The sequence below is a fragment of the Lagopus leucura genome, unplaced genomic scaffold, assembly GCF_019238085.1.
Source record: "Lagopus leucura isolate 7727_CA_CO unplaced genomic scaffold, USGS_WTPT01 Super-Scaffold_100008, whole genome shotgun sequence".
Classification (NCBI taxonomy): Eukaryota; Metazoa; Chordata; class Aves; order Galliformes; family Phasianidae; genus Lagopus; species Lagopus leucura.
Window position 1 is genome coordinate 32,244,011 of NW_024962265.1, and position 210,119 is coordinate 32,454,129.

At 42.2% G+C, this 210,119-nt stretch overlaps 4 protein-coding genes across 8 annotated transcripts in view; 2 read left to right on the plus strand and 2 right to left on the minus strand.

The window, feature by feature from the left end:
• The first annotated feature begins 26,830 nt into the window (after window positions 1-26,830).
• RASSF3 (Ras association domain family member 3) lies at window positions 26,831-77,585 on the plus strand. The gene is made up of 5 exons (XM_042872446.1): window positions 26,831-27,055; window positions 72,028-72,135; window positions 73,225-73,492; window positions 74,429-74,544; window positions 74,867-77,585. Exons 1-5 carry the CDS (start codon window positions 26,927-26,929, stop codon window positions 75,014-75,016), a joined length of 771 nt encoding a protein of 256 aa, XP_042728380.1. The 5' UTR covers window positions 26,831-26,926; the 3' UTR covers window positions 75,017-77,585.
• A 5,559-nt stretch (window positions 77,586-83,144) lies between these two features.
• On the minus strand, window positions 83,145-103,461 carry GNS (glucosamine (N-acetyl)-6-sulfatase). The gene is made up of 14 exons (XM_042872831.1): window positions 103,318-103,461; window positions 102,953-103,012; window positions 102,105-102,311; window positions 100,476-100,541; window positions 99,682-99,780; window positions 97,122-97,289; window positions 93,951-94,033; window positions 92,526-92,644; window positions 91,928-92,031; window positions 91,473-91,574; window positions 90,192-90,299; window positions 89,440-89,550; window positions 87,563-87,723; window positions 83,145-86,741 (listed from the first exon to the last, which is right to left on the minus strand). Exons 1-14 carry the CDS (start codon window positions 103,459-103,461, stop codon window positions 86,657-86,659), a joined length of 1,617 nt encoding a protein of 538 aa, XP_042728765.1. The 3' UTR covers window positions 83,145-86,656.
• A 975-nt stretch (window positions 103,462-104,436) lies between these two features.
• Window positions 104,437-153,993, plus strand: TBC1D30 (TBC1 domain family member 30). 5 transcript variants are annotated; one of them, XM_042872780.1, is made up of 14 exons: window positions 104,437-104,680; window positions 106,535-106,699; window positions 130,810-130,871; window positions 131,308-131,373; window positions 133,732-133,857; window positions 135,392-135,577; window positions 137,440-137,608; window positions 138,937-139,105; window positions 143,131-143,236; window positions 147,737-147,849; window positions 148,001-148,140; window positions 149,892-150,098; window positions 150,297-150,353; window positions 151,575-153,993. In XM_042872780.1, exons 1-14 carry the CDS (start codon window positions 104,440-104,442, stop codon window positions 152,348-152,350), a joined length of 2,583 nt encoding a protein of 860 aa, XP_042728714.1. In that variant the 5' UTR covers window positions 104,437-104,439; the 3' UTR covers window positions 152,351-153,993. The 5 variants fall into 5 exon arrangements, with proteins under 5 accessions (XP_042728714.1, XP_042728719.1, XP_042728715.1 ...); XM_042872785.1 differs by lacking the exon at window positions 150,297-150,353 and having other exon boundaries at window positions 104,608-104,680; XM_042872781.1 differs by lacking the exons at window positions 104,437-104,680; window positions 106,535-106,699 and adding an exon at window positions 125,536-125,695.
• A 38,231-nt stretch (window positions 153,994-192,224) lies between these two features.
• WIF1 (WNT inhibitory factor 1) overlaps window positions 192,225-210,119 on the minus strand; it is a 41,750-nt gene continuing 23,855 nt past the window's right edge. The window contains exons 4-10 of the mRNA XM_042872956.1: window positions 206,503-206,643; window positions 202,400-202,495; window positions 200,771-200,866; window positions 199,712-199,807; window positions 196,028-196,123; window positions 195,633-195,728; window positions 192,225-193,053 (exon numbers count right to left, since the gene is read on the minus strand). Coding sequence (XP_042728890.1) covers window positions 192,932-193,053; window positions 195,633-195,728; window positions 196,028-196,123; window positions 199,712-199,807; window positions 200,771-200,866; window positions 202,400-202,495; window positions 206,503-206,643 — 743 coding nt within the window. The 3' untranslated portion in view covers window positions 192,225-192,931. The remainder of the gene's footprint in view (window positions 193,054-195,632; window positions 195,729-196,027; window positions 196,124-199,711; window positions 199,808-200,770; window positions 200,867-202,399; window positions 202,496-206,502; window positions 206,644-210,119) is intronic.

A 210,119-nucleotide genomic window follows, 5' to 3' on the forward strand; every position in this document is an offset into this window, starting at 1 on the left:
TAGGACTGTGGGGCTTTTCTGTACTGCAGTGCGATCTGAGCCTTGCCTAGCTCCACAACTGGGAACATGCACAGAGATCGCTTGGGAAAAAGCATGGCTGTAAGCAGGTCAGAAATTCCATGACTCATCGGTAATGATTGTGATGCCTTAAAAATCACCCATGCATCATTTATTGGGAAAATGGTAAAAATGAACTTCATTCTAATCTCAGACTGATGGTGAGTGGCAATAATAAATAAAGAAATAATGAGGAATAAAGAGAATAGCAGATGTATGAACAGAGTTAAAACAGATCTGTGCCCCCAGAGAGCTAAGGGGCACTCAACACTTTCAAAGGGCATTTGTTTCTCATTGCACCGCAGGATCTAGAGAAACTTATATGGTGGCAACTTTGGCATCTAATTAGAATGTAGACTTCTGAGCATCAGCGAAAAGAACACAACGTATATTAAGTCCAAACCAAAGCGTGAGATGTGGATGTCAAAGTATCATAGAAATATAATGAATTCTATCTTGCAGAAGAAACACTGATCTTTCTTCTCCTTCCTTATGTGACCTGCTGGCTGCACACAGATTAAGAAGTAAAGCTGTAAGCATCTTGTGTAGTTTGAATATTTTTCCAAGAAGCTTTACAAGCATAATTTCTGTAGGGCAATCACAGTAGTAATCTCTCCTCTGATAGCTGGGAAGAAAGCCACAGGCTATCAATTAAAGATAATTTTACTGTCTAATTTCCCATCTCATGCAGTAGCAGAACCAAGCTGTACACCCTTCTCAAGCTTTCTAGTAAAGACTTCTTCAATTTATTGTAGCTGATAAGTAATACAAACCTAAACATGAATTCAGCTTTGAACTTTTGATGTGTCACTCTGGCATGGCATGCATTTGCATATCCATTTGCAAGTTAAATTTGTCTGAGCCCCTGTCACAGAACTTGTGTGCACATGCACAGTTCCTGGGCAAGGAAGAAGACCATAGCAGGAAGGAGAGGGTTTGTTGCTGAGCCTCTGCTTGACCCAGTGACACTCAGTTACTTGGGCTCATGCTGGAGCAGCCATTGAGCTGCCTGCCTGCCCCACTGCTTGCTTCCTGCTGTGCAGCCTGGCACAGCCACTCATGCAAACAGCTATTTACAAGTTATCAGGCAAAATCAAGTGTCAGATGAAGAGAACCCAAACATCAGCTAGGGACCAATCACATAAAATGGATGCATTCAAGTCTTGCAGTTCACCTTCATGAAGGCAGGATATAAGCAGTCTTCATTTCGTGTAATTTTAAAATTTGCTAAGTTATTTTTTTCTATGACTCCAGTAGCAATGCAGTAATAAATAATGTGTTCCCTTATGACTCAGTAGTTGCCAATGCAATTTTAAAAATATTTGTATGTTTAATAAATACACGGTTTGCATTTATAAAGGATGCAGGATAATTACACATGTTCAATATGCAACGATACGTCACTTTAATAAATAACTTAAGCATACAGGACAGCCTGAGCATTAGTAAAATAAACCTGCTAGCTTTTCTACATGTCTGTGGGTGCTTTCATCAGCTGTACATAGTTAAAACCCCTGTACACTTCATTTCAAAGGACTGCATTTGTTTCAGGCTGTGTCAGAAAGCAACACCTGGTTCCAATTGCTTTCTGAACAGAAATAGTATGGCAGCCCAAAATCTGGTGATCAAAACAGTGTTTTCGGAATAGTAGCTGATGTTTGAACTCATGGTGATTTTGAGAATACTCCAATGAAGGATTACCAAAAAAGGAGGATATTATTCTTAACTTGATGCTACCTGGACCTTTGTGAAATGTTGTATGCCATGAATGCAGTAAAATAATGTGTTTAAAGCTAAGATAAATAGTAAAAAAAAAGGCTGTAAATATTACTGTGCTAAGAAAAAAAATGTATTTTTTCTTGTCTTGCTCATTGAACTTACAGTCAATATATTAAAATCTAGTTTATGATCAAGAGTTTCAGAGAAGAAGCTTTCACATTTTTTGCAATTATGCCTATAAGAGCCAGCAGGAAATTATGGGCTTGTCTTACAAATGACATTACAGACTCACAAATTAAAATGAATATAAATGACAAACAAAATAGCATTGAGAGATAATGTTTCTTAACTTAATTAGTAATCCTGCTTTTGAACACTGTTTAGCTAGGAGATTTTTTCCTAATATTATTTGTGAAAATGAGCCTTCAGAATAGGTGCATGCTCAGTATATTTGTTTGCATGACCACAGAAAGCTGTTGGATTAACAAAGCCTGGTTTCGTACAGATTTGTGCCCTGTTCCTTGTAGCCTCCTCCCTGGCCAAGAAGAGGCACCTAGGAGCTGGTTGTCCAGTGTCTGACACATGCATGATGGCTGAGCTTTGCCTGCCTTGCCCCAAGCTTGGATAGTAGTTTGATCTCTCTTCTTTAACCTGGTGATGATTTTCAAGAAATTTGTATAACCATAATGGTCTTTTAGACCATATGTGGTTGAAATTGGTCAACTTCAGGGTAGAGCCTTTTCTCAGTGTTTTGAGTATTGCTCCAACAGGATCCTTCTTGCCCTGTAATTAGCTATAAGCCATTTGCTGATGCCCTAAGAGCGTGACTCTTATGTTAAAGATCCACTCCATAGCCAAGAAGAGCAGCATTGCAGGAAACTCTGCTGAGTTGCCCTGTAACACTGCTGCTGAGTATTGATTGTAACTGGGAACCTAGAATGATTTGTCCTTCAAGAGGTGTGATGGGAATCTATTAAAAAAAATGTGGGAAACAGATTTTTGAAAGGTTGACAAGGGAAACAAACAAACAAAAAAGAATCCCACCCAGAATTCATATTTTTCTATAAACAAGAATGGTATAAAGCTTTGTAAAAAAAAAAAAAAAAAAAGTATTTGCATGAGCAGTTTATTTTGGGAAAATCAAAGCATTTCCTTCAACAGTCATTCTTGGAAATGGCTGAATTGTTTTAACCAAAATGTCCTAAACCAAACAGCATGATATTCCCCAGCATGGAAACTTTAAGGACAAGTGGTTCCTCTTTGGCAAAATTATAAACAATTTAAGACAGAGTCTAAAAATAGAGAGTGACATTCAGTGCGAGACAAAGGTGGTATAACAAGCTCTGCCCAACTTATAATAACAGTAGATGCAGCAAGGCTTCAGAACCAAATTCCAGTAAAGTGATTCATCTCTTTGTGATGCTGAAGCAGTATGAATCGAGTGCTTTCTTGGTAGAGATGGGGCCAGTTGCCTCTGTTAGGAATTTACATTTCTAGTGTCCATCCCGGTTGATTTTGGTAGCTTGCAAGTGACATTTTTGAATTGTTCCTGAAGGCAGCTTTCTGATTTAGCAGGTTAACTGTGGCTTCAGATAAACTCCTCATTGGTTTTCAGTATTCCTGTGTGCATTTTCAAGAGCACCTCATTTAAAATCCATAAAGCTATGTAACAGTGGTTGTATAGTGGTTGTGCTTATGTAGAAACTTGTATCTGAAAATCAGAAATGTGTCTTTTCTGAGAGCAGACCTTCATGCGCTTGCATTACGATAGCTAATAAATAGTGCATGCCACAGATTTCTTGCAATAATGCATGAGAGCAGCCCTGTTCCACATAGAGACATGCATTGCTGGGACCATGTTGGGGCTGTCTTCTTTGCTCCAGTGATTTTCCATCTTCATGATACGTTCCTGTTTTTACGGGGAGGTTCAGACGAGGCAGTGCGCCATTTCCTGGAGGCCACACAGCAAATCAGGATGTGCCTCGCTCTGGGCTTCAGCCTGCAGCAACTTCATTTCTAAACACTTCTGTTTTTCTTCTTTTTGTCTGCGTGCGTGTTGCAGATTGCAAATACACATGCCACGCTCACTGCCGAGATCTGGTGCACCTGGGCTGCCGGCGGAATGGGAAATTAATGGACTGCCTCACTGCACATGGCACCTTGCATGGATCTGACAGCGATGGTCAGGTAATAGGTCTCGTGTTCGTGTAATTACTGCTGTCTCTTGTCAGCTCTGTAATGAAACATGGTCTGCCTGCTTCACCTGGCTGCTTGGAAATGATGTCACACTTTAGCATGGCCAGCAGCACTATGGTTTTGCAGTGTGACTGCTGCCAGCTGGGTCACCACTCCTCCAATCAGTTTTCAGCTAAGCTTGCTGAGAATCATCTCACAAAATGGTATTTCTCCTGTAGGTTTGGCTGCCCCAGGAGGGTGGTTGGAGCGGAGCAGGTGTGTGTGTGCTGGGGGGAGAACCTGCAGCCTGGGCTGCCGTTAGGCCGTCAGCTGTGCCGTGGAGCACCTGGCAGTGAGATGGGCAACCCAGGTGCTGTGTGCTGCTGAATGGAGTGCTGTGGGACTGCGAATGGAGCTAAGGGCTTGGCCGTTTGTGACCACTAAATGATGCTTGTGGTTTTGACTGGTGTAGTTTTATTGTGCCTCTCTGGCAGTAATTTCACATTTCCTGAAATTCCCCAGCAGCTTCAGTTTGTTGCGATGTACTCCCCTCATTTAGAGCACCACATTGCTTCTCACCTTGTATTTCACCCTCAATGTCAGCGCCTTCTCCCTGCCCCTCCTTCCTCAGTAGATGCATCAAAGCAGCACATGACTGTAGGGAGGTAGGGATTCTCCATGAAGGAGGTTCACACAGTGATAAAGAACCATACAGATCTTTAGTGCTCTGGTAGAAGTTGCATTGTGCTAATTAGCTCTTGCCTTTATCCATTTCCAGATAATTTACCTCTTGTTACCCATAAAAGTCTACCCACACTTAATGAGGTGTTAAGCCATTGGACTTTCACGTGAACTAGTTGAAACTTCTGAGTGCATCAAAATGTCTCCATGCCCTTGCTAAGCTTGCCAAGCGTGCAGCAGACCAGCACAGAACTTTATCTGGGAAAAAGGCTAAATCTGTTTTCTTTGCAAAATTATTCTGGCATTCTGTGGATGGAGTGTAATCTGTAGGGTTTTAATTAGACTTGGAGTATGCTTTGGAAGCAAGTCTTCCAGTTGTCCTCACTTTTTTGTTTTGGTTTGTATCAGCAGGCGGTCTCAGAGTACACAAACTCAGTTCATTGTCAGGTTGAAGTTAAACTGCTGAAGTCTCTGCGAAGGGGCACTCTGATGTGCTCCAGCCAATGATGGCCATTCAGCCCACAGGAACAAGACTGAGATTTGTCCTAAATAAAACCACCAAAGTCTTCATACTGATGACTCTAGGTTCACAGCACTGCACCAAATTGCTTTGCTTTGCAGAGTTGCTCCTATTGCACCACAGGATTGTTAGCGTAGGTGTAAGATGTTTGTCACAACAGTCCTCAGTAAGAAGCAAACTGATAAGTGCTCCAGTCTGCTTTTGCTTTATCTGCATTATGACTTTGAAAATCACGTGGTATGCAAAACTAGTTGATTTTGCATCACACTATGTTAGCAAAATGCTTATCTGCAAAGAGCATGCATGTATTTGGGGATATCTCAGCCATACAGTGAGTGTCCACTGAAAACATGATGGGATTACAAAGAACTGCTGGAACTCTGTGGTATTTATGGAGAGGAATGCCTTACTAACAACCTGTGTAATCTTGCCAGGGACTGGTCAGATAGGTTCATGCTCTGGAATATGGACAAACTGCTTGACGTTGCTAATAAGCCCTTGGAGATCAAAAACCTGAAATTTGCTGTCATACAGCACATGTGTAATCCACATTTCTGTATGTGGATATATGTATACACACATATATTTCATGATAAAAAGGTCTAGGAAATGTAATTACATATCTGTTTGGAGATATCAGTAAAGCTGTGTGGTTAAATATTCGTAAATGAAGCTCACAACTTCACAGATACTGCAATTACCCGATGACAGAAATACACGGCTCAGGTGAAAAGGGGGTGGTGTCTAGCTAATTGTCTGGCCTTAAATGGTTCCCTCTCAAAGACATTCCCTATAGAGATTAAAGCAGAAAAGATGGATTAATACCCTCCGCTGTCTCACAACAGCACCCTTGGGAAAAGCAGTGAGAGAGCTGCCCGTGTCCTCCAGGAGCAAGCAGAGGGGCTGGTCGTGAGTGAGGAGAAAAGAGAGAGTGTGAGAATGGAAAACTCTGTGGGCACCAAGGCTGCCACTAAATGTAACTGGGGCTGAAAGTAGTTTCAGTTCTCTCTACTCAGAGAGGTGAGACTCTTTGACATCTCTTTTATTAAAAAAAAAAAATGCCCTTTGGGAAGAAAAGAGACAGTACAAAGCAAAACATCACTGTGCAGATGTGTTCAGCTCTTGATGAATAACGAAAGCTACCATTGAGTTACTGATTGCTCTCCCATACTCACTGTTGGTAGTGGTTTGTTTGCTGTACAGCGTGCATGTTTTTTATGGCTTGTATATTTAAGATCTCCATTAAACCTGATTATGCTTGGTAATAGTTGAAAGGAAAAGAGGAAGACTAAATGTTTTGGCAGGCAGAGCATAGTTTCATTTTTGCCAGTGACTGGGATTGATTTCAAACCTGGAGCTGATTTCAATTCCAGTTGTGTGCATTGCTCAGGCTGCTTTTATAGAAATCCATTTCACATAAATAAAAGCCATGATATAGTATATAAGCTAGGAATTGGTCCCAAACTTTCAAAGCAAAAAACTTTAAGAGATATCCACAGCAGTTCTCTGCAGTCTTCCTTCACAGTGTGAATATTGCAAGTATGACTTTGTGCAGTGCTGACTTAAATGATAATGTGTATGTGTATATAAAACATAAATGGCAACATTTTAAGAAGTCTAATTTAGTATATCAGATATTTGGACTTCTTTAATAGTCTCTAGAGTAGGTATCATGAGAATGCAGCAGTTATCCTCTGGAGCATTTATCCACCAGGTGTTCCTGAGCAGGCTGCATAAACTCTTGGGTCAAGGATAACTAAGACAGTTGTTAAGTACTTCAATTAGGACAAAGGCAACAGATGCATTTAAGCAGAGAGAATTTTTTTTTAAATTGAAAGAGGGTCTTGGAGCTTCAGGTTGTGGTTTTTGTTTTTGTTTTGTTTGTTTAAGTATCTATTCCCGCAGGAAATGCCCCATTTTTGCAGACTTTATTGGCTTTATATCTTTTGATGACAATTTTAATACTGCACACAGAAGGCATTAAAACCCAGTGATTTTTCTTTCTCCATCAGTGATCTCCAGCAGAGGGCAGGGAGCAGAGTACAGCACAGCCCCGCTGCCCACAGCTGCTCCCAGCCCCGGCCTCTGCCGGCAGCTCTATGCTCCTTCTGCTGCCAGAACAGCTCTTACTACCTGCAGCTGCTTCCCTACCCATCTCCTGAAGAACTTATGTGAAAAAAAAAAAGCAAAAAAAAAAAAAAAAAAAGCAGCAGAAAGCATGTTAATGTGTATAGGCAAGAAATTCTGACCATCTCTTTCCAGCCTGTGGGTTGAAGGTTTTCCATCCCTTGCCAGAAAGAGATGTCTTGCTGGAATTACCATGACTTCAGGTTTCTTGGAGATAACTTCCTCTCCCATGTGGTGTTTTTATTTTGGCAGAATTTGAGACTTTTTTGGTGTAGTTGCCTGGGATTCCAGATGTCTGACAGCTCAGGCAGCTATGCTTTACCTAGCTCTCAGGCATTCAGAAAGCTTGGATGTCTATGCACAATGTCAACCCCACTTGGATTTGCGTGAAGCCCAACAGTAAAGGTTGGATGGGGCACACAGTGAGTGGACAGTGAGTGGACAGAGAAATGTGTCATCATAGCACCAAATGACATATTATGGGAATTTAGATGTCTAACAGGGCAGGATTCAGCCTGATGGTACTTTATGGGAATTTACAGCCCACAGAAGAAGCATTTTTTTTCCCCTCAAATTGCATTTGAAGTCCTTGAATAATAATACACAGGTCTGACCTTTCAGACAGAGAGGTAGCAAGTTCTCTGATCAGTGGAAACACAGCTGAAATCCAGAGATCAATTCTTGGTTGTTTATTAATCAACTCCATTCAAACCACTGACTTTCTGGCTGCTTAAAAAGAAGCAGACAAGGTTTCAAGTTACAGGCAAAAACTGCTCTTAGACCAGAGGAATATTACAAGCGAACATCTGATTTTTGCAGTTTTGTGTTATATTCAAGACATTTGTATGAGCTCCTCAGGAAAGGACACACAGTGCTTCCCCAGTAATGCCACCTTCAGCTTGAAATATTGCCAGCTATTGTTGTAAGATCAGTGTTAGAAGATCCTTCAGCTTGTATTTTAAATACACATCGTCCTTACCACAAACATCTTCCACAACCATTTCCAGTTTGTGCTGTCAGTGTTGTGCCGCATATGTGATGTAAAATACTGACTGCATGTCTTTATTGCAGCAGTCTTCTTCCTTGTCCAAAGCTATTAATATCTTCACAGGACCTGTGCAGGCTCTGCAGAGCACAGATGATCACGTTACAAATTTAATAGAAGCAATATAGGCTTGCACGTCCCATGTGTTCGAGTGGTTTGCTGATATTCAATTCAAACGCCTAATCTTGCTGGAGAAAAAGCTGCAGGAGAACCAGTCTTGTGAGACATTGTTTTATGTGTTATGTAGACAATATAAAGTGACATAGACACACACCAGCACCAGGGGTGGCCAGGTTCTGCCTGAGCAAGCAGGGGGAGCTGATAGCGGGTGAGGGTGCTGTGAGTTGTGCCAATGATGGCTTGCAGCAAGGAAATCTGAGAACATTCTCTTTGTTATCTTTTGGGTAGTTATTCAACATGCAGATCGGGCCAGTGATCACCAAGAGGACTGTTTTTTATGGGGCATGTGTAGGCAACTGGGTTTTGGCTGCTTGCACTGAAGAGATGCATTTTACTGTTGTCACAGAATCACAAAATGACTGAGGCAGGGAGGAACCTCTAAAGGGTCTTTGCTCCAACCGCTGCCCAGCAGAGCCACGAGAGCAGGGTGCCCGGGCCCACATCCAGGCAGCTTCTAAAGATCTCTGAGGAGGAGACCCCACAGCCTCTGGGCAGCCTGTGCCAGTGCTCTGTCACCAGCACAGTAAAGAAATGTTTTCTGAGGTTCAGAGGGAACCTCCTGTGCTTCAAGTTGTGCCCATTGCCCTTTGTCCTGGTATTGTGCACCACTAACAAAAGCCTGGCTCCATCTTCTTTGCATGGAGACAGAGGCCAACAAGAATCTCATGGAGTGCAACATGGAGAATAGCTAAGTTCTACACCTGGAGAGGAACAACCCAAGGCACCAGTGTATGCTGAGGACGCCCAAATGGAAAACAGCTCTGCAGGAAAGGACTTCATAGTCCTGGTGAATACCAAGTTGGACTTAAGCCAGCAACATGCCCTTGCCTTTAAGAAGGTTAATGGCGTTCTGGGCTGCATTAGGCAAGGTGTAGCTAGCAGGTCAGGAGAGGTGATCTTTCATCTCTATTCAGCAGTAATGAGGCTGTACTTGGAGTGCTGCATCTAGTTTGGGGCTCCCAGCATAAGAGAGACATGGATGTATTAGAGAGAGTCTGACAAAGGGCCACCACAATGATCCTCCTATGAGGAGAGGCTGAGAAAGCCTGGATTGTTCAGCCTGGAGAAGAGCTGGCTCAAGTAGGGGTCTCATCAGTGAGTGTGATGGTATGTGTGAGATGCCCATTTGCTTGGTGATAAAGCACTGTCCATGATAGCGCCTTGTTCAACCGTCAAAACTTGAGGAATGAGAGAAAATGAATGCTGGATGGGGAAGTTGTGAATTTGGGACATGATGGCAGCTCCCGTGAGTCTCTGCCCCTCTGCAGAGGCCTACACTGATTTTTTCTTGAACATCCTTGTGAAATAGATGACAGACAGACAGCTAACATTCTCCTGGAAGTCAACTGGTAGATAGGATGGCAGTCACTTTCACCCCTCCCTTCACAAGCTGCCTGATTATTTACTTCACATCCACAAAAATACATGGCTATATATTCATATACCTCAACCAAAATAAAGTTATCAGTAGCACAGCAGCCATGTCAGAGCTGTCTTAATCTACTAATCCACAGGGGTGATAGTTTTCCAAACAGGGTTCCAAGAAATATTTGATATCACATGCATTTTATTGTGCTTATTCACCAGGCTCATTTTATTTCACAGTTGAGAGTTCAGGAAGGAAGCTGGGCTGGAATAATGATTGCAGACTGCTTAATTCACCCCATGTGGATCTGCCCTAAGCAAACAACAAGATGGCAGCAAGGCTGATTAAAAGAAAAAGTCAAAACTGTTTGGATCTTGGCGTAAATTGGTGTAAATATTTTTGAAGCTTCATTCTCTTTCTTTCTTTCTTTCTTTTTTTAACAGTATCAGGCTTCTTTTGTTGACTCATGGTGTTAGTTGCTGTTGGAAATTTACAGAGATTACTGCTGCCTTTTGACTCAGTGCAGGAAAGGCATGATGCAAAACCTTCCCTGATGGGGAAGGAAGGTGGGGAGCGGTTTTTGATTATTTTCAGTGATAACATTGCTGGATAAAGGTATGAAAATATTTGTTCCCAGTCTTTGATCCAAGTGGTTTGCCAACCAGCAGCCCCACAGATAGCTGTCAGAAAAACAGGTAGAGAATAGAGCATATGTTGTTCTGATGCAGTCCCGTTTATCTTAGAAGAATGTAAAGCTTTGCTTCCCCAAGAGCAGGGAATCAAACAAAATAAGGTAGTGTTGTTCTGCACTGACCGTGGCTTCCTCTTTGTGAGGACACTGCCTAAGAGCTGCCCTTGGGGCTCTTCTTTGGTGACTGACTCTCAGCCTTTGGTCTGTCCAGAGTGCTTCTCCTCTTGTGTCCTTCTCACCAAACTGTGAGCAGGGGAGCCCACCTTTGTAAGCGCAGTTTCTCTCCAACTTGGCATATGCTATCAGTGGTGGTTTCTGTCCTTCCAAGAATCGTGTTGTACAATGAAGCTCCATTCTCATCTGTGCTGTCTCACAGGAAATGTGGATAAGAACTTACATATTCCCTGTTAACTCTGCAAATAATGCGTATGAATGCATGAAAATTCAGTAATGTAGTAATGTTAGTGCTTCAGTGTATTTATTGGGAAGGGGGAAACTGTGACCAGTTACTATGTCATTTAAAGGCAATGACAATGAAGTCATCATACTAAACTAGTGGGGAACAGTCCTTTTGTTCCTACCCAAACCATAAAGGAGTGGCTGGCTTTCCTGGAGTCAAAACATACTGGGTTCTTGACATAACTCTGGGGGACATCAAGCAGTAATCAATTTGTCATGTCTCCTTCTCTGTTTTTATTAAACCTGCTCAACCTATTTAACCTAAGCCTCCAATCCTTCAGTATAGCTTTCAGTCTTGTACCTCTGGTTCCTGTGACCAGATTGTCTACTGCAATGCAAAAGAAGCTGCCCAGATGTGAAAGACTGTTGTGTTTCTTCTAAACACAGAGCAAGAGCTACAAAATGCAGATTCCTCCTAGCTTTTTAGATCTGATGTGTTCTAAAAAGAATACGCTGGTGATCAGTTACTTGGTTTTTTATTTCCTCAAATATTTATTTCACAAAAAACAACACTTTTGAAAATGAGGTAAAGTCTTTATCGTCACTTCATTCAAGATAAACATTTTATATTATGGCTGGGATATTCTGGATAAGATTTTGGTTCCAAGGGTCGCTTTGCATTGATTGCCTTTTGGCTATGACCTTCAGATATCTTCAGATTTATGCTTCTTTTGTCTCTACTCTTGTTTTGGCTTGCCGAGAAAAGAAATCCACATACTACTTGGAAGAAAAAAGGAAGAAAATGAGAGCTTTGACATTCTAGGTGAATAAAGTGTATTGTCTCAGCAAACAGTTTGCAGGCAGTCTTCAGCTGGTCTGACACAGCGGAGCCTACAAGACTGTTCCATCTGTGCATGTCCAGGGGGTTGCAGCTGCTTCCATTTCCCTACCCATCTTGATTCAGATTTGGATCACCTTCACAGTCAGGAGTCAGTGGGGAGGTCAGCAACCCAAAGTCATGGGGTGAGGAAGCTGCAAGGTGGAGCAGTGTTGTTTTTCCTTGAAAAGGTACACAGCATCCTGAATCTTCCAGTCACTCCCTTTCTCCATGACCCAGTTCTTAATCAGAAGGCCTCTGGGTGGGTTTTGGATCAGCACCTGGCCCAGGTGATGCTGCAGCCATACTACTTGCAAGGCAAAGATGCCCTGAGAATATAAGCCCAATGGGTTGCCTGCCCTGTGTGGATATTTAAGCAACAAAAAAGGATAAAATTGTATCTGCCCTTTACTTTTGTGATGAAAACTTTTATGGTTGGACCCCAAGAGGTCTTGAAGTGTATACACTACAACCAGTGCCATCAGCCAACGGAGAGCAGCAAATCCCTATTTAAAACATTCTGCCTGCTATGTGCTGCAGTCAGCTGGATAGCTGGATAAAATTATTTGCTTTGCCTAAGTCGTGTCCTGTGCTTCTCCACCTCATTCTCTGCCACTGCTTACAAGTGTGTGTGTAACCATGGCCAGTCCCTTTTCAGGTTTTGTCTTCTTTGACTGTGTTTGTTTACAGCAAGATAAGTACAGTCATTGATTATTTTGCTTTACAATCCTGAATGAGAACAAAGCAGTGGTGACAGTTACCATGGGGCAGCAGGATGAGATCAGCATCCTGTCTAAGGCTGATCTCACCTAACTGACTTCAGGATAAAATTACACTGTCTTGATTTCCCTAAACTTTTGTATCACTGCAGCCTTATCAGACAATTTTACAGCATTTTTCTTCAGGGAGGGCTGGCCTGTAGTAAAGCTGACCACTGCTGTTACATCTCCCATCGCTCCTGAATTTGTGTTTAGAGGAATGTTGCTCTGATACACACTCTGCATTTTCCATTCGCACAGTTCTCTCCCTGCAACCTTCCTCTTGCTATCATAACAAGTATTTTCCTTCAAATAACCTTGGAGAGATTTCTTTATCTGCATATATGACTAATCAGCAAGGTCTTATGATTATTATAAAGCAATTTGTTGGAGGTAGGAATTAGAGCATGAAACTGGGACTGAGGAAACCAGATTTGCAGTCCTTGCTCTACTAATGACTGATTAGATATGGCCTTCAGCAAGTCAATTTGGTCTCAATTTTCAGATGTACTGATTTAATTTTTAGTCTCTCGCCTCCAGCTTTCTTTTCTTCCTTATTCCAAGAGGAGGGAGGTGCTCATGGTATGCAAACCTGGTATTTTGCTCTATCTCAAAAATATCTCAGTCTGAGGAGTCAGAAATAGAAAATGTTTTTGGAAACGGTGATGTTGTGATTAATGTTCCTTGCCTATCTGTTGCTCCTAATCACACAGAGAACTACTCTTTGTTGCGAAATACTGTGGGCAAATAAATGCGGTGTGTGGCACGCCTGTGTGTCAGCAGCAAGCTGAGTTCGATTCCGAGAGCTTGATTGTTTCTGAATTTGTTTCTGCTTTGCCCATACCTCTGAAGTCAAGTACTGCTGAGCGATTCATCACGGCATGTTCCTGAGTTTGTCCAAGGATCTGTAATCTGGAGAAAGAATGAAAGGATGAAGATGTGATGAGCTGGAAGGTAACTCTGTACAAGAAAGGGAAAGGAGTATGATTTCTAGCAGCTGCATCTGTGAAATGTGATCTTACTGATTTCTTTATATTTTCTCCTACAGTTAGCAGATAAACCTAGGGAGTGGAACAATTTCTTGGGCTGAACAAATATGAGAAATAAATTTTGGAAATACCTAGAACCCCTATTTCCAGCTGTAACCAGATGTCTACTCTCTGTCCAAGAAGTGTCCCTAGCATTATTTATTAGGTAGATCTTAACTTTGTGGCAGTAGGTGTGCACTTCTCTTTCCTTCTTTTCCTCTTCCTCCTGCTCTGCATCGCAGCCTGCTCCAACCCCTGCACTCCAGCCTTCTCTAATTCTGGTGGAAAGAGCTGCCCTGGGTGCTGGGACAAGAGAGCAGAGAGATCTTTGCCTGAGAAGAAAGTAAGAGAGAAACAGAAAAGCAAAAGAGATGCAGACAAAAGCAGCCTGGACTTTTCCCTCTTCTGCTCATCTCCTATGACACAGACTGGATCTCCCAGGGCAACTCTGCTCCTGGGGGTAAGAATCATTGCATTGTAGGAGACAGTGAAAAATGAGATGTGGGGTCCAACAGAGTTGACGAGAGCAGAGTTTAGCTATATCAGATTGAGTTTCAAAAACTGTTTGTAAATATTTATGAACTGTCCTTTTTCTTCTTTTTTTTTTCATCAGCTCACACTTTTAAGGCTTCTGTAGACTGCGGTTGCCTGCTGGAGACTCAGCACCACGTGCCCCGGAGCACTCCTGGCACTGGGAACAGGAGCTGCCCTGCATCCTGAGCCAGACAGAGAGCTCAGCAGAGATGGGGCCTCTGAGGCAAGGGGAATGTGCCTGCCTCGATTCCACCCATCCCCAGGCCACCCTAACTAACATTAGTTGGCAATTGTCCCTAATACCAAGGGCTGAAGCAGCATTTCATAGATGAGTCCTTTAGATTGTGCTAAAGCAAAATGCTTATGCACTTGGAGCAGTATTTCCTGGTCATTCCACACTCTTCCTCACACTTTTCATTTCTTTTAAGTCACCTGTGGGTTTTGGCTGCAATTAAGAAGGAAAAATGTTCTGGCAGTTCTGCAGCAGTCAGATTTGGCAGTTTCGCCCGTTACTTCCAGTAATTATCTTCATGTCACAGCTACGCCCTCAGTGCCAGCTTTAGGGAAACCTTCCACCTTTCTGGTGTTCTAATGAGGAAATGGATTCTTTAGGAAGTTGCTTGTCTCCAAGAACAACCCTTTCTTTGTGAGCACTCTTGCTGCGGTCTTTTGAAAAATATGCTGATGTGAAAGTCCTGTCTGTGGCCGACCTGCTGGCAGGATGCTGGGGGCAGTGGGCCCTGCGTTCCCTGCAGTGTCTGCAGGGCAGCTGCGGAAGCTGTCAGCTGGCTGAGCCACAGCAGGCAAACCTCTGCCAGCAGCAACGTGTGGAGAGACAGGGCCTCCCAAAAAAGCAGATGCTGATGCAGATGTTAGGGCTGCAATGACAAGGACTGCTGCCCTGTGAGCAGTGTGGGGTCTGTGGCAGGAGACTGCTTCCAGGATGTGCACTTGAAATTCCACAAAGGGGAAGGCTCTCGGTGCTGGGGTGCCTCTGCATTTCAAACCCTCACTGCCATAAGACTATTATAAAAGGTTTTGCAGAGTTTTCCTGAGTTCATTTACAAGCAGGTCTTTGAAACAGATAGTTTTCAAGAAAACTCACTCCAAACAAGAAGGTGGATGCAGCATGCATGCAGCAAAGAGTGTGTGCTCTCTAGTGTTATTCTGTCAGGGTGTTACATATAAGGGATGTTTCTGATTTCTTTTGAAGTTTGTGAACTGACTGCTTGCTCACTGATTGCTTTCTGTCCTTGTGGTACAACCCATTCTTCAATTATCCTGTGACTTGCTAACTTGGCCACATCAAGCGAGGAGAGGAGCACCCTCAGCATTAAGTTCCCTGAGCACATGGGCTGTAGATCAGTCCGCAGCCCTGAGCTGCACAGGCACAGCCTCTGTGGCCATGTGTGGCTGGCTTCTCTCTGGACCGGGCACTGCAGGCACCGAGTGCAGGTGGAGGACATGGAGGTTTTAACAGTTGGTGTTGGTGGGATTGCCTTTACTGCCCAAGCAGATCTGCAGTCCAGGTGGCACATGGCAGCAGGCAGTGATCCAGGCTCCCTTGGGCAGTGCTTTGTGCTGCAAAGCACTTTGTGCTTCTCTCCTGCAGTGTGGTTTCCAGTTCCTGACTGGAACCTCCCTGCACTGGTGTCACTGAGCAGTGTCAGTACCCCACAGTTTGCTATCCTCTTGAGGAGCTCCATTTCATCCCATGGGATGGCTCAGTGAGTGAAGCAGCTGCTCTGCTGGGGCAGAGTTCAGACTGGTGCTATGAAAAAAAACCAACAAAAAACATAGCAAAATTGGTTCCAGTTTATCCTAGCAATCTATGCCCTAAATTGAGGCTGTTCAGCAGCTGCTTCATCAACAGCTGAGCTGTCTTTGCAGGGACTAGGACACCCTGGAAGGGGCCGAATGGATGGACAGACAAGGGCAGGAATAGCTGCTGGTGCCCAACCCTCATCTCTCCCTGGGGTGACTGTGGGGCAGCTCTCGGCATGGCGAAGAAAACCAGAGTTGTGGGTGAAGTCTCCAGGAGCCTGTACAGAGCATTTCTATGTCAGTAGCAGAAAAGAAAACATGTAGAAACAAAGTGTTCAAATGTTGGTGGAAACCAGCTATATTTAGCTGCTCTAAAAATTGCCTGGTATAAGGCATAGAGGAAATGTCTGTGGCAATATACACCCCTATGGTTTCACCTGTTGCAGTGCTTCTTAAGCCCAGAAATGTCAGTAAAATAAGTAGCAAAGCAGCTAAAGCTTCCCCAGAAGTGCCAGCAAACTAAGCTCACTTGTTGAAGCAGCCGTTGCTGAACTATGAATTGACCTTGAGCTGTGTTGATTTACTGTAATTCAAACCATCTGCACTCTGAAACAATTAAAGCCTTCAGATCTCCGAGGAGTTTCCTTCCTCTGATTATAACTTATGTGCTGTGGTAGGACACTAGGGTAAACAGCCAGTCAGCATGGAGCTCCATGCCTGCCTCTTTATGGCACCGCGCACAGTGCCGCTCCGTTCCAAGCTGGCTTTCAAGTGGAGAGTGCAGCATATGCTCTGCGCCGAGTGCTGGAGTCAGAGGCCGCAAACAGCACGGGATGGACACATCTGCTGCACCTCCGCTGCCTCCTCCCCCAGCTCTGCATGAAGATAAGGCAGGGGGTTGGACTTGATCCCCAGAGATCCCTTCCAACTGCTGTGATTCTGGGATTCGGTAAGGGTTTCTGTAAAATATGGGTCACTGTGCATAGGCGGTGCTGAGCTGTGACCTGCTCCCCAGCAAAGCCCTGGTTCATGTGTCTCACCTGCAGCCTCCTCACTCCTGACAGTGGTGTGTCCGTAATGCTTGTGTCTCAAACCTCTGACCATGCTTGAAGAAAAAGGATGGGATAACGGTTACAAGTTTGCTTCTGAGTTCACCTCCTTTACCACTGACATTTTATATCGCTTTCCAGGAGCTCATTACAGCTCTCTACATCCTTAAAAAATCAATCTGTGTCCATGACCTCCATGTTTGGACATCGCTGCGGTGGGAAAATACCAGCCACTGATTCTGTAGGATCGCTCTAGAATTTGTCACAGCCCGCAGCTGGCAACATTTCACATTGAAAGCACTGCACCGTAAATCCTGTTTTTACACGTTCATCCTCCATTCCTCTCCATCCAAATGATAATAGCATTGAAATTTGGAAGCCTCCCTTTTCAAATCACAGTGAGGAACAGTCATCTGCAATTCATGAATGAGAAATTTATTTTGTAAGAACTATGTGGTTCTTTTCTGATTTTGGAAAACAAGTTTAACAATATAAATGTTCACAATGACCGTAACATTTAATTAATTAGTTTGCTTTTAAAGCTAGGTAACCAGTAGCTGTAGCATAGTCTCAGAACCAAGCACAGCCTCTGTGCCTGCCATGTCTATGCTAGAGACAGGCAGTGACCTCCAGCCAGGAGGGGCACAGCAGCTCTGCTACCCATTTCTCAGCACTGTCCCCACCCTGAAGGCAGGCACTGTCCCCACACACATGTCCCTCCAGACACCAGATGTGATGGCTGCAGGCAGTACTCCTGGGAGAGGTGTCCCACTGCCACCTCAGGGTGGTTTCTGGATCTAATGACCCCCGAGCACATCTGGTTTGTTTTGAAGAGAATGCATGGATTCACTGTAAAAGAGGGAGTCTAGCAATGAACTGAGGCATAAAACAGACTGTCAAAGCACCTGACCCTGGGACAGGATGGGGAAGCTGAATTATTTGATAGTGTAGGTACAGCTTCTATAAATTCTATGTCATCTTATGAATGCTGTATATAAAAGGCTATCTATCAACAACTAGACAGAAGTGTATCATATGCCAGATTTATGGCTTCCTTTGTGACCTTGGTACTGACCCATATCCAGCCAGTGCTGGAGACCAGAGAAGCAATGAGGGGCTGGGCCAGGTCCTGCACACGGGGCTGCAGGGCCACGGGCAGTCATGGAGGAGGCATTGCCTAGCTGAGGAGTGCTTGTCTTTGAGGCCAAAATATGTCCCCGAAGTGTTTTTTTTTTACAGCACCACTGTTTTCTGTTAATGGAAAAGATAACAGCAAGCCACCCCACATATCCCACATCAGCACAGGGCTCAGGCCCTGACCTCTTCACCTACAGCCCAACCAGACGCAGCAGCAGGCACGTGCATAAAGAGCTTCTTTCCCTTGGGCTGGGAAGCTGCTCCTGCAAATGCAGTTTCTTTCTTCTGGTCATATATACATAGATATACTTTTCTCCCTGCATGTGCTGCTGCTCCATGTTACGACGTGGGGAGAGGAGCGCAGGAGCTGCACAAAGCCTCTCCCAGCGCACGAGCTGGGCTTCTCAGGCTGTAGGGACACCCACTTCCCCCATCCCCTTCCTTCCCACTGTGTATGGAGACAGGAGACTGACTTTACATCAGGTGAATTATGGATTCAAGATGCGTACATCATTCCACAGTTCTGAAAGAAAAAATGAAGCATATTTTCCTTTTTTCTCAGCCTTGATGCATATGCTTTCTTTAGCTGCCCTTTCATCTACTGTACTTTTCCCTCAAGTTTCCTTCAAACATTTTTCGTATATCTATCTTTTTTTTCCCTAAACCTTCCTTCAAAATTAGAAACATACATCCCATCTTTCCTAGGCATGTGCTCTTTTTGCACCCAGAAATTAATCTGACCCTCTGTTCTGAAAATTTCAGAAACTCTGGATAGGAAAACATGATTCTTAGTTCAGAGTGCTACCTTTGTTTGTTTGTCTCTTTTCTACTTTGGCCAATTTGCGTCTTTGTCCAATCTGTTTTCTTTGGGCCCCTGCCCTCCTGTCTCCTGCACTGGTGGAGGAGTAGAATGACAGCAGTGGTGAGAACTGGGAAGCTCGTAGGCTGGTAAATCACAGAATGTGATTGGATTGGAAGGGACCTCAAGGATTATGAATTTCCAACCCCTCTGCCACATGCGGGGCCACCTCCACATTTAATACCAGACCAGGCTGCCAGGGCCCCATCCAACCTGGCCTTGAACACCTCCAGGGACAGGGCATCAGTGAGACATGGACCAAAAGTGAAAGGCAAGATTTAGCTAAACTTTTCAGAGGCAGTCACACTGGAAATGTGAAAAATGTTAATCACGTGCATCATCGCAGAAGGGGGAAAAAACATTAATTACTTTGCATTAGCAGCTTTTCCTCTAGGAAGTCCTCAGCTTAGAGGGGCAGTTTCTAGAGGGTTTTTACTACCTGTTGCAGTCAAGCTTGCTACTAAAAGAGCAAACTGAGATCTCTTAGAGGATGACAGGAGAACTTCTTTGTCTAGGAAATGAGAATGTGGACTTTATTCCCTGATCAGAAGGCCCCTTCCCCCACGGATTTACCCATTAGAGGACAGATGCTTGGAATCAGATTGCAGCTACAGTGCATTAGGGCTCACATTTTCGTGGTATTCACAAGCATGCTGAGCTTCCACAGTTGTGGTTTCTATACTTAAAACAGAAGTTCCTACTTAATTTTACTGCCCCAAGTACTTTTACGTACTGTTAGCAATTAGGATGAAAATAAAAATGGGGGAATGTCTGTACACTTTATTACAGAATGTTTCCTCAGGATTGTATTTTCTCATACAGCAGCTCTGCTGCTTACCCTGGCAGGGCAGGGGTGCTTACAGGGAATTAGATGACAGCGCTCCCAGGCCTCCAACCTTCTTTTATGTCAACTTTTACTTATATTTGCACGTGACTCCTCACACCAGTGGGACTCTGCCAGTGGGGCTGAATTCTTCACCTCTTTATTGAGCTGGAGCTATTGGACTACATCTAATGCTGCCAGACTTTTGACGCTGTTGGGGTTGGCTATGGCGTGAGCTAGAAAAGCCATTGCCACAGGGAACAGATTGCCAGATGCAGTAACATGGCTGTCAGCTTTGAGCTCACACTGGTACTGGCACACCTCCTGGTCTGTCTATGCCACAGAAATATGGCCTTGAAAAGGAAGGGAAGGGATAAGGGAAGGGAAGACAAAGGAAGCAGTACAGAGAGTCACTCCCTTATATTTGCACAGCTCTTTGAAACCCTCTGAGTAAACACGTGACAGACATATGACATACATTTTCATCATCTGTGGTGTAAAATCTACCTTTTTACATCTGTGACAAGAAAGTGCCTGTATAAGCATGCATTTTGTAGTCAACAAAGAAAAAGAAAGGAAAATTGCTAGCAAATGTGTGTGTTCCAGAAAGCATTTCTGCCTAATAGGAATATGAGTATCCTGGAAGAAAGGTTCACGCAGGCATGGCCAAGAGTTACATTATGAGCACTGTGAGCCTTTCCATTGGTGCTGGTGGGTTTGGGACAAATGTGAGCTGTGTGAAGCTCGGTGCTCCTGGCATGTGGTGAGGTCAAACCCCATGGCAGTGTCCTCAAACAGCAGAAAAGCCCCTTGGCGAGGGCTGTACTCATAGTATTGTATCATGCAAATCCATGCCATCCCACTCAGCTGTGTCAATGACATTTAGTCTCTTTGAGATAAGAGTTTCCCAGAATATTCAAGGAACGTTCAAGAAACTCTAACCAGGACTGGGATCTAGTGTGTGAACTCACGAGCACGGAAGAGATTCCACAAGCTACCTTCAGTTTCCAGATGTCCAGATGTCTTCATTTTGAGGACTCTGGATGAAATAGTTGCACTAAGGGGACTTATGAGTCAGGTGGAATTATGAATTTGAGGAGCTGGGAAAGGACTCCAGGTAACACTGCCTCAAGTTGTATCTGTCACAGCAAGTACATGGCCCCATCCCATTTCTTCACGAAGCAGGGTGGGGAGGCTGCAGAACTGGCTCCTGCTTGTTTTCAGCCTGTACTCATGCGCCTGTGTGGCTGGAGTGCCCTTGTTTGAATTAGCAAGTCACCAAGTATGAATCAAAGCGTAATTGTCAGTGCTGCCAGTGGCACTAAGCAGAGCTGAGCTATTAATTCGAGACAAATGGGAGAAATGAGTAAACAGAAAGTTTACTGGTCTATGGCAACTACGGGCCTGAGTGGATGTTCTGTGTCAGTTTTATTTCAACTTTATTGCTTTGCTTTGATCATTTGAAATTACCACTGTTCTCAGCTGGAATTTAGAAAAACTAAAAACACATGATTTCTGAACTAATTATTTTGATTTTAAAGCTATATTCTGTTACAGACTATTTTTCTTCCTCTGCAACTTGTCTTTGTATCATTTTTTGCTACACAAATCGTGATTTGCAGAATGAACATCATGGAATAATTATATTTTGCTGTAAAAATGTTACAAATAAGCCAAATCCAAAGTGTTGGTAAGTAGGAACTCTTTTTGATTTCAGTCTTATGCATATTCGAAGCTTTAGTATGTCCCTCAGGGACTAATCATGGGTAGAGCTGTGTGTATGGTTGAGGCTGTACAGGATCAGAGCCAGCACTTGCCAAGATGTGTGAAAGCAGAAAATGAGGGGGAGAGAGAACCTCAGGGCTTCATAGCAACCAAAAGGGTTCCTGCTGCAACTGGAGGCAAGGGGCATCTTGCAAATTCATAGTGGTTGTCATTATGAATGCCACTAGGGTCGTTACTGGAATTCTTCTTGCAAAATACTGGTGAAAGCAGGAGGCAATCTGCAGACTCCTGCCTTAGCACCGTGGCTGCACCCAGCCTGGCTGCAAGACCTGCCAAGCCATCAGCATTCTGGCTGACACTGAGGTCACACATTAGTACTTTACAGGCTAATAGGTTCTGAAAATATTTGAAATTGTGGCATATTCTTAATTCCCCATTATCCTTCTGGCCAAGGAAAACCATGTAAGTTGCTCCTGAGGTCTCCACACTACTGTTTGTATTTTAATAGAAAAGCAGTCGAAAATGTTACAGGACTCCCCACGCCCAATCCGCATCTTGCTTTTAGCTTTCCTCATTCTTTGACACAGTGCTTTTTGAAACAGTCTGGTCAAAATCTGGAGAAAGGTCCAAGGCCTGTGTACAGAACAGTGTGTCTTGGGCAATGGCAGCCAAGCAGCCATAGTGGTGGAGTGAATGCTCGCTGAGTTTCCCATTTTGTTGAGCTCTCCAAGTTTATATGTCAGAGGGCTGAGGGGATGTTTTAGAAACATGTAAACACCATGCAATCACTGATGGAGTTAATGTAAACGCTGTAGCATGTTTTATCTGTTGTCGTGTTGTTTAGTCTGGGGAAGAGGAGAATAGGGGAATGATGAGAGACCTTGACTATCCAAAAGGTTGATATAAAAACCGCAATGGACTGCGCGCTCCCTCCCTCCCTCCTTCCATCTCCCCCTTCCTCTCTCCCTCTCTCCAATTTTGTTAAGGTTTTAGGTGAGATGGCAGGAGAATCTTTCTAACTCCAGTAGGTAGCTAAAAAGCTCTGCAACAGATGACCTGCAAGGGAGCGTTCATACTACCACACCTTGCTCTAAGAATAGGTTGGCTGAAGGTCTGTGGGGATGCTACACAGACCTTGGTTCTTCTTCAGAGCAGTGGATGCATTTACTGAACTGCCCTCGAAAGTGCCCTTCAAACAGATTTTCATCTGGAATTGTGATCTCTCCAATAAGGAGACTTGTTAATGCAAATTGACAAATGAAACTGCAAGGCCTTCAGATGAAGTCTGCCTTTATGAAATTGAGTATCTAGTACTACTTCAGCTGTGGTGGCTGAGAGTCCAATCCTTACCAAATTAATAAAATTATCCACACCTGTTTTGCCATTCAGGAATCTTAGCTTTCATTTTCACTTTCCTGGAAAGCTATACCTGATGTTTTATTTCTTTAAATTGACTCTCCAAAACCACAAAGTAATTTAAAGCTGAATTTTATCTTTGAATCTAATAGTGATTTTAAATATTGTTTCTCCCCTTAAGCAACAAATATCTACATATCACACAAGTTAACCTTCCCTGTGATTGCTCTGTGCTAATATTCATTAAACTTGTTCTGTAACCTAGAGTGCCCATTACTATTTTTGCTTGATGTACTTGAGCCACCACATTCTAGTGGCTTGAATGGGCTGTGATTTAAAAACACTGTGACATTCTATGTGTGTCATCAAACTTCATTAAATAAATTTTAAAAATGTTATTCATGTTTTCTTCATAGGTGCATCTGTGGCACTGCTTGCTACTTCATTGTTCATTAAAATAAATAAAAAAGCATCTTCATTTTCTTGCCAGTTGCCTGTGTGATCACATGGTAGCTACTTCCAGTTTCATTTCTCATAGAACTAATTCTTGGAATGAGTGATTGAAAGCCTCATAGTGCTTCTCTGTGTTTTAAATCTTTCTCCCGTGCCATATTTCCTAGCTTTTAACTTCATTGTTTTTACCTAATGCTTCACTAATGCTCCTTAAAAGCACATATGCTTTCAGAAACTTTATTACTAAATTTATCTTCAGATATTGCCCTGTTTACATCATGCAGTGTTATTTTGCTCATTGACTACTACTTAAGAGGACTGTCAGAGGAGACTGAAAATAATCCAAGGCTGGTGGTAGTCTGGAGGTTTCAGTGCAGCACCTAATGAACAAAGGCTGTTGGATGAATCATACCTGAGTAAGATGAATAAATTCATTTCGGAAGGGAGAAAAGTACTTGTCTAGGGAGAAACCCTAAAAATTTGGGCAGAGTTTGCCTGGGAATGGTAAAATGCATGTGGGAAGTGTAATCCATGCATCAGTGTGTTACATTGCCCTTTGGTGTCCCATCAGTGGAACGTGGAGCCCCTTCCAATTCCCAGCTAGAAAGCCTTGATGCTTAGCACCCACCTGGTCCATGTTGCAGTACAGGACAGTAGTCATGGAGAGGACATGTCTGAAGACGACTTACTTCTCCTTTTAAAGGTTCTGGAAGTCTTAGTGGGTACATGACACTGATTACCATGTAGGTGGTGTTTGACCAGACAGCGGTATCTCAAGTGACAACACATTGATTGCTGTGCTTCAGAAGGAAAATCTGTGCTTGTTGGTGCTGTTGTAAATAAAACATAGGCCTGAAAAATTAGCAGATTTTATCTTACATTCATAAAGCACAGTTAGTGTCATGCAATCTGTAAGGTTACATATGTTGAGTCTTTTAGTTCTGACTAGAATGTACTATACTGAAATGACTGATCTACAAGCTGAGATCACCTGGACTACTTTAAAATTCATTTTAAAAAATATACCTGTATATTAAGATAGGGAAACCAATTAATTTTTAAATATCAGTCTTGGAAAACACATAATAGGATTTGCATCTATTATTGCAAGCACCATGTAAATCAAAATTAAAAGGTATCTCATCTGCTTGTATTTTCATGTGAATTCTTTGACTCAGTGCCACATCTGAAAAAAAACCAAAACAGGAAACACTGTCAAAATTAGTAGGCTCAAAAACTGAATTCTGCTTGAAGAATGAGTTCTTACTGGAATATATGTTACAAAGAACTTAGATGTACTTTCTCCATCAGTTTTTGTTGCAGCAGGAGAAAACTACATTCAGAAATCTTTCATTGTCATCAATAGGAATGATGCTTCATGGACAGGTGAACATCATGCCTTGTTGTCATAAATTGGAGCCAGGACTTGCAACAGATCTGGCACAGACAGAAGGTCCCTTGTGGCAGCTTATTGCCTTCTTGGTCCTGTTTGTGAGCTTGATGGTCCACCCACACATGATCAGTTTTCTGAGGCTGTGACTAAGCAAACAGGCTGTGTACATAATGCCTTTTGTTGCTGAGAGTCGGTCAAGTGTGCCAACGGGTAACATTTAGAACACCTTTGTAGCTGGAAAACAAAAATCCCATGTAGTGGTGCACTCAGGTCTCTAAAAACCTTTACTATGATCATGGTCATAGCTAGGAGCATTACACCCCAAAGCTCTGGAAGCTGGGTTTGGACAATCCAGCACATCTCTAGTGGGACTTCTTTTCAGCAAGGCTCTGGTCTTAGCAAGCCACATAAAACAAAGATCATTTGTCTAAAGCAACAGTTTTAAAAACTTTTAGTTGCATTCATGTAACTTGGCATTACGCTTAAAACTATCTTGAATATTGGGGAGCTTTCCAGTTCCAACAAGTGGGCTAAAGAACTGACACATTCACATCTACTCTGTTAAACTCTATCAGTTGTTTTCAAAAGCTAAGCTGCCTTCCAGTATGGCAGATGCCAGATTTTTACGAAGACCTGGGAGAAGCCAAGCTGGCAGGAAAGTGAGGAGATAGCACCTCCGGACTGACCGACTGCTATCAGTGCTCAACCTGAGTGTTTTGGCTGATAAGGGGGTGACTTCATTGATATGCAGGGTGATGCAGAAAGAGCACAAAGCTGACTCCATCCCCATTGGAGTGTGGGCACAGGATGAGCTGCATGCACACAGCTGGTGAGAAATCATAGAATCATTAAGCTGGAAAAGACCACAAGACATCCAGTCCCACCACCAACCCATCCCCTCCATGCCACTGACCACATCCCTCAGTGCCACATCTCCACGTTTCCTGAAGACCTCCAGGAACTGTGACTCAACCACCTCCCTGGGCAGCCTGTGCCAGTGCCTCACCACTCCTAAGAAGTTTCTGAATAGATCATGAAGGGACAGAGAAGAGAGAAAGGAGACATCAGCAATGGGAACCCAGGCACATACATGGCTGAGCACGAAGACTACAATGCACTGCATTAGAACACAGCTTGGTAGACACACAGCTTTACTTAAACTAATTCAAGTCCATGCTGCTGCCAGAGATGCCTCCTACCCTCACTCCCACTCCCTGCCCTGGCTGCAGGCCCTGCTCCGGGCTCATTTTCCCCTTGAGATCAGTGGCATAAGATCAGCATCGCGGGGCCTAGGCCCTGCAGGAAAGGCAGGTCTACTTTTTGGGCAGCTGCGCGGGCCGAGGAAGCCGTGCCTTAAAGCCAATATCCTGTCGCTGACAGCGACCAGCTCTAGATAAATTAATGGAAGAGATGAGAAAACCCGAAGCAGGTAATTACGGAGCGAGCCGGCCTTCAGGCATTGTCCGCCACTTCCCCCGCCGATGGCCGAGCGCGGTTTATGCCCCGCATCATCCCAGAACTGCTGGTTCTGAGCACGTTTTCCAGCCGCGGTCGCTGCGGTCGCTGCGGTCCCTGCCCTCCCCGCGGTCCCATCCCCGCGCCCTTGCGGCGCCGCTCGCACGGCAGCCCGGGGCGATGGATTCCTCGCGCTTATCTCTGCTGGCCCACGGCGGGGCGAGGCAGCGCCGCAGTAGCGGCCAGCTGCGAAGTTTAAATTCAAGTTCTCCTAGAACAAACCGAGAAAGACTCGCAGCCGTTCCGCCCGAGGTTACTTTTTAACGCGTTATTAGGGCAAAGTCCCCCGGCGAGTTGCCCCCTCGGCCACCACCTCGCTGAAAGGCCCAGGGGCGGGCAGCGCCCAGCCGGAGCTCCGGCGACCTGCGGCCCACGCCCGGCCTTTCATCTCCGGCCGCGCGCTTCCAGCCCGCCCCGGCGGCCGTCAGCGGAGCTCCTCGGGGCCGGGCGGGGAAGCGAGAGGTGTCGGCGGGGCCCAGCGCGCCGCTGCCCCGCGGAAACTAGTGCGGCAGGAAGGGAGGGCGGGAGCCGGGGAGCGGCTCCTCCTCATTCTCCTCCTTCTCCTCCTCCTCCCGCGCCCCGGGCCCGGCGGCGCTGGGAGAGGAGCGGCCGCGGCGGGGCCCCATGCGGCGGCCGGGACGGAGCTCTCCGCCGCCGGGCCCCTCCCGTAGCGACAGCAGCACTAGGAGTCGCCGATGACCTGGACCAGCAGCATGAGCAGCGGCTACAGCAGCCTGGAGGAGGAGGACTCCGAGGAGTACTTCTTCACCGCCCGCACCTCCTTCTTCAGGAGGCCGCCGGGCAAGACCCGCGCCGCCCCGCAAGTAAGTGCCGAGCGCCGGCTCCGGGCCCGGCCCGCGCTTCACGTGTCCGCCGCTCTCCGAAGGGGCGCCGCGCCTCGGCGCTCCCCCGCCTGCTCTGGGGTCCCGCGGGCGGCGGGCTGCAGCCTCTGAAATCGCTCCTGAAGGGCTGAACGGGCGGGCTGGGGATGGGGTTAAACGGTGGCGAGTAACCGGCGGGGCCGTGCGCGTCGTGTCGGCGCTGAGTGCGGTGCGTGGCAGCCTGGCTGCCGTCCGGGCGGCGGGGAAGGGCCCTCGGCCGCGGTGGAGTGGTTGAAGTGCTCGGCGGAGATCGGCTGTAAGAGGACTTTGAAGTGAAGAGCTGATTAAGAACAACAGAAAACCCGAGCCCTTCGTAGTCAGCGCTAAAATGCCCACCTCTAAGAAGGCTTTAGGCAGCGCAGGGCAAGAAGTGCTGGGGAACTCGGGCAGCCAAGCAAAACTCCTTTCTGGAGAGCAGAACCTCCGGTTCTTGTCAGCACAGCGAGGCAAAAGCTCTGCTCCTTTAGCTGAAGCAGCCCAGTCCCTTTCGTTTGTCTTTTCTGAAGCGCAACGTTTCTTTCTAAGCATGGCTTTATCCTTGGAAGCTGATGAGTCAGTTTTCCATATGCTGGCTCCCCTTGCTTTGCTCCTGCTGCTTGCTCAGACCTCTGGTCAGTGTTTGTACAACTCCTGCTGTGTTTTCCCTGCTGCATGGCCACTCAGCTAGGGAGTTGGCTGAGCCTGGTGCCCTCTGATCAATCTGTGGGGCTTATCAAGAGTCGTGGTTGCCCACAGCCCTTCCCCTAGGTTATGTGCTGCGGAAGCCAAACTTGGTTTCTGTTTCTCCAAGGTTCCACAACTTATTCCTCATTTGTGACTGACTTAAAATTTGAGCCCTGTAACCACCCCTCAGGAAACTCCTGCTCCCGTTTGAGGAAGTGCACGGAGTTTTCTTGAGCTTTGGTTTCCTTCACAGAGTTTGGCAGGGTGCCTGGGCACACCCTCTGCCTACACCTGAGCCTGGGTGCTCCATATCTGCTCCTTGTGCAGATATCCTGGGACCAGGATTTGACCATGTCATTACTGCCTCCCCAGGGTGCTCCTTGTGGTTTCCTTCCTGAGAGGTCATCTCTTTCTCATCCACGTTGAGTTTCAGCTTCCTGTGAATTCCCGTGACTCTGAAAGCTGGCAGGTCCTGCTGAGTGTCCTTGAACTTTATCTGACCTGCTTGGCTGGAGTTGGCTGCCACCTGGCCCATATGAAGCAGAGAATGACGTGGGTTGGAAGGGACCTTGAAGCCCACCCTGTTCCAATCCCCTGCCATGGGCAGGGACATCTCCCATTTTACCAGGTTGCCCAAAGCTCCACCCAGCCTGCTCTTGAACACCTCTACGGTTGGGGCATTCACATCTCTGGGCAGCCTGTGCCAGAGCCTCATTGCTCTCTGAGTAAAGAATTTTTTCATCATATCTAGACCAACTCTTTCAGTTTAAAGCTATTACCCGTTGTCCTATTGCTCCATGCCCTTGTAAGAAGTTTCTTTCTTGTAACCCCACTGTAAGTAGTGAAAGGCTGCGTTAAGGTGTCCCTTGCAGAAGAAGATTGCAGTGTCGCAGTGCTGTGTGAACACATACCTCAGTGCTGCCAGACTGTGGGTGGTTGCTGTATAATGGGATGTGAGAGGCCCCAGGTCTTGATTCAGGTCCTAAAAACATGCTTGTTCCTTTGCTTTGTAATGCTGCTGCATGAGTTGTCTTAGCAAGTACTTGTTAAGTAAGTGGTGGATTGTGCAAACATGTAAATCGCTGTGTGTGATGTTAATGTTCTCAATCAAGGGGTGAAGGAAAAACAAAAATTTGATATTCTGGTCTGGTAGTGTTTCCCCAAAGAGTGTTGTGGTGAGATGCTGCAGGGTGTGTGTTTAAGTATGCATTGGGTAGCATGGAACAAATTCATCTGTATTGCTGACTCTGCAGCATCAGAAACACTCAGCTAAATGTTTCTAGTTATAAAGTTATTGCCAGCTGCACTGTGTCTAATGAGTTGGAGAAGAAAGAAAAAAAAAATCCCCAAACAATGCTGAATGTAGATTTCAACAGTCATGTGGCCAGTAAGAGTGAGTTTCCCCTTCCAGCAATAACAATCATAATAAGACTCTTTGTATGTATGAGGATGTTACTTTTGGTTTGTATTTGAGGTTTAGTCAAAAAATGCATACAATGTCCCCTTGAGCAAAGGGGAAAGAGTGGAGCTATTAGTTATTGTTTCTGTGTCTTTCTCAACTATACAGATACTAAGTTTTGCAGGGTATTTTTTGTACTCTTGCTTAAGACAAAGTGGTGGCAATTACTTTTATTCTTGTCTTAACTCCTCCTTTCTCCTGTTCTCACAGTGACTGGTTACAACTTGGAGCTCACCTGCAGGACTTACCCAGTGGTAGCTCTTGAACTTGTTTTGTATGTATGTCCAAAGAAAAGAAGGAAAAATGGAAATAAAGTAGCTTTGTGAATTTTTGTCTTCCATTTAATGGAGAGGAATGGACTTACGTATCTCAGTTTCTATGGCTGAGACAGGGTAAATGGTTTGATACCAATTCTGATATAAGAGTTCAGTAATAGTGTCGTTGGGCTTTGCCAAATCTGCTGCACGATGTGGAAAGATTTGTCTCTTCCTTTCTACTGCTTTTAAAAACCTGAAGCATTAAAATCATTACAGAATGTTGGCAGGCAGTGGGGTGTTTTGGGGCTGAGGTGTTCAGCTCATTTTTTCAGTCTTATTGAATTTAGTATAGGCAGTGCAGTGGGCTACCAACCCTCTTTTTTTGCAGGAGAAATGAAGGTTGGCAATCCAGCATTTGTAGCTTCGTTCAATTAGAGATGCAGACTTGAAGCTGAAAGATCTCAAACCTGGATCTGTGTCACCCAAATACGAGCAACTTTTTTCAACTGGATTAAACTGAACGTGGCCCTTTTTTGTGCTCACAGTGACTCATTTACTAAATGAAAAAGGAGGAACTGTAAATATTTTTGTCGTGCCAGTGTGACTGCTCATGTGAGGTGAAATTACCCATGCGCAAAAGCTGTAGCAAGATCAGACCCGTGCTTCTGTATGATCAAGCCTTTGGAAATCGTCCACTCCCTCCAGAGAAAATACCAAAAGAAGATGTTTTGCAAACTTTTGAAAGCTGACCCCTTTCTCTCCTTATTTCATCCCTCCCACCCCCATCTTTTCAGGAAAAGTGAAAACAGTCCTGCCTGCTCCTGCACGCCTGGCCATATGTCCAGGGAAGTGCATCTTCCTGCCTGCGTTCCTGCACTTCCACAGGCCACTTCCACATGCTCTCCCACTCCTAGCAGTGTTGATGTAAATCCTTGCCAATCCCCTCCTCCTTTCTCACACAGCTTGGGGGCTGGTGGTTTTTGAGTGCTGCTGTGGATTAGTTCCCAGCCATCCTCCCACTGGGAGGCTGCAGGTACCCAGGGAATCCCCTGATGAGATATGTCTTACACAGGAGGCTGCTTCTGGTGAAGTTCTGCTCCAGGAACAGGCAATGCTGTGCAGGTCATGGGCTCCTGGTTGTTAGGAAAGAGCAAATCTTGCATTCGGCATCTGAGTGCGAGTGGTGTGTGCACAGAATGGCTGAATTCTGGAAGTGCTGTGTAAAATATCATGTAGGTACAAAGTTTGACTTTTGAATGCTGCTGTTCTCTCTAAGAAGAAAAGAAGAACTTTTATTGTTTATGCTGTTTTTTTACTATTTCACCCAGTGCTCTCTAGAGATGTTAGCAAGAAAAATGCAGTTGCATGCACCTTCCTGCTGCTCCTCAATCTGTGCTGACTGCCTTGTGCTCAGTGCTGTCCTTCCCCATTTGAGGTCCAATTTCTGCCTCTCTTCCCATTACTGCTCTTGGTCTTCACAGCTTCTGCACCTCCTGGGCATCCTGACCCTGCACTGTGTCAGGAGCCCAACTTCTTGGGGCTCAGCCTTTTGGGGTGCTACCCTGCCACACCGTTGTTGTTTTCTCCCACCCCTCTGTGTTTCACTGGGATTTGCAGGTGTGGCAATGAGGGTGGGAGAGGAAGTTAGTATAAAGAAAGCTGGAAATGGAAGCCGGATGTGAGAGAGCAGAGGAGCCATGCAGGGGAGAGGCAAAAGGCAGTGGCTGAAAGGCTCATCCCAGTGAGGTGACCGTCTTGCTCTGCTACCAGTGCAGAAGATTTGTCTCTTTGTTTTCAGTGGATGAGCTGGCATCCATGTGAAAAACATACTTCTGGGTGCAGAAACCCTTTTATATCTATTCCACATGAGCTTGCACAGTGGCTTCTAGCATTTCAGTAAGAAGAGAGACAAAAGCGCTTTATTTTGGAAGAAAGCAGTTTCTTGGGGTACAGTGCTGTTTGTAACTACTCAAGTGTAGTTGGCATGGTTCTGTGCTAGCAGTGTCCGTTATTAAGAAGTTCCATGTTGTTTGGTTCTTACAGCCCTTCCCGGGTTTCCTTTCCACAACATTCCCCAGAGAAAACAGCTCTCCTGGCGACCAGAACAAATGAGGTTTCTAATTATAGGCTCTGTTTGAAGCCAAAGAGGTTAGATTTGTGTTTGACGTGTAGTCATGAAGCTTATTTAAAAAATAAAACTAAAAATATCCAGTCTCATTCTTTTTTCTTTTTTTTTTTTTTAAATCCATTTGACAGTCGGTGAATATTATGGGATAAATGTTGTCACAGCTAGAACACTTGAAAGTTAAGGCTTGAAGGAACCAGCAGCATGGAGACTGTGCTTGTTTTAAGGCTTGGTCAGTGTCAGGATAAACCAGCAGTCCTCGTTTCACTCTCTTGTGCTTTGTCCCACTCTGTGAGTGGCTGGCACCGTGTCTGTGCCTTAAGGAGCTCAGCAGAGCAGGGCTGTTCCCAGCGGAGCCCCAAGCCACTTACAACGTCTGACAGCCTCTGGAGGTGAGAGGGGATTTATGTGCTTTGCGCCGAGGAACACTGATCGCTGTGCATTGGTTTATCAGCACAGTTGGCTTGTATAGTCATTAATTTATGTTTTGAAGACTTACCTACAACATATACTGTTTTTAGGTATGAAGGGAGGAACTACTAATGCACAAAAATTAAGAAGCAAGGTTTGTGTTCTGTCCCAGGAGGAGTTAAAGTCACTGAAACATCTCTTGAGTTCAGCCATCTCAGTGTCCTCAGTACAGCAGCACTGCAGGTACTGTTCAGCCTGGGTGTCTACTCTTTCTTTTTTTCCTTTAGTCTATTATATTCACACAGTACGAGATATATCTTGGGCAGTATTTCTGCGTTAACATACGATTTTGGTTCACCAGCAGTGGGCTGCTGGCTCAGTTGTTGATGTTCATTGGAATATCACCAGATAAACACTAGATTTTTTTTTTTTTTTTTTTGGTCATTTTTTTGTCAAGATTAGCCTTTGTTCACCTGCTTGAGCTCTGGGGCACAGTAGCTCTGTATAGGTGTTTTGAGATTGGAGTTCTGGTAACGTAACTGAGTTTGGGATAAAAATGAGACTTTGAGTGCAGAAGGGCAGAACTGCTGCAGTTTAAAGCTGCCAGATGTCAGAAAGCATCAGGACCTGTATACCTTATGGATTGGAATGTTTAAATTGAGACTTGTTTAGATGTATGAGCAGATGTGCAAGATGCAAGGAGTTCTGTTTAAGTTGAGGAGTCTGGTGAATACAGGAAAATGTGCTGCAGAGCAACTGAGCTCAGCATCATCTGCATACAGTAAGTAGATTTATAAAGCAACCAACCAACAATGATTTGAAAGGAAGGAGAGGATCTGGTAACCTGTTTTCATCATTTCTTATGTCAGCTACATACCTGTGACAAGGATATAAGAAGATATCAGAATACCATTTTGGAAGAGATTCTTGCTGACTAATATTTAGCCATGGCCAAGAGCAAAAATATGAAGATAAATGAAGTAAAAATCAATACTGCATTTTGTCCCTTGTGTGAAATGCCAGCGGCAGCAGCGTTGGATTAACAGTTCTTAGTAAACCGATTAACAGAGGATTTTAAATGAAGCAACAGATCTGTAATGCAGCGTTTGCCAGTGACAATAACCTTGTAAACGAGGCCAAGCAATGTAAGTGTCAGGAATAAATCAGAGTGATGGATCTCTGTAGTTAAGCTCTCCTCTTACAGACAGGCAGCTGTCTCTGCTGACTTCAGCAGCATGTACCCATCAGGCCAGAGCTGTGCACTGCGTGCTCTTCCTCCCAGATAGATACTGTGGTGGTTTGTGTGCATGGATGCATTTATCTGTACATGCAGTATTTATTATTCGGTGTATTTGTTGCAGCTTGTCACAGTTAGATGTATACTTCAGATCAAAAGCAGCCTTCCAGTCAGCCACTGTGGATCTCCCAGTTTCTACTAGGGAAACTGGAAAAAAAGAAAAGATGGATCAGGATGGTTTTTAAATACATGGTTTTAAAATAGGGCTACTAAGATGGAGAAGGGTCTGGAAAGCAAGGTATATGAGGAGCAGCTGAGGTTCCTTGGTGTGCTCAGCGCTGAGCGGAGGAGCTGAGGGGAGGCCTGATGGCGGCTGCAGCTCCTCACAGGGAGCGGAGGGCAGCGCTGAGCTCTGCTCTGTGTGACAGCGACAGGGCCTGAGGGAACGGCATGGAGCTGTGTGAGGGGAGGGCAGCTGGGTTGGGGACAGGGTCTGCATCCGAGGGTGGTGGGCATGGAACGGGCTGCACAGGGCAGTGGGCATGGCGCCGAGCTGGAGCTCAAGGAGCGTTCGGACCATGTTCTCAGACATGGGGTTTAGTTTTGAATGATGCTGCATGGAGCTGGAGTTGGACTCAGTGATCCACGTGGGTTCCTTCCAGCTGAGGTTATTCTACGACTGTATATTATTTAATGTTATAGATTTATAGAATACACACACAATATATATATATTTTATATTTCTGCTCTCAGAAAGTGAGATCATTCTATACATTTTGAGAACAGCATTCAGGAAAGTCCTAAAACCAGTGCATCCCACAGACTTGAAGGGAACACTCTGGTGTGACTGAAGCTGGTTCAGCATGCTTTTATCCATGCAGTTTGAGCCCTGCTGTGTACTGTCATGGGTTTGCATTTGTGTAGGTGCCTATAACGAAGCACACAGTCCTGTAGGCAGGTACAAATTGACTTGGGATGAGTAATTGTCCCTTTTGGTTTTTTGGTGGTTTTTGTTTTTTGCTGCTCTTTTGCAAGGCTGATGAAATACTGCAGTCAGTTTTGAGGAGAGTACTTCCTTTGTGGACATATGATTTGGCTGTGTGAAGTAGCCACGTGTGATTTATGTAGCAATTAAGATCATTTTCGAGTTATTAATCTGTGTGTGTGTTGGAGTGGAATTTGTGCTCCCTTACACGGAGGCGTGTTTGCTGTGCTGCATAGGGCAGCAGTTGAGGAAGCCTCAGGTGGCAGTGCTGCTCACATGGGATCACTTACCGTGTGCTGCTGATGGCTTCTCAGTCTCACTCTTCATCTAGGAAATTCTGACGATTCCATGTGAAGTAATTGTGGAAAATGGTGTCTGTGTTTCTTTTAGAAATTATACACAATAGCAGAGTAGAAAATTATTGGCTGTACGTGCAGGAACAAATTACAAAGTAAGTTTATGGTCTGTAATCTTTTATAGTCATCCCTGTTGTCCCTAATTAGGATTGCATTTATTGTTTTCTGTCTTGTACTTCATCCCCAGGTGTGTGCAGGTACAGTCTAGCCATGCTGTACATTTCTGCACAGTACAGTCACTGTACTTTGTATTTGTGGCATCCGATCCATGTGATCTTTTTAAAGCCAGATTAGTAATAACAAAAACTGAAGATCAAATTCTGCTCTGGCTGAAGGTAGTATTTGTTTAATAGCTAAGTAAATGTTTAATCTTATTTCCAAAGAAGCAGATGTGGTCATGATTTGGCTTGTCCCTTTGGGGACAGGTTGTATTGGTTAATAGTGCAGAAGTATCTTAACACTTCTATTGATGGATTGTAACCTTTTTTGTAGAGAGCTTCCTCTCAGCCACTTCCTGTGCATAGTTGTGCCTCGGATCATGATAGCCTGCCAACATGGGAGAGTTTAGTTCAGAAGTTTTATTTAGATCATGGTTTTTCTTCCTTGCTCTCTGCTGAAGATTTCTGCTCACCAGGATCAAAAATGAAGATCTTGCTGTTTGGTCCACAGGTGACTTGATTTAGTATGTTCACTTACAGATATATCAGCTAAGATTATGAGGGTTGTTTTGTTGTTGTTGCTCTGAGTTAATAATTTAATTGCAAAGCATCTTCATGGTTCATTTGAGAAGCATCTGGGAAAGCTGTGTAAACAACTGCACCAGGTATTTCAGTGTAACTCTCAGAGCTGATGTCTGCAGGAACTGGCATATTCTTCGGCACTGCGTAAAAGATTAAAAATATGGTGATGGCATGTTGTATATTGGGAGAATTGACCTGTGTTGTTTGTCCTGGTGTCTGAAATGAGGAACTTCAGTGTTCAGTGCCACTGAGATCAGCGTTAAGTCAGTGCAGCTTTTTTGCGTGTGTGTGACAGATGCAGTTTGCATTCAGTATTACGATTTTTAATAAGTTATTGTGTGCAAAGATTCTGTAGCGTAGGCATAGACAGGCATCTTATGTTACCCTGTATGAAATTTATTTTCATGTGTGCCTCTGGTTAGCTTGCTGATAGTAGCAAGAAGTACATGTGGTGGGTAACCTGGGCTGTGCCTGGAGAACTCAGCAGTCTGTGCCATGGCCAGCTTCAGGAACCGGTCCTCTGGCAGCACAGGCATAGTCAGTCCCTTGTTCTGTCACTCTGCATGCGTTCTTGCCTTAGAAATGCTCTCCCCACTGCTTTCCAACAGAAGCATAAAAAAAAGTCTGTTCACTCTGTTTACATTTGTGCACGTGGGAGTGATGTCTTGTGTCCTGGACAGAAATGGGCTGTTCAATCCAAAGTTGACACTTAGAGCAGTTGCTGCCTCATGTGCCATTCACAAAGGCTGGCATCAGAAGAATCCCAAACACACATGGGAGAATCACCTGTGCAGACGACCTGGTATGAGCAGTAGTCAGACTGCCATGTAATCTGCAGAAAAGTACTCTGCCTTATGAAGGAGGACTTAATATTTCATTGTGTCATGATATTCCCAGCTTGCACAGAGCCTGATTTAGCAGAGCATCACTTGACAGTGTCTACATAAAATGTAGCCTTGTAACTGTAAAATACTTAAAAATGTAAGGCTTTGTGAGCTGATTTTGGTGTGAAATCTAAAGGAAGTTTCTAGTTTTTGCATCGGTTATCAGGCTGGGTTAAAATAATCAAAATGCCTAATGTGATATTCAGTGGGCCCTCAAATTCTTGAATTAAGAATACACCTTTTTTCCTTTCAAAGAATATGCAGTATAGGATGATGACTAATGGCAGGAGTCCTAATCAACTCTTTCTGTAATGAAAACCATTTAACTGCTGCTAGAGAGCTGTTAAGTGGATCTCAGCACCGGAGGGGATGGGTTCACAGTAGCTGGAAAAGACATTTTCATGTAGTTGCACCACTGTGGAGTTCAGTCTGGAATTTCTTTTTGTATTTGTCAACATGATTTAATTATTTCCATGAGAAAGTGACTCTTATGATACCACTGAATTGCTTTAGCTATTTTTTGGTTCACCAAAGTGGTAGGACACTAATGTATGTACCTGTGGTGGTCTGAGCTTCTGGATGTCGTCCGATACACCTCTGAAGTAGGCCATCACATTATTTTCAGCTGCATTTTTCTATTCTCCTTGAATTAAGTGCATAAAGAGTTGCCTTCCCTAAGTTTATTTCTAAGGGCTCCATGACTGACAGTATAAAAAAAATATTCTTCTACATAATGCAGTGGTATTTTCTTTTGTTCTTTGGGGTCCTGGCCATGTGGGAAACTGTTTTATTCTCTGGGATACACATTACTTTCTCTTCTTTTAGTATAAGACTTGCTTGCACTGCTGTGGTTTGTACCAGAATTGCTGACAAATGTAAATACCTTCTCTCAACGTACCCATCTAAGCTGCAAAATATTGCTTTGGGGGTTGACTTGGCCTTCATGGGAACAAGTTTGTTTTCACAGAATTTGAAAAAAGGTATTAGTGTTCAGCTGACCATATTATCCACTCTGCTGAACTTCTGTCAGGCCCTGATGTGTGTAGAAGGTATTTTACAGTGTCTTAAAATGAATAAAATATAAAACACAGCTGATAAAGGACCACCATCTTTTAATCAAAGTGGACTGAAGAATGTTTTCTGCAAGATTTTAAATTCTCTACCACAGTTGCATTTTTTTTTTTTTCATGAAAAGTCTACCTAGACTGTGTAAGCAATTAAAAAAAGAAAGAAAAACCAGGGTGTGCCCTTACCACTACCTTAAGCCTGTGTGCAGAGGGACTTCTCAAGATGGATTTGGCTGTGAGATCTGAAGTTTTTAGTCACCCTGGCTCCAAATCCTTGATCTTCTGTAAAATGAAGCAGACAGCTGATGTACTTAGCTCGGTGAGAGTTTAAATTGTGCATTAGGCTGAGTGCTAATTAGCCAGCACACAGAATGGGCAGTTCTTCTGCCTTAAGCCCTTGTCACAGCATGCACAACATTGTCCTTGCTAAACGTCAGATATTCAGGTGAAAAGAAAACCCAGTAACATTTCATAGGTCAATGGATGTCAAATATGAAGTGGCTTGGATGCTGGGAGCGCATTGCATCAGGATTTCCTCTTTTGTCTATTAAATCATAGGGTGATGGTCAGTGCCTTGACATTATGACAGCCCATTTGTTATAGCATATAGGGAAAGTGATGCCTGGTTTACACATTTCTCAAGTTGTGAATGAGAATGAAGGTGTCTGTTAAACAATAACAGTACAGAAATGTCCAGCTGTCAGAAAATCAAGCAAGGTTCTTGCGAAACATAGCAGGTGGTGCAAATGCAAATCAGTTTAACTTCTCTTTGATCATGGAATCACAAGGAGGTTCCTTGGGAGGCTAATCCTGTGCTTTGTCACCAGATGCTTTGCGCTCACCTGTGCTCCTGAGCTGGGTTTTCAGTGACTGAAGCTCTTGGCAGCACACTGCTGTTTTGGCTTGCTCCCATCGCTTGGTTTGTTCTTCAGCTGCCAGTGCTGAGTGTACTAATGGCAGCAGTGGCAGCATGAAAGCCTCTTTGGAGCAGTGTTGGATCTGCTGAGTTGAGTTCTAAGGTAAACTTCATTTTTCTTCTCATAATGGGCACTCTGGAAAGAATCATTCCCCTTCAGCAGCTTCAGGGACTGTCCTGGCAAAGACCCTTAGCGTGGTGATCATAGCAAGAGTTTGAGTGTTTCAGATACCCGAGTGTTTCAGATACCCGTGTGTTCCATTGCTTCTCCAAAACAGAGGTGTTAAGATGCCTTAGCAGGACTAGCAAGGGGTTTAAGTAAGTCACAAACATTTCCAATGGATCAGAAATTGCAAAATGCCTTTAATATATTTCTGTCTTCTACTTACAGCATGCATCTGCCTGGTCATGGAAATATATTTATTAGAGCATAGAGGTACGATTAATAATATCACAAGTTATTTTGTTTTATGGATAGAATTGATGGGTTTGTCTAAGTTGGCAGCTGCTGTCGATTCAGTTGCATGTTCACATGACAGGAGGCTTATCTCAAGATGTGGGAACATGATTGTTTATACTGCACTACAAGGTTGGTATTATGTGAAGTGGAACATCAAAGCAGTTTCTGATTCTCTGAACTTTAAAACTCACAGCTGATTTAATTAAAAAAAAAAAATTAAAAGCAACATTTTTCTCCACCCACTAAAACAGACCCCAAGTGTTCTTCAAAGCATATTTAGTTTTAATAGCTTGCTGATTTCTTCCCTGAGGCGTTTTTGAAGTTCCAGTTACCACCGGAATATGAAGATGTAGCTTTGAATTGTGAAGATAATAGACCATTAAGAGGTGTTTGCCTCTTAAGATGACAAAATGGCATGCTCTGTAGAAACAGAAATAGTCAATAAACCTGGTGATATTTCCTGTAACACTCAAAAGTTCATGGCAAACTTCTTTGTGATTCATAACGTGAAACTGCTCTTGAAGCAGCTTGGTGAAACGCATCTTTAAGCGTGTTGGTATGCCACTCTTGCTTTCCCCCTTGCCTCAAAATTGAATCAGGGTTGTGTATTAAAATGAGCTTGCTTAAAAGCCTTTGTGGCGTATGTCAGAAAAATCTCATGATGTGTAACACAGCTTTTGCAGCGCTATATGTATAGTTATGAGCACATTTTATGGAGAATTTTGGGTAGGTGCTCTGTGATACGTGCCTGGATTTAACACCTTACTTAAGTAATAATCCGTATGTTTTCATCTTGAGAGATAGATGTAGAAAATGGAGGAGGAAAAAAAACCCAAAAAAAACAACAAACAACTTTCTCCAAGTGTTTCACATTTGGTAGTTACTGAGACAAGAGTACAAGAGACAGCAGAGCAGCGTTAATTATTTGAAGAATTATAACAGTACTGTTGTTGGTAGTAGCACTGGCATTTCGTTACTGTGCGGGCATGAAGCGTTACAGTGTAGTGAGTGCAGTCATAGAAGTACAGTGCTGTTCCCTGAGTTTGGAAAGGAACTGGTTTTTTAGGTATTTCCAGATAATCTTTCTCTCTCTTCCCCTATCATCTCAGTGCTGCTTTCCCAGAGGGATGCAGCACTTTGACCTGATTTTTCCCAATGCTTAAAAGGTAAGCAAAAACATTTGAAATATTGTGGTGATGCCCTGCTGAAACTTTGAACTGGAATTAGCTTCTATTTTCTTTCAAACATGTGTGAAGATGTACTTCCCTGAGTAGCACTTGCTCTGTTCCCTCTTTGTTCTTCACACCGTGGGGTTTTATGACTTATAATGTATTCTTACAAAGTCTTCTAACTCTTATGCTGGTCAGCATGGGTTATGTGTAGTTCAGTATATAGCTTTTTCTTTCAAATTCTTATCTTCACCATCATCTCCACTTTTGAAGTGTATGTATGCAAAACGTTTTGGTAAAAACTTGGCAAATTAGAGGTAAGCTGGTTATCAAGACGCACCCAAGGTCAGAGCACAAGCCTGATGTGCAGCTCTTGGGATACTCTTCTTGTTTGGACATTTTGTAGAGTGGGCTGAGCACTGCCAGTTATCTGTTCCCCAAGACCCGTCCCATGAACTGAGAACAAATGATATCTGACAGGATGGAAGTGTTATTAGGGAGCAATTCATAGAATCATAGAATGGCCTGGGTTGAAAAGGACCACAATGATCATTGAGTTTCAACCTCCCTGCTATGTCCAAGGTCACCAACCACCAGACCAGGCTGCCCAGAGCCACATCCAGCCTGGCCTTGAATGCCTCCAGGGATGGGGCATCCACAACCTCCTTGGGCAACCTGTTCCAGTGCATCACCACCTTCTGAGTGAAAAATTTCCTCCTAATATCTAACCTAAACCTGCCGTGTCTCAGTTTAAAACCATTCCCCCTTGTCCTATCACTATCAGTGCATGTAAACAGCTGCGCTTCCTCCTGTTTATATGCTGCCTTCAAGTACTGGAAGGAATTTCATCCTACTGGAAAGAAATTCATCCTACTTCTGTTGATTGTGTCCTGTAACATCTTGGCAATGCATCTAAAATGCAAATGTGACAGGTCTAGGGTTATTTTAGAGCACGGTTGCCATCACTTGAGCAGAGGGTGTGGTTTCACTGCAGCGTTAGTTTAATTAAGTTAGTTTTAAGGCAGACCCATTCCTTGAACCTGCTTGCTGTGTGGCTGCACGAGGAGCTGTGCTGGTGCAAGTGGCTGAAGGAATGCACAGGTGGGGAGGGTGGGACCTCAGGAAGCCCCATCTGGGCTTGTCTTACCTGGCAGAGCTGTGCTTTGGGATTGCTCCGAGGAAGAGCCTCAGCAGAAATTGCAGGGAGGATGTGCCTTGGAGTGCTGGGATGGATTTCTTAACTGCGTGCTCAGTAGAAATGCTTTGGGTAAGCAGAAGATGGAAAAGTTTGTTCTAAATGTATAGGAGATAATGAAAAGAGATAAGCAAGGAGAAAGTAGTACAATTTACTCAGTGGGAAAAATTGCTTATGCTTTAGGCTGTGACAAAGTAGGAAATGGAAAAGGACTGCAATGTAAACTTGGATTTACTTCCAGATTTCTGATGCTAAAAATGAATGTATTTGTGTATTTTTAGCTTTTCATATTTTCAGTGGCTCTGGATTCCTCTCTTAATTGTTCCCTAAAGCAGACTTTATAGACCAGTTCATCCATTTAGAGGATAAGGTTGAGGGCACTGTTTTAAATGTGTCAAAATACACTTCAAATATCATGCCAGCCCAGAATTGCGTAGCACTATTTCCTGTGTTTTAAAAACTGTGGGGAGGTTCCTTTGCTTCACGGTTCTGGAGTGGGAGAAGGTTGGCATGGCTTTATTAATCTACTTGATGAGTGTATCATCAGTATCATTTTCATGCTAGTTTTTAACAAGTCTTAGTGCTGAAACTGTCTGCTTCTTTTTTTTTTTTTTTTTTTTTGATAATTACTATTATCACAGAAATCAACTTTGTGCCATGACTTAACTGTTGTATATTGGACTTTATTGGTTATAGCATGTCTCCCCTGAGATGGGGCAGGTTTAGGTTAGATATTAGGAGGAAGTTTTTCACTCAGAGGGTGGTGATGCACTGGAACAGGTTGCCCAAGGAGGCTGTGGATGCCCCATCCCTGGAGGCATTCAAGGCCAGGCTGGATGTGGCTCTGGGCAGCCTGGTCTTATGGTTGGTGACCCTGCATATAGCAGGGGGTTGAAACTCGATGATCATTGTGGTCCTTTTCAACGCAGGCCATTCTATGACTCTATTAATTAGGAATGTTTTCCCAAGTATAGGCAGCTTTTTGGATGCTACTACTGCTCTAGGAAAACGTATCTTCACCTGAGTAAAAGACATGAGAGAAATGCAGGTGAAAAAGGAGCTGCTGCTGTGGAAGTGGAAGCTCCACAGGACAGTAGGGTGTTAGACCAAGGAAAGGGGAGAAGGCTGGCTGTGTAAGCCTTCTATCTTTCATTAACCACAAACATTTGAGCCTAATGGCTCCTGACTGTTTAATCATTTATTATGCTCATTTCAAAGAGGGAGAGCATCACTCGGTAAGCTTCTGATCAGACTGTAAGGCAACTGTACCAGTCTTCTTTTCCTTTTTTTTTTTTTTTTTTTTGTCTGGCAAGACTGGAGTTGAAAAATAGAACTAGTATAGTCAGGGTCATGGGAAATACTGTAGCTGTACATGCTATCGGTGTAAGAAAATACCAAGTTTAAAAATATACACAAAGTGATACCTCATTATTTGACAGCTTGGATCTAGTCTCTTTGGTTGTTTTAGACAGGAGATGTCTTCTCTATTCCTTGCTCTCTTAAGTGTTCTTTCAACAAATACATGAATCTGCTCCAGGTGCTTTGTTTAAAACAAGTAGGCAGTGAGTGGACTGGGTGCCACCACCAGGAACAGGAGAACCAAGCACTGTCTGACACTGCTGAGTCCTGAGAGCATTTGGAGGGCTGTCTCTTTTCTAACAGTCTCAGAACTCAGCCTGTAGATAAACATAATGCAGAGGGTCACAGAGGAAGGGTATAGAAACTTAGACGTAAATACAATGAATTTTAGTCCTGACAATTAGTAATATCCCCTAGGAGTTAGTTATGAAGGCCCTTGTGTTTTATTGAGAGCTGAGAAATGGAGCACTGACCATTAGCAGCCTCTGAATTGGAGTGTGTGTGTGTGTGTGTGTGTGTGAAGCCTTCTTGGGACTCAGTGTGTCCTGGTCAGGGTGAGGAGACCTGGAGAAATCACCTGGCCCTGGCTTCTTCCTTCTTTCCTGTCCCAGCTCTGAGCTTCACTCCTTGCAGTAGCTGTGTGAAGAGTTAAACATCCTCTCTGGACAAAGGGGACAACACCACTGGAGTAGATGCAGCCTGGAGCCCACTTGTGTGGTTTTGGCTGCCTGGTGTGACCTCTGCTCCCATCGCTGTGCATCGTGCCAACACCAGCAAGGGGGGAGGCTGGCAAGGGATTTGCTGCCACAGCTGTGCAGCACTGCAGAGGGCTCTGGCAGGTTGGTTAGGAAAACAAGGAATCTGTGAGAGCCTGGGCAGGTGGAGGATGTTGTCAGTACTGTAAGCCAAGTGTTGGCTGTGCTCTGGTTTGTGATGTGGAGGGCTGAGATGGTATGGGAAGGTATGGCTGAGAAGGTATGGGACTCTGCCTCCCTGATGAAGGGAGGCCAGACAGCTGGAGAGCAAGGAAGAAAGATGGCTCGGGGAGCTCCTGTTTGGAACTGAAGCAGAGGCTTTTTATGGAAACGAGGCTCTGGACAGCTGACCTCAGCAAAGTTGGTGTCTGAAGGAGGTGGTGTAGGGCAGCGTTGCAGGTGATAGGTTGGTGGGAGCTCTGAAGCAGTGCAGGAAAGCTGGGTGGTGGGTAGGAGCCATGAATCTCTGCTATACAAACAGCAGCACTTAAATGAGAGCAGCTTACATATAAGTAAAGGTGTTTGTTATTTTTGTTATTGTTGTTGCTTGTATTTATTTTATGGTCATTTCTCCTCTACTGCCTGTTTTGTTTTCATTCATGTCAGGACTGACTGAGTTGGCTTTGAGCTCAAATCAATCAATCTTTATTATTTTGTGTTCCTTTACATCTCTTTCTTTATGGCTCCAATGGCTGAAGAGATCACAAAAAAAACAAACTTGGTTGCACATCATTTTTCAGATGATGCTTACTAATACCACTTAGCAGACATCTGTTAAGCAAGCCTATTCATAAACACTGTGGGTAATTATTAACTGTAAATCCCTGGGTTTTGACTGCTCTTCTGTGGGGTTTGAAGACAGTTGCTGATAATAGATAGGTTGTTAAAATATTTTTCCATGCTCAAGTGTGGCAACCCCACTCTAATACTCATCCCTTGACTTCTCTGCAGGTTGCAGGCAATACTCAGAGTTCAGGTGTCATTTCAGGCTGACCTTGGAGCTCCTTTTATCAGACTACAGCCAGGCTGGATCCCAGCTGCTTATCTCCAGAAGGCTTCAGGGTGCTTTGGCTGTCCTTCATAGAGCTTGTATGAAATTAAAAACAAAACAAAACAAAAAAAACCCAACAGCATTTCTTTCTACATTTAAAGGTAACACACCAGAGTACGTTAAGTACAGTGGTATTTAAAGCTTGAATGTTGGCATATAGCAATATGCTATGGAAGTGAGTAAAAGATGGAAAATGTAAGGCTGCTTACCACTAACTGAACTTTTTGTATTGCTTGATTGCCAGTACAAAGGAAAAAAAAAACACCCATCATTTGATTTTTTGCTAGACAGACAAATGCAGGCCAGTTGCATGAAAGTGTTTGCTCTGGCACCATTCATTGCTTATGAGAGTCTTTGCTTATGACCTGAATTCTGGGCCAGTGTCCAAGCCTTATGCAGTCTGGAGTGCTTATCTCTTGCATTCTTTTTTATTATTCTGCACAGCAGAATACACAGACTATTTAGCAAATGCCCATGCAATGGCAGCTCTGTGTCCCGTTTCAAATTTTCTCTCCTCTGCTACAAAGGATATGCAATTAAATCTCCCCTTTCAAGGAGGTTCTGCTCTTCAGTTCCTGTTTGTTCTTATGCCTTGAGCATTGATGGTGTCTTTTTTTCTTCTGATTTGAAAGTCTGCTACGTTGATGATACAACATGCTCATTTTAAGGTGACTTATCTTGCATTTGTCTCTGGGAGGAAGATTAATTCACTGAGCAAAATAAATCATTCTCTGGTTTTATTTGAATACTTGCGAAGTTTGCAGAGGTGCATGTGAAACTACTTTTGTGCTTTTGTGTCCAATTCTGGATATAACAATAGCTTTTTACAATAAACTGTTACATCAGTGGTGTTTCTTACCCTCTGAAGCTAACTTCTTATGGTGACAAGAAACTCTTTTGATATATCTGTGGTGCTTGTGCAGGGTTCTTGGTTTATGCCAGCCAAAAGCTGTTTGTGCATGGAACAAGTTGAGTGTAAGCACAGATGGCAGAAATACACTTGATTTTACACTGTCTTTAACTGTGACAGGCAGAGCTTTGGCTGTGGTGTGCAGCTGCTTCAAAATCAATCGTTGCTTGGATAGAAGGATAACTGAGGATCACACAAGCTGTCCTCATTTGCTGTTGACAGTAGGATCTTCAGATTCTCCTGGCTGCCTGTTTTTAGCTCTGTTTTCTAGAACAGCAAGACCTCTGCAGCCCATCCCTGTCTTAAACATGGGACATCTTTGCTCGTTCTCACAAAGGGGTGGGGACGCACAAAGTTCCTGCAGTTTTTCCATAAAGCCATGAGCAGGCTTTGCAGAGACCATGACAGTGCTCCAACCAGAAGCATTGCAGCAGTGGCAGCAGGTGTAATGCCAGGCATAAAGGCATCCACCTGAGAGAAGCTCTGCAGCTTCATACAGAGGAAAAATACTTCAGTCCCAGCTTGCCCCTTTGTAGCCATCCATGTGAAAGTGTTTCAGCACTTAGAGACCATAGTAAACTAGGCTTTGTTAGTTCATTTGTACACAGACTTCTTGCTTTTTTTGCTGCCCTTGAGCAGCTACGGGAGGAGTTTCCATTACTAAATGGAGCTGATGCTGTCCCTGACCTTGGATTGTTTGAGTCAGAAAATGTTTTTAGAACAGCCTTGCTCTTTTAGAACAAAGCAGGACCTGAGAGTTTTTCAGGGTTCAGTAAATAACCCTGTGTTCCTGTGGCCAGCAGCGGCTTGGGCTGTTCACGCAGGGACTATGGCAGGAGCACTATCTGCCATTTGTATTCCTGCTTGCATTCTAGGCCTCGTCCTTCTGCTCCCCTCTGGTGCAGGTGACGGAAGGGGGTGAATCCCTCAGCAGTGCTGTGGTGCTGCCAGCTGAGGGAGGAATGAGCATCCTGTGCACGGTGAGGTGCTCCCCTGTGGCGTTTGGTAGACTTCTAGCTCTTGCCCCAGACACTCCAGCTCCTGCCCAGCAAGGGAGCGCAGCCTGCCTTTGAATTCAGTCCTGGAGAGCTGGGAACGCTCCTGGTGAATGGCACTTGACAGTAATGTTTTACCAAACATATTTGTATTTCGTGAAGTACAGAGGTTACCCCTTTCCTCTCCTTTCCCATTAGTCCTCAATGTCCTTCCTGGCCCAGTTCTGCCCCACAGTACTTCTCTGGGCTGGAGTGCTACTGGGCCCCATGTAGGGCTGCGGGGCGGCTTCAGCTGGGAGCCCATGGGGTGGCTGCGTTGGCACTGGGCTGAATCTGGCAGGATTACAAATGCCTGCTTTCCACTAACCATTCCAATCACAAGGCAAAGATAAAAATGGACCGATACATCTTTCGTGAATTTATAAACGTCAAAGGATTTGGCTTTCTTTTCAAGCAGGCAGCTGGCTTTTGATTCCATGATTTTACTTTCCTTCCCTGAGTGCTCTTCCCTGACTCTCATAGCACTTTAGAGGTTTCATGTATTATTGGAGATGATTTCCAATAAGGAGTGGGATTTAGGGATGGTTTTTGGAAGTGAGGTGCCTTGTTTCCAGAGGACTGAATCTCTGGAGCAGCTCAGACTGTTCTCAGTCCTCAGTGTTAGGAACAACCCATGATTACCTTGTGGGAATGATCTGTGTGCAGATCCTTTCCTCCATGAATGGCGGAGCCCAAAGGACTTCAACAGAGCAGTTACCTCCAGGTGAAGCAAATCTTGAAAAATCCTGTGTGGAGAAGCTCGAATCCATCTTCACCCTAATCACAGCAATCTTTTAAAGCAAAGGGAGTGAGTTGTCTCTCTTTCCAAATATCTGACCTCAGTAATACTTCATCATTCTTTTCTTTTCAGCAATTGATGTAGGAGAGACAGGATTGAAAATGTTGTTTACAAGCAAATATTTAAGGGGTCCTTCTCTTTAATGCAATCTTCTATATTTTAAAAGGACAAAAAAAACCACCAAAGCCTTCATTTTGCAGTTGATGTACAATGTAGGGTTTCGCTGTAAGCCGTAGTCTCTGTGTCAGAGCAAAGGATGCTGGTTTTTTTTTCTCCTCTTCGCTGCTTTTGCCACTTCCATCTTTGGAAAACAGGATTCCTTTTGAGTTCTTTGTTATTATAAGAGGGTGGTTACTTGTCTTAGCTGGATCATGCGAATGACAAGTGTTTGTTCTTAGCAGCAAGATGATAGGAAGCAAGTTAAATTCCTAGTTTACTTTTAGTTGTTCTGTAGGGTAGCAATAAACTGGGAGCCTGCTGAGGAAAGTGGCTGGATTTGTAGTACTGGTAGAAATACCATAAAACATGAAAGCAATTTGGAATACAGTAATAGAATATTCATGCTTGTCATTCAGCTGAAAATTTCAATATCTTCTGCATGCCTTCTTTTTGTAGCAGTGCTGCCTTTCACAATGAGGATTTGTTGCTGTATTGCCACGTCCAATCAGTTGCATAAGATGACTGATTCTTTATGGCAATACATTTTTTTCTGCAGTGGCTTATAAACAAATGATTGTAGGCAAATGCATGAAGCGCAGCAGGAAATTTTAAACAGTGGGTCTGGTGAGAAAGATTAGTAAAGGAAGTACTTCTGAATGCAGGAGCACAGCATGACACTTGTAGTTCTGCAGTTTTAAAATACTTTCTGGATTAAGCATATCCCTTGTTTCCAGCAGCGGTTGTTTTTAATGTTACTAGTCAAAGACTGGGATGTGAGAATCCATTTAAGTTCATTAAGTATATGCCTCTCTAGGTAAGCATATGAAAGTTTTGCAATGTATGGAACTGAGTGATTTTTGTAACATTGTAAAGGCATGTAGTCATTCGTATCACCTCGAGTAGATTATTTTTTTTCATACTACTTCACTGTAGGCTCCAAGTCCAAATTTGAATGCTGCTAATCTAATAGAACCATAGGTGTTGCTTGTAGGAGAGCTGGCATGTGTTACGCTCGCTGCCTCTGGTTGCAAAGATGTGTCTTCATACTGCAGAAGTGTTACAGGTGAGAGAGAGTTGTCAAAACCACAGGAGTTTGGCTGTGCACAGGTGCAGAGGTCACCTGTGAGACTGTCAGCTCTGGATTGGAAGAAAATGGAGATTGTCCAAGTTTGAAGGTGTGTGTTGTTGGGTTTGTCACACCTGGGAAAACGTAATGCTCTGGGTGATAAGACTTTAGTGGTTACTCCATAAAACAAACAACCATGAAGAGCATGGCATGATGTGACTCAATGGCCACACTGTCCAAAGTAACGCTGGTTCTTTCAGCCCCTCTCTTGTGTTTTGGTTGAGGTTGAAATATATAAGATGAAGGAACCAGTAAGATGGTTCCTTTAGGAGAAATAAGGGAGCAGAGCCACTTCTGCCAGCAGAGAGATGTATGTCCATTTGAAACCTCTGGGTTGCCAGTGACAGTGCGTTATGTTGGAGTGAGATGTGCTTTGGGTGCAGTTTGGCAAAGGTGTGGGCCAGTTCCTGCACCATGGCTCTTTGCAGAGGCAGCATCACAGGGTGCTTTGGTGTCTGTGGAGGAGCTGGGCTTGCTGGCAGCAGCTTGGTACCAGCCGTCTCAGAACATGGAGCCACTTTGTGTGGTTTGTCTGCAGCAGATTGTCCACTGCCTGTGCTTCTGCTCTCTTTTGCAAACAGCCCTACTCTCCCCTCCCAGCTCCCCATAGGAGAGGGTTGACCATACAATAGTAAAAGAAAAAACAAACCCACAGAAACAGATTTATCTTGTAATGCTAGTTTAAAGTGATGCGCTACACTGCACAGTGGTACAGTGTGGCTCTTAAGTCTTGAGCAACAAAAAAATTCAATGATGCATTCAATTTTGAATGATATGCTATTGAGAAGTTTCAAATTAGATGCACAGCTTCATGTCTGAAGGTGTTATCATTCTTCTGGAAAAATCTAATGGAGAGTGTTTCCTTTCCAGAAGGGACTTCCATTGCAAGTCTGAATTGATATTCTAACACCTAACTGATCTGTCAAAGCATTCGTGATCTTACAGACAGCTCTTGTAAGTGCTGTCCATCCTCTCTGTTGGCTAGTCGAAGTGTCAGACTGAAGGAGAATCTTCTTTTAGCAAAATCAAACTGACAGTTGGTAACATGCTGAAAATAGCAGGAAATGTCTCTTATTTTTAAAACGCAAGCAAGCACAAATCAAAGCATAGGCATCGTGCAGTGTTTTCCATGTATTCATATTCACTTTTGCCACTGCAAGTGCCAGCTAATCAGGCAGAAACAGTACTTAATTGTTGAAATCTAAGCATTCATTGCTCAGTAGTCAGGAAATGAGAATTGACAGGTAATCTGCGCTATGCAGAAGTGTATTGTAGTCATACTGGATTTGTCTGCCAAAGCTAGTTTAAATATTTTCTAAAATGCATGAAATATACACTAGCATTAAACTTGCAGCAATTAATGAAGGTTTGATTTCCAGCATTGTTTTGTGCGCAGCATGTTATTCAATGTAACAGCCAGATTTTAGGAATTAAGTTTTACATTCATAGTCCTTTTAGACTTTACTGTGCAAATACATTTTGTTGTTACAGGTTTGTCCTCTATGGAAGGGATTAAAGGGTTTTTCTTTTCTCCAGTGTAACTGACGGCCCTCTGTTGTCCTACTCCTTCAGAAGAGGTTGATGACAACTGCAAACACTTGACACCTATGAAAATCAGCCTTCATGTTTTTTAAGTTCAGAAAAGCCTTTTTATATTCTGCCCTGCTGAATGTGGTATTGGAACAAAAGGTAATTTGGAAAAAGCATTTAAGGGTCTGTAAGCCTCAAGTTCAGCACTGTTTACCTTACTCTTTTTTTTAAGCACTTCCTAAAATGGCTAAACTGTGGTGGCAAGTACTTCTAAACAAAATGGACTTGACTGCTGTGCTTTCTTCAAAGCTTCTTTTATGCATAGCAGTAGAAACAGCCAGGCTTTTGACTTGTCCTCTTTTAATTTGAAGTTCATCAGTGACACCTGACAGCTTTCTCTGAGACGCACATGGGCACGGTATGTGCCGTGTAGAAGTGCCTCCAGATATTTGAGGATATTGGACGAGTTCAAGTGCATCTTTGATTCCCTTCTTATCATGCAGTTTAAATCACTTTAACTACAGAAAGGTGCTTCATTTTTTTCTTTGGCTTTCACCAGTGAGGAGAGACAGACCCACTCTGTCTTTATTAGCTAGCAATAACCAACTTCAGTGTTCTTGCTGGTACCCCAAGGTCACCAAGCTTCGCTGGTTTCTGGTTTTCTTTTTATTTAGACTATTGAGTGAAGGAGAAGGAGCTGCTTGACCTGCTGGTCTGCCAGCTCGTTACAATCAGCTCTCCTTTATTTCCATTTCCTCTTTTGCTTGTTATGCAGTGCGAGTTTATCTTGAAAGAAAGGAGGACTGAAGTGCTGTTTTTATGGGCTGCTGTAGCTTACATCTGAGCTCTGGGTGTCCCAGGAAGGGGCAGGCAGACAGCAGCTGCTGGAGGGAGATCAAAGGATGCTGTGCTAAACCAGGCAGCAGGGTAAGCTGCAGGCACAGGCAGAGGTTTGCTGGGATTGCGTTGAATGTTGGAGGGCTGCAAGTCAGAGGTGTCTGTTTCTTTGCCTTCATTCTACAGCAACTACTTAACCAGAGCTGAGAAGAAGTATGTGTATTTCTCAGACTACTGAGCATTTGCAGTGGGACATAACAGAAGTAGCTGTGGCATCTCTGAGGTGTTCCCCTGCCTGGGCGCAGGGGCTGTCCTGGGTGACAGATCTGTTTGGCACAGCAAGTCATTGGGGTTTCACAAGAGCACTGCAGCACTGGAAACTCCTGCAGCATTGGGGTACCCGTGCTGTAGAAATAGTGGCTGTGTTCATTTTCCTCTCACAGCAGTAGCACATACCTTCTCCTCATGCTTCTTTCCCATTCCCACTTGACTGTTTTTTTTTTTTTGCTTCCTGGGATGATTTCTACTCACACTTGTCTCAGGTGCAGCAGCTATTAGCTGCAGGATTCCTTTTTGCACCCAGGCTCGCCAGTTCTGCAGCAGTGACTCAGCCTGGGCTGGGTGCCTGTCTGCCCCTCAGCCCTTTTCATCTCTTCCCTGCTCTACTTTCCTAATATCTGTGATCTCCGAACCTCCCACAGCCACTCCTTCCCCTTGTCAGGTAACAGCTACTCGGTGCTGTTGTGCCACTCCTGCCTCCTGGGCAGGTGCTAGCTGCCCTGGGTGCTCCCTGTAGCTGCTGCCTTCCTCTAAATGCCGTTGTTTTTCTCTCAGTCCCTGTTGAGGTGGGTCAGGCAATCATCTGCACTTTGGTTCTAACACTTTGGTATTCTGGGACAACCAGCCAATTTGCGTGCATGGAGTCTGTCTTTCAGAAGTTCTACATTAATAGGCTACTGTTTTCTGCAACCAGATGAACTTGCAGGAGCCTCCACTCCTGTACCATATTGGTGCAACTACATCATAAGTTGAGCCACCTGCATTTGTACTTCCCTAGTTCTGCTCCAAGGTGGTAGCTGGTAAGCTCCATGGGTGGCCATAAAGCATCTTCACAGCTCTACTGGTAAAGCAAAATGTGGCAGAAGCCTCCTACCTAGAAGCCTTCAGGAGGAGGAAAGGTGTGGAAATTCCCTGTTAGTCTCTTTAGCTGCCATCATCTGGGTGGTGTTTGGGTTTATGCTTAGTGCAGGTGGGACGCATTGCCTTTCTGACCTTCTGGCAGCTCCTTGGGGCAGCACTGTACAGATACTAATGGCGTTTGAGAAAAGTTAATGTTCTATCATCTCCCCATGCATACCTCAGCCCAGGGACTGTAGGAAAGTAACAAAATCAGGGCAGTAGCAGAACTTGCAAAATGCTGAGAAATTGTCACTGATTCCAGAAGATACAGGAAGATGTTTTTTCCACTTATCTAATTCCCTGGGATGTGGTTCTATATTCGTGCTACTCAAGGCAGAATTCTCTGAATCATACAAGAGGGGTCAGTAGGAACATGTCTCGGGGGATTGCATGGTTTAAAATATATCTTTGCTATAAATTGCAACAGATGGTGGTGAGATTCTTTTAGGTGCATTTTTTTTTCTGACAGTACTTTCAAAAAAACCCAAACATTTCCTTTCTCCATCCATCCAGCTTTCTCATCAATGCAAGTTTCTGGAAAAAATATAAAAATGAACTAAGGGAGGTTGACTTTGTGTTGTTGTTCTGCAGCTTTGAGTTTCACTTTTCTTTTTCAGGGGTGCCAGATGGAGCTCTTGCCTCTACCAGTACTACTCTGCTTTATTACCCAGAAGTTCTTTACTAGGAGAGTGGTTAGGCCCTGGAACGGGCTGCCCAGGGAGGTTGTGGATGCCCCGTCCTTGGACGTGTTTAAGGCCAGGTTGGACGGGGTCCTGGGCAACCTGATCTGAATGTGTATGTTTGGTGGCCCTGCTAGGCAGGGGGGTTGGAACTACATGATCCTTGGGGTCCCTTCCAACCCGGGTGATTCTGTGATTCTGTGATTCTAGGGAACATGTGGTAAATGGCAAGTGTGCGTGTGGGCTTTTGCAGAGTCTGTATGTATTTTTAACGTGTGCAATGTATACTGTAGGATCTCCGTTCTCTTCTCTCATCAGCATTTACTTCTGTTACGAGAAGATCCATCTTGCAAGAAGGGGATTAGCTGTGCAGATTAGCTGCAGGCTATATATTTGAAGAATTGACTGAGGATTACCTCTCAAGCCAGGGTTTGGTCCTCCCAGTACCCAGGAACACAGAAGCTGCCCTGTTAGTTTCCAGCTGATCATTTTTCATTTGCTCAGGAAGGGTATCCTGTGCTGTTGGGTTCCACACAGTATCTGATTACCCCATGAAACTTGAATGTAGTCTTGAACTTTTGACCAGATACCTTATCTTCTCATACTTTTATCATACTTTTAAGTGGTGGGTTTTAGGTTTTTTGTTGTTGTTTTAATCTCTTGCAGCAGTTGGCTGCAAGATGGCTGGCAGTTCAACCCATTTTCTTTTAGGTTGCTCTTTACATGGTATCTTTACTTAGATAAGGTCACGTATGATGTAGGCTTAACTTCCTACATTTCTCCTTGTTCCGCTCTGTGTTTCAGTTTCAGTTGAGTTGAAGGTCAGATCTTAGGAAGTACAGATTTCTTCTCCTTGAAGGTTGTGAACAGAGGTGGTAATTCTTGCTTTTCATTTTATCCTGGCCAGACAGATTCATTCCATAAATGTGTAGGATTTGCAGATCCCTCTTGACCTGTCAAAATGAAAGCCAGCTGTGATAGTTTCGTATCTGCCTCTTGGGTTGAAACAAGAGCTGGCTGCCATGGAGCTTGTCACATTATTTGGAGTGCCACATTTTCCTTGAGACAGTCATTTAGTTTTGTTTTTCTTTTTTTTCACTTAAACTGAGATCCCTGAACAATTGTTTTCTAAAATGTCTTCAGTAAATGGTGGGATTACCTCGCTGTCCTCAGACAGGGCACAAGAGAAATTGTTCTGCTCCCTTTAGATAGAGCTCTGAAACCGGCCGAGAGGCTCTTAATAGTTAAACACCATGAGTTCAGATTGAAGACTCGTACTTGGAAGTTGACAATGAAACTTGAACGGGAGAGGGATGAGTGTTGAGTCTAGGTAAGTTTGAGGTAGCTCCCGTCATGTCTACTGGTTGGAGGATCTGTGAATGCAACACTGAGAGACAGAGGAATGCATCAGTGAAGGTAAGGAACAAATTGCTGTAGCAGTGTCTCATCATAAGCAGTAGTATAAGTAATAACTAAGAGTTCTGTGGTAAAGCAGGAAAATATACTAAGGGAATTTGTGAGGAAAAGCTAAATAAACTTCTCCCAAGAGAGGCGCTCTTGAAATAAATGGTTTAAAACAGTTATGTCTACTGCAGGCTATTTTAATAAGAGGCTATGGGTGCAGTGAGAAAACATGGTCACTGTTTGCAGTGTTTCTTCTGTTCTTGTTAATTTTTCATTCAAGCTGAAGCTCCCATGTCTTTTAGTTTATGATAAATCTTTTTAAAAAAGTAGTTTAGAGGAATTTTTGGTGGGATATGAAGTATGTATATGCCAGGGCTTTGTCATGTAAAGTCAAGCATGACTGTTCTCATCTGCAAACATCTTATTGTCCTTGAGTGTGCAGCTTCCTTGTAGTCTTCATTGTTTGTTGACAAATCCTAGCTCAGTGGTACTCTTGTTCTGGATTGGATGTTCTAGGTACTAAAATAAACCTTAGTATGAATTAACGCATTAAAGTGTGTTTATTTCTGAAAGCACTGGAGAGCTAAGTTGTTACTACTTGGAAGAGCCAGAGTTATTTCTCCAGTCTTTCAGTTAGGTTGCGTTTCTTATTTGCCTTGTTGTTTGCCAGCATCCCTCCCACAGGCTGTTTTCCTCATCCAGTACACAGAACGTATGGTGCTAATCTTGATGAGTCTTTCCCCTTTTTGTGATTGTGGAATATGTGTCATATGGCCATAAATTTCCTGCAAAGTACTCAAAGCTCGCTTTAAAAGAAAAATTAATCACTTCAGTATGAACTTTTTTTTCCAATAGTGTTTCACAGATGTTTGTGAACGTGCCTTCCAGTAATAACATATTAACAGAATCTTCCCATCTACAAGTGCACTACTGCTCATGTTTCAGGCAGTAGGAGGCCCGTTCTGCATTACAGTTGAGTACGTGATGCCCAGCTTCACGTCCCAGGCTCTGTATAAGACTGTGTTTGGTTAGCCTGGCTGTGGTTCAGGGCCTGCTCTTTCTGATGCATCGGTATTATATCTTGGGTTATGATACATGATACTTTGGGAGCTCAAAACTGAGGGCTGTTTACACTGGTATCCTGTCTGGCAGTTGCTTACAGTCGGTGCCAAGGGAGGAGTAGGATGGGGCATATACACTGTGGTGTTTTGCCAGTGTTTCCCCAGCCTCTGGAGATTTGCAGCGTAGGTGATCTTCCGTGAATTATCTTAATTGTTTCTGAACTTGTGTAAACTTGTAACATCCGCAGTGTGCTGTGGCACAGGATTCCTCAAATTAACTATGTTGCACATAAAAGCACCCCATCTTTTTTTTGTTTTCTGATTCTGCCTCTTGCTAGCAGCATCATTGGGGTTCAGCTCAGGACCAGAACTTGTCCGTGAAGGTATGGTGTGAGTGCAGATACCTTGGCAGCAGTGCTTGCAACAGAGCTTGGAGAAATTCAGCTCAACACCAAGTCAGCCTGTGGGGTGGGATTCATTGTCTAGACCAGAGGTACCACCTGCTGCAATTTTGGGTACTATGGGATGGGTTTTCTGCCATACCTCAGGTTGCCACTTCAAGAGTTGCAGTATCTTGGGTGCATGGTTTGACAAATATGGGGTTGACAGATGGGAGATGTCTCCTCCTGTCTCACTGTATTGACTAGAATAAGAATGAAACAGTTGGGGTGTTCTGATGCAGCTCTGTGTGCTCTCCCCTTTTGTTCCCCTGTTTGTAAGAAAAGTTTTCTACTTGTTATCTGGTTAGGTCTAAGATTTGACAGACCTCACGTAGCTGGCAGCACACAGATCCTGCCTGTGAGATCCAGCAAATCCTCACTGCTCTCAAAGCAGCTTCCCTAAAAGGAGAGAACCTGCCATTAGTGATCATCTGTGACTACTTTTGTGCTTAAAACTCCATTTCGGGGCAGGGTTGGGATCGGTTTCTGCTGAACAGTATTTATCCCAGAGGTTCCTGCCTCCTTCGCTGGACTGCTGCCAGCTTTGCAGTCAGGGACCTTGCAGACTGGGGTATTTCCCAACCTCTCAGTCACAGTTATTTAATGAAAATGCTGCCACAGAGCAGCACTTGTTCCTGTTTGCAAGTGAGGAAAGCAGTATTGTGTGGAGTGCGAGGCAAAGCAATACTTTTTTTTTCGATACTTAAGTAAATGATCTTTTCTTAGCCTTTGTTAGACTGTTGAAGAAGACAAGTAAAGCAGTAAAATCTGTGCATTTACTTATTTAAACAATAATTTAAAGGTGGTCCTTGAATTAAGCATCGTATATGAAACATTGCTGTATGATCTCCTTCAGCATATAGCCTTGAATTCCTGTTCCTGCATTGCTTTTCCCTTCTGGTTCCCTGTTGTCTTTCCAGATGCTGTAGCTGCTCAGCTGCTCCAGAGACACACAACCAAATTTCTGCTGTGGACAAAATAGCCTTTTCCTGCACATTCTCCCTCTACTGCAGTCGTGGCTGCAGATTGAGAAAATATCTTCTTGCTATGTAGTACTGTGAACCTATGATCAACACTGATGATCAAAGTTAAAGTCTACTAAAAAATGGGTGCTGCAGTTCGGTTGTTGCATATTTGTGCACACAGCTTCATTCATTCAAACAGTGGTTTGTGTTTTTTAAATGATATTTTCAAGTCATTCTTGCAAACTCGACACGTGAATGGGAGCTGAAACTGCTGATAATAGCTTTCCATAGCTGTGCATACACACATACACATTTATTTCTCTGAGTGGTCTTGTTCAAGTCTATGGAGAGGCTGATAGCTTACTCAGTGCTTCTCTCTCCAAGCATGTAATTAAAGACTGCTGGATTAAACATTTCTACATTTCTCCTTAAAACTACATGTGTGTTCATGGCAAAATTTGTAATGCTCTTCATTCCCTATTTGAGTGCAGGAGTGAAATTATCCAGCTGCAGAGAAAGTAAATTAGAGGCCTCTGGAGGGGCCAGGTGGCAGCATTTTGATGGCTCCTATTTCTAATAAGCACGCTGGAGTTTCTAAGTCTGTATGGGTGTGGGGGGAGCTGTGTTCTGCTGCTTATAAACCTAAATGAGGATGGTTCTGCTCACTCAGTTCCTCTTATGTTTTTCCTCATCCTGCACTGGATTTATTCAGTGATTTTTTTGTGCTGCTGGGCTACAAGGAGCACACAATGATTTAAACTGCTTGAATCAAGACACAAATAGCAGTGAGGCATTAGACGTGGTCAGACAACGCGTTTTGCAGACAGCTGTTGTGGTGGAAGGCAGCTTTTCCTGAAGGAGGACTTTTTCTGAACCGAAGCAGTCAGATCTGGAATATCTGATAATGTTAGAAAAGCTGATGTGAAGATCTAGTGCCTGTCGCCAGCATTCCTAATCATTTGGTATTTCGAAACGTCCTCTTAGTAGATATATAGCTCTTAATCTAAACTGAAACACAAGAATGCTGAGATTATGGGTGCAGATATAATGCTTCTCTGTCATTTGTAATGCTTTAGAAAGAGCCTGCTAAGCCTTCAGTTTTCAGCTGATATTCCCAGGAATCTCCAGTTGTGCTGACAAATTCTTTGCTTAACAGGCAGTAGCTTGCATGGAGGTTGCAGAAGGATAGGAGTGCAGGTTGTGGGGAATCCTGATACACAGGAATGCTTTTGGTGGCAGCGGGTCCTGACCAAGGTACTGCAGGGGGCTGGTGCTCGGGCAGGGAACAGCCACAGAGCACACCACCAGTTCCACTTAGAGTGTTTTAAATCAGATAGAATTTGGGCATCCTGCCTCGGCAGGGAAGGCAGAGAGCCATCAGTGGTGGATGCCTGAGTGGTCCTGAGCAGAAAAGGAGTGCAGCCTTGTGGCTGGCACTCTGCAGGGTTAACTGTTGGAAAAGGTGAGCATCTGCCCAGGCTCATCCTACATGGCTTTGGGCACAGTGTGTGCTTTAGGAAGCTGCCAGGTTCTGCTGGGCACTATCGCTGCTGCCTGTGATGCTGTGAGTCTGTGGGAGGGTGACTGGGAGCAGATGTGCTTCATTTCCAGTAAAATTCTGTGGCTGTGCTTGGGACTACGAGTCTCCTTGTATCACTATCTTCATCAGGATAGTGTTGGTTTTGATCAGCCTCTTTCCTTAGCTTAAGAGTAAGCTTCTTCTGGCTTACTAGAAGTGTGGTATTTCCTAGTCTAGTGAAGCCTGTAATATGTCTGGGGCTCTTGTTAATTTTCCAATAATGTACATTAGTAAGAAGAACTGGGTTGAGAAATTGCATACAAAATGTGACTTGCTGAAGCAAAACTAGAAGGTGTGGTGGCACTGCAAGTTGTACTCCCCACAGCATTATCTTTTGTTAGCATCACTTGCATCCTTTGTAGTTTGCTTGTTTATATTACCCCTGCTCTTTTTCTGAAATGCTGATTTTATAATACTATAGCCAGCTGCAGCTGGCTTCTTCCCACTTTGCATCATAAGAAACATTTGATTAAAAGCATGTAGTGAACTCCCTTTAAGTCTCCGTGTTTCCATACTTTGATGTTGCCATGTTATTTTTTTTATTTAAAAAATAACACATGCCTTTCTTGTGTGCACATCTGCTTCTCTGTGTGTCACCTTGGTACGTTTACAGAGCCTTGTGTAAGTGACTGTGCTTATTTCATTAGGAATCACTAATAAATAATCCTGATAAAGTAAGATTGCATGAATAACTCTACTCATTTAATTAGGGCTTACTAATTGGTGGTCCTAGTACTGAAGGACCAGGTTCAGTTCTCTTGAGAGAACTTTCCCAGAACCAACGATGCCTTGTAATTTATATGCAAACATGATACTTAGTACACTACTGCAATTTTTGGTGTTCATAATACAGCTCACTGAAAAGGAAATTGTTGTTTGGATGCTAAATGAGCTCTAAAACAACACCAATAAATCTGAGAAGAAAAAACTCACCCCTGAATACTTTGTGATGTTCAACTGTCTCCAGCTTGCAGGTCTGCTCCCAGTGTTGTGCCTTATTATTGTATTGCCTGGACAAGAAACTGGACAGGAAATGGCGGTGCTCCTCCGCTGCCCTGTGCAATTAGGCATTACAGAAGTGTTTTACATGAACCTACAAGCTCTGATAATTTGAAGAGCTTCTGTAACTAAGTTACACAAAATACCTGTTTGTAAAAGCTTGACTGAATTTCAATCTTTTGGTCAAATTGTGCAAGCTGGGAATAGAAGAAAATGAGATGGTTACAGGTTTGTTTCAGTTGTTTAAAGCTGAGTTCCCTTCCACATGACAGGTCTGTGGTTAGAGGGGCTTTGTTGCTGGGCTTGTTTTATATATTCTCGGTAGAAGGGTCAGCACAAACTGACTGGTCTCTTTACAGGACTGATGCTTTTGTGTTTTTCAGGAGTTAGAGGTATGCTCTCATTTTCTTCCAACTCTTCAAGTTGGAAGTTCCCCTTGACTACATTTTCCTTGGTGTACTGATTGATGCAATTGTGAGGTTGCTTTGTTTATTATTTAGTAACTTTAAAAGTTTATAGGGAAATGCTGTGTTTCTTTACAGTTGAGTCATTTTTTGTTATGATACTTAAATTTTGCTCTACTGATAAAATGGAACTTGTGTCACTTCACTTGCTTTATTTTGCCCCCTAAAAACACAAGTGTCAGGATTCTTAGGTTAGGACAATATTTTTCTGTTAAAGCACAGGAAATATTAAAAACAGTATCTCAAAGTCTTAGTAAAAAAGCAATTCAGTTGCGGTTTTGCCTTGTGGAATTTGTTGCTTATTTAAACGAGCTTTGATTCAGTTGCACTCTGCTATCCCATGCTTGTCTGCAAAATGACCCACACTTTTCCATGTGTGCTGGTTGAGGGTGTTTGTTGGAGGGTGTGATGGGTCCTCATTCTCCCCATTCTCTTTAATGTTAAGTAAGTGAGTTTTCTGTGGGAAAAAAATCTGGAAGACTCTCTTCTCCCTCCCCCTGAAGTGTGTGTATCAGCTCTAACAGATCCTGTGTCTTCATGAGCTTCATGATACGTTTCCTGAAACAGAAGTTGGGGCTAAGGAAAGGTGGAGTAACAGCAGCATTTCCTTGTGCCTGTAACATCCTGCCCATAAAAGCAGGGAAATAGCTGTTTGGAAGGGAAAAAAGAACAACTTCTGAACTTTGTGGTAGAATCAACACATTCTCCCATTTGCTGCTTAAGAACAAAGCCCGTAAGTTTTTTTTCCCCTTCACGGGTTTCCTGGTGGCCATTCTCCAGCATGGTAAAATAGCTTGTGTTTGGAGACGGGCCATGCAATCAGGTTGTGAGCCAGCAAGCCATTTTCTCCAGCACAGGCTTAGGGCTGTTCTCCTGACCCTTTCTCAGAAGAGCTGGGTTCATCAAGCTCTTTCACTGGGGTACTCTGTAAGTACAGTTTAAAGTCTTCTGTTCACACTGCCCACAGAAGTCTACCCAATGTGACTTCCTGTTCTGTTCTCCTCCGTGATGCCCTACCAGCATTCCACAGGGCATTGCTGTCGCCCTGCTCTTTTATTGATGGCATTAAAAATGAAATGAAGGCTTATGGTGGCAATTGCCCTCGTATTTTGCAGTGACTCACTTGTCTGCCTGAGATGTGACTTGTGAGCTGCCAAGGAGGAGCAGCATGCTCGTGGCAGACCAGGAAGCAATGTGAGCTGTGGTACTTAGTACCAGTCTAGCATGGTGGTGGTTCAGCTGAGAATGTGCTCAGGAGTGTTTGTTGCAATAGGATGCTTTGGAACTTGAGGCAACCAGTTGGCTTGAGTTCTCACTTGGGAGAAATGCATGTGTAAGTACTGGGGAGAAACAAACTCATACTGAAAGTAGACAGCCACCTACTATTCAGCAAGTGTATTTTTGCAAAAAGAGTTGAGTTAGATGAGGTTGTGGTAGTTTTCCTTTTTTTTTTGTAATGCCAGTAGAGATTATTGTCTTTCTCCTTAAAGAATGTAAGAGCTGTGAAGGAACTTGTCCTTTTGGCAGTCTTCCTCTGCTCAAAACTGTGGAGCCTGTTCAAGTGTACAGCTGAATTTATGATTCAGTTCCCTGAACAGGTAAGGATCTCTCTTAGTTCATCTTTTCTGAATGGAAGAAGCCCTTCCCTACCACATGCTCCTCAAGAAACCCCACAAAACTAAGGAAACAGTTTGATTAAACAGACAGTAGAAAAACAAGGGATTGAAAGCCCTCAGAAAGTAGGTTATCATTACCATACTGATGAGTTTATACATGGCATAAAGATGCATAAATTGCTCTGTTTCCTCAGAGTACAGTGATCTGAGGTACACCTTACCTTAGTGAGTGTGAGGTCACTCGGATGTGCCAGTGTGGTGAGGGGCTGAATAGTGGGGTCCAGAAACCCTCTGCTGCTGCCTTTACCTTCTTGTCTGCTGTACTAATGACTGTGCTGGGATATGTCTTTTGACTACTACCCTGTTTTTAATAAAACATGCTAATATTGAGGTAGCACAGGAGGGTTCATACTATTAGCTGTTAATGAAGTGTGCCAGATGATCTAAATTTTCTGGAGTGTAAAAGGAGAAAAAGCATTCATGCAGGTTAGTCTGCCGGGGTGTCTCCTTTTGTTTGCTTTTTGTGAAATACAGAATTTGGATCCTCTTTGAAGAAACTGGGAGCTTCTTTGAAGGTGACTCCTGAGCGCTTCAATGAAAGTTGTGTGGAGTTACTCATACAAAGCACAGCAAGAGATAGTGTTAGTGTAAGAATATTTCCCATGTTCTATTTCATTTTCTGCTGAAAAAGAGCTGTTGTCACTGAAAACTTTATTGTATGTGGGGTTAGGTTTAGCTCTTACCATCTGATGTATGTATATAAAGCAGCAGTTATGTAAGTTGGCAGTAAATACATATGAAGGCTTTGTCATGATCACATTCAACATACTAAGAAGGTACTTCAGCTCTTTGGTGGCTTAGAGAATGTATACTTCAATAAAGATACCAGAGATCGCTTACAGCTTTCTCCCCAAATTATGATGGGACTTTGAGGCCTTCAGAATGCAGATTTTATTTGAGAAACAGATAGTTGTGCTTCTTCAGTTTTGTGGGATTTCTTGAGAAGCCCTTGTCGTAGGGGAGGACTTCCCTTCGGAAGAGTTTCAGATATGAGGTCAGTGCCAGATGAACCGAGAGAGATCCAGTACTTCCTCCATATAGGGAACAGTGTGTTCCTCAACAAGGAACTCACCCCCACGGGCAGTGCTTGCTTGAAAAACTGCATCTGTTTGAGCAGTGCTGTCTGTGTTCATTGCAGGGTCTGATGGGGAAAGCTGCCTGTCAGGGTTGTGCTGTTTCAAGAGAGGCAATGTATTATGTCATGCTTCCTCAGTCAGCATTACTGCTGGGTAGCTTTTAAGGGCTTGGTGTTTCGTTTTGTTTAGTTTTGTTTTTCAAATAGATCAAATCTAAACAAAATGGACTGACTTGGTGGGACTGTGGCCATGTTCAGATTTGCCACAGCATAAGCCCTGAAGCTGGGCTTCGGTATGAAGCTGCTGCCTGCTTGACACAAGCAAATTTCATCAGGTGGCTTAAAAAAGGGTTTGATGAGCCAGTCTGTGAACTACCCAACCGGACCTGGGAGGGGAACCTTGCTCTGAAGATAAAATGGCACAGAAGCCCAGCCTGGCACCCAGCCCCAGATGAGGCTACCAACTGAACCTGCATCACTGAGGTGCAGAGAGACCTGACAATAGCCAGGGGGCAAAAGCAGCACGACTCTGCCTGGCACGTGGCTGGCTCTTCCCCCACAGAGCTTCCCCAAGTAGCTTTCCAGTGCCAGTTCTGATACATGGTGTAGATAGTTGCATTTGAAGTCTGCGGGGTTGTCATTGCAAGCAGCCTCTTCCTGCATCCTGGTAGATGGAGCCTGCTGGATTCTTGCAATTCAGGTTTGCATGCAAATACTATGGTATAATGACCCCAGGTCCTAATGTTACTTAGTTGTCTGATTTGCTAGCTGGATGAATAGTTTGGTTTTCAGACAGTACTTCACCTTCTTTTCAAGATATACTAATTAGATTTCTATGCCGTATCTTGTATAAGCTTTCCAGCTGTCTGTTGAAAGCTAGATTTTGTTGTGCAGGTCTCAAAGATGCGGGCTGTCCCTTTATACTTGATTAAACCCCTTATCTCCTTAAATAGCCAGCAATTAAAGCTCATGCACTTTCTATAGAGGAGACCTGAAGGAGAGAGGTTATTTATTGTTTGCGTTGTTTCTTGCATCTCATTTTACTAGCTGTAATGAGCAAATTGACACAGCTGTGAAATGTTACTTAACTTGTGTAATGTATTGCTTTTAAAATAAGTCATAATATGAAAAAAACCAGAGTAGGAATCTGCATTAGATCTGCTGATTCTTGCTGGACAGACTAATGCCAGGCCTCAGAGACTATTCTTCATACGGTTGGTTTTCAGTCTACGCAAATGACCGCCTTTTAAAAACTGGGTTGTGTGCCAGTAGTTAAAGTATGGCCTTATAGGGTATGACAGGCTTTGTTACTAGGGATTTTCAGAGGTGAGGTCACGATAAACTTAGCTGAAACTTCAGCAGTGTTAATGTTACCAACAAATAGATTTATTTTTCTAACCTTCCTTTCACAATGCCTGAACGTGACCTGCTTTTATATGGCTCCTGTTTAACGGAAAATAATTTGTTAGAATGAATAAAGGGAAGTTAGTTAAAGCCCATGTTTTCATTCTCTGCTGCTTAAAACTATTCACCTTATAAACATCGAGTGTTTACATCAGAGACGTTGGGCAAGAAAGATAATGCTTTTTGGTACCCTTTCGTTAGCATGCCAGCCAGCATTGTGTGGTGGTACTCTGGGAAAAACTGAGAATAGACTGCAACTAAGAAGCACCTATTGGCTGGAATGTGTGTACCTTGTAAAATCATGCCAAAATGATAAACTGTGGCTTTCTTTGACCGCAGTGAAAGAACCCTGGCAGAGAAACCATGCTGTAACTTTCTTAAGGGTTTTTCACAGTGGTGAAGTTATTAACGATCACCTGCATTTTGGTGCACCTGTTGTGCATTCTGCATACATCCCAGCTCACCATATCTCAGGGCACACTGGAGCTACTTGTTCTTCTCTAAGATAATGGAGAGGTTGGAGCAGGTGAGTTAGGAGGAAAAGCTGAAGAGTCCAGGGCACCTCATTTTGTGGAGGCATTCAATTATGTTGTAAAAATAAAGTGATGGGTAAGCAGATATGAAATTCAGGTTCACAAGGTCTTGCAGTATTAGGATTAAGGGGGCACCCGTTACGCCTAACAGAAGCTTCCTTCTGTCTCAACAGTAATCACTTGGAAGCAGATGACAGTCCTTCACACTGCATTTGTGTATTTCCAGAACTCGCTTCTGCAGGAGGTGCAGACACAGGGAGTATCGGCAGGTTCCGAGAGGCCTTGCATGCATGCCTCAACAGCAGGGCCATAAATGGAGACTAAAGGCACTCAGAAGGGAGGTACCCTCTGCATTCCTGCTGAAACAGTTGTGGATGCCAGTGGAGAGGCTGCAGAAAAGGCTCACGTGCTCTCTCGAAATAGCCTTCTTTTCTGCTGCTGTTGCAGGCTGAATACCAGGCTGAATGGACTGTGTACACCTGGTCCAGGCGGGCATTTCTGCTGTTGTTGCCTTCAGAAGGCAGGTTGTTCTTACTCAGGTGCAGGTTGTTCTTTCTTGCTCCATTAGGATAATTAAGACTTGGGTGAGCCAAGCCTGCTCAGAAAAACAAAGTGTTTTGGACTGCTTCCTGGCTGGTGTGCCACTGACCTGGGAGTGGGAACTGGGTCACACTGAGCTCAGAAAGAAAGAGGCACTGAACAGGATATAGAGGTTACTCTGCCCACATCATCCATCCCATCAGAAAATGGCATTCCCTAACCCTGAGAACAGTGTGTGCCTGTTCAGGAGGACACAGACATTTTGAGGTGCAGTTACGTAAGAAGGTGTCAAGCTTGGAACTGCGTCTTTTTTGTTCGTTTTTTAGGGTTTTCAGACTTGGTTAGGTTTTTGTTTGTTTGTTGTTGTCTGTCTTCTCTGTAGTTTTCTGGCTGCTGGTGTATCTTACCATTTGTGTACAGGCGTGACCAGCATCTCCACTCTGGTTCTCAGGCTTTCTATGGAAAGAGGAGCACATCTTCGGAGCACACACGTGCTCTCAGATGGAAGAAGTTGCGCTTGCTGACAGTGCTGCTTTGATCTTGTGAGAGTTAAGATGAGGAAAAAGCAAGATGTTTGTTTGCAGGGTTTCAATTTCTTTCTTTCCTGTGGGAGTGCTGGCAGGTTGTAGGAAATGTAGAGTTGTTTCTTGTGAAAGTAACAACTGCACTGAGATCAGAAGTCCCTTACTGTGTTTTCTCTCATATTCTTTACTAGGTTATTTGTTCTATGGTACCACTGTTAGTTAAATCCTTTCTTTAATGCAAACATAAATAAATTGCATTGGTTTCATTTTTTTTTAACTAAACAAGACTTTATATATAATTTTTTTTAAATGTAGATTAAGTTGCATTTTTCATTTGTCAAAGCCGCAGTACTTTAACTCAAAAATAATTCCTGGTCACAATTCACAGCCAGGTCAGTGCATCTCTACTCTTCCAGCTGAATCAGGTTTCACTCTATGCATGGGATTAATAGGATGTGTGAGGGCAGGAGATAGGCACTGCCATTGCTTAAAAGTTGGCTTGAGCTCTCACAGGCCTTCTGTGTAGACTTCTTAGAACAGTGTTACAATATTCCTGGGACAGGTTTACATTTTGTCCATTACGTTTTCATTTGTCTGTCAAGCCAGAAGTTTAAGAGGAGCTTGATTTCCCCATTCCTCAAAGGTGCCAAGTTCCTAGAAATTTTGTGAGAATGGAGAGTTAGAGGAGAGGCAGCTTGTTGTGTTCCCCTGTAAATTAAAAACAAGTTGGGGAAGCTGAGCATCCATCTCGAGGCAAAGATCCTGAGGAAAAAGGCATCAGGGTTTTTGGCTGTGGCTTTTTCCTAGCCTAATTCCATAGCAGCTTGCTAGCTGTTAAGGTTAGTGCTTTCTTACTGCAGGCAAGACTAAGCTTTGGCAGTAACCGTGGGACTTGAACTTTATGGAAGTCCCAGATGTGATGTGATTCTTCTTTTTTTGGGATTGCAACTTGATTTGCAGTTCATTTTAATTGTGATCTATGCTTTTTTGTTGTTGTTGTGTTCCTTGAGGATTCACACAGAACTACTCTCTGGAGGCCCTTGTACTGGGTATACATGTTAGAAAGACAGGGATTCTTCTCTAAACATCTGTCACACAAATAAAAGTGGGGGTATGGAAAGGAGGAAGAAAAAATACATTTTCTGCCTTTTTTGTTGAGAGGAGGCTCAACTGTGAAGAGACATTGCCTCATGAGTTTGAATGAAAGACCAACTATTCCCCGTGGGGAAACAGAAGCACTTGCCTCATTTCCTTCTCACTGGCAGCTGTTCCTTAGGAATTTCATTTGAGTATGAGCTGCTTTAGTTGACCTGAGGAATAGTTTTAATATGAACAGCCATCAGTGGTGTGTGCTGTTAGAGTTGGGAAGTGCAGTGTGATATTCACAGGAAGTTAATAGGTTGAACTTAAAGAAGCATTTTGTACCCCAAGAAGTCCTCCGTGCAGATTCTGGTGCATTCAGCTATCTTGACATCAGTTTTTATCCTTCCCATCTGTGCTGGGCTGAGAAGCAGGGAACAGAAGGAGACACAGGGCTCTGATGAGGAAAACACACTTATTAGGGCTGGGAGGAGGAAGGTGCGATGACATGGCTGCCATTGATGAGATCATCATCTGGGTAGGTGATGGAAAACCTCGCTCAAGTTTTTGTGTTTTACCAAAATAACACACTGTAAGTCTATTGTAAGTCTAACTCTAGCACCCAGAAGTGTCTTGCTAGGCCCTGCAGCACCTAAGCTGACAGAAGGAACAGCATGAACTGCTGTGCTGTGTTGTGCTTCTGCATTGACACATGCCAGGATCTGTGGCTAGGAAACTCATCACCAGGCCTGTCTTTAGAAGATGGGCAGTTTCACAATTCCCAACATGCAGATTGTGTTGGACACACATGCTGGGTGTCTCACCAGGCGCTGGAGATGAATCGGCTGCATCCAAATAGACGTGGGGATGAGTAGTTGGGCTGCAGCATTCCGCTCCCAGAGGAGCTGTGCCTGGGCTTGCAGAGTGTGCCTCTGGGCTCTGAGGGACACAGCCGGAAAAGTGGCTTCTGTCCTGGGCTGGGTGAGCCACCAGGTGATGCAGACGGGCTTCTCCTTCCACCAGGACAGATGGAAATGTCACAAGGACAGGTCACACATACTGAGCTGTGGCATCCAAATCTCACCTCTGAAGCCTTCCCTCCCTTCAGCTCCATTTAACCTTGGTGAGGTTGGAGTAACTGCTCTCCCTCCCTGCAGTCTCACTCTGCACACGTGCGAATTCAGCTGCTTATGGACCTTCCTCAAGAGCACAATGCAAACATTTTGCAAAGCCCAGTAGAGATTTATTTGTTACTGCTGTTACTCTGCTGCTGGTGGATCACTCAAGATCTTTTACAGATGGTAGATATCACAGTGGAATTTGATCTCCTGAACCTAAGCAGAGATATCAGAGGGATTTTCCTTGGGCGAGTCCTTGTTATGACATGACAAATACAGGAGGAAATAAGTCATAGTTTGCCAAGCCCTCCCCCAGCTGCTGAGGTGCTTTGGTCAAAGATTTATCTGTTTGCCTGAAGACATGGCTAGACAAAGCTGTATGGCAAAAGCCAAGTGCCACACCATGCTGAGAGCAATTCAGGTTTGGGGAAAAATGTGTACTGTCTTGTCAAGGAGTAATTCTTGCATGTTGGTCATGTGTAATTAAGGAAAATGAAAGACGCAGGTGCCTCAAATCGGTGTATGGTATCTGATGTTAGTCACTGAGCACAGCTGAGACCCAGTGGGCCAAGGCTTTTGTGTTCATGGAGGGCTCACTAGATGTTCTTTTGTGGACTTTCTCCTGGTGGCAGACATGGAGAGTTCACTGTCACTTCAGTCTGTGTGACACTGACGTGATTCCTCATGGGCAGTGGTGTCTGGCAGGTGAGAGTTTCTGCTTGCTTGGTTGGAGTCTGTCCCTTGATGTGTGTGCAGCAGGAGTGTTTGAGCTTTAGTTTGGGAGTGGAAGTGTTTCTCTAGGTTCAGTCATGAAGGTCCCGGGCTTGGTTTTCCCGCTGGGATGACATCTGTGTTGGCTGTCCACCATTTCTCACTCTCTGTGATCTTTTGTTGGTCATGAGTGGAGGATTAGGCTGAAAACGGTAATTGAAGTAAAGAGGGTTTCTGCTTGCTATGTGTAGCACTTTTTTTGAAAGGATTGGGGTCTATTCATTAATGCTTTAAGCCCAGCCCCTACTTTTTCATAATCTCTATACTGTTAAAATTAGTTGAGGCAGTCTTTGGTTGCTCAGAAAATGAGGTAAAGCCATGTTTGTTGCTGGTATGTGCAGAGTGAAGTTCTCTCAGCTTTTGCATAAACACGGCTTTCCTTCTTCATGCTGAACTAAACTTGGCCAAAACTGCCTGGCCACTGGTATCAGTGTGAGGAGACAGAAGTTCCAGTTGTGTGTTCAAGCAGGGAAGCCTTCCTAGCTCAGAGGGAGCAGTGATTCCCTCAGTGATGCAAGGCAGCCTGCAGCTCTGCAGGGAGCCTCACCTGGAAGGCTGGCATTACGCTGAGCTCTTCCCGACCCCTCACCTCCAGCCTGGAGCTACTGCCTGCAGCTCCTCAAACCCACTCTTGCAATTGCATTTAGTTCTATCAAATGTTTAGCATCCAGCAGTGTGTTCTCCTGTTTAATATTTGCAGAGCTGACCCTAGGGCAGCACCAGAACAAGTCCAGCAGAACTGGGCTTGGGTTTCATACGTAGTGCCTGGATCCTAGACAGCCCATAGGAATAGGCTATTCTCAGAGGGTTGCATCTATTCTAAACTAATCAAATTGCTAGCTAGCTTGTTTACCAAGTTGGGTTAGTTTTTTTTCCAACTCTTAATAACGTAGGCAGATTGTTTACATGCTGTGAGCCATGTGAATTTGCCCTGTACCATTAATTCTTTTATAATACACTCTTTTTGTTATCTCCGGTTATTGAAAGTCCTTTCTGCCAGATTAAAGCTCTTGAAGTGCACAGAAGTCAGTGTGACGTTATTGAAACAAAGGTCAAGGTAGTCATAGGTAAGACTAGGGAGTGGTCTCTTTGTGAGTAGTGTTTTCTCTTGATGATGATGATGCTGTGGGTGGTTTGGGTGATTACACAGAATCATAGAATTGTTTGGGTTGGAAGGGACCTTTAAGATCATCTAGTTCCAACCCCCTGCTATGGGCAAGGACACCTCCCTCGAGGCCAGGTTGCTCACAGCCCCATCCAGCATGGCCTGGAATGCTTCCAGGGAGAGAGCATCCACAACCTCTCTGGGCAGTCTGTTCCAGTGTCTCACCACCATCATAATAAATAATTGCTTCCTCATATCTAGTCTAAATCCATCCTGTTCCAGTTTAAAGCTATTTCCCCTGTCCTGCAGGCCTCCCTTCAGGTACTAGAAGGCTGCTGTAAGGTCCCCTCAGAGCCTTCTCCAGGCTGAAGAGCCCCAGCTCTCTCAGCCTGTCCTCACAGGGGAGATCCTCTGATCATCTTTGTGGCCCTCCTGCTTTAACAGCTCCATGTCCTTTTTGTGTTGGTGGCCCCAGAACTTGACACAGTACTCCAGGTGGCATCTCACAAGAGCAGAGTAGAGGGGCAGCATCACCTCCCTTGATGCACTGGTCACAATTCCCTTGATGCAACCCAGGATACGGTTGGCCTTCTGGGCTGTAGGAGCACATTGCTGGCTCATGTTGAATCTGTCATCAATCTACACCCCCCAGCTCCTCCTCAGGATGGCTCTCAAGCCATTCTCCACCCAGCCTGTATTTGTACTTGGGATTGCCCCAGCCTAGGTGCAGGACCTTGCACTTGGCCTCGTTGAACTCCATGAGGTTGGCATAGGCCCACTTCTCAAGCCTGTCCAGATCCATCTGGATAGCATTCCTTCCCTCTTGTGTGTCAGCTGCACCACTTAACGATAACAGTTGGCTCCAGCGAAGTAGGGGAGAGGCACCTGCTTGGTCCGTTGTCCATGAAATAATGGCAAATAGTAAAGCTGTGGTGTCCCCTGCTAGAAATTTACTATCAAAAGTGTTAGCAGATTGGATCTGTGCTGAGAGGCTTGTCTGCAGCTGCAGACACGGAAACCTTCTGGTTTCAGCTTTGGGTCTGTGAAAGCAGATGTAGAGGCAGTAAGTGCTCTGTCACGTTTGTGTGGCTGGATCTTGGCCTGTTCTCACATGCTTTGAAGATGGTATTCATAACACCCATAGTTCCGGACCTGCTCTGTGTTACTGCTTTTACTGCTTATTTTGAGCACTAAAGCAGCAAAGCCTATTTTGATTTCAGAGGAAAAACAAAAAACAAAAATGCTTAGGCACAAGAAAGAAAGAGAAAATACTAGAGAAAATACTGTTTTGTTTTCATTTGTTCATTTGCTCTCAAAGTGAATGCTGCACGGTGTAAGAGCCTCTGTGGAGATGAAGCGAGAAGTTTAGATGAAGTTGTATTTGTAACTCTGATGGCAGTTTAGGGGAAGATGACAAATAGAGGAGTAAGAAAGATTCATTTCTCTAGTGGGACTGCAGGCTTGGATTCTGAGGACGTTCATTAACTTGGTGTTTTGCAATAGTGAGGAGGGGTTTGGCAGCTGTGCAGGGCACGCTGTGCACTTAGTGAGAGTTGTGCTAAGGAGCTGGTGGGAGGGTTGAGCGGCCGGTCTTCATTTTGCCTCAGTTTCCTCATCAGTGAAGTAAAGGTGTGTTCCCCATGTTGTGCAGGAAAGCAGCATTTGAGTCCAGATGGGAGTCTAAGGTTTCTGGCTCCCAGCGCGTTCAGATCACGCCTTTCTTTTTATAGCTATGGGAGAAAAGTCAGCTCCAGCATGTCATTTAGTAAAACACCATATAGGAAAAGCAACGCTAAGCCCCACAGAGCTAAAACTAGCCGGTTTTAAATTAGGAGACAGAAAAATGCTTTGCACATTCTTTCTGGGAAATGTCAGCTTTCAGTTCCACACCGGCTGCGATCATCCTGGCAAAGCAGAGCGCTGTCCGGCTGTGCACAGATGTCCCAAGGGCTGCATGTGTGCAGGGAGCTCCTCTCCTCTGTATGGCCGCCGTGTATGTCTGTGTTCAGATGGACCCCAAAGCTTCAGGCCTCCGCTTCTCCCTTTCTAAGCGATGTCTTGCGTCGTTAAAGCTGAGAGCTGCAGCTCTTTCAGACTATATATGGCGTTGGTGCTCGTGGTAGAATGTATTTATAACGCTGTTCGCTGTAGTGATGTGGATTGGGAACAAATGTTTGGTTGGATAAAATCCAACTCCAGGGATTGGTTTTACTGCTGAGTGTAAAATCCGTAGCAAGCTCATAAAAGCAGCAGTTGAAAATCTAATAGGGCCTTCCCCGTGGAAAAGCCGTGGCTGTGGTGTGACGTTACGGAGCTGGCGTGACTCGTGATGGCTCACATAGCAGTCAGTGCCCCAGAGCATATGCAGGCTGGGATGTGGGGATGCTCCTGTCTTTGTGGCACACGTTGGGACTGCTGGTGTTACTTGTTAGTATACACTGCTGCTTTTATTTGTGTTCTTTGTTTGTTTAGAAATACTCATTTGTGCCCTAAGTAATGTTTCAAAAATTCCAGCTGTATTCTTAACAGTATTGCATAGCAGTGACATGAGCAAATCGAGCTGTTTTACATACCCCTAATAAATATTTGAGTGAAAACAATTGGCAAAAGAGTGACACGAGTGTCTTTGGGTGTGTTGATTTAACCATCTCCGTTCAGTCCGAGTTTTCCCCTTGACTCACCTAACTTGCTCAGCCTTTCTTTTGCCGTACAGATGGTTAATGTGCATTGAGCCCTGTGGAGTCACCCAGACTGGGAAGGCTCAGATCCCACAACGTAAGAGAAGCGTTCTTTATTCTGTTTTCTAAAACCACTCTCTGCTGTTGTTGTTGAAGGATGATCAGAAGGAGACCGAACCACATGTTTATCTCAGTAAAGAAGAAGTTAAAGAGAAGATACAAAGCTATAACTCATCTGTCACTGATAAATTGAAGATGACCTTGGTAAGTTTTGCATAGGGTTTCTGTAACTTACAATAGGAGCAGTTGCACGGTAACTTTGTAGTGAATAATGAATCATTTTATTCTTAGCATCTTACATGCAAACCCATCCCTGGTTTAATGACTCTGTAGAAGGCTTTTTCTTAGATCTGCAAATAAATCTTACATCTGGAATATTTTTATTCGTGTCACTTTTTTATGTGAATGGAAACAAACTGTAGAAGAAGCAAATTTGAGTGTCGTTTGAAATGCATTTAAGATTAAATTCCGCTTTAACACCAAGATGTCAGTTTGTCAGATGAAAACCCTTCAGCTGGTAAACAAGAACATATTCATTCTGTTTGGGTTTATAAATGTTTTTTCAAGCATCTCTTTAACAGATTCACAAACAACTGAGAGAAGCAAGAACTTGCAATATTTCTTACAGGAGACTTAATGCTCAGAGCAGTCCTACAGCTTTTCAGCACAAGGAGACTTCTTACTGCTGCCCTTTCCATGCATGTTGTATGGACAACTGAATGCAGATAGATTTCTAATTTCCAAGTACCATAGTATCAGGTCCAGGGCTCAGTCTGACCTTCTCCAGACCATAATAACATTCACATTCACAAGTTCTCTAGCTCAGTAACGTGTGAACAATTTTGCTGTTTTCCTTCAGATGCAGTCAGGAAAAATAATTGAAAATGCTCATTAGATTAACATTTATTCTGTTTATTTTTGAATTGCAGCAAGATTTGAGAATTTAAATGCCATAAGATAATTTGACAAGTGCAGCTGAAAAGTAGGGAGATTAATTTCTTTATTTACTCCTCAAATATATAGTTAGAAATACATGCTAACGGACTTTTATACTTTGTAGTCAAGATCTAATAGATGTAGAGCTCAGCTGTTACTGTTAAGGCAGGTAGTAATTTTATTCCTGCTGGTATTTCTGCTGAGTAATATGAATTATTGAAGGGAATCTTTCCTAGGAGGTGTCGTGTGTTACAGTGGCATTTGCGATCTCCCACTCTTCAGTCTTCCTCCTCCACTGATATGTCACAATTGTTCACTGCTGATTTTAAGCGTTTGCGGTTTCTCTTCCTGTTGCAGAACTCAAATGGGATTTACACTGGCTTCATCAAAGTTCAGATGGAACTATGCAGACCGATCACTGTGCAGTCTTCTCCCGGCCAGGGAACGTGTGCTCACAGCAATAACGAAACTGCTTTTTACCTGCCGAACGACTGTGTGAATACACTTCACATCAGCAGCACCAATACTGTCCGTGAAGTTATTGAGGCCTTGCTCAAAAAGTTTTTTGTTGCTGACAACCCTGCAAAGTTTGCACTTTACAAACGCTGTCACAAGGAAGACCAAGGTTAGACTTAGGACATTTGGGTGACAAAGTGATGTGTGGGGATCTATGCTAGAGGAGCACTTGAAATAAACAGGGTGGAAGAAAAAAAGATGGAGGGAGGTGGCGGTCTTAGTCTCTCTTATCTCTTTTTCTTTGGAAAAGTAGCTTGTGCAATAAGAGAGTCAGTGCAGTGGGGATATTTCACAAAAGTCAGGAGAACCCACTGAAGCATCTGCGTGGATCTCCGTTGCTGTGCAGTGTGTTCATTTAAAGTGCCCCTTTATCAGGCTCTAAATTTCAACACTACAGACCTGTGAGATTGAATTACAGGACGGTGTTTTAAAGAGAAACCATCATGTCAGCAATACCTGCGGTCCCTGCTCAGACAGGCAGCTGTTGAGTGATGAGCATTGTGGGCATGCGTGTGATACTTGGTGCATGGGATGCTCTCTGAACCATCTGACGAAAAAGTTAGATGTATATCGTGTTTGGAAATCCAGAAGATGCAGAAGTTATCTTCAGTGGAAAAACACTTTTTGCCAGCGTTGTGTTAGTACATTTAAGAGACTGCCTTCTGTAGGCAGATATTGACAGCGGTTTCAGGAGCTCAGATGTTTCTGGCTGTCTGGAAAAAAAGAGTTTCAGAATGATGATACCACAGCTGTGATGTTTTAAATACTTATTTATAGCTACAGAGCTGTGTTGTATTTCCTCCTCCCACCCCCGCATACATTCAGATCCTGTGTTGACTAGAAGCCGCTTCATTCATATTTGATTTTAGCCTTGTACTGCTGCCATCCCTAAAGCTCGTTTGTTCAAAAAGAGCTTGAAGAATGTGTAAATTTGTGGCTACAGGTGCAGATCTCTGCAAATCTCTAACGTTGGCCAGCACTAATCATTCAAAACATGTCAAACATCGTTATTAAAGATGGTTAATTTCTGTCACTTCTCCTGCAGTTTATATATGCAAGCTGTCCGACAGAGAACATCCCCTGTACCTGCGTTTGGTGGCAGGCCCCAGGACAGAAATGCTCAGTTTTGTTCTACGTGAGCACGAGACTGGAGAGGTCATGGTATGTTACACTCCGCTTTTTGGTCCTTCAGCATCGTGGATGAGTGGGATCCTGTTTGATCTGCGCTGATGTGATGATCTGGTTTTTTGGGACGCTTTGTTTTTTTCTTCTCATTGATAGTTGTTTTGTGCTTTTCATAAGGGTTTAGTCTGTGGTTGGGCTGCCCTGCTATTTTAGGGCTTTCAGAACAGAAAACAGCATAAAAGAGTTAAACGTTTTCAGATTGGTAAGATTTGCGAGTAGGGTGCCTGATGCTGTGTGTATATAAATGCTTTGTGCATTTCCTGTTATTTCATCTGTCGTTTTCTCTCTGTCTTTACAGTGGGAAGCTTTCAGCCTTCCTGAACTGCAAAACTTCTTGCGTATACTGGACAAAGAGGAGAACGAGCAACTGCAAATCTTAAAGAAGCGTTACGCAGCTTACAGGGACAAACTTGAAGAAGCCCTTGGTGGGGTGTGGAAACCTGGTTAAAAAGGGGGCCAAAGCACACTCAGGAAAAATGCACACAACCAAATGTCAGTATAGCATGCCAAACCCAAAGTACAAAAGAGCAGCAAAGAGTAGTTTTCTTTATTCAGAAGGCTGTTTTGTGATGCTAGGGTACCTGAATTTTGCTATAGACTTAGTTCCATAAGCCAGGTCACTTAGCATCTCGCACCCACAAGTGTAAGGGATTCTGCATGTTTGTACATCAGTTTGCAACCCTCTGTGTGCCTAGAGAGTTTTCCAAGTAATCTTGGTGCAAGCTGTGAAACTGTAATCAATTTACTAGGATGCTATGAAATAAGATTATTTTTTTTTTCTCTTCTTTGCTTTAATGGTAGCTTTACAAGTAAGGAGGTGCAAATTGATTGGTTTAAAAAATGAATAAATCTATCTGGAAAATAATCAGTTGGAGCACTATCTTTGAGATGAAATTGATTTGCACTACCTTTCTGGTTTCAAATAGTTACTGTATAATTTGTGAGAGAACTGTTATAGATGGAAGGCATATGAGACCTTGTGTTTTGTTCTGTGAAATTTGTGGAAGGCTTTCAGGTAGTCTTCCCAGAGAAGGTAAGGAGAAAGTTGAAGAGAGGGTTAGAGTTAGGGCAGGAAAAGTGTAATAGCTGATGGAGAAGGACTGGTTTTAAATAGAAATAGTATTTATACAGAGGAAAGTTAAAATACTAATTCTACAAGAGTAAAGTTTTAGGATGTTGTAATATTGTGACTAAGTTTTAGGGCTTCTTAATTTCATAAATCCACACTGGAAAAGAAATAAAGATGATAGAAAAATTGGGAAGGAAAAAGAGGCAAAAGCTGAATAAGAATGGAAGTGGAGCTGCACAGAGGTCACAATTGGAGAAGCTAGTTCCATAAATGTGTAATGGGGGGTTGGGAAGCGCAGCAAGGCTAACCAAGTGGCTGCTTACTTGAATTCTGAAATGCGGATGTTACCTAAGGTAAAACTCTGTGAGAAATACCCATCCTAGTGAGTGTTTAAGATCCAAGCTATAACTGCAGATGCATTTGGTCTTTGTTGTAAGTCAGATCTTTCCTTTGGCTCAGCAGTCCATTTTTAGGCTGGATAATCTTGAATTGTCGTATCTGAGAGACAAAAATAGCTTCATCTGCTTCCTCATCTGTTAAAGGCTCAGTCAGGCAAAGGAAGTAAGAGTTTCTCATTCATGTTTCCAGCATAACAGAAAATTAAATTATACTGACTGTGTTGGTGACCAATCCTAGCAACTCTTGCTTTTAGTAATTGGAAGATTTTCTCTCTCATATTTTTTCAAATCCTTAATTGAACACCTGATTACCAAATTCTGTAGACTGCTGATTTACTTGATTTAAATGTAGGAAAAATGTAGCAAGAAAACATTTTACTTTATTGTAAATAAAATTGTGGTTCTTTCAGAGTTATTTATCTAAAAAGCACGCTGGAAAGAAACCAAAGAAGTGGGAGTGCAATAGAGGCATAAGGCAGGTCAGGTAACCCATAATCCAGTCATTACCACGCCAGAGAGGAAATGAGCTGTATATAATGGAGGTGAGGTGGGGGAAGTGCTATAGGCTGAGGAACTGCAGAAGTTGGTGGTGAGTTGTGTTTCGTTTCGTTTGGGTGGGTTTTTTTTCCTCTGCTCCTAGGATGTTCATTTTGAATTCCCAAGGAATTGTTAGAACTTTGGTGACATCTAATGGATACTGTGTGAAACTCCACGATGCTTCTGGTCATCACCTTAATTTGATGTAACTGTGCCTTTGTTTCCTTTCCTTAGACTTCTTTTTTGAAACTCTTCACAGGTGTTTTTTGGTTAAAAAAAAAAAAAAAGAATTTGACAATCATAATGTTTTAAAGTGTTAAGAGAAATGAAAAGTAGGACTAACTATAAAGTATCTATATGGCATATCTTGTTTTTGTTTTTTTTTTCTCCTTAATTTCACATGTAACATTGTAGTGCATGTGTGAGTTAGTAACATTATCCTCAAGTGAGACACTTTATAATGGTTCAGGGAATGCTTTTCTGTTTTGTTACGGTTTGTTTTTTCTATGAAGCAGCAGCATGTCCGTGAGTATTCTGTTAACATCTACTTATTTATATGCCTGCTCGTAACGATGTAATCTTTACATAATCGCTGTTAATGTTGAACCATTTGTTGCTCAGATTTAAACACTGTTTGAGTCTAAAAGTGGAGTATAAAAATATGTGAATTTTGTTTTTACTTGAACTGAACTATCAGTCTTTTAAGTGGGCACATCTACATTTACTTCAGCCAAAAACCTCAATCAGTGTTGTATGCACTATGAGTTTTGAATTGGGGGAGAAGGGGCAAGAACCAAAACGGCTTACTATATTTTAATTTTGTCTTAGTCCATGGGTAATTATTGTAAGATGTCATGTGTGGGGTTAATTATTATTATTATTATTATTATTATTATTTTTTACACACTGGCAATTACAACAGCTTTAATTTAAAGAAAAGTAATGGTCATCCCTGGCCACCTTTTCTCTTTTTAATTTTAGCATCAAATTAAACTGTCAAAGCTTTTGTTGCAGAACTGTTTTCATTTCTATATGTGATGGTACCAGAATGATCAGATGGTTGGGGAAGGGGGGGTGGGAGGAGGGGAATGCAGGGAAACATTAAAATATATGTCTTTAAAGACAAACAAGCATTAAACTATTTATAATTTTGACAAGCTTAGTTTTATTTTTATAGGGAAGTTTTTATTCCCCTAAAAGTTATTAATGAAATGGCAAGTGATGGTTCCATTATTAAAGTTGAAGTTGGCAATACTTTGCTATGTGGTACGTTTTTATTTTCCCATGATCTGGAGTTCGTGTTGTGATGGTTGGATACTGGATGAGGCTTCTCTGTGGCACTGGGTCATGGTTAGGAGATGTAGTGTCTGTGTGCATGTTCCCAGTTATACAGAATAACAGAAGTACGTGATTTTACTTCAGATTGCTTCCTGCTTTTGATAAACAATAATGCAAGCACAACTAAATAAATAGATTTATTTTCCCCCCCCCCAAATACCTCATCGTGGGCTGAACATGAGTGAAATGGGAACTCCCTTCTTGCTCCTCCATGAGTAATCAGGATGGTACCTGTGCTGTGGAAATGAGTGTCATTCAAGTATGTAAGGCTGGCTGTGTCTTTGTGGGGTGGTGATGTGCTGTAATGCTCTTCCGGTCCCTCCTGTGCTTTTATTAGAGGGCAAGAAAAATAACAGTTCTCCTTTGACCTTGGTGTGAATCCAAAAGGTGAAAATCCAACCGTGTTCCTGACTGCCCAAGATCCTCTGGCCTAGTTGTGTGGGAGAAGTGAGTGCAGGGAGGTTGCAGAGTAAGTGTGCATGTGCTGCACCTGCACTGGTGAAAAGGCTGACAAGGACAGAGAGCTGGTGAAGCTGCTCTGGCTCCCCAGGTTGGCTGATATGAAAGTCGGGATGTATCAAAGCAATATTGGAGGTGCAGTGGTGATCAGAAATAAAAACAAATCACCATCTGACCAGCACGCATCTTTCTGAAGTACCAGATTCCTGGAAGAGCCGCTGGGTTTGCTGATGAAGTCGGTGTTTTTGAGGCCAGATTCACCCATCAGCAGGCTCCCTCTGCTGTTCATGACGCCGTGGTGCTTTGGCAGAACACACAAGCCCTGACCCAGCACCAGCGTGGGAAGGCCTCCCATAGCCCACGCGTGGCTCCAGCTGTCCTGTGCTGAACATGAAGCTGACACGGCAGATCTGCTGGACCCAGCAGGTTCCAGCCAATCTCTGCTCCTCAGAAATTGCAAAATACTGAGAGGAGTGGCTGGGACAGGAGCAAGTCCAGCAGCAGGCCTTTGCGCCAGTCTCACTGCTGGCTCCAAACAACCTGCTGCCTAAAACCTCCCATCAGCTAAAGACTGAGAGAACTTTCCAAGACTGTCAGCTACCTTCCCTCGTGCTGCTGTTGCCACTGACAGACCTTTGAGGCTGGTCACCAGCCCCAGAGGTCCCTCGAGGAACAGGTTGGTGCTGATGAAGGTGACAGTGACAGGTGCTCTCCCACAGCCCCTCATCCTCAGTTGTGTGCTGCTGGGACGGAGCGTGTCTGGCAGTGTGGCAGAATTGTTACATGCATGCAATTGTATAGGAAGACAAACTTCATAGATTCTTCAGTGATCGTATTGTGGGGCTGTGTCTCCATCTGTAAAACAAGCATTAGTCTGTTCCACCCAAGTCCGGATTCCTGGATACGGCCTGCTGCCACTTGAGCAAAAAGTAAGATTGATGTGGGTGGTTGTGTGAATACACTGGTTCCACTGGTTGATTTTGGCTTCCTTGGGTTTCACTTGTTTGTTATCAACTTCTGTGGGTTTACCTGATTACTGCACCAACTGCTGAATTCCTCAGTGCAGGGGATAGAGTTGTCAAATACATTTGAAGTGTTTTCCAAGTGACTGATGTTGAATTCCCATCTGCACTCCTAGATGCCATGGCATGCTGTTGAAATTGTCCTGCTGGTGTTTTAGCATAGGGAATTGTTCCAAACTTCTACCTAGCAGGTCACTGGTGTGAACAGATGTGCATCAACATTTGCTTGGCCTTCTGTAAGTTTCTTCCCCAATTAGCACTGCCATTTTTCAATTTGAATTGTTGTTTAATCAGTCCATCCCATCTTTCTACTCTTTCTGTTACTTGAGTTTGACAGGATAAGTGGAAATTCCACTTAAGGCTGTACTTAAGATCATTCCTTATTCATTTATATATAAATTAATTTATAAAAATGTGACACGTTCTCTGACTGCCTCTTGTGGCTCTGGATACATTGCAGACCACCAGTTGAATTCTGCTGTTGGCAGTCTGCGTGCACTGAGTAGGATGGGTGTTACCCAAAACACAGCTCCAACTCCAGACATAATGAATTCCTGTTCTTCAGAGATACGTGTCATGGGTCCACTATGCTCTATTTACCATGTACCTCAAAAGACTTTTCCCATCCATAAGGTTTGCTTGTGGCTGATGTGTGGCAGGACAGTCTTTCATTATGAAATCCACAGGTGGTCACCAGTAGGGCGACTCGTTGCTTAGTTATTGACCATCTTGCTGCATGCTGATACAAATCATGTGCACCACTGCACCCCATTCACCCAACCTTTGACTCTCAACAGCAACTTGGAGGGAAGACACTGAGCTACTGAGGGAAAATAACAAACCCACAATAGAATATCGCAAGTTTGAAGGACTCATAAGGATTATAACTCCCACTGACTCAAGGGAACACCTGTGGACAGCTGGAGCCATTTCACCTGGCTGAAGCCTGAGTAGTAGCATTGAGTCCAGGAATATTGTTAGACACCACAGCACTAAATACTACTGGTCCTGATGGACTCGGGCTTCGTGCTGAGCATGCATTGTGGGGTGAAAAGGCATCAGACAAACGTGTCCTGGGGTGTTGCAGCTGCTCACTCAACTCTTGCTCTGGTTGTGGTGAACAGGCATCATCACACTGTGTCCTGCAGAGGTAAGAGGTCATCCTCTGCATCACTTGTTTGCCATTGTGCAAGTTGAAAGTAGAAGTGTTTTCAGCTGTCACAACATAGGGCAGAAAGGGACCTAGCTCAGCAGTTTGCACTAAGACACCCTTAGCAAACTCCTCCTCAAAGCTGCTTCTCACTTTCCTAAACTGTCTTTTTATTGCACTTTTTCTTTCCCACTTCTTTCTCTTCAGCTTTCACAAAGCGCGGTGATTGCAGTTGGGATGTGCATTGTCCATGTCCCCCTGTGGCAGCGACTGGGAAGTCCCAGCTCAATAGCTGGGACCTTCAACCTGATCTAAAGGTCCTTTCCAACCCAAATTATTGATTCCATATTTTTATATGCCAGTACTACTCCTGCAGACACTGTTTCAAAATCTGACTTTGCTTTTGGTGCTGTATAAAAATTGGGTTTGGTGATACTTTCCTTGAGTGTGTTAATTCTACCAAGGGCCTCTCCTGAATTTTGGAATGTTCCAGGTTCTATCAGGTGAAATGAATGAGCCTGTAGTGATGGTGCCTGAATTATGTAAATAAATGCTGCTTTCTGTATGAGTAAGAGAGGGTATTATGAGTAACTGGGGTAGTTCTCTTTTGCCTTTACCACAAGTACTCATGAGACAAATGCAGCACAAAACTCTCCTGCAGTAACTATATAAACCTAAATATAGCATCATAGCCTACATAGCATGATAGAAAATACCAGTACAAGGCTAAGATTTCCCTCTTTAAATACAGAATCTGGTATGTGAGCGGAGATTCCAGCTGTGGCCAACATTTCCAGGGAGGCAGTGCTGTGCCAGCAGATTTGATGACAGCGATGTTCAGCCTCTGTTTTTTTCCCAGGCAAAATTACTGCACTGAATAGTGGCTGTGAAGTTCTCTGTTGAGATAAACAGGTGCTTTCTTTATGCCAGTAATCCTGGGCAGTAATCGTGTCTAGACCTGACAGCTGATACCCCAAGCATCTCTCCCTCTGCTTGTAACATTCTTCCATGGCTGTGAGAAGGCAGATGCCAGACATTTCGTATCTGTTTTTATGCTCTGGTGTAAGTACCCACTGGACAAAGTTAGAATCCATGTTTTTAATTAACAGCAGGACAGAAGGGTGGCACAATGTCTATGGAGTATCTTCTAAAGCCTGCTGCCAAATAATAGTGCATATTTTTAAACGTGAGCAAGGCTCGGGTAAAAACACAGATCACACATATAGAACAGAAGGCCTGCTGCAGCTCAGTCTGAGTTGGAGAGCAATCAGTCATAGGAACACTCCCAGAGCTAAGAGACCTCGCACCACTGTGTGCTGCTGACAGCCAGTCACAGACTGGGCACACACAGCACTGTCATCCAGATACAACTGTGCTTGGATTCTCACTTTGGTCTGTAGGCCATGAGGCCAGAGACAGGAGACATTACTTTCAAAGCTATCCTTCCACTTTTTCTGCTGCCTTTTCACGTTAACTTGTCTGCTCGTTAAAGAACAGAGGTTTATTTTGGCAGCTGGAACAGGTCCAAGCACCAGTCATACCTTGAGCAAGCAGGTAGTGACTATACTTAGAATGTACTTTGAAATTGATGAGGTACAGGACTGTCAGCTTTAGAAGACATCCACTGGATATCATTGTGATATTAAACAGCTGAATCTGACTAAAGCAGCATCTGAAAAACTGTGTATTAGCACTGCCAATTCTTTCAAGTCACACAATTTCTCCAAGTATTCTTTTTTCTAAAACAGGTGACTCCCATCATTCTACAGTGTTCTTCATAAACAGGGCTTATCATTAATAACAAATAACAAAGGAGGCACCTTGGAAAGGTTCATGAACCCAAGTGATGTTACCATGTGGGTACCACTAAAAACATTAAGCAGAATGGGAATTTGCATCTAGGTACTACAAGAACTCCCTTTCTTGGGGTGTTACAGGGAGCTGTCAAGGTTTCATAAATAGAAACAACAAAAGACATTGAATTGTTCCATTAAGCAGCTGTTGAATATTTTCCCCTACATAGTGGAAGACTATTGAAGCACTGATGAAGATACAGCAGAGAAGGACTTCATAGAAGCTTTAGAAGCTTTTTAGAAGACTTGAAAAGGTGAGAAGTACTAAATCACCCTGCAGTATAGTCCAGAACAGTCATGCATGTACTTTTAAAGTAGCTGTACAGAATCACCCAAGGACTCGAACTCTGAAGTGATGGGAAGTAGCACATCTTACTGTTGCTCACAGTTCCCACTTCAGGAAAAAAAAAAAAAAAGAGCCAAGCCCATTCTTCCTCTTGTCAAAGGGCAGAACATGCTGCCTTTAATTACAAACAGCAGTTTCTCCACTATCTGTTCAGTTCCAAGTTTTCCGTGTACTCAACTACGTCAGTTTCCAAGGTAATATGGGAAAGTACAGATTGCTTTTAGATGAGTTCACTCACCTCAACGTTTCTTCCTTGTGCAAAGCAGGCAGGCGTTCTCTTGCTGAACACTACAGAGGATCCACTACAATCAGAGTTCACTAGCAAGAATCTTCACATAATGGGGCAGTAGGCAGAACACAGGGTTAGCAATAGGGAGTCAGTTTAGACACGTGACACACTTTGATCCTTTGGAAAGGTTTAATTGAAATTCGGTAACAAAGGGAAGAAGTTTGATAGGCAGTTTATTTTTTCTTTCCCCAAAAGTGCAGCAGTGAACAGGGTCCTCTGGAAGGGCACTTTCTAAACAAACGTTCAAAACAGCAGAAATTAAGGATGCTCACAACACGCTACAGCAAAGTATGCTCACATACAGAGAAGAGTACTACAAATAAAAATCACTTCAAGTGAATCACAGTAAAACTGAAAGTAGTTGAAATAATGTATAATCAGTCAATCTTGACTTGTTGGAACAGGTATTGTACCTACTTTGAGTACGTGATTGCATGTCTGTCTGCATTACAGCTCTACTCTCCACACAGAAGACCAGCATGCTGGGCCTACACTGGGTGAACGTGCACTGGCTGTGCACACTTTGGCCAGAGCGATGACACAGAACATGGTTTGTTTCAGAATAATGTAAAAGTTAACTGTATTTCTCCCTGCATAGCATCTGCTTTACCAGCTCAGATCAAAGTTCACAGCTTTTGAGAATAATGATTTATAAGAAAAATAAATCACATTTTACCTAGACACAACTCTGCACCAATAAGGCCCCTTCATTTGAAACAAATGCCTTCAGTACCAGGGTATGGATGCAGCTATGATCACATTGCATACAAAGTGGAACATCCAAGGAAGACAATTTAGCCACAAAAACCATTTGGTTGGGAATCAGATCTGGCTGCAAGTTATAAGTTCCTTCACAACAATTTTAAGTCAAGAATTAATACTGTTCATTCAGGGCTCTTCAAAGTCTCAGAATTATTCATGGAAACAGATCCAGGACAAGTCACAACAAACTCCCCTAAGGTTACAGAAGCCAGGCAGCTGTTTTTTCCTGCTCTTCCTTCAACTAAGTGCTTCTGCTGAACAGCTCTTGAATCTTTATCCAAAGTGAGAAGTTATTTTCCTGACCAGCCCTTCTCTCTATCTTGGTGGAGCAAGGACTGACTCATTTCATTCTGAATTTCAAATGAATGACATCTATTACCTATGACAGATTCCAGGTATTGTGTGATTCCCTGATGCTGAGTGCAGAAGGAAAGTTATTGAGTCTACTTAGATGGGCAACTGTTTACAGTGCATGCAGAGAGCACAAGTGCTGACCTGGGTACAATTGTCTCATCAGGTGTTTAATATCTATACCAACTCTGTCATCTTCCATACTATTTATTAGGCAAAAAGTAAAGTGTTCAAAAAGAAAGATTTGCTTACTATGGCTTTAGATCACTTTGAGTGTTACATATCTGTACCCAAAATTCTTCTATTTTTAAGTCTACTGAGAAGCATAACATGAATTACTTGCACTTAACAGTAGGAAGTTGACATATGATCTCCTAGATTTGATAGGGCTATGGAGGATTTAGTGTACAGCAAACTGTTTTATACTAGCCTCCAGACAGCTACCAAGGCAAAGATTAAATAAAAACCAATCCTAAGCAAGACACTAAGTAAATGAACCTTAGGTTTAGCTCAGTGTGCAAGAAAACACTTGAGAGCACAAAGAACTTTGGTTTTGTTTCTAAAAGCCGAAGCAGAGTTTAAATGATATTGATAGACAATCCTCAGGCTTAAAAAACAAAGAGAAAAACATAAAGCTACAACTGTAATGGAGGAAATAAAGTCCTGAGTATCTGAAAGCATGTAAGTAGTTTAAGAGTAGCCAAAAACCTCAGTACTGATACAGGTACTACAGCTGAGAAGTTACCTTTCAAGCATTTTGTCTCCAAATATTTGGTCACTCAAGAGATTTAAAACGTTGAGTTAGATTTGAAATAAAAGCCCTATAAAACCTAAGCTGCACACCATCACAGAAGTTTGCAGCTAAGCTAAATAAAAGGCAACTTCTGTGCTTCAGAATCAAAAGGAAATATCAGCTGAATTTTAGCATTACTTTTATCTGTGTGCAGATCTGTGTATTGGAATGTGCACCTCTGCAGTTAGGATACAGTTGTACTTCATTGCCTAGTTAGTTTGTTAGGTTTTTTCTTCCCCCCCTTGGTAGAAGGCTTCAGGCAACAGAAATCAAAAACATCCTCTTTAGAGAGGGGATCTAAAATAGCTGGTGAAAACCGGAGAGTTGTGTCATGGTTTGTCTGAAAAGGGAAAGATTATCTTGCCTGATAATGCAGCTGATTTACACATACACAACATGAATTTGTCTTGCAGAACACAAACAATTCGGTGTTTCTAGAAGAGTGTTTTGCCAATAATATATAGAAAAGCTACATTCTTACTCAAATTCAAGTGTTTTTCAAGATTTAGGAAGGTATTCAAGTTTGGGTACAAGTGACAGCTGCATTTCAGATGAGCCTAATCAGAAAGTTGAAGAGACAATATCACCTTTCCAAAGGGAAACTAAATGATAACATACCAGTCAGATGCCTGACGTGCAGTCCTTTGGTGTGAAGGCCACTTACTGCAGATTCTGTATAGTTATGTCTCAACCAAAAAGAAACTATGAAGTACTTAAACTGCCTAAAATTGCCCTCTAATTTCTAGTGAACAGTGATTTACTTATTTTAGTTAGTTTTCTCTCAAAACAGTTTACTTCAAGAATCTAATTGATATGTTAGAAAATTCCAGGTAGTTGGAGGTTAGAGATAGATCAAGTCTATTGCTGTGCCCTGTTGGTGTTGGTTTTTAGTAATACTTCTTTCCATGTATTGAAACAGATTTAACAGTTAGCTCAGAATACAGGCACGCTTATTTGAGTACTTGTTAGTCCCAACACTGTTTTGATTAACACAGTAGGAAGCCTATACTAAATCTTAAGAGTTTTTTCAGTAGTACATATCAACCCAATCCAGCATTTCAAACTAGGAGGCTGAAATTACATTCTTGCTTGCAAGCTACCAAAGCAGATCTACAAAATTCATTGGTCTCATTTAAAGTGGTCTCATTGAAAGAAGATACTCTGCATACTTAGTTCAGTTCTGCAAATGACTCTTGCTAGTCAGATCCTACAGTTTTGACTAATGCCTTCCCTACGCTGTTTTGGGCTAGTTTGCTATTGTCATTAAGAGCTTTGAGCTCAACACAGGAAATCTATCCAGAAACACAGCCTTCAAGGAAGTGTGTGACATGGAATATAGGTGAGCATTACTGTGCAATAGCACCTGCCTATCTAACCCAATTCAACTAATGCATTTACTGATTTCTTCAGAACAAAAACTGTTCAGATTCATAGGCCATAAATTCACCTCTGTGCCTGGAGTATGAAAAGGTACTTGAAAGACAAAGGTGGTAATCAATATCTGAGTAAGAGAGATTTAGCTGTGTCTAATGATTTAGTTACAGGTCAGCTGTAAAATATACATATTGCACAAGGCAACCAGCTAAAGACAAGGGTTTTTCTTCCAAACATGGTTTGAACAGCCCAGTAAGTCTTCCAGCTGTTATCAACGAGAGTTTCAGAGACAGACCTGCTGCAGTCACTGGAGAAATTGGTCAGTGGGAGCTGATTGCAAGAGGCTCTTAAATGCTCGATAAGGACCGCGTAGAAAACCTCCGAGCCCGAACACCGTGATTGCTGAACATCAGCCGTGGGTCAAATCTGTACCTGCAAGAAGAAACACAGTCTTTGTGAGCTACAATTAGTCCATGGTAACAAGCATCTTCTAGGAACAGCTGATCTCTAGAATAGCTCTGGTACAATGCTACGTGAATAGCGTACAGCAGTGACACTCCACCTACCAGATGAATCATAACAACATACGGCTAAGGAGTTGATGCTCTCCAGAGAAATAAATACGAGCTATAACACACCAACAGCACATCGGTATGTGTAACATTAAACATTCATGAGATGCCTTTTAATAGAAGGTTTTGCTGCCTCTAATTACAGACCTATGCAGCCCATCTATAGGAACATTTTAAACAGTGCCTAAAGTTTCAGTTTAAAAGACTGCTGACTGAATTTTGAAGAAGCCCAATTTATTTCCAACAGCTTTCTAGCATGAACAGCTTATGTCCTGAGCTAAGTGTTCTTTGTTAACAGCCAGGAACAATCCAGGAATAATCACAGCAAATATCCGGAAAATCCCTGCCTACAGAAATATGCAGAGCTCTTTGTTGCTTGCAGGCAAACCTGAAGTCACTTGCCTGACTACTCAAAATAGCTGCAAGATTTAGCTATGCTAAGTCAATGGTGGCTGACAAGATTAAAGTAGTAGTATTAATGCCATCAAGTTACATTTGGTAGGTTCAATTAAAATAGAGATTAAGCATTCAAGATAGATAAGCATCAAACTATTTCTAGTAAACAGAAGTATATGTGCCTGGGATATTCTGTCTCATCATAAATGAGACCTCTATGAAAGCTCAGTCTTTTAAAAATACATGGCTATACTTAAAAGTACTATGAATTGACACAGTGTTTACCCAGGATCAAAGACTCCAGGTGTACGGCAAGTTGCTCCTGCACACGACTGCAGCATCATTAATCGGTAATTCATCTTCTCTAGAATTTCTTGATCGATCGTTTTGGCAATGTTATTGATCTGGTGTGGATCTGCAGTCAGGTTATACACTTCCACAAACACCTGTTTAACATAAAGTTCCCATACTGTATTGAAGTCCTAAATGTTAATTAACATTTACCACCATTATATACTATTAATCAAATGCCGTTCCCAAATAATCTCAAATGTGATTTTCAGTTACACTGTGGCACACTCGTACAGAAGCAATATGCAGCCAGGTGAATAAACAGTCAGAGGTCAGAATGTATGTTAAGCTAAACTTTTGCTGTAGTGCTGTTGGAAGAGTTTTGCTCTCATCTAAAATGTTCAGCTGCCTCAATATAGGTAGATACTTCATATACGTATGTGGGCCCCCACCTTCAGCCTACGACTCCAGAGGAAAAAGTCACAGGGAAGCTGGTTGTCTTTTCATTAATGGATCTTAAAATACTAGTTGATGACCATCACATCACCATTTTATATACATATGCTTATGTACTGCCAGTTGTCAGAACTCAGGCACATCTTAACTACATGTACAAAGTATTCTCAGTAGAAATGTTTAGACCTAATGAAAGAAAAGCTTTTGTGTGTGCACATACTTAAAGAACTAGATTTGTCTAGGCAACTTCAGGGCAGATTTGGTTTCTGGTACATTAAATCTCTGAACCATTCTGTGGGACAAACAGTAGCTGAACATATCTTAAGAGTGCAGCTGATGTTTTGTCTGTGCTCCAGTACGTTGTGATTGCAGATGATGTTGATTAACACTGGCTCAGTTGTGTCTAACTGCGATAAAGATTCATCAGGACAGACCTTGGTAACAAGCTTTCTGGGAAGGTTTACTGGAAGGTTTCAAAAGCTACATCAGTGCATCTTTCCAGTATTGCTGTCTTAATTCAGCTGACCCAGGTAAGCTGAGTAACCCAGAAATTCAACAGCCAATGGAGTGCAGGACCTGCTACCTTGATTTCCTATCGTCTTTTCTGCTGTCTCCTCACAAAAACTATCTTGTGGTATTTACTGTTCCAGTTTAAGTCATTTATTGCAGGTTACTAGAACTTTGTGTGTGGCAGCATGGTAACTGGGGACAGCTGATGCTTATACATTCACTACACACATGCTGACATTGCAGTTTATAGAATTTGTGACCAGAACACTTGCCTCAACCTCAGTATGCTCTCTGGAGCAAACTGCATGCAAGTGAACTCAAAGATCAGACCTAAAAACCACATGTTTCATGTATGGAGGTGGTGCTCCACTAATGAGATTTGAATAGTTTCTGGACAGGGGACTGTATATCACATTCTCCCAAACAACATTAGAGACCTTCCTCAGTTGTAACTTACACTTGTTTGGCCAGAATAGACAAACAAGTGGGCAATAGAGGAGAAATGATTAGCCTGAGTTTTCAGCTCTTCCTGACAAACAGAGTTGAACTTAAGAACAGCAGAGGTGCAATGGAACAGAAGTATTTATCAGCAGTACAGAGGAATCAGCCACATGGAATTAAGACTGAGAAATGAACTCAGCCCAAGCACAGCTCTCCAGAGGCTGTTAGGTGATGCCAGAAGGCAGTAACGATAGTTTAAACTATACCACCTTCCCCACCCTCTTTTTCCTGCCAGAACCTCAGCACAAACTTTTGTTCAAACATTCTCATTGATTGTTAAATACCTCACTGCAAGTAACGCTCGTCTGCTTTTCAGAATACGTTATGCAAACCATTTAGAGCAGACAAGACTGTAGATCATCACCTGCATAGCTGGGAACAGCTAATGCCTGATGTGGACTCACCTCCCGGTCATCAAATTCACAGTACTGCAGATCCCAGGAAGTTGACATTGTCCTTACACAAGCGTACGTGTTGTTATAGGAATCTTCACAGACACAATCTGGGAAGCAGTGCTGAGAAGTAAGCAGTTAAATATTTAAAATTAAGAAAGATGAACTAGCAATCCTTTCCCCAGAGTCTACACCAGCTCAAGCCAACTGCAGTTAATTAATGAACGCCAGGATCTTAGTCTAACACACTTAAGGCTCTGCTGGGGATGTTAAGCAAAAAATCATCTCTTCTAAATTCAAGACAGCGTTATTAGTGAATTCACAATGATTAAATAAATTTTGTCTGGGATGCTAATGTATACACACTGAATGAACAGCACAAAACACATTAAATACAACACAAAGGGCATGCTTTACTTAGAGCAAACTTTGATTCAGCCAGTAACAAACAGCTAGAAAGTAAGAACAGTGTGAGGAGGCCACTGGAACCACAGAAGGAAGACTACATCCCTGCCAGCCATCTTCTGAAGTCAACACCTTTCTAGATACTTGTATAGCCCATAGTCTCCATAGATTCCCACTGAAAGGGTGACTGTTCTATATGGTCATATGGACACACCAGTTCTGCATGGCTGGATGCTTCCTTCTGATTCTTTAATACTGCACAGCACTTACAGGGCTAGTTCCTACTGGAAGCTTGCTTCTATCCACAGAACAGATACGTCAGTTTCTGTGTTCTAATGTAACATTCTTGTCCTACTTACCGTGACTCCAGGTCCAAGGCCAGGACAGGTAGGATCACTGCCGTTGTATCCTTCTCCTTGGTACTCCACCAAAAAGTCTGACCTCCATGTCACATTTTTGTCTCCTCTCTAGGAGGAGAGGACATGACTTAGCATTCACTGTACTACGAAACAGAAGATTCCCGTGCCTTGCATAACACAGACAATGGCCACAGCTTACAAGGCGAGTTGTGGTCCCTAGTTTATGTCAGTCTTAAACTAACATTCAGCCTTAGATTAGAATTCTTTGGGTAGCTGAAAGACAAGGATCCAACAAAAGATATCCCACCTCAACCCTTCAAGAAAAAGCTACTGAAGTAATAATACCTTCAGCTCATAAGTAACCAAGCCGTAACACAAACAGTAAGCCGTACGGATACTACAGTGTTACAGACAGGAGCCCTGTAACAAGGCTGTTTGTCTTTGATTTGTATCACATGACTACAACAGATGCAAAAGATAGCCCTGGCGTAAGAAAAGATAAACAGCTTTAAGAAGCAACTACATTTTAAGCTGCTCTATTTGTAGATACGTTTTAAGAGAGGGAGGAGAAGTAGTTTAAAGTTAATACACAGTGCTGCCACAGGCATACACAGTGAAATAACATCTTCCACATTTTTGATTGTCAGTTTAAACAGACACCTTTCACCCTCATCCATCAGAAGAACAGCTTAAAGTTTGGATAGAAGGTTTTAATAGCAAAGCACTGTCTTAAATCTGGATGATCTCCTACATTTCCAAGTAAGCTGCCTTCAATTTATAGACTAAATTTAATTAAAACTAAAAGGATAAACTACAAGCAGCTTTATTTAAGTAGGCTTCCGCTCACTTATTGGAAAGGTCAGCTTTACTTTATGAAACCACCTACAGTTTTGTAGAGTTCACTGAGAAATGCTCTTCAGAAAAGCAAAACACAGTAAGAACAATCTACTCTCCTTGTGTCTGTGCTGAGGAGTCCTAAGGAAAAGGGAGGGAAGGTTGCAAAACGGAAACATGCAACCTTCAGAACAGGAATTCTTACAGATTGCAGGATTAGTCAAAGCGTGACAACTTTCTATTACAAAATGACCACAGGTCATTACAATGCACCTGCATTTAAACTGTGTGCCCATGCTTTTCCCCAATAAACTGTCAATGTTCTGTGTGAAAATGCCAACAGGAGACGAATATGGATTGGAAGTCCACCCAGTCTGTTGAAGGAAATAGTATTCCCTTTGAAGAATCATCCCTATTACTGCTTACTATCCCTGGTTGTCTGCTTACCAACAGTGGCAATAGTGACATTCCATCCATCTGGGTCTTATTCAAGTCATATCCTGCAATATCCAGAATAGTGGGACCCAAATCAATATTTGCAACAAGCATCTGCAAGGTGAAGAGAACTGTTAGCTCAGAAGACCAGAACCTAGCAAATACACCGATGAGATTTCTGTTTTAAGTACACCTAAACACTACTTAATTTCATCTTTATAGGCTAACAGAACCTGTTACCTACACAATCAATGCTAGAATCTCCAGAAAATGATCTCCACATCTCCTGAAATGTTTAAATTTACTGCTTCAAGCAAGGGTGTACAGCCTTTTTTTTCTTTTTTTTTTTTTTTAATAAGAATGGAGTATTTGCATTTCCTACCACCTCGTATTTCATTGACCAACTATTACCTGAAGTGGTTAACAGTGAAACAACAGAAGTCAAGCTGTATTCTCTCTTCACTTACCTTGTTTGTCTGATTGGGTTTTATCCCTGGTCCTCGAACTAGCAATGGAACTTTGATATCAAACTCATACAGCTGCCGTTTGTCTATTGGCAAAGAAAACTGTCCTGTATTGGAGAAGAAAGAGAATTAGACAGCATCTTCTTTAATGTTTAGAAAGGCTTGTTACTCAATTTCCAGCAATTAATTTTAAGCAGCCAGAAGAGGTTATTTGCTTCATTAAAAAAGCAGAAGATATTTTGAAGTTGTCAGCTCCTGTAAGACATAATTCAAAGTTTATTAGCTTGGATAACACATTTTCACTTGTGCAACACGTTCCAGACAGGTCTTTGAGACAGATTTTTACTGGTCAGCTTTACAGAACAGAGATCCTTCCTCTGTCTCATTTCACAGTGACAGACAACGCTGAAAATTAGAAAGACATAAATCCCTCAAACACCCTACATTACAACTGCAGGATGTTTTGCAATTCAGATCTGTACTTCTCATACCTGCAGTTTTCCACAGTTGCTGTTCCCATTTTCTGCAATGGTCACAAGAGTGAGAAGCTATGCCACTTCTGAAGCTTCTACAAGCATTCAGTAAACAGTGAAAAGCTTACCAGTATGAAAGCCATTGTCTGATGTGTAAAAGATGTATGTGTTATCTAATTCTCCATGGTTTTCCAATTTCTTCACTAGCTTCTCTACCAGGTCATCTACTGACAGCAGAGTTTGCCACCTAACAGAAACAAAACAATTCATACAAGAAAGTAAATTAAAAAAAATACAAAAAAAAAAAAATCAGAATTTTGACTAGTAGTGCATTCACAATATGCTTTAAATCAACAGTGAATGCACTGGAAGTAGATATTTTGTTCAAAGTCTCTGAAAACAAACTTCATAGATCATCGCATTGTACTTTTGGAGGCTGCAATTTAAGATAGAAGTGAACTGTTTGTCTTCAGTTCTTGTTGATTTTATTCTGAAGTGTCTGAGGAAGACGTCAAAGTGACAGTTACTTCTAACCTTATCTGGAGACAGCCAGGAGTAACTTTGAAGCAACACAGCAGCAAACAGTCCTTCAGCAAGGTCACGTTATTATTTCTTCATATCTAATGTTTAATACTAAAATACAAGTCTGCCAATAACTTAGTTTTCTCTTTGGGATCCTTCCTGCCTGAAAAGCACATCACTTGTTTTGTATCACCCATGCAGTATCAGGATCTACTATTGCAATGTAACTAAAGGCCTTAAACTGCCAAAGATTATTTCCTTCCCTTGCCTCAGGGTCTGCCACTGACACTGCTGCTGAGAATCCAACGATAAGACTTCCACAGGCTAACATTACATTGAATTTAACCTGGACTTATTCAATTATTATTTCTTCTTGTCTCCAGGCTTTATTTAAGATTTGGTTGCATATTTTTATCTTAGCATTTTGTAAAGCAAGAGTCTGGGGAAAAAGAAAACCCAAAAACCTTGGTCTTCCATCTCCAAAGCAACAGGCTAGTACCTGATAACTTGTCAAAAGTGAGTTTAACATTTAAAGTTAGTTAAGCTAGTGTTTAATTCAAAACTTCCAAAGAAATCTACAATGTAAGCCTAATCTACAAGGGAAACATCTTTCCTTGCATTAAGAAAAAGGGAGCAAGTTACACCTTCACATTCATCCTACCCCTTATAGAAAGGAATCAAGCACTTGCCTTGGCCAGTTATTACAGATATTTGCACCTAAAGAGATGCAAATAAAGAGACAGAACAGACTGAAAGCCAATGTTAATGAGATTAGCTGGCCAATACATTGATAATATTTCATATATATTCTGCACTGAAAGAAAGGCAGCTAAGATACTAAGCATGACTCATCTTCCTATGATTTACAGGCAAAATACTTTGGAAGTCAATTACAAGTTTCTTTTCAGAAAGTAAACTGAAAGTCAGGTCTGCTGAGATGGATGTCAGACAACTAGCAGAGGTAACTCAAAATCTGCTGTCAGATGTATTATGACCTTGGAAGACTTTTTATCTTAAGAAACAAAAATTACCTCTTCCTGTAAGCATCATCTAGAAACTGTATTGAAGAGTTAGTCATTGGAGTCTTTGCTTGCCGAATTAACCAGTGCTTGTTCTGAAAAAGAAAAAGAGCAGTGCAGAACAGAAGTACAAGAAAAGTTTTGTGTCAACTATTATACCTCTATTAGACTGATCACAGATTTGTGATCATGATTGCTATTAAGCAGCTAGAAAATGCTATCAAAATAACCCGAGTCCAATTTTCTGCTCTTAGCTCATGTAAGACCCAAGTGGCAAGAACAGACCATTCTACAGCTCCATTATGCCTGCGTTGGATGCTTCCAAAGCAGTCCAGGAAAGGAATTTGTGAAAACTGCTAGGGAAGGCCCTCCCAAACATAACATTTCAGTAGCTACCAAAAATCCAGCAAGCTCCATGATATAAGTCTAATGGGAGAAAAAAAAACAAACAACTCAGGGATTGAGTACATTGTAAGATTGGACATGGCTGTCTAAGTGTGGTTCTTTGGGAATTCATACTTGTGAGCATACTAACAGAAGTAGAGAGGTGGGTAGAAATTCAAAGGCAATTAAGACTACCTGACTTATTGACAGGTGAGAAAAAAGACCTGTCACTAACAGATTCTTGGTAGCCTATGAACTCCAAGGCTACAGACTGAGGTGGTTTCTACTTCCCTTGCTTTTAGTTTGATTTTTATTTTTTTAATTCCAGAAAAAGTGTGATTGTTTTGCTAAAGGGCTAAATATTTTTTTGGACTCATCTCTGTGTTCCAGAAACAGCTCTTGCCCTTCTCCTCTCATTGCTCACTTCCCCCATGTAACAGAGATGCTTTAACTCCTACAAAAAGTTACACTCTCACATCCTGAAGCATTGGTCTGAACTGGCTCAGCCACTACACGATACAAGCAAAAGTCTGTTGTGAATAAACCAAAGGTTAATATTAGCGGGGGAGCAGAATAAAGTTATGTCAGTGTAGCTTTATAATTTTTCATTTAGGAAGTTGGAGATGATCCACTTGCCACCTTGAGCTTGAGCCTATATTTAGCTGGTCACTCTTCTCTAGAGCCTCTAGTTACACAACTTTCCTTTTGTCACAAGTGAATGACTGGAAAGGGCTTGGACTTCAAGGACTCACAACAAAGTGACTCATACCCTCTGCAGTTACTCAATTCCTCATTTTCTGTTTTGCAGACAGAAGAAAGGATTTCTGGCATGAAAAACCGATTTCATAACCAGTTTGCTTTAATTCACTTTATTCAGATCTTGCTTTTGCACCAGCTGTAAAGGAGTGCAGAAGTGAAGAAAGACAGAACACATACTATCCCCAGCTCAGCCAAAGTTCTTCAGAAGATGGAGCTGACACTGTCACCTGTGCACCTGCCCCCTTTTGCAGGAGGTGGGCTCAGGAAAGCTCTTCCCCAGGATAACTGTGCTGTGCAACTCAGACTGATAAGTCACTTGGTAAAATTCCTCTTCTCTGGATATTTTTCTCTTCCTATGTTTCTCGTAAGTCTGAGAAGTTTCACACAACGCCTAAAGACATTTGTTGATTTCAATCAACTCCATACCGATGCACCATCCTCACATTCACTTCTGTCAGCCCCTGCTAAATCTCTTTCACAGTATTACATACAGAGCTGTTCACCAAACCTGCTGCCTCCTGATGCCCCATTCTGAAAGAAAGCCTGCAAGACCTTGAGACAGAACACGCTATCTTGCCAGCAGAATCTGGACAGAGCTGTGCTTTGACTTCGCAGGGAAAACAATCCATGCAAGAGAAATACCTGACACAAATCTTGGTCAACTTTTCTCAGAACAGCTTAGTTGGACACCTCATCTGGAATATCAGTAGCCCTGCTTGGGAGACCAGACAGCCGCCTATCACTTGGTATAATCCACAGCTGAGGATCTTAAGCAAAAAGCACATTACTAGACAATAGAAGAACTCAATTCTTACTCTTTATGCAGAGATTCTACCTACATGGCTTCTTTCAGTAACTCTTGCCCACATCATACATAAGGAAGCTGGGAAATATTGACTTGGAATCAAGAGTGTTTAATACACGACTGCACAATGCAAGTTTGCTTAGCAAACATTACAACACCAATGACTTCAGTGTCTATGTGTATGTTTACTACTTTCGTAGGAATTACGCTTGCCCCAGAAAATAGTGGAGCTCAAGGAAGAGTCAGGCTTCAAGACAATAACACTACCAATTAGAAATGCACATTGCTAATGACTGTAGCTATTTTATGTCTAGGAAGGTGCTAGTCTGCTCTTATTTTGAAACCTAGTAAGATTGCTGCATTTACAGGAATTAGCTACCAACTATTATAGCACAAAACAAGACGACAGACTCATGGGCATACGCAGAGCTTTTGCCTTTGCTCCGCATAAGGGAACTTCCATGTCACATTTTTCAGCTGGCTGCTGACTTCACTGGTCAACTTATTCCTAGCTCAGAATTTTGAAAGTGTTCACTTCTCACAATGGAACCTAAGACAAAATTAACAACCTTATATGGCAAAAAGATTCCAATTTCCACTACACCAAAACATAACAACTCTTTTCTCCCCTTTCAGTCAAAGTTATACATCATGCTGAAGCACAGTGTCACTTTGTAAGCCATAGTTCTCAGTTAAAGAGCAAGTTCCACCCAGGACTGCATGAGCCACAGTGAGCTCAAAAGTGGTTTCACTGGGCTCCACGTAGGAGTAAATCCTGAAGTGAATGGATTGAACACTGAACAGTGGTGAAGTTTGTATTCGAAACTAAAATAGCAGATCAACTGTCTAGAACTTCCACTTCCACTTACTGCTGAGTGAGAAGCAGAATAATCTGAGCTAGATCATATAAGGTTAAAACTTACTGGCAGCAGGGAAGATGCTGCCTGTCACAAACATCCCCAAGTGTGTAACACCAGGCTGATCAATTCTGGTTACAGGTTATCTCAACGAATGAAAGCCAAATTACTAAAGTCTTTAATGACTCTAGGCCCCGTGTTTCATGATTTCACAAAGTCTTCTAACTGGCCTCAAAAACTTGTCAAGTAGGAGCAGATTTGCCAGGAGGGCAAACCTTTTTTTTTAAATTTGCCTTTAATTTTAATAAGCAAGTCAGAATCGCTGCTTACTGCTCTCACCAACTAGTAATCTCCACAAATTCTTGCTAGACAGCTTACCTTCCCATGAATGTTAAAATTGCTGTTTCTTGGTGCACTGACATTCTGAAAGCTGTTTTTATACTGTGGAGCAGCTGTCCAAGGCGAATGTGGCGCTGGGGTTGAGATCATCATAAAGAAAGGTTCAAAATTAGATTTATACTCCAAGAAGTCCAACGACATGTTAGCCTGTGAATAGTTTTGTTAAAGAAAAAAAGTCTTAGTTCTAAAGGAAAACAGTATTCAAAAATCCAAACTACACACATATAACATTTAGAGCCTGGGCAAATAATAAGTTTCTGAGGTGATTTACTACCATCTACAAGTGTTCAAAACTGCATCTCCTGATAAAAATAATCCCAAGTGTTGAAGAAGTTATTTGTCCCACATCTCTGAACAGCATTCTACTTCAGACCTTTGCTTACACCAGAAGGTTCATCAAAAAGATGTAGAAGATAACTCCAGCTTTTCATCCCACTGTGCCTACTTCAAGCATCAACAGAATCCACCCAAATCCTTCCCTTATCAAGTAAAACTGAAACTTCAATACAGTCTGAGGGTCTCAGATGCCATCTCCTGCCTGACAGATCACATACTGTCAGATTCAGTTGCCCTCTGAAGTAGGCAAAGTTGAGAAAAAGTCTTTCATCTCCACAGCTTACAGGGTTTGCTCATTCCACAGCTAGCTCCTTAGTTTCTAAGGAGTGTCACATTTCTGCTGGTGAAGCCTGAAGCTTTAATGAAGCACAGCAACAGATTCCAATCACTCATGTCACTTTTTTGCACTTTCATTTTCATTTCTGTCTACATACAATTTCAGGGAAACACTGTGAAGAGTTTCATTTCGCCTTCCCTTGTTCAGTCTTTGAAATTAAAGCTTCAAAGGTATTACTTGCTGGATAGTTCTCTACTATTTGGATTTTCCAACATTTTCTTTTCCTTTCTGATTAATACATCCCTCTTCGTATTTCCTCTTCATCCTTTAGAATTGGAGAAATGCTAGGAATTCCCCCTGCCAATATGACTTCATCTTCCCCCCCCCCCAAATTCCCACATATAAGCAATAGAGGCTGGACCTTAGCCATATGATGATACACTTAAGGAAGGATAAAAACAGTTTACACAAACCAGTATGAGAGAGGTAAACTGATCCAGGTGTTCAAATTCTTAATACTAGACTCAATTACTCATGTCCTCAGTCAGAACAAGGAGACTGTGCACTGGGTCAAGTAACACAGGAACTCTGCATAAGCTACTTATTGCTCTTCCTGGTGGTCTCTGTCACTGCACATTTGGCAACACTCACATGGTGTGCACTGCCCACCCACTGAATTAAACTGAAACACTAACCTGAAATGATAAATACGTATTTCATAGCTAGAAAGTGGAATTCTTGGTGGCAGAGAGTAGAATGCAACACACTGAAAATTCATCATAATACACTGGTGTATCAACAGGCAACCCACCACAAATATAATCTTGGTCAAAATGCTTATGAGCTACTGAAGGATCAAAAAGACCAGTACAATACCAGTAACAGGATAGCCTCTCTTCTGGTTTACCAATTCCAATCCAGCTTTAGCCACTGTAAATCTAAATTTAATCAGACAGCTGTTCCATGCCTTGAGAAACATCAATCAGTTCTGTTCCTGGTAAGCAGCTGTCTAGGTTAAAGAACTGGCAGTGAACCTCACTAGTCAGCAGAAGATCACAAACTCACTGCTCGAGGAGGCTTTTCAGAGGAATGTTTTCCTGAGCATGTGAGCTCCTAGCAATGCCATGTAATACACTACAACAGTGCATTAACCTAAGACTGTAACTATGGGAGGCAGGATGAGGAGGATGAAAATACAATAGAAAAATCCACAGAAAATCCAAGCTACTTGCTAAACAGGGACTCAAGAAAACTACAAGGAAGGCTGTAATTATTACTTCTGTATTTTATGCATTTATTGCTTTTGTTATTTACTTCTTTAATATTAAAGAGAATAAAGAAGTTAAAGTTCAGGGTCAACTACACATTTTGACAAAGCACATTTATTGCCCTCCCAATCTCAGGTGCGCAGATTAGGCTTTTATATATTCAATCTACCAGTTTGATTTAATTAAAGATTATAAGATACTGATATACACACAACATCTACCAAAGTCTCTTCTTATTTTTTTTACACTTAACTTCCTATTGAAATCTCGATGCAGTTAACCTGCTACAGAAGTTGTCTATTGTAAAGAAATACAGTCTGCTATGAAGTAATTTAAGACACTGCCTGTATGCATCACATTCCTCACATACCACAGCAGTCACTATTAACCTCTCAGCGAGGCTACTGCTAGAAAACAGGTTGTTGGAACATATTTCCTTTCCATAGCTTCTACACATAAACTTCCTATTTTTCAAACATACCCAGAATCTTGTTTTGCTGGTTGATGCCTGCCTAGTGCTATGACAATGCAATCATTCAGTATTTTATGAACTACTGAAGCTTAAACTGCCTTTACCACCCCTCCCCAGCCCCCCAGCATAAGGCATTATTTGGCCATAAGCATTTTTTGTAACACAGAATGTAGCAGAATTTCCTACCAGTACATCCGTCAGATAATCGACACTGTAGTTCTCACCATGCCTTCGTGCTTTGCCATTTACTGAAAGAGTATAGTTGTAGTACTTGGAATTTTTCTCCTGTGAGAATGAAAAGTTACACACATTTATGTAGAGCAACATACATAATGAATATACTTGAAATAATCAAAACTCCCAACACCGGTCAACTTGGTTTCAAGCATCTGTCCTAAGGACACTGCAAGAATCCTCAGAACTAGCCCCAACAACATCACATGCTGCAGCATTATCTTGCACTGCTTTGGCTTTACATTCCAAGGTTTTTTCCTAGGCAGTTCAGTAAAAGCAGCCCTTGTGAAGGCCAGTGGACTGATATACAGTAGAGAGGAAGAAAGGGAAGATCTGCATTAAGTTGTTAGATGTCGGCCTCTTCTCTCGTGTCATTAGTGATAGGACCAGGGGGAATGGTTTCAAGCTACGGCAGAGGAGATTCAGGCTGGACATGAGGAAGTATTACTTTTCAGAAAGGGTGGTCAGGCACTGGAATGGACTGCCCAGGGAGGTGGTGGAATCACCGACCCTGGGGGTGTTCAAGGAAAGACTGGATGTTGTGTTGAGGGACATGGTTTAGTAGGAGCTATTGGGAATAGGTGAACGGTTGGACTGGGTGATCTTTTAGGTCTTTTCCAACCTTAGTGATTCTATGATTCTATGATTCTATGTTCCATGCTCTCTGTTTCATGACCAGTAAAATTCAGAACATGAGCTGGATTACAAAACTATCAAAATTAAGTATTTTAACAACAATCACATACCAAAGCATACCAAAAACTCCATCCTGGAGGGACATGACTTACTCCTCCTGCATCCTCTGCTCCATACTGAAAAAAAGACAGATTGTGACTCAATTTCAGTTATCGCAAACAAAAGCTAGAGATTATGCTTCATATTCATGTGCTTTATCCAACACTAGCCAGAAACACCATTAAGTCAAATTAAATTTCAGAACAGAAAAAAAACAAATATATTTGTATGTAAAAGCATATTTACAGGCTGTTAGAGAGACAAGGGTTAAAGTAACTAAAAAGACAGTCAATGAAAATCTGGAATTCAATGATAATATTTAAATCTTATACCCTCTTCCAGTCCACACATGAAATCATACAGAGATCTGCAGGACATCCAGTACATCAACATGCAAGAACACACTACCAGAACGTACGCAATAAGACAGACTTGGGTTTTGTGCTAACAGCTAAGAGACTAAAGAAAACTCAAGTAGACTGACAGCCTCCATCACTCTGTACGAAGAGTCAGTGTGAACTTAAATCAGTGCTAGTAGCTGTCATCTTAGAGACAAATGATTAAGAACAATCAGGCCTTAAGACAGCAAAAAAAGGAAACTGGCTGCTGAATCAGTGCCAAATCCAAAACAGAGGGTGCCTCAGAGCAACACAATGTATCTTCTCAAGGCTGCCCTCTCACATCTACACGGCTCCCCAAACTGGAGGGACAGGAGATGGTGCTGACTCAAGGGATGCTCAGAGGAAGCCAGATAAACTTCCCTTCCCCAGCTGCCTCATTGACTGCAGCAGAGGCAGATTTGTGCCTGGCTAGAATACTCACTCATGTTCCATTATTCTGTTACACCATCAACATTTTCCACCAAAAGACAAGGAAAATAACGCTGTTAAGAACTTTAAGTCACTGCAAATACAACTCCTCTATGCTAGAAGTAAAACAAATCTTAGTGCTTTCAGGGAAAAGTTTTAAAGCTTACTATAAGCTACCATGAACCACAGCTTAGGAAAAAAAAAAACCAACAACAAAAAGCACACAAAAAAATGATTTAATAACAAAGTGCTGAGTAAGCTCTGCCAAGAGCTCTGGTACTAGGTACTCTCTCAATAAACTTGCTTCAGTGAACATTTAATACTTAAAACAGCAATTAAGTGCTAAAAAGAAAATAGTCATGTTCAAGGGAATATATCAATTGCAAATAGTGAGAGAAGTTTATTCTTTTTCTTTAAGTAGCATTATTCTGACATCTTCCCCAGACTGGTGCAGGCCTGATGATATTCTTCATAGCTACCATGTGCCAGTCACGTACCATTTCTTACAGTCATGAAAAACCTGATGCCCATCAAGTGGCACAGCCAAACACACTGAAAGATGCCTATGGATCCTATCATCCTTTCACAATTAACTTTAAAAAAAACCTTCAGGCAACTAAGAATCTGATTTTAACTAAGCTAAGTTAAAGATCTCAACTTTGCACGTTATTTACCCTGCTTCAGTGAATTCAGAGAATTGTTTATCCAAGTAATATCATTTGAAATACAGTCGGGATTCAATATCCATTACACACAAAGCCAGAAGCCATTTTAGAAAGGTGGATAAAGGCAAGCGTGTTATGCCACAGTAAAAATATAAGCGCAAAATACCTCATTCAAGTACTTTCCAGCAAAGAATGTTTGATAACCACACATTGATTTGAGCAGTGCTGGGAAGGTGTTTGGTTCTTGTATCTTCTGCCACGACTTGCTGCTGCAGTTCCCTTCCAGAGTGTTATTGACAACGTGGTGGTTATGAGGATATTTCCCTGTTAAAATGCTCGCACGACTGGGACAGCAAAGTGCACTGGGAACATACTAGAAAGAACAGGAATAAAAGAGACAGGATTGATACTGAAAAACATTTTTCCTTAAAACTTGCAGTTTTAAAATACCAGATAACAGGTTGATTGAAGAGCTCACTGGCTTCAAAAATTAACAAAACATGCACTTTATGGGACACAAAGAAGGACACCTTAAGTATTTCCACAAGCGAAATGCTGTGGGTGAAACTGCCTTTCGGTTTCTCCAATCCCATACTTGCACAGTACAGATAAGCAGCACCAAGCACCCATTCAAACACTGTGCTCACCAGTTGATTCACACTGTTATTTCAGCTGACAACATATTAGAACACAAAAAGAGCGAAGTGGGATTTCAACATACAGAAAGCAGCAAGTGCCTTCTTCTAACATTTCTCAGCTCACAGTAAGAAACAGAAGAAACAGACCAGGCAGCTTTACTGTGCAGTCTGAGGAAGTCAGCCCGAATGGTTTTAGGAAGTGAAAACTGCCCCTCAGCCTCTGACCTTGAGCTCTATTCTGAGACCTAAAACTAGGTAGGCGTTGAATCAGGACTAAAACAACACGCAAAGCGTGCACGTTCACAGGCTCTGAAACCGAAAACACGAACTACACACTCGCACCTCGGAGCCTCAAGGCGTTAAGGCAAACACTTACCGCGTTTAAAAAGGTGACTCCCATCTGCGCAATGAGGGCATTGGTCTTCTTCATGGGGGTCTGCAAGAGAGGCACCGAGCAGTCAGCTGCACACGCGAGGACACCACGCGAAGCGACAGAGCGGCGAGCAGCCTCACACAGCGCGGTCACACGCTGCCCCACTCCGGGCCCCGCCACGACGAGCTCCGCCGGCGGCTCTGCGGACGCTGCCCACCGCAACGCGTCCCACTCGTGGGGCCGCACGGCATCGCAGGCCCTCAGCGCAGCTCCGCCCGGCCCTGCCCACGGCCCCAAGGCCTCCCGCCCCGAGCCCCGCGTCCCCCGGCAGCGCCGCGGCGCCCACCCCGCCCGCCGGCCGGCCGTACCATGCCGCCCAAGAAGACGTCCTGGTCGTCAGTGAGGATGAGCACCACGTTGGGCCTCTGCCGAGCCGCCCGCGCCGGGCTCAGCACCAGCAGCGCGGCCAGCACCAGCCCGCGGGCCAGCGCCGCCAGCGCGGAGCGGGACATGGTGCGGCGACGGGGGCGCGCGGGCGGAGGGACAGACGGACGGACGGAATGCGTCGACGTCGCTCAGACCCCGGCGTCGCGGAGCGGCCGACAGCGCAGCCCCGGCAGCAGAGCGCGAGCCCGCCCCGCCCCCGGCATATGACCAGGGCGAGCGGGGGGAGCGGTGTCACGTGGGCGGGAGGTGCTGCTCAGCGCCCCGCCCTGCAGGGCGGACCGGGGGCGGTGCGGCGACTCTGCGCCTCGCCCACAGCGGCGCCGGTTGGCGTGCGGGGCGTCCTGCGTGAGCTGGGGGGGATCCGCCGGGGTCATCGATTCCGATTGCGGCTCCTCGCGGCATCACCTGCAACCGAACCCTGCGCCTGAGAGCATTGTTCACAACCACCTTGAACTCGGCGCCGCGCCCACTGCCCTGTTCAGCCCGTTCCACACCCGCCGCCCTCTGGTGCAGACCCTGTCCCCAGCCCCCAGCCGCCCCTCCCTTGACACAACTCCATGCCGTTCCCTCGGGCCCTGCCTCTGTCACACAGAGCAGAGCTCAGCCCTGCGAGGAGCTGCAGCCATCAGCCCTCCCCTCTGCTCCACGCTGAGCGCACCGAGGAACCTCAGTCGCCCGTCGCACGGACCCTTCCCCATCTCCGCACCCTCCTTTGAACGCTCCCTAATAGTTTTATACCTTTGCACAGCTTAACACCTGCCGTAACAAACAGCGCAGCTTTTTATTCTGAATACCACTTTTGCCAACCGCTGCATTTCACCACCCAGCTCCTCACCCCTGCCCGCGCCTTCCCCCGGCGGTAGGTGATGCCCGCAGGTGCGGCCCCGGCCGCGGGCTCTACCACGCCGCGAGGTGCGCGGGGAGGGCCTCGCGTCGCTCCTGCCCGCGGGGAACGCCCCGGAGCCCGCACTCCCCCCGCCACCTCCGGCCGGCCGTGGAACGAGCCGAGCCCGGAACTCGGCGCCGCCGAGCGGGCGCGGAAGATGGAGGCAGGGGAGCGAGGCGCGGGCGGCCGGGCGGGCAGCAGCGCGGACAGCCTAGCCGAAGAGGAAGACGAGGAGGACGAGGAGGTGCCAGGCAGCGGCCGCTCCAGCCGCACCTCGTCGCTGGTCAGCGGGCTGCTCACCGAGCTCTACAGCGCCGCCGAGGTGGCCGCCCCTCCTCGCGTCCTGCGGGAGCTGCGGCAGCAGCGGCCGAGCCGCGCCGAGTACCTGCGGCTGAAAGGTACGGGCCGCTCCCCTCCACTCGGTGCAGTGCTTGGCACGGGGTTCGCTGCGTCCGGGCCTGAGGGACGAGGCGGGCTCACCTGCGGCAGGTGGAACGGGTGTCATCCGTTGTTGTTCTTTCCCTCCTTCCTCCGTGAAAGCTGGCCGTGTTTTCAGGCTCTTGCCATTCTCATCAGCTTTGCGGTTTTCAGCTTACTGTGCAGGTAAACTTGTCTCCAAGGAAAGCAAAATGAATTCAAAATAAAAACGAACCAAAATGAAGCTGTCAAGGGGCTCACGATGCCCGTGCAGCTGTGACAGCGAATGCTACCTGAAGGGTGGGACTTGCAGCCGCAAGCCAGCCTGGTGAAGAGGACCTTATGAAGATCTCTTGTCTCTTGATGTCAGGATATCCTTGTTTCTGTCAAAGACAGAAAGCAGGAGGTGAATAGACATGCCAGTTTCTCAGGCTGTGCAAACAGCTTTTTGCTTCCTTGTTTGGCTTCCTAATGAGATGATGGTATTCAACCCGATGTTACAGGATATGGGCTCGTGTTCTGTATGTCCCATGGGGAATGTATGTCCTGGAACTAGAACTTAGGACTTTTGCTGCAACAGTAATTAATGTTTTTTACAGGAACAGCTAACTGGAGTGAACAAGAAAGGCTAAAATTCACCTCACTGCTTTTGTGGTGACTGTCCATGTCAGTAGGAATACAGTTTAATTTTATTCCCTGGTACAATGTTGCATGAAATCACTTTGCCCAATCCCAGAGATGGGAGGTACTGATTGAGCAGGAGGGACCGATCTGGATGCGCTGCCTGCTGCAGAATACGGAGCTGTTTTTGCCAGCATCTGCCCTTGCTGCCATACCTGGTTCTCTCCCATCCCACAACTGGTTAGCATTTCAGCCTACTTTGTCCTTTTTTTAAGCTCTGTAGAGTTTTGAGGAAGGTTTTGCTGTATGAGCCAATCACCATCCCACTAATGGTAGCTTTTCCTGAAGGCATCAACTTTTTGCTCGCTGGATCAGATTGCTGCACTATGGATTTTTTTTGATTGATTTTTCTTTCAGCTTTGAGAGGTGTGGTTGGACTGAAAGCAATAAGGTTTGAGAACAGTCTCAGGAAGAAAGCTGTCAGGACAGCAGTAGCAAATTTCACCAGGCTGTTCTGTAGCAAAGAGCTGAAGAGGTCAGCATGTGGTAGGCAAAACCCAGACTTTCACTGGTGGGATGCGCAGAGGAGAGAATCCCAAAACTCTCTCCCACATCTCTAAAGCTTGCTGCACAAGTGTCATCAGGAGCACTAGAAGTAAGCTGAGTCATTTTGGTGAGCTGGGAGCTCTGGTGCCACTGAAACCAGTGGAAATAGTGAAGGCCCTGACTGAAGCAACATCATTTACCTTTTAGTGGAAATAGTTTTCCACTTAGAGCTCATCCTGGAGTTGCATCCCTAGCTTTGCAGGCAGTGTTCTTGAACATTTTCCTTTGTCTATTGCCACTTACTTATTCCTTTTGCATGTTTTTCCCAGGCAGCGTTCTATATATAAAACGTACCCCCTGATTGTGCTAATTGAGATGTATTCTGCTGCATCTATCATGAAGGTTCCGATATATCACAATATGGTTGCTAAGTTTAATACACTGCACAACTAATTGAGGTACTTCAGTTTGAATGAACGTTGGAGACTGTGGCTCAGATCTTGAAAATGTTTGCAATCAGGGATGGTCCCTTTCAATAGATCTTCCAGTCTATGGGAAATTTGCATTTGTAAATGCCTTGGGGGCAAGTAATTTTGCATGTCAACTACAATAGGCTTCTTGTGTATGTTTTGGCCTGGATTGAGGTTATTTTCTCTGCTTATTGGCAGATGTGGATGAATTGACAGCTATAAAACAGGAACTGAATTACAGAATTTCTGTTCAATCCGCGAAGTTACTTCATCTTCTGAAGCTGAAAGACAGGCTTGTGCATAAAGTCCAGAAGAACTGCGACATTGTCACCGCTTGTTTACAGGCAGTTTCCCAGAAACGACGTAAGTGCTGTTCTGTTTGCATGTGTATTAGTGTAAGTAGTGTATTTCATTAACGTGGGCAGTATTTCGATTAAGCCCTTGCCTTTGATTTAAAATCATGAAGCCAGACTGTGCTGTTTCTTACACGGCTGGCTTCCAGTGGTGTCTGTGGCACCTGGCAAAGCACAGTTTGATTTAAGCTGCTGACTAGATAGGCTGTTGTAGCTACAGCTTTGTGTAGCTACAGATGGCAAATGCAACGGTCTTCTCAGCATTTTGTTAGTAGTGCGTGCTACTCCTTTCTATTGAGTTGATTCAAGATGAGGAGCATTAGTATAAACAAACCTACTTTCCCCAGACATCTTTATCAGCACGTGTGTGTTTGGAGGTGTCAGAGGGAACAGGTGGGAAAGGGGAGAAATGCTGATCTTTAATTGCTTAGCCTTTTCTTCCAACACAGTGAAACCTTTTTTGAGGCTTGGCAAAATTGTCATCTAAAGGCATGCTGAAATGCTTTTATGAGTGCTGCTAAAATGAAAAAATGTAATGTTATGTGTCAAAATAGATAGAAAATATGCCTTCAGAGTGGACATGTGAAAATAACCTGTTTCCTGTCTTATTTTTTTGTTAACATGCAGCGTGACAGGTACAGAAATGTTCAGGTACAGTAAATAAAGCATGGTCACTTCACAGAAATGCCTGGTAGGAGCTTTGAGGTGCATGTAAAATATTATTAAAAGAATCTCATTGTAGTAGCATGTGCTAACGTAATTTAGTTACAGGTCTATTCATTTTTAAGCATTTATAAACATTCCTCTGGTTGACTTAAAGCATAGCATGAAAGATCTTGGCTGACATGTACTACTTCAGGTGTATTTCTACTTCTCACCTGTTATTTTTCTTCATCAACATCAGCTTGATAATTGTGTTTTCAACATTAAGCATACGCTATAGCCTGCTTTTAAATAAGAGTATTTTCATTTTGCATGCATTTAAGTATTTAGAGGGCTGACTGTAAATTCTGAAGGTGTGAACATCCTGATCTCATTTGTATGGTTAGAAACTTTTTGAGTCAGAGGGATGTGGGATTTCATCCTAAATATGAATGTGTTTTTACAATTTTCAGAGACTTTTGTACTTGTGTTTTAAACATAATGCCCCTTTCCATTAATTTGCCAGCAATACTTGAGATAGCAGCTGAAACGTTAAGGTAACAGTTTATTGTCTAATACCAGTCCATGGGCATGTAGATTTTTGTTTAACTTATTGTTAACTTTCGCTTGTGGCTCAGAAAATCCAGACTTGTGTATCCCAAGACAGCCAAAACTGAGTTATTTCTTATGTAAAGATCTGATCCAAAGCCACTGGTGTTTTTTTGAATGACTTGCTATGGCTACATTTGTTTTGGAATAGGTGTACAAGTTTCCAGTAGTTGTGCCTTTGAGTTGTTAGGTGATCAGCACTGTCCCAACTGCAAGCACAACTGGTTTTCTTCCTCCCAACCTTTTATTCTTCCCTCTGTACTGTCTTCCTGCATTGTAATAGGCAGGAACCACTGTGTGGGATGTGGTGAACCAGACTGGAGAGCTGATCCATCTGAAAGATAATTCCTCTTTTCTTTTCGTAGCACTTCCCCATTTCCATTTTCTCAGAGGGTGGCAGAAGTGAGAGCATAGGAGAAGGTAATAGCTTAGACAGGTGTGACAAGTGCAGTTGCTGAGTGTGTAAAGTACTAAAATCTCAACAAAACTGTTAAGCTAAGAGAGAAAAGATCTACTTTTCCCCTGTCAGCTTTGAAAAAAACAATTCACATGATGGAACATTTGAAAAAAAAAAAGTTCACCTCCGTCCCACCCCAAAATGTGAGTATTTCTGCTGGCCAAAACCTTTAAATTTTTCTCAAATAACTAAGGAGAAGTTGCTAAATATTTTTTTTCTCTAAATAATATTTTTAGTGACCAAGAAAAAAAGAATCTTTGACCTGTGGTGTCATTAATTCTGACATTGCAATGTTTGTAATAATACAGTGATGCTTTGATTGATTTATGTAGAGTGTTGTCGTTTGTTAACACTGCTGTCACGTATATTTTTTGTCTTGACATAGTGAAATCTCTGTGTAGAGGTAGAACATCAGTCAAATTAACCTTAGGACAACATCCAGATGCTTAAATCTGGTTCAATACAAAACTGAAGTTATATTAACACAACGTGCATTAATATTCTCTTGTATTTTTGATGAAGAGATATTTTCAAAAGAACCTTTCACTAAGAGTTTGTTTAGTGCTATGATACCTATAATAACTTTAACTGTGTCTCACAGTGTACTCTGTTGTTGTACTTAGAAACTGAGCTTGAAGATTGTTATTATGCTGCTGTTCAATATTGGCTCCAATATAGAATTCTCTAGGATGGCACTAAATATTTGCTTTCTGTTTTTCCCTTCCCTCCGAGTGGTTTGATTTAATGCAGAGCCAGCAGGGGGAGACAGCATATTTTATTTCACGCAGAGATTGAGGTGCGTCTCTTTGGGTTTTGTAGGTTGGAAGCTTTTGTATCATTTCCTTAAATATGAACGTAAGAGCTTCACAAGAGGCAAATAAATGTACACTACAAGGAAAGTTTTAGGTTTCATATGGGAAGCAGTTGGAAAAATAGTGACAAATTATATCTTAATTAGAACTGAGATAGTTAGTTCCGATGTGGCTGTGGAGATTATTGAGAAGCTCCTGATAATGAGAGCTGAGTGTTTTGGAGTCTATAAATTCAGAGTTTTATGTACATACTTAGTAGCAATGCTCTGATCTCTTTGAGTGCATCTTACCTCAGTAGAAAGCCTCAATAGAAAGTAGTGCAAACTGTTGTTACCTGGCCTCAGTGATGTACCCTCTGCATTCTCTGGGAGATGGCCAGGCTATGAACTCTTTGCTGAGAGTGTGTTATTGTCACTCTACAATGAGCTCTTCTTACAGGGTAGGAATCTCACTTAGAGGATACTGACAAAGCCTTGTCTGAGACTGTAGTAGTATGAGTTGGTTAGTTGTGAGTTGTTCCTCACTTTAGTATCTAAAATGTGTATTAAAGAGGAGAGTGTTCTGTATTAAAAATCAAAAGTATTAGTATTGCAATTTCCATTTGCATTTAAAAGATAGGCTGTGTGCTTTCTGTGTTCATCTCCAACTCTTCTTTAGATTTCCTGTTGCAATCTGACTAATTTTAAATTTAAACTCAGTAGCTCCGATGTTTGAAGCCAGATGGATTTCCTTTTTTATAGCAATAGCTATTTAATTCATCTATCAAAAATACATTCCTCCTTTGATACACTTAAAATAAGAGATTTACTTCTTGCAGAGTCTCATTTCACGTGAGTCATCCTCAAATTAGTCTATCTCTGCACCTCGTCAATGTTTGTGTACTTACATTACCAGTCTCAATCCTTCATGGATGTTAATGAATTTGATACTTTAAGAAATGCTGTGGTTGCTTCTTGTTTTTCCTAATGAATTGTTTTTAGTTTAATTCTACTCCATCCTTTCCCCATGGGAAGCTTTTTGGTGGGGAAAGAGAAATGGGAAAGAAACAGGATAATGATCCTAAAGATGTGATGATTGTTTCCAGGTGTTTGTTAAATTTGTAGAATCAAAGAATCATAGAATCTCTCAGGTTGGAAAAGACCTTAAAGATCATCAAGTCCAACCGCAACCCAACCATACTGCCTTAACTCTAACAGCCCTCTGCTGAATCATGTCCTTGTTGCTAAGTGTATGTTGAATTTTCTGTACAGTCAGTTTCCCTATTGGAGCATTATGTATTTGCTACAGTAAATAAATTGAATATTTTTATTGATTTTTAACTGTTGTGATAGTCAACAAACTGTTACCTGTGTGCTATAGAGCAAAGATGCTCTATGCTACTTATGACTCAAGGTATGGAAGTGGGCTGAAGTAAAGATTAGTAAAGATTTCATAATCTGATCTATGTCCTGTTTGTAGAAAGTGAAATAATGGGACAGGAGAGAACCTGTATTTCAGGATGCTGGAGCTTGGCTTGTTGAGGTTGGTAGCTGTGTGAATCCTTAGAGGGATCTAATAATGGTGAATATGCTGCTGTGAAATTAAATGGCACTTGATTATCACATTTCATTCATCTTTAGCCAGCCAAGATTTTGTCAAATCTGAGAGCAACAGAATCCAGTGCAACAGGAGCCTGGTCTGAGAAGGATTACTTGTGAACAGTGTCTATATCAGTATGCACCAGGTCATGGCAAAATGTTTCTGTAAGTAGTTGTATGTCATATTTAGTATTTGATAATGAACATTAGATTATGTATTCTAGATTACTGTTAGTGAGTCTGTGAGATAGAAGAGCGAGTGATTTCATACACAGTACCAGCAGTGTGGAATACTGAACAGGATGTTCACTGTTACAAGGCCAGCAATTTTGATTTTTAAATACAAATGGAAGCTTGCTATCTTAGTACTGAATGCAGCTACTTAAACTAGCAACACAAAAAAGGTGCTAGCTCTGTGTTAAAGGGTGACAAATAATCAGAACCTGAATAATCCTGGGGACTTTTTAGGTAGTGAATTACATGATTACTTCATTTTGATGAGAATAGGACCTGGGAACTGGTATTTGGTGAACTGCACAGCCAGGGTGCTGAAACTGAGGGAAGCAATGCAAGAGGAAGCAGTCTAACTGAGCTGCAAATGAATGTTATGATTCTATGAATATTCTGGCTCAGTGCTGTGCTGTGCCACTGTTTATCATGCTATGTTTCTTATTAGAGAGCTATCAACTAAGTTACCAGACTTACCGTGTATTTGTGTTGTTGATGGGATGTGCATACACAGTACAGATCTTTTGCAGAATTGAGGTAGGCAATGAATGTTGACATCTTTAATCATCTGGTAACGGCGGTGTTGGTAAGCACTGTGGGGACAGACTGTCCCACTTTGTTGTCTCCGGCCAGTTCTTCAGGTTGATCTGTGCTGGTGTGAGTCTGCAGAAGCCCTTGTTTGGCTAATCTGTAGTAATTTGTAAAAAGCTGACTGCCATCTTCTAATGCTGATATTCTCCACTGTAAAAACAAAGCTGTAATATGAGTTCTAGATTGTAAGGAATCTGACTGGAATATTTGCCAGGCTTAGCAAATCGTGACTGTACAGAGTTGGCATCCCTTAGAAGGCCACTTTGGGATTAATTTCAGTTGTCTGACTCCTGAGATGAAGAAGTTCTTTCCTTTTCTATTGCTGAAAAGGAAATCATCTTGTTGTTTTTCTCTAAAAAGTGAGAGGATGGATTTACCCTCTGATTTGATCATATCCCAACTCAAAAGTTCCAATGGTCTGTACATTTGCAGAATATCAAATTCAGAAGATGGCAAAAAATAATAATGCAGTACACAATCTGGAATCCTCACTTTAGGTGAAATTCCACTTTTAGAATGCAGCAACAAAAAGTATCTTGTTCCAACATGAAATGAAACACCCACTCACAAAGTCAACTGCTTATGAAGCAAAATTCTGAAAGCTTACATTTTGAGCTGAAATGCTTTGTTGAGATTTTGACAGTCCTTGCCTTTTCTCATTTCATGTTATGTAATGAGCCATTTTTTAGACATTACAGCATTTAATTTCAAAAAGAGTCAAAATGAAATTATGTTTTTAGGATTTAGAAATATGATGTTTTTTTGGTTTTGTTTTGTTATTTTCCCAAATACAGTACTCTGTCGTGAAGGACTTTGCTCTTCATGAGCTGGCATTTTGTGGTAGTTTTCCATTAATGTTTCCAACCAGCTTTTTACTGGAGATTTTCCTGGGAATATACATTCAGCCATCTCTGCAGTTCACTCTGGCTGCTCAGCACTGAGGTTACCAAGTTGGATTAGGAGCTCAACAGTTAACACTTATTCTTAAGCCATATGTTTTCCTCCTGTCTCTTTGGAGAGCATATAGATCCTTACTTTTTCTGTGTCTGGTATTCCTCACTATACCTCTTTGCCCCTAGCTCTCAATACTGAAATGTCTTGCCTGCATTCAAACTATGTCCCTGCTGATGTATTATGATTATATGTTCTGTCATTGGCTAAAATCTGCACAGTTCTCAGAAAGGGCTTTTACTGTGGGCTCCTTCAGAGTTTAGCTAAGAAAACTGTCTTGACTGCTGCTTTGGCAGGATCCAGGAGGATTGCTTTTGTTATGAACCTTGGGCATCTGGTCAAGTTCTATGCTTATACACTTTCAGGCACTTTGGATTGATGGTATGTTGTACCAGGCATGATTTAGGAGTTACCAGCTCTCATGGTTTAGGAGATAACCAGCCTTCACCCTGGTGAAGTGAAACCTGGTGCAGTGCAGTGAAACCTGGTCAAACAACCATGACATCCCCCTTCTGTATAGACTGTGGGGCCTGCAAACTTTACAGCCATATATCTGCATGCTTTCTTCTCTTCATTTTGAATACTTGCCTTGGGAAATGACAGACTTCTGGGGTGGGGGTAAAGTGATGTTAAATTGATCTGTGTGTACAGTGTCACATAGTACAGTCTCATAGTTGATCTCTGCTGCTATCACCCTATAAATTGTCACCATCCAAGCAGTGGTTGATGCTTTCACCATCGTACCCAACTGCATTAAAATAGCTCTACAACGTTTTTATGTGATGCAGAAACCTGATGGGTTGTTAACAGCTGAGTGTGGCTACAGTATATATTACCAGAATAAATACTTCAGTGCCTATTATAGATATGATGAGTGAATTCAGTGCATCTTTCTGTAAACAATAATTTTGCTGCTGAATCTAGGCCCATTTTGCAATCAGAAGTGCAGACTGCTCTGTATGTAAATGCATAGATTGCAGGATCACTGACACATTCTTGTCATACAGTGTTTCTTACAGGATATTAATATTCTTTGTCATTGTGTTAGCAGCTGTGACAGCAAAGAAAAGCTTGACTTAGTGCTACATCTGAGAATGTATTTATTTTGTATGTGCATACAACTAAGGTTGATTGCTGCCTTTTCCATATTCTTCTGTGTAGCTGTAGCCCTGTTCCTGTTGCAAAGCGATAGCAGACCTCCTGGGATTAGTTTTGTTATGCACATAGAATTTTGAGTGCGCTGAACTGTTTTTCACAACAGCTGTGCCATGAGAAGTTGATGTATTGGGTAGTACTTGTTACATAAAATGCTTGCTGAGTATTAGAAATGTAGACTAATCTGATAGATTATTGCAGCTGAACTTCTTTTTTTTGGATTCCTTATCAAGTAATGCTCTGGTAGTAGCTATATATGAATTTGTCTGAACAAAGTGGTTCTCACATCAGTGACATCTTATTTCTTCAGTACAGCTATAACTGAGAGAGGTGGTACTGGATCAGCTCAAACTAAGGAGATTGTTCAGTCAGCCAAAGGAAGGATGCTGTTGTTTGCTGACAACAATCAGTCAGAACTGCCTGTTCATCATCTGCAGTCCCTAGTCAGTCGATCGTGACATTAGGAACAACTCTGTCAGGCAACGTTGTTCTCTCTGTGTGTTGAGATGGATTCCTCATCTGCAGTGGAGTTTGATTGGCCTCACAGTTCCCTGAAGAACTGGAAAAGCAAGGTTTTTATTAAAGTCACAGTGAGTATGTTGTGTTTAAATGAGCTGAGATGCTGACTTCCGCACAGGATCAGTGTGAAGCTGAGCTCATCGTTCCAAGCCAGGGAGCCTGCCTGGGGCAGGGGAGTGCCAGGCAGGGCTGGAAGGAATGGAGCGTGTGCCCTGGCCCAGCAAAGGGCTCAGCCCACAGCTCTGTGTAACACAGGCAACAGCAGAACTAAAAGTAGGCATGAGCTTTGCTGTGTCCAGGATATCTGGGATACTAGGAATTCACAGCTTTAAAGGGGAATTTGAGAGGAAGCTGGCTGTACAACCAGTGCTGCGAAAGGCCATGTGAGAAGGGGTGACGCATGCTGGGAGCACGTGATGGAGATAGCCAGCAGTCATGATTCATACCTCCTTTGGACACTTCTGATCTGATCACAGATCTACTCTTGCACCTGCAAGTAGTGAAAACACCTGACATGGGAAACTTCGAGCATTCAAGATGTATGGGTTTGTTTGTATACGTGAGCTCACAGGATGGGTGGCTGTGTCTGTTACCTAACTATAGTACAAATGATACAATCCTTTATCTTTTGCTGGAAATACCCCGAGAGAAAAAGCTGTGCAGTTAGATTGTGTGCATAGTCTTTCACAGTTGTCTAGTTTAGCAGTACCTACTTTTTAATTCTTCTAGGGATTATACTTTAGTACTGTTAACCTTGCTGTTCTTCATTCTTCTTTCTCCTAATGAAATGCTATTTATTTATTTATTTTGGAAATTATCGTGAATTTTCAGGAAGGTTAATGGAGCTTCACTGAAAATGTTCAACGGAGTGCATAGCGTTTAAGCAGTATAAGTGAATTTTATCTCTGAATATCACATACAAAAAGTTCTTCAGTTGAGTTAGTCTTTGAAGAAGAGATTTCCTGGATATTGTAGATCAAATGGAGGATAACAGCTGCTTGGGATAATTAGTGCTAGGAATAGACTGATTTTTGAAGCATCAGACAGTCCTAGCAGCTATGTTTTTGCAGTTCTGTGAGATAAGCTTGAATTTAAAAATGAGGTGTTAAAAAAGTGGGCTGTGAATTTAGTCCTTTCAGATCAATACTCCTGGTTATAATTCTATGCTACTCTGGAGATTTCCTCATATTTAAAATGTTTTGCTCCTTGAAGTTAGTAATAAGCTGAATTTGACTTGCTGAGCAGTGAATGAGTGCTCTTTGTATACACTTGAAATTTGCCAGAGAAGTGAAGTCTGTTACATCCCCTTGTTACATCATCTTACTGTAACACCTTTGTAAAAGAAGAAAGAATTATTAGTATTATCTGAAACCTTTTAAAATTTGAAACTTTCTATTATGTTTTATTAGCAATTAAATCACTTATAAGTTTATATGCCTCTCTAAAATTGTAACAACTTAGTACCAATCAATGTAATGCTTTCCTTGTCATCCATACAGTACATGTTGCCAAAATACAAAGCATGTACAGTTTGTGGTTCTTGGCTTGCATTAGGCATCATTGATAGGTAGCAGTTTGAAGGATTTATTTTCAATATGTTGCTGCTGGTTTCTAGCCTCAACTAGTCATCACTGACAGCAACAGTGAGCCTTAGATCCTGAAGGAGGAATAGTTATCCACTGAAGGAAGTCAGAGTGGGTAGGTAATCAGTATATATAGCTGATTTTATTATTATTTTATTTTTTTTAAGAGAATATTAATTTGAGGAATTAGTTCTAAAGATCTGTGGTAATACCTAGAGAAGCCCAGTGAAGTCAGGAATTTAATGAGCTGGTCTCTGAACAAACAAATGGTGAGAGGCCCTCCTGGAAAACAAATTTATAATAAGAGTGGGACATGCAAAGTTAGTTTGAAGTTCTTTTGCTTTATGTTAGTCACTTCCTTTATTGGCAGTTGCAGAAGTGCTCTGTGAAGTTATGGCCCACGTGGTAGATGGAGAAGGGAATTATGTGGTCTGAAAGCTTGCAGTAGTTTCATTTACAAACAAAATGTAATGGGAACATTTACATTTCTCAGAGGACTAGTGGCATCTGCGAGCAGCAACTGATGTATATGCAATCAAAGGTCTTGAGTGCTGGATGACTTCCATTCTGACTGATCAAGATTTGCGGTCCTACTAAATCCATTAGCTTCTGTTGGAGTGAACATTTTCCTCTGCAACCCCAGAAAGGGTTTTGTTTCCATTCCTCTCTACTGAAACTCCATCCATGGAGGCCACATGCTGTGAAAGGGAGGATCCTTGCTAGAAAGTAGGGTCAGCTGGGGACAGTGTGTCTTTTTTGCTAAGTATATACAGAACACCTTGCACATTTCGAGCTTGGTCTTTGATGCAGGTCCTTAGCATTACTGCAAATAAGAAATGATATCTAAAAACTTCATATATATACATGGTCCTGTCTCCACAGTGCTTCACAGCCCAAAGCAAAGGCGTTTTTTGCTTAGTCTTTTTTCTAGCTTAGGTAGTCACTTTACAGTCAAAGATCTTTGAAAGTGTTCTTTTTGTGAACAAATCTTTTCTTGGAGACATACTGGTTTTACTCTCATTATTTTTGTTTGGAAGATTAAAATCTTGCTTTTTCTGAAATAGCAGTTGAAATCAACCAAGTTGGCAATTCACACTGTGATATTCAATTTCTATGTTAGATGCTAAGCAAATAATCAAATTCTAATAAGGCAAGAGTGCCTCCGTTTGAGACCTGAGAGCCTGCAATATACTGTGAACTCTGTTCTGTAAATATTTAAACATGACTACAAATAAAAACTGTCAAAATGATATTTTTTTGTATTCTTTTTACTGTATTACATTAATATTTTCTGCTTATTTGGTGATTAGTTTTTTTAAATGATCATGTGACTTTCAAGTGGGATTCTGGAGTATACTGTATGCTGTGTATACTGTCCAAGACATGCATTTGCTTTCCATCATTTGGAAAGGTAAGGGAACATTTCTTAGTTCTTACATTTATCAGCAATACTTTTAGGTAGGCCTCTTCAGTGATTTTTCTTAGTGTTTCCCTTATGAAAATAGTATTATGTTTCAGTAGAAGCAGATAATTTCTCTGACAAAAAAGGCATCTGCTGTGACATTCCAGTTAAAATGTGCTCCATATATATTTTATTGGGCACAAAGGCATTGCTGTGATTTTTATTCCACTGGCTAACATGAGACTTTATGCTGTTTACTACTGCAGTTAAAATGCGTTGTTACTATAGCAATGCCTGCATGATATGTCTTTAACCTTGCTCATGAAATGCAAATATCTGCTTAATGTAACTGCATGTGATCTGCTTTACTGTTATAACCAGTGCATAAATGAGATGAGTGAAATAAATTGACTTTTGCTCTTTGCCTCACAATGGATTTCTTTCTGTCCTTCATCAGGACAGTACAGGTCGCTCTGTTCCTCAAATGGCAGTGTTGACTTCAGAATGAATTCATGCAGTTGCACCTAATTAGGAAAAAATAAACTTGAATGCTGTTGTTCACAATTCCCCCTCCCCTTTCCTTGTAATTTCACAACATGAAAAGATCCATATTGCTGACTTATCTATCACTTCTCTCTGATTAAGAGCCAGTTGGAAGCATTTGGGGCACTGAACGCTTCCCAAACTCTTTTTGATGAGTATACTTAAGCCCTTTTAGAAGACATGATACATACAAAGAGTTAACTGAAGACTTCAGTTTGAGATTGACACATTTGTATTTTAATATTGGTGCATAGGTGTTTCTATGTGTGCTATGTGCTTCTGTTTCTCATAAAGTCTTCAAAGATATAGTTATCATCTTGCTTTCATTGCTTTAACATACAAAACTCTTTGCAACCTAGTATTGTCACTTATTTGTCATTTCCTGTTCACTCTTCCAGGTTTTGTCACACCTTCATCCTTCATCCTTTGCTTAGCATTTTAAAACAAGCACCTTCTAAATTTCCCCATGTGTTGGGGTTTTCTTATAGGTGTTTATCCACGTTGAAGTTGATTAAAATGTAATCCCTTGGCCCTCTTACCTCATGCCACCTTGTTGTCCTCCTTCAGGTTTTTCCTTTGTTACTCATTTCTACTGCGAAGCCTACAGAAATGCAGTAGCATCTCTTATATTCTGACTACTGCTGCTATCCATTATGCTTACCAATATAATCTTACTGTCTCTCTGTATTATGCTGCTGTGTTTTCTTTTATTTCTTTCTTTTAAAGCAGGCAGGCTGTCTTTCTGTGATTGTACAGCACCTACTCTAATATAGTGCTGCAGACCAGAATTAGAATTTATGGGTGCTGTGGTGAGTAGAAATAGCTTTACGGAGTTACAGAGTCAGGCTTACTCAGTTGTGCATGTTGCCCTCTATTACTGGCTTAATAAGGGGAATTAAGTTATTACTGTCCTGTGATCAAGCAACCATATATTCAAAAGTCTTTTTGTTTCCTATAAGGACAATTCTGAGTTAAATCTCTGCCTTGTCCTGTCAGTGCAGCCACAGCACACTATGTTAAGGTAAAGGTTTTCAAATCACATCAAGTTGGTAACATTAGGTTATCTTTTTTTTTTTTTTTTCTTTCTGAATATATTTGAGGTGCCTTTGGTCTGTGGCGTATGATGTTTACAAAGCATAATTTGGTTTCTGCTTTTCAGAAATTCTTTCAGATCTCTCATGTTAAACTCTGGGAACAGGCATTTCCCATTGGTGGGCCTGGAATGAGTTTGGTCGCTCTTTGTACCTAACCCATTGGCATGGGTTGTTGTCATTATGTGCACAGTGTTGCTGTGTTATCAGCAAATGTAATTTTTCCATCCTCAAAAATGGTTTTGTCTAGAAACTGCAGATGCTGCAGAAAATGAACTTTTTAAATAATGTGATTGTGAGAGCTGGTGACATGGTGAGAAGAGTTAATAATTTGTTATAGCATTTGAATGTTAGTGTAATTCCTAGCTTTCAGTGTGATTGTGTTTTGGGGACAGGTTTTAAAGGACTCAGGAAAGTGGGGTCTTTGTGTGGGTCTGGGGAGACATAAATGTGCAGTTCTGTTGTTTGCCTTAGTGAGTCCTGGTACTGCATGGCTGCTAGGTCTTTCTGCTGCTCCATTTTTGTAGAAATAACTACGTCTTTACAAATGGGGAGATGCTATGGATGGGTTCAAGAGGGTTACAAGTGTCTCTGTACTTTTGGTTTAGCAGCCTGTGATACTTTTGAGCCCTCACACACGTAATCCAACTGCATAAGCATTGTTTGTGCTACTTTGAGAACAATATGGGAAGCAAGGGGCCTTCAGGAAGTCTTACCTGCACTGACTGACTGCCTAGGAGTGTGGTGCCTCTCTACACAGGAAACTGGTCATCACAGCTCCATCCCATTCTGCTAGCAACTGCTTCCACAACTGATTTGCAGGTGTCTTCATTAAAGACAGATGATTTTTGAGGTCTTTTCATTGATGCAAAAGTTTGGCATACCTCCCAGGCATACTTATCTGCCAAAAATTTCAAGAAGCTATGTGTGATAAATATAATTCAACTTGTGAATAAACTTTCCGGTGTAAATGTCCCTCACTCCAAAAAGATAAATTACAACACACATTTGTGGGTAGGTGATGTAGGGAGAGCTGGCTATATTGAAGGGACCTTCTCTTTGCCTTTGCCTTTCATGCCCTAGTATACACATATAGTGTGGAAGGCAAGAGTGGATAGTGTGGACTGGGGAAAGCAGGAGAATGACCAAGAAAAAATACCAAGTATCATAGTTAGTAATCTTGGATCTGAAGTTATTTTCTGGCCCAGTCCCAATTATACTAAGCTTAAGGATCCTATAGTGTATATACTTCCGTGAGCTTCTTACCACAGGAGTCTTGTGGATTAATTTCCAAATACACACTGTAGTAAATGGTGCTATTTTAATTATGTTCTCTAACTCAGTCCTCGGTAAATACAGCTAAACGACATGCAGGCAATATTCTCTTTCAGACAGCTATAAACGAAGCCCTGTTGCCAGTGAGCTCTGTACTAAGAATTCCTGAGATTCCCTCTACTTTGCCTTAATTTCTCCAAGAACAAGTGGGCTGTGTTAAGGGCTTCCTTCAAAATAAGGCACTGTTAAAGAGTATTTACTCTTTAAGCTGTCAGTTTTTGTAGGGAAAAACAAGAAGGGTGTGTGCAGTCTAAAGGAAGAGGTAGCCCTGGGCTAGAACTGAGCATGTTGGGATATGTTTCTCAGTTCTGCTGCACACTTCGTGAGACTAATCTTTTAAGTCTTGATTTTCCATTTCTGAAAATGATAGATATTATTTCCTGTCCGTTGAGTAGTTTATATTTGCACTGAATACCTTTGTAGCAAGGATTGGCTCTCACTCTTTTTTTTTTTTCTTCTTTTCTTTCTATGATATCTAATATAGGACAAAACAAGGTCCTGGACTCTTTTGTCGCATTTACCTTCCAAGTACTAATGAATGGAAAACCTTAAAATATTAATGCTGTGTTGACAATGGTGTGTCAACGCACTGAATTATTTTCCTGAGCTCAACCTAGGGAAAGTACACAAGGTGAACTTCACTAGACACAAAGACAATAGCAAAACTTCTATTTTTTTTCAGACTCCAGCATTATCCCTTGTCCAAAGCAGATAACCCTGCTTGACTTGTATGAGAACAGAGATCGGCTTAGTAACAGAACTGACAGTTAGTCCAAAATCTTTTTTTTTTTCTTGTGTTTACAACATGTTTCCTGTGATTGTAAAATGAGTCTGTCCTCCTCTACCCATAGGCTCCTTTTTCCCATGCTTGTGCAATTGTGGCCATGCAAAGCAATCCTGCAGGCTCTGTTGTGCTTGGTTGTCCACACAGCAGTTGCAGCCAGCTGGTACATCAAAGCATCTGCTTTCCTGTGCTGTCTGAGGTAGGAAATCCAAAAAAGAGCCTGCATAGCAGTACTGTCAGTGCAAGAGGTGATGCTGTAGATGCAGGCTGGGGTGAGAGAAGAGCTAGGCCACCTGGCAGGAGCTCGTGTTCAAGGACACAGCACTGCTGTAGCACCCGTGCCCCTTTAGTGCCAGAGATTCGGCTAGCCAAAAGCCTCTTCTCAAGTTGTCAGATGAATTATGCTTGTTTTACATCATAATGTGAAGCTGTCATGGCATTGTTAAAATATTAACTTCAGCTTGGTTCAAGAGCCTATATTAGATGAGAGTGGCTTTTAGGATAGAGCAAAAATATACTGTTTTTGGCAGGATGGTTGTTTAATAATAGAACTCCTGTAGAATTGGATAGGATAGAAATGCTGTGCTCCAGTGGAGAAGATGATTTAATGGAATAAGTGTATTTAAAATAGTTTTGCTTCCTAGGAGAACTCAAACTGTCTTATTCTGTCATCCTTCAAAAGTGGGCGCATTTCATTTCACTCCACATGTTTTCTCCTAGACACTATAATTCGAAAGTGTTGTTTTTTTCTCTTTGAAGTTCATGATGAATTAGAGTGCACACCATAATGTGTGTTGGTATGGATTCCAAATTTCTTGATTTACTATTTCAGCTATGTGAAGCCAAATGGTAACGGAATTACATTTTACGGTTATATTTTGCGGACTGTTACAGAATTCTGTGTAATAATAATGCCTTCGCAGGCAATTGGCCTATCATGAGGTTAATAAAATAGCTTTTACCTGTTACTGTAATACGTATTTTCCATTATATTATTGATATGTACATGCCATCTAGTAATCGTTGTACGGGCAGCTAGTGCAGCGATGCTGCCTAAACATAGTTTCTAAAATGTTTTGAGATGAAGTATAGTATAAAAATTTTTGAACTGCTTTTTTTAACTGTGATGACTGAATAATGCATAAAATTGTTGAGAGAAAAGGTCTTAGCATAAGTCACATTTGAGGCTTAATATTTAACTTAGTGGGAAATGTAATTCCACTTAGAGGTTAGGAAGGTATTCTAGTACCTGCTGTTTGACATTGTATACAAGGCAGGGCATTCTTAAACCTTCCTGCCTCTTGTTTTGATGGCTTAAACTGGAACTTTCCTAGAACTTGCCTTTTCTCTCGTGTATATATGCAGTACAGTTCTACCACCTCCTGCTTTTAAACACATCTGTGTAAATACTTGTGTAGGTACTAAAAGGATTTTCATCACATTTTAAAAAGCATGACATTCTATACAATTTTCCTATAAAATAAAAGTTGCTGGTTAAATATTTTGCTAATACAGGTATCCCAAAGCATGGCAAACAAGCTTTCTCCCCAGACTTTAACTGTTTAACCTTTTACAGAGATGTGGTGCAAATGAGAATTATGGAAGGTCTCTATGCTTTCATATGAAATAAAGGGAGGGATATGAAACGCATGAAATACAATGACCCAGCTGAAAATGGCTTATGACTTTTAGTCTTTTGGTTATGTTTAGTCTTCTTTGTGCATGTTGTACAAGAACCAGTGAAGTGTGCCTGAGTTCTGGATTTGAGTAGCTAAAGCTTTGTGCAAAAGGGTATATCCTTCTCTTCAATTGCAAGATTGCTCTGCAGCCCCATTCTGTCACTGCTGATGTTTATTCTCCCTTTCTACCTGCATCTTGAACTCATTATCCCAGTGCAGACAGAAGGAAAGTGGGATGGTGAATGGTGAGGAGTAAGGTAAATAGAGCAGAGTTGGTTCTTCAATGTCAAAACCTTATGGTGGTCATAGGACAATTCACCAGAAGGCAGACTGTGGGAACTGAGCATGTTATACTTGTCATGGAGGATTTCTTATGAGATATCCTCAGGGTTTATAAAGGCATGGTTAGCAGGTGGTGATGAGACTGCAAAGACATACAAAATGAGGAGGAAAGGTTTTTCAGAAAGTGACTGTGTTGTGTGGGAGGGAATAAATGAACTACAAATAAAAAAGAAGTAGTAAAGGGGAAAAGTAAAGGCTCAGATTGATAATCATGAAATATGTAGAGGTGAAGTAACTGGACCAGCCAAGGCTCTTGAATTTATTTATTAATCATTTCTGAATGCCATCTGGCTTGCTGGTAATGTAGCTAAGAACTTGTTAATGTGGCCAGCCTTTTATGACTTTGTGTAGCAATGTAGATTAATGGTGATTGGTGACATCTTTGGTTTTAAATTGTTGCTTTTACCCCAGCTTGGAGCTGGTGATTTGTCTGTGAGCTTTATTCTCTCTGCGCTTTGAAATTTCCATGTTGTCGAAGACTATTTACAACTTAATGGTGACCATGGCAAACTTATACAACCTGTGCATGCAGTGTCATGATTAGATGTCTGCAATTCCAGAGAGTGGGACAGAGAATGCTTGCAACTGCCAAATCAGAGGTTTTGCCTGATCAGTGTTAAAAAAGATGCCATCTATTTTTCTAGAAGCTCCACTCCTGTCCTTAAAATATCTATGTATATACATAATGGGAGGCTTAGCCCTATCTCTGAAATCCATTTGAGCTGATGATCCAATGAGTCATCAAACCCATTAGTATGTCTTGGCTTTTTCATTTTGTCTCTTAAAGTTCATTTTTGCATTTTTCTTAAGAGTAATGTTGGATTAATTGGCTGCCATGTGGGCAAGTGCCCTTAGTGGTGTGCTGGTCCTTGAGAAAGTGGCCATTCTGAGTCACAGAATTATTGTCCTGCTGTTTCGGGGTTTTCACACAGCAGTAAGATGACAAGTAGGAGAAACAACAGTAACAAGAACTCTGTACTCTTCCTTTGGTTGTACCAAAGCAGCTGGTTGTCTTCATCATTTAAGCATTGATGTCTTTCTTAGAGCTGACTTGCAGTTGTTTAACAACTGGAGGTAAGATTTTGTTATCACCAATTTGGTGAGATGACTGAGTGTGGATACCCTTAATCATGTCCTGAAACTTTGACTTTGGCCATTGGTTGGTAGCATTGAGCTAGCCAGTGTTGGAATGATCAAAGAAGGATGTGGTACTACTTGCATATGGTGCCAAAGGAAGAAGAGAAAAATACCAGATTATGTGGTTATTTCTGTGTGTAAGTACTTCTGCTGCGGTCCCACTGGTACAATCTGTACACCTAGTGAGATTAATTCGTTTCAAATTTTATGCTTTAACCACTAAATCATCTCCAGCTGGCACTGAAATAAAGTGATTTGCATCATCTACATCAGCAGGGAAGTGTCACCTTTGTTAAAAAAAGAACCACCGACACACAGACTTAATTATCTGTTCAGAGTGCGAGCTGGCAGCTCGAATGTAGTGACTTCTCTGCAGAACCAAACCAGATATTTAAAGAGGCATGAACAAATTCACACTACTCTGCAAAAATAAAAGTAGCTTCTAGATATAGCTCTAACTTCTAGATTAGCTATAACTGATTTTTAAAAACAGCTTGTTTTGTTTTGTTGGGGTATCCTTTATGCAGTTGGCTTTACTGCTTATCTGTTGCCCGTTTCCATATTGCACCTGGCAGACATGTTTAATAAAAGGAGCAAGTTGCTGTTCCAGAGCTGCAGTGATGGACAGTTGGGTTCAGACTTTGGGCAGCTTGGTCTTTGAGCCTGACTCATGTGACATAGTCATAATTGTAGAATAACCTCAGCTGGAAGGGACCCACAGGCAACATGAAGTCCAACTCCATGATACGTCTCTCTTTCAGCTGGAGCACCAACTGCCTTAGGTGATAAAAGCTGTCAGCATTTTGAACGCTTCCCCTTGCCTGTCAATCAAACGAAGAGCTTGAAATTTAGTATCAAAACATTTTAAGATGCTTTTGAGTCAAATGAAAGCTCTTGAAAATGCACCTATTCACGCTGTTGAATAGCTTCTTTTTTGAAGTGTATCTAGTGGGAAGTGAGGCTGTAATTTGGGATCATACAAACGGCTGTTTTTACTTGGGGATGCTGAAAGCGTGCGTGCTGGACAGCGCGTCGTGGGATCGGGAGCGCCCTGCCATTCCTGCCCGGCCCCGTTCCGCCTGTCCTGGATGTCAGTCTGTCTCCGCGCTGCTCCCCGTGCCGGAGCGGGGCCGCCCTTTATGTCTGTGAGGAGCTGCTGCATCCAGGTGGTGCTGGAGGAGGTTTTCAGGCTCTGATGCTAGGATTGTGGGCGGGAGCAACTCTCTTTTTTTTTCCCCACCTTCTTTTTTTCCCCTCTCCTCTGCTCGTCCTCCCTCTTTCTCTCCCTGCACCTCCGCTCCTCTGCCCGCACTGCAGACCCCCGCTAGCTCGCAGAGCCGCTGCCGTCCGCCCCCCGCGCCATGTCACCGGCCCGCAGCCCCGGGGCAGCTCGCTGAGCCGCGGGCACCATGCGGCAGGAGCGGCTGACGGGCTCGCTGCGGCGCGGCGGGCGATGCCTCAAGCGGCAGAGCTCGGGAGGCGGCGTGGGCACCATCCTCAGCAACGTCCTCAAGAAGCGGAGCTGCATCTCCCGCACGGCGCCGCGCTTGCTCTGCACCTTGGAGCCAGGTATTGCAGCGGAGCGGCGGCCGTAATCCCGTAAGCCGCTTGGCGGGGGCGGGCAGGCGGCCGGGTCGAGCCGGGCCGAGCCGGGAGGACGCAGCCGGACGCGATGGGGGCCGCGGGTAGGCGCGGCGCGGGGAGGCGGCGGCACCGGACCGCGGCAAATGGCCGCCCGGGTCCGCGCGGGGTGCGGGGCGCGGCGAGGCGGGGTCGGGCCGGGCGCCTTCGGGATCCGCCTTCGCGGTGCGCCTCGGGGCCCGGGCCTGCGAGGCTGTCGCGGGCTGAGGCTCGCCCCGCGCCTCCTCTTCCTGCCCCGCACCACCTCGGGCACTTTCCTTCCCTGTGTGACGAAGCCCAGCGTCGCTCGCCCGCTGCCGGCTCCCCGAGCCTCCCGGCCTTTGTCTGCGGCGCGCTGCCGGCTGCGCTCACATCCGAGGGACGCGCAGCTGCGGCTCTGCAGCTTACATCAGCGCCGGCGTCCCGTGAGCTCCCGTGGTCGGCTGGGGGGTAGGGACGTGCTCCAGGGGGACGGGCGCTCAGCAGAAACGCTAAGGGGTGATCTTTGCCGAGGGCTAGATTGTGGTTGCTCGTCTTCAGAATGGTGGATCTTTGAGTTTCTGTGAAGTACTGGAAATCTAGATTCAGTTTCTAATGTCAAGCTGTTAAATGTCGCAAAAGCATTGTTATTTCTTGGCTGATCTTAGGCCTACAGAAAATGTGTAAGCCTGGAAAAAACCTACATCAATGCACAGCAATACGTAGGGGTCATTTTCCCGTTGTGTGTCAGGCACTTGTGTGCAAGGCTGCTTTTGGAATCGTGTAGTGCTGACTGCTTCTGTGTTTGAGATTCATTTCTGGAGCTGTAACTAATAAGATCCTAAACACATTCTGTTAAAAATTTGTGGCATTTCTGTTACTGAAGGGATTTCTTACCTGTAGCCCTCATAGACCCCTGCCTTCCAGGTAACGACATCTGTACAGTGACACTGTTACATATGCTCCTGTGGGGACACAATCAAAAGCTCAACCACAAATGCTGTAGTCCTAAGGCTAATTCAGTGTGCTGTTCAATGTGGGCAAATACAGTGACGTCATTCGGGATGCACGCTTCCCTAGAGTGATGGAAAGAGGGAGCCTAAGGAACCTTAAATAAATAAATAAATAAATAAACTTAGTTAAATTTTGTTCAGGTTTTCTTAGTATCTATGTACACTTTATATTTGTAGTGAGAAGTTTATGCGGTCTCCAGTTGTTGGATGTGCTTTCATGAATCCCAGTGAGCTCTAATGGCAGCTCTGGCTGCTATTTCTGGTTTTGCAGGTAAAAATGTATGTTTAGAGAAAAATTACAGGGTCAGACTAAGAATCTTGCTATTTCTGAAACAGCAAGGAACAATAAGGTGGTAGTTTATGTTGCCATTTTTGTCCCCAGATTTGGTATCCCACTGCACAGAAAGCTGCTCAGAGCCCTTTTCCTCATTTGTTTTCTTGTAAAATATTTATTTGTTTTCCGTTCAAGGAGTTTCAACATCTCCACTTAAGTACAGGCAAAAATCTACAATTATGTGCTTGGTGAGTTTGAAGCTATGGCTCTTTAGGTTGCATCAGAACAGATCGTCTTTGTATGTTTTTTCTGTTTTAGTATTGCTGAAGAATTCTCAGACTTTGGCTCTATCCTTTTGTTTCATGGAGCTGGGGAGCAACGATTTGGTTCCTTCATCCAAGTACTTGGCTGGATGCTTTCTTTAGCTCCTTATTACGTGGCTTATTACATGGTTGTATGCTCCACTTTGGTCATGCAGTGGGAGGCCTGAGATTTGGGTATAAATCTTCTTTCTCTCAGCCTTTTGTTATGGGGTTTCACAGTGTATTTTATATGGGAAAGCTAATAGGCCTGATTTCTGGTTTTTCTTGTGTTTTGTGGGTGTTTTAAAAATGTGTATGTAGTTGTTTTTTTTTTTGTTGTTTTTGTTTTTTTGGTTTTTTTTTAATTACTCTCCAAATACAATTTTTGCAGTTGTTTCTGGTGACCAGGTTACAAGGACATAGAACAGGCCATATTCTGGCATTCTTCTACCCTTCAGTAATTTAATTGATGCCAAACAATCATACTTCTGTATATGCTTGTATTTGTGGAGTTAGTTAATTCAAATATATTCCCAACACATTCCTGCCTACATGGGTTAATTTTTTTTTAGGTATGAGGTGTCATTTGCAGAGGTAATATGTAGTATGCCAAATTACACTATTAGGCTGTCTGGTTTGATTAAAAAGAAGGGTTGTGTTGTATTTCTGGTGCTTACAGTCCCCAGGAGCTGCATGCAGGTTACATTTCAGCCAGGCTGTCCATGTGGAGGATCTGGTAAGAAAAGTTCCCATAAAGCTTCAAGGGATCAAGAATCTTTCTTGCAAAAGGTGTGCTTATGTTACACAATGGTGAAAAATGTAGCCCAGACATAAAAGGTGGGCAAAAAGGGGCAAAACAAGTGAAAATGGGTGCAGAGGGTGGCAGGGTTGGGTAGATGTGGAGAGCTGAGGAGGGAAGATTGTATTGGGGAATTTAGGTTTGTGGGAAGAAGGCAACTGAATGCAGAGGTAAAGGTAGTCAGTGGTAAGATGTAGCATACAATGGACGTTTGTGGGAGAAAGGACTGTGGGAAGAGTTCTGGACATCTTGGGCCTTTTTCTAGGGCAAGAGTAGGCAAGATGAAATGGGTGACACGACGACAAGAGGAGAATTACATGCAAGGATGGAAAACTTGTTAGAAGGGAAAGGATGGAGATAGGAAGGTTTGAGGAACCAAGAGAAGATAAAATAAGGATAACAGTTCATCTCTTTGGGGAAGCTCTGAAGTCCAGGGACAAATTCATTGAAGGGTGCAGAAATTGCACATGCAGAGAAGCATGTAACAGGCAGTGAGGTGCTGCTGCCACTTGGCTGGCTGCATTCCTGCATGTACCCTCAGAAGCTCCAGGCTGGGTTGTTTTTCCAATCTCTTTTGCCTTTGAAATCATTAGGAAAAAAGATTGTACTGTTCATATTACAGCTTCTTTATCTGTTACTTGCTGATTTTTTTTTTTTAATTGAAAAAAATTATAATTTTCTGATTTTAGGAAATACGAATTCTTTAAAATGAACAGGTGTGATGAACCGTCCCTGAATGTTCTGTGGCTCACTCCCCATGCTTCTTGCTTCTTCTCTGTCACCAAAACATCATATCGTTTGATTTGGAGAATATTTCTGCCTGGCAACTGGGATTGCCTGGGAACAAATAAGGGGCCACAGACTTCACGGCTTCATGAAGTAATACTGTAGTTATAGTACATGGCCTGACCAATAGGTCCTTGTCATGCTGCAGAAGAGTTAGCCCATAGTCTAGTCTAGTTTTACCACAATGTTAGTCTAATTTCTAGTAATTTCACACCTGTCCTAGTGGTCAGCTATGGTTTGCTAGACTCACGGATTCAAGACACTTGCCTGTGTTTCTGGTTGCATTTTTCTTTAAAAAGATTTTAAGACGAAGAGATAAGTTGTTACTGAGATCTTTATCTTAGAAAACTGTGAAGAGATTAAGATGTGGCTGTTGAGTTGGAAATGAATACATGATTATTTTGGAAGACTATTGCTTCTTTGATTCCAGGTAATGTTAGATAACATGTCAGCTGTTACCTTAACAAAAGGAGTTCTTGATCACAATGTCTTTTTGTGTGTAGTAGGCTTCTCTGATACCACAAAATTGCTAGGGAATGAGAATCCCTTTTTCACATCTCCAGCAAATGTGATATGATTTCATCTTAGTCGGTTACTAGCATTGTTACACTGTTCTGAATTATTATGAAAAGATTTATGTATTAGGAGTCCCTGCTGAGCACCATGGATTTATGGGGTAGAATACTAATAAACACTTGCTTCCAGGAATATCTGTTAATACTTGAATATTTTTCAAAACATTTGCTTTATGCTGAATCTTTTATTTTTCTAAATCTGACAGGCATGTTTTTTAAATCTAAAGCACAGAAACCAAAGCCTCAGTCCCCAGGTTCGGCAATACTAACTGACACTTTTGTGTGTGTGTGTGATTTTTTATTTATTTATTTATTTATTTTCAAAAAAGAAAAGTAGCCTTCAGGGAGAAAGCTTTGTCTCTCTGTATTTTGTCTTTATATATAGACATTAAGGTTTTCAAGTTGCTTAGTTCTACATTTTAATTTACTTATCTCTGTTTCCACATGTCAGTATGTAAATGCTGAAAGACATTTAATATTCCAGAACTAGCAGATGTCACTACAGTTTAGGTTTTTACAGACTCAGGCTTAGTCCTTCAAAGCACTGAGTGTTACTGGTGAGTTGATTAGCATAGATTTTATTTACATAAAACCTAGCAAATTAGTAATTTTTTTAAGACTATTAAAATATGTATGTAAAAATGTTAGGATTGATATTCTAGGAAAACTGTGATCTGTATGTAATATTTAAGTATGGAGAAATGCATGATTGAAGTTATGGAGGGAAAACGAAGGCTTCATTCTGTGCGTAAGAAAGTTGAATAGACGGGGCACGGTGCGGCGCCGTGTTCAGCACCGGGGCTCTGGACAGCGGCATTGGAAGGACCCAGGAATGGCGGAGCCGAGCAGAGCGGAGCAGAACCGGTGTCGCTGTTCTTCGTGTCCTGGCATAGGAGGGGCCATAGTCAGGCTGCAGTGTAGGCCAAATCTGAGATCCTAGTATTTCGTGTAATATTGTACTTCAAGTCATATCTGCTAATATTCTGCATAACAACTTTCATAATCTGCTCCTATGGATGATATAAAGGTTCATATGGTAGTTTGCGATGTCCTGGTATGGTTGTAAAAATAACAAATGATGTCATTTTTAGCATAATGAATTGTGATGAACTAAAACATTAATTTGAAGAGGACACGTCGTTCAAAAAAACATTTTCTCTGTATGCTTTTTGACATATGCCTTGAGTCCCCTGTGAAGACAGTAAATCACAGGAACAGGTTAAAATATGATTATTCAACACAGGTAGTTGAAGTTCTGTGATCTTATTTGAACCAGTTTTATTTCTGATCTAAATGAAAATTATGATCATAACTATTTTTCCTTTTTGTTTCTAGGAGTTGATACAAAATTGAAATTTACTCTTGAGCCATCTTTAGGTCAAAATGGTTTTCAGCAGGTAATTTGATTAATTATTATCTGGGCTTATGGAGTACCAGACTCACCTTGGTTAAAGTACTTCCCTAGTTCAAAAATGCATCTGTCATCGTATCAGCATATTATTTACTACTGCATGAAGATAGTGTTTGGAATATAGAAATAGTATTTGGAAGGTGCAATAGGTTTTCTTTGTTCTTTTTTTTTTTTTTTTCCCAGAGATTTCTTACATCTTTGTGACCTATAATATTATAGTGTTGTTATATTATTCAGTAATTAATCTGTATTTTCCCAATAAATTGATTAAACAGTAGAACTCTGAAAAGCATACAGTAAAATGAAACGAATGTGTGTCTGCAGTATTTTAGATATTGCCACATTTTTACATTAAGCTAATGGTGAATTTTTACCTGGATTTTTATTTTTTGTTTTTGGTTTTTTTTTTTTTTTGCTTTTAGTGGCATGATGCACTCAAAGCAGTGGCCAGGTTGCCGACAGGCATACCAAAAGAATGGCGGCGAAAGGTAGGTAGACCTGCATGCAGTGTTCAACACATCACCTTTGAGTTTCAGTTTCACATGAAAGATAAACAGGATGAACAACATCACTATTACTGTTATGTTTTTTAACACTGGAAATTTTAAGTGTGAATTTTACTGGGATTTTACCGAGTTTACCTTCTTAAGTGGTAACTTCATGTAGCATCTGGAAAGACTGAGGAAACAGGTAAAGATGGTATTTACACCAGTCAGGTTCTTTCTGCTTGAGGCTCAGAAAACTTACTGCAGTGCAGGTGATATTGTTTCAATCTGTCTGTCACAAGGATCTGAATTGGTGAAGCTGCCTCAGCAGCTGAAGATCAACTAAAAGTAGAGCAACTCTTGTCAGAGTTGTAGGCTGTCATGCTTATGAAGGTGAGGTTGATAGACGCTAGTGCTGGAAATGCTGGAAGGAATGTTCTTGGATACATTTGATGGGGTAAAGGCAAGTCCCTTAAAAAGGGAAGTTAAGAGTCAGGAGTGATGTGGAATGGTAGAGTACACCATTGCAGGGAAAGTGCACTTGATGGTGGAGGAAAGGGCCCAGTGGGATTATGCTCAACTTGTTTTATTGCAGAATTCAGCAGAATTTGAACTTACCTAGCCTACAAATAGATGTTTATGTATTTACTTTCTTAAAAACTAAATGAAGCATGCAATCTCAGCTTTGAAAATGTAGTTTTACTCAACAGACTATTTTTAAAGCTTTTTAAAATACCTACCTGTATTTTTGATGCATCAGGTAATTTTCTTTCCCGTTTCCTTCTTGCTGTGTTTCCAAATTGCAAAACGGGGAAGGAAACTTGAGACTGTGTTATTGTTATCCTAACACCACTGCCATTCTCTATTTTTAATCTACAGCTCCAGTGAATAACTACGTCATCTTAATAAGCTTTCTGTTTCCTGAAAAGTTCTGCTCCCACACTTCAATAAGCGTACTAGAACTGCCATTTCAGCTTTTTTTGTTGTTGGTGGTGGTGGTGCACTGAATCACATAATGGCTGAGGTAGACAGGGACCTTTGAAGGTCATTTAGTTCAACCACCTCCTCAAGGGCTACCTAGAATAGGTTGCCCAGAACCATGTCCTGACAGCTTTTGAATAGCTCCAGAGGTGGAGACCTCTGTACAGCCTGCACTTTTCACTGCTATTCCTTGGTTTTCCAGTGATATTGATACCAAGATTACGGAAATATTTGTTGTTTTGGCAGCATGCTGATTGCTTCCTTTGCTGTCAGTGGAAGGGGCAGGGTGACATCTGGATTACCGCTGTGGCATGTGACATCTGTTGTCCAGAGCTGGCAGAAATAGACAATCCAGTCGAACAACATCAGTAAGAAATTAACAGTGCCAAATGCTGCTGGGAGACGGAGAAACATTAATCCTCTACATGGGTGGCTTTTCAGAAGCGTGGGATGGCATGTTTAAATGTGGAAAATCTGAGATTCTGTGAGCTGTCTACAAATTCCTTCCCCCTGCAATTATCTAAGTGTTTATATCTGTGGGAAGTGTTTGAATTACTTTTGTCACTTGAGGGAGTTAACAGCTGGTATAAAACTTGACCCATTTGCTTTCATGATTTCTTTCAGTTTCCTGAAAATAAAAATCCTTTATTGTTACTTGTTGCCATTGTATGATCTGTCATGTATATTTATGGCTCAAGAACTTCTCAAATGTTTAATGAAGGTCTACAATTTGTCTTAAGTGCACATACATAATCTCTTTTGGTAATTAACAGGTTTTAAAAGTGGGCAATGTGTGTTTTCAGAACTCCCTGTTGTGCCAATAGTTTAGTCCTTTTTCAACATTAACTTATACTGATCCAAGTATTATTTATTTCAGATTAGTTCCAAAGGCTGGGTGCCAGATTGGTTCCAAAGGTACTGGGAACTGCTCCTTCTGGAAAGTTGAGACCTCCAGGAGAGGGAGCGCTACTGGATTTCTCATGTTTGTGTTTCCAGGAGATGGATCCATGGTGGAGTTAGAGGAAAGCCTGCAGCTGTTTTATCCTTTGTAGAACTCCCTGCTGGTTGTAAGATTAGAAACGCTGATAGGACCATTAGATGGGCTTCCACTTGGAAGGGCTCTTGGTTTCTGACAATGGACTTGGCGGTCCAACAGTTCATAGGTTTGGATACTTAATACCATTTTCCTCCTTTCTGCTTTCGGGAGCAAGGTATTACTTTAATTATGCAAAAAATTGTTTTAAATATAGTTTTCTCCTGTATACAGCAAGTCTTAACAGCAGATTGCAGCTGGCTGAAGCTGGTCAGGTTCATCGCATGGTGCTTATAAAAACTGCTCATATTTTATCTGAGAAATAATGCATTATGTTGACTTCCTAGGTTTGGCTGACCCTTGCTGATCAGTACTTGCACAGTATAGCCATTGACTGGGATAAAACAATGCGTTTCACATTCAATGAAAGAAGTAATCCAGATGATGACTCTATGGGCATCCAGATAGTAAAGGTAGACAACTTACTGTTATTTTATTTTTTTAAATGAAAAGTGATTATATACATTTAAGATAGAGTTTGGATAAATTTTGTTCTTTCCAATGCATGTGGGAAAATCCCCCTTGATCCACAAAAGTTATTTCTCCTCCTTCCTTGATCCTTCTTTTGCATTGATCTGGTTAGCATTAACTGAAGGGGGAAAAAACAAACAAACAAACAAACAAAAAACTAATGAAACTGTTTTCCTCAATTTCTATTAAAGAAAAAAAATAATTATGAGACATGCCAGACTAATGGAGATAGTTGTAAAGTTTTGTTCCTACAATACAGATTTTGAAAATAAGCACAGATATTACTGGGGTTAAACAATATTATGTTTTCTAGTAAAGCAATTGAGCATCTTTCTATGCACATTTCTCAGCTGGTTGTTAATTTATATGTAAAACAAAGGGCATTTTTGAGGGAGAGCTTAACTGATTTATATTGCTGTGGTAATGTAGATGTTGGTCTGTTTACCTAGGAGATGTTCTTTATTTTCTATAATCATCTTAATTAAAGGACATGGAACAAAGTACCTGGTGTTCCTGGTTATTATTGTCATCTGTACTTGGTAATATAAGGCGTTAGATCTTACTCATGAAACACAAAACATTGTAGTGCCTTTCGCCTTTCACAAATAATTTAAATTAAATTCTCAAGGACGCCTCTCTTTCTTTGTTTTTGTCCTGAAAACTTAATCAGCTGGAATTTATTTTATATTTTGATTTGAAGAAAAACAGTTCCTCTTGTCTTGTTTGGTCAGTTTAAAAACTGGATTTTGTCTGTACTCGTTTCCTAGCATAAATTATTCACAAATTTAATGGTAATGTCAGGCGCTTCCCAGTAAAAAATTTGAATGGTTTCTAGAACAGATGTCTTGAAATGGAAGGCAGATGCTTGCTAGAAGGTTTGCATCTAGCTTCAAACTGCTAGCTGCTGCTAGTGGCATTTGCACACAAGCATCTACTCGAATCCTTTGTTCCGTATTGTGCAATATTAACAAATTGTGATATTCTGCTCAGCCTATTCACATTGTAGTGGTTGCCCCATGCAATGAAAGGATTTTGAGATAGAAAAAAAATAATAATACTTTTCCCATGTGCCTTTGTTTAATATGCACAGAATACATTTTTCTGATGTCTTTGAAAATCCTTAAAATCAAGAGAAAACACCATTCTGTGGAGGAAGACTTAAAAAGGAATTACAGAGCTGATATACATTGCCTCTTTGAAACACAGATGTCTTCTGATATTTTCTGTGACAACTTCCTGTGAGCATTTTCTAGATAACTTATTTACTTGTGACCCTACTGAAGAGAAATAGGCTAAGCAAGCTAAAGGTTTACAGATTGAAAAAGAAACAAGCTCATCAACTTCAGGAGCATGTGTTTGGAGGGTGGACGTGAAGGGAAAACTGAGGCAGGCAGGAAAACTAATGGAAGGAGGGAAATAAACATCTTTTTTTTTTTTTTTTTTGTCTGTCCTTTCCTTCTTTTTTATCCTTTCAAGGACCTTCACCGAACCGGTTGCAGTTCTTACTGTGGCCAGGAGGCAGAGCAAGATCGAGTGGTGTTAAAACGAGTTTTGCTGGCTTATGCCAGATGGAATAAATCTGTTGGCTATTGTCAGGGCTTTAACATCCTAGCTGCACTCATTCTGGAAGTGATGGAAGGCAATGAGGGAGATGCATTGAAAGTGAGTAGAATCTTTTGTTGCAGTGTTGAGGATTGCTTTTACTTAGTGAACTTAAGAATAAATGAATGTGTGAACTTTATAAACAGCCAAAAAGAGCAAGACTTAAAGTAGATTGATTTTTATCTCTGGATTGTTTATTATCTTGTCTGAACTAAAGGTGGACAGTTTGAATGTTATTACTGTTTAACAAAAAAACACACTATATTCAAAAAACAAATGAGAGCTTGACCATAAATAAATAAAAGATGACATTGCTACTGACTTTACACAATCCCTGTGTTTAGCTGAAACTTCCAGTTTCTGTTATCAACCTTGTACATGGCAGTTAAGAAATCTGCTGCATTTTAAAGCTAATTGTAGATACACACAAAATAAATATGTAAAATGAAAATAAATAGCCCCGACAGTGTTTTATTTATTAGACTTTTTAAAATTCCATTCTAGACCACTCTAGAGAGCTACTTATGATAGTAAGAAAATACTGTATTTGTCAGAGTAAAATTTCCTCTGAATAATTTGTGCTACAATTTTTTTCAGTACTTTCAACTATTATTTTCCATCTATCTTATACAATCCAGAAGCTCCTAGGACACGTTATGATGGTATAGGAAACGTGATGACCCTATTTTTATGATTATGATTTTCAAATTGGTTACTTGGAACTCTGTGTTATTTTTGTGTCATCTCTTACCATGAGCTGTGTCAGGCTCCTATTGCTGAAGAAGTAATGGAATGGCCCTAGAGGGCCCTGAAGAGTTAAATCACTGAAGTGTGTTAGCACTACGAAATGAGTCTTATCTGGCAAAAATGAGAATGGAAAACAAAGTTATTTCTTCTCCATGTTCCGTATGTGTGCTTTGTAAGGCTGGAATTTCTCAAGAAAAAGAAGGGGTTTGATGTGAAAGGTGCAGCTTTTGTCGTTTTAAATAGTAGCATAAGCTAAAGAGGAAAGATACCTGTTTGCAAGAAGGCATGAGAGAGAAAGAGTAGCTCTGGACGAGGCTTGGGAGCTAGCAAGGATTGAGAACTCTCTGGAGAGGTAGTGAGTAGTGGAGAGTTGGAGCATACAGTGTGACCACATGCAGAATCTCTTAATGCAGTTGGTAGAGCAGGCATTTGAAATAGTCTAAGATCCTGAAGTTCAGAGTCTCCTGTTGGGCTGCTAATGTACAGAAGGTGTTTTATATTTATTTGCTCCGTTTGTTCGTTCTCAGAAGCTCGACAGCATCCAGTTAATGCATTTTTACCCATGTCGTTGAGCTATCTTGAAACATATGTCTCTTTAAACTGTCTTGTGCTGCTTACTTTAGCACCTCTTAAAATGACAAGATGAAGTGCAGCATGCACTAACACATCACAGTGAGATGTGTGAGGAATGCTTTAAAAGAACATTATCTTGCATTTTGGAGAAGCAAAAGAAGATTCTTTAGAAGACGAGTATTCTAGTTGTGACAGTTAACAACTAGAAAGGGGATAATGGAACTTTTCAGCAATTTGGAAAATCTCATAAACACCTCTAGCATCAAAAGTGCAAAAAGTTGCCTTTGATTTGAGTGATGCTTCCAATTTGGGCATAGCTTATCATGAAATTGATTTCAGTCATTAATGGTTCATAAAATCTGAGCAGCTTCAGGAGGCTGTCTTAGCCTTTGCGTCTGGATTGCTGATGGCAATTTAGAGTACCTGTGAATGCTTACAGCGACGATTACTCCCCATTTTAATGGAGATGCCGGAGGCGTGTATTGACACTGGCTCTAACCTGTAGTTTTGTGAACAGAATTTAAAATTTTATATCTCTTTTCTGTTATTGAGACTTATTTTCTAGAAGTAAGTCCTATGTGATTGTATTTGCCTTCTTACAGATCATGATTTACCTAATTGATAAGGTGCTTCCTGATAGTTATTTTGTCAATAATCTCCGTGCTCTCTCTGTGGATATGGCTGTTTTCCGAGATCTTTTACGAATGAACCTTCCTGAACTGTCCCAACACTTAGACACCCTGCAAAGAGCTGCTAACAGAGAAAGTGGAGGTAGGTTCAATGGAAAATGCTACTCATTTCCTTCTTATTGTTTCATGTAAGCACAGGTCTGAAAATAGTCTTTGAAGCGTTTTCCTGATTATATTGTTCAGCAAATATGCATTTTGCATTGTTAGGAGTGAAAGATGATCGTTTCAGTTATTGATATGCTTAAAATATATTGTCTCCCAGGAAAGATGAGGGAAGTCATTTGGCCCCACAACTGCAAACATAACATAAACATGTTGACAGTAGAACATATGGAATGCCACCCCTCTAATGAACAGCTTAGTATAAAAGATATGTGGAAAAAGTATTTCTTTCCTCAGCTCATAATATGTGTCTAACTGCTTGCTGCTTTTAGTTGCTGAAATTTACAGAGCTGTTCTGAGAAGAGTTGTGATGCAAGAGCAAATGGCAACTGGTTAATATGCCTTCACCTGGATGCTTAGCAATATGCAGATACAAAACTGAGCTACTTCCTGAATTACTACCTGAAAACTGGCTTTGCACTGCGAATTTTTGTTGTATAGCATTTCCTCCAGACAACTTTTTGTTTTGTTTTGTTTTGTTTTGTTTTTAAATCAAAATACAGCTGTTTCATTCATGAGAGTTTCCTCCTCACCTCCATCGCCCCCCTGGAAGCTAAGTGCACCCAGGTTTCATCTTTTCTAAAATGTACCACCATGCTACATACAGATAAACTCATGACAGCGCAGACTGTATGAAAACTAAGAAAGTGTGTCAAGTAAGCATTTGCTGTTCAAAGGTATTTTCACAGACAGCAGCCTCTGTGAATCATGGAATTCAGTTGATACTAGGATGCACAAATTGCGCTCTGAGAATAATAAGAAAATAAAACTACAGCTTTGTCAGGCTGCTAAATCCTGTAGGAAGCTGTTCACAAGCCAAAAGGAAAACTGAATGTGTTAACAGTTTCTTCATCTAAGTTGTCAGTGCATCAGGACTGAAGACTGCTGATGTCATTAGTTTCTGCAGAAATACTACTGCATTTTTTTAAATGGAAGGCTTTTAGCTTATGTAGTTATAGAGAAGGAAAAGCAATCTTTCTGATGTTAAGAAAAGATGTTTAGTGGTGTTTTTCAAAGCGGGTGGTGATGCTTAGAGCTTCTGGCAATACAGCAAAATGAATGGTGACTATGTATGTCATTTTTTTCATTTTTCTTTTTCTCAGCTTCTCTTTAGCTCCATGCTAAGAAACTTCTGCCCAGTAACAGGGGTTACTAGAATGACAGCTGAATTTCAGTATGCAGTTCATACATCGTGTAAAACAACAGCAATTACAAAGGACTTAAAACATTTATGTTTTTATATTTCAGGAGGCTATGAACCCCCTCTTACAAATGTCTTCACCATGCAGTGGTTTCTGACTCTCTTTGCCACTTGCCTGCCTAACCATACAGTTCTGAAGATCTGGGATTCAGTATTCTTTGAAGGCTCTGAGATTATACTGAGAGTAGCTCTGGCTATCTGGGCAAAGCTAGGAGAGTAAGTGGTCATGTTAGTCTGATTTTTCTTTTGCTTTGATCAATGTAAATAATTTATATGTTGTTCTGAAGAGCATATTCTCAGTCTTCCAGGAGAATGTACATCTTTTTCAAAGCAGAAGCAATGTTCTTCTCTGGCTTTTCCAAGAAACTGTATACTAGAGAATGTTGTCATGATGCCAAAAGAATGGGGACAGTAATGAGCTGAGCCTTCTTGCAGCGAATGTCTCCTAATGTTTGTGTTGTGCACATATAATGTCTTTGTGGTATGCTGAAATATTAGTTGGACTTTCCAGAGCATAGACATCAGAGGGAGTTAGTAAACATTCTGGGAAAAGAAGTACAGAGCAATTTGAGGATGACTAGCTGGAGATGTTACTCTTTATTTTTTTCACTTAAGCCCATTGGCTACGGGTAAGAAAACAGCTGAGGGTTACTAAGAGAATCATTCTGTGTAACGTGGTTCTTCTCTCTGAATGCCTGCAAAGACATTTTATTGAGATTCTCTGCTTTTAAGCACGGTCTAGCAAAATTGCCATTATTGTTAATTTGTATTTCTATTATTATTGTTATATTTGTCCATTTGTACATCATCATCACTACATAAAATGAAATATAAAAGATTAGTTCTCAGCAGAGGCTGTTGTCGTGGCAGAAGTTTGCATTCCAAAAAGTGCACAGTGCTCCTGGAGAAATGAGAGTTCTATCACCAACTTCAGCAGGAGGTGTGAACTCACACAGGACAAGCAGATGTTAGTTCAACTGAAAACTTCTTCATCAATTGCATCATTTTTTCTTGAGATGTTTATCAGTGCTTCACTTCCCTTTTTTTTTTTTTTTTTTTCCCTTCAGACTGAACCTCTGAGGTTTATGTTCGTCTCTGTACTTGGATGTTTGATTTGTTTTTTCTTCTTTTGGAATATATAAACACTGTAGGCTGCTAGCATTGCAGGGGAATGTTTAATACAACTCATCTTTAATGGAAACTGTAATTAGCATGATAATTACCCAAGACATTTCTTTTGATCTGTTCATGAAAGAAATGTTTACAAATAACTTGCATTAGGATTAAGCTGTATGTAGTCCCATTGTCCTTTATTACTTGGTACCAAACCTTTAGATAAAAGGTGGGTTGGTTCTCTATGTACTTACCAGCTGTAGCTACAAATGTTCCAACTCATAACATGATAAAAAATAAAAGGGAGTCATTGCATTCAAGATTTGTAGTGTAAAATGTAATCAAAGAAAAAATTAAACACACTTTATAAAGAATGAAAAGAACAGGAAACCACCTAAAAGAATACAGCCAAAAGAATAAGCTAATTGTATTTTATACCTTAAGTTATTGTATAGGGGAAATAGGAGTGTGGTCCCAGGACAGTTTTTGGGGCACTCAACAGAAAAAGAGTAGTGGAGTGATAATGAGAGATACAGAAGAAGGTGGGTCACAGAAGCTGAACAGCCCTGACGTTCAGTAGTTTTGTGATCAATCATATCAAATAAGGTGAGCAGGTAAAGATGGGGCGCTGTATTTTTTCTGGGAGAGGAACGTGATTTTGTTCTTTGCTGAAAGTAGAATGGGGAATTGAAAAAGTGGGACCAGTGACAATAGTCATAGTCTCATAGTCTTCATACTTTTCACAACTGTTTTTCTAGACTTGAAAATGAGGTGAGAAGTACTTCTCTCAAAAGGTTCAGCCACACTTCTGTTTTGATGAAAAGAGACTCGAGGAGTGGGCAATTTAAAAATAAGGGCAGCGAAGAAGTTCTGTGGAAGCCACAAGAGGTTGAAATTGTTAGTAAAGAAAGGCAGTAAGTTTGTGGTAATTGCCTATGTACCCGTTATTTCTATCATTTTTCACTACTTAATCATTCAGCTAATATAAATCAAGACTTTGGTAGCAGCTGAACTGTTAAATGACTGTTCCCTAATGTAGACCTCCCCCTCCCCTCCAAGATAGATCAAGGGAAGCTTCTTCTTCTAGTCCTCATGAAAAAAGTTTTTTATCATCCCAGCAGCTGTATTCTACATGGAAGGCTACAGTATGTTCAGTTCTTTCAGTGTTCCAAGTAACAAACAGATAATACGTATGATTTGTAAAAACAAGTATGCAGTGCCTATAAGATAGCTCTCATAATTGATATGAAATAAAAAATAGGGTGAAAACAATAAAGCTTCTTGTAATCAAACCAGAAACTTGTACCATGAATGTGTCAATAAACAGAAATGACCTGGAGCTGCTTGTTGAGCAAATGGGAAGAAGAAAGCCTTACTATTGTGAAAGATCAAATGAATTAATGCCTATCAAAGGAAAAGGTATTCTGAGAAAACTCAGCTGTTGCAGTGGCTGACTCAGAAGAGTGGCCATCACTGAAATGGGAGATGAATTGGCAAATGCTCAATAGTCACATTATCCAGATGGAGAGTTCCTCATTTTTGCCCATTTGGGGTCTAGGCACAACAGAAAAATCCTGCTCTGCCACAAGCAGTTATTCAACAAAAAAATTGTGATCCCATCTTTCCGTAGTTTGGAGACAGGATCATGAGGCCACCTGCCTTTCCCTATTTACTAAGAGCCATAGGAAGGATGCCAGTAGGTGACTAGAAATGTCTAATGCTGGAAGCTTTCTGTCTGTACCTGTTTTTTTTCATCAGTGTTTTCAGACACATCCATTTCAACAGATTTAAATTGGTGACATGAGCACGTAAAATCCCAAACTTTAAAATGCAGTATGGAGAAGGCCATGAAGAAAGGATATATCCTTGTCTACCTTTACACATTTTTGGATTTTGTTGTTGCTGTGAATTTGTTTTTCTGCATTACAGCAATGTGGAAAGAATCACAGGTCTTTTAAACATCAAAGTGTAATTTTAGATAAAGCAGTTCTCTCTGTTCTGGTGAAATCCAGAGAAGAAACACAGTTTAATTTTCCAGCCTATATTTTAAAATCTCTTTTCAAATTCATGATGTAAGCTTGGATAAATAAATAGCACATTCAGTGTATTTTCTTGAAATAATGATCTTAGCAAAAGTGATTTTCGAACTATGATTTTTATTCCAACTGAAGATCCATTCTGTTTGTAAAGCTATCAGAGCTAGTGATTTGGTGCAGCAGATGACTGGCGATTTCTTTCCTTCTGGGATATTTTTAGGAAGGAAATATTAACGTGGGTTTAGCTCTTAGACACTCAAATAACATTAAGAAAATATGGATTCATTTTTTTTTTCTTCCAGACTTTGCAGAATTTCACGAGTCTTTCCAACCTATAGGCTTCTCATTTACAAGATGAAGATAGTATTTATTTTCCCCTTGAAGGCAACGTGAACTTATTGTTACAAAACATTGATATCTTTGAATGGAAATAGTTGCAAGGGCAAAGGAACAATGAGGTTGATCTATCTAATCAGTGGTTCATTATTCTGTTTTGTGTCCCTGTCTCTGTCTTTACTGGGTATGCTGTTTGGAGGTCAGATGGGTTCTTACAAGAACTGGTGAGAATGAGATTAATTTTTAATTCTTAGAGGTCCGAAGATGAGGCCGTTAGAAGCTTTTCTATCTGGATCAGACCACTCTAACCCTTAAATAAAATATTATATAATGGCTTTGTAATACAGTCAGTTAAACTGACCGACATGTAGGTGTGTATGTACAAGATAATTGCCCCAGTCTTGTTTTCATGCAAGCAAGCAGAATGTTACAAGATTAATTTAGCAAGAGGCACTCTTATTTTTGGTCCTGATGAATAAGGGCTCAGGATTTATTATTTCTCAAGTTTTATAACTGAAAGAAGCAGAGTGAATAACCTGTCTGTATATGCGTGAATGTGTATAGCTTAGGCAGACATCATATAGTGATGTGTAGTTTTGTTATTTGGAAGTGTAGGGGGAACTGCAATAAATGTAAGAATTAATGTGACTCATGGAAGTGCATGTTTTATGATTACAGAAAATTCAGTTTTGGTTTGGAGGCAAATAATTATATGTAATAAAAAAATGAGATAAAACAACATTTATTCTGACACAGGCAAATAGAGTGTTGTGAAACTGCAGATGAGTTTTACAGTACCATGGGCAAGCTAACCCAGGAGATGCTGGAAGACAGTCTGATAGACAGCAACGAACTCATGCAGGTGAGTAATTGTGGTATAATGTTCTGCATTCTCCAATCATCCTTCAGGGGCTGATTTTTAAAGAGTTACATTTTCTATTCAGATACTGCAGGAACGTAAACTCTCTCAAGAATAAAAATTTAAGATAAATGCAGATGACCTGCAGTTAAAGCTGAAAATCGTACACATTAAAAACAGAAAAGCACTAGACTCCACTTGATAAAGAGTATGTGTATGTTGAGAGCTGAAAGTTTGGTGTGGTACAGTGTGCAATTGAATCTACGCAAGCAAGATGTAGAATCTCTTTGTAGTCATAATTTTTAGGATGTTCTTTTATTTTGTTTTTGTTTTGGCCAGTTATTTATTACACTGAGTCCTTTTCATTCTGCAGACATAGTGGGAGACAAGCATTTATCAAGTGAGAAAGAGAAGAAGAGTCCTTCATGATTTAAAAAAAAATTGCCTTGAAGGGCAGTCAATGAACTATAAACAAAGACATTTGTAGATAACTACGCTCATTGAATTCTTACACTTATGTCATTGGATAAGAACAAATATCTGCTTTGTTCTGGGAAAGGAAAGGGACTTGAGTATTGCAGATAAAAATTGTATTGATTTGAGCTTGCATATTTTTTATAATATACATGATAATATTTCTGCAAGCAAAGTTAGTAGACACTTCCATAGTCTAATAAAGTACTGTTCTGAAGCAAAGAATTGCTTTCAGACTTTTAGTTGTTTTGTCTGATGAGGGAGTTCTAGGAGTGGGAAAGGCAACTACCGTAGCTTTGTTCTGCTTCAAAAATGAAGTGCAACTGGTCAGAAGTACTTGTATGGTTTAATATAGGTGTTATGGTTCCTTATAGGGTAGTACGGATAATGAAGACATGTGAGGAGGGCAGCATGCCTATTTTGTGTATGTCCTCTGAGTAGAAGAAACCATAGTACAGTTTAGATAGCATTCATAGAGTCAAAGGCAGGCACTGACAGTGTAGTTCTTTTCGTCAGAGAAATTCTCTCCAGATTGTCTTTACCTTTAGAGGAGAAAAGTAGGCAGTGTAAGTATTTGCAGTTAGGGGACATGAGTCCCACCACGTGCCTGAATGCTGCGTTTGAATAGTTTTGGTGGGTTTTTTTTCTGCTTTGGAGAAGAAAGTAGAGAAATATGAACCAGTTCATTAATGAAAGGAGATAAACTGCTTGAAAATATTACTTTTATAAATTGCTTTAAGATTTTTTAGACAAGTAAGCCAAAGATGAGCATTTAGGCTGCTTTGTTTTCAGAATGTTATTTTTTTTCCTAATCGGAATCAGAGTGATGGTTTTACTTACATCTGATACTTTTTACAAGGTGGCTGAGGGATTAATATCCTGCCATGGGGAAGGATTAATATTCTACTCTGTCTTTTCTATACATTTCAGTAGAGGTTGCTAGTGGTGATCATCTCCGTTTTCTTTAAAGTTGCATGATGCTTTCACTTGTGTTTTAACTACTTGTCCAGGCTTACTTAAGCCTCTGAAAAATAGCTAGCACTTCTAGACCACTAGGAAACAAGTCCTGCTCTATAGACCTATTGCCTTTTGGAGCTAGAAGAGGAAGGTATGGCTGATGCTTCAGGAGCAAGAGTTGATAGAGCAGATTTTTAAATTAGATAAGCTTTTGCATATTTGGCCCTTACACTGAAAGAGTTCTAGCTCTTCTCCTTCAAGCTGAGGAGAGCTTGGAGTGATTGGAGGAGCAAGGAAGCCAACAGCTTCCTCCTTTTTCAGACTGAGCAGTTTAGGTGAATTAAGGGTAAGTGCTGCATACTCCAGATGCTAGGCTGCATGTGTATTTAGGACTAGCAGTTAAGCAAATACAGTATTCAGTAATGTCATTTTATTGGCCTATTGATAAACTTTAGCTCTTGCAAGGAGACAAAAGACTGTATGCCAGGTGTCTGCAGATTCTTTAAACAATGTGCGTTTATTTGGGTAAAGGGTTTCATGCCTTCCCATAAAATAAGCGTTTTTACAAGCAGCTAAATTAGTTCAGTTTGTAGGTTTAGAAACATTCCACTGTAGAGATGAAAAGAAAACAGAAAAAGGAGAGGTATACCTGTGTGTTTACCGCGGTGGAAGGGAATAGGTTAATCCCTCTCTGTTAGCCCAGTGTTTTGGACCATCTCCTGCAGTTACCTGCATTTGATGATAATTCACTGGTAACTTTTTGCTGGAGTCTGCAAGCAGCAGCTTAGTCTGTTTTTGAGTTTGTTTTTGCTTTTTGTTTTGTTTTCCTAGTGAAGAGAGAGAAACCTTAAATCATTGTGCAGCAACTCTTGAATCAAGACTTTGTGAGCTATCTTGCAAAAGCAGAACTTCTTCCCTCCTCTGGAAGCCACAGGCCTGTCACCTTTTGTATGGCATTCTGCTGAGAGCATAGCTGACTGCAGTTTTAGAGTAAGGTGTGAGGTTTGAGATGAGAAGGGAAGGTGTTTTTCTCACCTCTTTAAGTGTTCCCAGAATCTGTCCCTCATTGCCATAAATAAGACCGTGCAGCCAAACTCATAATGCTTTGTATTGTAGGCCATTTCCCACTGGCCCAGTTTCACCAGAATTAATCACACAGCATCCAAATCTGTGTGCAAACTAGCAGCAAGATTCGTTGAGGCATTGCTGTGAGATCACAGGTGCTGATTGACAAAAATTTTTGAATGTGCACCAGCATAAAATCTGTTTGTGGATCTCTGAGGTAGCAAGTGAAGCTCCTAGTTAGAATCTGACAGCAAGTAATTAAGCAAAAAATGTGTGCAAAAGAGAGAAATTGCACAGGACCTGGAAAAGACGCATTGGAGACATGGAAAAGCTGGAAGCATAATCGAAAACAGTAGGTGTGAGGAGTAAATGGAGAGTTCAGGCTGACTGTTCACATGAAGGGTAAATAGCATATGGAAGAAGTTACCTGAAAAGGCTGTTGACACAAAGAGTAGAAATAAATTCCAGACGTACCTCCTTCTCTATGAAGGGAGAGAGTTGAGACATATGGGCAAAAACACGGTGAAGTGTGATGGAGATCAAACAAACAGGCAGACATGTTGGGCCGGAGGTGGTTGGGCCTGGTCTTTCTCCAGATCATAAAATTCCCCCATCTGGTAGACTGCCAGCATATCACCATTCAGGCCCTGGAGGATATTTGTCTTTCACAGTAGTGTTTCAGTTTCACTGAGTGACGAAGCTTCAGTTCGTGCTCTGGGTTTCTGAAGGCATTCTCCTTGCCTCAGAATCTTTGCAGGGCTTAAAATACAGAGTTCCTTACACACAGAAGCCTGTTGACCTGTACTATTGGCCTGTGTGATCTAGCCAGGATTACCCTTCCTGCTTCTCATTGCTAGAATCATTGCCACCGGAGATTTTTTTTCCCCTTTTTTTAATCAGGAACGGTTCAGAATTTATTTTTGCAGTTTTCTTAATGTATTTAGCACAGACAAAGCACTGTCTGTGAATCAATTAAATAGAAATTGTTCACAATTTCCTTTCATGTTAATTGAGGCCATTTGCTCTTAAATGAAAATGCCAGTGACTTACTAGCACAGGAGCAAGAAAAGGGAAGATTTCCTGCCATGGCTGAGGAGAAATTTTTATGCTGCTGTCTGTCAGTAGACATTAACTTGTGAAAAACTCTTAATTTTTTCAAAGAAACTCTGAGAAATGATGTTTCAGGTTTTTCTTTTTTTCAGTGCAAAAGTAAGGGGAAAAGGACTACTGAATTAGATAGAACCAAATCAGCAGTGATACTGCAATGAGTATGATCTGTCTTCATGCCAGGTTGGTTGCTGACACACACTGTCTTATTACAAAATGGCCTAAAGCAAAATTAATGCTGAAAGTAAGTTCATTTGCAGCTATTGATCATATTTAACTCTGAGTATTGAAGTAAATAAAATTTAGTAAGAGCTTTTTGTGGTCTTGTTCTAATGGTTACACATTGCGATTTTGCATACAGAGAGTTGCGGTGGCACTTTTTTTAATGACAGGACAAATCCTTTTTTTTTTTTTTTTTTAATGTTAGCTGGACAATATTGGGTTCTTCCTGTTAGTCTATAACTCAGGTGATGTAAGGGATCCATTAACACTCTCCATTAAGCTGGGGCTGCTCATCCCTATCTGCAACAGTGTCAGTGCTTTGTTGAATACTTAAGCAGAAGCATAGTTCTTCTGGAAGATGCCTGATGCCTCAGTGCTGCAGGTGTGCTGCCAAGGAGAGGACTGATAATAATATTAAATTAGTACAGCAGATTTTTAAGTAGTCTGTATGTCTAGCGTTACCTTAGGTGCTTTTAAAACTCTAAACTATGTGCTTTTCTAGTGAGTCTTATTTTTCTTACAGGAAATATAATAAATTATAAAAGTAGACTATTTGCATTTTTTTCATGGCACAGTGTTTAATTCTGCGTGTCTATGAAAGTCTGTTCATGGACAAATCTTTTGTAGGACTGTTGATTAAAGGAATGATTGTAAAAGCTGCATATTCTTTCCCCTTAGACTGTTTATACCATGGCTCAGTTTCCCTTCCCACAACTGGCAGAATTAAGGGAGAAGTACACTTACAACATTACTCCTTTCCCTGCGACAGTAAAGTCAACTTCACTTTCAGGGTGAGTTTGAAATGCACTTCTTACAGTGGATCATTGTCAGATATTGAAATTACATCTTCCCTTAAATGCACCTAAAGAAAATAAAGATGTTTAGTAGTAATCATGTTTAAGAATGTCTTTTTCCTTTTTTCTTTATATTCTCCTTTGTCAGAAGGCTAGGCAGAACCAGAGACAGTGATGAAGAGAATGATCTAGATGATGAAGACTCCATTGCCAATGCAATTGGCTGTCTTGGACCATTAAGTGGCTTTTTGGCACCGGAGCTCCAAAAGTACCAGAAACAGATGAAAGGTAAAAACGTTCTTGTTAATTTTGAAAAATGGAGTTAAATCTGCATGACCCTGCAGAAATCACTTATATGTTCAACTGTGAAAGCTGCTGTGAAAATGGTATTTTTAATTCATATAGGGATTACAGCAGATGACAAACCACTTCTTCTGCAGTCCATGAAGATGCATTGAAAGTCAATTTCAAAGACTGCATATATACAATATTATACAATATTATTCCTTTATTGGTTCTGCCCCTAGTCGTATCCCACAGGCTCTCAACCTGTTCCTGACTGTTTCTCTGAGGAAGCATTCTATCCACTTTTTTAACACAGAGAGTAACTCCCTCGCTCCTCCTACCTTGTCTATCCCTTCTAAAAAGCTTATAGCCCTCAGTGGTGGTATTCCAGTTATGTGAATCATCTCACCATGTTTCTGTGATAGCAGTAAAATCATAATTTTCCAAGTGCTTCATGGTTTCCAGCTCCTCCTGGTTATTTTCTACTCTGTGTGCATTGGTCTCCCAGCAGCTCTAGATTAAAGCTGTCATGAGCCCAGCCAGCTTGTTGCCTAGTGTATTCTTGGGTGTATTTTGGGTATATTCAATTTAAGAAAAAAAGATTGGATATGGTTTAGGATGTTCTGACAAAATGCTATTTTTTCAAATCCTTCAACTGAAATAATTTTTTGGACACAAATGTTCAGAAGTGCAAACACTCAAAGCAGAACAAAATTCTGATACAAGAGAAAAACACAATGAGAAGAACATAATATTTCTTAACTTGCAGCAGCCTTTATGAAGTGGTGTTTGATGGTGACATTATGATACCCTGTGAGGAGCTATAGTTTAAAAGAATGAAATGTGTATGGATAAAGAGGGAAACAGAGTGATGTAGAAGACACAGTTATATGATTACCCATCATTGTTCTTGTGGATTGGTTTTACTGAGACCTTTATGCTGAAATTTTCCCTGTTGATTTTTGTGGTGTCTTTTTTTTTTCTTTATTTTCTTTCTTAAGGGCATATAGGTCTCCACCTGCTACTTCAAGCTAGCACTTAGTCAGAACATCAAACTGCTATCGCAAACTAAACCAAAGACAAACAAACATCCCTTGAAAAAGGATTATCCCCTTGACCCCAGAGTTCCAGTTTGGTGGTGCATCAGAAACAGCTGTGAAAATAAGTTGCAATGCCTCTTTTGCTCTGTGGTTGCATATCAGAGAAGCTCAGAAGTTGCCCAACTCCTCAGCTGCTCTGCTTGCTACTGTCAGCTTATCCCCTGTGGTGCTATAACCGTTTCTTGATGCTTCTTGCTAGTATCACTTAGGCCATTTGTTTAACCTCATGCCTCTTCAACTATAACACATTTTATGATTTGCAGTTTTAGCCTCATCTTTGACCAGCTGAGTATTTTTAAAAATACTTTTTTTTAATATTCCTTTAAAAATGGATTGGCGTACTTAGGGGTTATTGGAAAGCCATGATCGTAACTTTACACTGCTTTGTTAATTGATGTTGTATTCTTAAAACATGCACTCCTCCCCCTGCCTCCCACCAAATCCTTACTATTCTTAAGGATTAGCTCTAGAAATATATATTTGTTAAAAAATACTGCAGCTTTATTAAATATGTGTATTGTAACAACTTTGATTAAAGACTACAGTTAAATAAGAGAATAGGAATCAGCCATAGTCTTGCCTTGCTGATAATCCGCAGAACTCTTAAGTATACCAATTAACTCCTTGTCTCCTCTTTCTTCCCACTCCATGCAGATCAGAATGAAGAACAAAGTCTGGGCTCCAGTAACATTGCAGAACTTAGTCCTGGAGCAATAGAGTCTTGCCGAAGCGAGTATCACGCTGCTTTTAACAGCATGATGATGGAGCGTATGACCACTGATATCAATGCACTGAAAAAGCAGTATTCCAGGATAAAGAAGAAACAGCAACAGCAGGTTCACCATGTGTATATCAGAGCAGGTAATACATCAAAACATACTCAGTTACTGATTTATTACATGCCAGTCTCATAATAGGAGGCAAGACCAATAACGCTCTTTTACTTTTAGCCAAATAGCGAAAATGAAAGATTGACTTGCGACATTAATAGCAGAGTAGTTGTAACTTAATAGATACAAAATGCAAATGAGAAGGTGATGATGTTTCTTCTTTTGTCAGGATCTGAAGATGATGACCCTGGGATATTTTTAAGTCCCAGGGACCAGCTGAACAATGGTATTTAAAAGCGTCATTGCTGTCTGGGTGCACTGTGCTGATCTCTCTGATTCAAAAGTTTAAATCTTTGGCATTCTTGGAGTTGACATACTGATGCACTGGAAAAAATGATAAAAGGAGATGAGTACACTTTGGATCAAGCAGCAGATAGATTCATAGCTGCTACATAGCTTCCTATACCCCTGAGATCATCAGGGCATGGCAGGTTCAAATGTTCCATTGTAGCTGACAGTTTATTTATCCCTAATGATATTGCTCTCAAATTCGGGCTGGATGTTAGTTTATTATTTAGCAATCTGTTTTACAGAATCTGTTTCTCCAGTTGGGATTCAGTGATCTGGAGATTAGTCTGAACAGAGCAACTGAAGGTGTACAAACTCCTTATTGGAAGTCATCTTTCCAAGTCAGCATTGAAACATGCAGATGGATCACTGCAGAGAGTTTTATTCCTCTCCCACTGGCTAAACTTTTTTGTAGGAGCTGCTATTTTCATTAATGTTAGCATCTTTTTTGAAGGAAATTCTTTTCAATAGTGGCAATATATCTGCTTTCAATAAAGGCAGTAGCTGTGCCAAAACAGTGCAAACAGTAAGATGTTGATTCCCAAGGACTGCCAAAAAAAAAGAATAAAAAATCAAACCAATACAGTAACAGTTCTAATTCTTCTAATCATATCACAGGGCTGGGTTTGAGGTTTAATCAAACTGTCACCTAATTACCTAATTCTGAATTTACTGCTGTGATTTGAATTAGAGGATATAATAATAAGTTGGTGTGGTTTTATCTATTAAAAATATATTGGTTCATTCTGCATTTACTCAAGCCTCATGGAGGAGCTTAGAGGACTGAATTCATGTAGGGACTGAATTGCCTCTTAAAGCTGGAATAGAAATGAAGGAGGGGGGTGCAGATATCAGAAGCCAGCTTCAGTTACAGCACAATTTCACAAATGGAGGAACTGTATTTGTTATGACTTATTCTCACGGTTTTCCTGGCTCAAAACTTAGTAAGGATGGAGGGAGAATGGAATGGAGGGAGAATAGCTTTGTTTTTGACTCCAAATTGTAAGAGGAATTCAGTGATTTTACTTGAAGTCAGCCCTACAAACCTTTGCTATACTTCAAGAAAGGCTAAAAATTGTCTTTGCTGATAGATCCTTGGAACATTTTGTTTTGACATTAGTTTAACAATACTGTGCTTCTTTCAAACACTTTCTTTCAGACAAAGGGCCAGTTACCAGCCTCCTCCCTTCTCAGGTAAACCATTCCCCAGTGATTAACCACCTCCTTTTAGGAAAGAAGCTGAAATCAAGTAACAAATCTCTCAAGAATGCTGTTATCCACATTCCAAGTCATGCTACAGGGAAGATGTCTCCCATTCCCCAAGAAGATCTTAAATCAAAACTAAACTCTCCGTGGCGCACTCACATACGAGTTCATCGAAAGAACATTGCTAGGGCTAAAGGCCAGCTGGGCTATGGGGATACCATAGGACTTATAGATGAGCAGAGTGAGAGCTGTAAAACAAATTGTCCTGGTGCAAAGGGGGACGCTTCCAAACATTCTGATTTTAGAGGAGGAGGTAGCTTGGATGACAGGACTACTCGTAGAGCCGACCAGCAGTCTGCTGATGCAGTCTCTACGGGCAGCAATACAGACGTGACAGTGGTTCAGCTAAAACTGGAAACGCTGGAACTCACCTCAGATAACAAAAGTGATGCTGAGTCAACATCCAGTCAGTCCTGCCAGCCACATTCATCTGAGTCGTCTGCTTCATCCACAGACAGTGGAAACCTGGCTAAATCTCCCCAGCCTGGTAATTCAAAGCCACAAGTCTTCAATCCTTTCCCCAGTGTTAAGCCTCTTCGAAAGTCAGCTACAGCCAGGAATTTAGGGCTGTATGGCCCCACCGAAAGAACGCCAACTGTTCACTTTCCCCAGATGAGCAGAAGTTTCAGTAAGTCAGCCAGTGCTAACAATGGGACCAGGAAACGATGATGTACCGCATGGCACTTTCTATTTCTGACAGCAACAAAATTTGTATTGCTTTCTTAAATTTTATTTTATTATGTTTGTGTGTATGCGTGTCCCAAAAAGTTCCTAATCTTTACCTAATGAGGACAAAAGTGGCTACCAGATGTATAATTTTGTGTCTTTGAAAACTGTGCTCCCGTGTTGCTATGGGATAGATTAGTGAAGGTTCCACTTTGGAACTCTGTTGCTGATTTCAATGTTTCTGTGGTAAAATAAACATTGATTTGGGGCGTGAAGCATACTAAAATCACCAGCTGCCTTTAACCCATAGGCCTCAACGGCTGCCTCTTGTTTCTTTCAAACCTGTGAGGACAAACTGTCTGCCTGGTGCAGCAAAACCATAATGCAGTTTTTAAACCTGTTATGCAGCCTCCTGGTTAGACTTCTTCATCACGCTGAGTAACTGGAGAAGCCACAACTAACAAAAGCACAAGCAGCCCTCGCAATCAAAAGTATCACTTCTGTTGTTGAACATGGACATGTGTTTATACTGAACCACGTGGCTTCAACCGTTCTCCAATTGCATGTCATGCTTCTCTTCCCATGGCAGTCCTCTGCTGATAATGTTTTTAATATGAATGTAAATCAGTGAGTGTGAGAATAGCAGACATAAGTCCTTCCATAGCACTGGTTTGCTCCTTTTCTTTTGCATATAATGGCTGGGGAGTTGCAGCACTGCAAAATTAGGTATAAGGTACAACTATATGTATAGTTGTGTTGAATGTTATGACACATCTTGGCTTTAGTGGATGTAAAACTATTACCTAGATTACAACCAGTTTTGTAATTAAATCATATTTGCCTGCTTAGCAGTAGGTAAAATACATGAATGTTCCAAAGTAGTTTAGAAGTTAAAATTCTAGAAATAGAGTAGTAAGATACTTAGGGTGCCACTTGTCATTAAAACCCAGCACTATCAGCCACTATGTTAGTGGATTGGACCCTTTGGACTGCCAGGAGTTCCCTGCATGGTTCTGGCTTGTTGAGAAACACCAATGGCTAAGTTGTAAGCTGAATATTTACTTCTCAGTTAGTCCCTGCCAGTTGCTTAGAATGTTTTCTCAGAAGCCTGACTTTTGATACATGTCCCCCACTAAAGTTTTGCAAAGCTGATAAATACCATGAGACAAACAACATTTATATGTGTATATATAAATGTAAGCAGGTAGGCAAAGAAACTAAATGTGGATCATTCAGCTTTGGGGTTGCAAAATCAAAGCAAACTCCAGCAAATCAGGTTGCTCTTAAAAGATTACAGCTCTGCTGTACTGTATGCATTGACTCTGATTTGTGACATTAGTACTTCCAAGTTCCTCATGATGTGAAACTATCCTGACTTTAAGCTGAGGTAAAGACAGTAATGACAAATCAATCCCATTGTATCTATTTCCTCATCCTCATTCCTTGTTAAATTTGGAAATTAACGTATGATTGTCTACTTATTAATGTATCCCATGACTTTTAGGATGTGATAACAATTTTAGCTGTACGATATACCCTGTTTATTGTTGTGGGGACAGATTTATTTCACTGTTGTATTTTATACAGGTGTATGAATATAGGATAGTATACAAGTACAAACATTATGAATTTTAAACAGTTATAGGTCAAATCTTGCCCCTGCCTTATTTCAGGTTAAGTAGTATTGTCGATAATGATTATTTGTAGCATTAAGTAAACTTAAAATAACGTAGAATTTAGTCACTGATCAGTGGACTGTAATGAGAACTGTTTCTGCCTTGATTTAAAAGAAATGCACTTCTTTTCAAAATTGTACTGTGAATCATTCTCCCCATTTTTTCGTAGCGGTGGCAGATCATGCGGCTGTGTATGGAACCAGTGAAAAATAAAAGGAATGTCATTCTGAAAAAGAAAAATGCCAAAATGTCACTAGTATGTGCATGAATTTTTGACACATTAAGATGTGATTAAGTAATGGAAAATTAGCAAGCTTTGCATAGATGATGGTCTGGGGAAAGAAACATCAATAAAATACTAATTCTGGTGATTCAGACCTAATCAACAATGACTGTGATTTGAGGGACCTGGGCTTTACTTGGACTGTTAGAATTGAGGCAAAGCAACTGTGTGTATTGGTTGAGTGCTGTTTGCAGCAGGGAATTTTGTCTAAAATGACATTCAGTTTTCTTGGTTCCCATAACTAGCAATACTGAGTTGTTTGGTACCCCAAAGGATGTTTGACCTACCTAAAATCTGTCTGCTGAGCACACAGCAAAAGCATTTGGTACTGAGGAGAAACATTAAAAAGAGGTCCAGAGAGCCAGGAAACTCCAGAGAAGTTTCCAGTTATTTTTTCTCTAAAGATTCCCTTAATCAACTAAGGTCTGTGGATGCAGCTGTCTTGGGAGGATTGTCAAAAATTCATCCTAATGGATCACTGTCCTTGTTGTTGCTTTGTTTGCTCCCATTTTTCACATTTTTTATTGGTGGAAAATCAAAGCAGGCAGTTGTCATGGTGTCCACAAATGCTTTAAGAAGTGCAGAATTGCCCCATGAATGAGCATGTTCAGCCCAAGTGTTGTCAGTCAACAGGAGCTGGAAGGATGGTGGGTTGCTCGAGCACCTAGAGACTGAGACCTCTGAGTATCACCTTGTTTAGTGGTAGGCATCCTAGAGAAGGTGTGGGAAGGATGAATCCAGCCGGAACCCTGTAGGAAAAGCCGTGCATAAAGAGGATCTTCTTGATAGTCGTCTTCTGAAGACTTCATGGTTTGTACCGTCTGGAATTTGAGTGATCTTAAATGCGGCAAAGGAAAGCTACAGCACGTCTTCGTCCTAAGTTCTAATGAGAGGTTCTTTTAACACGCTTTAGGATGCAGAATTGGATGCCACCTAGGGTTAATAGTGTTTCAGGCTGGTCAGTGGTCTGGCCCACATGCCTTCAGTCTGCATGATGCAGCTTCTGCTGTGCTTAATCCTGCACACAGCATGCAGCAGTTACTGGCTCACCGCAGGTTTAACAAGAGCCACAAAACTTTTTAAGTCTTTCTTTGATAAAACCATACTGAACCATGCTGGCTTACCACAAATAAGCAGGAAGGATAGGCAGTAGTAACAGGGATGTGGGAGGTAATGTATGTAAATTGGGATAAGAGCATAAACAAGGTGTGTGGCAAGCTGGATGCCTGTGCTTCTTTTTAAACATTTAGTTTACAGACAACACATGGAAGGATCAGGTCAGCTGTGTGCCCCTCTCCCCCTCGGTGCTCACAGGGAGCTCTGGCCTGCCTGAGGTCTGCCAGGAGCTGATCTGTGCTGATGGCGCCCACCCATGTTGTAGCCCAGCCACTGTCCTCAGCCTGCCAGCAAAGGGGAGATGATAACTGGGGAGCAGCTGGATGGAGTTTGCTGAGGCTCCCTTGGCAGGGCAAGCCACTAAAAAAGGGAGTGGATGCTTGAATCCCAGCCAGGGCAATACCTGAGCTGTTTCTGCAGGCACTCTTGCCTCCTGGTCTGTGTCCTGAGCCAGCTGGATGTGAACCAGCTCTGTGGAGAGCATGGCTGGGATTGCACTGTCCCGAGACTGAGCTCACAGATGTTGCTAGCAGATGGTTGTGCCAGGCTGCTGCTAGATGGTAGTGAATGCTTCGCTGTGGGTGAAGCCTGACATGCTAACTGAAGCTCCATGGTGCAGAGCTGGCTTGCCCATGTGCTCAGACTACAGCTCACATCATGGTGCAGCCAGAGGCTGCCCTTCTGGGGCAGATCCTTAGCCTGCAGCCACCTGAGTGCCTGGGCTGTGCACAGCACGTTGAGTGGTGATGGTTGGCCAGCGTGGGGCTGATGAGAAAATCTGCAGTAAATGAGTGCTGTGCTGTGCTGTCCTGGGTAGCTGAATGCACAGTGAGGATTGCAGGCAACGCTGCAGCAGCAAAACTTCTTCCTTCACATGAAACAACACAAACACAGAAGCCAGGAATAAAAGGAATAATAAGCAGCAGAGAGCTTGAGTCTGAAATAGTAGATGTCAACTCCTGTGTGAGCTCTAAGGTGCACCTTCTGCCTGAACTCCAGTCGTCCCATGAAAACCACTCACATGGGAGTCAAACAGGGCTCCTAGGACAGGCTACAGATACACCTCTGTCACTTTCCTGTTTGCGCCTGAAAAGTAAGTGAAACTCATTCAGTTGTTTCAAGACTGGGGCTCACAATTGCAGTTTTCCTTACTCTCCTAATGCCATGATTTCCGGAAAATGCTGAGTGCTGATGTAAAGTTGTTCTCCATTGCTGGTCAGTTACATGACACAACATGCCCTCTGAACTGGAGTTCATCCTAGTTTATCCTAAACTCTCTTGGATAATTTTTTTGCACTGTTTTCCCTGCACTACAAAATTTTCACCCAGCTACAACAACAGTGCCCGCTGCCTGGCCCCAGCACCAAGGGACAAGAGGCCTTTCTCCAGAGGGAACAGACAGGCCTTTGTCTGCTTGGCACAGGGAAGAAGCCTCAGTGTTGGCTGACACGTTCTCCATCACCTCCAGCCAGTGCTGAGTCACCGATTTCCTTCCCAGCCAGAAGGCCTTTGCTCCATTCATGCCTGTGAGCCACTTTTGCTGTAGTGGGAGAGGCAAACTCCTCCGGCCTCGGGCTGCCTCGGGTCTTTCTGAGCTAACATAAATGCACGGTCACCTAGCTGTGGTCGCTAGATGCCACTGTTGCTCCATACGAAACCCGTTCTGCAGCCTAAAAGCTGCAATTGGGAGGAAAGGAAATGCGAACACAGTTTGGTGTTTGGAAATTGTTCTCATTTTCGATTCCAGAGCAGTTACCGAGTCACTTACCTTTGTTTTCCCTACTGCATCCTCCCTGCTCTGTTTGACTTCCCTGCTAACCTGGAGAAGTGAGCCCAGCTCGCAGCCTGGCACTATGTCTTTGGAAACAGTATCCATAGCAATACAGTAAAACACCTACAGGCTTTTTTTCAGTTAGTGGAATAACAGAGATTTAAAAAAAAAAAAAAAGACTTTCTGTTCATTTTCAGTAATAACAAAACATAGCTAAACTAAAAATATCCCTCCCTGGATGCTCAGTGCCATGTCCTGGGGACCTTTCTATTCCAACCCCCAAATATTTTCTAAGCCTCTGTGGCTCGCAGACAACCTGTGTTTATGTCTCTCTCACCTGTGGATCCTGTGCCTTGAGAATTACTTTCCACACTATCCTTCTGCAGCCCACCTGCCTGTCCTCAGCAATCAGTACTTTCTCTGGTCCATTTGTGCCCCAGGCAGGACCTTTGCCAGAATCCTAGCAATATCAGAGGATACTTTGGCTTACAGTTCAATTTTTCATGAGCTTGCACTGCAAGTGTTAGTGAACAGACATAGGCAGAGACATGGGCTTGGCACAGTCTTGTCGCATGCACACTGTCTAGTATACCGCCAGGAAAAAAAGCATCAGTGAAATGCAGGTCACCTGAAAGGCAAACATCCTCAATCCATTTAGGGATTTAGGCTCTTAAACCAGGATAGGATATTATTAAGATGCTTAAAAAGAAACATGACCTTTGCTCAGCTACCACGCAGCAGCGTAGACACAGACACTCTGCAGTTTCCCTTTTTGGCTTCAGCATTCCTGGAGCATCCAGACCTCTGCCTTTCCTTATGACATCTGTCCTCCAGTAAATCCGTGTATTAGCAAAAATGTAGTCAAGCTGATAAACTGATTCTAAATCTGAGATGTGCCTGGGACACCTCAAGCTGCTACTTGTCATCTAGTAAAGAATCCCAAGATGAGCAAATCTTGATGTTCCTGAACAAAGCCAGAAACTGATGGATTTTGGTCATTAAATCAAGGTGTGCTAAAGAACATGATCATTTCTAGATCTGAGTGCAGCTAGTCCAAAAATGGCTGGAGAGATCCAGCAGTTCAAGGTTTGTAACCTTTGTTTTGAAATATGCTTCAAAGAAAGGAATCACTTCCAAAATTTCTTTTATTCTCAGAAATCATTTTTTCCCTTATCCACCCAGTGATGTCCTTGATCAGTGTCTGCAAGCCTGAGCAGTCCCCATTCTGATAAGCAGTGTTTTAACTGTTGAGCGTTGTCTATTCGAGGGCACGTGGCTGTTTTCTGTGCCTTCTGTTGAGGAAGCATTGCTGCAAACACTCAGCCAAGTTCCATGGTACTGGGACACAGCTGTGTGCCAGCAGTGGGATTCATGAGGGTGAAGAGGGAGGAAGGCACTGCCCTCTTCTAAAATGGCAGACAATAGTCTTCTTATTAAAAAAAAAAAAAAAGTAATGGGATAGAGGGGTCTGTGCTGGAAGAGCTCAGGCCAGAAGCAATGGAAAGGCTCTCTCACAGGGCAGAGGAAGACCTGTGTCTCAACACCTGCATGTTACAGTAAGTAGTAATTATACAAAAAGAGGACAGAACTCTTCTGCAGGGAATAACCTTCATGTGGGGCTTATTTCTTTAGATTAATGGAAAAAAGGTTGAAAGTTGGCTATGACATAATTTCAATATGCGTTCTGTGTTAAGGAGATCCCTCAGTAAATGTCACCACCTGCCCTGGCCTCCTGGTGTAGGTTTGGGAGGAGGCCAGGTGGGCTCTTCCACTTAACACTTACTTACAAGTAGGAAACTCAAGTAGGAAACTCAAAACATTTCCTTTCTGCCTTTTTCTCCTCCTTTCATACCCAAATGGGTCAACCTGTATGCATCAGCTGGTGAGGAACAGAGCAACTTCTGACACAGCTATGAACCAAATTCATGTCTGTTTTTCTGCTAATCCAATTTGTTAGTCTTCCCTCTACATTTCATGATTTCACAGTAAGATACTGAGTCCATCAAAAACCCAGAACTTCTCTTCAGTTGGAAACTTGGCTGTTATTATCACATATGCTAGATTTGCTAGATCAGAAAATAGAGTACCTCAACCTGCTTTACAAATTCATAACAGAACGTTTGTTTGTGGCTTTCTTTCATCTCTCATTGATGAAGAATAGTTTGAGAAATGTCTTGCCAAAAATTGAGACACCAGAAAGGAAAAATATTTCCAAAATTCTTACCCCTACCTTTATCTGAATGTCTTTGGAAACTCAATGCACAATTCCTTACATTTTGATTTGAAAAACAGTGCTCTCCTTGAAATGCAGAGGACAGAGATTATTCAAACTCAAGGCAGCAAAGAAGAGACCTGTCTTCTGAAGGTGACTTTTCTATGATTAGAAAAGCCAGAAACTGTGGGAGCAATGCTCCAGCACAGGGGGGTTTTGGAGGTGAGCATGGCGTTTCTCCTTTCTTCCTGTACAGTGACAGCTCCTCTGCCTCTCACTCAGCAAACAGGTGATGTGCATATCCAAGAGTGCATTTCTGCACTCACTGGAATCACTCCAGTAAAATTAAAATCATTTGAGGGAATTACTACATGCCTAACACTACTGCAGAGCTAGATGGAAAGCACTGGTTTATTTTACTGCTACAAATGACAGGCCCAGCAAAGAGAAAGGCACTAGGACTTGGCTGCCATCAAAAGTGACTGTATGAATAGTGAATAAGTGAAATACACGTATTTTTCTTTCAGAGGTGTGTTCTGCTGTGAGGTGCTGTTGGGGGATATGGAAAGCTTTGATGAAGGTACTTTGATGATGATGAAAAGAGCCACTATGTATGTGTAGAAATAAAAAGGAATTCCTTCTTTTATTTTCTCTTTTTACAGCACAATGAATGGACTAATTGGAAATGGGACTGCTAACCTACATCATGATTATTCACCAGTTTTTAAACTCCATCCAGGATCACAGAATAGAGGGTAAATCCTGTTTCCTTTTCTGTCAAACAGAATATGTGCCTACATGATTTTTGAGTTCTGCACTTTACATAGGTAGATTGTTACAGATGAAATGTATGCTTGATGTTGTTTTCTCACTGCTCCCATGCAGAGATGGACTGTGGTGGAGAATGCCTTATATCCTGTACAATGAAGTCATTACTCTCAGAAGTGTCGCAATGTGAGCGTGTTGCCTGGGCTGTATATCTAGGCTCTCTTTTCGCTCTTGAAATCATATGCAGTGTAGCTGCAATGCAGATTTTTAGTTTTGTTGTGTCATAACATCTTGTTTTAAGTTAAGGCCACCTGTGGGTGGGAAGAGGATGCCAGTTTAGGTCTTTAGTTGCCTTCAGATGATGACCTTAGCTCGAGAAAGATGGACTCCTTCCGACAGAATATGGAATATCCTCAGGACTAATGAAGGGAGCTGAGATGTAATGGTAAAGTCCCCTTGGTCTGTTCTCCCTGGGCACAGTGCATGTCTAAAGCAGGCCAAGTTTCCAGCTTAAGCAGGGAGTTTTACACAGATCTTCAGTTGTGACAACTAGTCGGTGGGATGCCTCTATCTGTGCTATGGCTGTTTTCTTTGGAGAGGGCACTGAACTGCTCTTTCTCTTGGGAACACTGCCTTAGCAGGCAAAAATGTCCTTTTCCTGCATGTTCTGTAAGTTGTAACTAGAGAATATGAGCTTAGGGTTGAAGTACAGGAAATCTGCCTTCCCTGTTTTACCCTTTAGTGTATTAGACCTGTCACCTAAACAACACAGCAGGGACCACAGGAGGCTGTGCAAGACAAGGGAGGAAGGCAGAGGATTTGTGGGGAAGAAGTGTCCATGGGCATAAAGGCAGCCAGGAATCACCATTGCCAATAGCAGCCTGTGAGGAGAAGCGTCCCAAATGTGGCCTCTGGCTTCTGGCTCTAGCAGCAGCTGATGTTGGGCCACCCTGATTTACCACATCAAGTTTAAGGCTGTGTCCAGAGTGCTAAACAGTAGAAAATTTAGAAGAAATTGGAATATTCCTTACTCCTTTTGACAGCTAAATGGAAAAAGATAACCAAAATCTCTTTACGTGCAAGTCATAGACCTCTGAGCAGGAAAGCTGAAGAACTACACAGAGGAAGTTCTCTGCAAGTCAGCAAAGAGCTTTAATACTCGTGAACAACAGGAGTTGATAGAATGACTGTGAGCACCGCCTACTGGCCCATTAGTCTCTAACAGATTTTATGTGTATGAAAGTGTAGTGCTGAATGAAACTCAATGATTTGATCCCAAAGAGTGTATAGATTCAACACAGAATCACATAGTGGCCTGTGCTGGAAGGGACCTCAAGGATTATGAAGCTCCATCCCCACCACCACTCTCCAAGCTTCACCAAGGCCACCAACCTCCACATTTAATATTAGACTGGGAAAAGTGGACTAATATTTGATAAAGAATGCAGTTTGAAACATCCTGGGTGGATTTTGCTTGGTGCAGTGAAACCAAAATAAAGGTTTAAAAAGTTTCCAAGAGTGTTGACAGCTCGCACTCACATTTCTTATTAAATATTGTGATTTTTAGTTTCTATTTTTACAGTGTTTATGTTACGTGGTCTAGCTCAAATCATTTGTTACATATTTAAAAAAACCAACCAGTTGACTTGGAACATCCCAATGTTTTGGCATTTTAATTTTCGTAGAAGTGTTGGGGTTTTCTGCTCCCAGAACTTCATTGTTAAAGAAGGGAGGAGGAATTTGTCCTTCCCTCCACTTGGCAAGCAATGTGCATGTTCCTTTCTGTAAACAGCAGATTAATTTGAGCAGTAAGCAGCCCCCACTGGCTTCTGGCTTTTACTAACTGGAGGCTGAGGGCTCAGTACAACAAAAACTTCATTTGTCCACAAAATAGCTACACTGATTCAGCTGAAAGCTGAGGAGGGCTTTGGTCCTTCTTAGAAAAAAATTGTGCTTTTTTGTTGATTGTTCTTGCTCCCAACAAAGACAGAAGTGAACTAATCTCCCGAATTGGGATGCTCAGAGGTGTCCAAAGTGTGATAGGACTGGCAAGAATACAATACAGAGATTAATAATGAAGTCATTAAGGAATAGAGAAGTTCTGATGTGATGGTGTGGCTTTTAGTTTGAAGAAAAATGGGTACGTAAGCTCTCATTTTGCTCTAAACTTCACCCTTCTTTTCTGCAATAAGTCATAAGTCAATTGCTTGCTGTGACTTCAGCAGAAAACAATCTCTCTCTTTACTTTCCTTCTCATAGACATCCTGGGCTCAATAGAAAGCTTTCTGACTTGGATCCAACTGTTTGCTCAGTTTAAGGGAAATTTCTGATTCTATTCAGTATTTCACAATGGCACCAAAAGGAAATTTACCAGCACAGGAACTCAACTAACAAGCTGACAGAAACACCCCCTGAAACAGAAGAGGAAAAGGGCTGTTGTAAGGCAAGGCCTTGTTGGGGGGTGAAGTGAAGAAAGATTATGCCAGAGAAGGAGGTGTCCTGCAACACGGGAATAAGAATAATGGAAAGGAAAGACACTATCTGAAGAATAACAGAACAAAGCAACATAACAAAAGCAAATTACTCAGTTTTTCCACCCGTTTCCACTGTCTTGCTTGCCTGTTGTATACTGAGCACCTAGACTCAGTGCAAGCTAATCCAGAAATCCACAGTGTCTTTGTTACTTGAGCATGTTTTCTTTTATGCCCGATGTTATTTGACATAGGCACATATATACCTAGATGTATATATATACATATATATATATAAGGGATGCTCTGAAAGTATTCCTCCATTTTTATTATGCTGGCCCCATGCGTCAGGGGCAGACAGTGGTAGTATGGCAGCAGAGACTGAACTTTCCCACCAATACTCCATTCCATTTTGATGCCATATGAGAGATGGCAGCAGAGGAGTAGTCTAACAGAGTGGCTTCTGACATGGAAGGGTGCACAAAGCGAAGGTGTATCACTGAATTCCTCCATGTGGAAAAAATGGCACACTTGATATTCATCAACATTTGCTGAATATTTATGGAAACCAACAGTGGATGTGAGGGGCACCTCTGCTGATACAGACTTTTACAAACACAGCACACAGGCAGGCACTTGTTCATCACTGGCAAAAATGCATAGCTAATGATGGTAACTACATAAAAAGTAGTATTTTGTAACTGAGAATTTGTTTTATCAAATGGTGTTATTGTCCTCTTTGTATCTTTTGTTGTTTCCATGGAAAAAGTATGAGACATTACTTTGGAGCTACCTATGTATACCCAGGATAGACATATTTCTGAATGGTCCAAGGACAAATATTTTCTGTTACCATTTTCCAGGGCAGTGGTAGCTCCCTGTTACATGGCTTGAAGATGCTATGCTATTGCAGAGCTTTTCTCTCTGTCTTCTCCAGAATGTCTTGCTCCTGAAACAATAGATGATGATACCTGTTCCAGAAAGTAGACTTGGCCCCCCAAGCTGTCTCATACTTATGTCCTGGGAAATTAACTGCAAGGAGACACTGTAAAGTGCTAGACCTGAAGTTCCCACTCCAAGAAAAGCTGCAGACCACATGGTAAATAGCAAGGCTTATCTTACACTGCTTTAAGCTGCCTCCAAGCCTTTGTATGGCATCATATCATGTACATCTTCAGGTGTCAAGTAATGGCTGTGCTTCTCTGCTTTCCACTCTTCCCTTTCTAAGCCTTAGTTCAGATAAGTAAGAAAGTGCTTGGATTTTCTTTAAGTAACTCCTATTGTAGTAGCTGCAGTGTCCTGGTCACACAGGACTAAACACTAAGGGTTATTTTGGAGGGATTTATAGGTGGTCTCCTATTTCCTAAAAAGACATCATGCTTTTGAATTTCACATAAAACTGTGCCAAAGCTCTGAGAAGGAAGATTGTAGGACAACACATCAAGAAAATGGGGTTTTATTATCTGCCTTCCCTTGGGACATTTCTTATCAGTATAGGATTTGCACTTGACTCTTTTGAGTATCAAGAAGGCTTTCTACATCTCTCATGAGAGAAGGATCAGCACACTAACCAGTGAGCGTCACACATCTCATCCATGTGCTTTCTGTTAATCTTCTAAGACACCAAAGGCTCCCTAAATTTTACATCAAAAGGTCTCGTGTTTCATACAGTGAAGAAACTGATACAAGCAGTAGATACAGCAGTTGGTTTCTGTCAGTGCTCTGTGAATGAGTTCCTGATGTGTTCTGCACTGTCCATGTTGCACATGGGAGCCGTGCCAGGTGGGCAGGTGCAGCTGGCTTGTAAGCTCAGGGAGCATCTTTTGGGAATCAACATTAAAGAAATTTGATCCAGTTACAATGGTGGCAAAAACACAGTTCCATCCAAAAAACGTCCTTCTGCATTTCATGTTAAACGTTCTCCTATCTCCTTCTGAATTCAAGTCCTCTCTTTGGTATTGCTTTGCCTGGATACTTTCCTCTATAACATTTGCATGTGAAAAACATCTCTACCTCTTTCTCCTCCAGTGTTACTAAGGCACCAATATTCAGACAGACAGGCAGACAAGCATTTTGTTTCCTGCATGTTTCTGTAGCAAAACAAGTGGTCATTCTGGGCACTGTGGCTCCTCAAAAAAACCATGTTGGCTGGTGCTGGATTAGATTCCCATTCTAGTTCCCACCATGTATGTTTGCTTCAGAAATTCAGATAAAATCTTACTGTTTGTATCCCTTGCAAAAGAGGCGTGTATTGAAAGTTTTATTTTTTTGGAGTGCAATCCTTAAAATCTCCACAGCAGAGTTTGTAAGTAGGTTGGAGATTTGTCTCAAACTGACCTGAACAATGTAGTGGGGAAATGTCACTGAGTGTGTCCTGTTCTTAAACTCTTCCCTACATATCTCTGGTCACTAACTGGCTAGCAGAACTCTTGAATTAATCCAGTACATCTGGTACTATGAATTTATGTTCTGTCATTAAATCTCTTCCCTCTGACCCAGAATCATTAAAAAAGTAGCTCTTTTTTTGTGCTTCTTTTCTCCTTCTCTTTCTTCAGTTGCTGTTAGGCAAGGGTGGAAGTCTCATCCTTGGTTGAACCTCTGCAGGTGGTTGCTGTTTTAAAGAATGGAGCACTTCATTTCATGCTTTCTGCCCATGACCTTTCTTCCTGGTCCTCTGTTTCTCACTGCACTCTTCGATTTGCTTCACCATGTATCATTTCTTGGTATTATGATTAATTGTAGCTTTGGGTAGAAACCTATAATTAAACACTTAATTAAATAATTCATGACACTGTATGATAATATGACAGTATGATAGATCACAATAGATGTGATAGAAACAATGAAGGAAATAGCTCCCAAGAGGTGGAGTAGGGTCACTCCATCTTTAACACTATTGATTCGTCAGTCTTCTCATTAACAAAGTGCTATTACTGATCTTTACCAGAATGTTTGATAGGCTAACTTATTTCAGTCCTCTTGTAGAGACAGATTTCTGAAGTGTTACCTGCTACAAAAGCTGTTTCAGTTTTCTTTTTAATCACTTGCAGTTACCACTGAGTTAATCATGATTGAGTTACTCATGGTTGTTAGTATTACATCAGCTACTCTAAGGGTGAAAGAAATTAAACAATCTTTTTGTTCACTTCTTTTGTTGCATTTTGTTTTGTTAAGAAAAGAACTGCACAGCTGGGGAGTGCTTAGATCCCTGTATACCATGATCACTATTCTTATTGTTGGTGATATCACAGTACAACAGGAAGATCAACAAAATTGCTATTTCACTACGTCAGGTCCGACACTGATAGTAAATAACAACCAAAGAATTTTTTGTACAGTCTGAGATTATAAAGATGGAATCTTTATCTTTTATCATTTGAAAGGCATGGGGACAGAGAAGTTAATTGACTTGTTTGGTATGTCACAGTGAGCCAAAGGCAACAAGAAGCTGAACTCAGCCGCTGTCATTTCAAGGCTCACATACTAGCATAAAAAAATGTTCCTTTGCTTCAAAACCAACAAATTCAAAACAAAAAAGATTCCTCTTGGGTATGAGCTGGTAACCTCTAGTGTCCATAACTGGCACTGTCTTTGAGAGACCTTTACCATTTTGTAATAACTGTGGGATTTTGTTCTGTCCAGGGCTTGATTAATCGTGCATTTTTGTACTCTGATGCTAAAGCTGGAACTATCAATTTTATAATATGTTTATTTACTTTTAAAAAGCACATAATTTAGTTTACAGTAAGATGTGCCCTGTCCCTGATTTTTCTGCATTCAGTCACGCATCTGGCATGTCAGTAATAACTCTCTGCTTTTTCACAGTATCTGGATGGTCCTTCATATCATATGACTAATCTTATTTCTCTCGAGTCTCTCTTGACACAAATCTGTTGTTCTAATCCTTGCCCTTTGAAATATAAGTTGTACACAAACTCTTCAGTTGTGTGCAATCTTCTAAAAGCACAACGTTATAAGTTTATTACTTTTCTAGCTTCAACTAATTTCCCTAAGCTTAGCCTGTTTCTCAACCCCACTGTAAAGTTTCTACTTTTTCTTTAAAATTCAGTTGAAAATCATTTATTGGAACAAAGAAAGGTAGTTCTTCATGATGAAAAAAATGTGGTCAAGAGAAGACCAAAATATTTGTGAACTTAAGAGTAAAATTGTCTCTGCTGACTTATCCAGTAGAGGATACAGATCTTGGCTTGAGATTTTGATTATGCCTCTTTTGAGGCAGACATCCCCTGCTGATTTCAAGGGGAGTTTCAGGCATGGTGGGAAAGTACTTGAGTAGGGATCACCATCTGTAATTAATAAAATAATTTTTCTTCACGTTTCCTAAGTCCTTGGAACCATGTAAATGGTGCCAATGTCATAAATGAAGTATTCTTTACTCTTTGTTTAACATTAATGAACGTTATGTAGCCATTACATTTTCCACTTCAGTAAGCCCATCTGTAAAGTGAAAATAGAGAAGTCTGACTTAGCCGTGGGGCTTACTAACCAACTTCAGTTATGCTTCATCAATAAGACTTTCAAAAAACAGCCAGATTCCCTCTTTGAGGAGGGAGAACATATGTTGTATCAAGTAATAGTTGTGAAGGTGCCAGAAGTCAAGGATGCCATTGTAAATCTTTTTGCCTATGAAAAAAATTACACATCAGTGTCTATCAACCCAAAAAGCCCCTTTTCCTAGATCCCAGCTCATCTTGTGCTCATGTATTTCTGGAGTGATGCTTACCATTTTCCCAGATTTTGCCATGAAGTCAGTGATACAGTTGATTTGGATTTTATCTATGGGCTGTGGTGTCATGTGTTTAAAACAGTGGACATCCTTCATATTTCATCCAGATTAACTAAACCCCTTTGCTGACATGAAAGTGTAAATAATTACCTTGTCTCAATAGTTCTCCTTCCACTTCCAGCATTTCAGAAATGCACACTTTATCATTCAGTGATTTACCAACCCAATGTTGAGAACTGAAAAGGAGGCAGACAGCTGTGTTCTTTACCTTTTATGACACCCTGAACTAGTTTCCTGTTCAATTTAATCTAAACTCAAGAATAATATTCTAGCTCCTTCCAAATTTCAAAGCTTTAACAACAGCAGCAACAAAATGGATCAAGGACACTGCCTTTTTCATGCCAGGTGAAGAAGCCAGAGACAGAATGGAATGGTGGTTGGCTGGGAAATTTGAGAACAGATAGGAATATTTCTGAGTGCAAACTACAGAGGAACCTGAAAGTCTTCTGCAGTCTGATAAAAAATGTTCAACTGTGGGAAGTTATTTCAATGACAAGCAAAGCTATGTGAGTAGTTTGGTATTTTCCACCATAAATGATAAAACTAGGAAAGACCATGATGACAATCTTGTCTGAGTCCCTGTCTAACACATTCATAAGTTCACCCACTTTGAATTGCAACAGACCACACCAGAGAAATCCACCCACCATTGATTTCGTGTGAAGTCTTATTTCCAGGGATGGACGACCCCTTCAGATGATGGCAGTTTCAATGGCAAAGTGTCTTTCCTAATTCCATGGTGCAGAAATTATTTTCTGAGTTTACTGGAACAAGTCTCCCAAGGAAGTTATGGATGTCCCACTCTGGATGTGGCTCTGGGCAGCCTGGTCCAGTGGTTGGCATCTCTGCCCATGGCAGGGGGGTTGAACCTAGATGATCATTGTGGTCTTTTTCAACCCAGGCCATTCTATGATTCTATGATTCTTTGATTCTATGATTCTATGATTTATCTAAATGGAAATCCATCAGTGGCTCAGAGAAGCTCTTTCCAGTACCTATGCAAGTACAGGGGTAAAATTGTATCTTCCCGTGTCTTTAACTGTCTATTTTCACAACTTACCCCTGAATTTCCATGCTTTTTGTCCTGGCCAAGCAAGCACATAACTAATTTAGGCAAATAGAAATTCTTTCAACAATAGAGGCTGAGAGAAGCTCACATCAGAGCAGACTTTGCACCTATTGTAGGGTATAATATTGTATGGTGGAAGAAACCGAGTTAAAACAATGCATGAGAAGCCCTCCAGCTGAGCTTTGCAGGAGGTCCACTAAACGTCAAGCAGGCATTATTTCTCCTTGTTTCCCTGGGAACTGTGCTGTGCCACGTAAATGAAGAATTCAGGGTTTAGGTGATTTGAAAACCTGGTTTTCTACCAGAATAAATCCAATGTACTGACTGGCAGCTGAGATAAAATCTGATGACTGCCTGAAGGACTCAGATAATACCTCCCAGTGTCTGTGGTTGCTAAGGCTCTCAGTTTCATGTTCTCCTTCCTTTAGTCATTGCTGAGAAACTACACTGGAGCAGGGCTGCAGAATCTTACAGTACTGGAATGAGATTCTCCCATCTTTGTTTATGTCTAATTGATCCAGTTTCTAATTCATTTATGCCATGCCATGGTTACCACACCTTAACTGGTTGCCAGTAAAAAAAAAAGCAGTCCTGTGGTTTGCAGCCTTGGGATCTGTCTTCTGCTAGCCTATGTGGATCAGTATTAATTATACTACATTCTCCAAAGGGATGGTCTGCTTCCCACATGGTCAGGGAAGGGACAAATGGATCTGGAGGACCCTGTTATCCCTCTGGGTCTCATGACACTAGGCAAGAAATGGTGTCAGCAGACACTTGCCAAAGGCTTACCTTTCCTTCTAAAGGTTGCAGAGTTAACTCAGCTGGGTCTTCTGAAGCTGTTTAAAGCAAGACTTTCCTGTCATATGAGCTCACCTTGTGGTACAGGTGAGGGCATTTGAGCTGTATTTGGCAGAGATGGAGGTGCGGCCAACATCACAGCACAGACACAAAGAATGGAGAGAGGTGAGCGCTCTGTGTCACCACCAGCTGCTCCTGAGAGGCTGGGAAAAAACTGTCTTCTTGCAACCTGAAACCACTATGCTCTCTATGTGCTGACCAGGTGCTCCATCAGACCTGGAGATGTGACCAGTTGCCAGCCTATGGCATGAGACGGAGACAGAAAGAGAACAAGAACTGAGCGTGGCTGCTTAAGGGAAGAAAAGAGAAAATAGAGACAAGAAAAGATATAGGAGGATTAAAGACTAAATACAGGAGTTTTTAAAGGTGTTTGGAAACAGTTCCTCTCCACAGAGCTCTTCACAAGTCCAGGATAAAACACTGTCCTCCAAAGCAGCAATGCCATCATTTCTCTTCAGTAATTAAATAGCACCAGAGGCTTCTTCTCTGTTTTGATCTATTAAGGAATGTCATTTGATGTTCTCAAACATACCAAACATAGAATTCTACCTCCGCGTTGTTGCTTTGTTGTTGTTGTTCTTTTGTTTTCTTGTTACTTTTTACATTTCCTATTTCCTGATCTGTATTCACTGTTATCAATTCATCCTTGCATTCATTTCTTCTCTTAAAAATGTGCTCAGCTTCTTTTGCTTTCTTTCCAAGTCAGGTTTTGTAACAAGCACAGTCTTTCTTCCCAGTTGTGGTACTGTGGCTTTCTTAGCATCTAGTGAAATATTCTTAAATATCTCCTAATGACCAGCTTTCTTTTTAGAGTCATCTCCCAGCTGACTTCAGTCAATTGTTTTCAGTTTAGTAGAAAGTTGGCCCTTTTCAGGCCCTGAGGATGTATATAGTTTACCTCTTTGGACTCTATTCCTTTACTCAGAGCAAAGGTAATCAAATCATAATCGCTGACTCCTAAGCTACCCCACCTCCAACTTCTGTGAATGGCTCCTGTGTCAACAGAAGGGCTAAATGCCTTCCATTCTGGATATAGTATTTGAGCCTGTATGTTGTCTGTGATTCTCCCAGCTGAAGGAAAATCTCATATTTGCAGCATGAGATCCTTGAAACATGTATTTCTTCCTTCCTGAATACTGCAGACATGTCCTGAAGGAGTCAACTGCCATTCAAACCCCTGACCTTATCAAAACATGAATTCTATTGCCGTGGGAACAGCATACAACTTTTCTGACCACCCACCCCTTGTGAACATCAGATATTATTTTTTTCAACATCCAGCACAACTTCATATGCTTTTGTAGGTCTCTAGAGTTGCTTGTACAAAGCAAAGCATTCTAGACAAAAAGAGACTGACCTTCAGGATCTCTAATTGTCAGAAGTCCTCTGAAGTTACTTGAAGAAGAATTTCAATGCTACTAGTAGGTTGGCAGATAGAATGCTATATGGATACAGTGTATAGCCAAGAGCTGTAAGTCTGTTTCTAAATCCTTAACACAAGTTATGAGTAAGCATTCATTTTTACACACAATCACCATCTTACCGTAATCATAAAGTATCCAGTAAAGTAGTTGAGATGCTTTTTTTCTCTTTTACTTGAAAATTGTGAACTCTTTTGTTCCCATCAGGTAAATAACTGCAACTCTGTCTCTCCAGTTAAACCTTCTTGGCAGCAGTTTTGCAGATCCCAGGCATTGGTGCGTATCAACTTGCTGGAAGCAGCTTTGTCATAAAGGACTTGGGAGTCCTGGTGGACATCAGGCTGAACATGAGTCAGCAATGTGCCCGTGCCACAGAGAGGGCTAGTGGTGTCCTGGGCTGCATTAGGCAGGTCAAGACGACCCTTTCTCTTTAACGAGAAGGGATGAGGCCACACCTGGAATGCTGGGCACAAGTCTGGTCTCTCAGAACAAGAAATGGACATACTGGGTAGATTCCAGTGAGGGGCCATGAAGAAGATTAGAGCATGTTTCATACGAGGAAACGCTGAGAGAGCTGAGACCATTTAGCTGTAGTGGATCTGGATGGGAAAGAGGAAATCTTCTTCACAGCAGCCCACGTGGAGAGGTGCTTTGGGTTTGTGACTGAAACACTGTTGATAACACAGCAGTGGTTTTGAATTTTGCTGAGCATAGCCTGCACGGTGTTGTGGCTTTTTCTTTCTCTGGCTCAGCCCTCACAGTTGTAGATCTGCAAGAAGTTGGAGGGTACTTTGCCAGGACAGTTGACCACGATTAGCCCAAGAAATATTCCCTGTCATGCATCATATTCAGCTGTTGGAGCTCAAGAAAAGGAGGAGAAACTGAGGATACTTGTGGCCATGGCATATGTCTTCCCAAGTAACATTCTATGGTATGGGTCCCTGCTAAAGAGGAGGAAACTAAATATTGGCCTGCTGATAAGAAGCAGTGAGTAAGCTCTTTATTTTGTTTTGCTTGTGAACACAGCTCTTGCTTCACTTATTGTTCTGTCTTGATCCATAAGTCTGGATGAAGACTGAGTCTCTCACGTGGTAGCAAAGTCTGAGCTGCAACTAGTGGACCTTTCTCTTCTCATGGAAAATAGCAGAGAACAGAAAAGCTATAACCTTCTTAACGTTAAAAATTGAAGTTAAAAATATTGAAGGCCCAAAAAGGAAAGAACTGTTATGTCTGTATAATCAAGAGAGCACTGAAGTATCAATGCAAGACTGAAACCAGTGTTTAGGTTCCACCTACCATCCTATGCTTCGAGTTTAATCAAATGTGTTTTATCTGTTGCTGTTTCCATGCAGCTACAGCTGAGTTCTCCCTCTGCAAGCACTATTCTGCTTCATGGGCTCCTTGGTTATAAACCCAAATATTGTTCATTCTCTCTTTATGTCTGACTTTTTACTGTTTTATCTTATACAAAATATTAGAGGATATGGACAAGTCATTTTACAATTACTTGTACGTATCTGTGGTTTTAGCAGTGGGAGCTAGAGAACTTACTAAAGGATTTGTTTCCTAGCTCTTTGTTCGTAGCTCAACAGTTGCTAAAGTGCCAGCTGAACACTGCCTATGCATATAGCATTTCTATTTAAAAGCCAAAACGAATGAATCACTTTAAGGCAGTGAGTTGTGGTTGTTTTTCATTTTAATTCTATCTGCTGCTGAAGGATATGCTTGTGTGTTCTAGTGAAACTCTATCTGGATTTATAACATGTATTTTAAAGAGGAAGGTATCTGTTTTCTAGGCATGTGTGTGGTTGGTACAGTCTTCCTGGCTTTCTACAACTGAAGTTATTACTTCCTGGGCTATGAAACACTGCTCAGCACACATAGCTAGTTGTGATCTTCTGTTATGACAGAAATGTGTATACTTAAGTCTCTCCTGGAGATGTGAAAGGATATTTTTGCTTTGCTTTATGTGCTCTTCCAAAATGTGGTCTCCGATTCAGATACACTGTTATAATGAAGTACGTGGATGTAAAATAAAAGTAGCCAAAAGACTGCGCCATCCTGGGGAACATGCTAGAGATGGATATTTTGGGACCCTTTTCTGACTGTCCATGCAGTTGTGATGCCTCTGTGTGCTGTGCTGCCTTCTGGAGCACAGCATGGGAGTCAGTGTTAAGCACATTCCAGTTACCCAGCGCTGTGGTAGGTCTTGTAGGCATTGGCAACAGATACAGACCCAAGATTGGGTTTCCTCTAAGAGATCCATGTTTCTCCCCTGGAGGTAGAAGCTGTGTTTGTCTTGCTGCCAGGTAGCATAAAAGAGAGGTAAATTTTAAGGTAAACTTGGGACCATTCAGATATGGTTGAAATCAGCACAGAATTAACTATGGAGATTTATCTCAGATTTGGGGTGTCTCTGAATTTGGGAAAAAGGACAAACAATCTCGAAGACCTATTTGCCCTTCTTTGTCAGTCCACCAGAAAAGTCAAATCCCACTTCTACATAAGACTTCTGCAAACTGTCCTGCTTCTTCCCCCAAACAAAAAATGCCCTAGTGGCTTCTATAAAGAAATGTCTCTGTTTCCCTGGGCTGTGTCTTTCTGAATACAGTCTTCAAAATAAAGCTCAATATACAAAGTTCACCTATAGGATAGAGATGAAGCCATTTCTGAATATGTTATACATGCCACATTAAGAACACCTTTGCCAACCCTGTCACAAAGGCCTGGGGAGAGGAGAAGAGGAGCATAGTGTCCTTTCCTGATATGTAAATATTGTTGGATGTTTGTCTGAAGTACTTGGTTCCCTCTAATTGCAGTTTTGACTCTAGGACTAAAGACTATTTGTTTAGATTTCTAATCCTGTTCATTCTGTTATGGAATTACACGCATTATTCCAGTCGTAGCAGGGCAGTCCATAGCTTCTTTACATACCATGTAGCCAGCCCAGCCTTTTTGAAATCAAAGGCTTGGGGCTTATTTTGTTTATTTTGCTTCTTTTAAGTAAAGAGACTTTCCAAACAAAATGCCAAACAAATTTTCCTGTGGTCTTCCTAGATTTGTTCTGCTTCAGTTAAAGAAAGATGTAGGACAAGCTAAAGTCTGTTAAGAAACAATGGGAAAAACAGAATAATCCACTTTTTCTGAGTTTAGGAGCTCTCTAAACAAAAGCAGCAACCTCTTAGGGTTTGAATCTGGACATCCTTGAAGTCTGTGTCTGACCTCACCTCCCAGAACAATGAATCCCCTCACAAAGCAAGTGCCAACTGTTAGCTGAGTGTTCATTTGAACTTCCTCCAGCTTGAGAAGAAAGGGAAGCAAGAAATTCCTCTTAAGATGCCAGCGGGTCTCCTGTTTGTGACTGGCAGCTCTGAGAGATTCCAGATGGCTTAAGCCCTTCTTTTGAACATATCTTTTGATCTCATTTAAATTTCCTTCTGATTTCACCTGCTCTGTGTTTACCGACTGGAGAATATACAGGTGGACATATTAATTCCACCACACAGTACAAATGGATTAAAGGGAATTTATGTGCAGGATGGAGTGGATGTAGTACAGCTAATACAGCTCCAGCTCTACTCTGTGATTTACGATTCTGAAACCACAGTATAATTTTAACAGACAACACAAACAAATGAAAAACCTTCTCCACCCCCACTGTGTGTTTTCCAAATGAAATTTACTCTTCAATCTGGCAGTCACCTAGAAAGTCCAGCAAGTCCAAGAAACTTTTTTAGAATTAACTTTTATGATCATGCATTTTATCCCGTTCCTTGTTTACATATTTGCAGTCCTCTTTCTTCACAAATGCAGACAAAGCCATCCTTCAAGATTTCAAAGTAAGTTTAGCTGTTGGACTTTTTCCATAATGAGTAGTAACAAATAATAGCACTTGTGCTAATGACAGTAGCCTTATTACATTAACACTGTAGTTGAATCCACACTTGGTGGAAGGAGGCAATCAGGATCATGCCTAGTATGGCCTAGATGCAAGAAGATCTCAGAATCAAACAGATGGACAGTACTGATGACCTCAGTCCTCATGAAGGAGGAGCTCAGTCTGCAGAGACAAAGACCTTCATTATCTGAGACAGCACGTACCTTCATCTGAGAAAGGATATTCTTGCTCCATTTAAACTGGTGTTTGTAGAATGCTTCTTAACTTCAGTGTAGGTAGGCTCCCCATCTGCCTCTCAGTTGTGTCAAATAAGGTTTCTGTGGAGTACTTAAGTTCAGAGAAAGCTGTTTCACCCCTCTGCCACATCACAGAGGTGCACGGCCATGGACTTCAGACATCAGTTCTTGGAGTAAGTGTTTGTACATCACTTAGCATTGTCTCAGTCCACAGAACTGCAGTTAAAATAGATATTTAAATATTAAAGCTACCAGGGACTCTCGTAGTTGTCTATCAGGACTGTCCAAGATACGAGCACAAGTTCAGTGGCGCAAATGGGAATGGCAGAATCAGAGAAAATCAACTCCATCCCAGCCCAAACCAGAACAAGTGCTTTTCAGGATAATTTCATCCAATTGTCAGTAGTGTCCAGTTTTGCAGATGTACACAGGCCCTACACCATGTTACTACTTCAGGCTTTCACTGACCTTGGTCGCAACTGTGATTAGAGTAAGAATAGGCTACCCAAGGCTCAGATCTTGGTCTTAAAAAATACATGCAACTGAGAAGATGAGATTTAGGGTTTTTCTACTGGGAAAAGGAAAACTTCAAGGTTTAGAATAATCAAAAACCTCTGGAAAGGAGTACAGTGGATGACACTACTCATAGAAAATAGATCTGAAAAATCTGTACAGATAAGGTTTGTATCTACTGTGCCCCTGTGCTCTAGCAGATTATTACATTACGGCTAAAAGAAATTGAGTTCACCCAGCAACCACTCTGGACATGCCCTATTTTTGCCTTCTGTTTTGTTGTCCCAGAGCTCCACTTTCCCCTCACTCATAGTCCCCTATCACAATGCAGTGTTTCAGGGCAACGTCATCAAGAAGTGCACTTAATCATCCGTGTCATTTAAAATTATTAAGTGGAATAAACTGCAGAGAAATGCAGTCTGGGCAGTTAGAACAAGTGAAAGCCCCCTGCCCTTGTCTGAGTGCATTCTGCTTTCTCAGATAGTGTGCACACATGCAGCTCTATGCCTGCCTGTCCACCAGACTTCTTGCTCTAATTTCACATCTCCTCCACTGCTTCCATGCATCACTTAGTGTTTCCTTTGGAGGGTGGGACTGTCAGGGCAAATGGCATGGCAGACACTGATGATGCAGACTAGCCAGAGTACACATTGCTTAACAACTCTTTTGTTACTTAAGTAAAACCCCATTTATATTGTGCTTCAGAAAGATGTGAGCTTTCTCCAGCCACATGATTCATACCTGCTGGAAAAATACTGTTGATTTTCTAACCAAGTAACTCAAATGCACTGAGATTACCCAGTCTGACCATTTGCTTCAGAGAAGTTTCATTGGACCAGAGTAGATGTTTGTAGCTGAGAGTCTTCCTGACGCCAAATCTAATTAAAGGAGAGAAACAGACACTTCCACAGCCTCATTCTTCCCATCTTAAACAAACAAACAGAGCAGTCACCCCAGCAAAGGGCTCCACTGACTGAAGATGGAACACGTGGCAACCAGCATACGTGTAACTCCCTGCCTAACATCAAGTGAGATGAGACGTACCATTTATTGATGGCAGCCACACTTGTTCCTTGTCTTGCCCCAGGGGGAAGCCAGTGAGAATGCCACTGTTCTCTTATTTTCACCCAGTGTGGTGCCCAGACTGGCTTGGTGCGAGGCAGCTGGCGGCAGAGAGCTGGGCCTGCAGCCATTCCTGTGGCTGGAGCTGGAAGGGCCTCCTTGGCTGTGGCATCCACTCATCCATTCACAGCACTGCTGAGTAAAGCCAGGCACCTCCTCTTGCTCCCTTGGGGGCTGAACAAACTGCTTTTCCAATTTTCTCAGCTCACACTGCTACAGCTGCTGAGAGTTTCTCCTCTGAATAGAACAGTGTCTTTGTACTAAAGCACCAATACAGTGTGAATATGTGAAGTCCATAATGGTCAGTAAAGGGAACAAGTAATATTCCCACAGAGCGATTCACCTGAATCTTGCTTGTGCTTTTTTCCTTTTTCTTTTTCCTTTTCCATTTAAAGGTGCACTGACAACACAATTACATCAGCTAGACAGCTACAGGTTCTTTTGACTTTATTACGGGAAGAAAAAGGGCTTTCCTCTATTTCCCAGTTTCAGGGGAGCTTGTCAGAGTAACTAGGGCTTGAACGTTCAGCCCACAGAAGATAAAGAAAGAATTTCATTATTGGACACCTTATCTCACATCTTTGGCTTTCAGATAGAGAACATGGTGACAGTGTCCTTCCTGCACATGCTCTCAGTGTAGGCTTTGGCCTGCAGTTGGTATATGCTGTTGGTTTTCAGCCTTGGGGAGACAAGTCTAGCAGCAAATGTATCTCACCATTTTGTTATGATAGATAATAATCCAAATGTTACAGGCATCATGGTACAGCTTAAAGATCGGGAATTTTAAAACATAGACATGAAAAGGAAGCACTGTTAGCTATGCTGTGAGGCAGACCTGTCTCCCAGCTCTGGAGTATGTTGGTAGTAAAGCCAAGTGAATTTTCATGCAATGTTCCAGAAAAACACTCACATGTTGACTTTTATGGGCTTGAACATTCTGCATGGCATGGAACTCCTTTCATTACCCAGTATTCAAAATATTTTCTTAGAAGAAAAGTGGGAAAATAAATGTCTGAGAGGAGTAAGCAGATGTCTGCTGTTAAAGATCAGTATGTTATACAATCAAGTTTACAATAGCTGCTTTTAAATATAAACTAACTTCTGACCAGTGTTTTCCAACATACTGTGAAATCTGCTTGTTGTTCCTTTTGTCATTTTACAAGTAAACATCCACTGGAGAGTTTTACAATTTGTGAAATATGGAAGAAGTTTTCTTTGTGAGAGACCACTTTGATAAACCTGTGTGCCAGAAGCCTTTCGTTTCTCTTGATCAGACTGAGCAAACTTTTCTGCAGATTGACCATTCTTCAACACAGTACAGCTTTGCTCCCTTCTGGACAGGGCAGATGTTGGAGGCAGGCTTCAGCAGCAAGGAAAGCCCTCTTTACCTCCTGACAGGCCTACAGATCTTAAATCCACTACCACATTCTCCCTCTCATCTGTGACCCTATTTCTCCAATGGCTTAATCACAAAGCCTGAGCAGGACCCTGGTTCCACTGGTTTTGAAGTTTGAATTTTATAGAATTGTTTCCTCTCATAAAAAACTGGCTTTTTTTAAGTTGATAAATGGTAGCGTTTATTGCTATGTTCTCCCCTGAGAATGTGATTAGCTTGGATACAGCTCATTTATGTGAGAAGAAAAGAAGTTCTGCCAATTGCATGGTACTTCAGGAGTGCCACCTCTTCTGTCCATCTATCTGTCCCTCCAGACATGGTTGCCTGGAGATTTCTTACTGCTTCCTGCTCTTATCCTCCTCAGCTGAGTACACCAGCTCAAAATGGTCATAGGTAGCCAATATCAAGACTTCCTCATCTCAAACCCATGCAGGCAGAGGAGGGCAGAATGTGCTTGACAGCTTTTGTAGGAATTACTCATTTATTTTTGAATGGCCTTATTCTAAAACACTTCTGCTTTAGGAAAGTGGGCAATGGTAAACCCTAGGCACTGCTGGGTGTTACAGAGGATAATGGTCATGAATGAAGTCCCAGTAAACCTGCTCTTTTGGTTGTTTTTTGGTTTTTAAATTGGCCAGGTGGCCCTTTGGAAGGCAGTTGTCAGGAAATAGCTAACAGAACCTGGATCAATAGGGATGCCATAGAGACCAAGTAAAAGTCTCAGCATTTTCTCATTCTGTGAGTGAATAATTGGAATAGACTGGGAGAGGTGGGGAGAGATGGAAGAAAAACACTACGTGCAAGGCCTTCTTCTTCAGAGAAACTCCACCAAATTTTAGCAAAGATTTGTGTTATATCATGTCTCATTGGATTTTAGTTTTAAATGGGAGATAAAAGTAAACTTTATGTTCTGAGAAAAGATCACTGAAAGAGTGATTTAAGAGGAAGGAAAGCTAAGCCCTTTTCCCCAACCATCTATATGTTTATCACATGCACATGTGAGTAGGCAGGGACTTCTCACCCCGGGGAAGAAACTGAAATACAGGAGAATTTCCCAGAGATTTGGAGAAAACATGGAGCTTCTGATCTTTCTTTTCTAGAAGTTCAATTCTCATAGATCCCCAGACAGTCACAAAAAGGGGGTGGAAAAGACAAATTATGTGCTGGAACAACAGCTGAGTTTTAAAAAGAGTGTATGTTTAGCTCAAAGGACTTCATATCGGATCCCTCCCTGGGATCCTGCTGGGATCTCCAGCCCAGATCCAGGCCCTTCTGGTTGTATGACTAAGTTCATGAACAAAGTAAAGCTTTGATCTAAACAGCTGGGAAGGGGCTCATCCTCACGTACTTGTGTATTCAACACAAGCCCTCAACACTAGAAGAACGATGCCAGGCAGGCTAGAGAATGGCTATCGTCCTTTGCTTTTGAAGATCAGTAACAAATACTCTCTTCCTGCATTTACACTCATGGTTTCCAAAGAACTGCTGTCTTAACCCATTACTATAAAATGTGATAGAGCATTCACCCAAGAGGTCAGAGATACATATATGAAGCTGGATCATGATACAACAAGAAATTCGAGAAACAACAGTGTAGAAAAAGAGTCTAAAATTGAGGAGGCTGGTAACTGGGGAGCTCACAGTCTCTGAGTTTGGTTTGCTTTCCAAATAAGAGTCCCACATTTCATGTGAAATGTTCATTGCATAGGAACCCTTCGGATAGGGCTCTGTACTAGCCACTGAGCTGGAATCCTGATCTCTATGGAGGCATGGACACTTTCAAAGCATCCTGAACTCCACAGTCTGAGGACAGCAAACCTCAGAACTGCGTGCTAACAGGAGAAAACCATACAAACATCCCAAGTGCTCTTTAAAGCATTTATGTATCACCTGGGGATCATTAAAGGCTCTCCCCTCATCCTTCTGATACTCTGAGGTACTCTGAGGCTTAGATTTGGGAAGAACCTAAATGTTTTAGGGGATTTGTAGCTGTAGGAATGTTATTACGCGTGAATCTGAAGATGACAAAGGCTCTTGCAGGACCAGTGTGGTTATCCGAGGCCCTTCAAAGTTCTCCTCAAATAATCTGAGAGCTAAAAATGGATGTTTCTGAGTACTTTCATAGCCACAAATCATTTTTAGCATCTTGTTAATTGCATGTTTTGCAGGAACATTTATTTTTGGCTTAGAAAGTGACCACAAGATGCACTGTTTGTTACTCAAGTGGTAGTCCTTTTGCCCTGGGCACCTTATTTCAGAGGAAAGATGCTTCTCAAAACAGTTTTCAGTCTCTGATCTTTCAGCTCTGTGGTACATAGGTGTGTTTATGACTACCATTATGCAGGATGTCTTAGGCTTTAAAGATTTGCTTGCTCAAGGACAAATGGACAAATCTAAATGTGTGACAGACAATTTTTAACTTTTTTTTTTTACCATATAGTAAATATGAAGATTTACTAAGTTTACTAATTAAAATTTCAGTGCATGGCTAAGTCAACACAAGTTATGCAACATTGCTTGGCTATGCTGCAATGAACTCAGTTTAGTAAGTTAACTTCCATGGTATCTCTTCATTTAGGAGAGAAAGTAAGCTAGAAACCTGTGCTCCTCTTTTGAAGGGGAAGTTTTTTTAGAACAGAAAGGGAAGGAGGGGGATGGATTGTATTTTCAAGTTATAGTACAGGTTGACTCATCAGGAACCATGTGATGTGCACAGTTACCTCCTGCTTGTGATGGACACCTCACAACTGCAAGAAAAGGATGCTCTGAGCGGGGATTGAGCTGGACGGAAACCCCACTTAATGCTCTAAAGAACTGAAGGAGGCCAGGTTACTGAGCAGTTAGACTCGGTCTGTGAGCTTGGCTTGCCTGGTTTGTCTTGAAAACAATAATGCACACAAATAAGAACCCAAACTCCTTCCCCTAGGGTTTCCTGCCCAATCTCTTGCTTGAAGAGACAATTCACATTTTTCATCTCTCTCAGAACAAATTAGGCCCACATGCCAACATGACTTGGTGATTATGTAGTAATTACCTTGAATATTTATTCAGGGTTTCAGCAGATAAGCTCAGGGTGAGCCATCGGAAGGGCTTTATTCTCTTTACACAGTTTAGTCCCTAACTCCTCAAAAACATCTTTTAGTTTCTACTGAAACACCTTTTGCTTGGCATGAATTTCACCAAGACTTTTATGCCATCTGCATTATTGCACTTATTGCAAGTGACAATTCTATGAGCAATTCAGTGTGTGTTTGAATAGCTCTTCTACTTGCACTGGTGAAGACTATTTCAGCTGAGAGCTACAGACTTTGTCTTGGTGTGTTTGAATGTGGACATTAAATCAGAGATAATAAACAGAGAGAAGATTTGAATTAGAAGAAAGGGTAAATCAGAGTTTGAAAGTAAAATGCTTGCTTTGTGTAACTCTCATGCTAAGGCAACCAGAAGATATGTTAAATTATTTTTTTATTTTTCGATGAATGTAGAGTTTTTTCTTACCTCAGTTCTACTCTGATCTTTCAAATAAGGGTCTGGGATGACTTAGTTTCCAATGCTGACTATAAAAAGAACATTCTGTTACAGCCTGTGGCATCCTTTGATAACTCTTAAGCACACACAAAAAAACTGCTTTTGTGCAGTGAAAAACTTCTGATTTTTTTCCAGAGTGTGATTGCTACATCCTTGCAAATAAAATGCATCTCCTTGCAGATCCCTGATGCTTTCACAATGTACTGCTCAATTTCTGACCCTGCATTTCTTTTTGCCTAATGTTGCCTTTTTATTTGTCAGATTTGTATGGCAGAGTTGCACATGAAACATGTAGGATGAGGTGACACGTGGCAACAGCTCTCCATTCCGGCTGTGCTGAGGAGCTCTCAGCTCCTGCGCTCACACCTCTAAGTGTTTAATGTGAGAGTATGGGGATTTCATGTGCTTCATTGCAGCAGCAGAAGCCTGAACTGGCCACTTTCAAATGCTGCAAGTACGTGGTTCAGCTTATGCCTCAGTGAGCTTGGCGTGCAACGGTTCAAGGGAACTATCTTTGACTAGTATTTATATTATCCTTTTTTGACCTGTCTATTCTGGTTTGGTTTTTTTTCCCCTCAGTACCTTGGTTTTCACACATCTGCTTTTCTCTTTTCTGTGCTTGCTTCCCATATCCTTGCATTCCTTTAATCTCTGTGATTTTTCTCATTTTTTTCTTGCCCCATTCAACAATATTCTCTCTCCCTTTCTCTCCCTTTTTCCATCCCTCCTGTGTTGTTCTTGACATCACCCCAAACCTGTTTTGTTCTGGCTTTTGTACCCCCACACCTACTCCCTCCATCCTGCTCTGCTGCTGTAGCTGGCCATCAATTTCTGTCAGGCAGCCCAGCCAAAAGATGGTCTCCTTCCTTCCTTCCTTCCTTCCTTCCTTCCTTCCTTCCTTCCTTCCTTCCTTCCTTCCTTCCTTCCTTCCTTCCTTCCTTCCTTCCTTCCTTCCTTCCTTCCTTCCTTCCTCCCTTCCTTCCTCCCTCCCTCCCTCCCTCCCTCCCTCCCTCCTTTTTTCACTTTTATTTTTTTCTAACAAACTGGATTAGTAATAATTGCAGTTTGTCGCACATTCTCAATGGGAAAAGTTTTGTGAGTAAATCTCAGTCAATCATGCTCTGGCATGTGAATAAGCACCTTGTTTAGTCTAGGGGCACTACATAAATTGGCCTTACATCTTTGCTTTCAAGCTGTATTTGAGCTCTGTTTTGTAATTGCTATTTGCATACCAGAGGGATTGCGTAGGGGTGCTACCCGGATCAAAGTTGCATTCATCCTGGCTTGGGTGTATTAGCTGTAATTAGTAATGTAATCTTAGGAGACAATGCCACATTTAGAAGATGAACTGAAACTGCAGCAGCATTTCAGCAGCAAAGCAGTGATGGTGCAGCCTGCTCCTCTCCTGGCAGCACGCACTAATCGCAGTGGGACGTATTTATATTATACACCCCAAAAACCTGATGTCTTTCCTAACATGAAATACTAACTAAATCATAGGTGTTTTGGTTTTGTGGCTCTTACCAGATGAAAAGATAGCAATGCAAGCACTGGATATTTTCTTTGCATTAACAGGAGGGGTCCGTGGCTACTGGTCAGGGGAAAGCAGTAGAATTTGGGTGGTATTTCAGGTTCCTGTGGTCCTTACGCCAGCTTTTTGCTGTTCTTCCCCTTCCAAAGACAGTCATGCTTGGACAGTTCTTTCTGTGCTCATGGAAAAAATACCAAGCCAACATCCCTAGATTTCACCTCACACTTTTTTTTTTTTTTTTTTTTTTAAAAAAACAAATCAAGTGTTAAACATTATAGTAGGCTTTTTTCTTTTTTCTTTTTTTTCTTTTTTTTCTTTCTTTTTTTTTTTTGGCCCTACTATCTCACCTCGCACTCCCCTTCATCCATTTCCCTGCTCTGACCCCATGCCCAGTACAGAGGGAGGCAACAGACTCTGAGGAGACTCTGTAGGGTTATGCGCATTGCAAAGCACAGCTGTGTGCAAAGTGGGTCATTAAGGACAGGTGGGATTGTGACCATTGCAGAGCATGGCCAGTTATGGTCAATTTGTGTCTTAATTCACAATGGGCCTAACAAATGCAAAGGTAACAACAAAGCTTGTCTTTTGAACATGCATGTCCAAGGGGCTAAATTGTCTTCAATTCTAAGTGTCTTCAGGTATGGATGTGGAATAGAAGTTTGGATCTGAAGTTGTATACAAACATGCAGAAAAACATCTTTACTGTGAGGGTGACAGAGCATTGGAACAGACTGCCCAGAGAGGTTGTGGGTCTCCATCTATGGAGATATTCAAGACCCAGCTGGATGCTGGCTGGAAGTGACTGTTAGGTTCTCTAAGCAAAAAAAACGTTACTATTTATTACTTCTGTACATAGATGAATTACTACAAAAGTGTGAATCTAATTAATTTAATTACAATAACATTTTAATGTAATTATTGTTTTGGAATTTGAATTGACAATTGTAATCTTTCAATTCAAAAGTCCAACACTTGGCTTTTTTAATGCACTGCATCACACAATTGTCACTCTGTAAGGTTTACTATCAATTATAGATGTTTTCCTTTAGCAAAGGCTCAGTGGTGGTGGAGGCACTTATGTAACCCAGGCAATTTGGAACTTATTCGGAGTCTGCAGTAAAATGCTCAGCCAAATGGTTTTGATAGTAAAAGGAACCTCTTTTATTTTATTTTATTTTATTTTATTTTATTTATTTTTTTTTAATGGGAGATCACAATGGTGGCTGAGAAATCTTTGTTGCTCCCTTTTCTCTCATCAGCAACACTCATATCCAGGCTGAATAAATCCTTCAACGGCATTCTTTGCTTGTGACTGTTTGATGTGGTTCCAGCAGCTTCAAACACAGGAGACATCCAAACTGCTTAGTGCCAAAAAGGCTGAAGCTGCACTGCCATGGGAGCCTGAATGGCAGAGGGGCTGCCTGGCAGTGCCCTGCAGGACCCAAGGTGCTCACCCACCCACTAGGCAAGAGGCTCCCTGTGTCCCTCTGCTCTGTGCTGGGCAGCACCTGGAGTGCTTTTCCTAGCTCAGATTCTATTCTTCTGCTCCAAAGCAACAAGCCAAGCTCTCCACCAGCATTCAAACTCTGTGCCAAAAAGAAAATAACAAGAGTTAAAGCACTGCACAACAGAAACACATAGGACAGTGAAGAGGCTGGGATTGCTGGGGAGTCCAGCATAGTCACGTCAGGGTGCTCAGGTTGGTGCTACTGCAGCATTCATCCAAGCCAATGGAGGAGATAGGTGGTTGGTGGCTGTGAGCACCTCTCCTGGATGGGAAGTGATACCTCTGCTCAGCTCTGGACATTTCTTGTGAATGCCACACAAGGTTGGAGAGCCCAGCTCAGCTGACAAGAGGGTAGACATGCTCCAGCATCAATGGCATCACCTCTGACAACATCCTGGCTGGCTGCAGCACGCTGGTGGGCCCGGGTGAACCTGATGAGGTTCAACACAGCAAAGTGCAGAGTTTTGCACTTGGGCTGGAGGAATCCCAGGCATCCGTACAGGCTGGAAGGAGCGTCCTTGAAAGCAGCCCTGTGGAGAAGGACCTGGGGGTCCTGATAGATGAAAAACTTAATATGAGCCAGCAGTGTGCTCTTGCGGCTTGGAGGGCAAACGGTATCCTGGGCTCCATCACAAGAGGGCTGGCCAGCAGGGACAGGAAGGTAATTGTCCCCCTCTACTCTGCTCTTGTGAGGCCCCATCTGGAGTACTGTGTCCAAGTGTGGAGCCCCCAGTAGAAAAAAGACAGGGAGCTGTTAGAAAGGGTCCAGAGGAGAGCCACTAGGATGATCAGGGGACTGGAGCACCTCCCCTATGAGGACAGGCTGAGGGAGCTGGGCTTGTTCAGCCTGGAGAAAAGAAGGCTGTGGGGTGACCTCATTGCAGCCTTTCAATACCTAAAGGGAGCCTACAGAGGGGAGGGGAATCAACTCTTTGAAAGGGTTGTTATGTGTAGGACGAGGGGAAATGGTTTTAAGTTGAAGGAGGGGAGATTTAGGTCGGACATCAGGGGGAAATTCTTTACCGAGAGAGTGGTGAGGTACTGGAACAGGCTGCCCAGAGAGGTTGTGGATGCCCCGTCCTTGGAAGTGTTCAAGGCCAGGTTGGATGGGGCCCTGGGCAGCCTGGTTTAGCATTAAACGTGGAGGTTGGTAGCCCTGCATGTGGCAGGGGGGTTGGAGATTCATGATCCTTGAGGTCCCTTCCAACCCTGGCCATTCTGTGATTCTGTGATTCTGTGATGGCTGTGCAAATGAGAACCTGGGCTTAACTGGAGCTCAGAGCTCTTGCTGGCTATAATAAAAGATGAACTCTCCAATTCCCATTTTCCCAGGGCAGTTCAGTACCAGGGTAAATCTGTGCATGTGTACTGCCCCTGCTGCCAGCTGGCTGCTCCTGCCTGCAGCAGTGCCTGGTCACAGCTCTGGGGATGTGCCCTGCAAGTCTCCCTTTGGCAGCACCTCCTGCCTGCCATGTGTACTTCCTTCTGCCTTTGCCTTTTTCCCTGCTCTGGTCCTCTGACTTCAGAGCATGGCTTTCTGTTTTAGTTCACTGCTGTATTTATACTGGACCAAACTGACTGGATACTTCCTGCACAGGGTGACCTAGGAGTTTTGAACAAAACACCTTGTGAAAAGTTCTGTCGAAAATTACTTTTTGTTTCCCGTAACAATGTGGTTTGATTTGTTTTATTTTTTTTCTTCTTGGTAAAACTGTCAATTGGAAGTCAGAAGATGCAAAGCAGACCTTCTCCAAGGAGCAGAGAATTTGAGGATCAATTCGAAGGGCATCATTGTTCCTTGCTGTTCATCCCAAACTGTCTTCATCCTCTCATCCTCTATTCCTGCACAGTAGGACATGAGATCTATTGCTGAACTGTGGTGTGGACAGACTTTGTCTTCCTCAGCTAGCATTCTGTCACCTTTCAAGAGAGAAAAATTTGTTTTAAAAACAAAAATCCCAAGTAAGAAACCTCAAATAGTTGCAGGAAACCACCACTGAGGTATACAGTATCCAGCGGAAGACCTTGCTGAAAACTGAACAGATTACTCTTGTTATATGTGGTTAAACTGGGCCATTAATGCTAAAACAGTTGAAAGCATAAAATAAATTCTGATTTTCTTCTGTCAAAGTTTGTGGTTCGGTGTTCACACATTCTAGGCTCCAGTTGAACGATTTACTGTACAATTTAATGCCTTTCAGCTGTCACTTGCATAAAAGGATCCCTTGAACAATCTGCCAGCAAATGAAGACAGCACTTGTCCAGGGTGGAGTGTGGCCAGGGCTGCAGGACCCAACTTGCCAAGATACACAGGAACAATCACGTAAGCCACTGTGACCCATGTGTGGTACCCAGCAAAGTGAAGGCCACTTTGCTGTGATCATATCTGCAAAACCACTTCATTTAAAGCACACTGAGACGTTCACTTTGCTACGAAGCTTTTGCAGGCAACTGCCTTTACAACAGCTTGTACCATAGGCATGCTGCTATTCTTTGTCCTTCTTTTGAACTTTTCTCTGCCCCTGGTCTTCCAGCGGTGTGATTTTTTTGAAGTTTTCCTTCACAACAGCTTTTCTTAATCCCAATTCTCACATATCAACATACTGAGGAGAAACAGTTGCCATGGGACAGTGAAAAACATACTCCAGGAGCTTAGGAGCAAGGAAGGAAATTACAAAGGCACAGCATTTCGGCAATTATGTGTTGTAGTGTTTGGCATAGCTCTGAGTTCTTTGCTTTGTCTCTAGCTGAAGTGGTACTGTGGCTCTCATGCTCACAGTGGGTGTGCTCAGCAGTGTGTGCAGCTCTTAGAACTGACCTTGTGGGGACATGGCAGTGCCCAGCATTGCAGCTGTGTTCTGGGGGAGAGGAGAATATTGGCATCACCAAATCTGTGGGGTACTCCAGTGAATAACAACTGGGTTAGGATTTGGCCTTAGTTATAGAGTTATTAGCCATGTTGTATGTTTACAGCCGGAACAAGCAATTAGACAAAAATTCAGGATGGATGAGCACAGTGTGGAAAGAACCAGAACCTTATCTGGTCTCTGCATCAAGACTCCAACTTCACTGCTAGCCAATCATGTACCTTCAGTCATGGTTTTAATACTCAAGTGATGCAGAGTCTGCCACAGTCCAAGGAAAAAACTAATGGTAATGGTTGCAGAGTTTACAGTTAAAAACATGACCCTGAATCCAGTCTGACATTTCCCTAGATTCCGTCTTTCAACCCCACTGGGCATTTTTTCTAAAAGAGGGTTGATCCTGTGGGTGGCTGAGATGCCTTGTAAAGATCTGCTCCTTTCAGCTGATCTGCTGGAGGGTGGCCTGGGGTAGCTGATCCAGCAGAAAACATGTTTTCCTTGCGAGGAAGGTGTGTGGGTGAGGGAGGGGCCTTTCTTCCACCAGCTCTGGCTGGCTCTGCCAGTCCTGTTGAATTGTGTTTAAAACCTTTCATTCCGCCACACTTTTCCATGATTCTGAATAGTTCTTGCTGCTTTCTTCTCAATTCTCATAAATTTTCCAAGATCTCTTTTGAAATAAAGATACTGCAAGACCTTTTTTTTTTTCTTTTTCTTTTTTCTTTTTCTTTTTTTTCTGGAACTGGTGCAACACATCTTTAATAACAGCATCTGGTTAAGATCTTTAATTCTGTCATAGAAAATTACATTAGCATCACTGCTAGGTCCTCTCACACCCTTTCATGTGAGCACCAATACAGTATTGTATGGAAAAGGTGAGAACCACTGTCAGACCTCCACTGCTGCTGCCCTCTGTGCTTTGATGGGTGACTCAGCTGGGAGAGCTCAGTCAAACTGGGACAGTGGGCAGGATCACATGGCTCAAGATGCCTGTGACTCTGGGAGGATCTAAGGGCAACAGCTAGCAAGTCAGACAAATGTTCATGCATTCATCAGAAGTCACTTCTGGGCTTCTTACACATCCCATGAAAGAGCCAAGTCAGGTTTGTGCCCTGCAGTTATGTCGTCAGACTCAAAGCAAAGAGGAAACGTTTCACAGCAGCTTTGCAGGAAGATTGTTTGCCTCTAATAATAACTCCAGAGACATGAAATAACACTGTTGTATCATTGTTTGTTTGTAAGGGGAGGAAGTCTGAGTGTACTGTTATATGATGTGTAGAATGGTAGAATTAATAAAGATGATGTTGTGAACAGCTTGCAAGGTTTTGTAAGATTCTTCTCCTCATTTCTCTCCCCTTATTTCAAAGACACATTCATTGGTTGTCTTTTAGGGACCTCACTTGTTGAGCTGATGATTCAAACAATGCACACCTCCCAATTAGAAACTTTTTCTTTGTAATTATTTGTTATTTTCTGGGATTCTGAAGGAACACATACAAAAGAAATGCTTTTTCCTAGGTGTGGAAACAGTTCAACATAAACGTGGGGATTTTATATACCTCTTTCCATCAAGACATTGCATGCAGCAGACCTTTTTCTTTTATCTTAAACTCTTCCAGAACAACCTCTGCAATGTATATGAGAGCACTGCAGCATAGTCAGAGCTGTTGCGTGAAGACATGCCAGATCCACTTAAAAACTGAGCAGGAACCTAAATATTTAACTACCTTCCTGGCTTTTTTCAGATACTTTCTATAATCAACAGCTCACCCATTTGATTTAGGTGTTTGTGTTACTTATTTGTTTCAGAAAGAATGGTCTCTCTCAAGCAGAACAGATTCGTCTGAGTGATCAAAACCTGTTTCAGTCAAAATACAAACCAGCTAACTACTTCCTATTGTCCTCTAAATCCCCAAGGAAACGTGACACAGAAGGCATTTTGCTGGCCACACGGCTGCTGCTCTCTGCTTGTGGGAGGTCCACAAAGTGTTGGGAACAGATGTGGTACCGTGGTACTGCAGGGGGAATTGCAATCACACCCAGTGTTAATGTGGCACTGGGCAGCTTCTGAAAACAGGCCAGGAGTGCGACCTTCTGGACACAAGCAACCCATGGATTTTTCTGTTACATGGTGTCTCTGACTTTTGTTCTTGTTGTTGCATATTGCTGATGCATTGTCAAGATGTTCAGGCATAGCTGCAGATGCCCACAGGGCTTATGGTGATCCCAGTCCAGCTCCTTGGTGGTGACAAAGCCACATTAGCTTCCAGAGCACTAGCACACCCACCTCCCTGGGACTGCTGCCCTTACCTAGCACTGTCTGCAGGACTTCATGGGTTCAGGGAAGTTCTTGCTCCCACTGATCTCAAAAGAATCCAGAAATGGAAAAAAAAACCCAAACACCTCTCCCTGGAAAGCCCTCAACCTCTTTGCCAAATGTATCAGTTTAATTGATAACATCTTAAACACTGGTAATTTTGGTGGGAAGAAAGTGTAAAATTAGGGCAGAATTTCCATGCATTTCCAACACAGTTAATGCCTTGTAGGAATATGCACTGGAGCTGGAATGGTCTCTAGTAAATCACTGTCTTACTCATGATAAATAAAATAAAGCAGTACAGAGTCAGTAGCAAGATTTCAGTACAGAGAACACCCTCTTTACTGTGGAGTAGGAAGAAAGCTTTATTCCTTCATGTAATTAAGTGGCTTAAAAAACTGAATTGAGTTGTGCTAAGCGTTAACTTTTTAATGGTGGCACCATGTGGGAGATGTACAGGTGGGGAACTCATCCTCCAGTAGGGAAGGTGAAAGGTTGTACCCACAGCAACTCCCCTCTTGCTGAGCAGAGGAACTGAGCACACTGAAAATAGCCAGGGCTTTAACTGAGCTCTGACTTTCAGCTGGACTAGTCAAATTGGATGCAAGCCATGAGCCAGCACACAAGGAGCTCATTTTGTAGCCAGGTTTGTCCAGAAAAGTCAGATAATCAGTAGTATGAAGAGTAGGGAAAATGCCAGGACAGGGTCATGGTCATTCGGGTAAGTTTCCTGGAAGCTGGGTAGCACAGGAGGGCTGAAACATGGTGCAGCAGGTATAAATGATGCAAAGTGGCCTTTCCCAATGCTCCCCGCTGCAAATGAGGTCCTTGGCTATGTTGAAGCTTGCTGGGGAAGTGACAGTGATACAGCTGTGGTGAACGTTCCAGGAAGGCAGGAAGCAGGGAGGCTGCACACAGAGGGCTGTGGCAAGCCCTGAGGAGCTGCATTGCCACCGGTGTATGGACAGAGGCCCAGGGCCTCAGGAAGGGCTCCTGCTATGGCCCACGTCCACTGCAGGGAGCTGCCATGGGCTGCAGAGCTGGCTGCATCCACATGCTCACACTTACAGCACAAATGCTGTTCTTTCAGTGCAAGATTTCACATGGAACAAAAAGTGATAGAAAATTCATCTGTAGGAATTTGACATAGTTTAAGGAAAAGTGAGGAACTTTTTTATTTTTTCCTTTTGTAACCTTTCTGGCTATATTCTCCTCATTTATTAATGATTTTTCCCAGAATTAGTGGTGAAACTCAAGAAACAATGAAGCAGCACTTTGTGTCTCTGAACACTCTCAAATGGTTCTATTTGAAATAATACACTGGTTATTTTTTAAGGAAGTACTTTCTAAGAATTTGACAGAATCAAGAGAAGTTCAGCCAAAATTTCTAAGGAACCTTAATTCAGAAATGTCTCTATTTTTTTTCCAGCAGCACATTAACTGATCTCTTTGGGTAGTCCTAGCCTCAGAAAGAGCAGAAAGCAGGCAAATGCAGCATCTGAGTTTAGAAATAACTCCTCAGGAGAGGCACTGAGGGAGGGATGAGGCCAGAACTGGGATGGAGGATTTGGAGCCGACCAGTCATAGCAGTTACACATCTAGGCTAAGAAGGCTCCTTTTGTCACAAACCGGAGCTGTGCTGCTGTCCTGCACCAGGCCACACCACCCTGCTCTTGTTAGTGCCCCAGGTGCAATGAAGCTACTGTGGCCATACTCTCTATTCCCCAGGCATATTTATCCCTGAACTGGACCCAGAGGGCAGCAATGTGGTCTTCCGTGGAACCAGGCTTGTGGGATTGCATCTGCAGCCACACTGCAGGAAGGGCAATGTAGGAGTGGGCTCTCAAGAGCTGTTGTCCCTCTCTGGCCAAGACATGTACGTTTGATTGGCCTCTGGATCCCTTGCTCAAATAAGACTCATAAGATCAAGCTACTAAAATACTCTTCACTCATTAAGATACATTTTGTGCACCAAGCACAAGAGTTTTTTCTTTATTTATTTAATAATAGGGTTCCCAGAATTGCAGTATAGCAGTCAGCATTTATTTGTTGAAATGAATATTGTTCTCTACCCCAGAAAAGAATAATCTCCATTGCTCTCTGTCTGCATCTCATTATAAATGTGACAGTTGCAGGATGGAGTGCCAAGACTTCAACGAGTCTGAACATGCCATGAGACGAGAGCATCACTCTGGAACAGTATCAGTAGGAATAGGTGACTTCCTCTTCATCTGCCTTTCAAAGGCAGCACCTGAAAGGAAGGCTACAGAGCAAGTGAAAATAAAATCTCCACATTTAGGACTCTGGTTGGGAGTTGAAGGGCCTAAATTGGGCCAAAACCTGACAATTCTGGCTGTTCAGTGCCCAGTGCTGCCGCCCAGTACTGCTACCTTTGGAACTGGTGCAGCAGCAGGGAAGTGGGGACAAGAAAAGTGGTCCAACCCACCATTAGTTTATGCAGGGAAGCCATTGCCCAATGCAGTGCTGGCGAGAGTGGAGCAGGCCACACAGAGCAGTACTCAAAAAACTAAAGCAGCATCTTTATTTTACACATAACCGTCAGTACAAAAAGTTTATTATATAAGAGCTGTTTTGACTACAATATATTATATTGCTTCAAGCCAATGCAAAAAGTTCATACGTTACAGTTCTACTTTGTTTAAAATATATTATATTGCTTAATTGGCACCATTGCAGTGTATTTTTAATACACAGAACTTTGCAACATTTTAAGGTAAAAAATAATGCTGAGTGGAGTAGTTCAGTTTTTAAATTAGGTAACATTTGTTTATTTTCCTTTGGGAAAAATCTAAATACACAACAAAACTGACATCTTTTCTTTGTTTAGGCAAACTAAAATCTGCAATCACTGAAATGTTTCAGGTTAGCATCTAGGAAATTTTCTGCTTGAATATTGTTATTTAATTTTTGGAAAATGTTATATTGCAGATATGTAATACAAACAAATGAAATTAAAACATAACCAGAGCATAGTACAAAACCATCCAAAGCACTGAAAGAAGAAGCCTATATAATCATGCTACAGAAGTATTTATAAAACTTAAAAGAAATAGTAAATATCAGCTCAGTGGTTTATAACGAAGCTAATAAAATTCCAGCCAGTAATCTAAACTGTAGTGAACAGCGTTTTAACATCCCATCCATGAAAGGTTAATGAAGGCTATGAACTTTGTGTAACACGAACCATTTCAGATGTTGGAGCTCACCAGATATAATTGGATTCGGGTGGAGCGTGCCTCTCCTCCGCCTTCTTGGGCGAAGGCGTGTACTGCCTGTGCTTGCTGCCGGCCGGCCTCGGGGCACTCAGACCGCTGGCTCCATACCCTGGAAAATTACTCAGCTCAAGAGAACAGAAACCACAGTGGCAGCTTCACGATGCGCTGCTAATATTTCAAGTGGAGACAGTCCTCCAGCTTGAACACAAGCTTCTAATGCACCTCACATGCATGCGGTCCCTTCCCCATCCTCTCCCTGCTCTTGGAAGAGCAGATGCTGATGGGCAGGATTAACCCAAAAAGATCAGGATCATCAGGCAAACTTCACCCCAGAAGGCTTGAGCAGTCAGCCCACTTGGGCTGCCACCTGGTGCAGATTGCACAACCCATGCCAGTGTGTACATTACGTGTGAGCCCAGAAAGTGTTAAGAGTCACCTTGAGCAGCCCTTTGGGTGACCCAGCATTAGTGGTGTAAGCTGTGCTCTGCTGTACAGTGGGATACAAAGAGAAAGAGCAGTGACAACAAGTAGTCTGAAAGTAGTTTGAGAAAGGCTCAGCAGAGCTGCTTATTTATTGCAGATAAAAATGAAACACAGGTCTCAATGTCTTGTTTTGACATTATTTATAGTCTCATTTACCCGTCTAACTCTGTAAATCCCATGGAAACAACTTTGAAATATCAAGCCCAAGGTTTAGTTTTTTAATCACCTATTTAAGAAAATAGCTTCCCCGAGGAGCTGTTCATTTGATACAAACATGAACTTTCTAAGATAGTCCCTGTAAACTGTGAAGTTAAAGGCTATCAGCTAGAATTTTGTATGACTGCTGAACTCACAGCTACATGGTGTATGAAGCAAGTCTCTCAAATGAAATACAGATCTTCCATCAAGGCCAAGAGATACTTGGTTTTAGCTGAAAAATAAACTGCCATGCAACATAGACTTGAACGTGCAACTTAAGCCCTATACAAGCATTTAAATGGGAGTGAATTTTACTCCAGTCACCTATATCACTTCATTTGCTGAATACTAAGACTTTTTCAGTGCTGAATGCAGCAGGTCTTTGTCCAAGCTCCACATAATGAAAATAGCAAAACAATGGAGCTCTCATTAACATGTAACAACTAAATTTTCATTATAGGGCAGTGTCACTCTGCTTTTTTTCTTCTTGTAGTACAGACAATTACTTTCTGTGGGCTGTTTATTCCAAATATATACATTTTTACTTGCTATATAAGAATATTAAAGCCTTTTTTTAATATTGCTACTGAAAACATTAAGCATGAATAGTTTGCCAAGTGTTCAAGATAAATGTTAAACCTTCATGAGAGTACATACAGAATGTCTTACAGAAATGTCTTTATCACTGACCTGGATAGTAGGTTTGAGAGCATCCTCAGCATATTTGCAGATGAGACTAAGCTGAGTGGTGTAGTCATTGTATGCCATCCAAAGGGACATAGACAAGCTTGAAAACTGGGACAATCCCAGACATGAGTACAGACTCATGGACAAGAAATCTTGGAGAGCAGCCCTGTGGAGAAGGGCTTGTGGACATGAAAGCTGGACGTGAACAAGTAGTGTGTGCTTGCAGCCCAGAAGGCCAACTGTGACCTGGGCTGCATCAGAAGAGGGATTGTCTCCCTCTGACGTGACCTTGTGAGACACCTCTGGAGTACTGTGTCCAGGTCTGGGGCCCCCAGCACAAGAAAAGTATGGAGCTGTTGGAGCAAGACCCTGTGGAGGACCCTGAAGATGATCAGAGGGCTGGAGCACCTTTACTAGGAAGGAAGGTTGAGGGAACTGGACTTGTTCAACTTGGAAAAGGCTGCATGGAAAAATTGTGGCCTTTCAGCATTTAAAGGGAGCTTATAAATAGGAGAGAGACTGATTTTACATGGTCTGATAGTAACAGGCCAAAGGGCCACTGTTTCAAAATAAAAGGTGAACTTTGAGGCCCCTTCCAACACAAGCCATTCTATGATTCTATGACTCTTTGACTCTATGATTCTATGATTTACTTACAAAACCTCATCGCACGTGGAATGTAAAATTAAGTCTGAATTTATTACTGGATATATCCAATTGTATTTCAAATAATTTTATAATGCTTAAATAGCAAAACAAAAAATTATTTTAAAGACTTCAACTTCACTTTGAGACAATGTAATTTGTATTCTGTGGAACATGGGTGAGGAAGAGTAGAAGAAAACATGGAAGGTGTTAGGCATAGATTCTGTATAAGCCTTCAAAATTTCTCCCAAGTTTCCAAAGAGCAATTTGACTTTTTTGTAAGCTTTAATCATCTTTAAAGCCTGACAGAACTTTTTGTGTAAAAATGCCAATCTGACATTTGAAGACCAGCTGACTTTACTGTGGAGTGCTGTGGGACTTACAGCCCACTCCACACTGCAGTGGAAGGCACAAGGTCACCCCAGAGGCCTGGGTGACCTCAGCTCTAGACCTTATGTACAAAGAGAAAGGAAGTAAAAGAATTTTAAACAATTTAGAGAATTTTTAAAAAGCAGCATTATGGAGAATGTAAAATCTTTGTTTTATTGTATAGATTAAAGAAGAAAAAGAGGAGCATGGTATTAGTGATGGTGGAGGAAAAGCTCTTGAAGCTGTCATGTTCATATAGCATCTATAAGTGGCCCTGATACACACTGGGGGTTGTTTCTCACTTACTTTTATTGCAGTGCCTCCCATGCCAGCCTTCTTTGCAGTGGCACTTGTTGGGCTCAGCACAGGTCCCATACAGTCCACAGCCAGGCTCACAGACAGCTGCAACAAAGTGGGCACACACATTGGACTTGGTGACATTTCTCTAGGAACATCTGCAGTTGCTACATTGACATGTTGACACTGACATAGGGAGCCAGGATGCAGACCAGACTGGAGGGAGGCATTTGTAAAAAGATGTCTGGTCTTGTAATTCCTTGCAGCCTGGTGTGCATTGTATGCCCAGGAAGTCAATCGACCTAAAGTACTCTGACAACAGGCAGCTAGTGCTGTTAGAGTGTGAGAGGTGCCATGTGAGCCCAGTGCTCACTCAAGGACTGACTGAGTGCACAGGTACTTACGCTTTGAACAAAGGTCTCCTTGGTAGCCTTTGGAGCACTTGCATTTATTCTTACCCATACATTTTCCTCCATTTCGACAGGGCTGATGGCATTTACCTAGAAATTAAAAGAACAGAAACAAGGGCCTGAGTCCCCAGCACCTACTCATGACAGCCGTCTGAGAAGCCTGCCTGGTGCTCAAAAACTCATCAAGCTGTGGGGTCAGAGTGTGCTCTGTGAATCTAGGGGAAGGCTCCTCTGCTAGTGCCCAGTGAGCACACGCAGAATGCAACCTGGTGGCATAGGAATGAGATTTTATGTAAAGGGAAGCTCGGGAGCTGACAGGCAAGGCAGACTCTTGCAGAAGAAGAAGAAGTAGATCATCCAGGCCTGGCAGCTTGTGACGAGAGGCTGTGAAGCACCACGGTGCTGTGGGTTGTGCCATGAGGACTGTTTCACGCTTCAGCTCAAAAAGAAAGGCACATTAAAAAAGCATGCCCTTCTTTCCCATTTGCACAGAACAGAGCATCTTTGGTGACAGTAATTAGAACTGGCAGACATTTTTCAAGGCTTTTTGTCCAGAAATTATTTTTCTTCACATTCACGTGTTGCCAAAAGAAGAAGCTGGGTCTGACCACATATGACGGTTTGCTTGGCCCTGACTTGCCAAGAGGCAGGAGATCCACACTGATAGGGCAGAGCCACCTTTGAGTTCTGCTGGGCTTGATTCACACCAAGAAGCTGCTGAGGGCTTCCTCACAGTTAGCATGAAGCCCCTGAAGACCAGGCTGTCAGCCTCTTGTTAGATTGGTCTGCATTCTTTACCTAACTAAATCTCCACTGTCTGTGGGAGTGCAGCCTCCAAAAGCACAGCCATCCTCAGAGCAGGGGGACCTTCTCTCCTGGCCTCCTCAGTGGCCACTCCGTTACTCAGTTACTGCTGCAGCTTTCTCATTGTCCTCCAGTGCCTTTCTAATGATATTAACAGAGCTGCACATGATAATACGAGCATCAGCACTCCTCCTTTCCACTGCTGATGTGCTGTGCTGAAAACCTCTGGGAGTGCACATGTCTCACAATCACAGAATGCCCCTTTGGGAACTACACACCCCCAGCAGTGCTGCTCTGCTCAACCCTACCAGACTTCTGTGATACATATGTACTTTGTCAGTCTAAAAGAAACATTTGTTCCCAATGTGCATAATTATTTTAATAGCCTTGAAGCAAGTTCATAAACAGCCAGAAGAACAAGCTGTGCTAAGAAGAGTTCCTGCAGAAGCACAATTTCCCCACAGAAGCCTCTGGAGAGGGAATCTGTGGATATTCTAATTTGCAGGCAATTGAATCTGGAGTAATTAATAAGTGAGAGATGCAATGCTAAGAGAATTTAGGAATTTTACTTGATCTTGAAGTAAATCTGGAGAATGTGGGTCAAAGGATGTAATATGGACTTCCGTGGAGCTGCGTTCTGCAAATACTTGGCTCAGCACAGCTCAGTTCAATCAAGACTCAAATGTTTCCACAGAATGGAGGAAACCTTCTGCTATTAACTGACAAATGGAAAAAGCAGCAGAACAGTTGCTGATAAACGGAGGAGGAATCCAAAAGGAATATCAAGCTGCAACACTAAATAGAGACAACGCATGACTACATCTAGAAAAGTATTCTGGAGGATTATGAATGCTTGCTAGTAAGGTAGGCTGGGCCTAGCAATTTCCGTGGAGTCTTAGAGAACAATTCAACTATCAGACAAACACTCCAAATCTTTAAACAAGATTAGAAAAAAAAACAACCCCACTGCTCATTTTTTGGAAGATGGCCTTCTGCTTGTTGAAAGGTTTCCTCATTTTATTATTCCAAGACTCCCATGACTGAACGTAGCTGGCCCAGGGTCTAAGAAAACAGAAAGAGCTTTATTTCTCCTCTGGTGTTTCTAAATCTCGTCCAGCACTTCATGCAGTCCTCCACTGCTGAGCTGGCACTAGGGCAGTGCCCAAGGTGGTAGCAGCAATCCATGCTCTACAAACAACTGCTGTCCAGCTTCAAAAAGAAGAGCATAGCTTTTCTTGCTCTCATCAATAGATTCCTGGTTTAGCTCTCCATACTATGATCCTAAATATTCTCCCTTCTTTTGTACAGAAATTTGTTTAATATTTGTGTATTAGTTAATTTAATTTGATTTGCACAGGTAAGCCTTTGCAAGAAACCAAAGTCATTAGCACCTGTTTCAAGCAGCAATAGACACTAATGCTCTGGGACAGAGCAATTAAATGGAGTACCCTGAATTATACATTCTGCAGTAGAATTTGTCTGAAAAACCCAACAACACTGGCATAAAAAAACGTAGCCTATGATTTTGAACTTTATTTATTATCTAAGAAGTATAAAAAATGTTGACTTTTGGGGGAAGAAAGAAAGGGGATCCTGTCAGAAGGTTGAATTTTAAGTTGGTGGAAACAAAGGAAAATTCAATGAAACCCACTCTGTTGTTCTTTGTGACCCCTGATCTGAATGTATATATTTATATATTTATATATTTGTCTATACGAGTCAAATAATTTCATAACAATACATCTTTACTGCTTCCATTTGGCTCAATTTTAGTTCAGTTGAAAAGGAGATGTAAAATTCCTCATAACGCATAGACATATGGTAAAACATTCACCTTTTCCTACATTTAAATACTCAGCAAAGTGCAGGCCCTGAGTCCTTTCCTTGCATAATAATTCATTTATAATCTGATAATGGCTGACAGTACGTTGGAGTTTATTTCCATGTGTTTCCAAGGATTTGCTGCTATACATTTCATTGCTGTGAGGGGAACCTGTCCCTAGTGATGCATGCAAAGCAATCACCTTTTACACATCCAAGGCCTAATGCTGCTGTCTGTGCTCCTGTGACAGCCCTTGAAAGCCAGTGGGAATATTTACAGCAGAAAGGTGGGAAAGCTCCATGTGCAGTGTAAGCTTTCATCCCAGAAAGCACGATGTAGATGTATGTTCCCCAAACCAAAAAGCTCATACACCATTCAAGTGTGAGGAACTATAGAATTAATCCAATTTATCAGAGCTGTGAGAAAAGTCTTCATTCAGTGAGATCAAATGCCTGACAGCTGACCTCCCAGGTCTGCTCCAGCCTGGCTGCATCTCCACCCCCATCTTTACACAGCACAGCACACGTAGATCAACCAGGAGCTAAAATATTTTCAATGGCTTTGATGCTAACCTTCTGAAAACAGCAAATCTTTTGATGTTTGCGAGGTGGATTTTCAAGTTGCTGTGTGAATGCAACTTAATACGTTAAGTGAAAGCTCCCAGCTCTTACAGTTCAGACCTCTCTTCAGCACAAACCCCTTTGCTTCCAGCTTAGAGCTCTTGGGGGTATGGGCTCAAACCTAACCTGCTGTGCATTAAAGTGTATTGCAGCAACTTCTCTGAGAAGTTCTGTGAACTTCTGTGTTCCACACAGGCAGGGCACATACTTTTGTCTTGAAATCTGCTGCCAAGCCCAGTTACTAGTTACTAGTGACAACAAAACAAGGTCTGGGATAGTCCAGCAGTGACTCAGACTTATCAGTAAGGTTCTCACTGAAGGCATCTGGCCCTCTAAGCATGCCAACCAGCAGAGCCAGGTCACACTGTATCTCTTAGACACTGACACAGAATAAGTTGATGTAAAGGAAAAGCACGTGGAGGTGCTACTCACTGATTTCACATTGGTCGCCTTCAAATCCCGAAGGACAAATGCATTTTCCCAGATAGACACACGTTCCTCCATTGAAACAGGTTGTTGTGCAGTTTGCTGAAACAAGTAAAGCAGAAATGAACTAAATCACTTATATCAACTTACTCTGGCTTGCCCTTAATATTTTCTGCTGCTCGACCCAAATAAACATGGCAGTCACAGGGACTGTAGGGATCCCCAGGGACAGCTGTGTTATATCTTCATCGGCCCTTCCACGTGCAGCTCACTGAAGGACCACATCATTCCTGCTATTGAAGCTGGCAACACTCTCATAGCATCATTTGGTTTGGATGAGACCCTTAAAGGCCATCTAGTCCAACTCCCTACAGTGAACAGGGACACCTACAGCTACATCAGGTGCTCAGAACCTTCCCACCCTGACCTTGAGTGCCTTCAGGGATGGGGCACCCACCACCTCTATGGACACCTTGTTCCAGTGCCTCACCACCCCTACTGTAAAAAACTTTTTTCTTATATGCAACCTAAATCTCCCCTCTTCTGATTTGAAACCATTTCCCCTTGTCCTGCCATGTTCTGCAATCTTCTCTTCCATGAGCAAGTCAGTGGTATTTGAGCAGCAAACCCTTTGGCTCTCCCTGAGCCACAGAGCAGCAACAACAACAACAAAAAACAAATGGACTTTGTGTGTGTGTGTGTGTTTGTCCAGATGCAGAAAATTATTGTACTAATTAGTAAAACTAATTCTACTCCAGGAAACCAGAGTTCAAAGAGAGATCACTTATTTTCCAAAGTGAATCTCGTGGTCTGTCCCATGGCTTTCAGTGGTCAGCTAAAGATATTTGCCAAATTACTCTTCGCTCAGCTGGTGTCTGTGGCTGCTGCACGTGGAGCTGTGACAGCACTGTGTGCTCCCTGCAGTTCCCAGCCTGTGCCAGAGCCTGTGCAGAAGGAATCTGTGTCCTGCAGACCTTCCTTCACCACTTGCTTGGCTTTCCTATAGGGGAATTAACATATGCAAGTACAGGGTGGCCACAAGACTGGGGGTTTCACTGCCATTACCTTTGTCGCAGTTGATGCCGTAGAAGCCAGGGGGGCAGATGCAGAGGCCAGGGGTGATGCAGAGCCCTCCATTCATGCAGCGAGGAGCACACAGTGCTGAGCAGCAGGGAGAAAAGGAAAACTGTCACTGGCATGACAGCAGCTGGCTATTAAATGTTCAGCATGCTGTCTCCTTAAGCTGCTTTTCCTTCTGTTGAATCAATCAAGTCACCTTTGCAAAGCACTTTTGTTAGTGGTTACATCAAGACAGCTCTGCTATGTATCTTATCAATACAGCATAACTAAAATAGAAGATTGAGTTTGATTCCACATGTAATTGCTTCTTGTACACTACAGTTCCAAGCTGGGGACAGGAAAGTGCCTACCTTTACCCTCTGGATACATGAGCCCCCACTATACCAGTACTCTCTGTAATTGTGCTCCAGTGGTGAACTGGTGCCTTAGCCCTGCACATGGGACTCTCTCCAGGGGATGCACTCAGAGGTGTTGGTAAATTAGTGGGGCTCTCAGGCAGACTCTGTGATGAACCTTCCTTCTGCCATTGCATACCCAGGCATAAGCACAGCTGCCTGATTTGGTAGAAGGGAGCCTCTAACATAGCCAAAGTGTCTGAACACTTCCCCTAAACCCTTTCCAGAGCCCTTGTACTCTCCCAAGGCTCCCCTGCAGTTGTGGGAGTTGTGTATCAGGGAGCAATGTTTCAGTTGGTGGCTGCCCACAACCGGTACAAGCAGCAAGGCTGGGCCCATACTGATGGGTTCAACAGCATTTGGATAGAGCCAGGCAGGGGTACAGGATCACCAGTGCTGTGAAACCGTCATTCCTGGTGTGGCTTTGTCCCTGAACTGCCAGGGCACAGCCCTAAGACAAGCATCAGCCAGGGCTCCTCCATCTGGGGATTTGGGGGGTTTGGCTTTAGAAGGCAGGGGAATTTATTAACACACAAATACAAACTGCCTGGAATCCAGGGAAGAAAACAGTCCCTGCTTTTCTGTATTTAATATTTTGGGTGTAGTCAATGTGTCTGGGAGCTGAGTAACGGTCACATTGAAGTAGGATGCCCACAGAGATGCTTTCCTCCTTTGTCCCAAGGAAGGCCTCCCACTGAGGAAGGAGGGAGGAAGAGATAAGAAGATCCTCACCCAGCCACACCAATTTCCTGCTCCCTCACTCCTGGAAATATTATTTGGAGTTATTAGTAATGAAAGGAAAAAGGAAACCCCTTCATCTTCCTATCTTCCTTTTCAGCCTGCCCCCAAATTAAATCCTATCTCCATATGAACAAGTGCAGAACAAAAATCCCCATGCTTGGTTTTCCAGCCAGTCCTCATTAGCAGAGGAGCTTTATTTAATCTTTTTGCCAGATGGATGCTCTGTGATTAAGGACTCTCTAACAATTGTGTCAGTTTTTGTTAAAAGCAATCCCTTAGAGAGAAAACATCTTTCTTGTAAGCAGTTAAATTTTCCATTGGAATATGCACTATGACAGTAATTCACTTAGATGTGTAGACTCAAAATAAAATATGTGTGACTGTAGAATAGGCCATTCATATTTTTAGGAGTGGCTACAGCAGGTACAGTTTTGTTGAGATCATGGTAAAGAGAGTTGAGAGGATTTTTTTTAATTACCTTTCTCACAGTGAGGCCCATAGAATCCATCTGGACATTCACACACATGTCTCTCGTTGCAAAACCCTCCGTTTCTGCATCCTCCTGGACACTCCGCTTCATAAAACACAATGACAATCTTAATTGGCTATTTCGTACTTTAGCTGTCACTTATCTTTCAGTAGGACCAATAGATTCCTTTGATAAAACAATAACAGATAGGCAAATGCTGGTAGAAGTGAAGTTCAGCTAAGACTTTCTAAAGAGAAAGTCTCTGTGTTAATCTCCAAATACAGGTCTGAGCTCATGTGCAAGACTGTGTGGTCTGCTGGATGCTAGATCATGCACACCTTATTGCTCTGCTGTTTTGCTCACGAATGAGTGATGTGGATGCTCTGCTCAATCCAATGCTGACTTCTCCACAAGGAATGAGCAGGAACCTGGTGCAGGACCTGCATCACTGGTCAGACCTGCCCTTGGTCTGTGGGACCACTTTCAAATTTCGCAGCCTTAAATTGACTGCATTGCAACTTTCATTGCATTAATTACTACATCTGTTGCTACTGAGGTGACAAAGTGATGAAATCTATCTTCAAATGAAAGAGTCAGCTTTGAGGCTGGATGAAAGGAGGCCAGAAAGGAAGATGAAAGCATTCCTGTGTAGTGATCCTGTATCATCATCCAACTCTTATTCACATCTCAACTATTGATCAAACACCGCTTAAAGTGTTTGGCAACACTGGCTGGATTACTCAAGGATGAGAAATACATCTGTGTATGATCACCATCCTCAAAATACTGGAGCCCATCAAACAAGAGGCAAAACAAATTGAATTCAGTGGAATCCCACAAAAGCACTACTGCCAGGAAGCGATTCCTTAAAAATGCCTTCCCAGGTCTCTCACAAGCAAGAAGGAAAGCAGGAGAGGCTGAAATGCGACATCACTTGTGATCAGTGGTACCAGTGCCGCAAGGCAGCTTTGTGGAGTAGGTAACCTCCTCATATGGGTTCTATGCTGTGTGAGGCTCTGAATGATGAGGTTAAAAATACTCTGTGGTAGACCAACACTCAGACAGCAATCTTACTGCGACCTTCTCAACTCAAACTTGAAGGTCATCCATTAGACACTGGTTGGCTGCTATACTGGCACCATGCCTTTTTTGCCTTAGATGTAGCAGTGCTGTAAGTACATGTGGCTTATAACACCTGCCAGCATTACCCTTAACTCTTCTCCGTTGGCTTTTCACCTGCGTCCACCAACAAGTGTTGGCACCCAATGCTCACAAGCTGTGTAGATGTACCATTGATTCATGCCCTTTCCAAACTGAACAATACCTGAGTTCAAATTCAAGCAGTTACAGCCTTTAAAATGCCCTCAGTTGAAGTGACAAGGAGTATCAGAATGTCCATAAATTCAAGTGGTTCAGGTTGCCTAAGACATTTTCACAGCTCACAAAGAATCTTCAAACTAACTCCTATTAATGTAAGGGAAAATATAATCCTGGATTTAAATAAATCTGAGTGGTTTTCCCTCCTTCTTTATTAGATGACATATCCTGTAGATCTATTTACAAACTAGCTTCCTTTCTTGAAAACTTATCTAATAGCTGACCAGAGCCACAGGAAGATATGGCAGCTCAGGCTATGTGCAGTATTATTTTTCCAGCCGCACTCATGGAATATTTCTCTACCAACTGAAATACAAAGGGTAACTATGAGACTAAGCAGGAGGTAAGAAAATCTGAGGTATCAGGCAGGGGGCTGGATGTTGTGCGCAAACACAGGAAGGACAGAGGATACAACCTGTGATTTTAAAATGCTCTTCTGCTTAAGACCATAGATACATGGGGAAAAAAAAGTGCTACTTTAAAAATGAAGCTGTTTGCAGTAGTAGTAATAGCAGGAAAGGCACTTTTCTCTCATTTGTTCTAACAGTACATTCTAGGACTTATTGGAAATTTTTCTCTTCTTGTAGCTGAATGCAGAGCTGCTATTCATTATGGAAAATACATGCTGAAATGCATGCCATTTCAAACAGAAAAATAGGAAAACACAATTTTTTGTGTGGTCACCTCTTGGCCACAACAAAGCCTCTTTACTGCCACAAAATTGTTCCCTCATTCTGCTCACTTCCTCTGGTGGGGGCCTCTGGCTGCCCACAAGAGACTGGAAACAGTGACCCGGGGCCCAGGCAGGAGGAATCTGAGCTGCTCGCCACAAGCAGCATCTCTCAGAGGGAGGAAATCCACCCTACACTAATACAAACCAGTGAGGACATCCTTGTCCTTCCCAGTGTGTGTACCTCCAAGTGTTGTGGAGTGCTCCCCACTGGACAGAGGGCAGCAGTGGGAGCCACCCCTATAGGCACCAGCAGAGGTTGGTGTGAAGGCTCCTCCTCTGCCCACCTCTGATGTATGGAAGCAATGTCATCCTACTGTCTCTCAGCTGCTTCAGGACTGGGCGAGTCATTAAACTCAGCTTACATTGAGTTATATGCTGCAACACTCCTAAATTTTTAAGTGTTTTTCACATCAAAATAGTAACAATAATAACGAATGATGCAGAATCCAAAGCTTGGACAAATGCAACAAAGAAATTGGAGCCCTTCTAGGATGAGATGCAATTTTCCAAAATACAGATCCATAACTGCTGTCCTGATTAGTTGACTCCAATGTTATTTTCAAAGTTTATTAAGTTCAGCATCTTTGAACTGAACTGAAAGTGAAAAGGTATGAAACGTTCTGTGTTGTGCTTACATCAGACACAACTCTGTACACAAAACCTAATTGATTTTACTTCCATTCAGCCCCCATTTTTTCCTTTTCCTCTCCCCACATCTTCTCCCACCTCCTCCCCTTTTCCCAGGCTAACTGGGAGCAGCAAGGCTTCAAAGCAGGCAGAAAGTTGGCCATTTATTTAGGCGTTATGCGGGTTCAAAGAACAAACAGCTTCTGCTCCTGCTGCTGCTCTTTGAAGCCACCCTCCGTCCAGTGTGGAGAAGAAAGTGTAGGACTCAGAGCTGACATTTGATAGGAGAAGAATAAAAATCTTGCTATTTGTACATCATGGGTTGATTTGATACAATTGCACATGGTGTGGGATAGCTGCCTGATCTTAGATACTAATTTTTTCAATTTCCACTGCCTCAGTTCAAAGTGATAATTACAGCTGTTCTTGGTGTATAAAATTAATCCAGAAACACTTATTACGTAGTGTTTATCATTCATAAATTGGCTGAGTAGACAGGTTCTCTGCTTTCCAAGTAAACATGGCAATAACTTCATAATGCTCTTCCTCTATTAGTGCATCTTGTGTGCATTTCTTGCCTGGTGATGGCAAGAACCAGCTTCCATCACCTGCCTTGAGTGCTGCTTTACTGTGCAAACAATTCTACCAAATTCAAACCAACAACGTGCCCGCTGAAGTGTTAGTGAGAGAAGAAGGAATGCTCTCATTGGCTGTTATGTCTCATAAACTTTGTGAATGTCAAAGTGGGCAACATGTGCTGCTGAGACAGGTGAACAGTGCTGCATCTGAACCCAAATGGTTGTCATCCTGAGCTCCACAGGAGGGAAGCTAACTATTGCAAAATGTTCTGATTTACACTTTTTGGATTAACTTGGAATGTGCAAGTTCAGATGTAAAGAACTGTTGAACTATGACACCAAATGGCGTTAAGTGAAGACAGTGTCTGTGCTACAGATCACAGAACTCAGTTCTCTCAATTACAGGTCATTTCTGAAAACATGAGCCTTAGCATGCTAGACACTGTAGTGACTCCCCTCCAAACACTTCAAATCATTTGTTCACACTTGCTTCTCATATGATGTATTTTTATCAACATCCCTGAAATGATGAGCTGTGAACAGGAGGAGGAATGCCTCCAACTCAGTCTGCTGAGGGAGATATAGTTTACAGCAAGAAAAAGTTTAGTAAACACACTGAAAACGAGCAGCAAATGTAAACAAGTAGCAAATCTACAAAGAGAGTCTGAACATCCTGGAGTCAAAGCCTTTGCTGTGCATTGCATGACCACAGTATTCTGTAGGCATTATCCCTAAGGAAACAGAGGAAAGTTAGGTGACCCAGTCTGGCAGTCTTGTCATGTCCTCATTAGCATTACCTTGCTGACAGGTTTTAAAGAAGATGGCGTTCTGAGGGGTCTGGAGGATGATATTGCCTTCTGCGTTCATTATGATCACATTCACTTCGAAAGCAGCCACTCCATCTTGTTTTCCAAGGCAAGGAAACCCAACCCGAACCACTTAAAGGGGAACAATAACAATAATATTTTGTGTTTACTTGTATATAGATAAAGGTACACATAGCAATACTAAAAATAAAGATAATAAGTATTTACATTTAAGCCTTAGAGTTCCACCACTGATGAAGAGGTGCATCACAGAGGTATGCAGGTTGCCGTATTCATAGACAACAGCAACAGCACAGGAGGTGAGCCTGGGCTCCCTGACTGACACAGCCCCAGTGTCGGAGGCACAGACAGGGATCTTAATAAACACACTGCTGCCCTCAGACTGCAATTACCCACATGAAGGTATCTAAGGACACGTTTTTCAAAACCTCCATAGGGAGCTGGAAGCCTACATTTAATTTTCTAGGCTGCCTCAATCCTTCTGAATCTCACTTTCATGGGCACTTTCTCCGGTGACTCTGGCAAAAAGAGCACACACCTTTTGGGGAAATAGTTGCTTCAGGTATGTTTCGCTGCTTGGGATCTTGCAGTTAATGCTTGGGACCTTCCAGTTAATACTTAAATAAAACCCTGATTTAATCAAAACTTCCCCCATAAAGTGCTAGCAAGACGGTAGTCAAATAAGATAATGGGCTCAAATATTTATGAAAATTATAGAGTCCCATTGCTGTGACAGAACTTGTTATGTGTGGTAATATTTGGAGATTGCCTTTCCAGGAAAAGTATTCAAACACTTTTGAACTACAGAGAGTCCAAGTAAATAATTAAGGCCAGTAAATCTGGAGTATTTGAATGAGGAAGTGGGCTGAGAGCTCAGAGCTCTGGAATGCTCCTCCGTGATGGTCTCATGTGATCTCATGTAATCTTCAGATGAAATGATTGTCTCTTTTCTTCAAAATTGGCTCTTCCTAGCTCCTTCATAAATTAGATCCAGCTAATAGTAATTGTTTATTCTGAAGCTGGCCTGTGATTTTGGAACAAAATATTGACCTAACAGCCTTACATTTGGTTTGTTTTAAATTGCTTGTTATAAAAAGTGTTGCAAGTCATAATTGGGCAATTTTCATTATTTTCTGCTTTGGTATAATACAGAATAATTTATTGCTGAAACACATTCTGCTCCTGGTAAGTTCTGTTGCAGTTTTCTTCATAAAACAATGTAATTGCTGAGGCACTTTTACATCATTTTTTTTAAAAGACATTTACAAAAAAGCATGTAACCATGTGGTAGGAAGAAAACTCTTACAGCAAATAAAAAGCAGTTTAAATGGTTCTTAAACTGTAGTAACCTTCTTACAACTCAAGTGCAGGAATTAATTTAGTGCATATATGAGTCTGTGTGTGCCTTAGCTGAACAAATTGCTGTGGGGAGGAAGATGTGGCAGAAATTTAATGATGGTACTATAGCAATTCCTAGAATTCACTGCATCATTAGCAAGCCCCATCTCTGTTGAGTGAGCAGAGACACTGCTGCACCTAAAGAAGGCATCAGATGTGCCAGCTCACGTGGAGCCACCTTGGCACCAGCATGCACTGGGATGGCGTTCACAGCTCATCACTGCCACCATCCACAACATCGGACTTGGATCTGAACTTAGAATCAGAGAATCCTTAGAGTTGGAAGGAACCTTTAAAAATCATCTAGTCCAGCTCCCCTGCAATGAACAGGGACGTGCACAGCTAGACTAGGGTGCCCAGGGCCTGATTCAACGTCATCCTGAAAGTCTCCAGTGATGGGGCATCCACCACATCTCTGGGCAATCTGTTCCAGTGCCTCACCACTCTCACTGTAAAAGACCTTTTCCTTATATCCAACCTAAATCTAAGATTGAAACCATTTCCCCTTGTTCTGTCATCACAGACTCTGCTGAAGAATCTTTCCGTTTCTTTCCTGTAGCTCCCCTTAGAAAAAGCTGCTACCATAGAGACTTCTCTTCTCCAGGCTGAACAGCCCCAGCTCTCTCAGCCTGTCCTCACAGGAGAGGCGCTCCATCCCTTGGATCATTTTTGTGGTCCCCTCTGGATGCATTCCAACAGGTCTATGCCCCTCCTATACTGAGGACTCCATACCCGTAGTACTCTAGATATGCTTCAGAGGGGCAAGATCACCTCCCTCAATCTGCTGTGCACACTTCTTTTGATGCAGCCTAGGATATGGTTGTCTTTCTGGGCTGTGAGGGCACATTGCCATCTCGTGTCCAGCTTGCCATTCAGCAGTACCCCCAAGTCTCTTTTGACAGATCTGCGCTCAATCCTTTCATCCCCCAGTTTGTACTGCTAGTGGGACTTGTCTTGACCCAGGTGCAAGACATTGCATTTGGATTTGTTAAACGTTATGAGGCTCATCTGGGCCCATTGCTCAAGCCTGTCTAGATCCCTCAGGATGGCATCTCATTCCTTGGGTGTGTCAAAGGCACCATACAGCTTCCTTAAAGATCTGCCAGCTCTGCTCTGCACCCTTACCCATGAGGACAGCTTCCCAGGGTGCTCTGCTTACAAACTCCCTGAAGGGCTGGAAGTTAGCTTTCCTAAAATTTAGCATCCTAATTTTACTCTTTGCCTGTTTCATATCCTTCCAGAGCATGAACTCAACCATAGCATGGTCACCACAGCCCAGGCAGCTTCCCATTCCAATGTCACCAATTAGTTCATTTGGTGAGCAACAGTATTGCATCCTCCCCAGTGGGGCCATCTATTACTTGAGTACAGAAATCATGGAATCATAGAATTATATAGAAATTACAAATTATAGAAATTATCCCCAGTGCATTCCAGGAGCCTCTTGGATTGCCTACAGTTCGCCATGCTACTTTTCCAGCAGATGTCTGGGTGGCTGAAGTCCTCCAACAGGATGAGCATTTGCAATCGCAATGCCTCCTGTAGCTGGAAGTAGGCCATTAGATGAAGCTGTCACAGCCAAACTCAAAACAAGAAGGGGATTTTCACACAGTGGGAGGCAAAGAACTTCTTGCCAAAGGGACTGGAGTTACAAGAAGTCAGTGTGGACTCAAATAAGAGCCTATACAAGTACTGCTAAGAGAGATCTGTAACCCATGTGTGAGTTTCAAAAAGGCATCAGGGAGCCCCCGAGCAGAAGCTAGTCAGGGGTGAGGGTAAACAGAACTATCACATACACTTGCTTTCTTTTTGCTCTTCAAAAAATCTGCTCATAGCTCTATTGGACATATAACAAAACACAGACTAGATAGTGCCTAAAGCACTAAAGCGATCTTCACTGATGGTAGGAAAATATCCAAAAGAAACTTTGAGAGCCCACTGATTTTGACAGGAACACTTGGTTTAACTATCTCTCAGTAAAATATCTACCTATTTTAACCCCTCATCTCACTTCCCAATGCCATATCTAATATGGGATTCTTCCCTCTGTTATATTTCTTCAGTTATCTTTACTGTATTCTCTTGGGCTGAGACAGGTTTGCAATAAATGCCTTGCTACTGTTGATTTGTTATTAAGTACAAGAGGGGAGGGGAGGGGAGGAGAGGAGAGGAGAGGAGAGGAGAGGAGA

Excerpts from the sequence above, each read along its gene's own strand:
- GNS (XM_042872831.1), bottom strand. The coding sequence starts at position 103,461 with ATGTCCCGCTCCGCGCTGGCGGCGCTGGCCCGCGGGCTGGTGCTGGCC. Across the intron at positions 100,542-102,104 it reads CTGGAAAGTACTTGAATGAG|TATGGAGCAGAGGATGCAGG; the intron begins GTATTTTGCGCT and ends TCTTTTTTTCAG. Across the intron at positions 97,290-99,681 it reads ATTATCTGACGGATGTACTG|GCTAACATGTCGTTGGACTT; the intron begins GTAGGAAATTCT and ends AACTATTCACAG.
- TBC1D30 (XM_042872780.1), top strand. The coding sequence starts at position 104,440 with ATGGAGGCAGGGGAGCGAGGCGCGGGCGGCCGGGCGGGCAGCAGCGCG. Across the intron at positions 147,850-148,000 it reads AAGTCAACTTCACTTTCAGG|AAGGCTAGGCAGAACCAGAG; the intron begins GTGAGTTTGAAA and ends CTCCTTTGTCAG. Across the intron at positions 150,099-150,296 it reads CCATGTGTATATCAGAGCAG|GATCTGAAGATGATGACCCT; the intron begins GTAATACATCAA and ends TTCTTTTGTCAG.
- RASSF3 (XM_042872446.1), top strand. The coding sequence starts at position 26,927 with ATGACCTGGACCAGCAGCATGAGCAGCGGCTACAGCAGCCTGGAGGAG. Across the intron at positions 27,056-72,027 it reads AGACCCGCGCCGCCCCGCAA|GATGATCAGAAGGAGACCGA; the intron begins GTAAGTGCCGAG and ends TTGTTGTTGAAG. Across the intron at positions 74,545-74,866 it reads ACGAGACTGGAGAGGTCATG|TGGGAAGCTTTCAGCCTTCC; the intron begins GTATGTTACACT and ends CTGTCTTTACAG.